The sequence below is a fragment of the Cherax quadricarinatus genome, chromosome 54 (assembly GCF_038502225.1).
Source record: "Cherax quadricarinatus isolate ZL_2023a chromosome 54, ASM3850222v1, whole genome shotgun sequence".
NCBI lineage: Eukaryota > Metazoa > Arthropoda > Malacostraca > Decapoda > Parastacidae > Cherax > Cherax quadricarinatus.
This window is the reverse complement of record NC_091345.1, coordinates 23793438-24081795: the sequence shown is the minus strand read 5'-3', so window position 1 is coordinate 24081795 and position 288358 is coordinate 23793438. Positions and strand designations below refer to the sequence as shown.

Sequence of the window (288358 nt, the reverse complement as noted above, 5' to 3'; positions counted from 1 at the left end):
ACTCTCCCTAACTAGGACATCCACAGCTAACACTCTCCCTAACTAGGACATCCACAGCTAACACTCTCCCTAACTAGGACATCCACAGCTAACACTCTCCCTAACTAGGATATCCACAGCTATCACTCTCCCTAACTAGGACATCCACAGCTAACACTCTCCCTAACTAGGACATCCACAGCTAACACTCCCCCTAACTAGGACATCCACAGCTAACACTCTCCCTAACTAGGACATCCACAGCTAACACTCTCCCTAACTAGGACATCCACAGCTAACACTCTCCCTAACTAGGACATGAACAGCTAACACTCTCCCTAACTAGGATATCCACAGCTAACACTCTCCCTAACTAGGATATCCACAGCTAACACTCTCCCTAACTAGGACATCCACAGCTAACACTCTCCCTAACTAGGACATCCACAGCTAACACTCTCCCTAACTAGGACATCCACAGCTAACACTCTCCCTAACTAGGACATGAACAGCTAACACTCTCCCTAACTAGGATATCCACAGCTAACACTCTCCCTAACTAGGATATCCACAGCTAACACTCTCCCTAACTAGGACATCCACAGCTAACACTCTCCCTAACTAGGATATCCACAGCTAACACTCTCCCTAACTAGGATATCCACAGCTAACACTCTCCCTAACTAGGACATCCACAGCTAACACTCTCCCTAACTAGGATATCCACAGCTAACACTCTCCCTAACTAGGATATCCACAGCTAACACTCTCCCTAACTAGGACATCCACAGCTAACACTCTCCCTAACTAGGATATCCACAGCTAACACTCTCCCTAACTAGGACATCCACAGCTAACACTCTCCCTAACTAGGACATCCACAGCTAACACTCTCCCTAACTAGGACATCCACAGCTAACACTCTCCCTAACTAGGACATCCACAGCTAACACTCTCCCTAACTAGGATATCCACAGCTAACACTCTCCCTAACTAGGACATCCACAGCTAACAGCTACCTGCACTAAACATTATTACCTTCCACCATGTAGAAGCAAGAAAACTCTCCCTCAGTTACGACTACAGGGAGCTGCTGGCAGGTCGACCCAAGGAGACCAAACCTGACGTTAACTCCACCTTGGCTCGTCGCACCTCCTTCAGGACCGACACCTCCCCAGCGGCTCTACTGATCGACCGTGTCGACGCCGACGACGCTGGCGTCTACAGATGTAGAGTCGACTTCCTGCTGACCCCTACCCGGAACATGCGCGTCAACCTCACTGTTATAGGTAAGTGTGGTGGGTGAGTACTAACAACTGTTGAGGGACAGCAGACTTCAGCAGAGAGACGTGGGACAGCAGACTTCAGCAGAGAGACGTGGGACAGCAGACTTCAGCAGAGAGACGTGGGACAGCAGACTTCAGCAGAGAGACGTGGGACAGCAGACTTCAGCAGAGAGACGTGGGACAGCAGTCTTCAGCAGAGAGACGTGGGACAGCAGACTTCAGCAGAGAGACGTGGGACAGCAGACTTCAGCAGAGAGACGTGGGACAGCAGTCTTCAGCAGAGAGACGTGGGACAGCAGACTTCAGCAGAGAGACGTGGGACAGCAGACTTCAGCAGAGAGACGTGGGACAGCAGACTTCAGCAGAGAGACGTGGGACAGCAGTCTTCAGCAGAGAGACGTGGGACAGCAGACTTCAGCAGAGAGACGTGGGACAGCAGACTTCAGCAGAGAGACGTGGGACAGCAGTCTTCAGCAGAGAGACGTGGGACAGCAGACTTCAGCAGAGAGACGTGGGACAGCAGTCTTCAGCAGAGAGACGTGGGACAGCAGACTTCAGCAGAGAGACGAGGAACAGCAGTCTTCAGCAGAGAGACGTGGGACAGCAGACTTCAGCAGAGAGACGTGGGACAGCAGACTTCAGCAGAGAGACGTGGGACAGCAGTCTTCAGCAGAGAGACGTGGGACAGCAGACTTCAGCAGAGAGACGTGGGACAGCAGTCTTCAGCAGAGAGACGTGGGACAGCAGACTTCAGCAGAGAGACGTGGGACAGCAGTCTTCAACAGAGAGACGTGGGACAGCAGACTTCAGCAGAGAGACGTGGGACAGCAGTCTTCAACAGAGAGACGTGGGACAGCAGACTTCAGCAGAGAGACGTGGGACAGCAGACTTCAGCAGAGAGACGTTGGACAGCAGACTTCAGCAGAGACACGTGGGACAGCAGACTTCAGCAGAGACACGTGGGACAGCAGACTTCAGCAGAGACACGTGGGACAGCAGACTTCAGCAGAGACACGTGGGACAGCAGACTTCAGCAGAGACACGTGGGACAGCAGACTTCAGCAGAGACACGTGGGACAGCAGACTTTAGCAGAGACACGTGGGACAGCAGACTTCAGCAGAGACACGTGGGACAGCAGACTTCAGCAGAGAGACGTGGGACAGCAGACTTCAGCAGAGACACGTGGGACAGCAGACTTCAGCAGAGACACGTGGGACAGCAGACTTCAGCAGAGACACGTGGGACAGCAGACTTCAGCAGAGACACGTGGGACAGCAGACTTCAGCAGAGACACGTGGGACAGCAGACTTCAGCAGAGACACGTGGGACAGCAGACTTCAGCAGAGACACGTGGGACAGCAGACTTCAGCAGAGACACGTGGGACAGCAGACTTCAGCAGAGAGACGTGGGACAGCAGACTTCAGCAGAGACACGTGGGACAGCAGACTTCAGCAGAGACACGTGGGACAGCAGACTTCAGCAGAGACACGTGGGACAGCAGACTTCAGCAGAGACACGTGGGACAGCAGACTTCAGCAGAGAGACGTGGGACAGCAGACTTCAGCAGAGACACGTGGGACAGCAGACTTCAGCAGAGAGACGTTGGACAGCAGACTTCAGCAGAGAGACGTGGGACAGCAGTCTTCAGCAGAGAGACGTGGGACAGCAGACTTCAGCAGAGAGACGTGGGACAGCAGTCTTCAACAGAGAGACGTGGGACAGCAGAGAGACGTGGGACAGCAGTCTTCAACAGAGAGACGTGGGACAGCAGACTTCAGCAGAGAGACGTGGGACAGCAGACTTCAGCAGAGAGACGTTGGACAGCAGACTTCAGCAGAGACACGTGGGACAGCAGACTTCAGCAGAGACACGTGGGACAGCAGACTTCAGCAGAGACACGTGGGACAGCAGACTTCAGCAGAGACACGTGGGACAGCAGACTTCAGCAGAGACACGTGGGACAGCAGACTTCAGCAGAGACACGTGGGACAGCAGACTTCAGCAGAGACACGTGGGACAGCAGACTTCAGCAGAGACACGTGGGACAGCAGACTTCAGCAGAGACACGTGGGACAGCAGACTTCAGCAGAGACACGCGGGACAGCAGACTTCAGCAGAGACACGTGGGACAGCAGACTTCAGCAGAGACACGTGGGACAGCAGACTTCAGCAGAGACACGTGGGACAGCAGACTTCAGCAGAGAGACGTGGGACAGCAGACTTCAGCAGAGACACGTGGGACAGCAGACTTCAGCAGAGACACGTGGGACAGCAGACTTCAGCAGAGACACGTGGGACAGCAGACTTCAGCAGAGACACGTGGGACAGCAGACTTCAGCAGAGACACGTGGGACAGCAGACTTCAGCAGAGACACGTGGGACAGCAGACTTCAGCAGAGACACGTGGGACAGCAGACTTCAGCAGAGAGACGTTGGACAGCAGACTTCAGCAGAGAGACGTGGGACAGCAGACTTCAGCAGAGACACGTGGGACAGCAGACTTCAGCAGAGACACTTGGGACAGCAGACTTCAGCAGAGACACGTGGGACAGCAGACTTCAGCAGAGACACGTGGGACAGCAGACTTCAGCAGAGACACGTGGGACAGCAGACTTCAGCAGAGACACGTGGGACAGCAGACTTCAGCAGAGAGACGTTGGACAGCAGACTTCAGCAGAGAGACGTGGGACAGCAGTCTTCAGCAGAGAGACGTGGGACAGCAGACTTCAGCAGAGAGACGTGGGACAGCAGTCTTCAACAGAGAGACGTGGGACAGCAGAGAGACGTGGGACAGCAGTCTTCAACAGAGAGACGTGGGACAGCAGACTTCAGCAGAGAGACGTGGGACAGCAGACTTCAGCAGAGAGACGTTGGACAGCAGACTTCAGCAGAGACACGTGGGACAGCAGACTTCAGCAGAGACACGTGGGACAGCAGACTTCAGCAGAGACACGTGGGACAGCAGACTTCAGCAGAGACACGTGGGACAGCAGACTTCAGCAGAGACACGTGGGACAGCAGACTTCAGCAGAGACACGTGGGACAGCAGACTTCAGCAGAGACACGTGGGACAGCAGACTTCACCAGAGACACGTGGGACAGCAGACTTCAGCAGAGAGACGTGGGACAGCAGACTTCAGCAGAGACACGTGGGACAGCAGACTTCAGCAGAGACACGTGGGACAGCAGACTTCAGCAGAGACACGTGGGACAGCAGACTTCAGCAGAGACACGTGGGACAGCAGACTTCAGCAGAGACACGTGGGACAGCAGACTTCAGCAGAGACACGTGGGACAGCAGACTTCACCAGAGACACGTGGGACAGCAGACTTCAGCAGAGAGACGTGGGACAGCAGACTTCAGCAGAGACACGTGGGACAGCAGACTTCAGCAGAGACACGTGGGACAGCAGACTTCAGCAGAGACACGTGGGACAGCAGACTTCAGCAGAGACACGTGGGACAGCAGACTTCAGCAGAGACACGTGGGACAGCAGACTTCAGCAGAGACACGTGGGACAGCAGACTTCACCAGAGACACGTGGGACAGCAGACTTCAGCAGAGAGACGTGGGACAGCAGACTTCAGCAGAGACACGTGGGACAGCAGACTTCAGCAGAGACACGTGGGACAGCAGACTTCAGCAGAGACACGTGGGACAGCAGACTTCAGCAGAGACACGTGGGACAGCAGACTTCAGCAGAGAGACGTTGGACAGCAGACTTCAGCAGAGAGACGTGGGACAGCAGACTTCAGCAGAGAGACGTGGGACAGCAGACTTCAGCAGAGAAACACTGTGAACGATATTTAACACTGCAACACACCCCTTCACCTGCCAATTTACATCTCAGTCGCCCAGGCGTCAGCGGCAACACAAAGCCAGCCCAGAGTGTTGCGTAGTGTTGCACACTCCGCCAGTATTGTTGCACCTCAGAATTATGTTGATCAAACACCGGATGCATGCAGATTATGCGAGGTAATTTGTATTTGCATCCATTAACAGAGGGCACTGTACTGAGGGCCTCTCAGCAAGAGTGTACTGAGTGCCTCCAGTAACACAACTGTTACTGAGACAGTAACACAGCTGTTACTCAGTAACACAACTGTTACTGAGACAGTAACACAGCTGTTACTCAGTAACACAACTGTTACTGATAAATATAATATATATATATATATATATATATATATATATATATATATATATATATATATATATATATATATATATACTATATATATATATATATATATATATATATATATATATATATATATATCTGTGTGTGTGTGTGTGTGTACTCACCTAATTGTTGTTGCAGGGGTCGAGACTCAGCTGTGTACTCACCTAATTGTACTCACCTAATTGTGGTTGCAGGGGTCGAGACTCAGCTCCTGGCCCCGCCTCTTCACTGATCGCTACTGGGTCCTCTCTCTCTCTGCTTCCTGAGCTTTGTCATACCTCTTCTTAAAACTATGTATGGTTCCTGCCTCCACTACTTCACTTGCTAGGCTATTCCACTTGCTGACAACTCTATGGCTGAAGAAATACTTCCTAACGTCCCTGTGACTCGTCTGAGTCTTCAGCTTCCATTTGTGACCCCTTGTCCCTGTGTCCCCTCTCTGGAACATCCTATCTCTGTCCACCTTGTCTATTCTCCGCAGTATCTTGTATGTCGTTATCATGTCTCCCCTGACCCTTCTGTCCTCCAGTGTCGTCAGTCCGATTTCCCTTAACCTTTCCTCGTACGACATTCCCTTGAGCTCTGGGACTAGCCTTGTTGCAAACCTTTGTACTTTCTCTAGCTTCTTGACGTGCTTGACCAGGTGTGGGTTCCAGACTGGTGCTGCATACTCCAGTATGGGCCTAACATACAGTGTACAGTGTCTTGAACGATTCCTTATTAAGGTATCGGAACGCTATTCTCAGGTTTGCCAGGCGCCCGTATGCTGCAGCGGTTATTTGGTTGATGTGTGCCTCCGGTGATGTGCTCGGTGTTATGGTCACCCCGAGGTCTTTCTCCCTGAGTGAGGTCTGTAGTCTTTGTCCACCTAGCCTATACTCTGTCTGCGGTCTTCTTTGCCCCTTCCCAATCTTCATGACTTTGCATTTGGCTGGATTGAATTCGAGAAGCCAGTTACTGGACCACATGTCCAGCCTGTCCAGGTCTCTTTGCAGTCCTGCCTCATCCTCGTCCGATTTAATTCTTCTCATCACTTCACGTCATCTGCGAACAGGGACACTTCAGAGTCTATTCCTTCCATCATGTCGTTCACATATATCAAAAATAGCACTGGTCCTAGAACTGACCCCTGTGGGACCCCACTCGTAACAGGCGCCCACTGTGATACCTCTTCACGTACCATGACTCGTTGCTGCCTCCCTGTCAGGTATTCCCTTATCCATTGCAGTGCCCTCCCTTTTACATGCGCCTGATCCTCCAGCTTCTGCACTAATCTCTTGTGGGGAACTGTGTCAAAGGCCTTCCTGCAGTCTAGGAAAACGCAATCTACCCACCCCTCTCTCTCGTGTCTTACTTCTGTTACCTTGTCATAAAACTCCAGGAGGTTTGTGATACAAGATTTGCCTTCCATGGACCCATGCTCGTTTTCATTTATAATCTTGTTCCTTTCCAGGTGTTCGACCACTCTCCTCCTGATAATCTTCTCCATGACTTTGCACACAATACATGTCAGAGACACAGGTCTGTAGTTTAGTGCCTCGTTTCTCTCGTCTTCCCACAGCCCTTCCTGTCTCTACTGTAAAAACTTCCTTAAATCTCCTGTTCAGCTCCTCACATACCTCCTGATCATTTCTTGTGAGTTCTTCACCTTCTGTCCTTAATCTGATCACCTGGTCTTTGACTGTTGTCTTCCTCCTGATGTGGCTATACAACCGTTTCGGGTCAGTCTTGATTCTCGATGCTATGTCATTTTCATACTGTCGTTGGGCCTCCCTCCTTACCTGTGCATACTCATTCCTGGCTCTGCGACTGATCTCCCTATTTTCGTGTGTTCTCTGCCTTCTGTACTTTTTCCATTCTCTATTTCATTTTGTTTTTGCCTTCTTACATCGTCGGGTAAACCAGGGGCTCGTTCTGGTCTTCCCGTTGTTACTGTTGCCCTTGGGAATAAACCTTTCCACTGCCTCCTTGCATTTTGTTGTTACATATTCCATCATTTCATTTACTGGCTTTCCTGCCAGTTCTCTGTCCCACTGGACCTCCCGCAGGAAGTTCTTCAACCCTATGTAGTCCCCTCTTTTAGAGTCAGGCTTTTCCCATTCAACTCCTGTTATTCTCTCCACTTGCAGCTCTACTATGTATTCAAAGCACAGAACCACGTGGTCGCTAGCTCCTAGGGGACTCTCATACTTGATGTCCTCAATGTCTGAGCTGCCCAGGGTGAACACAAGGTCCAATCTTGCTGGTTCATCCTCCCCTCTCACTCTGGTAGTGTCCTTAACATGTTGGTGCATGAGGTTTTCCAGCACCACGTCCAACATCCTGGCTCTCCATGTTTCGGGACCCCCATGTGGCTCCAGGTTTTCCCAGTCAATCTCCCTGTGGTTGAAATCCCCCATAACCAGCAACTTTGCTCTGCTGGAGTGAGCTCTTCTTGCCACCTCAGCAAGTGTGTCCACCATTGCTTTGTTGCTCTCTTCATATTCCTCTCTTGGCCTCCTGCAGTTCTGTGATGGATTATACATCACTGCAATGACCACTTTGTGTTCCCCAGACTGAAGTGTACCTGCTATGTAGTCTCTTTCTCCCGTCTCATCTATGCCTTCCATTTTCTCGAATTTCCATCTTTTTTTTATGAGCAGAGCAACCCCACCTCCCCCCCTGCCCCTTCTATCTTTCCCCATGATCTGGTATCCTGGTGGGAAGATTGCATCTATTATTGTCTCCATGAGTTTTGTTTCTGTAACTGCTATGATGTCTGGGGACTTCTCATTGATTCCTTCTTGCCATTCCTCATGTTTATTCGTTAATCCATCTGCATTTGTGTACCAAACCTTCAACTTCTGTTCTAATACTGTAACTGTGGTGTGGGGGGGTGGAAACAGAGGGATCGGTGTGTGATGGTTGGTTTGGATTGTTCAGTTGCCTTGGGGGTGTCGTGGCTGGAGTCCTTCTGCAGGTGTTTCTGGGGGTGTGCTTGTCCTTCCATTTGATCCTGGGTTATTCTGCTCTCCTTTTTCATTTCCTCCCATTTCTCCTTTCGTTTTTGAACTCTCTCTTTCATTGTCTTCCTTTCGTCCTGTGTTCTGTCTCGATCGAGGTACACACTCCAGAACTCCTGCTTGCCTCTCAGCCGTGCTTTCTCCTGCAGGATCATGGTTCGGGTTGATTCTGCCTTGAAAATTACTTTGAGAGGCCGATTCCTTTTCTTTGTGAACCACCCAATTCTCCGAAAATTTGCCACCTGGGTCATGTCCCCCTCGCCTATCACCTTCATGATATCTTCAATCGCTTTTTTCTCCTCCTGCTTTCTTTCATCATAAGTTTCCCCTTTAGCTTCGTCTAGCCCATAGACGAACACGGATCTCTCCCTTTCCACCTCCCACTGTGACTCCCATTGCATCCTCTGATGTGTTTTAGTTCCTTCCCATGGAGTGTTCCTTCCTTCAGTCCCTTCCCTAGTTATGGCCCCTATGCTTCTTGGTTTGTCCTTCCTGCTCACCTGTTCCTGGCCCCCACAGGTATCTTGTAAGGTCCTTGCACATGTCCTAGTTCCTTCAATGTCTTCCAACCTCTCATTCTGTCCTAGTGTGCTCCCTGTCTTTGTTTTGGCCCCATGTGGGTTTGACAGGACCTCTGCATACAGTTTAGTTTCCATGCTTCCTTCAGACCTGTTGTCTGTGTTTGATGTAGCCATTGCCGATGCTACTTCTGTAATATCTTTGTCTCTGTGCTGTTTCAGATGTCTCAGCTCCTCTTCTAATCTCTCTATCTTGATTTCTGCTGCTGTGGCCTGTTGCTTCCACCTTCTGCATTCTGCTGCTAACCTCTCTTCCATCTTCCTTTCCAGCTCATCTAGTCTCCTTCCCCAGTTTTCCTCCCTTTTTTTTGAGCTCTACCTCTCATTCCTCCCTCCCAGATTCGTCCTTGGAGCCCCTTGTCCTCATCCTGGTTCTAGGTACCCCCGTTGCTCCACAGAAGGGGAGACGGGTGGTTAGGGGGAGGGGAATAGATGGTTAGGAGGAGAGGGGATGGATGGTTGTGGGGGAGGGGGAGGATGGTTATTGGAGGGGTAGAGATAGTTGGGGGAGGGGGTTAGATGGTTTGAGAGAGAGAGGGGATGGATGATTATGGGGGAGGGGGAGGATGGTTATTGGAGGGAGAGAGGTAGTTGGGGGGGTTAGACGGTTTGGGGAGGGGTTAGGTGGTTTGGGGGAGGGGTAAGTGGCTAAGGTGAGGTGGTTAGGGAAGGGGGAGAGGTGGTTATGGGAGGGGGGGTACTTGTTTGTGTCAAGTGGTGGAGGGTGTGTGTGGGTGTGTGTGTGTGGGTGTGTGTGTGTGTGGGTGTGTGTGTATGTGCGTGTGTGTGTATGTGTGTGTGGTGTGTGTGTGTGGTGTGTGTGTGTGGTGTGTGTGTGTGTGGTGTGTGTGTATGTGTGTGTGTGTGTGTGTGTGTGTGTGTGGTGTGTGTGGTGTGTGTGTGTGTGTGTGTGTGGGGTGTGTATGTGTGGTGTGTGTTTGTGTGGTGTGTTTGTGTGGTGTGTGTGTGTGGTGTGTGTGTGTGGTGTGTGTGTGTGATTGTGTGTGTGTGGTGTGTGTGTGGTGTGTGTGTGTGTGTGGTGTGTGTGTGTGTGGTGTGTGTGTGTGTGTGGTGTGTGTGTGTGGTGTGTGTGTGTGTGTGTGCTTGCCTTATTTGTACTCACCTATTTGTGGCTGCAGGGGTCGATTCACAGCTCCTAGCCCCGCCTCGTCGCTACTAGGTACACTCACTCCCTGCTCCATGAGCTTTATCATTCCTCTTCTTGAAGATATGTATGGTTCCTGCCTTCTTAGGATTGTTCCACTTCCTGAAAACTCTATGATTGAAGAAATACTTCCTAACATCCCTGTGATTCATCTGAGTCTTCAACTTCAAGCTGTGACCCTCTTGTTGCTGTGTCCCATCTCTGGAACATCCTGTCTCTGTCCACTTTGTCAATTCATCTCAGTATTTTATATGTCGTTATCATGTCCTCCCTATCTCTCCTGTCCTCCAGTGTTGCCAGGTTAATATCCTTCTCCTCGTAGGACATTCCCCTTAGCTCAGGGATTAGTCTTGTTGTAAACCTTTGCACTTTTGATAATTTCTTGACGTGCTTCACCAATCTTCACCAATTGCACTAATCTCTTGTGTGGAACTGTGTCAAAAACTTTCTTATAGTCCAAGAAAATGCAGTCTACCTCTTCCCCCCTCTCTCTCTCCTGCCTTACTTCTGTGGCCTTGTCGTAAAACTCCAGTAGGTCTGTAATGCAGGATTTCCCTTCCCTGAAACCGTGTTGGTTATCGTTTATAAGCTCATTCCTTTTTAGGTGCTCCACCACTCTTCTCCTGATAATCTTCTCCATGACTTTGCATACTATACATGTCAGTGACATTGGTCTGTAGTTTAATGTTGCCTGTCTGTCTCTTTTTTTTTTTAAATTGGGACTACATTTGCTGTCTTCCATACTTCAGGTAGTCGACCTGTTTCGATAGATGTGATGAAGATTGTTGTTAGTGGTACGCAGGGCGCCTCTGTTCCCTCTCTTAGGACTCATGGAGAGATGTTATCCGGCCCTACTGCCTTTGAGGTATCTAGTTCACTTAGCAGCCTCTTCATCTCCTTCTCGTTATATGCAGTGTGTCCAGCACTTGTTGGTGTACCCTACTATCCCGATTTGCTGGAGTTCTTTCTGTCTCCACTGAAAACACGTCCTTGAATCTCGTGTTAGTTCTTCATATAATTTTTTGTCGTTTCTTGTGATCTCCCCTTCTTCCTTCCTTCCTTCCATCCTTCCTTCCTTCCTTCCATCCTTCCTTCCTTCCTTTCTCAGCCTGATTACCTGGTACTTGACTGTTGTTTTCCTCCTGATGAGGCTGTACAACAGCTTTGGCTCAGATTTGGTTTTTGATGCTATGTCATTCTTGCATTGTCGCTGGGCCTCTCTCTTGTAACATACAGTGAGTGTGGCAGTGTCTTATATCCACCTGCTGTGTAAAATATTGTGTGTCATAGTGTTTTATGTGCATCTGCTCTGTAATTAACCAGGCTGCATAAGAGTGATCAAACACACACACACACATACACGCCTTACCTTTGTAAATGGTGACCTTTGTCAGCAAAGGTATTCAAACAAGCGTAAAATGTTTGTTTACGTTCAAATATAAATACATACATATATACACAGACAGACAGACAGATACACACACACACACACACACACACACACACACACACACACACACACACACACACACACACACACACACACACACACACACACACACACACACACACACACACACACACACACACACCGAGGAGAGGCTAAGGGAAATCGACCTGACGACACTGGAGGACAGGAGAGATAGGATGGATATGATAACGACATATAAAATACTGAGAGGAATCGACAAGGTGAACAGAGGCAGGATGTTCCAGAGATGGGACACAGACACAAGTGGTCACAGTAGGAAGTTGAAGACTTAGATGAATCACAGGGATGTTAGGAAGTATTTCTTCAGTTATAGAGTTGTCAGGAAGGTGAATAGTCTGGGAAGTGATGTAGTGGAGGCAGGATCCATACATAGCTTTAAGAAGAGGTATGATAAAACTCATGGAGCAGGAAGAGTGACCTAGTAGCGACCAGTGAAGAGGCGAGGCCAGGAGCTTGGACTCGACCCCTGCAACCTCAACTAGGTGAGTACAACTAGGTGAGTACACACACATACACACACACACACACACACACACACACACACACACACACACACACACACACACACACACACACACACACACACACACACACACACACACACACACACACACACACACACACACACACACACACACACATATATATATATATATATATATATATATATATATATATATATATATATATATAGATAGATAGATAGATAGATAGATAGATAGATAGATAGGATAAAAAGGCTTCAAGGAAGAATATTTGGATTTCTTCCTGAAGCTGTTTGAATATTCCACTTCCCCTACCACCCCATCTTTTAGTATATATTTTTTTTACCAATAGGAATATTTTATTACATAATATGGTACAGAAGATTTAAGAGATACATTGTTGATATAAAGGTGGCATATAAGGTACATGTTGTTACGTGTGTATCACCGATTATAAGGCGAAAATCTCATCCAGCTCCTCAGAGCTGAGGCGTGTGCCCAAAATACAGCAGGCATTACCCCTTTGAACAGCCGCACTGAGCCGCTGGAACAGAAAACTAGCTGCCCTGGGATCCCTAGTTACCCTGATGAGTCTTTTTCCCAGCTCCTTAAGGAATTTAGATGCACTCTTTCCCCATGAGCCAAGGGTCTGTGAGCCTATGGGAACAAACATATAATGATGGGCAAGTTCTCCATATTTTCTAGACTTTTGGGACTCCCTGAAGCTGGCGGCTGCCCCTCCCCCCTTCCTCCTTGGTGTATTGGAGATAGGTATCAGCCAAGGTAGATGCACATGTATAGTCCCACACCACCTGCTTCCCATCTGTCAAGGCTTGAAGGGTGATACCATCTGGACTCTTCTGGCTGTCATCAGATCTGCATAGTTGGGGTGGCTCCCTTACTGCTGGGCATCCAGCTGTTGTGAGGCTCCTCTTGATAATGTTATTAACTTCCTCATGTCTTGCAATTTTTCCCTCGGACTTACGGCACACAAAACCATATATATATATATATATATATATATATATATATATATATATATATATATATATATATATATATATATATATATATATATATATATATATATATTGATAATAGAAAGATAAAAAGCTAGATAGAGAGACAGGTAGAGAGATAATACTGGGAGGTAGAGAGATAATACTGGGAGGTCGAGAGATAATACTGGGAGGTCGAGAGATAATACTGAGAGGTCGAGAGATAATACTGGGAGGTAGAGAGATAATACTGGGAGGTCGAGAGATAATACTGGGAGGTCGAGAGATAATACTGGGAGGTCGAGAGATAATACTGGGAGGTCGAGAGATAATACTGGGAGGTCGAGAGATAATACTGGGAGGTCGAGAGATAATACTGGGAGGTCGAGAGATAATACTGGGAGGTCGAGAGATAATACTGGGAGGTAGAGAGATAATACTGGGAGATAATACTGGGAGGTCGAGAGATAATACTGGGAGGTCGAGAGATAATACTGGGAGGTAGAGAGATAATACTGGGAGGTAGAGAGATAATACTGGGAGGTCGAGAGATAATACTGGGAGGTAGAGAGATAATACTGGGAGGTAGAGAGATAATACTGGGAGGTAGAGAGATAATACTGGGAGGTCGAGAGATAATACTGGGAGGTCGAGAGATAATACTGGGAGGTAGAGAGATAATACTGGGAGGTAGAGAGATAATACTGGGAGGTCGAGAGATAATACTGGGAGGTCGAGAGATAATACTGGGAGGTCGAGAGATAATACTGGGAGGTCGAGAGAGGGAGGTCGAGAGATAATACTGGGAGGTAGAGAGATAATACTGGGAGGTCGAGAGATAATACTGGGAGGTAGAGAGATAATACTGGGAGGTAGAGAGATAATACTGGGAGGTCGAGAGATAATACTGGGAGGTCGAGAGATAATACTGGGAGGTAGAGAGATAATACTGGGAGGTCGAGAGATAATACTGGGAGGTAGAGAGATAATACTGGGAGGTAGAGAGATAATACTGGGAGGTCGAGAGATAATACTGGGAGGTCGAGAGATAATACTGGGAGGTAGAGAGATAATACTGGGAGGTAGAGAGATAATACTGGGAGGTAGAGAGATAATACTGGGAGGTACAGAGATAATACTGGGAGGTAGAGAGATAATACTGGGAGGTAGAGAGATAATACTGGGAGGTCGAGAGATAATACTGGGAGGTAGAGAAATAATACTGGGAGGTCGAGAGATAATACTGGGAGGTCGAGAGATAATACTGGGAGGTAGAGAGATAATACTGGGAGGTCGAGATAATACTGGGAGGTAGAGAGATAATACTGGGAGGTAGAGAGATAATACTGGGAGGTCGAGATAATACTGGGAGGTCGAGAGATAATACTGGGAGGTCGAGAGATAATACTTGGAGGTCGAGAGATAATACTGGGAGGTCGAGAGATAATACTGGGAGGTCGAGAGATAATACTGGGAGGTAGAGAGATAATACTGGGAGGTCGAGATAATACTGGGAGGTCGAGATAATACTGGGAGGTCGAGATAATACTGGGAGGTCGAGAGATAATACTGGGAGGTCGAGAGATAATACTGGGAGGTAGAGAGGAAGTATGAACTTGGAACAATTTATTTTATTAAGGATCTGTATATAAGATCTGGACAGATATTACTAGAGTACAGTAGTATATACCAGCATGGTGTTAGTGGTGTTGTAGTGGTGTTAGTGGTGTTGTAGTGGTGTTAGTGGTGTTGTAGTGGTGTTAGTGGTGTTGTAGTGGTGTTGTAGTGGTGTTAGTGGTGTTGTAGTGGTGTTAGTGGTGTTGTAGTGGTGTTAGTGGTGTTGTAGTGGTGTTAGTGGTGTTGTAGTGGTGTTAGTGGTGTTGTAGTGGTGTTAGTGGTGTTGTAGTGGTGTTAGTGGTGCTGTAGTGGTGTTAGTGGTGTTGTAGTGGTGTTGTAGTGGTGTTAGTGGTGTTAGTGGTGTTGTAGTGGTGTTAGTGGTGTTGTAGTGGTGTTGTAGTGGTGTTAGTGGTGTTAGTGGTGTTGTAGTGGTGTTAGTGGTGTTGTAGTGGTGTTAGTGGTGTTGTAGTGGTGTTGTAGTGGTGTTAGTGTTTTGTAGTGGTGTTAGTGGTGTTGTAGTGGTGTTAGTGGTCTTGTAGTGGTGTTAGTGTGTTGTCGTGGTGTTGTAGTGGTGTTAGTGTGTTGTCGTGGTGTTGTAGTGGTGTTAGTGGTGTTAGTGGTGTTAGTGGTGTTGTAGTGGTGTTAGTGGTGTTAGTGGTGCTGTAGTGGTGTTAGTGGTGTTGTAGTGGTGTTAGTGGTGTTGTAGTGGTGTTAGTGGTGTTGTAGTGGTGTTAGTGGTGTTGTAGTGGTGTTAGTGGTGTTGTAGTGGTGTTAGTGGTGTTGTAGTGGTGTTAGTGGTGTTGTAGTGGTGTTAGTGGTGTTGTAGTGGTGTTAGTGGTGTTGTAGTGGTGTTAGTGGTGTTGTAGTGGTGTTAGTGGTGCTGTAGTGGTGTTAGTGGTGCTGTAGTGGTGTTGTAGTGGTGTTAGTGGTGTTGTAGTGGTGTTAGTGGTGTTAGTGGTGCTGTAGTGGTGTTAGTGGTGTTGTAGTGGTGTTAGTGGTGTTGTAGTGGTGTTGTAGTGGTGTTGTAGTGGTGTTAGTGGTGTTGTAGTGGTGTTAGTGGTGTTGTAGTGGTGTTAGTGGTGTTGTAGTGGTGTTAGTGGTGTTGTAGTGGTGTTAGTGGTGTTGTAGTGGTGTTAGTGGTGTTGTAGTGGTGTTGTAGTGGTGTTAGTGGTGTTAGTGGTGTTGTAGTGGTGTTAGTGGTGTTAGTGGTGCTGTAGTGGTGTTAGTGGTGTTGTAGTGGTGTTAGTGGTGTTGTAGTGGTGTTGTAGTGGTGTTAGTGGTGTTAGTGGTGTTGTAGTGGTGTTAGTGGTGTTGTAGTGGTGTTAGTGGTGTTGTAGTGGTGTTAGTGGTGTTGTAGTGGTGTCGTAGTGGTGTTAGTGGTGTTGTAGTGGTGTTAGTGGTGTTGTAGTGGTGTTAGTGGTGTTGTAGTGGTGTTGTAGTGGTGTTGTAGTGGTGTTAGTGGTGTTGTAGTGGTGTTAGTGGTGTTGTAGTGGTGTTAGTGGTGTTGTAGTGGTGTTGTAGTGGTGTTGTAGTGGTGTTAGTGGTGTTGTAGTGGTGTTAGTGGTGTTGTAGTGGTGTTGTAGTTGTGTTAGTGGTGTTGTAGTGGTGTTAGTGGTGTTGTAGTGGTGTTAGTGGTGTTGTAGTGGTGTTAGTGGTGTTGTAGTGGTGTTGTAGTGGTGTTGTAGTTGTGTTAGTGGTGTTGTAGTGGTGTTAGTGGTGTTGTAGTGGTGTTAGTGGTGTTGTAGTGGTGTTAGTGGTGTTGTAGTGGTGTTAGTGGTGTTGTAGTGGTGTTAGTGGTGTTGTAGTGGTGTTAGTGGTGTTGTAGTGGTGTTAGTGGTGTTGTAGTGGTGTTAGTGGTGTTGTAGTGGTTAGTTGTTGTAGTGGTGTTAGTAGTGGTGTTAGTGGTGTTGTAGTGGTGTTAGTGGTGTTGTAGTGGTGTTAGTGGTGTTGTAGTGTAGTGGTGTTAGTGGTGTTGTAGTGGTGTTAGTGGTGTTGTAGTGGTGTTAGTGGTGTTGTAGTGGTGTTAGTGGTGTTGTAGTGGTGTTAGTGGTGTTGTAGTGGTGTTAGTGGTGTTGTAGTGGTGTTAGTGGTGTTGCAGTGGTGTTGTAGTGGTGTTAGTGGTGTTGTAGTGGTGTTAGTGGTGTGTAGTGGTGTTAGTGGTGTTAGTGGTGTTGTAGTGGTGTTAGTGGTGTTGTAGTGGTGTTAGTGGTGTTGTAGTGGTGTTAGTGTGTTGTCGTGGTGTTGTAGTGGTGTTAGTATGTTGTGTTGGTGTTTTGTAGTGGTGTTAGTGTGTTGTCGTGGTCTTGTAGTGGTGTTAGTGTGTTGTCGTGGTGTTGTAGTGGTGTTAGTGTGTTGTCGTGGTGTTGTAGTGGTGTTAGTATGTTGTGTTGGTGTTTTGTAGTGGTGTTAGTGTGTTGTCGTGGTGTTGGTGTGTTGTAGTGGTGTTGGTGTGTTGTAGTGGTGTTGGTGTGTTGTAGTGGTGTTGGTGTTTTGTAGTGGTGTTAGTGTGTTGTAGTGGTGTTGGTTTGTTGTAGTGGTGTTTTGTAGTGGTGTTGGTGTTTTGTAGTGGTGTTAGTGTGTTGTAGTGGTGTTGTAGTGGTGTTAGTGGTGCTGTAGTGGTGTTAGTGGTGTTAGTGGTGCTGTAGTGGTGTTACTGGTGTTGTAGTAGTGTTAGTGGTGTTGTAGTAGTGTTAGTGGTGTTGTAGTGGTGTTAGTGGTGCTGTAGTGGTGTTGTAGTGGTGTTAGTGGTGTTAGTGGTGTTGTAGTGGTGTTGTAGTGGTGTTAGTGGTGTTGTAGTGGTGTTAGTGGTGTTGTAGTGGTGTTAGTGGTGTTGTAGTGGTGTTAGTGGTGTTGTAGTGGTGTTAGTGGTGTTGTAGTGGTGTTAGTGGTGCTGTAGTGGTGTTAGTGGTGTTGTAGTGGTGTTAGTGGTGTTGTAGTGGTGTTAGTGGTGTTGTAGTGGTGTTAGTGGTGTTGTAGTGGTGTTAGTGGTGCTGTAGTGGTGTTGTAGTGGTGTTAGTGGTGCTGTAGTGGTGTTAGTGGTGTTGTAGTGGTGTTAGTGGTGTTGTAGTGGTGTTAGTGGTGTTGTAGTGGTGTTAGTGGTGTTGTAGTGGTGTTGTAGTGGTGTTAGTGGTGTTGTAGTGGTGTTAGTGGTGTTGTAGTGGTGTTAGTGGTGTTGTAGTGGTGTTAGTGGTGTTGTAGTGGTGTTAGTGGTGTTGTAGTGGTGTTAGTGGTGTTGTAGTGGTGTTAGTGGTGTTGTAGTAGTGTTAATGGTGCTGTAGTAGTGTTAGTGGTGTTGTAGTAGTGTTAGTGGTGTTGTAGTGGTGTTAGTGGTGCTGTAATGGTGTTGTAGTGGTGTTAGTGGTGCTGTAGTGGTGTTGTAGTGGTGTTAGTGGTGTTGTAGTGGTGTTACTGGTGTTGTAGTAGTGTTAATGGTGCTGTAGTAGTGTTAGTGGTGTTGTAGTGGTGTTAGTGGTGTTGTAGTGGTGTTAGTGGTGCTGTAGTGGTGTTAGTGGTGTTGTAGTGGTGTTAGTGGTGTTGTAGTGGTATTAGTGGTGTTGCAGTGGTGTTAGTGGTGCTGTAGTGGTGTTAGTGGTGTTGTAGTGGTATTAGTGGTGCTGTAGTGGTGTTAGTGGTGCTGTAGTGGTGTTAGTGGTGCTGTAGTAGTGTTAGTGGTGTTGTAGTGGTATTAGTGGTGCTGTAGTGGTGTTAGTGGTGCTGTAGTGGTGTTAGTGGTGTTGTAGTGGTGTTAGTGGTGTTGCAGTGGTGTTAGTGGTGCTGTAGTGGTGTTAGTGGTGTTGTAGTGGTGTTACTGGTGTTGTAGTGGTGTTAGTGGTGTTGTACTGCTGTTAGTTGTGTTGTAGTGCTGTTAGTGGTGTTGTAGTGGTGTTAATGGTGTTGTAGTGGTGTTAGTGGTGTTGTAGTGGTGTTAGTGGTGCTATAGTGGTATTAGTGGTGCTGTAGTGGTGTTAGTTGTTTATATCTTTCCCTAACTGCTTCCTCCTTTAGTTTATAAACCTTCACCTCTCTCTTACTTGCTTGTGCCATTCTTCTTACATCCCATCCACCTTTTACTCTCACTGTAGCTACAACTAAAAGATGAACAAATATATCTGTGGCCCCTCTATAAATATGTACTTCCTGAAGTCTACTCAACAGTCTTTTATCTACCAATACGTAGTCCAACAAATTACTGCCATTATGCCCTACATCATATCTGGTATACTTATTTATCCTCTTTTTCTTAAAATATGTATTACCTATAACTAAACTCCTTTCTGCACAAAAGTCAATCATAATGCTCCCATTATCATTTACACCTGGCACCCCAAACTTACCTACCACACCCTCTCTAAATGTTTCTTCTGCTTAAGCATTTAGGTCCCCTACCACAATTCCTCTCTCACTTGGTTCAAAAGTTCTTACACACTCACTTAACATCTCCCAAAATCTCTCTCTCTCTCTCTCCTCTACATTCCTCTCTTCTCCAGGTGCATACACACTTATTATCACTCACTTTTCTCATCCAACCCTTTTTTTTTAATCCTCATAATGTATTCCCTCTTCTCTCTCCATAACTGATCCTTCAACATTATTGATACCCCTTTTCTTAGCTCTAACTCTCTGAGACTCCTGACTTAATCCCATTTATTTCTCCCCACTGAAACTCACCTACCCCCTTCAGCTTTGTCTCACTTAGAGCTACGACATCCAACTTCTTTCCATTCATAACATTATCAATCATCTCTTTCTTATCATCCACATTACATCCACGCACATTAAAACATCCCAGTTTTATAGTTTTTATTCTTGTCATTTTTAGTAACTTATACAGGAGAAGGAGTTACTAGCCAATTGCTCCCGCCATTTTAGTTTCCTCCTACGACACACATGGCTTACGGAGGAAAAATTCTTTTCCACTTCCCCATGGAGATGAAATGAAATAAAAAGAACACACACACATATATACATGTACGTGTACATGTATATGTGTGTGTGTGTGTGTGTGTGTGTGTGTGTGTGTGTGTGTGTGTGTGTGTGTGTGTGTGTGTGTGTGTGTGTGTGTGTGTGTGTGTGTGTGTGTGTGTGTGTGTGTATCTATGTAGTTGTTAGTGTGGAAAACTTATGCGACAGGAATTCAGTCATACGGTAAAAAGGAAGATCATTCTTGTGGATGCTGCAATGACAATCTTATTTTCGACTGAGAGAGTCAGTCATACGGAAAACGAAGTGTATCTCTCTCTGTATCTCTGTCTCTCTCTCTCTGTCTCTGTCTCTCTGTCTCTCTGTCTCTCTCTCTCTGTCTCTGTCTGTCTCTCTCTCTCTCTCTCTCTCTCTCTCTCTCTCTCTCTCTCTCTCTCTCTCTCTCTCTCTCTCTCTCTCTCTCTCTCTCTCTCTCTCTCTCTCTCTTTCTCTCTTTCTCTCTCTCTCTCTCAGTTGCTTTTCATGGCGTGAATAACATGCGGATAGACACCAAGACAGAGGTTTAAATAGACAGTAAAATTTTACTGTAATTATCATGACGTATATTATTATTATTATTATTATTATTATTATTATTATTATTATTATTATTATTATTATTATTATAAATAGTAGTAGTAATATTTTTATTATAGGTAATGCTGATGTTATACACAAGATAATGCATATATATTACTGTTATTCTGTGCAGGAATAACAGAGGTGATGTATTAGGCTGGTCGAGATGTTTACTGTTTTTAATGTACAGTTTGTTGTAGGGGAAAAACACCAGCTCCGGGTGTTCCCCCTCTCTAGGTAATTGGCTGGAGCCGAGGTGGGGGAGTGACCTCCTTACCTGTGTCGTGCCTGAGTGGCCTTTCCCGTTGTTGCTAGATGCTGTTTATTTGTACACAAATAACCAGCACACAGGAGAGAAAAGCTTACAACAGCGTTTCGGTCCAACTTAGACCATCTTCAGAGTCACTTTGTAAATGGTCCAAGTCGGACAGCAACTCCAGCTGGAGTCGTTCCCGTGAGTGAATCTACCTGGACTTCCTACTCATTTCTTCAACATTCCAAAATCCTGATGATGTTTTGATTGTAACACGGAAGGCCTAGAGCTATCATTCAAATCCTCTTGTGATTGTTTTGAATCTTGTATCGCTTATTCGCGATTATTGCAACATGCCTATATATTTCATAGTGAGAACACTATATTTTGAAATTATCAAAACATTATTGATCTTTCAAATCAACTCAGGTTCCCAATTTTCCCTCAGACCAATAAACCAGTTTTAATGTTAAGTAAAAGGACACAAGTGCAACTAATGTGACATTTTATTGTGGCAACGTTTCGCTCTCCATGAGCTTTATCAAGCCATTACAGACAATACATGGGCACAGAGGGTATATATAGGCTCAGAGTGAGGTGCAATACTAGTGGTAGTAGTAGTAATAGTAGCAGTAACAAAAGTTGTAATAGTAGTAGTAATACAACATGGTAGAGCAATTAATTCGTACATGAGTAAAAGGATATAAAAGCTATTACTTGGGTAACATAAAAATAGGCTGGACAAATATAGAGGCAGCCTGTTTCAGTGTTCACTCTCTGTAATGTGCTTTGTGTAGTATAACAGGAGAGACTATGTGATGGCAGGGTTTACTGTTTTCAGGAGGATTCTTGCTAAGACTTCGGAGATGGTGAAGCTGCCGTTGTTTTGTTTAATTGTATTCGAAACAGCGATCAGTGCTGATTCGAGGCACTTGCGTCTGCGGAAATTAGTTTCTTTGATCACTAACTGGGCGTCCCTGAATTTCATGAGATGACTGGTGGAATTTCGGTGTTGTACACAGGCGTTGTTCAAGTTATCGTTCCTACATGCTTAAATGTGTTCATTGAGGCGGGTGTCGAGGTTTCTTGCTGTTTCACCTACGTAAATCTTGTCACAGCCTCCACAGGGTATAGTGTAAACTCCTGCGTTGACTGGTTCGTGGTGCTTGGATTTTGTCCTGGTTAGATCCTTTATTGAAGTGCTAGAAGCGATGGCGACTCTGGTGTTAGCTTGTGAAAGTACTTTTGAGACGTTCAGTGCAACCTGGCTGTTGGGAAGAATTATAACTTTGTTGGGAGTGGTGTTGGTGCGTGGAGAATTAAGGATCTGAAGAGCTCTTTTCTTGCAGTCTTTGATGAAAAAAGAAGGAAAATGTAACTCAGTGAATGTTTGGTGAATGTAGGTACATTCCTCGTCAAGAAACTCAGGACTACAAATTCGGTATGCTCTTAGGAAAAACCCGATGATGATGCCTCTTTTGGTCTTGGTATCTTGACTGGAATAGAAGTGTGTGAGATCATTTTTATTGGTAGGTTTCCGATAAACTTGAAATCTTAGGTTGTTGTCTACTTTGTGAATGAGGACGTCGAGGAAAGGTAGCTTGTCATTGGACCCTTCTTCTAGTGTAAACTGGATCGCCGGTTCAACTGCGTTGAGCCTTGCCTGAAGATTCCGTACATCAAAACGTTTGTGAGTTATTACGAGGACATCGTCCACGTAACGTAACCAAGTGACCCTTGAAGGGATGATGTTGGCGAAGTGTTCGGACTCTAGGTGTTCCATGTATAAGTTGGCTAGGACGGCACTTATGTGGGGACCCCATTCCCATGCCGTAGGTTTGTTTGTAGAGCTTGTTATTGAAAGAAAAACAGTTGAAATTAACACAGAGTTCAATCAAGTCAACAAAATCTCCGGGAGGTAGAGGAAGATTAAGGTCCTGATTGACTTTACTTCGTAGAACCTCGATGGCTTTTGTGATCGGTACTTTTGTGAAGAGGGAAGTCACGTCCAAACTGCTTAGTTTCTTGTTACGGATGGAGAGGTTTCGGATGCGATTGAGAAGGTCGCCTGAGTGTTTAAGATGAGCGGGGCTGATGGTCCCCAGAAGGCAGGAAAGATGTTTGGCAAGAACTCCGGCTAATTGTGTGGAGCACTGTCTATTCCTGACGTGATTGGTCTGAGAGAAATATTGTGTTTATGGGTCTTGGGTAAACCATACATGTGTGCTGGTTTAGGGTTGCTTGGTAACAAGTACAGAAGTTTCTTCCCTTCTCTAGTGCGTTTGAGTATTTGTCCAACCTATTTTTATGTTACCCAAGTAATAGCTTTTATATCCTTTTACTCATGTACGAATTAATTGCTCTACCATATTGTATTACTACTACCACTACAACTTTTGTTACTATTACTACCACTACTACTACCACTAGTATTCACCTCACTCTGAGCCTATATATACCCTCTGTGTCCATGTATTGTCTGTAATGGCTTGATGAAGCTCCTGGAGAGCGAAACGTTGCCACAATAAAATGTCACATTAGTTGCACTTGTGTCTTTTTACTTTACATATCGTCGGTAATTCTACTAACTTTATAACAGTTTTAATGTTGATATTTGACGTTTCGTCGTTCTGCATATTACCTTCTTCGTTCCAGGGACCAGCGATCATGTCACAACCTGTACAAGACGAGTCTCTGGTTGTGCAAGACACTGTGGCATCACTGTCACTGGCATTCACAGTGTCACTGTCACTGGCATTCACAGTGTCACTGTCACTGGCATTCACAGTGTCACTGTCACTGGCATTCACAGTGTCACTGTCACTGGAATTCACAGTGTCACTGTCACTGGCATTCACAGTGTCACTGTCACTGGAATTCGCAGTGTCACTGTCACTCACACGCCAAGAAATTATAAATAGACCTGTTTTTATTTCTCACTGTGGTGTTTCTCACTATGGTGTTTCTCACTATGGTGTTTCTCACTGTGGTGTTTCTCACTGTGGTGTTTCTCACTGTGGTGTTTCTCACTATGGTGTTTCTCACTGTGGTGTTTCTCACTATGGTGTTTCTCACTGTGGTGTTTCTCACTATGGTGTTTCTCACTATGGTGTTTCTCACTGTGGTGTTTCTCACTATGGTGTTTCTCACTGTGGTGTTTCTCACTATGGTGTTTCTCACTATGGTGTTTCTCACTGTGGTGTTTCTCACTGTGGTGTTTCTCACTATGGTGTTTCTCACTGTGGTGTTTCTCACTGTGGTGTTTCTCACTATGGTGTTTCTCACTATGGTGTTTCTCACTGTGGTGTTTCTCACTATGGTGTTTCTCACTGTGGTGTTTCTCACTGTGGTGTTTCTCACTATGGTGTTTCTCACTGTGGTGTTTCTCACTATGGTGTTTCTCACTGTGGTGTTTCTCACTATGGTGTTTCTCACTGTTGTGTTTCTCACTGTGGTGTTTCTCACTGTGGTGTTTCTCACTATGGTGTTTCTCACTGTGGTGTTTCTCACTATGGTGGTGTTTCTCACTGTGGTGTTTCTCACTGTGGTGTTTCTCACTATGGTGTTTCTCACTGTGGTGTTTCTCACTATGGTGTTTCTCACTGTGGTGTTTCTCACTATGGTGTTTCTCACTGTGGTGTTTCTCACTATGGTGTTTCTCACTGTGGTGTTTCTCACTATGGTGTTTCTCACTGTGGTGTTTCTCACTGTGGTGTTTCTCACTGTGGTGTTTCTCACTGTGGTGTTTCTCACTATGGTGTTTCTCACTGTGGTGTTTCTCACTATGGTGTTTCTCACTGTGGTGTTTCTCACTATGGTGTTTCTCACTGTGGTGTTTCTCACTGTGGTGTTTCTCACTATGGTGTTTCTCACTATGGTGTTTCTCACTATGGTGTTTCTCACTATGGTGTTTCTCACTGTGGTGTTTCTCACTGTGGTGTTTCTCACTATGGTGTTTCTCACTGTGGTGTTTCTCACTATGGTGTTTCTCACTGTGGTGTTTCTCACTATGGTGTTTCTCACTGTGGTGTTTCTCACTATGGTGGTGTGTTCTCACTATGGTGTTTCTCTCTTTGGTGTTTCTCACTATGGTGTTTCTCACTGTGGTGTTTCTCTCTATGGTGTTTCTCACTATGGTGTTTCTCACTATGGTGTTTCTCACTGTGGTGTTTCTCACTGTGGTGTTTCTCACTGTGGTGTTTCTCACTATGGTGTTTCTCACTCTGGTGTTTCTCACTGTGGTGTTTCTCACTATGGTGTTTCTCACTGTGGTGTTTCTCACTATGGTGTTTCTCACTGCAGTGTTTCTCACTGTGGTGTTTCTCACTGTGGTGTTTCTCACTATGGTGTTTCTCACTGTGGTGTTTCTCACTATGGTGTTTCTCACTGTGGTGTTTCTCACTATGGTGTTTCTCACTGTGGTGTTTCTCACTATGGTGTTTCTCACTGTGGTGTTTCTCACTATGGTGTTTCTCACTGTGGTGTTTCTCACTGTGGTGTTTCTCACTATGGTGTTTCTCACTATGGTGTTTCTCACTGTGGTGTTTCTCACTGTGGTGTTTCTCACTGTGGTGTTTCTCACTATGGTGTTTCTCACTGTGGTGTTTCTCACTGTGGTGTTTCTCACTGTGGTGTTTCTCACTATGGTGTTTCTCACTGTGGTGTTTCTCACTATGGTGTTTCTCACTGTGGTGTTTCTCACTATGGTGTTTCTCACTAAGGTGTTTCTCACTATGGTGTTTCTCACTATGGTGTTTCTCACTATGGTGTTTCTCACTGTGGTGTTTCTCACTGTGGTGTTTCTCACTGTGGTGTTTCTCACTATGGTGTTTCTCACTATGGTGTTTCTCACTATGGTGTTTCTCACTATGGTGTTTCTCACTGTGGTGTTTCTCACTATGGTGTTTCTCACTGCAGTGTTTCTCACTGTGGTGTTTCTCACTATGGTGTTTCTCACTGTGGTGTTTCTCACTATGGTGTTTCTCACTGTGGTGTTTCTCACTATGGTGTTTCTCACTGTGGTGTTTCTCACTGTGGTGTTTCTCACTGTGGTGTTTCTCACTGTGGTGTTTCTCACTATGGTGTTTCTCACTGTGGTGTTTCTCACTATGGTGTTTCTCACTGTGGTGTTTCTCACTATGGTGTTTCTCACTGTGGTGTTTCTCACTATGGTGTTTCTCACTATGGTGTTTCTCACTATGGTGTTTCTCACTATGGTGTTTCTCACTGTGGTGTTTCTCACTGTGGTGTTTCTCACTATGGTGTTTCTCACTGTGGTGTTTCTCACTATGGTGTTTCTCACTGTGGTGTTTCTCACTATGGTGTTTCTCACTGTGGTGTTTCTCACTGTGGTGTTTCTCACTATGGTGTTTCTCACTGTGGTGTTTCTCACTATGGTGTTTCTCACTGTGGTGTTTCTCACTGTGGTGTTTCTCACTATGGTGTTTCTCACTATGGTGTTTCTCACTGTGGTGTTTCTCACTGTGGTGTTTCTCACTGTGGTGTTTCTCACTATGGTGTTTCTCACTATGGTGTTTCTCACTATGGTGTTTCTCACTGTGGTGTTTCTCACTATGGTGTTTCTCACTGCAGTGTTTCTCACTGTGGTGTTTCTCACTATGGTGTTTCTCACTGTGGTGTTTCTCACTATGGTGTTTCTCACTGTGGTGTTTCTCACTATGGTGTTTCTCACTGTGGTGTTTCTCACTATGGTGTTTCTCACTGTGGTGTTTCTCACTATGGTGTTTCTCACTGTGGTGTTTCTCACTGTGGTGTTTCTCACTATGGTGTTTCTCACTATGGTGTTTCTCACTGTGGTGTTTCTCACTGTGGTGTTTCTCACTGTGGTGTTTCTCACTATGGTGTTTCTCACTGTGGTGTTTCTCACTGTGGTGTTTCTCACTGTGGTGTTTCTCACTATGGTGTTTCTCACTGTGGTGTTTCTCACTATGGTGTTTCTCACTGTGGTGTTTCTCACTATGGTGTTTCTCACTAAGGTGTTTCTCACTGTGGTGTTTCTCACTATGGTGTTTCTCACTATGGTGTTTCTCACTGTGGTGTTTCTCACTGTGGTGTTTCTCACTGTGGTGTTTCTCACTATGGTGTTTCTCACTATGGTGTTTCTCACTATGGTGTTTCTCACTATGGTGTTTCTCACTGTGGTGTTTCTCACTATGGTGTTTCTCACTGCAGTGTTTCTCACTGTGGTGTTTCTCACTATGGTGTTTCTCACTGTGGTGTTTCTCACTATGGTGTTTCTCACTGTGGTGTTTCTCACTATGGTGTTTCTCACTGTGGTGTTTCTCACTATGGTGTTTCTCACTGTGGTGTTTCTCACTATGGTGTTTCTCACTGTGGTGTTTCTCACTGTGGTGTTTCTCACTATGGTGTTTCTCACTATGGTGTTTCTCACTGTGGTGTTTCTCACTATGGTGTTTCTCACTGTGGTGTTTCTCACTGTGGTGTTTCTCACTATGGTGTTTCTCACTGTGGTGTTTCTCACTATGGTGTTTCTCACTGTGGTGTTTCTCACTATGGTGTTTCTCACTAAGGTGTTTCTCACTGTGGTGTTTCTCACTGTGGTGTTTCTCACTGTGGTGTTTCTCACTGTGGTGTTTCTCACTATGGTGTTTCTCACTGTGGTGTTTCTCACTATGGTGTTTCTCACTGTGGTGTTTCTCACTATGGTGTTTCTCACTATGGTGTTTCTCACTGTGGTGTTTCTCACTATGGTGTTTCTCACTGTGGTGTTTCTCACTATGGTGTTTCTCACTGCAGTGTTTCTCACTGTGGTGTTTCTCACTGTGGTGTTTCTCACTATGGTGTTTCTCACTGTGGTGTTTCTCACTATGGTGTTTCTCACTGCAGTGTTTCTCACTGTGGTGTTTCTCACTGCAGTGTTTCTCACTGTGGTGTTTCTCACTGCAGTGTTTCTCACTGTGGTGTTTCTCACTGCGGTGTTTCTCACTGCAGTGTTTCTCACTGTGGTGTTTCTCACTGCAGTGTTTCTCACTGTGGTGTTTCTCACTGCAGTGTTTCTCACTGTGGTGTTTCTCACTATGGTGTTTCTCACTGCAGTGTTTCTCACTGTGGTGTTTCTCACTGTGGTGTTTCTCACTATGGTGTTTCTCACTATGGTGTTTCTCACTGCAGTGTTTCTCACTGTGGTGTTTCTCACTGTGGTGTTTCTCACTATGGTGTTTCTCACTATGGTGTTTCTCACTGCAGTGTTTCTCACTGTGGTGTTTCTCACTGTGGTGTTTCTCACTGTGGTGTTTCTCACTGCAGTGTTTCTCACTGTGGTGTTTCTCACTGCGGTGTTTCTCACTGCAGTGTTTCTCACTGTGGTGTTTCTCACTGCAGTGTTTCTCACTGTGGTGTTTCTCACTGCAGTGTTTCTCACTGTGGTGTTTCTCACTGTGGTGTTTCTCACTGCAGTGTTTCTCACTGTGGTGTTTCTCACTGCAGTGTTTCTCACTGTGGTGTTTCTCACTGTGGTGTTTCTCACTGTGGTGTTTCTCACTATGGTGTTTCTCACTGTGGTGTTTCTCACTGTGGTGTTTCTCACTATGGTGTTTCTCACTATGGTGTTTCTCACTGTGGTGTTTCTCACTATGGTGTTTCTCACTGTGGTGTTTCTCACTATGGTGTTTCTCACTATGGTGTTTCTCACTATGGTGTTTCTCACTGTGGTGTTTCTCACTATGGTGTTTCTCACTGTGGTGTTTCTCACTGTGGTGTTTCTCACTATGGTGTTTCTCACTATGGTGTTTCTCACTGTGGTGTTTCTCACTGTGGTGTTTCTCACTGTGGTGTTTCTCACTATGGTGTTTCTCACTGTGGTGTTTCTCACTGTGGTGTTTCTCACTATGGTGTTTCTCACTATGGTGTTTCTCACTGTGGTGTTTCTCACTGTGGTGTTTCTCACTATGGTGTTTCTCACTGCAGTGTTTCTCACTGCAGTGTTTCTCACTGTGGTGTTTCTCACTGTGGTGTTTCTCACTGTGGTGTTTCTCACTGCAGTGGTTCTCATTGTGGTGTTTCTCACTGTGGTGTTTCTCACTGCAGTGTTTCTCACTGTGGTGTTTCTCACTGTGGTGTTTCTCACTGTGGTGTTTCTCACTGCAGTGTTTCTCACTGTGGTGTTTCTCACTGCAGTGTTTCTCACTGCAGTGTTTCTCACTGTGGTGTTTCTCACTGTGGTGTTTCTCACTGTGGTGTTTCTCATTATGGTGTTTCTCACTGCGGTGTTTCTCACTGCAGTGTTTCTCACTGTGGTGTTTCTCACTGTGGTGTTTCTCACTATGGTGTTTCTCACTGCGGTGTTTCTCACTGCAGTGTTTCTCACTGTGGTGTTTCTCACTGTGGTGTTTCTCACTGCAGTGTTTCTCACTGCGGTGTTTCTCACTGCAGTGTTTCTCACTGCAGTGTTTCTCACTGCGATGATTCTCACTGCAGTGTTTCTCACTGCGGTGTTTCTCACTGTGGTGTTTCTCACTGCGGTGTTTCTCACTGCGGTGTTTCTCACTGCGGTGTTTCTCACTGCGGTGTTTCTCACTGCAGTGTTTCTCACTGCGGTGTTTCTCACTGCGGTGTTTCTCACTGCGGTGTTTCTCACTGCAGTGTTTCTCACTGCGGTGTTTCTCACTGCAGTGTTTCTCACTGCGGTGTTTCTATTGCAAAGTGCAGCAGTCAGTCATGTCAGATGACTGTCAGTGATATAAGGAAACAGTGACTATATAGAAATGAACAGTGACAAGACAGTGACAGTGACACGACAGTGACAGTGACACGACAGTGACAGTGACACGACAGTGACAGTGACACGACAGTGACAGTGACACGACAGTGAGAGTGACACGACAGTGACAGTGACACGACAGTGACAGTGACACGACAGTGACAGTGACACGACAGTGACAGTGACACGACAGTGACAGTGACACGACAGTGACAGTGACACGACAGTGATAGTGACACGACAGTGACAGTGACACGATAGTGACAGTGACACGACAGTGACAGTGACACGACAGTGACAGTGACACGACAGTGACAGTGACACGACAGTGACAGTGACACGACAGTGACAGTGACACGACAGTGACAGTGACACGACAGTGACAATGACACGACAGTGACAGTGACACGACAGTGACACGACAGTGACAGTGACACGACAGTGTCAGCCCAGCAGAGCGGAGGGGACTGATAAGTCCCCAGAGACCATGACTAGAATACTAAAGTTGAATTGTCTAGCTGTGGGTACGCACACACACACACACACACACACACACACACACACACACACACACACACACACACACACACACACACACACACACACACACACACACACAACGAGTCATGGTACGTGAAGAGGTATCACAGTGGGCGCCTGTGACGAGCGGGGTCCCACAGGGGTCAGTTCTAGGACCAGTGCTATTTTTGATATATGTGAACGACATGATGGAAGGAATAGACTCTGAAGTGTCCCTGTTCGCAGATGATGTGAAGTTGATGAGAAGAATTAAATCGGACAAGGATGAGGCAGGACTGCAAAGAGACCTGGACAGGCTGGACATGTGGTCCAGTAACTGGCTTCTCGAATTCAATCCTGCCAAATGCAAAGTTATGAAGATTGGGGAGGGGCAAAGAAGACCGCAGACAGAGTATAGGTTAGGTGGGCAAAGACTACAGACCTCACTCAGGGAGAAAGACCTCGGGGTGACCATAACACCGAGCACGTCACCGGAGGCACACATCAACCAAAATTACTGCTTCAGCATACGGGCGCCTGGCAAACCTGAGAATAGCGTTCCGATACCTAAATAAGGAATCGTTCAAGACACTGCACACTGTGTATGTTAGGCCCATACTGGAGTATGCAGCACCAGTATGGAACCCACACCTGGTAAAGCACATCAAGAAGTTAGAGAAAGTACAAAGGTTTGCAACAAGGCTAGTCCCAGAGCTCAAGGGAATGTCGTACGAGGAAAGGTTGAGGGAAATCGGACTGACGACACTGGAGGACAGAAGGGTCAGGGAAGACATGATAACGACATACTGCGGGGAATAGATAAGGCGGACAGAGATAGGATGTTCCAGAGAGGGGACACAGGAACAAGGGGTCACAACTGGAAGCTGAAGACTCAGAGGAGTCACAGAGACGTTAGGAAGTATTTCTTCAGTCATAGAGTAGTCAGGAAGTGGAATAGCCTAGCAAGTGAAGTAGTGGAGGCAGGAACCAGACATAGTTTTAAGAGGAGGTATGATAAAGCTCTGGAAGCAGAGAGAGAGAGAGAGGACCTAGTAGCAATCAGTAAAGAGGCGGGGCCAGGAGCTGAGTCTCGACCCCTGCAACCACAATTAGGTGAGTACACACACACACACAGGTTACGGACCTCGGGGTGAGCATAGTGCCCAGCATATCACCATCCGCTCGTCTGAATAATCTGAGAGTAGCGTTCAGGAATCTCAACAGAGTCATTCCACAGCACTTTACACAACACCAGGACTGTCTTGGAGTACGCAGCACCAGTGTGGAACCCACACCTGATAAACCATGAGTAGAACGTGTAGAGGTACAAAACAAGACTAGTCCCAGAGTTAAGGGGACAGGAGCTATTTTGCTGTTCTCCCTTCTTGGGAATCTTTCTTTTCTTGTTCTCATGACAGTGTTCTTGTGGTCTTGTTCTCATGACAGTGTTCTTGTGGTCTTGTTCTCATGACAGTGTTCTTGTGGTCTTGTTCTCATGACAGTGTTCTTGTGGTCTTGTTCTCATGACAGTGTTCTTGTGGTCTTGTTCTCATGACAGTGTTCTTGTGGTCTTGTTCTCATGACAGTGTTCTTGTGGTCTTGTTCTCATGACAGTGTCCTTGTGGTCTTGTTCTCATGACAGTGTTCTTGTGGTCTTGTTCTCATGACAGTGTTCTTGTGGTCTTGTTCTCATGACAGTGTTCTTGTGGTCTTGTTCTCATGACAGTGTTCTTGTGGTCTTGTTCTCATGACAGTGTTCTTGTGGTCTTGTTCTCATGACAGTGTTCTTGTGGTCTTGTTCTCATGACAGTGTTCTTGTGGTCTTGTTCTCATGACAGTGTTCTTGTGGTCTTGTTCTCATGACAGTGTTCTTGTGGTCTTGTTCTCACGACAGTGTTCTTGTGGTCTTGTTCTCATGACAGTGTTCTTGTGGTCTTGTTCTCATGACAGTGTTCTTGTGGTCTTGTTCTCATGACAGTGTTCTTGTGGTCTTGTTCTCATGACAGTGTTCTTGTGGTCTTGTTCTCATGACAGTGTTCTTGTGGTCTTGTTCTCATGACAGTGTTCTTGTGGTCTTGTTCTCATGACAGTGTTCTTGTGGTCTTGTTCTCATGACAGTGTTCTTGTGGTCTTGTTCTCATGACAGTGTTCTTGTGGTCTTGTTCTCATGACAGTGTTCTTGTGGTCTTGTTCTCATGACAGTGTTCTTGTGGTCTTGTTCTCATGACAGTGTTCTTGTGGTCTTGTTCTCATGACAGTGTTCTTGTGGTCTTGTTCTCATGACAGTGTTCTTGTGGTCTTGTTCTCATGACAGTGTTCTTGTGGTCTTGTTCTCATGACAGTGTTCTTGTGGTCTTGTTCTCATGACAGTGTTCTTGTGGCCTTGTTCTCATGACAGTGTTCTTGTGGTCTTGTTCTCATGACAGTGTTCTTGTGGTCTTGTTCTCATGACAGTGTTCTTGTGGTCTTGTTCTCATGACAGTGTTCTTGTGGCCTTGTTCTCATGACAGTGTTCTTTTGGTCTTGTTCTCATGACAGTGTCCTTGTGGTCTTGTTCTCATGACAGTGTTCTTGTGGTCTTGTTCTCATGACAGTGTTCTTGTGGTCTTGTTCTCATGACAGTGTTCTTGTGGTCTTGTTCTCATGACAGTGTTCTTGTGGTCTTGTTCTCATGACAGTGTTATTGTGGTCTTGTTCTCATGACAGTGTTCTTGTGGTCTTGTTCTCATGACAGTGTTCTTGTGGTCTTGTTCTCATGACAGTGTTCTTGTGGTCTTGTTCTCATGACAGTGTTCTTGTGGTCTTGTTCTCATGACAGTGTTCTTGTGGTCTTGTTCTCATGACAGTGTTCTTGTGGTCTTGTTCTCATGACAGTGTTCTTGTGGTCTTGTTCTCATGACAGTGTTCTTGTGGTCTTGTTCTCATGACAGTGTTCTTGTGGTCTTGTTCTCATGACAGTGTTCTTGTGGTCTTGTTCTCATGACAATGTTCTTGTGGTCTTGTTCTCATGACAATGTTCTTGTGGTCTTGTTCTCATGACAGTGTTCTTGTGGTCTTGTTCTCATGACAGTGTCCTTGTGGTCTTGTTCTCACGACAGTGTTCTTGTGGTCTTGTTCAACTACTTTCGACTTTTCTCTCTCCCAGTTTCCTCAAATTCAACACCTTGGGCACTACTGTTGCTACTACTAATGCTACTACTACTACTACTACTACTACTACTACTACTACTACTACTACTACTACTACTACTACTACTACTACTACTACTGCTGCTGCTGCTGCTGCTACTACTACTACTACTACTACTACTACTACTTCTACTAATACTACTACTACTACTACTACTACTACTACTACTACTACTACTACTTCTACTACTACTACTACTACTACTACTCTCTCCTCCCGTTCTACCACTCCCTTCCCCCACCTCCCTATTGTCTATATTCTGGCCTCCTTGCTCCCTCGTTTCAGTGAGTTAATGGTGCAAGTCTGACCGAAACCACACAGTCTACGTTCTCTTGAGAAATCTGACTGAGAGTGTCTACTGACTTGACAGGTGACACTTGACAGGTGACACTTGACAGGTGACACTTGACAGGTGACACTTGACAGGTGACACTGTCAAGCAATGTCTGTTGAACCTCCCTTATTTGACGTTTGATGTCTGTGCTTATAATAAAAACAATAATAATAATAATAATAATAATAATAATAATAATAATAATAATAATAATAATAATAATAATAATAATAATAATAATAATAATAAAATTAATAGTAATGATCTTTATTTGTACATGACCAACACTAAGACTGAGGGACTGATTACCTCGTTTGTTTGTATGTACTTCTTCAGTCTTGTATTGATAAAGTCACTGGTGGGTGAAACGTCTACAAATAAAGACACCCAGATGTTTCACATGTTTCTCATTCATCATCATGAGGAAGATCTGTCAGCAGTGTCCCTCAGTGATGACAGATGTACCTGACACATAGCATGTGTCCCAGAATGTATCTCATACTGAGTGTACAGGACACTTTAGATTATACACTATGTATCACCATGTGTCTCATACAGTGCCACTATGTACCACTATGTTTCACTGCTCTATCTCCTACGGTACCACTATGTATCACTGCTGTGTCTCCTACAGTATTACTATGTATCACTGCGGTATCACCTACAGTGCCACTGTGTATCATTACTGTGTCTTCAACTGTACCACTATGTACGACTGCTGTATCTCCTACATTGCCACTATGTATCATTGCTGTGCCTCCTACAGTGCCACTATGTATCACCGCTGTGTCTCCTACAGTGCCACTATGTATCACTGTTGTGTCTCCTACAGTGCCACTATGTATCACTGCTGTGTCTCCTACAGTGCCACTATGTATCACTGCTGTATCTCATACAGTACTGTTAAGTATCACTGCTGCATCTCCTACTGTACCACTATTTATCACTGCTGTATCTCCTACGGTACCACTATGTAACACTGCTGTGTATCCTACAGTGCCACTATGTATCACTGCTGTATCTCCTATGGTACCACTATGTTTCACTGCTCTATCTCCTACGGTACCACTATGTATCACTGCTGTGTCCCCTACAGTATTACTATGTATCACTGCTGTATCACCTACAGTGCCACTGTGTATTATTACTGTGTCTTCAACTGTACCACTATGTACGACTGCTGTATCTCCTACATTGCCACTATGTATCATTGCTGTGCCTCCTACAGTGCCACTATGTATCACCGCTGTGTCTCCTACAGTGCCACTATGTATCACTGCTGTGTCTCCTACAGTGCCACTATGTATCATTGCTGTGCCTCCTACAGTGCCACTATGTATCACTGCTGTGTCTCCTACAGTGCCACCCAGCAGGGCCAGGGTGTGGTGGAGACTGGCCAACTCAGGAGTGATGGCCGTCAAGAACAACATTGTTGGTCCATTCCTCGAGTCCGCAGCGCCATCACTCATCTGCTCCAACGATGACGGTAAGTAACTCCACTCCTACATCTACCGGTGCTGCTATCTCTTTGTCTACCTCCATACCTCTACACCTGCATATTTATCTATATCTACCTTCGTACCTACATCTTTATCTACTTTTACTTCTGTATTTACTTCTGCATTCTTCAGTCAAACACAGAGGCAACAGGCGAAGTAGTGAAATAAAGATGGTGTAATCAGTCCATCAACCTGGGAGATATCAGGCGGTCAGTCCCTCAGCCTGGAGAAGTGTTCACCTTTATAACTGGAGGGACTGACCACCTCAGATACCATTTCTCCAAGGTTGAGGGACTGATTACATCATCTTCATTTCACTACCACACCTGCTGCCTCTGTATTTGACTGAAGAAACCTACTGTGTACGCGAAACGTTTCATCAGTAACGATACCCAACTGTTGCACATGTGTCTTAATTAATCATTTCATTTTTATACTGTGATTAGAAACTCTTCCTCTGATCAGGAACACTAATTGCAACTTGCAATGTCCCTTTACATGATTTGTGACTCATGATAATACTGAGTCTTAGTGTGGGTATAATATCTTGCTGCAGTATATGTGATGATAACAGGACGAGTGGAGAAGTTAAACACAGTTGCAGTATTATGCGATGCTTTATTGACAACATTTCGCCCACACAGTGGGCTGTATCGCCAGAAACAGATCTGACTCACGAAATCATGATGACACGATTGCAAACACACCATACCACGGGTGGGGTTAGAACCCGTGATCAGAGAGTCACAAAACTCCAGACCGTCGTGTTAGCCACTGGACCAACTGGCTATAATAAGATTCATCCAACCAGGTATATTTCTACACCATAGGAAGGTTAGCATAGGCACCACTGTGACCACAAATGCAAGTTTTTACTGAAGAATCTCCCGCTAGCGTAGCCGTGGCGAACTCTAGCTCATGTCCCCTCAAAGCCCCTCATAGACAGATCTACCTGGGTAAAGAGTACGTGAGTATATACAGTGTGGAAAGTCAGGTGGAGGATGTTTGGTAGGTTGGATCTGAGACGGACCTGTAAAGAACCGCTGAGAATGTTTGGTAGGCTGGGTCTGAGACGGACCTGTAAGGGACGGGTGGGTGTGTATGTTGTTATGTAGGATGACGATGAAGAAATTTCTTGGCAAGAGGTTCAGCTATGTTACAGTAGTCGTTGTCCTGGTTGAAACTGTTGGATTAACAGATAAGTGAAGATTCCAGAATTCTGCGGCATTTGGTGTTTTCTTCTCTGGCGATGAGTCTTGCGTCTCTATAGCTGAACTTACTTTCATCTTTCATCTCCAACAGGTGGAGAAGTTAAGTTAAACAGCTAGTATTTGTGACCTCTGTGTGATCAACTGTCATGTAGCACTAGTATTTACAAAGGTCTCTACTGATGACTTACTCTACTCTGCGCTGGATTAACTATTCTCTCATATCTTACCATTGTTTATTTTGATAATTATTAAACCCATAAAACTTTATTGTTGATGTAAGCACCGTTTGCATTATTAAACTTAATATCTTTGATGTAAACGCAGACTTTGCATCAATAAACTCAGTATTACTTATGTAAAGTTTACATTTAGAAATTTCTCCTTTGAAAAGTTTGGTATGGCAATGGGACATCCCTCGTCCCTGGTTTTTAGTAACATTAACGAGATACTAACTTAACAGATATGTTTATTGTTTTCAATTCTTTGTTTGAAGGTCTCAGTGTGACATAGAAATATTACACAGCATTTCTTTTGTTTTTCTGTGCCTGTCTCTATGTTCTGCTTATGCAGGTGACCAGTGTGTCCTGTTGCTATTGTTATGCTGACGTGTGTTAGTGGTGAGCTGACGTGTGTCACTGGTGAACTGACGTGTCAGTGGTGAGCTGACGTGTGTAAGCGATGAGCTGACGTGTGTTGGTGGTGAGCTGACGTGTGTCAGTGGTAGGCTGACGTGTGTTAGTGGTAGGTTGACGTGTGTTAGTGGTAGGCTGGCGTGTGTTAGTGGTGAGCTGACGTGTGTTAGTGGTGAGCAGATGTGTGTGCAGTGAAGATCTGTCCTTTATACCTGGTCACTGGCCCACAGCCAAGTGTGGTCCAGTGGGCTGTCATGTTCCTCCATCTTTACGTCATCAAATTGTATTAATGAGTTCCTGTGTGTGTGTGGGCAGGCTGGCCACCTCCTGCCGTGGTCTGGTACGAGGGACCGGATGTGCTGGACGATACGTACTCGCTGGAGGGCGTCAAGACCACCGAGGAGACGTACTCGCTGGAGGGAGTGAAGACCACCGAGGACTCGTACTCGCTGGAAGGCAGCGCTAAGACGGCCGTGGAGACGTACTCGCTGGAAGGCAGCGGAAGGGCGACCGTGCAGAACGAGCTGCTTCTGGGACCTCTGACCAGGGCTGACCTGGGTCGCAGGTTGACCTGCCTGGCTGCCAACACCAACAAGACACAGCCTGCCACCACTACTGTTACCCTGGCCATGACGTGTGAGTTGCCACTGACAACACTACAGTATTGACAACCATACAGTATTGACAGCACTAGAACACTACGGCTCTGACAACAATACAACAATGACAACACTACAGCTCTGACAACACTACAGCACTGACAACACTACAGCACTGACAACACTACAGCCCTAAGTCCCCTGACAACACTACAGCACAGACAAAACTAAGGTACTGACAACACCACAAAACTCACAACGCTGCAACACTGACAACACTACACCTGTAACAACACTACAGCCCTGATAACACTACAACACTGACAACATTCCAACACTACAACACTACTAAAACACTGACATCACTACGACACTGACAGCACTAGAGCTGCAACAACACTACAGCTGTGACAACACTGCAATGCTGACAACACTTCCACCTACATCACTCTGCTGACTGACTCACACGAGTGTAGAGCATCACATAATACAAAATACATAATCTTGTGGTAAGAGTAAGCATCAACATTAACTAACTTCCCAGCTGTAGTGAGTTAATGAGAATGTTACAGTGCTGGAGGTGGGAAGTACAGTGCCTGTACTCTGAAGGATGGGTGAGGATGTTACAGTGCTGGAGGTGGGAAGTACAGTGCCTGTACTCTGAAGGATGGGTGAGGATGTTACAGTCCTGGAGGTGGGAACTACAGTGCCTGTACTCTGAAGGATGGGTGAGGATGTTACAGTGCTGGAGGTGGGAAGTACAGTGCCTGTACTCTGAAGGATGGGTGAGGATGTTACAGTCCTGGAGGTGGGAAGTACAGTACCTGTACTCTGAAGGATGGGTGAGGATGTTTCAGTTCTGGAGGTAGGAAGTACAGTACCTGTACTCTGAAGGATGGGTGAGGATGTTTCAGTTCTGGAGGTGGGAAGTACAGTACCTGTACTCTGAAGGATGGGTGAGGATGTTTCAGTTCTGGAGGTGGGAAGTACAGTACCTGTACTCTGAAGGATGGGTGAGGATGTTTCAGTTCTGGAGGTGGGAAGTACAGTACCTGTACTCTGAAGGATGGGTGAGGATGTTACAGTCCTGGAGGTGGGAAGTACAGTACCTGTACTCTGAAGGATGGGTGAGGATGTTTCAGTTCTGGAGGTGGGAAGTACAGTACCTGTACTCTGAAGGATGGGTGAGGATGTTACAGTCCTGGAGGTGGGAAGTACAGTGCCTGTACTCTGAAGGATGGGTGAGGATGTTTCAGTTCTGGAGGTGGGAAGTACAGTGCCTGTACTCTGAAGGATGGGTGAGGATGTTACAGTCCTGGAGGTGGGAAGTACAGTACCTGTACTCTGAAGGATGGGTGAGGATGTTTCAGTTCTGGAGGTGGGAAGTACAGTACCTGTACTCTGAAGGATGGGTGAGGATGTTACAGTCCTGGAGGTGGGAAGTACAGTACCTGTACTCTGAAGGATGGGTGAGGATGTTTCAGTTCTGGAGGTGGGAAGTACAGTACCTGTACTCTGAAGGATGGGTGAGGATGTTACAGTCCTGGAGGTGGGAAGTACAGTGCCTGTACTCTGAAGGATGGGTGAGGATGTTTCAGTTCTGGAGGTGGGAAGTACAGTACCTGTACTCTGAAGGATGGGTGAGGATGTTACAGTCCTGGAGGTGGGAAGTACAGTACCTGTACTCTGAAGGATGGGTGAGGATGTTTCAGTTCTGGAGGTGGGAAGTACAGTACCTGTACTCTGAAGGATGGGTGAGGATGTTTCAGTTCTGGAGGTGGGAAGTACAGTACCTGTACTCTGAAGGATGGGTGAGGATGTTACAGTCCTCGAGGTGGGAAGTACAGTGCCTGTACTCTGAAGGATGGGTGAGGATGTTTCAGTTCTGGAGGTGGGAAGTACAGTACCTGTACTCTGAAGGATGGGTGAGGATGTTACAGTCCTGGAGGTGGGAAGTACAGTACCTGTACTCTGAAGGATGGGTGAGGATGTTTCAGTTCTGGAGGTGGGAAGTACAGTACCTGTACTCTGAAGGATGGGTGAGGATGTTTCAGTTCTGGAGGTGGGAAGTACAGTACCTGTACTCTGAAGGATGGGTGAGGATGTTTCAGTTCTGGAGGTGGGAAGTACAGTACCTGTACTCTGAAGGATGGGTGAGGATGTTTCAGTTCTGGAGGTGGGAAGTACAGTACCTGTACTCTGAAGGATGGGTGAGGATGTTTCAGTTCTGGAGGTGGGAAGTACAGTACCTGTACTCTGAAGGATGGGTGAGGATGTTTCAGTTCTGGAGGTGGGAAGTACAGTACCTGTACTCTGAAGGATGGGTGAGGATGTTACAGTCCTGGAAGTGGGAAGTACAGTACCTGTACTCTGAAGGATGGGTGAGGATGTTACAGTCCTGGAGGTGGGAAGTACAGTACCTGTACTCTGAAGGATGGGTGAGGATGTTACAGTCCTGGAGGTGGGAAGTACAGTACGTGCACTCTGAAGGATGGGTGAGGATGTTACAGTCCTGGAGGTGGGAAGTACAGTACCTGCACTCTGAAGGATGGGTGAGGATGTTACAGTCCTGGAGGTGGGAAGTACAGTACCTGCACTCTGAAGGATGGGTGAGGATGTTACAGTCCTGGAGGTGGGAAGTACAGTACCTGTACTCTGAAGGATGGGTGAGGATGTTACAGTCCTGGAGGTGGGAAGTACAGTACCTGTACTCTGAAGGATGGGTGAGGATGTTACAGTCCTGGAGGTGGGAAGTACAGTACCTGTACTCTGAAGGATGGGTGAGGATGTTACAGTCCTGGAGGTGGGAAGTACAGTACCTGTACTCTGAAGGATGGGTGAGGATGTTACAGTCCTGGAGGTGGGAAGTACAGTACCTGCACTCTGAAGGATGGGTGAGGATGTTACAGTCCTGGAGGTGGGAAGTACAGTACCTGCACTCTGAAGGATGGGTGAGGATGTTACAGTCCTGGAGGTGGGAAGTACAGTACCTGCACTCTGAAGAATGGGTGAGGATGTTACAGTCCTGGAGGTGGGAAGTACAGTACCTGCACTCTGAAGGATGGGTGAGGATGTTACAGTCCTGGAGGTGGGAAGTACAGTACCTGCACTCTGAAGAATGGGTGAGGATGTTACAGTCCTGGAGGTGGGAAGTACAGTACCTGCACTCTGAAGGATGGGTGAGGATGTTACAGTCCTGGAGGTGGGAAGTACAGTACCTGCACTCTGAAGAATGGGTGAGGATGTTACAGTCCTGGAGGTGGGAAGTACAGTACCTGCACTCTGAAGGATGGGCGAGGATGTTACAGTCCTGGAGGTGGGAAGTACAGTACCTGTACTCTGAAGGATGGGTGAGGATGTTACAGTCCTGGAGGTGGGAAGTACAGTACCTGCACTCTGAAGGATGGGTGAGGATGTTACAGTCCTGGAGGTGGGAAGTACAGTACCTGCACTCTGAAGAATGGGTGAGGATGTTACAGTCCTGGAGGTGGGAAGTACAGTACCTGCACTCTGAAGGATGGGTGAGGATGTTACAGTCCTGGAGGTGGGAAGTACAGTACCTGCACTCTGAAGGATGGGTGAGGATATTACAGTCCTGGAGGTGAGAAGTACAGTACCTGTACTCTGAAGGATGGGTGAGGATGTTACAGTCCTGGAGGTGGGAAGTACAGTACCTGTACTCTGAAGGATGGGTGAGGATGTTACAGTCCTGGAGGTGGGAAGTACAGTACCTGTACTCTGAAGGATGGGTGAAGATGTTACAGTCCTGGAGGTGGGAAGTACAGTACCTGTACTCTGAAGGATGGGTGAGGATGTTACAGTCCTGGAGGTGGGAAGTACAGTACCTGTACTCTGAAGGATGGGTGAGGATGTTACAGTCCTGGAGGTGGGAAGTACAGTACCTGTACTCTGAAGGATGGGTGAGGATGTTACAGTTCTGGAGGTGGGAAGTACAGTACCTGTACTCTGAAGGATGGGTGAGGATGTTACAGTTCTGGAGGTGGGAAGTACAGTACCTGCACTCTGAAGGATGGGTGGGGATGTTACATTCCTGGAGGTGGGAAGTACAGTACCTGTACTCTGAAGGATGGGTGAGGATGTTACAGTCCTGGAGGTGGGAAGTACAGTACCTGCACTCTGAAGGATGGGTGAGGATGTTACAGTTCTGGAGGTGGGAAGTACAGTACCTGCACTCTGAAGGATGGGTGGGGATGTTACATTCCTGGAGGTGGGAAGTACAGTGCCTGTACTCTGAATGATGGGTGAGGATGTTACAGTCCTGGAGGTGGGAAGTACAGTACCTGTACTCTGAAGGATGGGTGAGGATGTTACAGTCCTGGAGGTGAGAAGTACAGTACCTGTACTCTGAAGGATGGGTGAGGATGTTACAGTCCTGGAGGTGGGAAGTACAGTACTTGTACTCTGAAGGATGGGTGAGGATGTTACATTCCTGGAGGTGGGAAGTACAGTACCTGCACTCTGAAGGATGGGTGAGGATGCTACAGTTCAGGAGGTGGGAAGTACAGTACATGTACTCTGAATGATGGGTGAGGATGTTACAGTCCTGGAGGTGGGAACTACAGTACCTGCACTCTGAATGATGAGTGAGGATGTTACATTCCTGGAGGTGGGAAGTACAGTGCCTGTACTCTGAAGGATGGGTGAGGATGTTACAGTAATGGAGGTGGGAAGTACAGTACCTGTACTCTGAATGATGGGTGAGGATGTTACAGTCCTGGAGGTGGGAAGTACAGTGCTTGTACTCTGAATGATGGGTGAGGATGTTACAGTCCTGGAGGTGGGAAGTACAGTACCTGCACTCAGAATGATGAGTGAGGATGTTACATTTCTGGAGGTGGGAAGTACAGTGCCTGTACTCTGAATGATGGGTGAGGATGTTACAGTCCTGGAGGTGGGAAGTACAGTACCTGTACTCTGAATGATGGGTGAGGATGTTACAGTCCTGGAGGTGGGAAGTACAGTACCTGTACTCTGAACGATGGGTGAGGATGTTACAGTTATTGAGGTGGGAAGTACAGTACCTGTACTCTGAATGATGGGTGAGAATGTTACAGTCCTGGAGGTGGGAAGTACAGTACCTGTACTCTGAATGATGGGTGAGGATGTTACAGTCCTGGAGGTGGGAAGTACAGTACCTGTACTCTGAAGGATGGGTGAGGATGTTATAGTCCTGGAGGTGGGAAGTACAGTACCTGCACTCTGGAGGATGGGTGAGGATGTTACAGTTCTGGAGGTGGAAAGTACAGTACATGTACTCTGAATGATGGGTGAGGAAGTTACAGTCCTGGAGGTGGGAAGTACAGTGCCTGTACTCTGAATGATGGGTGAGTATGTAACAGTCCTGGAGGTGGGAAGTACAGTACCTGTACTCTGAATGATGGGTGAGGATGTTACAGTCCTGGAGGTGGGAAGTACAGTACCTGCACTCTGAAGGATGGGTGAGGATGTTACAGTTCTGAAGGTGGGAAGTACAGTACCTGTACTCTGAATTATGGGTTAGGATGTTACAGTCCTGATGTGGGAAGTACAGTGCCTGTACTCTGAAGGATGGGTGAGGATGTTACAGTACTGGAGGTGGGAAGTACAGTACCTGCACTCTGAATGATGAGTGAGGATATTACTGTCCTGGAGGTGGGAAGTACAGTACCTGTACTCTGAATGATGGGTGAGGATGTTACAGTCCTGGAGGTGGGAAGTACAGTGCCTGTACTCTGAATGATGGGTGAGGATGTTACAGTCCTGGAGGTGGGAAGTACAGTACCTGTACTCTGAAGGATGGGTGAGGATGTTACAGTCCTGGAGGTGGGAAGTACAGTACCTGCACTCTGAATGATGGGTGAGGATGTTACAGTCCTGGAGGTGGGAAGTACAGTACCTGTACTCTGAAGGATGGGTGAGGATGTTACATTCCTGGAGGTGGGAAGCACAGTGCCTGTACTCTGAATGATGGGTGAGGATGTTACAGTCTTGGAGGTGGGAAGTACAGTACCTGCACTCTGAAGGATGGATGAGGATGTTACAGTTCTGGAGGTGGGAAGTACAGTACCTGTACTCTGAATGATGGGTTAGGATGTTACAGTCCTGGAGGTGGGAAGTACAGTGCCTGTACTCTGAATGATGCGTGAGGATGTTACAGTCCTGGAGGTGGGAAGTGCAGTACCTGTACTCTGAATAATGAGTGAGGACTTAACATTCCTGGAGGTGGGAAGTACAGTGCCTGTACTCTGAATGATGGGTGAGAATGTTACAGTCCTGGAGGTGGGAAGTACAGTACCTGTACTCTGAATGATGGGTGAGGATGTTACAGTCCTGGAGGTGGGAAGTACAGTACCTGTACTCTGAAGGATGGGTGAGGATGTTACAGTCCTGGAGGTGGGAAGCACAGTACCTGTACTCTGAATGATGGGTGAGGATGTTACATTCCTGGAGGTGGGAAGTACAGTACCTGTACTCTGAAGGATGGGTGAGGATGTTTCATTCCTGGAGGTGGGAAGTACAGTGCCTGTACTCTGAATAATGGGTGAGGATGTTACAGTCCTGGAGGTGGGAAGTACAGTACCTGTACTCTGAATAATGGGTGAGGATGTTACAGTCCTGGAGGCGGGAAGTACAGTACCTGCACTCTGAAGGATGGGTGAGGATGTTACAGTCTTGGAGGTGGGAAGTACAGTACCTGTACTCTGAAGGATGGGTGAGGATGTTACAGTCCTGGAGGTGGGAAGTACAGTACCTGCACTCTGTAGGATGGATGAGGATGTTACAGTCCTGGAGGTGGGAAGTACAGTACCTGTACTCTGAAGGATGGGTGAGGATGTTACAATCCTGGAGGTGGGAAGTACAGTGCCTGTACTCTGAATAATGGGTGAGGATGTTACAGTCCTGGAGGTGGGAAGTACAGTGCCTGTACTCTGAATAATGGGTGAGGATGTTACAGTCCTGGAGGTGGGAAGTACAGTGCTTGTACTCTGAATAATGGGTGAGGATGTTACAGTCCTGGAGGTGGGAAGTACAGTGCTTGTACTCTGAATAATGGGTGAGGATGTTACAGTACTGGAGGTGGGAAGTACAGTGCCTGTACTCTGAATAATGGGTGAGGATGTTACAGTCCTGGAGGTGGGAAGTACAGTGCCTGTACTCTGAATAATGGGTGAGGATGTTACAGTCCTGGAGGTGGGAAGTACAGTGCCTGTACTCTGAATAATGGGTGAGGATGTTACAGTCCTGGAGGTGGGAAGTACAGTGCTTGTACTCTGAATAATGGGTGAGGATGTTACAGTCCTGGAGGTGGGAAGTACAGTACCTGTACTCTGAATAATGGGTGAGGATGTTACAGTCCTGGAGGTGGGAAGTACAGTGCTTGTACTCTGAATAATGGGTGAGGATGTTACAGTCCTGGAGGTGGGAAGTACAGTGCCTGTACTCTGAATAATGGGTGAGGATGTTACAGTCCTGGAGGTGGGAAGTACAGTGCTTGTACTCTGAATAATGGGTGAGGATGTTACAGTCCTGGAGGTGGGAAGTACAGTGCTTGTACTCTGAATAATGGGTGAGGATGTTACAGTACTGGAGGTGGGAAGTACAGTGCTTGTACTCTGAATAATGGGTGAGGATGTTACAGTACTGGAGGTGGGAAGTACAGTGCCTGTACTCTGAATAATGGGTGAGGATGTTACAGTCCTGGAGGTGGGAAGTACAGTGCCTGTACTCTGAATAATGGGTGAGGATGTTACAGTCCTGGAGGTGGGAAGTACAGTGCCTGTACTCTGAATAATGGGTGAGGATGTTACAGTCCTGGAGGTGGGAAGTACAGTGCTTGTACTCTGAATAATGGGTGAGGATGTAACAGTCCTGGAGGTGGGCAGTACCTGTACTCTGAATAATGGGTGAGGATGTTACAGTCCTGGAGGTGGGAAGTACAGTGCTTGTACTCTGAATAATGGGTGAGGATGTTACAGTCCTGGAGGTGGGAAGTACAGTGCCTGTACTCTGAATAATGGGTGAGGATGTTACAGTCCTGGAGGTGGGAAGTACAGTGCTTGTACTCTGAATAATGGGTGAGGATGTTACAGTCCTGGAGGTGGGAAGTACAGTGCTTGTACTCTGAATAATGGGTGAGGATGTTACAGTACTGGAGGTGGGAAGTACAGTGCTTGTACTCTGAATAATGGGTGAGGATGTTACAGTACTGGAGGTGGGAAGTACAGTGCTTGTACTCTGAATAATGGGTGAGGATGTTACAGTACTGGAGGTGGGAAGCACAGTACCTGCACTCTGATGAAAGCCATATGATCTGCATTGTCAACACACTTCCAGCAAGACAGCTACTGAATGAATGATGGCAAACCTGTTTCCTCACACTGGTCACACATCATTGTTGGGAGACGACCAGTATATTTCACAGATTACCATACACAAAGTTACCGCTGGGAACGATGTTACAATACAATTATGTTCCCCGGGATCAGTAGCCCAGTGCTAGCTGGCCCCTGCTTGCTGCTAGAGGCAGTAGCTGGTGCACAGTGAATGGTCGCGTCGCTTACCACTCCAACAGGTAATGGAGCGGTGGACATCTGACATACTGCTGGCAGTGTTCACACTGCCCCGCCTCTGCACTGTCTGCTGACCTAGGATAAACACAGCAGATAGATGGTCGCGTCAGCTGCGCTAGTCAGCTCTGTGTTACTGCTGGAGACAGTCTTACTGATTAAGTTCATCTTTGGGCGAAACGTTATACAAGTTGAATGTTGTACTAGTAAATACATCTCTTGTGTTAGGTGGAGATGAGGTTAGGAATCTACTGTGCCACAGTGCTACCTACTGTGCTACACACAAGCGTTCAATGTGACACAAGTTAATGTTGTAAGAGAAGTGAAGTGTCTCCCTGACCAAGTCCTTCACCCTCGTGGGTTATAGTGACTAGTTAATGTTGGTGTTATCAATATTGTTAGCGCCTTGTATTAACCTGAGGGACGATGACTGTCAGGTGAGCGCACTGTTAACTACCCTCACAGCTTACCTGCACGAATTAGTGTAGACTGACGTTAGTGAAGCCTGACAACACTAGCCTGGTAACACCATCCTGGCAACACTAGCCTGATAACACCAGCCTGATAACACCAGCCTGACAAAATCAGTCTGACAACACTCTGACAACAAAAGCCTTGCAACACCAACCTTCCAACACTAGCCTGACGACAACACTGTGACAACACCAGTGTCACCATTGTCACAATTGTCACCTTTGTCACCAGTATCATCATTGTCACCAGCGTCAACATTGTCACCAGCGTCACCACTTTCACCAGTATCGTCATTATCACCAGTATCACCATTGTCACCAGTGTCACCATTGTCACCAGTGTTACCATTGTCACCAGTATCATCATTGTCACCATTTTTCCTGGTGTCTAATAATTTAACAGCAGTAACTGTCGTCTGACAGTTTAACAGCAGTAAGTAACTGCTGTCTAATAGACAGCTTAACGGAAGTAACTGCTGTCTAATAGACAGCTTAACGGAAGTAACTGCTGTCTAATAGACAGCTTAACGGAAGTAACTGCTGTCTAATAGACAGCTTAACGGAAGTAACTGCTGTCTAATAGACAGCTTAACGGAAGTAACTGCTGTCTAATAGACAGCTTAACGGAAGTAACTGCTGTCTAATAGACAGCTTAACGGAAGTAACTGCTGTCTAATAGACAGCTTAACGGAAGTAACTGCTGTCTAATAGACAGCTTTACGGAAGTAACTGCTGTCTAATAGACAGCTTAACGGAAGTAACTGCTCTCTAATAGACAGCTTAACGGAAGTAACTGCTGTCTAATAGACAGCTTAACGGAAGTAACTGCTGTCTAATAATTTAACAGCAGTAACTGCTGTCTAATAATTTAACAGCAGTAACTGCTGTCTAATAATTTAACAGCAGTAACTGCTGTCTAATAATTTAACAGCAGTAACTACTGTCTAATAATTTAACAGCAGTAACTGCTGTCTTAGCTTCATTAATAACCAAGGTGTTGTGTGTTGCAGTGAGCATCGTGGGCGTGCGGGTGGAGGAGGTGGCCTCTGTGTGGGCGGGAGAGAGGGCGGAGGTGTTGTGTAGGGTGTGGGGGTCCCGCCCACCGCCCACTGTTGTCTGGTGGCTGTCTTCTGTTATGTTACCACCCACACAGACCAAGGTGGGTGTGTGCGTACTCACCTAATTGTGGTTGCAGGGGTCGAGACTCAGCTCAGTGTGTGTGTTAGTTAGTTACCATTTTGTCCTAGGCACATGTCGATTAGACACTAGGCCTGTTGTGTGTGTAGGTGTGTAGGTGTGTAGGTGTGTAGGTGTGTGTGTGTGTGTGTGTGTGTGTGTGTGTGTGTGTGTGTGTGTGTGTGTGTTAGTTACCATTTCTGTGTGTCTGTGTATCTGTGTATGTGTCTGTATGTCTGTATGTGTATGTGTATGTGTGTATGTCTGTATATGTATGTCTGTATATGTATGTGTGTATGTGTGTGTGTGTGTGTATGTGTGTGTGTGTGTATGTGTGTGTATGTGTGTGTGTGTGTGTGTGTGTATGTGTGTGTGTGCTACAGGTGGTGGATGACAGTAACAGTGTTGTTACAGGTGGTGGATGACAGTAACAGTGTTGTTACAGGTGGTGGATGACAGTAACAGTATTGTTGCAGGTGGTGGATGACAGTAACAGTGTTGTTACAGGTGGTGGATGACAGTAACAGTATTGTTACAGGTGGTGGATGACAGTAACAGTGTTGTTACAGGTGGTGGATGACAGTAACAGTATTGTTGCAGGTGGTGGATGACAGTAACAGTGTTGTTACAGGTGGTGGATGACAGTAACAGTATTGTTACAGGTGGTGGATGACAGTAACAGTATTGTTACAGGTGGTGGATGACAGTAACAGTATTGTTACAGGTGGTGGATGACAGTAACAGTATTGTTGCAGGTGGTGGATGACAGTAACAGTATTGTTGCAGGTGGTGGATGACAGTAACAGTATTGTTACAGGTGGTGGATGACAGTAACAGTATTGTTACAGGTGGTGGATGACAGTAACAGTGTTGTTACAGGTGGTGGATGACAGTAACAGTATTGTTACAGGTGGTGGATGACAGTAACAGTATTGTTACAGGTGGTGGATGACAGAAACAGCATTGTTACAGGTGGTGGATGACAGTAACAGTGTTGTTACAGGTGGTGGATGACAGTAACTGTGTTGTTACAGGTGGTGGATGACAGTAACAGTGTTGTTACAGGTGGTGGATGAGAGTAACAGTATTGTTACAGGTGATGGATGACAGTAACAGTATTGTTACAGGTGGTGGATGAGAGTAACAGTATTGCTACAGGTGGTGGATGAGAGTAACAGTGTTGTTACAGGCGGTGGATGACAGTAACAGTGTTGTTACAGGTGGTGGATGACAGTAACAGTGTTGTTACAGGTGGTGGATGACAGTAACAGTATTGTTACAGGTGGTGGATGACAGTAACAGTATTGTTACAGGTGGTGGATGACAGTAACAGTATTATTACAGGTGGTGGATGACAGTAACATTGTTGTTACAGGTGGTGGATGAAAGTAACAGTGTTGTTACAGGTGGTGGATGACAGTAACAGTGTTGTTACAGGTGATGGATGACAGTAACAGTATTGTTACAGGTGGTGGATGACAGTAACAGTATTATTACAGGTGGTGGATGACAGAAACATTGTTGTTACAGGTGGTGGATGACAGTAACAGTATTGTTACAGGTGGTGGATGACAGTAACAGTGTTGTTACAGGTGATGGATGACAGTAACAGTGTTGTTACAGGTGGTGGATGACAGTAACAGTGTTGTTACAGGTGGTGGATGACAGTAACAGTGTTGTTACAGGTGGTGGATGACAGTAACAGTATTGTTACAGGTGGTGGATGACAGTAACAGTATTATTACAAGTGGTGGATAACAGTAACATTGTTGTTACAGGTGGTGGATGACAGTAACAGTGTTGTTACAGGTGGTGGATGACAGTAACAGTATTGTTACAGGTGGTGGATGACAGTAACAGTGTTGTTACAGGTGGTGGATGACAGTAGCAGTGATGTTACAGGTGGTGGATGAGAGTAACAGTATTGTTACAGGTGGTGGATGACAGTAACAGTGTTGTTACAGGTGGTGGATGAGAGTAACAGTATTGTTACAAGTGTTGGATAACAGTAACAGTATTGTCACAAGTGGTGCATGACAGTAACAGTGTTGTTACAGGTGGTGGATGACAGTAACAGTATTGTTGCAGGTGGTGGATGAGAGTAACAGTATTGTTACAAGTGGTGGATGACAGTAACAGTGTTGTTACAGGTGTTGGATGACAGTAACAGTATTGTTGCAGGTGGTGGATGAGAGTAACAGTATTGTTACAAGTGGTGGATGACAGTAACAGTGTTGTTACAGGTGGTGGATGACAGTAACAGTATTGTTACAGGTGGTGGATGACAGTAACAGTATTGTTACAGGTGGTGGATGAGAGTAACAGTATTGTTACAGGTGGTGGATGAGAGTAACAGTATTGTTACAGGTGGTGGATGACAGTAACAGTGTTGTTACAGGTGGTGGATGACAGTAACAGTATTGTTACAGGTGGTGGATGAGAGTAACAGTATTGTTACAGGTGGTGGATGACAGTAACAGTGTTCTTACAGGTGGTGGATGACAGTAACAGTATTGTTACAGGTGGTGGATGAGAGTAACAGTATTGTTACAGGTGGTGGATAACAGTAACAGTATTGTTACAGGTGGTGGATGACAGTAGCAGTGATGTTACAGGTGGTGGATGACAGTAACAGTATTGTTACAGGTGGTGGATGACAGTAACAGTATTGTTACAGGTGGTGGATGACAGTAACAGTGTTGTTACAGGTGGTGGATGACAGTAGCAGTGATGTTACAGGTGGTGGATGACAGTAACAGTATTGTTACAGGTGGTGGATGACAGTAACAGTGTTGTTACAGGTGGTGGATGAGAGTAACAGTATTGTTACAAGTGGTGGATGACAGTAACAGTGTTGTTACAGGTGGTGGATGACAGTAACAGTATTGTTACAGGTGGTGGATGAGAGTAACAGTATTGTTACAGGTGGTGGATGACAGTAACAGTGTTGTTACAGGTGGTGGATGAGAGTAACAGTGTTGTTACAGGTGGATGACAGTAGCAGTGTTGTTACAGGTGGTGGATGAAGTAACAGTATAGTTACAGGTGGTGGATGACAGTAACAGTATAGTTACAGGTGGTGGATGACAGTAACAGTGTTGTTACAGGCGGTGGATGACAGTAACAGTGTTGTTACAGGTGGTGGATGACAGTAACAGTGTTGTTACAGGTGGTGGATGACAGTAACAGTATTGTTACAGGTGGTGGATGACAGTAACAGTATTGTTACAGGTGGTGGATGACAGTAACAGTATTATTACAGGTGGTGGATGACAGTAACATTGTTGTTACAGGTGGTGGATGAAAGTAACAGTGTTGTTTCAGGTGGTGGATGACAGTAACAGTATTGTTACAGGTGATGGATGACAGTAACAGTGTTGTTACAGGTGGTGGATGACAGTAACAGTGTTGTTACAGGTGATGGATGACAGTAACAGTATTGTTACAGGTGGTGGATGACAGTAACAGTATTATTACAGGTGGTGGATGACAGTAACATTGTTGTTACAGGTGGTGGATGACAGTAACAGTGTTGTTACAGGTGGTGGATGACAGTAACAGTATTGTTACAGGTGGTGGATGACAGTAACAGTATTATTACAGGTGGTGGATGACAGTAACATTGTTGTTACAGGTGGTGGATGACAGTAACAGTGTTGTTACAGGTGGTGGATGACAGTAACAGTATTGTTACAGGTGGTGGATGACAGTAACAGTGTTGTTACAGGTGATGGATGACAGTAACAGTGTTGTTACAGGTGGTGGATGACAGTAACAGTGTTGTTACAGGTGGTGGATGACAGTAACAGTGTTGTTACAGGTGGTGGATGACAGTAACAGTATTGTTACAGGTGGTGGATGACAGTAACAGTATTATTACAAGTGGTGGATGACAGTAACATTGTTGTTACAGGTGGTGGATGACAGTAACAGTGTTGTTACAGGTGGTGGATGACAGTAACAGTATTGTTACAGGTGGTGGATGACAGTAACAGTGTTGTTACAGGTGGTGGATGACAGTAGCAGTGATGTTACAGGTGGTGGATGAGAGTAACAGTATTGTTACAGGTGGTGGATGACAGTAACAGTGTTGTTACAGGTGGTGGATGAGAGTAACAGTATTGTTACAAGTGTTGGATAACAGTAACGGTATTGTTACAAGTGGTGGATGACAGTAACAGTGTTGTTACAGGTGGTGGATGACAGTAACAGTATTGCTGCAGGTGGTGGATGAGAGTAACAGTATTGTTACAAGTGGTGGATGACAGTAACAGTGTTGTTACAGGTGGTGGATGACAGTAACAGTATTGTTGCAGGTGGTGGATGAGAGTAACAGTATTGTTACAAGTGGTGGATGACAGTAACAGTGTTGTTACAGGTGGTGGATGACAGTAACAGTATTGTTACAGGTGGTGGATGAGAGTAACAGTATTGTTACAGGTGGTGGATGAGAGTAACAGTATTGTTACAGGTGGTGGATGAGAGTGACAGTATTGTTACAGGTGGTGGATGACAGTAACAGTGTTGTTACAGGTGGTGGATGACAGTAACAGTATTGTTACAGGTGGTGGATGAGAGTAACAGTATTGTTACAGGTGGTGGATGACAGTAACAGTGTTCTTACAGGTGGTGGATGACAGTAACAGTATTGTTACAGGTGGTGGATGAGAGTAACAGTATTGTTACAGGTGGTGGATAACAGTAACAGTATTGTTACAGGTGGTGGATGACAGTAGCAGTGATGTTACAGGTGGTGGATGACAGTAACAGTATTGTTACAGGTGGTGGATGACAGTAACAGTATTGTTACAGGTGGTGGATGACAGTAACAGTGTTGTTACAGGTGGTGGATGACAGTAGCAGTGATGTTACAGGTGGTGGATGACAGTAACAGTATTGTTACAGGTGGTGGATGACAGTAACAGTGTTGTTACAGGTGGTGGATGAGAGTAACAGTATTGTTACAAGTGGTGGATGACAGTAACAGTGTTGTTACAGGTGGTGGATGACAGTAACAGTATTGTTACAGGTGGTGGATGAGAGTAACAGTATTGTTACAGGTGGTGGATGACAGTAACAGTGTTGTTACAGGTGGTGGATGAGAGTAACAGTGTTGTTACAGGTGGATGACAGTAGCAGTGTTGTTACAGGTGGTGGATGAAGTAACAGTATAGTTACAGGTGGTGGATGACAGTAACAGTATAGTTACAGGTGGTGGATGACAGTAACAGTGTTGTTACAGGTGGTGGATGATAGTAACAGTGTTGTTACAGGTGGTGGATGACAGTAACAGTGTTGTTACATGTGGTAGATGACAGTAACAGTGTTGTTACAGGTGGTGGATGACAGTAACAGTGTTGATACAGGTGGTGTATGACAGTAACAGTGTTGTTACAGGTGGTGGATGACAGTAACAGTGTTGTTACAGGTGGTGGATGACAGTAACAGTGTTGTTACAGGTGGTGGATGACAGTAACAGTGTTGTTACAGGTGGTGGATGACAGTAACAGTGTTGTTACAGGTGGTGGATGACAGTAACAGTGTTGTTACAGATGGTGTATGACAGTAACAGTGTTGTTACAGGAGGTGGATGACAGTAACAGTGTTGTCACAGATGGTGTATGACAGTAACAGTGTTGTTACAGGTGGTGGATGACAGTAGCAGTGTTGTTACAGGTGGTGGATGACAGTAACAGTGTTGTTACAGGTGGTGAATGAGAGTAACAGTGTTGTTACAGGTGGATGACAGTAGCAGTGTTGTTACAGGTGGTGGATGACAGTAACAGTATAGTTACATGTGGTGGATGACAGTAACAGTATAGTTGCAGGTGGTGGATGACAGTAACAGTGTTGTTACAGATGGTGGATGATAGTAACAGTGTTGTTACAGGTGGTGGATGACAGTAACAGTGTTGTTACAGGTGGTAGATGACAGTAACAGTGTTGTTACAGGTGGTGGATGACAGTAACAGTGTTATTACAGGTGGTGGATGACAGTAACAGTGTTGTTACAGGTGGTGGATGACAGTAACAGTGTTGTTACAGGTAGTGGATAACAGTAACAGTGTTGTCACAGGTGGTGTATGACAGTAACAGTGTTGTTACAGGTGGTGGATGACAGTAACAGTGTTGCTACAGGTGGTGGATGACAGTAACAGTGTTGTTACATGTGGTGGATGACAGCAGCAGTGTTGTTACAGGTGGTGGATGAGAGTAACAGTGTTGTTACAGGTGGTAAATGACAGTAACAGTGTTGTTACAGGTGGTGGATGACAGTAACAATGTTGTTACAGGTGGTGGATGACGGTAACAGTGTTGTTACAGGTGGTGGATGACAGTAACGGTGTTGTTACAGGTGGTGGATGACGGTAACAGTGTTGTTACAGGTGGTGGATGACAGTAACAGTGGTGTTACAGGTGGTGGATGACAGTAGCAGTGTTGTTACAGGTGGTGGATGACAGTAGCAGTGTTGTTACAGGTGGTGGATGACAGTAACAGTGTTGTTACAGGTGGTGGATGACAGTAACAATGTTGTTACAGGTGGTGGATGATGGTAACGTAACAGTGTCAGTGTTACACTTCACACCGTCACCTCAGGATGACGGGGCGATGCTCATCTGTCAGGCAACCAACGAGAAACTACCCGACCAGGCCGTCCAGGACTCGAGACTACTCTCCGTCAACTGTGAGTAAACTCACACACCAACACTGTCAGTCAACTCACACACCAACACTGTCAGTCAACTCACACACCAACACTGTCAGTCAACTCATACACCAACACTGTCAGTCAACTCACACACCAACACTGTCAGTCAACTCATACACCAACACTGTCAGTCAACTCACACATCAATACTGTAAGTCAGCTCACACACCAACACTGTCAGTCAATTCACACACCAACACTGTCAGTCAACTCACACACCAACACTGTCAGTCAACTCACACACCAACACAGTCGACTCACACACCAACACTGTCAGTCAACTCATACACCAACACAGTCAACTCACACACCAACACTGTCAGTCAACTCACACACACCAACACTGTCAGTCAACTCACACACCAACACTGTCAGTCAACTCACACACCAACACTGTCAGTCAACTCACACACCAACACTGTCAGTCAACTCACACACCAACACTGTCAGTCAACTCACACACCAACACTGTCAGTCAACTCACACACCAACACAGTCAACTCACACACCAACACTGTCAGTCAACTCACACACCAACACTGTCAGTCAACTCATACACCAACACTGTCAGTCAACTCACACACCAACACTGTCAGTCAACTCATACACCAACACTGTCATCAGTCAACTCACACATCAATACTGTCAGTCAGCTCACACACCAACACTGTCAGTCAATTCACACACCAACACTGTCAGTCAACTCACACACCAACACTGTCAGTCAACTCACACACCAACACAGTCGACTCACACACCAACACTGTCAGTCAACTCATACACCAACACAGTCAACTCACACACCAACACTGTCAGTCAACTCACACACACCAACACTGTCAGTCAACTCACACACCAACACTGTCAGTCAACTCACACACCAACACTGTCAGTCAACTCACACACCAACACTGTCAGTCAACTCACACACCAACACTGTCAGTCAACTCACACACCAACACTGTCACACCAACACACTGTCAGTCAACTCACACACCAACACTGTCAGTCAACTCATACACCAACACTGTCAGTCAACTCACACACCAACACTGTCAGTCAACTCACACACCAACACAGTGTCACAGTCAGTCACTCACACACCAACACTGTCAGTCAACTTCACACACCAACACTGTCAGTCAACTCACACACCAACACAGTCAGTCAACTCACACACCAACACAGTCGACTCACACACCAACACTGTCAGTCAACTCACACACCAACACAGTCAGTCAACTCACACACCAACACTGTCAGTCAACTCACACACCAACACAACTCACTGTCAGTCAACTCACACACTAACACTGTCAGTCAACTCACACACCAACACTGTCAGTCAACTCACACACCGACACTGTCAGTCAACTCATACACCAACACAGTCAACTCACACACCAACACTGTCAGTCAACTCACACACACCAACACTGTCAGTCAACTCACACACCAACACTGTCAGTCAACTCACACACCAACACTGTCAGTCAACTCATACACCAACACTGTCAGTCAACTCACACACCAACACTCAACTCACACACCAACACTGTCAGTCAACTCACACAAACACTGTCAGTCAGTCAACTCATACACCAACACTGTCAGTCAACTCACACACCAACACTGTCAGTCAACTCACACACCAACACTGTCAGTCAACTCACACATCAATCACTGTCAACACCAACACAGTCGACTCACACACCAACACTGTCAGTCAACTCACACACCAACACTGTCAGTCAACACCAACACTTCACACACCAATACTGTCAGTCAACTCACACACCAACACTGTCAGTCAACTCACACACCAACACTGTCAGTCAACTCACACACCAACACAGTCAGTCAACTCACACACCAACACAGTCAACTCACCCACCAACACTCTCAGTCAACTCATACACCAACACTGTCAGTCAACTCACACATGAACTCTGTCAGTCAACTCATACACCAACACTGTCAGTCAACTCACACACCAACACTGTCAGTCAACTCACACACCAAGACAGTCAGTCAACTCACACACCAACACAGTCAACTCACACACCAACACTGCCAGTCAACTCACACACCAACACTGTCAGTCAACTCATACACCAACACTGTCAGTCAACTCACACACCAACACTGTCAGTCAACTCATACACCAACACTGTCATCAGTCAACTCACACATCAATACTGTCAGTCAGCTCACACACCAACACTGTCAGTCAATTCACACACCAACACTGTCAGTCAACTCACACACCAACACTGTCAGTCAACTCACACACCAACACAGTCGACTCACACACCAACACTGTCAGTCAACTCATACACCAACACAGTCAACTCACACACCAACACTGTCAGTCAACTCACACACACCAACACTGTCAGTCAACTCACACACCAACACTGTCAGTCAACTCACACACCAACACTGTCAGTCAACTCATACACCAACACTGTCAGTCAACTCACACACCAACACTGTCAGTCAACTCATACACCAACACTGTCAATCAACTCACACATCAATACTGTCAGTCAGCTCACACACCAACACTGTCAGTCAATTCACACACCAACACTGTCAGTCAACTCACACACCAACACTGTCAGTCAACTCACACACCAACACAGTCGACTCACACACCAACACTGTCAGTCAACTCATACACCAACACAGTCAACTCACACACCAACACTGTCAGTCAACTCACACACACCAACACTGTCAGTCAACTCACACACCAACACTGTCAGTCAACTCACACACCAACACTGTCAGTCAACTCACACACCAACACTGTCAGTCAACTCACACACCAACACTGTCAGTCAACTCACACACCAACACAGTCAGCTCACACACCAACACTGTCAGTCAACTCACACACCAACACTGTCAGTCAATTCACACACCAACACTGTCAGTCAACTCACACACCAACGCTGTCAGTCAACTCACACACCAACACTGTCAGTCAACTCACACACCAACACTGTCAGTCAACTCACACACCAACACTGTCAGTCAACTCACACACCAACACAGTCAGCTCACACACCAACACTGTCAGTCAACTCACACACCGACACTGTCAGTCAACTCACACACCAACACTGTCAGTCAACTCACACACCAACACTGTCAGTCAACTCACACACCAACACAGTCAGTCAACTCACACACCAACACTGTCAGCTCACACACCAACACTGTCAGTCAACTCACACACCAACACTGTCAGTCAACTCACACGCCAACACAGTCAACTCACACGCCAACACAGTCAACTCACACACCAACACTGTCAGTCAACTCACACACCAACACAGTCAACTCACACACTAACACTGTCAGTCAACTCACACTCCAACACTGTCAGTCAACTCACACACCAACACTGTCAGTCAACTCACACACCAACACTGTCAGTCAACTCACACACCAACACTGTCAGTCAACTCACACACCAACACAGTCAACTCACACACCAACACTGTCAGTCAACTCACACACCAACACTGTCAGTCAACTCACACACCAACACTGTCAGTCAACTCACACACCAACGCTGTCTGTCAACTCACACACCAACACTGTCAGTCAACTCACACACCAACACTGTCAGTCAACTCACACACCAACACTGTCAGTCAACTCACACACCAACACAGTCAGTCAACTCACACACCAACACAGTCAACTCACACACCAACACTGTCAGTCAACTCACACACCAACACTGTCAGTCAACTCACACACCAACACAATCAGTCAACTCACACACCAACACTGTCAGCTCACACACCAACACTGTCAGTCAACTCACACACCAACACTGTCAGTCAACTAACACGCCAACACAGTCAACTCACACGCCAACACAGTCAACTCACACACCAACACTGTCAGTCAACTCACACACCAACACAGTCAACTCACACACCAACACTGTCAGTCAACTCACACGCCAACACAGTCAACTCACACGCCAACACAGTCAACTCACACACCAACACTGTCAGTCAACTCATACACCAACACAGTCAACTCACACACCAACACTGTCAGTCGACTCACACACCAACACTGTCAGTCGACTCACACACCAACACTGTCAGTCGACTCACACACCAACACTGTCAGTCAACTCACACGCCAACACAGTCAACTCACACGCCAACACTGTCAGTAAACTCATACACCAACACAGTCAACTCACACACCAACACTGTCAGTCGACTCACACACCAACACTGTCAGTCACCTCACACACCAACACTGTCAGTCAACTCATACACCAACACAGTCAGCTCACACACCAACACTGTCAATCGATTCACACACCAACACTGTCAGTCAGCTCACACACCAACACTGTCAGTCGACTCACACACCAACACTGTCAGTCAACTCACACGCCAACACAGTCAACTCACACACCAACACTGTCAGTCAACTCATACAACAACACAGTCAACTCACACACCAACACTGTCAGTCGACTCACACACCAACACTGTCAGTCAACTCACACACCAACACAGCCAGTCAACTCACACACCAACACTGTCAGTCAACTCACACGCCAACACAATCAACTCACACACCAACACAGTCAACTCACACACCAACAGTGTCAGTCAACTCACACACCAACAGTGTCAGTCAACTCACACACCAACACTGTCAGTCAACTCATACACCAACACTGTCAGTCAACTCACACACCAACACTGTCAGTCAACTCACACACCAACACACACCAACACTGTCAATCAGCTCACACACCAACACTGTCAGGCAAATCACACACCAACACTGTCACTCAACACACACACCAACACTGTCACACCAACACCAACGTGTCAACTCACACACTAACACTGTCAGTCAACTCACACACCAACACTGTCAGTCAACTCACACACTAACACTGTCAGTCAACTCACACACCAACACTGTCAGTCAACTCACACACCAACACTGTCAGTCAACTCACACACCAACACTGTCAGTCAACTCACACACCAACACAGTCAACTCACACACCAACACTGTCAGTCAACTCACACACCTACACAGTCAACTCACACACCAACACTGTCAGTCAACTCACACACCAACACTGTCAGTCGACTCACACACCAACACTGTCAGTCAACTCACACACCAACACTGTCAGTCAACTCACACACCAACACTGTCAGTCAACTCACACACCAACACTGTCAGTCAACTCACACACCAACACAGTCAACTCACACACCAACACTGTCAGTCAACTCACACACCAACACTGTCAGTCAACTCATACACCAACACTGTCAGTCAACTCACACACCAACACTGTCAGTCAACTCATACACCAACACTGTCATCAGTCAACTCACACATCAATACTGTCAGTCAGCTCACACACCAACACTGTCAGTCAATTCACACACCAACACTGTCAGTCAACTCACACACCAACACTGTCAGTCAACTCACACACCAACACAGTCGACTCACACACCAACACTGTCAGTCAACTCATACACCAACACAGTCAACTCACACACCAACACTGTCAGTCAACTCACACACACCAACACTGTCAGTCAACTCACACACCAACACTGTCAGTCAACTCACACACCAACACTGTCAGTCAACTCATACACCAACACTGTCAGTCAACTCACACACCAACACTGTCAGTCAACTCATACACCAACACTGTCAATCAACTCACACATCAATACTGTCAGTCAGCTCACACACCAACACTGTCAGTCAATTCACACACCAACACTGTCAGTCAACTCACACACCAACACTGTCAGTCAACTCACACACCAACACAGTCGACTCACACACCAACACTGTCAGTCAACTCATACACCAACACAGTCAACTCACACACCAACACTGTCAGTCAACTCACACACACCAACACTGTCAGTCAACTCACACACCAACACTGTCAGTCAACTCACACACCAACACTGTCAGTCAACTCACACACCAACACTGTCAGTCAACTCACACACCAACACTGTCAGTCAACTCACACACCAACACAGTCAGCTCACACACCAACACTGTCAGTCAACTCACACACCAACACTGTCAGTCAATTCACACACCAACACTGTCAGTCAACTCACACACCAACGCTGTCAGTCAACTCACACACCAACACTGTCAGTCAACTCACACACCAACACTGTCAGTCAACTCACACACCAACACTGTCAGTCAACTCACACACCAACACAGTCAGCTCACACACCAACACTGTCAGTCAACTCACACACCGACACTGTCAGTCAACTCACACACCAACACTGTCAGTCAACTCACACACCAACACTGTCAGTCAACTCACACACCAACACAGTCAGTCAACTCACACACCAACACTGTCAGCTCACACACCAACACTGTCAGTCAACTCACACACCAACACTGTCAGTCAACTCACACGCCAACACAGTCAACTCACACGCCAACACAGTCAACTCACACACCAACACTGTCAGTCAACTCACACACCAACACAGTCAACTCACACACTAACACTGTCAGTCAACTCACACTCCAACACTGTCAGTCAACTCACACACCAACACTGTCAGTCAACTCACACACCAACACTGTCAGTCAACTCACACACCAACACTGTCAGTCAACTCACACACCAACACAGTCAACTCACACACCAACACTGTCAGTCAACTCACACACCAACACTGTCAGTCAACTCACACACCAACACTGTCAGTCAACTCACACACCAACGCTGTCAGTCAACTCACACACCAACACTGTCAGTCAACTCACACACCAACACTGTCAGTCAACTCACACACCAACACTGTCAGTCAACTCACACACCAACACAGTCAGCTCACACACCAACACTGTCAGTCAACTCACACACCAACACTGTCAGTCAACTCACACACCAACACTGTCAGTCAACTCACACACCAACACTGTCAGTCAACTCACACACCAACACAATCAGTCAACTCACACACCAACACTGTCAGCTCACACACCAACACTGTCAGTCAACTCACACACCAACACTGTCAGTCAACTCACACGCCAACACAGTCAACTCACACGCCAACACAGTCAACTCACACACCAACACTGTCAGTCAACTCACACACCAACACAGTCAACTCACACACCAACACTGTCAGTCAACTCACACGCCAACACAGTCAACTCACACGCCAACACAGTCAACTCACACACCAACACTGTCAGTCAACTCATACACCAACACAGTCAACTCACACACCAACACTGTCAGTCGACTCACACACCAACACTGTCAGTCGACTCACACACCAACACTGTCAGTCGACTCACACACCAACACTGTCAGTCAACTCACACGCCAACACAGTCAACTCACACGCCAACACAGTCAACTCACACGCCAACACTGTCAGTAAACTCATACACCAACACAGTCAACTCACACACCAACACTGTCAGTCGACTCACACACCAACACTGTCAGTCACCTCACACACCAACACTGTCAGTCAACTCATACACCAACACAGTCAGCTCACACACCAACACTGTCAATCGATTCACACACCAACACTGTCAGTCAGCTCACACACCAACACTGTCAGTCGACTCACACACCAACACTCTCAGTCAACTCACACGCCAACACAGTCAACTCACACACCAACACTGTCAGTCAACTCATACACCAACACAGTCAACTCACACACCAACACTGTCAGTCGACTCACACACCAACACTGTCAGTCAACTCACACACCAACACAGCCAGTCAACTCACACACCAACACTGTCAGTCAACTCACACGCCAACACAATCAACTCACACACCAACACAGTCAACTCACACACCAACAGTGTCAGTCAACTCACACACCAACAGTGTCAGTCAACTCACACACCAACAATGTCAGTCGACTCACACACCAACACTGTCAGTCAACTCACACACCAACACTGTCAGTCAACTCACACACCAACACAGTCAACTCACACACCAACACTGTCAGTCAACTCATACACCAACACTGTCAGTCAACTCACACACCAACACTGTCAATCAGCTCACACACCAACACTGTCAGTCAAATCACACACCAACACTGTCAATCAACTCACACACCAACACTGTCAGTCAACTCACACACCAACACTGTCAGTCAACTCACACACTAACACTGTCAGTCAACTCACACACCAACACTGTCAGTCAACTCACACACTAACACTGTCAGTCAACTCACACACCAACACTGTCAGTCAACTCACACACTAACACTGTCAGTCAACTCACACACTAACACTGTCAGTCAACTCACACACCAACACAGTCAGTCAACTCACACACCAACACTGTCAGCTCACACACCAACTCTGTCAGTCAACTCACACACCAACACTGTCAGTCGACTCACACACCAACACTGTCAGTCAACTCACACGCCAACACAGTCAACTCACACACCAACACTGTCAGTCGACTCACACACCAACACTGTCAGTCAACTCACACACCAACACAGCCAGTCAACTCACACACCAACACAATCAGTCAACTCACACACCAACACAGTCAACTCACACGCCAACACAATCAACTCACACACCAACACAGTCAACTCACACACCAACAGTGTCAGTCAACTCACACACCAACAGTGTCAGTCAACTCACACACCAACACTGTCAGTCAACTCATACACCAACACTGTCAGTCAACTCACACACCAACACTGTCAGTCAACTCATACACCAACACTGTCATCAGTCAACTCACACATCAATACTGTCAGTCAGCTCACACACCAACACTGTCAGTCAATTCACACACCAACACTGTCAGTCAACTCACACACCAACACTGTCAGTCAACTCACACACCAACACAGTCGACTCACACACCAACACTGTCAGTCAACTCATACACCAACACAGTCAACTCACACACCAACACTGTCAGTCAACTCACACACACCAACACTGTCAGTCAACTCACACACCAACACTGTCAGTCAACTCACACACCAACACTGTCAGTCAACTCATACACCAACACTGTCAGTCAACTCACACACCAACACTGTCAGTCAACTCATACACCAACACTGTCAATCAACTCACACATCAATACTGTCAGTCAGCTCACACACCAACACTGTCAGTCAATTCACACACCAACACTGTCAGTCAACTCACACACCAACACTGTCAGTCAACTCACACACCAACACAGTCGACTCACACACCAACACTGTCAGTCAACTCATACACCAACACAGTCAACTCACACACCAACACTGTCAGTCAACTCACACACACCAACACTGTCAGTCAACTCACACACCAACACTGTCAGTCAACTCACACACCAACACTGTCAGTCAACTCACACACCAACACTGTCAGTCAACTCACACACCAACACTGTCAGTCAACTCACACACCAACACAGTCAGCTCACACACCAACACTGTCAGTCAACTCACACACCAACACTGTCAGTCAATTCACACACCAACACTGACAAATACTGTTGGGCCACCTCACACGCAACACAGTCAAAATTCACATGCAACATAGCTGACCTTCACATACTAAACACTAGGTTGGGCCAATCTCACACCAACATAAAGCCACCCCACACTCACACTGCTTTCAGTCAACTTCACACTAAATACTAAGCCAGCCAATCTCACATACTAAAGACTGCCAGCCAATCTCACATACTCAACACTGTTGGGGCCAAATCTCACACACCAACATTGCCACACCTCACACACTAACACAAAGTCAATCTCATACACTAACACTGTTGCCAACTTACACACCAACAACACTGGGTTGGGCCAATCTCACATACTCAAATACTGCCACAATCTCCACATACTCAATGCTGCCAGTCAACTCACACACCAACACTGGTTGGGTCAATCTCACACAATTAACAGCTGCCAGTCAACTTACACTCAATACTGAAGGGCCAACTCACATACCAAATACAGTTGAAGCCACACTAACACTATTAGTCAACTCACACTACACCAACACTAAGCTGAAGCCAATCTCATACACTAACACTGTTGTCAATTCTACACACTAAATACTGGTTGGGTCAACTTCACATACTCAATACACCAAAGTTAACTACACAATTGGACACTGTCAGTTTCACACACTTAACACTGCTGTCAATTCACACACTAACACTGCCAGTCAACTCATGCTAACACAGCAACCCACACGCTACCACAGTTCAACTCACATACACCAATACTGTTGCCAACTTCACATACTAACATAGCCAACTCACACACCAACACTGGGCCACTGGGCCAACTCACACGCCAAACACAGCCGGACCACGCCAACACAGCAATTTGCCACACCAACACTGGGCTGGCCAACCTTACACACCAAATACAGCTAGCCCACATCACTGCTTGGTCGACTTCACACACTCAACACTGCCAGCCGACTTCACACACTGAACACAGTCAGTCGACTCACAATTTACACTGCTGTGTCAACCCCACACGCAATACAGCCAACTTACACGCCAACACAGCCAACCTACACGCTAAACACTCGTTGTAACCATACACCAACACAGTCAATTTCACACACCAAATACTGCTGAAGTCGACTTCACACCAACACTGCCAGTCACTCTCACAGCACTAACACTGGCCACAATAACTTACACTAACACAAGCCAGTTTGCCATACACCAACACTGTCACCGATTCACACACCCAACACTGTCAGCTGGGCCTCACACAATTATCACTGCCAGCCGACTCTGGCCACACCAACACCCTGGGCTCACCCCACACGCTAACACAGCCAACTCACACACCAACACTGTCAGTCAACTCATACACCAACACAGTCAACTCACATACTAACACTAAGCCAGTCGACTCACACACCAACACTGCCAGTCAACTCCCACACACCACAGCCAGCCAATCCCACACACCAACACTGTCAGTCAATCACACGCTAAATACACCACCTCCACACACTAACACAAATAACCCACATACTCAACAGTAAGCCAGCCAATTCACATTAATTAACAGTGTTGGGGCCAACTTCACACACTAAACAATGTCAGCTGACTTTGACATACCAACACTGCCAGTCAATCCCACACCAACACTGCTGGCCAACTTCACACACTCAACACAGCCAATCCCACATACTAACACTGTTGTCAATCCCACTAACACTGTTGGGCCAATCTCTACACACCAATACTCAAGCCAATCAGCTTCACACCAACACTGTTGGCCAAATCACACACAAATACTGCCAATCAACTCACACCAACACTGTCAGTCAACTTTACACACCAACACTGCTGGGTCAACTCACACCAATGCTGTCTGTCAATCACACACCAACACTAAGCCAGTCAACTCACACAACACATTGTCAGTCAACTCACACACCAACACTGCCAGTCAACTCACACACCAAACACAGTCAGCTCACACGCCAACACTGGTTGTAGAACTCACACACCAACATCAAGCTGGCCCAACTCACACACCAACACTGTCAGTCAACTCACACACCAGCAATTGCCAGTCAATCTCACACACCAACACAAAGCCAGTCAACCCACACACCAACACTGCCAGCTCACACACCCAACTCTGCTGGTCAACTCACACAATTGGACACTGCCGCCGACTTCACACACTAACACTGCTGGGCCAACTCACACGCTAACATAGTCAACTTGGCACACCAACATTTCGTTAATAACTCATACACTAAATACAGTCAACTTACACACTAACACTGCTGCCGCCGACTTCATACCAACATACTAAGTTGCCAACTCTTACACACCAACACAGCCACAATCCCTACATACCAACATACAATTGTAATAAATTTACACTAACACAGTCAACTTCACACGCTAAATACACCAACTTACACACCAACACAGCCAATCTCACATACCAACAGTGCTGGGGCTAACTTACATACTAACAGTGCTGGGGCCAACTTGCCACACCAACACTCAAGCCACTGGCCAATCTCCATACACCAACACTGCCAGTCAACTCACACACTAAACACTGCCGTCAACTCATACACCAACACTGCCACTAGTCACCCCACACACTGGGTCACTGCCGTCAGCCTGGCCACACCAACACCTGCCGCTTCACTCCACACACCAACACTAAGCCAGTCAACTCACACACCACTGCCAGTCAACTCACAGACCAACACAGTCGACTCAATACACCAACACTGTCAGCCAACTTACACCAACACAGCCACCCACACACCAACACTGTCAGTCAACTTCACACACACCAACACTGTTAGTCAATCCCACACACCAACACTGTCAGTCAACCCACACCAACACTGTCAGTCAACCTACACCAACACTAAGCCAGTCAATCCCACACACCAACACTGTCAGTCAACCTACACACCAACACTGTCAATCAACTCACACATCAATACTGGCCAGTCAGCTTCACACCACCCAACACTGTCATCACCCACACACCAACACTGTCAGTCAAATCACACACCAACACTGCCACAGTCAACTCACACACACCAACACAGTCGACTCCACACACCAACACTGTCAGTCAACCCATACACCAACACAGCCAACTCCACACACACCAACATCGCCGTCAACTTCACACACACTAAATACTGCCAGTCAACTCATACACACCAACACTGCTGGTCAACTCCACACACCAACACTGCTTGGGCCACCACACTACTGCCAAAGCCAACTCACACCAAATACAAATTGCCACAGTCAACTTCACACACCAACACTGCCAGCTCAGCACACCAACACTACAGTCAACTCACACACCAACACTGCTGTCAATCCACACGCCAACAACACAGCCAACTTCACACTGCTGGGTCACACAGTCAATCACACACCAACACTGTCAGTCAACCCACACACCAACACAGTCAATCCCACACACCAACACTGCCACAATCCCACACGCTAACACAGCCAACTTCACGCCAACACAGCCAACTCAGCCACACCAACACTGTCAGTCAACTTACACCAACACACAACCCACACACCAAACACTGCCTGGGCCGACTCACACACTCAACACTGCCAGTCGACTCCACACACTCAAACACTGCCAGTCGACTCACACACTTGCCACTCGTCGCCAACTCACACGCTAAATACAGCCAACTCACACGCCAAATACAGTCAATCCCACACGCTAACACTGCAAATCCCATACACCAAATACAAAGCCAACCCACACACCAACACTCGTTGCCGACTCACACCAACACTGGTTCAGTCACTCCTACACACCAACACTGCCAGTCAACTCATACACCAACACAAAGCCAGCTCACACACCAAATACTGGGCCACTGATTCACACCAACACTGCCAGTCAGTTTACATACCAACACTGTTGTAGTCGACCACACACCAACACTCTTAGTCAACCCCACACGCCAAATACAGCTGGAATCACACACCCACAAATACTGCCAGTCAACTCATACACCAAATACAGCCAATCTCACATTTACTCATCATCTGCCAGTCGACTTTACACACCAACACTGTCAGTCAATCTCACACACCAACACACAGCCAGTCAACTTCACACACCGCCACTGGCCAGTCAACTCACCACCGCCAACACACCAACTCACACTAACACAGTCAATCACACACTAACAGTAAGCCAGTCAACCACACACTAACAGTGCTGGGCTGCACCACACACTAACAAATGTGTCAGTCGACCTACACCAACACTAAGCCGTCAACTTCACACACCAACACTAAGTCAGTCAACCTACACACCAACACAGCCAACTTCACACACCATCACTGTCAGTCAACTCATACACCAACACTGCCGTCAATCTCACACACCAACACTCAAGCTAATCAGCTCACACACCAACACTGTTGGGTCAAATTCACACACCAACATCCACACCACCACACACCAACACTGTCAGTCAACTCACACACCAACACTGCCAGTCAACTCTCCACACACCAACGCTGCTCAAGTCAACTTCACACCAAATACTCGCTGGGCCAACAATCCCACACACACACAGCTGGTCAATCACACTAAATACTGTCAGCCAACTTCACACACCAACATAGCTCAGCTTCACATGCCAACACTGCCAGTGAATCTACACACCAACACTGTCATTCAAATCCCACACACCAACACTGCCAGTCAACTCACACACCAGCACTGTCAGTCAACCTGGGCACACACCAAATACAAAGCCAGTCAATTCACACACCAACACTGTCAGTTTCACCAACTCTGCTAGCTGGACCTCACATACCAAATACTGCTGTCAGACTCACACCAACACTGTCAGTCAACTCACACGCCAACATAGCCACACCTACACACTCAACACTAAGCCACAATCTCTACACTAACATAGCCACCCCACACACTAACACTAAGCCAGTCGACTTCACATACCAACACTGCTGTCAACTTACACACCAACACAGCCAGTCAACTCACACACCAACACACCAGTCAACTCTACACACCAACACAGCTAACTCACGCAACACACCACCCCACATACTAACACAGTTGAACTACACAATTAACAGTGTTGCCAATTTTCTACATACTCACAGTGTTGCCAATTTACATACTAACACTGTTGTCAACTTGCTACACCAACACTGTTGAAGCCAACTGACACCAATACTCTGTTGCCAACTTGCTATACAACACTAAGTTATCAGTCAACTTACATATCATTACTGGGTTAGCCAGTTTCAGCACTAAATACTGCTGGGGCCACTCCACATTGGCCAACACTAAGCTGAAGTCAACTCATACACTAAATACTGTCAGTCAATTTACATACTCAATACAGTCGACTTCACACACCAACACTAGCACAATCTCATACCAACACAGCCAACTCCACACACTAACACTGCTGTCAATCTCACACACACTAAATACTGTCACAACTTCACACTAAATACTGTCAGTCAATCTCCACATACTAAACACTAAGGCAGTCAATCTCATACACTAACACTAAGTTGGGTCAACTTGGCCACACTAACACTGCTCAGTCAACCATACACTAACACTGTCAATCAACTCATATCAATACTGCCAGTCAGCCTACCACCAACACTGTCAGTCAATTCACACACCAACACTGCTGGGTCAACCCACACACCAACACTGTCAGTCAACTTCACACACCAACACAGTCGACTCACACACCAACACTGGGTGCCAGCCAATCTCATACACTAACACAGCTGACCCCCATACACCAACACAGTTGACCCCATGGCCACCAACACTGCTGGGTCAATCTCACACACACCAACACTGTCGTCAACTCACACACCAACACTGTTGTCAACTCTACACACCAATACTGCTGGGGTCAACTCACACACTAACACTGTTGGGTCAATCCCACACACTGGGACACTGCTGGGGTCAATCTCACACACCAAATACAAAGCCAGCTCACACACCACTACTGCCAACAACTCACACACCAACACTGCCGTCACCCACACCAAATACTCACACACCACACACCAACAAGGTCAACTCACACACCAACACTGCCAGTCAATCCCACACAATTAAACAGCTGCCAGTCACTCACACACCAACACTCAAGCCAGTCAACTTGTCATTGCCACCAACACAGTCAGCTTCACACACCAACACTGCCGTCAACTCACACACTGACACTGCCAGTCAATCCCACATACTAAATACTGCCAGTCACCACACCACCAACACTAAGCGGTCAACTCACACACCAACACATAGCCAGTCAACTTCAATACACCAACACTGCTGAAGCCTACACACTAACACTGCTGGGGCCAATCTCACACACTAACACTAAGCCACAACCCACACGCTAAATACAGCCAACTTGCACGCCAACACAGTCACCCCACATACACCAACACTAAGCTGTCAATCCCACACACTAAACACAAAGTCAACTTTACACACTAACACTGCTGCGTCACCCCACACTCCAACACTAAGTCAGTCAACTTCACACACCAAATACTGCCGTCAACTTCACACACCAAATACTGTCAGTCAATCCCACACACCAACACTGCACAACTCACACCAACACAGCCAACTCTGGCACTACACCAACACTCACAAGCCGTAACTTTACACACCAACACTGCCAGTCAATCACACCAACACTGCTCAGTCAACTCACACACCAACGCAGTTGGTCAATCTCACACCAACACTGCTGAAGCCAACTCACACACCAACACTGCGCCAGTCACCACACATACCAACACAAAGCCAGTTTCACACACTAACACTGGCTGTCAACTCACACACCAACACTGCCAGTCAATCCCACACACTAAACACTGCTTGTCAACTCACACACCAACACTAAGCCAGTCAACTTCACACTAAATACACCAGCCACCTACACACCAACACTGGCAGCTACACACTCAACACTGTTAGTCAATCTCACACACTCAACACTGCCAGCCAATCTACACACGCCAACACAGTCAAACCCACACGCTAACATAGCCACCTTACACACTCAACACTGTCAGGCTGGCACACCAACATAAAGCTAACTCACATACCCAACACTACTAGTCAACTCACATGCCAACATACAGTCAATCTCACACGCAACACAGCCAATCTCCCACACCAACACTAAGCCAGTCAATCTCCATACACTAACACAGTCAACTCACACACCAACACTGGGTCAGTCGACTCACACCAACACTGCCGGGGTCGACTCACACACCAACACTGCCAGCCGACTTCCACACCAACACTGCCAGTCAACTCACACGCCAACACAGTCAACCCACACGCCAACACAGTCAACTTCACACGCTCAACACTGGCCAGTAAACTCACACACCAACACAGTCAACCGTTACACCCGAACACCGTCAGTCGACTCACACACCAACACTCGTCAGTCACCTCACACACCAACACTGTCAGTCAACTCATACACCAACACAGTCAGCTCATACCGCACTGCCAATCGATTCACACCAACACTGCCGTCAGTTTACACCAACACTGCTAGCCGACTACACTCAACACTAGCCAACCCACACGCAACATAGCCACCCCACACACTAAATACTGTTGGGCCAATTTACACTAACAACATACAACTTCATTAATAATAACACTGCTGGGCCGACTTCACACACTCAAATACTCAAGCCAGTCAACTCACACACTCAACACAGCACAATCTCACACACCAACACTCACAGTCAAATCCCACACTGCCAAATACACTAACTCCAACTACACACTAACACAGCCACAATCTCTGCAGATACCAGCCAGTAAGCTGGGGGTCAACTACACAATTAACAGTGTTGAAGCCAACTAATATTAAACAATTAACAATGCTGGGGCCGACTCACACACCAACACTGCCAGTCAACTTGCCACACCAACACTGTCAGTCAACTCTACACACCCAACACAGTCAACTTCACACACCAACACTGCTGCCGGACCCATACACCAAATACTGCTGGGTCAACTTCACACCAACACTGTCAATCAGCTCACAGCCACCAACACTGTCAGTCAAATCACACACCAACACTGTCAATCAACTTTGCCACACCAACACTGCCGTCAATCTCAACACACCAACACTGTCAGTCAACTCACACACCACCTGTTCGTCACCCCACACACCAACACTGTCAGTCAATCTCACACAACAATACTGCCAGTCAACTCACACACCAACACTCAAGTTGGGTCAACTTCACACACCAACACAGTCAGCTTCACAATGCCAAATACTAAGCCAGTAAATCCCACACTAACACTGTCATTCAACCTTACACACCAACACTGTTAACAATCTCACACACCAAAGCACTGTCAGTCAACTCACACACCAACACAGTCAGTCAACTCACACACTAAATACTGCCGCTCACACACCAACTTCTGTCAGTCAACTCACACACCAACACTGCTCGTCGACTTCACACACCAAACACTGTTGTCAAATCTCACACGCCAAATACACAATCCCACATACCCAACACTGTTGTGTCGATTTCACACACTCAATACTGCTGAATAACTTGCCACACTAACACAGCTAGCCGAATTTACACACTAAATACAATTAGTCAATCCCACACACTAACACACACCCTACACGCTACAACACACCAACTTCACATACCAACATAGCCAATTTGACATACTAAATAGTGGCCACAATCCCACATACCAATAGTACACCAATTTACACACTAATACTGTTGCTGACTTACACACTAACACTGCCAATAATCCCACACACCAACACTAAGTTGTCAACTCACACACTAACACAGTTGAACTCTACACACTCAACACTGTTGTCAATCTCATACACTAAATACTGCCAGTCAACTTCACATACCAACACTGGGCCAATCAGCTTCACACCAAATACTCAAGCCAGCCAAATTACACTAAATACTCAAGCCATCAATCACACACCAACACTGTCTGTCAATCTCCACACACCAACACTGCCAGTCATCTCACACACCAACGCTGCTCAGTCAACTCACACCAACACTGCCGTCAACTCACACACCACACAGCCGTCAACTCCACACACCAACACTGCTGGGCCAACTCACACACCAACACAGTCAGCCCACACACCAACACTGCCGTCAATCACACACCAACACTGCTTGGCTCAACTCTACACACCAACACTGCTGGGCCAACTCACACACCAACATCAGCCAGTCAATCTCACACACTAACACAAAGCCAGTCAATCTCACACACTAAATACTGTCGAAGCCGCACACTAACTTGTTGGGGCCAATCACATACTAAATACTAAGCTGTGTGAATCCTGGCCACACACTTACAATAACTTCATACACCAAACACTGTGTTGGGGTCAACTCACACATCACCCCTACACAATCTCATATACCAACATCTGCTGGGTCAACTCACACACTAACACTAAGCTGCCAGTCAACTCACACACCAAGACAGCTAAATAACTCACACACTAAATACAGCCACCCCACACACCAACACTGCTAGTCAATCCCACACACTAACATCATTGTCAACTTACACCAACACTGTTGTGAACTCACACATCTACTTGCCACAACTCATACACCAACACTGTTGTCAACTTCACATCAACTTGCCACAACTCATACACTAACACTGCCACTCAACTCACACACCAACACTGCTGTCAACTCACACACCAACACAGTCAGTCAACTTCACACACCTGAATACAGCCAACTCTACACACCAACACTCTCAGTCAATCCCATACACCAACACTGCTTCGTCAATCTCACACATGAACTTCTAAGCTGGTCAATCATACACTAACACTGTCAGTCAATCTCACACACTAAATACTGTCAGTTAGCTTCACACCAAGACAGCCAGCTACCACACACCAACACAGCCAACTCAAATACACTAAATACTGGGTCAACTTACACACTAACATAAAGCCAACTTACACACCAACACTGTTAGTCAACTTCACACCTACACACAATCCCACACACCAACACTGTTGTGTCAACTCTACACTAACACTGTTGTCAACTTCACACACCAACACTTTGCCAGTCAACTCACACCAACACAGTCAGTCAACTCACACACCAACACAGCCAACCCCACACACCAACACTGCCGTCAACTTCACACCAACACAGTCAGTCAACTCACACACCAACACAGTCAACTCACACACCAACACTAAGCCAGTCAATCTCACACCAACACTGTTGGGTCAACTCATACACCAACACTGTCAGTCAACTCTACACACCAACACTAAGCCAAGCCAACTCACACACCAACACTGGTTGTCAATCTCCACACCACCAATACTGTTGTCAACTTTACACTAACACTCACAGTCAACCTACACACTAACACTGTTGGGTCAACTCACACACTAACACTGCTTTCACAAATTTTGCACACTACAATACTGCTGTCATCTCACACACTAACACTGTTGTCAGACCTCACACATTAACACTAAGCCGGGGTCAACTCCACACACTCAACACTGTCAAAGTCAACCCAAGGTTACACTAAATAATTGCTGTGTCAATCTCACACACTAACACTGCCACAAGTCAACTACACATCAAATACTGTCAGTCAATCCCACATACTCAATACTGCTGCAGCAACTCACACACCAACACTAAGCCACAAATAACTCACACACTAACACTGCCGTCAACTTCACACACCAACACTGCTAGTCAATCTCACACTAACACTGCTAGTCAATCCCACACACCAACACTGGTCAGTCAACCCGCACCAACACTGTCAGTCAACTCACACACCAACACTGTCAGTCAACTCATACACCAACACTGTCAGTGAACTCACACATCTACTCTGTCAGTCAACTCATACACCAACACTGTCAGTCAACTCACACATCAACTCTGTCAGTCAACTCATACACCAACACTGTCAGTCAACTTCACACATACACTCAACACTAAGCTGGGTCAATCCCACATAATTAAATACAGCCACAAATTCTACACAATTAAATATTAGTCAATCTCACACACTAAATACTTCAGTCAATCTCCAGCACCAACACTGTCAGTCAACTCACACATGAATCCTGTCAGTCAACCTACACCAAACACTGCCAGTCAACTCACACACCAACACTGTCAGTCAGCTTCATTACACCAAGACAAATAAATAACTCACACACTCAACACAGTCAACTCACACACTAACACTCAGCCAGTCAACTCACACACCAACACATAAAGCCAACTCACACACCAACACTAAGCCAGTCAACTTTACACACCTACATAGCCAGCCCGCACTAACACTCAAGCTGGGTCAACTTACACACTAACACTACACAACAACTCTACATACTAACACTGCTAGTCAATCCCACACACCAACACAAAGCCAGTCAACCCACACACTACAACACATAGCCACCCCACACACCAACACTGCTGGTCAACTCACACACCAAATACAAAGCCAGTCAACTTCACACAACACAGTCAATCTACACACCAACACTGTCAGTCAACTACACACCAAATACTGCCAGTCAACTTATTAAGCACTAACACTGTCAGTCAATCTCACACACCAACACTGCTTAGCCAATCCCACACACCAACACTGTCAGTCAACTTCCACAATTACTCAAGGTCAACTCCACACACTAACACTGGCCAGTCAACTTCACACTAACACTGCCTGGCCAACTCACACACTAACACTGGCCAGTCAACTCACACACACTAACACTGCCAGTCAACTCACACACTAACACTGTCAGTCAACTTCACACACACTACCACTGTCAGTCAAATCACACAACACTGCTGTCAATCTCACAGTACCAACACTGTCAGTCAATCTCACACACTAACACTGGTTGGGCCACAACTCACACACCAACACTGTCAGTCAACTCCACACACTAACACTGGCCAGTAAACCCACACACCAAATACTGGCCAGTCAACCTGGCCACTAACACTGTCAGTCAACCCACACACCAACACTGGCCAGTCAATCCCACACACACTCACCACTGTCAGTCAACCCCGCGCCCAACATTCTGTCAGTCAACTCGCCACACTACAACATCAACAGTCAATCCCACACACCAACACTGTCGTCAACTCACTCAATGTTGTTGCGCAGAATTTGATTTTTTTGCAAATTTGATTAAATCGAAAATGCAAAATATGGTTGTGAGTCTTTAAACTGTGTGTGTGTGTGTGTGTGTGTTTTTGGGGGTGTGTGTGTGGGGGCCCAAATTCGTGGTTGCGGGGGTTGATTCTGGCTTTTTTTCTCGCCTCGTCGCTGGTCCTCCGGGTTTGCATTCTCTCACTGCCCCGACTTTATCTTACCCTCTTCTTATGGTTATGTACGGATCCTGCCTCCCTCCACCCACTCTGGGGGTTTTTCCCTTTTTCTGAAACTCTGTGACCGAAAAAAATGCCCTAACACCCCTGTGACTCATCTGAGTCTTCAATTTCCATTTGACCTTTGTTGCTGCCCCATCTGGAACATCTTGCCCTTATCCACCTTACCCGTATTTTATATCTTTTATCGTATCCCCTATTCCTTCTGCCCCCCAGTGTCGTAAAGGTCGATTCCCCCCAACCTCTCCTCTTAGGCCCCTTCTTTACCCCAGGACTAATCTTTTTGAAAACCTTTGCACTTTCTCTAATATCTTGACTTGCTTAAGGTGGGGGTTTCCCCTACTTGCTGCCTTCCCCAACTTTGGGTTACAGACACGGTGTGATTTTTCCTGGGAATTCCTCTCTCAGATCCCCGAAACTCTATTCTTGGGTTTTTTTAGGCCCCCCTTGTGCAGCAGTTATTTGGGTTTTTGGCCCCAGATGTCCGGTATTATATTCACTCCAAGATTCTTTTCCTTGAGTGAGGTTTGCGGTCTTTGGCCCCCTAGGCCTAGACTGTACTCTGTCTGCAATCTTCTTTGACTTTCTCCAGTCTTCATGACTTTGCACTTGGTGGGGTTAAACTCCTGGAACAAATTGTTGGACCAGGCTTGCAACCTGTTCAGATCCCTTTGCAGTCCTGCCTGATCCTCATTCACTTGAATTCTTCGCATTAACTTCACATCGTCTCCCAAACGAGACTCTTGGGGAGCCCTTTTCTTCCATCGTGTCTTTCATCCCAGAAACAGCACTGGCCCCGGTTTGCCCCCTGGGGAACCCCGCTCCCCGGGGCGCCCACCCCTGACCCCCAAGGAACATAAGAACAGAAGGAACACAAAACCCTACTGGTGGGGGCAGGCCCGTCTCCTACCCAAGCCAATCCCCCAACCTAGTCGGGTCGGGTCCTTGACAAGGGGGGAACCCACGGCAACCGACCTGGTGGCACAACCTATCGGGCCCAAACTCCCCCACCCCCCACTCATGTTTTTTATAAAACCTTTTTTTAAGCTACACAAGGGTTCTGGCCTTTTCCTACTTGGGGGGGTTTGTTCCACTCATCACAACTCTTTCCCAAACCAGTCCTTTCCCTATATCCTTCCGGGAATCTAATTTTCCAACTTAAAACCATTGCTGCGAGTCCTGTCTGGGCCCTAGATATTTTAAACCCTTTTACACCCCCATTTTTTCCCTGTCTTCCATTTATACCTCAATCTTTTCCCCCCTAATTCTACGTTTTTCCCTAGAGTGCATTTTTCCGGGGCCCCTTAGTCTATCCTCATGGGGAAAGGGTTTTCTGATCTGGGATCAACTTTGTCATCCCCCTTTGTACTTTTCCCAGGGTTTATCCATTCTTTGGTGCCCAAAAACTGTGCAGCATAATCTAAATGAGGCCTAACCAAGGATGTATAGAGTTGAAAGAACAACCTGGGGACTCCTATTATTTATGCTTCTTGATATAAAGCCAGGGATTCAAATTGCTTTTTGCGAACACTTATGCACTGTTGTTTTGGGTTTTTCAGATTACTGCAAACCCCAAACCCCTAAATTTTTTTCCTAATCCGTAATTTTTTAAGATCTACATTATTTAGTTTATATGTGGCATGGTTATTTCCTGCCCAACTTTTTAGAATTTTGCTTTGTCTTAAAAAACTGCATCTGCCACTTCTCCGACCACTGCACCCAGCCCTTTCAAATTTTCCCTGGGTGCTCAAAATTCCCCGTCAGAAAAAGGGAATTCGAGGGCCCCTTTTTTTGGGTGTCATCCAAACTTGCCGATGTCGCTCTTTTTCCCTCTTTTATGTCTTTTTGTAGTTTGTGAAAAACCGGGCCCCCAAACCTTTTTTGGCCCTGTGGAAACACCGCTCGTGACCTTCCCCACTCTGATTTCTCCCCTTTCCCCCAAACTCTCTGCCCTTTTTCACCCATGCCCCCTACCCAAAAAAAAAATTTTCTCCCCCTTTTTCCATGTGTTAATTTTCCCCCAATAGTCTCTGATGTTGGGACCCTTCAAAGCCTTACTAAATCCTTATCACAATATCATATTCATTCCCCATGATCTCCCCCCTCAAATACCTTGGAAAAAAAAGTTAAAAAAATTCGAAAGGCAGAACCCCCCTTTTGTAAAACCATGCTGAGTTTTTTGATTAATTTATGCTTTTCAAGGTGGCTACGAACTGCCTCCAATTTTGTTTCCCCAAAAATTTTTCCCCACTATGGGGGTTAGGCTTATTGGTCTATATTTTAAAGGCCAAAGGGTCACCTTTTTTGAAAATGGGTTTCCCCTTTTTGCCTTTCCCCCACTTATCTGGCCCTCCAGTTTGAGTGATATGTTAAAAAGATTGGGAAAGGGTGTGCTGGCTCCCTCTTTACTTCCCTTTTAAGAACCCTTCCCCAACAGTTCTTTCAGGGCCGGGGGATTTTTGGGTTTTAATTTATCTATTTGCCTAAGGACCATGTCCCATGCCCCTAATCGTCCCTTTTTATTATCGCCCTTTCAATAATTTATCATTCGGAATTTCCCTTTGGTATCCTCCTTTTAAAACTGAAGGAAGAAAGGTTTTAAAAATTCCCAATTTCCTTATCATTAGTGAGCTGCCCAAAGGGGAACTTTTGGTGGGCCTATCCCCCCTGATTTTACTTTTTTCCTGATGGAACCCTTTTTTGGGTTATCTTGATTCTCTTCAATTTTCCTCATAATCTTTTTTTGCTTTTCTAATTCCCTTTTTTTTCCTCTTTAACTGAATATATCGTTTCCCTAAAATTTCCCCTCTCCTCTTTTTTTTGCCTTTTGGGCCTCTTTTTTGACCAATCAGATTTTTAATCTTTTTCATCCCTTTAGGATCATTTTGTTTGATCTGATTTCCTATTTGGAACATAATTTGGTTTAGCAGCTGGGGAAAATGCCCCGGGAAAAAATCAAACGGCAAAAACCCTCACCACCCCACCTGACCCCTTGTCAGGTCATTTGATTCAGCCCCCAAGTAATTTTTTCCATTAAATCAATAAAACGAAAGTCAGGGACGGCGATTACCATTAATTTAAAATTTCCCTGATATTTAAAACTGAGTGATTTGGGTCACTTTCCCCAAACTTCATTAACCTCCCAAAATTTTAATTAGTGTTTCCCTTGGCAAGGGAAACCCAAATCAAAGGTTATTTCCCCCAATTGGCTCTGTCTGAAAATGTTTTTAAAAAAAAATCCTGGATGTTCAAAAAAAGTCACCTGACTCAAAATTTTCCCGTCAAATTGCTCCCGTCAATCTGTTTGTTGAAATCTCCCCCTTAGCACAACATTTTCTATGTAGATGCCTTCCCCAAATTTTTCCACCCAAATTTACTGCACTCCCCCATCAAAATTTGGGGCCTTAAATCCCCACCCCAAAAATTTGTTTTCTCCGGGCCCCCGAAACTGTAACCCAAAAAGATTAAAATGGCTGGCCCCTTTTAATTTAATATCTTTCTCCCCAACAATTTAATTGTCTCGCATCCCTCCTTTTTCCCCTACCTTTCCTGTTGACCCTGTCAGTGTGGGAAAAATTTATGGTTTGTATGTGACATTCCCGAGGCATTTTCTATCTTTCAGATTGAGCCCTTTTCTGTTATGAATAATATCTATGTTTCCTGCCTTTTCAATTAATCTTAGCTCATCTATCTTTTTTTCTTCCCCCTGCTATTGGGATAGTTTAAATTAAAGGGGCTAGTCCCCTTTCTGCCCTCTCTTTTTCCCCCTTTTTCTGCTGGCCTATTATTTCTTTTTTATAACCTTTCTGAATGCCTTTTATCATTTACCTTTTCCCAAACCCCAAATGTGGCAACCCGTTTTTCCCCACACCCTTCCTCCATCTTCCATCAGTTTTTAAAAACATGGCATTTCCCTTGGGGCCCTTTTCAATCAGGGCTGCAAATTTCCCAAAGCCCAAAAGATGTCCCCATCCCCTTTCATACATATCATGTTTGCCATAAAGTTTTCTTGTTAATGGAAAAGGGTTGCAGGTTCCTTAGTATCTGTCTGCCAGCCCAAATTTCCAATTTTTGGCCCTTTTTCCTCTCCCCCTTTTGGGGAAGATGCTCCCAAGTTGGGATCCTCTTTGGACCAATGAAATTTAGCTGACCTGTACTTATCCTTTGGGTCTTCTCTCCTACCCTTCCAATATCATTTCCACCAGCACTGGGACAGATAATTTGGGGTTTTCCCGTCCTGACAGATTTATCCCCTGTTGGCAATGTCCCCAACACCAGCTCCAGGGGGCCCTCTTCTTTTTCTTATTCCCTTTACAAAAAACACCGGGCCATATATCTTTTCCTGAAATCACCAACCCAAAATGCGCTTACCTCCCCCTTAGGGGGCGGGAATACCCCCCTTTCCTTCACTGGGCCCCAAAAACATTCATCCTGAAGGGAACCCGAAGCGATTTCCTACCTTCAGTCTTCACTCTTAACTTTCCTTTCTCCGGTGCGCCTTCCCTTCCCGTAACCACTCGCCACTTGGCAGGTGCTGGACTGCCCCCCTGTGGGAGCCCTTGCTACCCCCCCCCACTACAGCCTCCTCACGGCCGAGACAGACTGCACCTCGGAAACCTCATTCCCCACAACTCCAGCCACCTCCCCCTCTCCCAGACCCATTGGGTGGACCCCAAACCCCCCCTAATCTCCTCCCGGAGAAAAAGACCTCCCCCCTTCAACCTCCAACCTCAATTTTTAAAAACACTGCCCAAACCCAAAAATTTTGAACAATCCCCCCTAAAACCCCAAAGCAACTGGGGGCTGTTTTACCTCCCTGACGACGACCAGGAACTGAAAGACTGACCCACTGACAACTGACGGCGACCACCAACAACTGACGACTGAACGGTTTCTCTGACGACCACCCGGGCAACTGGCGACGACCACTGACAACTCCCGACGACCCGACCCGACAGCTGACGACCATACCGGGCAACTGGACACCTCGCCATTTCCATGGCTCTTGTTGCCACCCTATCCCAAATATTCTCTCATCCATTTCAGTCCTTTTCCCGTTATACCTGCCTTTTTCCCGCTTTTACCCAATCTTTTTTGGGGTGTTTGGGAAACCCTTTTTACATTCCAAAAAAACGGGCTAAACCCCCCACTCTCCCGTCTTTGCAGGGGAGAGGAAATGAAAAAAACCATCCCCAAATCATACTGTTTTCGTGTATAATCCCCATTCCTTTCGGTTTCTCCCCCACTCCCTTTTCCCTGTGTTTCCATTTCCCCGCTTCCTGGAGTCTTGAGTAAACTTCATCTGATATTAGACTTGTGTAAGTTTCTGTGAGTGCTATTAAATCTAGGTTCCTCTCATTCAACCTTCCTTTACTTCTTTCGATATTTTTCCTACATATTCTACGTGTGTGTGTGCACCCTTACCCACCTGCAGGGAGGAAGCTACATATTCTCTCTCTCTCTCTCTCTCTCTCTCTCTCTCTCTCTCTCTCTCTCTCTCTCTCTCTCTCTCTCTTTCTCTCTCTCTCTCTCTCTCTCACTCTCTCTCTCCCTCTCTCTCTCTCCCTCTCTCTCTCTCTCTCACTCTCTATCTCTCTCTCTCTCTCTCTCTCTCTCCTCTCTCTCTCTCTCTCTCTCTCTCTCTCTCTCTCTCTCTCTCTCTTAGGTCACAGATGAGACGGGATGGGGGGCAGAGAGTCCAAGGAAGTGGTGCATACTCAAGGTGTGAGTGTACATGTGCCTCGTTCACACTCACCTCTCACTCATAAATCCTCTGATTTTTTTCATTTTCCGTCGTTAAAGTCTATCAATTACTGGGAGCGCTTGAGGTTTCTAAACCTGTTTTCCCTGGAACGCAGGCGGGAGAGATACATGATTATATACACCTGGAAAATCCTAGAGGGACTAGTACCGAACTTGCACACGAAAATCACTCACTACGAAAGCAAAAGACTTGGCAGACGATGCACCATCCCCCCAATGAAAAGCAGGGGTGTCACTAGCACGTTAAGAGACCATACAATAAGTGTCAGGGGCCCGAGACTGTTCAACTGCCTCCCAGCACACATAAGGGGGATTACCAACAGACCCCTGGCAGTCTTCAAGCTGGCACTGGACAAGCACCTAAAGTCAGTTCCTGATCAGCCGGGCTGTGGCTCGTACGTTGGTTTGCGTGCAGCCAGCAGCAACAGCCTGGTTGATCAGGCGCTGATCCACCAGGAGGCCTGGTCACAGACCGGGCCGCGGGGGCGTTGACCCCCGAAACTCTCTCCAGGTAAACTCCAGGTATCTACTACACGAGGTTATGAAGGCTGATTGGTTGGTTGATGGTGTTTAAAGTCTGTCTACTACACGAGGGTCATTAAGGCTGGGTTGGTTAATGGGGTTTAAAATCTATCTACTACACGAGGTCATTAAGACTGCAGGTCACCTGTAGACCACCAGTCAAGAATACTTTTATACCTAAACCAGTGATTAATGTGAACTACCAACCAGTGTATATACACAGAGAGATATACACCTCACAGTATATATACACTGAGAGATATATACCTCTCAGTACGTGTATATTTCTAGTGGTTTTGGCGTGTTTCAGCTGCCATTATAGTGACGAAGGTTAAGAGAGGAAGAGTTTGTGCCGGAAGTAGTCTCCCCCAGGTGATAGTAACTACCCCAGGGTACCTGGCACCCCAGCTGGCACTGTGTACCACAGATGGAACTGGGTACCACAGGCTTTGGCTGTAATACCCGGAGTACCTGGGTAGCCAAGCTTCTCTGACCACCAGTGAGAAGTTCAGAACTTCCGTGTTACACTACCACCACCACCACAATCTCCCACTAACCACAATCTCCCACTAACCACAATCTCCCACTAACCACAATCACCCACTAACCACAATCTCCCGCTAACCACAATCACCCACTAACCACAATCTCCCACTAACCACAATCACCCACTAACCACAATCTCCCACTAACCACAATCTGCCTCTAACCACAATCACCAACTAACCACAATCACCCACTAACCACAATCACCCACTAACGACAGTCACCCACTAACCACAATCTGCCTCTAACCACAATCACCCACTAACCACAGTCACCCACTAACCACAATCTCCCACTAACGACAGTCACTTACTAACCACAATCTGCCTCTAACCACAGTCACCCACTACCACAATCTCCCACTAACGACAGTCACTCACTAACCACAATCTGCCTCTAACCACACTCACCCACTAACCACAATATCCCACTAACCACAATCTCCCACTAATCACAATCTGCCTCTAACCACAATCTCCCACTAACGACAGCCATCCACTAACCATAATCACCCACTAACCACAATCTCCCACTAACGACAGTCACCCACTAACCACCACTACAGACGCACCACTGGTGGAGGTGAGGCTGGGCAGGTCGCTGGATCCACTTCGTATTAAGGAAGGAGACGATGTGTACTTCGAGTGCTCGGTGCAGGCCAAGCCATCCAGCGTACAGGTCGCCTGGAAACACAACGTGAGTACTCTTACTCGAGTGCAGGTTAAGCTTACACTAGTGCAGGTTAAGCTTACTCTAGTACAGGTTAAGCTTACTCTAGTGTTACATCAACGGTATACAACATCAATATGTTGATAATAAAACGTGTACTGGTGAGTGTGTTGCACCAGGCGTGTGTGTGTACTGGTGAGTGTGTTTCACCAGGCGTGTGTGTGCACTGGTGTGTTTCACCAGGCGTGTGTGTGTACTGGTGAGTGTGTTTCACCAGGCGTGTGTGTGTACTGGTGAGTGCGTTGTACCAGGCGTGTGTGTGTGTACTGGTGAGTGTGTTGCACCAGGCGTGTGTGTGTGTGTACTGGTGTGTTGCATCAGGCGTGTGTGTGTGTGTACTTGTGTGTTGCACCAGGCGTGTGTGTGTGTACTGGTGTGTTGCACCAGGCGTGTGTCTGTGTGTGTACTGGTGAGTGTGTTGCACCAGGCGTGTGTGTGTGTGTGTGTGTACTGGTGAGTGTGTTGCACCAGGCGTGTGTGTGTGTGTGTACTGGTGTGTTGCACCAGGCGTGTGTGTGTGTGTACTGGTGAGTGTGTTGCACCAGGCGTGTGTGTCTGTACTGGTGAGTGTGTTGCACCAGGCGTGTGTGTGTGTGTGTACTGGTGAGTGTGTTGCACCAGGCGTGTGTGTGTGTGTGTACTGGTGAGTGTGTTGCACCAGGCGTGTGTGTGTGTGTGTGTACTGGTGAGTGTGTTGCACCAGGCGTGTGTGTGTGTGTGTGTACTGGTGAGTGTGTTGCACCAGGCGTGTGTGTGTGTGTGTACTGGTGAGTGTGTTGCACCAGGCGTGTGTGTGTGTGTGTACTGGTGAGTGTGTTGCACCAGGCGTGTGTGTGTGTGTGTACTGGTGAATGTGTTGCACCAGGCGTGTGTGTGTGTGTGTACTGGTGAGTGTGTTGCACCAGGCATGTGTGTGGGTGTGTACTGGTGTGTTGCACCAGGCGTGTGTGTGTGTGTGTACTGGTGAGTGTGTTGCACCAGGCGTGTGTGTGTGTGCACTGGTGTGTTGCACCAGGCGTGTGTGTGTGTGTACTGGTGAGTGTGTTGCACCAGGCGTGTGTGTGTGTGTACTGGTGTGTTGCACCAGGCGTGTGTGTGTGTGCGTACTGGTGTGTTGCACCAGGCGTGTGTGTGTGTGTGTGTACTGGTGAGTGTGTTGCACCAGGCGTGTGTGTGTGTGTACTGGTGTGTTGCACCAGGCGTGTGTGTGTGTGTACTGGTGAATGTGTTGCACCAGGCGTGTGTGTGTGTGTACTGGTGTGTTGCACCAGGCGTGTGTGTGTGTGTGTACTGGTGTGTTGCACCAGGCGTGTGTGTGTGTGTGTACTGGTGAGTGTGTTGCACCAGGCGTGTGTGTATGTGTGTACTGGTGTGTTGCACCAGGCGTGTGTGTGTGTGTGTACTGGTGAGTGTGTTGCACCAGGCGTGTGTGTGTGTGTACTGGTGAGTGTGTTGCACCAGGCGTGTGTGTGTGTGTGTGTACTGGTGTGTTGCACCAGGCGTGTGTGTGTGTGTACTGGTGAGTGTGTTGCACCAGGCGTGTGTGTGTGTGTATACTGGTGTGTTGCACCAGGCGTGTGTGTGTGTGTGTGTACTGGTGAGTGTGTTGCACCAGGCGTGTGTGTGTGTACTGGTGTGTTGCACCAGGCGTGTGTGTGTGTGTACTGGTGAGTGTGTTGCACCAGGCGTGTGTGTGTGTGTACTGGTGTGTTGCACCAGGCGTGTGTGTGTGTGTGTACTGGTGTGTTGCACCAGGCGTGTGTGTGTGTGTGTACTGGTGAGTGTGTTGCACCAGGCGTGTGTGTATGTGTGTACTGGTGTGTTGCACCAGGCGTGTGTGTGTGTGTGTACTGGTGAGTGTGTTGCACCAGGCGTGTGTGTGTGTGTACTGGTGAGTGTGTTGCACCAGGCGTGTATGTGTGTGTGTGTACTGGTGTGTTGCACCAGGCGTGTGTGTGTGTGTACTGGTGAGTGTGTTGCACCAGGCGTGTGTGTGTGTGTGTACTGGTGTGTTGCACCAGGCGTGTGTGTGTGTACTGGTGAGTGTGTTGCACCAGGCGTGTGTGTGTGTACTGGTGAGTGTGTTGCACCAGGCGTGTGTGTGTGTGTACTGGTGTGTTGCACCAGGCGTGTGTGTGTGTGTACTGGTGAGTGTGTTGCACCAGGTGTGTGTGTGTGTGTACTGGTGAGTGTGTTGCACCAGGCGTGTGTGTGTGTGTACTGGTGAGTGTGTTGCACCAGGCGTGTGTGTGTGTGTGTACTGGTGTGTTGCACCAGGCGTGTGTGTGTGTGTACTGGTGAGTGTGTTGCTCCAGGCGTGTGTGTGTGTGTGTACTGGTGTGTTGCACCAGGCGTGTGTGTGTGTGTACTGGTGAGAGTGTTGCACCAGGCGTGTGTGTGTGTGTACTGGTGAGTGTGTTGCACCAGGCGTGTGTGTGTGTGTGTACTGGTGTGTTGCACCAGGCGTGTGTGTGTGTGTACTGGTGAGTGTGTTGCACCAGGCGTGTGTGTGTGTGTACTGGTGAATGTGTTGCACCAGGCGTGTGTGTGTGTGTACTGGTGAGTGTGTTGCACCAGGCGTGTGTGTGTGTGTGTACTGGTGTGTTGCACCAGGCGTGTGTGTGTGTGTACTGGTGAGTGTGTTGCACCAGGCGTGTGTGTGTGTGTACTGGTGAGTGTGTTGCACCAGGCGTGTGTGTGTGTGTACTGGTGTGTTGCACCAAGCGTGTGTGTGTGTGTACTGGTGAGTGTGTTGCACCAGGCGTGTGTGTGTGTGTACTGGTGTGTTGCACCAGGCGTGTGTGTGTGTGTACTGGTGAGTGTGTTGCACCAGGCGTGTGTGTGTGTACTGGTGAGTGTGTTGCACCAGGCGTGTGTGTGTGTGTACTGGTGAGTGTGTTGCACCAGGCGTGTGTGTGTGTGTACTGGTGAGTGTGTTGCACCAGGCGTGTGTGTGTGTGTACTGGTGAGTGTGTTGCACCAGGCGTGTGTGTGTGTGTACTGGTGAGTGTGTTGCACCAGGCGTGTGTGTGTGTGTGTACTGGTGTGTTGCACCATGCGCGTGTGTGTGTGTACTGGTGTGTTGCACCAGGCGTGTGTGTGTGTGTGTACTGGTGTGTTGCACCAGGCGTGTGTGTGTGTGTACTGGTGAGTGTGTTGCACCAGGCGTGTGTGTGTGTGTACTGGTGAGTGTGTTGCACCAGGCGTGTGTGTGTGTGTGTACTGGTGTGTTGCACCATGCGCGTGTGTGTGTGTACTGGTGTGTTGCACCAGGCGTGTGTGTGTGTGTGTACTGGTGTGTTGCACCAGGCGTGTGTGTGTGTGTACTGGTGTGTTGCACCAAGCGTGTGTGTGTGTGTACTGGTGAGTGTGTTGCACCAGGCGTGTGTGTGTGTGTACTGGTGAGTGTGTTGCACCAGGCGTGTGTGTGTGTGTACTGGTGAGTGTGTTGCACCAGGCGTGTGTGTGTGTGTACTGGTGAGTGTGTTGCACCAGGCGTGTGTGTGTGTGTACTGGTGAGTGTGTTGCACCAGGCGTGTGTGTGTGTGTACTGGTGAGTGTGTTGCACCAGGCGTGTGTGTGTGTGTACTGGTGAGTGTGTTGCACCAGGCGTGTGTGTGTGTGTACTGGTGAGTGTGTTGCATCGTTGAAGATCAAGACACATGTGCAACAGTTGGGTATGTTTATTGTTGAAACGTTTCGACTACTCAGTAGACTTCTTCAGTCAGATACAGAAGCATCAATGGTAGTGAAATAAAGATGATGTAATCAGTCCATCAACCTTGGAGAAAAAGTATTTGAGGTGGTCAGTCCCTCAGCCTGGAGAAAAGTTCAGCTTCATGGTCTGGAACAATATGGTTCCAGACCATGAATAAACCCAACTTTTGCACAGGGATCTTGATCTTCAACTTGTAGGCATTTTATACCATTTCCAACATGTTGCATGGTTGCAGGGAGTGGAGCTGGTTGCTGGAGCTGGTGTGTTCCTCTCCAACATGTCACTGGTGGTGCAGAGAGTCACCAGGGCTCACGGTGGTGACTATACCTGTGAAGCAACAAATATCAAAGCTACCTCCTCCTCGCCTCCACTACACCTTGATGTTAAGTGTAAGTACCTAGCTTCAACCTGCCTTATAAATTGCTTCAACCTGGCTTGTACCTGACTTGTATCGGACTTGTACCTGGCTTGTACTGGCCTGTAGATGGTTTGGACCTGGCTTTTACCAGGCTTGTACCAGGCTTCTACCTGGCTTGTACCTGGTCTGTACATGGCTTTGACCTGACTTATACAGGGCTTGTAATTTGTTTGTACCTGGGTTGTACCAGGCTTGTACCTGACTTGTACCTGTCTTATACTACGCATGTACTTTGCTTGTACATGGCCTGTACACGGCTTAGACCTGGTTTGTACCGCGCTTGTAACTGGCTTGTACCTGGCTTGTACCTGACGTGTACCTATCTTGTACCAGGTATGTAACTTGCTTGTACCAGGCTTGTACATGACTTGGGCCTGCCTTGGACCGGGCTTGTATCTGACTTGGACCTGGCTTGAGGTAATAAAGGAAGCCGGGTGTGGCTCTAGCGTGCCATACACTGCCTGTTATAACCTGTGCAACATACATAGTATTTTAGCCTGAGTTCTTGAATGTGACAGTTAGCAGTCATTATTACTACTGATGAGTGACAGTTAGTAGTCATTATTACTACTGATGAGTGACAGTTAGTAGTCATTATTACTACTAATGAGTGACAGTTAGCAGTCATCATTACTACTGATGAGTGACAGTTAGTAGTCATTATTACTACTGATGAGTGACAGCAGTCATTATTACTACTGATGAGTGACAGTTAGCAGTCATTATTATTACTGATGAGTGACAGTTAGCAGTCATTATTACTAATGAGTGACAGTTAGTAGTCATTATTATTACTGATGAGTGACAGTTAGCAGTCATTATTACTAATGAGTGACAGTTAGTAGTCATTATTATTACTGATGAATGACAGTTAGCAGTCATTATTACTACTGATGAGTGACAGCAGTCATTATTACTACCGATGAGTGACGGTTAGCAGTCACTCATCGGTAGTAATAATGATTTAATTCTCGTCATTAACCACATCATCTGCGAACAGGGACACTTATGTGTGTGTGTGTGTGTGTGTGTGTGTGTGTGTGTGTGTGTGTGTGAGTGTGTGTGTGTGTGTGTGTGTGTGTGTGTGTGTGTGTGCGTGTGTGTGTGTGTGTGTGTGTGTGTGTGTGTGTGTGTGTGTGTGTGTGTGTGTGTGTGTGTGTGTGTGTGTGTGTGTGTGTGTGTGTGTGTGTGTGCGTGTGTGCGTGTGTGTGTGTGTGTGTGTGTGTGTACTAACAGAGGAGGTGTCAGAGTGTGCAAATGTACTAACACAGATGTCAGAGCGTGTGTGTGTGTGTGTGTGTGTGTGTGTGTGTGTGTGTGTGTGTGTGTGTGTGTGTGTGTGTGTGTGTGTGTGTGTGTGTGTGTGTGTGTGTGTGTGTGTGTGTGTGTGTGTGTGTGTGTGTATGTGTGTGTGTGTGCTAACAGAGGTGCTGGTGTTGCAGACGCGCCAGTGTGTTCCAGACAGGAGAGGATGCAACATTCGGTAGCCAAGCTAGAGAACGCAGAGATCTCCTGTAAGGTCCGTGCCAACCCTGCCAACGTTACCTTCAGATGGACTTTCAACAACACTGCTGAGGCCATTGACGTTCCTGAGGGCAGGTGATGTTACTCCCTGGTGTTTTACAATGTGGGATCATCCACAGTGTGCTGCTAGCCTGGTGTGTATTACACTGTGGGATCACCCACAGTGTGCTGCTAGCTTGGTGTGTGTTACACTGTGGGAACACGCACAGTGTGCTGCTAGTCTGGTGTGTGTTACACTGTGGGATCACCCACAGTGTGCTGCTAGCCTGGTGTGTGTTACACTGTGGGAACACGCACAGTGTGCAGCTAGCCTGGTGTGTGTTACACTGTGGGAACACGCACAGTGTGCTGCTAGCCTGGTGTGTGTTACACTGTAGGAACACGCACAGTGTGTTGCTAGCCTGGTGTGTGTTACACTGTGGGAACACGCACAGTGTGCTGCTAGCCTGGTGTGTGTTACTGTGGGAACACGCACAGTGTGCTGCTAGCTTGGTGTGTGTTACACTGTGGGAACACGCACAGTGTGCTGCTAGTCTGGTGTGTGTTACACTGTGGGATCACCCACAGTGTGCTGCTAGCCTGGTGTGTGTTACACTGTGGGAACACGCACAGTGTGCTGCTAGTCTGGTGTGTGTTACACTGTGGGAACACGCACAGTGTGCTGCTAGCCTGGTGTGTGTTACACTGTGGGAACACGCACAGTGTGCTGCTAGCTTGGTGTGTGTTACACTGTGGGAACACGCACAGTGTGCTGCTAGCTTGGTGTGTGTTACACTGTGGGAACACGCACAGTGTGCTGCTAGTCTGGTGTGTGTTACACTGTGGGAACACGCACAGTGTGCTGCTAGCTTGGTGTGTGTTACACTGTGTGTTACACGTGTATGTGTGTGTACACATATATAGATAAGCAGGAGTACCAGGTTTGTAGTGGTTGGCACTGCTTCAGGTGTGTAACCAGGTGTCTCCCATAGGTTTGTAGTGGCTGGCACTGCTTCAGGTGTGTAACCAGGTGTCTCCCACAGGTTTGTAGTGGCTGGCACTGCTTCAGGTGTGTAACCAGGTGTCTCCCACAGGTTTGTAGTGGTTGTCACTGCTTCAGGTGTGTAACCAGGTGTCTCCCATAGGTTTGTAGTGGTTAGCACTACTTCAGGTGTGTAACCAGATGTCTCCCATAGGTTTGTAGTGGCTGGCACTACTTCAGGTGTGTAACCAGGTGTCTCCCACAGGTTTGTGGTGGTTGGCACTGAGTCACGGGTCAACTACACTCCCATGAACGACCTGGACTATGGCACTCTGCTTTGCTGGGCCAACAACACCATTGGAATGCAAGAACACCCGTGTGTCTTCCATATTGTGGCTGCAGGTGTGTATCTCTCTCTCTCTCTCTCTCTCTCTCTCTCTCTCTCTCTCTCTCTCTCTCTCTCTCTCTCTCTCTCTCTCTCTCTCTCTCTCTCTCTCTCTCTCTCTCTCTCTCTCTCGCTCTTTCACTCTCAAGATTTGGCTGTAAATGTTCATATTCTTATATTTTGTACACACATGTACTAACATAATGCTACCTGGTGTACACACATTATTTTTTTTTTTTTATTATCACACTGGCCGTTTCCCACCAAGGCAGGGTGGCCCGAAAAAGAAAAACTTTCACCATCATTCACTCCATCACTGTCTTGCCAGAAGGGTGCTTTACACTACAGTTTTTAAACTGCAACATTAACACCCCTCCTTCAGAGTGCAGGCACTGTACTTCCCATCTCCAGGACTCAAGTCCGGCCTGCCGGTTTCCCTGAACCCCTTCATAAATGTTACTTTGCTCACACTCCAACAGCACGTCAAGTATTAAAAACCATTTGTCTCCATTCACTCCTATCAAACACCCTCACGCATGCCTGCAGGAAGTTCAAGCCCCTCACACACAAAACCTCCTTTACCCCCTCCCTCCAACCTTTCCTAGGCCGACCCCTACCCCGCCTTCCTTCCACTACAGACTGATACACTCTTGAAGTCATTCTGTTTCGCTCCATTCTCTCTACATGTCCGAACCACCTCAACAACCCTTCCTCAGCCCTCTGGACAACAGTTTTGGTAATCCCGCACCTCCTCCTAACTTCCAAACTACGAATTTTCTGCATTATATTCACACCACACATTGCCCTCAGACATGACATCTCCACTGCCTCCAGCCTTCTCCTCGCTGCAACATTCATCACCCATACTTCACACCCATATAAGAGCGTTGGTAAAACTATACTCTCATACATTCCCCTCTTTGCCTCCAAGGACAAAGTTCTTTGTCTCCACAGACTCCTAAGTGCACCGCTCACCCTTTTCCCCTCATCAATTCTATGATTCACCTCATCTTTCATAGACCAATCCACTGACGCGTCCACTCCCAAATATCTGAATACATTCACCTTCTCCATACTCTCTCCCTCCAATCTGATATCCAATCTTTCATCATCTAATCTTTTTGTTATCCTCATAACCTTACTCTTTCCTGTATTCACTTTTAATTTTCTTCTTTTGCACACCCTACCAAATTCATCCACCAACCTCTGCAACTTCTCTTCAGAATCTCCCAAGAGCACAGTGTCATCAGCAAAGAGCAACTGTGACAACTCCCACTTTTTGTGTGATTCTTTATCTTTTAACTCCATGCCTCTTGTCAAGACCCTCGCATTTACTTCTCTTACAACCCCATCTATAAATATATTAAACAACCACGGTGACATCACACATCCTTGTCTAAGTCCTACTTTTACTGGGAAATAATTTCCCTCTTTCCTACATACTCTAACTTGAGCCTCACTATCCTCGTAAAAACTCTTCACTGCTTTCAGTAACCTACCTCCTACACCATACACCTGCAACATCTGCCACATTGCCCCCCTATCCACCCTGTCATACGCCTTTTCCATATCCATAAATGCCACAAAAACCTCTTTAGCCTTATCTAAATACTGTTTAATTATATGTTTCACTGTAAACACCTGGTCCACACACCCCCTTCCTTTCCTAAAGCCTCCTTGTTCATCTGCTATCCTATTCTCTGTCTTAACAAACCATACCACGGGCGGGATTTGAACCCGCGGTCAGAGAGTCTCAAAACTCCAGATCGTCGCGTTAGCCACTGGACCAGCTAGCCACAATAAGATTCGTCCAACTAGGTATATTTCTACACCATAGGAAGGTTAGCATAGGCACCACTGTGACCACAAATGCAAGCTTTTACAGACGAATCTCCAGCTAGCGTGGCCGTGACGAACTCTAGAAATATACCTAGTTGGACGAATCTTATTGTGGCTAGCTGGTCCAGTGGCTAACGCGACGGTCTGGAGCTTTGAGACTCTCTGACCGCGGGTTCAAATCCCGCCCATGGTATGGTTTGTTTGCAATCGTGTCATTACGATTTCGTGAGTCATGTTGACGGTAGTAAGGGGACTTGAGCTAGAGTTCGTCACGGCCACGCTAGCTGGAGATTCGTCTGTAAAAACTTGCATTTGTGGTCACAATGGTGCCTATGCTAACCTTCCTATGGTGTAGAAATATACCAAGTTGGACGAATCTTATTGTGGCTAGCTGGTCCAGTGGCTAACGCGACGGGCTGGAGTTTTGAGACTCTCTGACTGCGGGTTCAAATCCCGCCCGTGGTATGGTTTGTTTGCAATCATGTCATTACGATTTCGTGAGTCAAGTTATTCTCTATCTTACTCTTAATTCTTTCCATAATAACTCTACCATACACTTTACTAGGTATACTCAACAGACTTATCCCCCTACAATTTTTTGCACTCTCTTTTGTCCCCTTTGCCTTTATACAAAGGAACTATGCATGCTCTCTGCCAATCCCTAGGTACCTTACCCTCTTCCATACATTTATTAAATAATTGCACCAACCACTCCAAAACTATATCCCCACCTGCTTTTAACATTTCTATCTTTATCCCATCAATCCCGGCTGCCTTACCCCCTTTCATTTTACCTACTGCCTCACGAACTTCCCCCACACTCACAACTGGCTCTTCCTCACTCCTACAAGATGTTATTCCTCCTTGCCCTATACACGAAATCACACCTTCCCTATCTTCATCAACATTTAACAATTCCTCAAAATATTCCTTCCATCTTCCCAATACCTCTAACTCTCCATTTAATAACTCTCCTCTTCTATTTTTAACTGAGAAATCCATTTGTTCTCTAGGCTTCCTTAACTTATTAATCTCACTCCAAAACTATTTCTTATTTTCACCAAAATTGTTGATAACATCTCACCCACTCTCTCATTTTCTCTCTTTTTACATTGCTTCACCACTCTCTTAACCTCTCTCTTTTTCTCCATATACTCTTTCCTTCTTGCATCACTTCTACTTTGTAAAAACTTCTCATATGCTATCTTTTTCTCCCTTACTACTCTCTTTACATCATCATTCCACCAATCGCTCCTCTTCCCTCCCACACCCACTTTCCTGTAACCACAAACTTCTGCTGAACACTCTAACACTACATTTTTAAACCTACCCCATACCTCTTCGACCCCATTGCCTATGCTCTCATTAGCCCATCTATCCTCCAATAGCTGTACACATGTACTAACATGGTGCTACCTGGTGTACACACATGTACTAACATGGTGCTACCTGGTGTACACACATGTACTAACATAATGCTACCTGGTGTACACACATGTACTAACATGGTGCTACCTGGTGTACAGGTAAGCCTGACCCGCCACACAACTGTCGGGTATTTGACGTCACTATCAGTTCTCTCCAAGTGACCTGTTTACCCGGTGATGACGGTGGCCTGACCCAGACCTTCCTTCTCCAGGTAATGTACTACTACTGTTACTACTGTTAGTAGTACTAATACTACTACTATTACTACTGATACTACTACTACTAATATTTCTAATATAAATAATAATAATAAATATAATAATAATAATAATAATAATAATAATAATAATAATAATAATAATAATAATAATAATAATAATGATAATAATAATAATAATAATAATAATAATAATAATAATAATAATAATAATAATAATAACATTAACAAAATACCTCTTCTTCCTTACTAAAAGTTAATTGTATTATTCTAACAATTAACAACTGAATCATTCATATAAAATATTTTAACCCCCCAAATGATTTTCAAAAACGTCGAGAAAACTGTATGAAGCAGATCTATGGTTGAGAGAAATATAAATGAATCAAGTTCCATAGAATATAGTATTGATTTTAACATGAATATTAGCTCAGGGTTATATAAACTTGATCATTTCTAAATAATATAATTTGTGCGTAAATTAAGCTCAGAGTAAATTAATAATTAAGCTCAGAGATATGACTTGACATGTGACCTGACCAAATTTTCAATATTCTCTCACCCTCAGTGTGCTGGGTCAGGTGTCAGGTCATATGTCAGGTCATATACGAAGTGATATTTCAGCCTTGTAAGCCGCCTTCTTTTGTCCTGTTATTTTTACCCCCACCACAACTACCACAGTCACCACTCACCACCACTCACCACCACTCACCACCACTCACCATCACTCACCATCACTCACCACCACTCACCAACACTCACCGCCACTCACCACCACTCACCAACACTCACCACCACTCACCACCATTCACCACCACTCACCACCACTCACCAACACTCACCAACACTCACCACCATTCACCACCACTCACCACCACTCACCACCACTCACCACCACTCACCACCACTCACCACCACTCACCACCACTCACCACCACTCACCACCACTCACCACCACCACTTACAACCATGTACCTGTTACAGGTGTACCAGATCGGGTCAACCTCACCACTGATAGAGGTGACCAGAGCCACACCCACCTTCAGTGTGGCTAACCTGCGTCCAGCAACAGCTTACAAGATCATCGTGGCAGCTGTCAACCACAAGGGAGCGTCCACGGTCACTGAGCGGAAAGCTTACACTGCCAGGGTCTCGGAAGTACAAGAAGAAACTAGTGCAGGTCAGAGATTTTGTGGTATATGTGATGACCTGTTGTCTTCTGTGTGACTCTTATTGAACCTCGGACTCTCTTATGTTACTCTCTGTAACTCTATTGAACCTCAGGCTCTCTTATGTTACTCTCTATGACTCTTATTGAACCTCAGGCTCTCTTATGTTACTCTCTGTAACTCTTATTGAACCTCGGACTCTCTTATGTTACTCTCTGTAACTCATATTGAACCTCAGGCTCTCTTGTGTTACTCTCTATGACTCTTATTGAACCTCGGGCTCTCTTATGTTACTCTCTGTAACTCTTATTGAACCTCGGACTCTCTTATGCCACTAGTGGCAGAGTTCTCAGACAAATAGATAAATTAAAACTTAACAAATCCCCGGGCCCTAATGAACTGTTTACAAGGGTTTTAAAGGTATGGAAGGAGTAACTTAGCAAACTTTTGGCTAGTCTTTTAAACATATCACTACAAACTGGTATAGTACCAGATGAGTGGAAGATGGCAAATGTGATACCCATCTACAAAGCAGGAGACAGGTCCTTAGCTTCGAACTACAGACCAAAAAGCCTAACCTCCATTGTGGGAAAATTTATGGAATCTATAATTGCCGAGGCAATTCGTAGCCACCTTGAAAGACATAAACTGATTAGTGAATCTCAGCAAGGTTTTACAAAGGGGAGTTCCTGTCTTACGAATTCACTAACTTTTCTCAGTTAGGTATTTGGGGTTTACCTGGAGTTTACCTGGAGTTTACCTGGAGAGAGTTCCGGGGGTCAACGCCCCCGCTGCCCGGTCTGTGACCAGGCCTCCTGGTGGATCAGAGCCTGATCAACCAGGCTGTTGCTGCTGGCTGCACGCAAACCAACGTACGAGCCACAGCCCGGCTGATCAGGAACTGACTTTAGGTGCTTGTCCAGTGCCAGCTTGAAGACTGCCAGGGGTCTGTTGGTAATCCTCCTTATGTGTGCTGGGAGGCAGTTGAACAGTCTGTAAAAAAACTTTGATTTTTTTTTTATATAGGTAGATCATGGTAATGAATATGATATTGTGTTTATGGACTTCAGTAAGGCTTTTAATAGAGTTTCATTTGTTGAGGAAAGCTGAGGCTCACAGAATAGGAGGAGAATTTTTTTCTGGATAGAGTTGTGGTAGAGTTTGCAGAGTGGGGGCGCATCACAAGTGGTGTGCCACAGGGGTCAGTGCTGGGCCCTTTGTTGTTCACAATTTACATAAACGACATAGATGAGGGAATAAATAATGACATTAGTGCTGCAGAAGATCTAAATAGACTAATGTGGTGATCAGTGAAGTGGCAGATGCAGTTTAATGTAGACAAATGTAAAGTTCTAAGCACTGGAAAAGAAAACCATAACACTTATCAACTAAATAATACAAATCTCAATATCACTAAAAAAAATTTAGAATTCTTGGCTTCATTTCAAGAAGTATAAATAACAGGAATCCTCAGGTTGTCCTTCAACTCTGCATATTGCTACTTAGGCCTCATGTAAATTATGCTCCACAGTTCTGGTCACCCTGTTGAGGTGTACAATTGGAAAACAGGAATAAATAAGGAGATGTAAATAATGTGTTAAAAGTATCGAATCAAGACAGGACTCACAGCAATGGTTTCAAGTTGGAAAATTTTACGTTTAGAGAGCATATAGGAAAGCTCTGGTTTGGTAACAGAGTTGTAGATGAGTGAAACAAACCCCTCAGAAGTGTCAGTAAGGCGAAAACTTTGTGTAGTTTTAAAAACAGGTTAAATAAATACATGTACTCACCTAATTGTGGTTGTGGGGGTCGAGACTCAGCTCCTGGCCCCACCTCTTCACTGATCGCTACTAGGCCCTCTCTCTCTCTGCTTCCTGAGCTGTATCATACCTCTTCTTAAAACTATGTATGGTCCCTGCCTCCACTACTTCACTTGCTAGGCTATTCCACTTCCTGACAACTCTATGACTGAAGAAATACTTCCTAACATCCCTGTGACTCGTCTGAGTCTTCAGCTTCCAGTTGTGACCCCTTGTCCCTGTGTCCCCTCTCTGGAACATCCTATCTCTGTCCACCTTGTCTATTCCCCGCAGTATCTTGTATGTCGTTATCATGTCTCCCCTGACCCTTCTGTCCTCCAATGTCGTCAGTCCGATTTCCTTCAACCTTTCCTCGTACGACATAACCCTGAGCTCTGGGACTAGCCTTGTTGCAAACCTTTGTACTTTCTCTAACTTCTTGACGTGCTTGAGCAGGTGTGGGTTTCAGACTGGTGCTGCATACTTCAGTATGGGCCTAACATACACAGTGTACAGTGTCTTGAACGATTCCTTATTAAGGTTTCGGAATGCTATTCTCAGGTTTGCCAGGCGCCCGTATGCTGCAGCAATTATTTGGTTCATGTGTGCCTCCGGTGATGTGTGCCTCCAGCGATGTGTGTGTGTGTGTGTGTGTGTGTGTGTGTGTGTGTGAGTTGGACCTGACTGGCTCAGGCCAGGAAATCTAAAACATAGCTCCTTCCTTCTTAAGTGGATGTGACTTTGACTGACTAGCTTAAGCCAGTATGTGGCTTGGACCTGCCTAGCATAGGCCAGTATGCCTGCTGCAGTGCTCCTTTTTTTATGTTCAATGTATACTCATGTATAATGGGATTTACTAACAGAGCCTAGGTTGAAGAACATACTCACTTCTGTATAATGTATACTCACATATACTTCGTTTCTGACCCTCAGAACCTACAAGAGACCGCGAGCGGGAGGGCAGCTTGCCACTTGCGGTGTTAGTGGGCAGCGGGCTGACCTCCGTGCCCCTGGTGGTGGCAGCTGTGGTACTGCTGTGGCTCAGGGTGTGCAGGAGGACAACAGCAGCAGCTGCAGCTGCAGGAGGAACAGCAGGAGCAGGCTGTGGCAGAAGGCTTTCCTGTCACAGCAAGGAGGAGGGTTCCACAGGGCTGCCTTCTGAAGCATCACCTCCAGATGATGTTGATCCTGACCTCATCTGTCATGCTGCAGGTGAGTTGATTCCTGCCAGGTGAGTTGACTCCAGTCAGATGAGTTGACCCTGCCAAGTGAGTTGGTCCTGCCAAGTGAGTTGACCCCTGCCAGGTGAGTTGACCCTGACTGTATAATTCACCCAACAAATCTAATAATTACTTCAGCTAACAAAAGTAATTGTCTTGCCTTTCAAACCCATCAACTTATCAAATCCTATACTATATTTTTTATTATTTTATGTCTCTTTTCAGTCAGAATTTATTTTTTATTTTAAGTAATAGTTTAAGTGGTTGATGATTTAAGTGGTTAATGATTTAAGTGGTTTATAATTTAAGTGGTTAATAATTTAGGTATGTTAAACTCATGACACTGAAGTTAGGTCAAGTTGTGTTATGTAAAGTTATAAATGAATAGGAAAAATTGAGTTACGTTCTGAACCCCTAAAAGAATCCAATTTTTTTTTTTTTAGGTATCTTAATACATCAAAAATAATACAAATAATATTAATTATCTTATCTCACATTATATTAGATGTTGTGTGTTGAGATGGAGGTGTCTTGGGCAGGTTAATGTGGCAGTGCTTGGCGGAGGTGGATGTAGCGACACCTGCCACATATAAAAGCCTAATTTCCACTTACAAACTGTTCCAGATCTGTACCAGACAAATATATGCTAAAGATGAATGCATTTAAGGCATTAAAATATGAGGAAAAACTAAGCAACTCTATTGCTAAACCATTGTTTTACTTTATTCAAACAAATGATGCTCAGTTCTGGTCACCGTATTACAGAATGGATATAAATGCTCTGGAAAACGTACAGAGGAGGATGACAAAGATGATCCCATGTATCAGAAATCTTCCTTATGAGGATAGACTGAGGGCCCTGAATCTGCACTCTCTCGAAAGGCGTAGAATTAGGGGTGTGGAAAATTGCATTTAGCTGAATGTATCATTATGTACATAACAGTAAATGAACAGATAATTATTATTTATCAGTTAGACAAGTAGGAATTTGGGACACCTAGGTCGCAAAAAATGTCCCCCTTCGATACCTACCACTGTCGTAACCACAAGTTGCTCTGGACCTATTAATTAAATGAAATATACATACACCAGGAATACTGGTAAATATATAAATTTGTGGACTGTATATTAAAAATAATAAATGGTTATATATATACACAATTACATAACAGAAGGAAAATATATCTTAATATCACTCACCAATTTGACTGGAGATTAATGTGTATTATACCCAGAAAACCTCACTGTCTAAATTTATGAAATTACTGGCCAGAATTAAACATAAACAGACTTATCTGAGGTTCCTGGAGCTGTGTTGTCCAGTCGCCTGATACTCAAATTATGCAGGAATGCACATCCAACAATTTTGCCTCCTATTTGAGAGGTGTCAGCCCAATTTTAACCTCTAGAGCACGAAAAATTCTTCCCATTCACTCTAACGTTCTGTTCAATTCAAAACCAAGATGGCGAGTCCCCTTCTGCGCAGACGCAGACTCTCCGTTTTCTATGACATAAATATTATTAAATACAGTATGGCCATCTATATACATATAAATACTGAATTTCTGGAAAATATATACAGTATTTTCCACACTGCGGCCGGCCGGAGTTCGTTGCTAAACGACTAAAATTGCTCATTTGACAATGGTGGAGGACCTGGGTACATATAGGATCTGGCATCCACACGGCGACATATTACACAAGTTTTAATCACCCTTTTTACACTTTGCTGTCTTTTGGAGTCCAGAAAGTTTCCCTAATACAATTTAAGGTATCTTGTACCCCACCATGCATTACATTTTTATGGGCATTTAGAACAATCAAATTTGTTAGATGATGAGTTTTGGGCAGTAAGATAGGGTGTTTAGCATAATCACCCAATTCAGCATTTTGTAACCTACCTCTGCACCTAATTACACTGTTCTCTAAATACAGCCCCAATTTCTCTATTATGGAACCTTTCACAATTTTTCTTTCCATCATCAAGTTAATCTCATTTCCATAGATTTCCTCCTGTACCCTCTTTATCCAATATTCAAGAGGATGTGAAAACTTAAATGAAATATTCATCTTTTTTAGAAATTTAAACACCAACTTAGTTACATTGATTAGTTTGGGTAAAGAAGAATACCTATTTATATCAATGGCTAAGGGAGGACAAACTATTGGAGCGGTGGTCACAGTAATTTCAACAGAAGCAATATACGCCTTTTGTACAGGTCAATTAGCTTTATTTACCAACCAGCTCGGTCCTTTAAACCATGATACAGCATTAACAAATTTTGCATAAGGTAAACCTCGAGACAAGAAATCAGCTGGATTCTCCTCACCAGGTATATGATTAAATGTTAACATATGCTGACCCAAACTATTATACTTTTCTTGCATCTGATTAATTTCAGCTACTCTGTTTTGTACGTACACAATTTTACTGTTTCCATTACGAATCCATTGTAAGGATACCTCATTATCAGACCAAATTACAGTGTCGCTAATATTTACCTCCTGCAACTTATTTCTTATATAATTAGCTAATTTGACACCTACATAAATGGCTGTTAATTCCAACTGAGGCAAGGTATGTAATTTAATTGGAAACACTTTAGCCTTAGACATAACAAGAGAAATAACACTATTACATTAAAGGTAAGCAACTGCTCCATATGCCAATTTTGAAGCATCACAAAAAAATGTGGAGTACATTTTTCCCATTTGGATTGGCCACCTGCCGTGGGAACTCCAATATTGGAATTTTCTCATAATCACCAATTAATTCATCCCACCTGTTAATGAATTCCTCAGGTAGAATTTCATCCCAAGCACATTTAAGTTTCCATGCTTCCTGAATTAATACTTTCCCTCTTATAGTAAGGGGTGACATTAAACCTAGTGGATCAAAACATTTGGAAACTTCAGCAAGCAAAACTCTCTTAGTTAATTTATTGGGCATACTGTAATTATTAGGTTTTAACATTAACAAATCTCTCTCAGTATCCCAATTTAAACCCAATACATTACTACATTTTGGCACTTCATCTCCAGGGTAATCTTTACTTATTTTGTCCTTCAATTTGGACGAATTACTATTCCATTCTCTCAGAGGCATATTTGCACTTTGCATTATTTTATTAGCCTCTCCATAAGTCATTAACAGTTCCTCTTCAGTTGACGTCACACCCAGGAAATTGTCCACATAAAATTGTTTGCTCATTACTTTACTCAATGGACATTCCATATGTTTAAGGTGTGCATTTATCATCGCTTGAAGTAGGAACGGACTGGATGTAGCACCAAATAATACGCTCCTAAAGCGAAAGGTTTTCAGAGGACTAAGTGGGTCAATAGGATTCTCAGGCCATAAGAAGCGGGTACAATCCTGATCAGCCTCTTGTAAACCCACTCTTAGGAAAGCTTTACTTATGTCAGCCATAGAAAATTAAATCTTCATCAGAGTACAAAACAAATTCTGGCCACAAAATAGAGCGAAACACCAACGTCAAAGACCTGGGAGTGATTATGTCGGAGGATCTCACCTTCAAGGACCATAACATTGTATCAATCGCATCTGCTAGGAAAATGACAGGATGGATAATGAGAACCTTCAAAACTAGGGAGGCCAAGCCCATGATGACACTCTTCAGGTCACTTGTTCTATCTAGGCTGGAATATTGCTGCACTCTAACAGCACCTTTCAAGGCAGGTGAAATTGCCGACCTAGAAAATGTACAGAGAACTTTCACGGCGCGCATAACGGAGATAAAACACCTCAATTACTGGGAGCGCTTGAGGTTTCTAAACCTGTATTCCCTGGAACACAGGAGGGAGAGATACATGATTATATACACCTGGAAAATCCTAGAGGGACTAGTACCGAACTTGCACACGAAAATCACTCACTACGAAAGCAAAAGACTTGGCAGACGATGCACCATCCCCCCAATGAAAAGCAGGGGTGTCACTAGCACGTTAAGAGACCATACAATAAGTGTCAGGGGCCCGAGACTGTTCAACTGCCTCCCAGCACACATAAGGGGGATTACCAACAGACCCCTGGCAGTCTTCAAGCTGGCACTGGACAAGCACCTAAAGTCAGTTCCTGATCAGCCGGGCTGTGGCTCGTACGTTGGTTTGCGTGCAGCCAGCAGCAACAGCCTGGTTGATCAGGCGCTGATCCACCAGGAGGCCTGGTCACGGACCGGGCCGCGGGGGCGTTGACCCCCGAAACTCTCTCCAGGTAATAGAGGCATAATTCTTCACCCTGAAATTTAATAAGATATCTCCTAATTTTTCCATCAACGATGGACCTGTCATCAAACAGTCATTTAAACTAGGTACATTTTTGTTACTCCTGGCACTACAATTAAACACAATCCTCAAAGGAGTGGTCTTAGAATCCTTCTTCACTCTGTGATGTGGCAAATAGTGACCATAAATTTTGGCTTGCTCAGGAGGTACCTCTTCTATAAATTTATTAATTAATTGTTCAGCAATTATATCATTATAGGCAGTTAACAATTCTGGTGTCTTACTCAGTTCACGGAGCTGAGCCTTTAATTGTCCATATGCCATCCTGTAATTAGTGGGCAATTCTGGATGGTTCAGTCTCCACGGAAGTCGTACCCAGTATTGTCCAGATTCAAATTTTACATCTTTCAGGTATTGCTCCTGAGTAAAAGAATCATCTGGACTTTGTTCATTTACATTTATTCCAATGCTGTCTAATTCCCACAATTTATGCACTGGCTCAACACCATCCTCTATGGAAGAATTATACTGGGGCACGACTTCATGAGTAAGACACACAGTTATGGTATTTGTAGTTTCCTCTAGTCATGAATTATTATTACGAGGAATCCTACCATACATTACATGGCCTCCTGCAGTCTTTAAAAGGGTGACACCACATTTCTTTACCATATCCTTTACAAAGGAGGCATAATAGTCACTACCTATCAAAATATTTATTGGGCCTACAGAATCATCACTTACATCAGAGGATGCTAAATTTACATTATGTGAAGTCTTTCTGTAGCTTTACTAAGCCCTACTGTAGATATTTTCTCTGGAAGTCTATCTACAATTAATGCATTAACACATTTTTTCTCATTGCCCAACCTGACAGTTACATAAACAGTGTCATACAATTGAGACCTTTTATCCGAGAGAAAACCAGATAATTTTAAAGTTGTGGGATCTCCCATCTGTACTTTCATACCATCAAGACATTTACGTTTTATGAAAGTACGCTGGGATCCCTGGTCGAATAATGCATTTACATTTTTTGATTTATGCCTTTTATCATCAATTTTTACCTGTAACACAGGTAAGGCTACTTCAGTAAAACCATCATTATTAACATTAGCAGCAATTTTTACATTAGCTACTGTTGTGTCAGGATTTTCAACATTATCATTATTATCAACATTATCATATAGACCTTTACACATGACTATATGGTGTCTTCCTTTGTGACATTGATAGCAGAAGTTTAATTTGACATAACAATCCTTTACATTGTGATTACCCAAACACCTGATACTTCTGTCAAGTTCCTCCAATCTTTTAACTTTATCATTCCATGAATTGTATGCATTGCAATTCTTAGAAAAATGAGTACCCTTGCAGAAAAGACAATCTCTCTTTTCTCTGACTGGTTTCTTATTAACTGGGCTACTCTTAGGAGGGTACTTACTCTTCTTACCTTGTGGAGAATCATTATTTCTGATTCTTGCTACTTGATATGCACCTATGCAACTATTTTTAGGAAATGAATTTTGATTATTAACATTGGGATAATTTTTCCCTTTGTGAAACTTGACAGATACTTCAGTTATTATGTGTTGCATCTTTAAAATGAGTTAGTTGGCTGGTCTGCAACTGAACAATTAATTCTTGTAGATCTAGTCTTATTTCCTCTAGTCTTATTTCCTCCTCTTAGCCTGTATTGATGCTTTCTTTACTCTATATTCCATATGTTTGTCTTCTACATTAATTTCCTCATTTTCAGCCATGATGCAATGTATTAAATTCAACTTAATAACACTGATTATGTACTAAATTATGCACTTTATAAAGGTAAATAGTACAACTTACCTTTAAATAAATTCTAGCTACTTGAGCTTAGCAATTACATGTAAAAAATTGTAATATAAATTTTAAATACACATTAATAATGTTAGCTACACTTGAGCTTAGCAATTACACATGTAAGAAATTTATATATAAATTTTAAATGTACATTAATACAAACCTTTAGCCTGCCTTGGCTTATCAAAATTATTATACAAATTAATATAAATCCTTGCCAGAATTTGGCATAGCAAAATTAATATTATACACATTAATATAATTAGCAACACTTGCCTTATCAGTTACACATACATTGATATAAATCTTGGCCAGAATTGTCTTATCAAATTAATATTGTAATAATTATAATCCACTACACATTAAGTAAAATTAATATTATACACATTAATATAATTAGCAACACTTGGCTTATCAATTACACATACACTGATATAAATCTTGGCCAAAATTGGCTTATCAAATTAATATTATACAAATATAATATAAACTTAGCCAGACTTGAGTTTAGCTTATCAAAATTAATATTGTAATTATTATAATCCACTACACATTAAGTAAATCTGTGAACTTAACATCCATCTCCTTCTGTCATTTCACATATAATTATTAAGTAATTAACTAATTAATGATTTCACTAATTACATCCAGTTCGAAGGACCAACGGGCAAATTAAATGTGGAAAATTGCATTTAGCTCAATGTATCATTATGTGCATAACAGTAAATGAACAGATAATTATTATTTATCAGTTAGACAAGTAGGAATTTGGGACACCTAGGTCGCAAAAAATGTCCCCCTTCGATACCTACCACTGTCATAACCACAAGTTGCTCTGGACCTATTAATTAAATGAAATATACATACACCAGGAATACTGGTAAATATATAAATTTGTGGACTGTATATTAAAAATAATAAATGGTTATATATATACACAATTACATAACAGAAGGAAAATATATCTTAATATCACTCACCAATTTGACTGGAGATTAATGTGTATTATACCCAGAAAACCTCATTGTCTAAATTTATGAAATTACTGGCCAGAATTAAACATAAACAGACTTATCTGAGGTTCCTGGAGCTGTGTTGTCCAGTCGCCTGATACTCATATTATGCAGGAATGCACATCCAACAATTTTGACTCCTATTTGAGAGGTGTCAGCCCAATTTTAACCTCTAGAGCACGAAAAATTCTTCCCATTCACTCTAACGTTCTGTTCAATTCAAAACCAAGATGGCGAGTCCCCTTCTGCACAGACGCAGACTCTCCGTTTTCCATGACATAAATATTATTAAATACAGTATGGCCATCTATATACATATAAATACTGAATTTCTGGAAAATACATACAGCATTTTCCACAATGGGGGGATATGATCGAGGTGTATAAATGGAAAACAGGAATAAATAAAGGGGATGTAAATAGCATGCTGAAAATTTCCAGCCAAGACAGGACTCACAGCAATGGTTTCAAGTTGGAAAAATTCAGATTCAGGAAGGATATAGGAAAGCACTGGTTTGGTAATAGAGTCGTGGATGAGTGGAACAAGCACCCAAGTACAGTTATTCAGGCTAAAACGTTGTGTAGTTTTAAAAATAAGTTAGATAAATATATGAGTGGGTGTGGGTGGGTGTTAGTTGGATCTGACTAGCTTGTGCTGCTGGGTCTGGTGCCATGCTCCTTCCTTGAGTGGAGGTGACCAGACTGGGTGGGTCATTGGGCTAATGCCCTTCTCACACTATACCACTCACTTATTTATCCATACCTCACCTATGCTATTTGTGCTTGGGGATCAACTGCAGCAACACACCTAAAGCCAATAATAACCCAACAAAAAGCTGCAGTAAGAATAATCACTAAATCCCATCCCTGGCAGCACACCCCCCCACTCTTCAAAGATCTAAACTTACTCCCAGTTCAGTACATCCACACTTACTACTGTGCAATCTATATCTACAGGGCCTTAAACTCTAATATCAACCTTGACCTAAAACGCTTTCTTGATAGTTGTGACAGAACCCACAGGCATAACACCAGAAACAAACATCTCTACGACATTCCCCGTGTCCGACTAAACCTTTACAAAAATTCAATGTATGTCAAAGGCCCTAAAATCTGGAATACCCTACCTGAGAACTCTAGAACTGCAGACACATTCATCACCTTCAAAACTACCATTAGAAAACATCTTATCTCCCTGATACACCCCGTCAACTAACTACACGAATACCACCTGGTGGTTCACACTTATACTCGCTCACTCATTTGACCATAAACAGAAATATTAATCTCAGTCTTAAAATAATGAATCCTGTGATACTCCAATACTGAAACTATATACTGTGCCAAAACAAAAGCATTCACATTGCTAAACTCACAAACTAGTATTTAGTCACTTAGCCATAATACCAACTTTCCTCATAATTTGTAATATTTTACAATTAAGAATAAAACTAAGTATGCCCGAAATGCCTAGCCATGCTAAGCGTTCTAGTGGTACACTCTGTAATCACAATTTTACTACATGTAAACCAAACAATAACCAAATTTCTGTAAACTCAGCATTGTAATCCTTATAGAGAATAAACTTTGAATTTGAATTTGAATCTGAATCCAGGGGGGTGGGTCATTGGGCTAATCCGGGGAGGTTGGGTCATTGGGCTAATCTGGGGGGGGGGGGGTCATTGGACTAATCCAGGGGGAAACATGGACCTGCTCCGCATGGGTCAATAGGCATGTTGCAGTGTTCCTTCTTTCCTATGTTCTTGTGTTCTTATCACAGGAGGCTTCCTAGCCCATGCTGCATGTACAGAAGTCCCTTGAGTTAGATAAGATTTTGTTCGGATTTTTAACCCCGGAGGGTTAGCCACCCAGGAAAACCCAAGAAAGTCAGTGCATCATCGAGGACTGTCTGTCTTATTTCCATTGTGGTCCTCAATCTTGTCCCCCAGGATGCAACTCACACCAGTTGACTAACACCCAGGTACCTACTTATTTGCTAGGTGAACAGGAACAGTAGGTGTAAGGAAACATGCACAATGTTTCCACACATGCCGGGGATCGAACAACAGATACTCTGTGTGGGGAAAGAGTGTTGCCTACCAGACCACAGGCCATCGTGACCTGGTATCGTACCTCCAAACTATCGTAACTCCAGCCCATTGCAACTCAAGGGAGCACTGTACTTGCCAAATTAAGTACATGACTGTTCAAGGCAGAGGAATGATGGGCAGTTACAGTGTTACTATGACCCTGCATTACCAATGGAAATAAGTCACTTTGTCTGACTTTCTTGGGTCATCCTGGTGGGTAGTTTACACATGCTGCTATGGATGAAAACTTGTGTAACTGCATTTATGTGTACCTGTACCTGTACCTGAGTAAACTTACCAACCCTCTGAGTTACTACGGTGACTCGACCCTTGCAACCACATATAAGCGAGCACACTTGACAAAAGGAGGACAGTACTTTCACTTATTCGAGAGTTCACTCTAGTTGATAATTAGCAACTACAGTCATTATTTATATTAATTAAAATAGTCGTTAATAGAATTAGTTGATAGTTTTCCTGCTGACTTATTGTTATGTTAATTGATTATTAATGAGTCGTAAACAAGTGAGTTTTAGTCTCCCTCACAGTAGAGTTCTAGTCTCCCTCACAGTAGAGTTTTAGTCTCCCTTACAGTAGAGTTTTAGTCTCCCTTACAGTAGAGTTTTAGTCTCCCTTACAGTAGAGTTTTAGTCTCCCTCACAGTAGAGTTTTAGTCTCCCTCACAGTAGAGTTTTAGTCTCCCTTACAGTAGAGTTTTAGTCTCCCTCACAGTAGAGTTTTAGTCTCCCTTACAGTAGAGTTTTAGTCTCCCTTACAGTAGAGTTTTAGTCGCCCTTAACAACCTAACCAGGCATAAAATTAATTTGTTTTTGTTATGACTTGAGAGTTTGTGTATGGTGGAAATTTTGTACTGATATTGTTGTCCTGCCATACTCTAAGCCTGTCTTCCTGCCATACTACAAGCCTGTCATCCTGCCATACTACAAGCCTGCCATGCTATAAGCCTGTCTTCCTGCCATACTACAAGCCTGTCATCCTGCCATACTACAAGCCTGTCATCCTGCCATCCTACAAGCCTGCCATGCTATAAGCCTGTCTTCCTGCCATACTACAAGCCTGTCATCCTGCCATACTACAAGCCTGTCATCCTGCCATACTACAAGCCTGTCATCCTGCCATCCTACAAGCCTGCCATGCTATAAGCCTGTCTTCCTGCCATACTACAAGCCTGTCATCCTGTCATTCTGCCATCCTACTAGTTTGTCCTTTCTGCCATACTACAAGCCTGTCATCCTACAAGCCTGTCATCCTACAAGCCTGTCGACCTGCACGCCTATCATCCTGCCATCCTACAAGCCTTTCATCCTGCCATCCTACAGGCCTGTCATCCTACAAGCCTGTCATCCTACAAGCCTGTCATTCTACAAGCCTGTCATCCTACAAGCCTGTCATCCTACAAGCCTGTCGACCTACACGCCTATCATCCTGCCATCCTACAAGCCTGCCATCCTGCCATCCTACAAGCCTTTCATCCTGCCACCCTACAGGCCTATCATCCTACAAGCCTGTCATCATGCAGAGCTATCGTAATGTCATCCTAGGTAATCACCTAATGTGGTCACTAACTACGGTACACCTGGTCCTAGGTGAGGCAGGTGAACGCCTGGACAGGTGTTCAGAGATCGCCACCATTGCCACCACTGCCACCTACTTCCTACACAATGGTGGTCCCAGCTTCTCCGTGGCTGCCACCGCTGCTGCTGCTGCTGCCACCCCTGCTGCTGCTGCCATCTCTGCTGCGCCTGCCACCGCTGCCGCCACCACCACTATAGTTGTGAGTCTTCTCTTGTTATCCTAGTGCCTGCCACCACCATTACACTGCCACCATCATTACACTGCCACCACCATTACACTGCCACCACCATTACACTGCCACCACCATTACACTGCCACCACCATTACACTGCCACCACCATTACACTGCCACCACCATTACACTGCCACCACCATTACACTGCCACCACCATTACACTGCCACCACCATTACACTGCCACCACCATTACACTGCCACCACCATTACACTGCCACCACCATTACACTGCCACCACCATTACACTGCCACCACCATTACACTGCCACCACCATTACACTGCCACCACCATTACACTGCCACCAATATTACACTGCCACCACCATTACACTGCCACACCATTACACTGCCACCACCATTGCATTGCCATTACACTGCCACCACCATTACATTGCCATTACACTGCCACCACCTTTACACCGCCACCAATATTACACTGCCACCACCATTACACTGCCACCACCATTACACTGCCACCACCATTACACTACCACACCATTACACTGCCACCACCATTACATTACCGTTACACTGCCACCACCATTACACTGCCACCACCATTACACCGCCACCACCATTACACTACCACACCATTACACTGCCACCACCATTACATTGCCACCACCATTACACTGCCACCACCATTACACTACCACACCATTACACTGCCACCACCATTACATTGCCATTACACTGCCACCACCATTACATTGCCACCACCATTACACTGCCACCACCATTACACTGCCATCACCATTACACTGCCACCACCATTACACTGCCACCACCATACCAGTGCCACAACCATTACACTGCCACCACCATTACATTGCCGTTACACTGCCACCACCATTACACTGCCACCACCATTACACTGCCACCACCATTACACTGCCACCACCATTACATTGCCACCACCATTACACTGCCACCACCATTACACTGCCATCACCATTACATTGCCACCACCGTTGCACTGCCACAACCATTACACTGCCACCACCATTACACTGCCACAACCATTACACTGCCACCACCATTACACTGCCACAACCGTTACACCGCCACCATTACGCTTCCACCATCATTATACTGCTACAACCATTACACTGCCACCACCATTACACTGCCACCACCATACCAGTGCCACACCCATTACACTACCACCACCATTACACTGCCACCACCATTACACTGCCACCACCATACCAGTGCCACAACCATTACACTACCACCACCATTACACTGCCACCACCATTACACTGCCACCACCATACCAGTGCCACAACCATTACACTACCACCACCATTACACTGCCACCAACACTGCACTACTACCACCACACCTCCACCCCAGTACACACAGGGCCAGAAGCTGTGACTCGACCCCTGCAACCACAATTAGGTTAGTACACGTCCACCACACTGACCAGTTTGGGTTAACCTTATTAGAACTGGTAAATACTGACTAACTGTTTAAACAAGTCACTTGACAGCACAGAGCCTCAACCAGTCACTAGAGAGCACAGAGCTTCAACCAGTCACTAGAGAGCACAGAGCTTCAACCAGTCAATTGGCAGCACAAAGCTTCAACCAGTCACTCGACAGCCCAAAGCTTCAACGAGTCATTTAACAGCACAGAGCTTCAACCAGTTACTAGACAGCCGTGAAGTTCAACCAGTCACTAGACAGCAGTGAACTTCAACCAGTCACTAGACAGCAGTGAACTTCAACCAGTCACTAGAGAGCAGTAGATACCATCACCTGACAGTTTGAGCTAACAGTTTTCACCTCTGGGCAGGTCGGAGGAGGAGACTACACACAGTTAGTGTGCCCTGAGACAGTCCACAGTCACGCCCACACCTCCAGTCATGCCCACGCCCACACGCCCGCTGCTGCTGCGTCTCATGTGCCTTACTTTCTCGACCCAGAGCAGAAACAGGTAAGATGTTTTTTTTAGTCTTACACAATTCTTCTTCGAGATTCTTCAAGACTTTTACAAGCAGGAAAATTCCGATGGTCTCCAGAAACTATTTTTTCCCCTTCTTGGAGTTTTTTCCAGCAAGTCTGAAGTTATTTAGTCTTTAAGAATTTGCCTTTAGTCAGAATCTTGAAGATTAAGACACATGTGCAACAGTTGGGTTTCTTTATTGGTGAAAGGTTTCGCCTACACAGTAGACTTCTTCAGTACAGTACAGTAGGAAACAGTAGTATTGAGGTGGTCAGTCCCTCAGCCTGGAGAAGAGTTCAACTCCATGGTCTGGAACAATATTGTTTCAGACCATGATATAAACCTTGGTAATTGATACCAACAAATTGGTTTAGAAAGATACATGAGCAAACACTAGGACATATTTGTTAGGAAACGTTTCGGTCCTGGGACCTTGATCGCGTCTAACATACATAGTATATACCGTCTCTTTAACCACTGTATGTTAGAAGTGATCAAGGTTCCAGGACCGAAACGTTTGCTAATAAATATGTCCTAGGCTACCCTAGATTGTTGAGCGTGTCATAACTAGTATCAGTATGTTTCAAGGCACAGGGCATAATTCACTGAGCATTCTCTAGTGTTTTCTACCCTAGGGCTGGGCATAGCCCCGTAAATACCCGCAAAGTTCCCTATTCCGACATTCACCCACACTAGTGCTCAGTGACCACCTAGGTTACCAGGTCAATACTGGAATGAACTCACAAAGGGATCTGGCATAGAGAAAAATGATCGTCTGTAGTTGTGGACTGCCTCTACTGTTGTTCTGGCTGCCAGACGAGTATTATGTAATGCTGAGGAAGATATCCAGACGCTGTTCCCGCCAGAGCTGCTTCCTGCTCTAAGCCCACTAAAACTAGAAGAGTACAGCTCCTCCTCTCTCAGAACTCCACTCATTTCTCAGCTTCTCTATTACTTTTAATCTCATTTCCTGATAATCCTAGAATTATTTAATAATGATTTAAGTCTCCCTAAATTATTCCTAAGACCTAAGTACCTCAAAATACTACGTTGAATTTAAGGTATTGTTAAGGTCCTACTCGAGGGTTTCTTTAAATTAGTAAGTTTATTTAGACACAGGTATACATAAGCACAATTATCATTCATGTGTAAATTACCCACCAAGATAACCCAGATAAGTGTGTCCAGTGGGGTTCCCTGAAAGTTAGGGGCACTGTACGGTCCCAGGCATGCAACGTGGAACTCTAAACACTAATATATACAAGCCGTCGGAGGGGATTTTGGGAGCTCCATAAATTCACACAGAGGTGTTGAGTGATGAACTACCTTCCCCTTGCAGGTGGTGGAGGTGGGCGTGGCTCCTGTAGTCTACTTCAAGGACACCTTTCCTGAGGGTGACTACCAAGGTGGGTCTAGCAGTGGGTGCTACTCTGCGCTGGACCGTAAAAATCGCAGCACAGGAGCCAACAGGGCCTACACACACACCGAGGACTACCCACAGCAAGCAGGCAGCCACAGGGGCTACACCCACACCGAGGACTACCCACAGCAGGCAGGTAGCCACAGGGGCTACACGCACAATGACGACTACCAGCAGAACGACTCCAACGACCCATCTCTCCACAACCCATTCCCACACCTCTACCAGACCCCCGGTGGGTCTTTCTCCCACACTCCCCACGGCTCCCAGTACAATTTAGCCCAGTACCAAGGAAACCTCAGCCAGGGAGCGCACCCGGTAGTGGGCTCTCCGACGCCCAGCCTGCAAGGAACCCTCAGACGGGGCTCCAAGAAGGGAGCCCTTAAGGGCTCTTTGAGCCCTGCTACACACCCTCACCACCACTGTGAAGTGCACCACCCCCCTAAAACCCCCCTAGTGCCAGAGACAAGTAGGGGGGAAGCCACTCTCAAGAGGGAGAGGCGGAGGGAGCCGCGTGAGGGCGTGGATCACAGTGAGGCACCCACGCCCAACACCACCCGCAAGGCTAAGAGAGAAAGTGCTGTGTAACCACCTCCATAGGTGACCACCACAGTAAATGACTACCACAGAAGATGACAACCACTGTAAGTGACTACCACTGTAAGTGACTACCACAGTGACTACCACAGTAGGTGACTACCACAGCAGGTGACCACCACAGTAAATGACTACCACAGTAAGTGACTACCGCAGGAGGCGACCACTACAGTAGGTGACCATCACAGTAAGTGACTACCACAGTAAGTGACCACCACAGAAAGTGACCACCACAGTAAGCGACCACCACAACAGGTGGCCACCACAGTAAGTGACCACCACAATAAGTGACCACCACAGAAAGTGGCCACAATAGGTGACCGCCACAGTAAGTGACCACCACAATAGGTGACCACCACAGTAAGTGACCACCACAGTAAGTGACCACCAAAGTAAGTGATCACCACAGTAAGTGATCGCCATAATAGGTGACCACTACAGTAAGTGACCACCACAATAGGTGACCACCACAGTAAGTGACCACCACAATAGGTGACCACCACAGTAAGTGACCACCACAATAGGTGACCACCACAGTAAGTGACCACCACAATAGGTGACCACCACAGTAAGTGACCACCACAATAGGTGACCACCACAGTAAGTGACCACCACAATAGGTGACCACCACAGTAAGTGACCACCACAATAGGTGACCACCACAGTAAGTGACCACCACAATAGGTGACCACCACAGTAAGTGACCACCACAATAGGTGACCACCACAGTAAGTGACCACCACAATAGGTGACCACCACAGTAAGTGACCACCACAATAGGTGACCACCACAGTAAGTGACCACCACAATAGGTGACCACCACAGTAAGTGACCACCACAATAGGTGACCACCACAGTAAGTGACCAACACAAAAAAGTGTTGAAACTGAACATTTATTGTCAATACTAAAAATCAAAACAGATAGTAATATATATATATATATATATATATATATATATATATATATATATATATATATATATATATATATATATATATATATATATATATATATATATATATTAGTAAATTATATGTAAAGTTTGAATATATTTATAATTCCAGATGATCTGTGAAATTAATACTAAATGTCTTATATGAGTTTGTAAATACTGAAGATTATTGTTGTTTAGATGTTGACAAGTGTTCAGTAACTGATGATGTGTGTTCAGATGTGTTCAGTAACTGATGATGTGTGTTCAGATGTGTTCAGTAACTGATGATGTGTGTTCAGATGTGTTCAGTAACTGATGATGTGTGTTCAGATGTGTTCAGTAACTGATGATGTGTGTTCAGATGTGTTCAGTAACATGATGTGTGTTCAGATGTGTTCGGTAACTGATGATGTGTGTTCAGATGTGTTCAGTAACTGATGATGTGTGTTCAGATGTGTTCAGTAACTGATGATGTGTGTTCAGATGTGTTCAGTAACTGATGATGTGTGTTCATATGTGTTCAGTAACATGATGTGTGTTCAGATGTGTTCGGTAACTGATGATGTGTGTTCAGATGTGTTCAGTAACTGATGATGTGTGTTCAGATGTGTTCAGTAACTGATGATGTGTGTTCAGATGTGTTCAGTAACTGATGATGTGTGTTCAGATGTGTTCAGTAACTGATGATGTGTGTTCAGATGTGTTCAGTAACTGATGATGTGTGTTCAGATGTGTTCAGTAACTGATGATGTGTGTTCAGATGTGTTCAGTAACTGATGATGTGTGTTCAGATATGTTCGGTAACTGATGATGTGTGTTCAGATGTGTTCGGTAACTGATGATGTGTGTTCAGATGTGTTCAGTAACTGATGATGTGTGTTCAGATGTGTTCGGTAACTGATGATGTGTGTTCAGATATGTTCAGTAACTGATTATGTGTGTTCAGATGTGTTCAGTAACTGATGATGTGTGTTCAGATGTGTTCGGTAACTGATGATGTGTGTTCAGATGTGTTCAGTAACTGATGATGTGTGTTCAGATGTGTTCAGTAACTGATGATGTGTGTTCAGATGTGTTCAGTAACTGATGATGTGTGTTCAGATGTGTTCAGTAACTGATGATGTGTGTTCAGATGTGTTCAGTAACATGATGTGTGTTCAGATGTGTTCAGTAACATGATGTGTGTTCAGATGTGTTCAGTAACATGATGTGTGTTCAGATGTGTTCAGTAACTGATGATGTGTGTTCAGATGTGTTCAGTAACTGATGATGTGTGTTCAGATGTGTTCAGTAACTGATGATGTGTGTTCAGATGTGTTCAGTAACTGATGATGTGTGTTCAGATGTGTTCGGTAACTGATGATGTGTGTTCAGATGTGTTCAGTAACTGATGATGTGTGTTCAGATGTGTTCAGTAACTGATACTGTAATTTGTTCAGCTTCAGTTCTTTAATGGTTTTGTGTGTGTGTGTGTGTGTGTGTGTGTGTGTGTGTGTGTGTGTGTGTGTGTGTGTGTGTGTGTGTGTGTGTGTGTGTGTGTGTGTGTGTGTGTATGAACGTTGCATAATCAACGTATCCCTCACCAACATTTATAATATAGCATCTAGAGGAAGTGTAAATAAAGACGATGTTTATAAAAAAGATTTATATGAACAATAAGTTAAGTTTTCTACGACTGACGCTCCAAACCCGGGCGTAAATATATATATATATATATATATATATATATATATATATATATATATATATATATATATATATATATATATATATATATATATATATATATATATAGATTTTTCTTAAGGAGATATTAACCTGAGCTTAACTTGATTTCCTTGATAGCAGTGACTTTAGAGTGTTGAGTAATAAGTGACTGTAACGTGATCAATACACGTCGTAGTGAAGCACAGTTGACCCCCAGACAATCTTCCTTCTTCCACTTAACACCATCGACCTATGAAGAGGTCATTAGGCCAGGAACTCCCTAGTTAATGACCTATGTTAATGACCTATGAACTCCCTAGGAACACCCTAGTTAGTGATCTATGAAGAGGTCATTAGGCCAGGAACACCTTAGTTAATGACCTATGAAGAGGTTATTAGGCCAGGAACACCTTAGTTAATGACCTATGAAGAGGTTATTAGGCCAGGAACACCTTAGTTAATGACCTATGAAGAGGTTATTAGGCCAGGGACGCCTAGTTAATGCACGGAACAAGGTCACCTGTCAGGGAGGGAAGAGACGAGGAGGGACAACGGTACGGCTGTTGTGCTGTTAACAGGATGAATGTGGATGAACAGTGTGGAAGGTTGGGTCGTCAGTGTGACATCAACAGTGTGAATTGATGTTCCAGAAGCATGATAGTATGAGTGAGATGTTTACAGAGGAGACAGTAGCCCAGCCTACATGTGTGTGTTGTGGGGCAGCAACATGACAGTAGCCCAGCCCACATGTGTGTGTTGTGGGGCAGCAACATGACAGTAGCCCAGCCCACATGTGTGTGTTGTGGCGCAGCAACATGACAGTAGCCCAGCCCACATGTGTGTGTTGTGGGGCAGCAACATGACAGTAGCCCAGCCCACATGTGTGTGTTGTGGGGCAGCAACATGGCAGTAGCCCAGCCCACATGTGTGTGTTGTGGGGCACAACATGACAGTAGCCCAGCCTACATGTGTGTGTTGTGGAGCAGCAACATGACAGTAGCCCAGCCCACATGTGTGTGTTGTGGGGCAGCAACATGACAGTAGCCCAGCCTACATGTGTGTGTTGTGGGGCAGCAACATGGCAGTAGCCCAGCCCACATGTGTGTGTTGTGGGGCAGCAACATGACACCAGGAGACACATGTGTGTTGTGGGACAGCAACATGACAGTAGCCCAGCCCACATGTGTGTGTTGTGGGGCAGCAACATGACAGTAGCCCAGCCCACATGTGTGTGTTGTGGGGCAGCAACATGACACCAGGAGACACATGTGTGTTGTGGGACAGCAACATGACACCAGGAGACACATGTGTGTTGTGGGAGTAGTAACATGACACCAGGAGGCACATGTGTGTTGTGGGAGCAGCAACATGACACCAGGAGACACATGTGTGTTGTGGAAGCAGCAACATGACACCAGGAGACACATGTGTGTTGTGGGAGTAGTAACATGACACCAGGAGACACATGTGTGTTGTGGGAGGAGCAACATGACACCAGGAGACACATGTGTGTTGTGGGAGCAGCAGCATGACACCATGAGACACATGTGTTTTATGACACACCTTGTATGACCCACCTTGTATGACCCACCTTGTATGACACACCTTGTATGACGCACCTTGTATGACACACCTTGTATGACACACCGTGTATGACACACCTTGTATGACACACCTTGTATGACACTCATTGTATGACACACCTTGTATGACACACCCTGTAATTTAACACTACACCACTGTAAACACTAACCACTGTAACACCAACTATGTAACACTAACCACTTTAACACAACCCTGAACACCCAAACCTCATGTAAACACACTTTAAATCACTCCGAAATCACCTTAACACTCACACCCTGTAAATACATTAAAACACACCTGAAATCATCACTTAAACCCCCCCTTGAACACTAACCAGTAAAACACTCCGTAACACCCCCCTTTAAAACACTCACCACTGAACCCCAACCACTTCCCCAAAACCCATTTTAACACACATCCCCTATAACCCCCAACCACTGTAACCCCACCCCCCAATAACACCCCTCCTGAACCACACCTGTAACCCCAACTCCTGTAACACTTACCACTGAACACACCTCCTGAAACACTACACCCTGAAACACACCTCCTAAAAAACTACACCACTTAACACTAACCACAAAATACATACCTAAACACACTCCATACCCCCCTTTTAACACTCACCCCCAACATCACTGTAACACTACACTCTCTGTAACACTACACTCACTGTAACACTACACTCACTGTAACACTACACTCACTGTAACACTACACTCACTGTAACACTACACTCACTATAACACTACACTCACTATAACACTACACTCACTGTAACACTACACTCACTGTAACACTACACTCACTATAACACTACACTCACTATAACACTACACTCACTGTAACACTACACTCACTATAACACTACTCTCACTATAACACTACACTCACTGTAACACTACACTCACTATAACACTACACTCACTGTAACACTACACTCACTGTAATACTACACTCACTGTAACACTACACTCACTGTAACACTACACTCACTGTAACACTACACTCACTGTAACACTACACTCACTGTAACACTACACTCACTGTAACACTACACTCACTATAACACTTCACTCACTGTAACACTACACTCACTGTAACACTACACTCACTGTAACACTACACTCACTGTAACACTACACTCACTGTAACACTACACTCACTGCAACACTACACTCACTGTAACACTACACTCACTATAACACTACACTCTCTGTAACACTACACTCACTGTAACACTACACTCACTGTAACACTACACTCACTGTAACACTACACTCACTGCAACACTACACTCACTGCAACACTACACTCACTGCAACACTACACTCACTATAACACCACACTCACTGTAACACCACACTCACTGTAACACCACACTCACTGTAACACCACACTCACTGTAACACCACACTCACTGTAACACTACACTCACTGTAACACCACACTCTCTGTAACACCACACTCACTGTAACACCACACTCACTGTAACACCATACATAATTTAACACAACACACACACTGTAACACCTCAGACACATCACGTCTGTATCACCATCAACACTACATCATTACTACAACACCATAAGAAGCAAGCCTACTGGCCCATGCAGGGCAGGTCATCATCACAACACTGCTGCACTGTACAAGCGTACACCCTCACTCTGACATATTAACACAATACAACACACACCACACATCATCACACACCGCACATCATCACACACCACACACCACACATCATCACACACCGCACATCATCACACACCGCACATCATCACACACCGCACATCACACACCATACATCACCACACATCACACACCACACATCATCACACACCACACATCATTACACACCACACATCATCACACACCACACACCACCACACACCACCACACACCACCACACACCACACATCATCACACACCACACATCATCACACACCACACATCACACACCACACATCATCACACACCACACATCACACACCACACATCATCACACACCCCACATCATCACACACAACACACATCATCATACACCACACATCATCACACACATCACATCACACACTACACATCATCTCACACTACACATTACACACCACACATCATCACACACCACACATCATCACACACCACACATCATCACACACCACACATCACACATCACACATCACACACCACACATCATCACACGCCACACATCATCACACACCACACATCATCACACACCACACATCACACACCACACATCACACACCACACATCATCACACACCACATATCATCACACACCACTCATCACACACCACACAACACACACCACACATCACACACCAAACATCATCACACGCCACACATCATCACACACCACACATCATCACACATCACACACCACACATCATCACACATCACACATCTCACATCATCACACGCCACACATCATCACACACCACACATCATCACACACCACACATCATCACACTCCGCACACCACACATCTTCACACACCACACATCACACACCACACATCATCACACGCCACACATCATCACACACCACACATCATCACACGCCACACATCATCACACACCACACATCATCACACACCACACATCATCACACGCCACACATCATCACACACCACACATCACGCATCATCACACGCCACACATCATCACACACCACACATCATCACACACCTCACATCATCACACACCACACATCACACATCACACACCACACATCATCACACGCCACACATCATCACACACCACACATCATCACACACCACACATCACACACCACACATCATCACACACCACACATCATCACACACCACACATCATCACACACCACACATCACACACCACACATCACACACCACACATCACACACCACACATCATCACACACCACACATCATCACACACCACACATCATCACACGCCACACATCATCACACACCACACATCATCACACTCCACACACCACACATCATCAAACACCACACATCACACACCACACATCATCACACGCCACACATCATCACACACCACACATCATCACACACCACACATCATCACACACCACACATCACACACCACACATCATACACCACACATCACACACCACACATCATCACACGCCACACATCATCACACACCACACATCATCACACATCACACATCATCACACACCACACATCACACATCACACATCACACACCACACATCATCACACACCTCACATCATCACACGCCACACATCATCACACACCACACATCATCACACACCACACATCATCACACTCCGCACACCACACATCTTCACACACCACACATCACACACCACACATCATCACACGCCACACATCATCACACACCACACATCATCACACGCCACACATCATCACACACCACACATCATCACACACCACACATCATCACACGCCACACATCACACACCACACTTCACACATCATCACACGCCACACATCATCACACACCACACATCATCACACGCCTCACATCATCACACACCAGACATCACACATCACACATCACACACCACACATCATCACACGCCACACATCATCACACACCACACATCATCACACACAACACTTCACACACCACACATCATCACACACCACACATCATCACACACCACACATCACACACCACACACCACACATCACACACCACACATCACACACCACACATCATCACACACCACACATCACACACCACACATCATCAAACACCACACATCATCACACACCACACATCATCACACGCCACACATCATCACACACCACACATCATCACACGCCACACATCATCACACACCACACATCATCACACACCACACATCATCACACACCACACATCACACACCACACATCATACACCACACATCACACACCACACATCATCACACGCCACACATCATCACACACCACACATCACACATCATCACACACCACACATCACACATCACACATCACACACCACACATCATCACACGCCACACATCATCACACACCACACATCATCACACACCACACATCACACACCACACATCATCACACACCACACATCATCACACACCACACATCATCACACGCCACACATCATGACACACCACACATCATCACACACCACACATCATCGCACTCCACACACCACACATCATCACACACCACACATCATCACACACCACACATCATCACACGCCACACATCATCACACACAACACATCACACGCCACACATCACACACCACACATCATCACACACCACACATCATCACACGCCACACATCATCACACACCACACTTCATCACACACCACACATCACACGCCACACATCATCACACACCACACATCATCACACACCACACACCACACATCATCACACACCACTCACCACACATCATCACACACCACACATCATCACACGCCACACATCATCACACACCACACATCATCACACGCCACACATCATCATACACCACACATCATCACACACCACACATCATCACACATCACACACCACACATCACACACCACACATCATCACACACCACACATCATCACACACCACACATCATCACACACCACACATCACACACCACACATCACACACCACACATCATCACACACCACACATCATCACACACCACACATCACACACCACACATCATCACACGCCACACATCATCACACACCACACATCATCACACACCACACATCATCACATACCACACATCACACACCACACATCATCACACGCCACACATCATCACACACCACACATCATCACATACCACACATCACACACCACACATCATCACATACCACACATCACACACCACACATCACACACCACACATCATCACACACCACACATCATCACACACCACACATCATCACACACCACACATCACACACCACACATCACACACCACACATCATCACACACCACACATCATCACACACCACACATCACACACCACACATCATCACACGCCACACATCATCACACACCACACATCATCACACACCACACATCATCACATACCACACACCACACATCACACATCATCACACGCCACACATCATCACACACCACACATCATCACACACCTCACATCATCACACACCACACATCACACATCACACACCACACATCATCACACGCCACACATCATCACACACCACACATCATCACACACCACACATCACACACCACACATCATCACACACCACACATCATCACACACCACACATCATCACACACCACACATCACACACCACACATCACACACCACACATCACACACCACACATCATCACACACCACACATCATCACACACCACACATCATCACACGCCACACATCATCACACACCACACATCATCACACTCCACACACCACACATCATCAAACACCACACATCACACACCACACATCATCACACGCCACACATCATCACACACCACACATCATCACACGCCACACATCATCACACACCACACATCATCACACACCACACATCATCACACACCACACATCACACACCACACATCATACACCACACATCACACACCACACATCATCACACGCCGCACATCATCACACACCACACATCATCACACATCACACATCATCACACACCACACATCACACATCACACATCACACACCACACATCATCACACACCTCACATCATCACACGCCACACATCATCACACACCACACATCATCACACACCACACATCATCACACTCCGCACACCACACATCTTCACACACCACACATCACACACCACACATCATCACACGCCACACATCATCACACACCACACATCATCACACGCCACACATCATCACACACCACACATCATCACACACCACACATCATCACACGCCACACATCACACACCACACTTCACACATCATCACACGCCACACATCATCACACACCACACATCATCACACGCCTCACATCATCACACACCAGACATCACACATCACATATCACACACCACACATCATCACACGCCACACATCATCACACACCACACATCATCACACACAACACTTCACACACCACACATCATCACACACCACACATCATCACACACCACACATCACACACCACACACCACACATCACACACCACACATCACACACCACACATCATCACACACCACACATCACACACCACACATCATCAAACACCACACATCATCACACCACACATCATCACACGCCACACATCATCACACACCACACATCATCACACGCCACACATCATCACACACCACACATCATCACACACCACACATCATCACACACCACACATCACACACCACACATCATACACCACACATCACACACCACACATCATCACACGCCACACATCATCACACACCACACATCACACATCATCACACACCACACATCACACATCACACATCACACACCACACATCATCACACGCCACACATCATCACACACCACACATCATCACACACCACACATCACACACCACACATCATCACACACCACACATCATCACACACCACACATCATCACACGCCACACATCATCACACACCACACATCATCACACACCACACATCATCGCACTCCACACACCACACATCATCACACACCACACATCATCACACACCACACATCATCACACGCCACACATCATCACACACAACACATCACACGCCACACATCACACACCACACATCATCACACACCACACATCATCACACGCCACACATCATCACACACCACACTTCATCACACACCACACATCACACGCCACACATCATCACACACCACACATCATCACACACCACACACCACACATCATCACACACCACACACCACACATCATCACACACCACACATCATCACACGCCACACATCATCACACACCACACATCATCACACGCCACACATCATCATACACCACACATCATCACACACCACACATCATCACACATCACACACCACACATCACACACCACACATCATCACACACCACACATCATCACACACCACACATCATCACACACCACACATCACACACCACACATCACACACCACACATCATCACACACCACACATCATCACACACCACACATCACACACCACACATCATCACACGCCACACATCATCACACACCACACATCATCACACACCACACATCATCACATACCACACATCACACACCACACATCATCACACGCCACACATCATCACACACCACACATCATCACATACCACACATCACACACCACACATCACACACCATACATCACACACCATACATCACACACCATACATCACACACCACACATCACACACCACACATCATCACACACCACACATCACACACCACACATCATCACACACCACACAATACACACCACACATCATCACACGCCACACATCATCACATACCACACATCATCACACACCACACATCATCACATACCACACATCACACACCACACATCATCACAAGCCACACATCATCACACACCACACATCATCACACACCACACATCACACACCACACATCACACACCATACATCACACACCATACATCACACACCATACATCACACATCGCACATCATCACATACCACACATCATCACACACCACACATCACACACCACACATCACACACCACACATCACACACCACACATCACACACCACACATCACACACCAGCCAGGATCCACCAGCTGTGTCATCAATCTCACCATCAACACCACAAGGAAACATCAATACATCACAAAACAGTAACCATCAACACCCACAATATTCCACCATCTGGCCACCTGACAAGTTCGTAAGAGAATCTATTGAAATATTTGTAAATCCCCGCCTCTCATGACTTATAACCCATAACTATATCACAACACTTCCACCATCACTATACATACATATATATATATATATATATATATATATATATATATATATATATATATATATATATATATATATATATATATATATATATATATATATATATATATATATATATATATATATATATAATATATATATATATATATATCCTGACGAAGCACGAAAGTGCGAAAGATCTAGAAGTGAAGATCTCCATTTCTATGTGCCAAAGATTATTATTAGTCAGAACTCTGTGCCACAATGTTGATACAAGTGATACCCAGACTTTACTTCACTTGACTATAACGTTACTATAGAGCCAGAAGCAAGGTAGAGCTCGAAACTTAAAGTGAACTTTGCTTCTATGATGTATTCATTGTATTGCTTTTATTACATGACTCTGTGAGCTGGTTGCTTGGTTAGTAGGTTTAAATTCTGTCTACTTCACGAGGGTCATTAAAGGTTGGTTGCTTGGTTAATGGGGCTAAAGTCTCTCTACTACACGAGGGTCATTAAGACTGCACGTCACCTGTTTACCACCAATCAAGAGTACTTTAATACCTGTAATAGTGAATAGTGTGAATTGTCAGTGTATATACACTTAGAAACATACACATCACAGCGTATATACACTGAGAATAATAATTGGTTAAACCTGACCTGACGTAACCTAACCTGATCTGACCTGATGCAACCTAACCTAACCTGGCCTGACGTAACCTAACCTAACCTGATCTGACCTGATGTAAACTAACCTACCCTAACCTAACCTAAACTGACCTGACGTAAGCTAACTTAACCTGACCTGACCTAACCTAACCTAACCTGACCTGATGTAGCCTACCCTAACCTAGCCTAATCTCACCTAACCTAACCTAGCCTGACCTGACCTGACCTAGCCTAACCTGACCTCACCTGAAGTAACCTGACCTAACCTAACCTAACCTAACCTAACCTAACTTAACCTGACCTGACGTAACTTAACCTAACCTGGCCTGACGTAACCTAACCTGACCTGACCTGTCGTAACCTAACCTAACCTAACCTGCCCTGAAGTGACCTAACCTAACCTAACTTAACCTGACCTAACCTAACCTGACCTGACATGACGTAAGCTAACTTAACCTAACCTAACCTACCCTAACCTAACCTAATCTAAACTAACTTAACCTAACCTAACCTAACCTGACCTGACGTAACCTAACCTATCCTAGCTTAACCTAACCTAACCTAACCTAACCTGACCTGACGTAACCTAACCCATCCTAGCTTAACCTAACCTAACCTGACCTGACGTAACCTAACCTATCCTAGCTTAACCTAACCTAACCTAACCTGACCTGACGTAACCTAACCTATCCTAGCTTAACCTAACCTAACCTAACCTGACCTGACCTGACGTAACCTAACCTATCCTAGCTTAACCTAACCTAACCTAACTTGACCTGACCTGACGTAACCTAACCTATCCTAGCTTAACCTAGCTTAACCTAACTTAACCTAGCACCCATCTCCCGGGAGAGCTGAGACACATTTACAAACTACTGACTTGTGACATGGGAGATTTACAGATGTTTACAAAGATTTACAGAGATTTACAGGCAGCAAGGTAGGCCAAACAATAAGTACTAGTCTAAGAACTTCATTCAAAAGAGGCCTACACTGAGGCCTACACTGAGGCCTACATTGAGGCCTACACTGAGGCCTACACTGAGGCCTACACCGAGGCCTACACTGAGGCCTACATTGAGGCCTACACTGAGGCCTACATTGAGGCCTACATTGAGGCCTACACTGAGGCCTACACTGAGGCCTACATTGAGGCCTACATTGAGGCCTACACTGAGGCCTACATTGAGGCCTACATTGAGGCCTACACTGAGGCCTACACTGAGGCATTTATTATACAAAATAATGTAAATATTTTTGTTGAATAAATTTATGTAAAATAGAAGTAAAAGATTTTCTTTTAACCAGATTTATTAAATATTACCACCACTACCACCACTACCACCACCACTACCATCACCACTACCACCACTACCACCACCACTCCACCACCCACTGCCCCCCCCTGCCACCCCCCCTCCACCCCCACCCCCCTACCCCCCTACCACCACCATTTTTGCCCACTCCCCCCCTTCCACCCCCCTACCCCCCTTCACCCCCACCACCACCCCACCCCCCTCCCAAAATCACTCCACCACCACCACTACCACCCCCAACCACCCCCCCCCCTACCACTACCACCCCCCCACCACCCCCTACCACCACTACCCACCCCCCTACCCACCACTACCCCTACCACCCCCACCACCCCCACTACTACCACCACCCTACCACCACCTACCCCCAAACCTACCACCACTACTACCCCCCCTCCCCCCCCCTCCACCCACCACTCCCTCCCTTTTTCCCCCCTTCTCCCCCACTCCCCCCCACTCCCACCCCCCCCCTACCACCCCCCCTACCACCCCCTACCACCACCACCCCCCCCCTTTCCCCCCCCCCCCCTCCCCACCCCCCCCCCCCCTACCCCCCCTACCCTACCACCACTATCACCACCACTACCACCACTACCACCACTACCACCACTACCACCACTATCACCACCACTACCACCACTATCACCACCACTACCACCACTACCACCACTATCACCACCACTACCACCACTACCACCACTATCACCACCACTACCACCACTATCACCACCACTACCACCACTACCACCACTACCACCACCACTACCACCACTATCACCACCACTACCACCACTATCACCACCACTACCACCACTATCACCACCACTACCACCACTGCCACCACTATCACCACCACTACCACCACTATCACCACCACTACCACCACTATCACCACCACTACCACCACTACCACCACCACTACCACTACTACCACAACTACCACCACTATCACCACCACTACCACCACCACTACTACCACAACTACCACCACTATCACCACCACCACTACCACTACTACCACAACTACCACCATTATCACCACCACTACCACCACCACTACCACTACTACCACAACTACCACCACTATCACCACTACTACCACCACCACTACCACTACTACCACAACTACCACCACTATCACCACCACTACCACCACCACTACCACTACTACCACAACTACCACCACTATCACCACCACTACCACCACCACTACCACCACCACTACCACCACCACTACCACTACTACCACAACTACCACCACTATCACCACCACTACCACCACCACTACCACTACTACCACCACTACCACCACTACCACCACTACCACCACTACCACCACTACCACCACTACCACCACCACTACCACCACTATCACCACTATCACCACCACTACCACCACCACTACCACTACCACTACCACCACCACTACCACACTATCACCACCACTATCACCACCACTACCACCACCACTACCACTACCACCACTACCACCACCACTACCACCACTATCACCACCACTACCACCACCACTACCACTACCACCACCACTACCACCACTATCACCACCACTATCACCACCACTACCACCACCACTACCACTACCACCACTACCATCACCACTACCATCACCACTACCACCACTACCATCACCACTACCACCACTACCACCACTACCACCACTACCACCACTACCACCAGTATCACCACTACCACCACTACCGGTGGCCTGGTGGCTAAAGCTCCCGCTTCACACACGGAGGGCCCGGGTTCGATTCCCGGCGGGTGGAAACATTCGACACGTTTCCTTACACCTGTTGTCCTGTTCACCTAGCAGCAAATAGGTACCTGGGTGTTAGTCGACTGGTGTGGGTCGCATCCTGGGGGACAAGATTAAGGACCCCAATGGAAATAAGTTAGACAGTCCTCGATGACGCACTGACTTTCTTGGGTTATCCTGGGTGGCTAACCCTCCGGGGTTAAAAATCCGAACGAAATCTTATCTTATCTTATCTTACCACCACCACTACCACCACTACCACCACCACTACCACCACCACTACCACGACTACCACCACCACTAACACCACCACTACCACTACTACCACAACTACCTCCACTACCACCACCACTACCACCACTACCACTACTACCACAACTACCACCACCACTACCACCACTACCACCACCACTACCACCACCACTACCACCACCACTACCACCACCACTACCACCACCACTACCACCACCACTACCACTACTACCACAACTACCACCACTACCACCACTACCACAACTACCACCACCACTACCACCACCACTACCACTACTACCACCACTACCACCACTACCACCACTACCACCACCACTACCACCACCACTACCACCACCACTGCCACTACTACCACAACTACCACCACTACCACCACTACCACCACAACTACCACCACCAGTACCACTACTACCACAACTACCACTACCAGGAATTAATCCTTAGGAAAATTGAATATTTACCTTAATATTTCCTGGGTAATAAACCATTGGGTTATAAACCCCTGGTGTAATAAACCATTGGGTTATAAACCCCTGGTGTAATAAACCATTGGGTTATAAACCACTGGGTAATAAACCATTGGTTATAAACCCCTGGTGTAATAAACCATTGGGTTATAAACCACTGGGTAATAAACCATTGGGTTATAAACCCCTGGTGTAATAAACCATTGGGTTATAAACCACTGGGAAATAAGCCCCTGGTGCAATAAACCCTTTAGCAATAAACCCCTGAGTAATAAACCCCTGGGTAATAAATCCCTGATGTAATGAACCGCTGGGTAATAAACCACTGGGCAATAAACCTCTGGGTAATAAACACATGAGTAACAAACCACTGGGTAATAAACCCCTGGTTAATAAACCCCTTGGTAATAAGCCATTGAGTAATAAGCCCTTAGTGTAATAAACCCCTGGGTAATAAACCACTGGGTAACAAAACCCTTGGGTATTAAGCCACTGGTGTAATAAACCTCTGGGTAGTAAACCCCTGGGTAGTAAACCTATGATTAATAAACCACTGGGTAATAAACCCCTGGTGTAATAAACCCGTTAGTAATAAACTCCTGGGTAATAAATCCCTTAGTGATATACCACTGGGTAATAAACACCTGATGTAATAAACCCCTGGGTAATGAACCCATGGGTAACAAACCCCAGGGTAATAAACCATTTATGTAATAAACCTCTGTGTAGTAAACCCCTGAATAATAAACCACTGGGTAATAAACCCCTGAGTAATTAACCATTTTGTAATAAACTATTTTGTAATAAACCCTTGGGTAATAAACCACAGGGTAATAAACCCCTGGTGTAACAAACCATTGGGTAATAAACCCATGGGTAATAAGCCACTGGGTAATAACTCCTTAAGTAATAAACCCCTGGGTAATAAACCCGTGGATAGTAAGCCTCTGGGTAACAAAACCCTTGGGTAGTAAACCACTGATGTAATAAACCACTGTATAATAAACCCATGGTGTAATAAACCATTGGGTAATAAACCCCTGGGTAATTAGCCACTGGGTAATAAAACCCTGTGGTAATGACTCCCTGAGTAATAAACCCCTGTGTAATAAACCCAGGACAATTAGCCCTTGGTGTAATAACCCCCTGGTATAAGAAGCCCCTGTGGTAATAAACCACTGTGTAATAAACCCTTGTGATATTAAAGCATTGGGTTACTCACCCAGGATAACCTAGGATAGGGAGTGTTAGCCACCCAGTATAACCCAGGGTAGGGAGTGTTAACCACCCAGGGTAGGGAGTGTTAGCAACCCAGGATAACCCAGGGTAGGGAGTGTTAGTCACCCAGGATAACCCTGGGTAGGGAGTGTTAGCCACCCAGGATAACCCTGGGTAGGGAGCGTTAGCCACCCAGTATAACCCAGGGTAGGGAGTGTTAACCACCCAGTATAACCCTGGGTAGGGAGTGTTAGCTACCCAGGATAACCCAGGGTAGGGAGTGTTACCCACCCAGGATAACACAGGGTAGGGAGTGTTAGTCACCCAGGACAACTCGGGGTAAGGAGTGTTAGCTACCCAGGATAACCCAGGGTAGGGAGTGTTATCCACCCAGGATAACACAGGGTAGGGAGTGTTAGTCACCCAGGACAACTCGGGGTAAGGAGTGTTAGCTACCCAGGATAACCCAGGGTAGGGAGTGTTAGCTACCCAGGATAACCCAGGGTAGGGAGTGTTAGCTAACCAGGATAACCCAGGGTAGGGAGTGTTAGCTACCCAGGATAACCCAGGGTAGGGAGTGTTACCCACCCAGGGTAGGGAGTGTTAGCTACCCAGGATAACCCAGGGTAGGGAGTGTTAGCTACCCAGGATAACCCAGGGTAGGGAGTGTTAGCTACCCAGGATAACCCAGGGTAGGGAGTGTTACCCACCCAGGGTAGGGAGTGTTAGCTACCCAGGATAACCCAGGGTAGGGAGTGTTAGCTACCCAGGATAACCCAGGGTAGGGAGTGTTACCCACCCAGGGTAGGGAGTGTTAGCTACCCAGGATAACCCAGGGTAGGGAGTGTTAGCTACCCAGGATAACCCAGGGTAGGGAGTGTTACCCACCCAGTATAACCCTGGGTAGGGAGTGTTAACCACCCAGTATAACCCAGGGTAGGGAGTGTTACCCACCCAGGGTAGGGAGTGTTAGCTACCCAGGATAACCCAGGGTAGGGAGTGTTACCCACCCAGTATAACCCTGGGTAGGGAGTGTTAACCACCCAGTATAACCCTGGGTAGGGAGTGTTAGCCACCCAGTATAACCCTGGGTAGGGAGTGTTAACCACCCAGTATAACCCTGGGTAGGGAGTGTTAACCACCCAGTATAACCCAGGGTAGGGAGTGTTAGCCACCCAGGATAACCCTGGGTAGGGAGTGTTAACCACCCAGTATAACCCTGGGTAGGGAGTGTTAACCACCCAGTATAACCCAGGGTAGGGAGTGTTAGCCACCCTGGATAATCCTGGGTAGGGAGTGTTAACCACCCAGTATAACCCTGGGTAGTGAGTGTTAGCCACCCAGTATAACCCTGGGTAGGGAGTGTTAACCACCCAGTATAACCCAGGGTAGGGAGTGTTAGCCACACAGGATAACCCTGGGTAGGGAGTGTTAACCACCCAGTATAACCCTGGGTAGGGAGTGTTAACCACCCAGTATAACCCTGGGTAGGGAGTGTTAGCCACCCAGGATAACCCAGGGTAGGGAGTGTTAACCACCCAGTATAACCCTGGGTAGGGAGTGTTAGCCACCCAGGATAACCCAGGGTAGGGAGTGTTAACCACCCAGTATAACCCAGGGTAGGGAGTGTTAACCACCCAGTATAACCCTGGGTAGGGAGTGTTAACCACCCAGTATAACCCTGGGTAGGGAGTGTTAACCACCCAGTATAACCCAGGGTAGGGAGTGTTAACCACCCAGTATAACCCAGGGTAGGGAGTGTTAGCCACCCAGGATAACCCTGGGTAGGGAGTGTTAACCACCCAGTATAACCCAGGGTAGGGAGTGTTAACCACCCAGTATAACCCAGGGTAGGGAGTGTTAGCCACTCAGGATAACCCTGGGTAGGGAGTGTTAACCACTCAGTATAACCCAGGGTAGGGAGTGTTAGCCACCCAGGATAACCCAGGGTAGGGAGTGTTAGCCACCCAGGATAACCCAGGGTAGGGAGTGTTAACCACCCAGTATAACCCTGGGTAGGGAGTGTTAGCCACCCAGGATAACCCTGGGTAGGGAGTGTTAGCCACCCAGGATAACCCTGGGTAGGGAGTGTTAACCACCCAGTATAACCCAGGGTAGGGAGTGTTAGCCACCCAGGATAACCCTGGGTAGGGAGTGTTAGCCACCCAGGATAACCCTGGGTAGGGAGTGTTAACCACTCAGTATAACCCTGGGTAGGGAGTGTTCACCACCCAGTATAACCCAGGGTAGGGAGTGTTAGCCACCCAGGATAACCCTGGGTAGGGAGTGTTAGCCACCCAGGATAACCCTGGGTAGGGAGTGTTAACCACCCAGTATAACCCTGGGTAGGGAGTGTTAACCACCCAGTATAACCCAGGGTAGGGAGTGTTAACCACCCAGTATAACCCAGGGTAGGGAGCGTTAGCCACCCAGGATAACCCTGGGTAGGGAGTGTTAACCACACAGTATAACCCAGGGTAGGGAGTGTTAACCACCCAGTATAACCCAGGGTAGGGAGTGTTAGCCACCCAGGATAACCCTGGGTAGGGAGTGTTAACCACCCAGTATAACCCAGGGTAGGGAGTGTTAGCCACCCAGTATAACCCAGGGTAGGGAGTGTTAGCCACCCAGGATAACCCTGGGTAGGGAGTGTTAACCACCCAGTATAACCCAGGGTAGGGAGTGTTAGCCACTCAGTATAACCCTTTGGGGATTAGCGTGGACGGTTACAAAGCATGGCTTGCTTCTGCAGTGTTTTAAAAATTGAGGTTGGAGAGTTGAAGGAGGAGGTCTTGCTTCTCCAGGAGGAGATTAGGAGGCTGAAGGTCCACCTCAATGGGTGTGGGAGAGTGTGTGAGGTGGCTGGAGTTGTGGGAAATGAGGCTTCTAGCAGTGAGGTGCAGTCTGTCTCTCGCTGTGAGGAGGCTGTAGTTGGGGAGGTAGCAACGGCTACCAGCAGTGAGGTGCAGCCCAGCACCTGCTACAAGTGGCGAGTGGTTCACAGTAATGGGAGGCGCATCAGAGTAAGGAAAGTTAAGAGTGAAGATCTGAAGGTAGGAAATCGCTTCTCTGTTCTTCAGGATGAATGTACTTCAGTGGCCAGTGAAGGTAAGGGTACTACTGCCCCTGCTAATGGAGGTAAGCGCATTCTTGTGGTTGGTGACTCTCAGGTAAGATATATGGACCGTGCTTTTTGTAATAGGAATAAGAAGATGAGAGATAGAGTGTGCTTCCCTGGAGCTGGTGTTGGGGACATTGTCAACAGGCTGGATAATATCATGTCAGGTAATGGGAACAAGCCCATTATCTGTCTCAGTGCTGGTGGAAATGATATTGGGAAGGGTAGGAGAGAAGAGCTGCTAGATAAGTACAGGTCAGCTATAGATTTCATTAAGTCTAAGGGAGGGATCCCAATCATATGTAGCATCTTGCCTAGAAGGGGAGTAGGAAATGAATGGTTGTCTAGGGCAATTGGTGTAAATTGCTGGCTAGACAGATACTGCAAGGAACTTGCAATCCCATTCATTGACAACTGGAACAACTTTTATGGCAAACATGATGTGTATGCAAGGGATGGGGTACATCTCTCTGGGGCTGGGGTGGTAGCACTTGCAGACTCGATTGAGAAGGCCATTGGTGAAATGCCTATGATTTTAAACTGATGGAAGATAGAGGTATGGGTGTGTGTGGGAAACAAGCAGGTTGCAACACTAGGGTTGGAAACAGTAAATGTATAAAAGGCATTCAGCATGAAGTTATAAATAAAGACAATAGATCAGGTCAGCAAACAAAGGGGGACAGCAGAGGGCAGCAAGGGACTAGCTCCCTTAAGGTTTACTATACTAATAGCAGGAGTGTAAGAAATAAGATAGATGAGCTAAGATTAATTGCAAGTGCAGGAAACATAGATATTATTGCTATAACAGAGACCTGGCTCAATCTGAAAGATAGAGAGATGCCCTCTGAATGTCACATACAAGGCTATAAATTATTCCACACTGACAGGGTCAACAGGAAAGGTGGTGGAGTAGCGATGTATGTCAGAGACAATTTAAATTGTTGTGTTAGACAAGATATTAAATTAGAAGCGTCAGCCACTGAATCTGTTTGGTTACAGCTTCTCGAGGGCCGAGAAAAACTAATTTTGGGTGTGATTTACAGGGCCCCAAATCTTGATAGGGAGTGCAGTAAACTTCTATGGGACGAAATTCGTAAGGCATCTACATACGAAAATGTTGTGCTAATGGGAGATTTCAACTATAGACAGATTGACTGGAGCAATTTGACAGGAAATTTAGAGTCAGGTGACTTTCTTGATACGATCCAGGATTGTTTTTTAAAACAGTTTGTGACAGAGCCAACTAGGGGAAATAACCTCCTTGACTTGGTTCTTGCCAGTAGGGAAACACTAATTAATAATCTTGAGGTTAATGATGAGCTTGGGGAAAGTGATCACAAATCACTCAGTTTTAATATATCATGGAATTCCCCTAATAATGGCAATCAAGTCTCCGTCCCTGACTTTCGCTTGGCTGATTTCATAGGACTGAAAAATTACTTAGGTGGGCAGAACTGGAATGACCTGACTAAGGGTCAGGTAGGTGGTGATGGTTGCCGATATGATGCTTTCCAGGGCATAGTTCTAGCTGCTCAGTCAAATTATGTTCCAAATAGGGAAATCAGATCAAACAAAAATGATCCTAAATGGATGAACAATAGATTAAAATATCTGATTGGTCAAAAGAGAGGCATATATAGGCAAATCAAAAGAGGAGAGGGGCAATTAAGAAATCGATATATTCAGTTAAAGAGAGAAATAAAAAATGGAATTAGAAAAGCAAAAAGAGATTATGAGGTTAAAGTTGCAAGAGAATCGAAGACTAACCCAAAAGGATTCTTTCAGGTATACAGAAGTAAGATCAGGGACAAGATAGGCCCACTCAAAAGTTCCTCGGGTCAGCTCACTGACAGTGATAAGGAAATGTGTAGAATTTTTAACACATACTTCCTCTCAGTTTTTACACAGGAGGATACCAGCGATATTCCAGTAATGATAAATTATGTAGAACAGGACGATAATAAACTGTGCACGATTAGGGTCACAAGTGACATGGTCCTTAGGCAAATAGATAAATTAAAACCTAACAAATCCCCAGGCCCTGATGAACTGCATGCAAGGGTTCTAAAGGAATGTAAAGAGGAGCTTAGCACACCTTTGGCTAATCTTTTCAACATATCACTACAAACTGGCATGGTGCCAGATAAGTGGAAAATGGCAAATGTGATACCTATTTTCAAAACAGGTGACAGGTCCTTAGCTTCGAACTATAGACCAATAAGCCTAACCTCCATAGTGGGAAAATTTATGGAATCAATAATTGCCGAGGCAGTTCGTAGCCACCTTGAAAAGCATAAATTAATCAACGAATCTCAGCATGGTTTTACAAAGGGGCGTTCCTGCCTTACGAATTTATTAACTTTTTTCACTAAGGTATTTGAGGAGGTAGATCATGGTAATGAATATGATATTGTGTATATGGACTTCAGTAAGGCTTTTGACAGGGTCCCACATCAGAGACTATTGAGGAAAATTAAGGCACATGGAATAGGAGGAGAAATTTTTTCCTGGATAGAGGCATGGTTGACAAATAGGCAGCAGAGAGTTTGCATAAATGGGGAGAAATCAGAGTGGGGAAGCGTCACGAGCGGTGTTCCACAGGGGTCAGTGTTGGGCCCCCTGCTGTTCACAATCTACATAAACGACATAGATGAGGGCATAAAGAGCGACATCGGCAAGTTTGCCGATGACACCAAAATAGGCCGTCGAATTCATTCTGACGAGGACATTCGAGCACTCCACGAAGATTTGAATAGACTGATGCAGTGGTCGGAGAAGTGGCAGATGCAGTTTAATATAGACAAATGCAAAGTTCTAAATGTTGGACAGGACAATAACCATGCCACATATAAACTAAATAATGTAGATCTTAATATTACGGATTGCGAAAAAGATTTAGGAGTTCTGGTTAGCAGTAATCTGAAACCAAGACAACAGTGCATAAGTGTTCGCAATAAAGCTAATAGAATCCTTGGCTTCATATCAAGAAGCATAAATAATAGGAGCCCTCAGGTTGTTCTTCAACTCTATACATCCTTGGTTAGGCCTCATTTAGATTATGCTGCACAGTTTTGGTCACCGTATTACAGAATGGATATAAATTCTCTGGAAAATGTACAAAGGAGGATGACAAAGTTGATCCCATGTATCAGAAACCTTCCCTATGAGGATAGACTACGGGCCCTGAATCTGCACTCTCTAGAAAGACGTAGAATTAGGGAATATATGATTTAGGTGTATAAATGGAAGACAGGAATAAATAAAGGAGATGTAAATTGTGTGCTGAAAATATCTAGCCTAGACAGGACTCGCAGCAATGGTTTTAAGTTGGAGAAATTCAGATTCAGGAAGGATATAGGAAAGTACTGGTTTGGTAATAGAGTTGTGGATGAGTGGAACAAACTCCCAAGTACAGTTATAGAGGCCAGAACGTTGTGTAGCTTTAAAAATAGGTTGGATAAATACATGAGTGGATGTGGGTGGGTGTGAGTTGGACCTGATAGCTTGTGCTACCAGGTCGGTTGCCGTGTTCCTCCCTTAAGTCAATGTGACCTGACCTGACTAGGTTGGGTGCATTGGCTTAAGCCGGTAGGAGACTTGGACCTGCCTCGCATGGGCCAGTAGGCCTTCTGCAGTGTTCCTTCGTTCTTATGTTCTTATGTTCTTAAGACACATATGCAACAGTTAGGTATCTTTATTTCGAAACGTTTCGCCTACACAGTAGGCTTCTTCAGTCGAGTACAGAAAAGTTGATAGAAGCAGAAGAGACTTGAAGACGATGTAATCAGTCCATCACCCTTAAAGTTTTCAGGTGGTCAGTCCCTCAGTCTGGAGAAGAGCATTGCTCCGTAGTCTGAAACAATATGGAGTTGAAGTGACAGGATGGAGCCTTATTTAGCGCCAGGAGGTGAGACGTAGGTCACTTTGGGAGGTCAGGTCCCTCTCAAATCCAGCCGTTCTCACTGGTAGAGGTTGTCGAAGTTGATTTCAGGTCTGTACCAAGATACCCTTGTGTTGCAGTGTCTGACAGGTTGAACATTAAAATGGTATAAAATACCGACAGGTTGTTAGGTAAGACTACGGAGCAATGCTCTTCTCCAGACTGAGGGACTGGCCACCTCAAAACTTTAAGGGTGATGGACTGATTACATCGTCTTCAAGTCTCTTCTGCTTCTATCAACTTTTCTGTACTCGACTGAAGAAGCCTACTGTGTAGGCGACACGTTTCGAAATAAAGATACCTAACTGTTGCATATGTGTCTTACCTAACAACCTGTCGGTATTTTATACCATTTTAATGTTCAATCTGTCAGACACTGCAACACAAGGGTATCTTGGTACAGACCTGAAATCAACTTCGACAACCTCTACCAGTGAGAACGGCTGGATTTGAGAGGGACCTGACCTCCCAAAGTGACCTACGTCTCACCTCCTGGCGCTATATAAGGCTCCATCCTGTCACTTCAACTCCATATTGTTTCAGACTACGGAACAATGCTCTTCTCCAGACTGAGGGACTGACCACCTCAAAACTTTAAGGGTGATGGACTGATTACATCGTCTTCAAGTCTCTTCTGCTTCTATCAACTTTTCTGTACTCGGCTGAAGAAGCCTACTGTGTAGGCGAAACGTTTCGAAATAAAGATACCTAACTGTTGAACATTAAAATGGTATAAAATACCGAAAGGTTGTTAGGTAAGACACATATGCAACAGTTAGGTATCTTTATTTCGAAACGTTTCGCCTACACAGTAGGCTTCTTCAGTCGAGTACAGAAAAGTTGATAGAAGCAGAAGATACTTGAAGACGAAGTAATCAGTCCATCACCCTTAAAGTTTTGAGGTGGTCAGTCCCTCAGTCTGGAGAAGAGCATTGTTCCATAGAATGAAACAATATGGAGATGAAGTGACAGGATGGAGCCTTATATAGCGCCAAGAGGTGAGACGTAGGTCACTAGAAGAGGTAAGAACTCAGATGTTGGGAGGTCAGGTCCCTCTCAAATCCAGCCGTTCTCACTAGTAGAGGTTGTCGAAGTTGATTGTAGGTCTGTACCAAGATACCCTTGTGTTGCAGTGTCTGACAGATTGAACATTAAAATGGTATAAAATACCGACAGGTTGTTAGGTAAGACACATATGCAACAGTTAGGTATCTTTATTTCGAAACGTTTCGCCTACACAGTAGGCTTCTTCAGTCGAGTACAGAAAAGTTGATAGAAGCAGAAGATACTTGAAGACGATGTAATCAGTCCATCACCCTTAAAGTTTTGAGGTGGTCAGTCCCTAAGTCTGGAGTTCTTACCTCTTCTAGTGACCTACGTCTCACCTCTTGGCGCTATATAAGGCTCCATCCTGTCACTTCATCTCCATATTGTTTCATTCTTTGGAACAATGCTCTTCTCCAGACTGAGGGACTGACCACCTCAAAACTTTAAGGGTGATGGACTGATTACATCGTCTTCAAGTATCTTCTTCTTCTATCAACTTTTCTGTACTCGACTGAAGAAGCCTACTGTGTAGGCGAAACGTTTCGAAATAAAGATACCTAACTGTTGCATATGTGTCTTACCTAACATACCTAACTGTTGCATATGTCTTACCTAACATACCTAACTGTTGCATATGTGTCTTACCTAACAACCTGTCGGTATTTTATACCATTTTAATGTTCAATCTGTCAGACACTGCAACACAAGGGTATCTTGGTACAGACCTGAAATCAACTTCGACAACCTCTACCAGTGAGAACGGCTGGATTTGAGAGGGACCTGACCTCCCAAAGTGACCTACGTCTCACCTCCTGGCGCTAAATAAGGCTCCATCCTGTCACTTCAACTCTATATTGTTTCAGACTACGGAGCAATGCTCTTCTCCAAACTGAGGGACTGACCACCTCAAAACTTTAAGGGTGATGGACTGATTACATCGTCTTCAAGTCTCTTCTGCGTCTATCAACTTTTCTGTACTCGGCTGAAGAAGCCTACTGTGTAGGCGAAACGTTTCGAAATAAAGATACCTAACTGTTGCATATGTGTCTTTCCTAACAGCCACTCAGTATAACCCAGGGTAGGGAGTGTTAGCCACTCAGTATAACCCAGGGTAGGGAGTGTTAGCCACTCAGTATAACCCAGGGTAGGGAGTGTCATAGAGAGTTGAAATTACAACGATTTAAGAAATTTATTTCTCATTTAAACCAAAGAAAATGCTAGGCCCCGGTCTATTGATCGTCCTGGAGAGACAGTAGTCAACTGCCCAGGCATCCCCGTCAGTAAATAATAATAATAATAATAATAATAATAATAATAATAATAATAATAATAATCTTTTATTTATACAAATACATGATACAACTTATACAGACCATAGCTGACATCAGTGACACACTACGATATAGAAAGTTCCTTGTTATGCAGAGCATTTTGGGCAAATTAGGTCAATTTTGTCATCAGGATGCGGCTCACGCCAGTCCAAAAACACCCAAGTACCTACTTACTGCTAGGTGAACATGGACAGTAGGCGTCTTAAGGAAATACATCCTGATATGTCCAATCGTACCGGGGATCGAACCACGGACCCCAGTGTGTAAGTTGAGTGCGCTACCAACCGAACTACGGTACACAGTGTAAGTTTATTAAGGTACAGGTACACATAAATAAAGTTACATAAATTATCATTCATAGCAGCATATGTGTAGATTACCTAGGATAACCCCCCAAAAAGTCAATGTGCTATTTGCACAATGTAATTTTTATTTGTGTGGTACAGATAACATAGTTTACATGTAATAAAACACTGGAAAGCAGAAGGAAACGGAGTGATGTGAATATCACTTGGGATTAATTAAATATTTTTATAGAACTGGAAATAAGCATAATTTTTATTTATTTAGAAATATTATTCAAGGTGGTATTACAGCATTCTCCTCTCCGGGATTGTGAAATACGATTTTTTTGGGGGGGATCCATTTCTGAATATACGTAATATTTTTTAATGACATATTAAACAGTGCGGGAGAGGTGATGTACACGTATTTTATAAAAATTTGGCGGTAACGTTGACACGTGTTTACAAAATTTGGCGGGAATGGCGCGTGGCGGACGTATGATGTTGTTGTTGTTGAAGGTTTGTGGGAGACGAGCAGCCAATCAGCGCCCTCCTCCACCCTAAGCCCCGCCCACAACACACACTCAAAACATCTCATCTGCTTCAAACCCTCTCACTTTATATACAATATTACCCCACACCATGCACTAACAACCATCCCATTAACCTACATTCATCCCTGAAGCCTTCATTGATTTAATTTATGGGCCATGGAGGACCCTGGAGGCCCAGGTTGAGAGAAAATTGAAATTGAAAACGTCGTCATCAAATTGCCGGGAAAGTTTAGTGTTTGAAGGTGGTGAGTTAAGTTGTTGCGAGTGTTGCTTTGTCTGGGTGGTGTGTTGCTCGCACGTTCCTGCACACCACAGCTCTCCCACAGCTCGGGATGCTCTTCTGAGAGTGAGCACAGGTGCTGCATGTGGCAGAGGTGGCGGTGGAGGCTGGGGGCCGCCCTTGGTTGACCACAACGCGGGAAATCTGAACGTGAACAGCTGATCACCAGAGGTGAAGTGGTTGATGCCACGAGCAGGAAGGTGCACCACCACCACCAGCAGAGGAACACCGCCAGTGGGAGCACCACCACCACCAGCAGAGGAACACCGCCAGTGGGAGCACCACCACCACCAGCAGAGGGACACCGCCAGCGGGGGAGCACCACCACCAGCAGAGAAACCGCCAGCGGGAGCCCAACACCAGCAGTAGAGCACCACCAGCACTTTGAGCAGTAGCAGGAGAGGAGCACCTCCAGTACTTGAGCACCTTCCAGTGGTCGAGGAGCACCTCTAGTGGTCGAGGAGCACCTTCCAGTGGTCGAGGAGCACCTTCCAGTGGTCGAGGAGCACCTTCCAGTGGTCGAGGAGCACCTTCCAGTGGTCGAGGAGCACCTTCCAGTGGTCAAGGAGCACCTTCCAGTGGTCGAGGAGCACCTTCCAGTGGTCGAGGAACTCCTTCCAGTGGTCGAGGAACTCCTTCCAGTGGTCGAGGAGCTCCTTCCAGTGGTCGAGGAGCTCCTTCCAGTGGTCGAGGAGCTTCTTCCAGTGGTCGAGGAGCTCCTTCCAGTGGTTGAGGAGATTCTTCCAGTGGTTGAGGAGATTCTTCCAGTGGTCGAGGAGCTTCTTCCAGTGGTCGAGGAGCACCTTCCAGTGGTTGAGGAGCACCTTCCAGTGGTTGAGGAGCACCTTCTAGTGGTCGAGGAGCACCTTCCAGTGGTCGAGGAGCACCTTCCAGTGGTCGAGGAGCACCTTCAAGTGGTCGAGGAGCACCTTCCAGTGGTCGAGGAGCACCTCCAGTGGTCGAGGAGCACCTTCCAGTGGTCGAGGAGCAGCAGCAGGATGCCACTGCTCAATAAGAAACCCTTCGTCAAGAGGGAGCCTCCTTCACACCTCCAGCTCAGTGATAAGGTCTTCTATTGTGACATCACCAATGAGGTCTTCACTGACTTTGAGTGAGTCACAATAACTATATTAACACCTTAATAAAGTGTTCTATATAACCTTATTAATATCCTCTTAAGTTGCTTTATATAACCTTATTAATATCCTCTTAAGGTGCTCTATATAATAACCTTATTAATATCCTCTTAAGTTGCTTTGTATAACCTTATTAATATCCTCTTAAGGTGCTCTGTATAACCTTATTAATATCCTCTTAAGGTGCTCTGTATAACCTTATTAATATCCTCTTAAGGTGCTCTATATAATAACCTTATTAATATCCTCTTAAGTTGCTTTATATAACCTTATTAATATCCTCTTAAGGTGCTCTATATAATAACCTTATTAATATCCTCTTAAGTTGCTCTATATAACCTTATTAATATCCACTTATGGTGCTCTATATAACCTTATTAATATCCTGTTAAGGTGATCTATATGATGATAATAATAATAATAATAGTTTAAATAAACATGATAAATAGTACAAGGAATTATATACAATAGTTGGGTGTACATGCCAAAAGCTCCTTGTATGGAGAGCATTATGGGCAGGCTTAAAATTAACCTTATTAACATCCTCTTAGGGTGCTCTATAACCTTATTAACATCCTCTTAAGGTGCTCTTTATAACCTTAACACCCTCCTAAGATGCTTTAGAAATAAAGATTATTATTGGATTTAGGACTTACATTTTATTATCAAACACCCTACCTTATTAACACTATTAAAGTGTTTCCTGAATGACAGTGTCACCTGTTTAACATGAATGGTTTCAGAATTAGTGTTTACCTGAGTATTTTGCAAAACCTATATCATTTTAATGAAGAAAAAATTAAAAGTTGCAGTTCTGTGACTGGAATGATACACTAGGACTAGGACTATTAACCAGGCCCGGTGGCCTGGTGGCTAAAGCTCCTGCTTCACACACGGAGGGCCCGGGTTCGATTCCCGGCGGGTGGGAACATTTCGACACGTTTCCTTACACCTGTTGTCCTGTTCACCTAGCAGCAAATAGGTACCTGGGTGTTAGTCGACTGGTGTGGGTCGCATCCTGGGGGACAAGATTAAGGACCCCAATGGAAATAAGTTAGACAGTCCTCGATGACGCACTGACTTTCTTTGGTTATCCTGGGTGGCTAACCCTCCGGGGTTAAAAATCCGAACGAAATCTTATCTCTTATCTTATCTTATCTTAAAGGTCAAGGTCAGACCAACAGTCATAAGTTTGTCTCTTATGTGTAGGTTGTTTATGCTAAACAATTCTCTCAACTGTAAACATTTATAAAGGGGTATATTCTTATTCTGCATGACCTTTTTACCACAAGCATATGAAAAACTATACAGTATGTATATATTTATTCCCGTTACCTGTAATCATAATCCAGCCTTAAGTAATAATTAACTGCTGTTTTGCTCTCCTTGTAAATTTATTGTTTATATAAGCAATCAGTTCTTCCTCTGTAAGCCATGCGTGTTGAAAGAGGCGACTAAAATGCTGGGAGCCAGGGGCTAGTAACCTCTTCTCCTGTACATATTACTAAATGTAAAAGGAGAAACTTTTGCTTTTCCTTTTGGGCCACTCCGCTTCGGTGGGATACGGCCAGTGAGTTGAAAGAAGAAAGATAAGCAATCCGTTGGTTATTGCCATTTTAGTCTTAAGCTAAACTTAAGTTTGCCCAAAATGCTCTGCATAACAATGGGATTTAGTAAGTTTATTCAGGTGCGGGTACACCTAAGTGCAGTAACAAGATTTATCATGCATAGCAGCATGTGTGTGGATTACCCACCAGGATAACCCAAAAATGTTAAAGGGACTTATTTCCATTGGACTTTCTGCATGCACACTTAAATGTCACCCATTTCTGTACAAACATTGTATAATGCTGAAGTAAAATAATTATTTATCATTATAATTTTTATATCACAAGAATGCACTGGTTTTTTTTTAATATATTTTACACCATTGGGTGGCCTGGTGGCTAAAGCTCCCACTTCACACACGGAGGGCCCGGGTTCGATTCCCGGCGGGTGGAAAAATTTCGGCACGTTTCCTTACACCTGTTGTCCTGTTCACCTAGCAGCAAATAGGTACCTGGGTGTTAGTCGACTGGTGTGGGTCACATCCTGGGGGAAAAGATTAAGGACCCCAATGGAAATAAGTTAGACAGTCCTCAATGATGCACTGACTTTCTTGGGTTATCCTGGGTGGCTAACCCTTCGGGGTTAAAAATCCGAACGAAATCTTTTCTTATCTTATCATGATTTGTTGTGACACATGACTGATGTTTGTGAGGTTCTTTACTTTAATCCCTTCAAGTATGATTTTTCTCGATGCTGCTGAAGGGCTCTTGATCCTTAGAATTGGAGCTACCTTAACCTTCCTTGGATTGGACCAGCTTAATTAAAGAACATTCCCCACATGCATTATGGCCACTACTTGCTTGTTTTTGTCTTATTATGATTATTATTTGATTTAGTTTAACATTTTATCAAGCCTTATACAGAGATAATTACTGTACATTGACTTTTTATTTTGCCTTGAATATTTTCAAATTATACATAAGTAATGTACATAGCTTTGAGACACATTTTTTCTCCTTTGATTTGTACCTCTTTTTTGGGATGTGTTAATGCAGATCCTGGGACTGTTGGGATGTGTTGAAGCAGATCCCAGGACTTTCTTATGACTGCATGGAAAATAATAATAATAATGTTTTGAATTTGTTGTTTTGACATTGTTAATGTTGGTGGTTGTTGCAGTGAATACTGGGAGCGACTGGTGCTATGCAACGCCATGGTGTGGACTTGCGAGTTGACCGGCCGACCCAGCCTCACCTACACCGAGGCTGCTGAGAGCGAGACCAGAGCTCGCAGGTGTTTGTCTAATGTTCCTCAGGTGAGTTTTTAGTAGTGCTGGGGTCCTCAGTGTTCCCCTTGTATGGTCTTTTGTATTCTTGGGGTCCTCAGTGTTCCCCTTGTATGGTCTGTTGTGTTCTTGGGGTCCTCAGTATTCCAATTGTGTTGTACCTTATGTTCCTGGGTCCTCAGTGTGTTCCCCCTGTGTGGTCCCTTGTGTTCCTTTGGTTCTCAATGTGTTCCCCTTGTATTGTACCTTGTGTTCCTGGGGTTCTCAGTGTTCTCATGTGCTACTGGGGGTATGGTACTTTACTCATGTTATTCCCCAGGTTGGTGGCACTGTCCTCATGTTATTCCCCAGGTTGGTGGCACTGTCCTCATGTTATTCCCCAGGATGGTGGCACTTAACCCAGGATGCCACTCACACCATCCTGTTGCACCAGATAATTCATTTGTCACAGTCTGGAAGAAATCCATTCTTGGGGTGAGGTTGTGGACTAGCTAAGGGTGAGGTTGTGGTCTAGCTAGGGGTGAGGTTGTGGACTAGCTAAGGGTGAGGTTGTGGACTAGCTAGGGGTGAGGGTGTGGACTAGCTAGGGGTGAGGTTGTGGACTAGCTAGGGGTGAGGTTGTGGACTAGCTAGGGGAGAGGTTGTGGACTAGCTAGGGGTGAGGTTGTGGACTAGCTAGGGGTGAGGTTGTGGACTAGCTAGGGGTGAGGTTGTGGACTAGCTAGGGGTGAGGTTGTGGACTAGCTAGGGGTGAGGTTGTGGACTAGCTAGGGGTGAGGTTGTGGACTAGCTAGGGGTGAGGTTGTGGACTAGCTAGGGGTGAGGTTGTGGACTAGCTAGGGGTGAGGTTGTGGACTAGCTAGGGGTGAGGTTGTGGACTAGCTAGGGGTGAGGTTGTGGACTAGCTAGGGGTGAGGTTGTGGACTAGCTAGGGGTGAGGTTGTGGACTAGCTAGGGGTGAGGTTGTGGACTAGCTAGGGGTCAGGTTGTGGACTAGCTAGGGGTCAGGTTGTGGACTAGCTAGGGGTCAGGTTGTGGACTAGCTAGGGGTCAGGTTGTGGACTAGCTAGGGGTCAGGTTGTGGACTAGCTAGGGGTCAGGTTGTGGACTAGCTAGGGGTCAGGTTGTGGACTAGCTAGGGGTCAGGTTGTGGACTAGCTAGGGGTCAGGTTGTGGACTAGCTAGGGGTCAGGTTGTGGACTAACTGGGGGTGAGTGTTGGTATCAGCCTAAAATAGAATACTGTATTAGTGTCGCTTTCAGCAAAAAAAAATTTGGTTCCGTCCCATCACTAATTCAATTTTTTGCCTCTTAAAATTAAAACTTGGTCTAATCAGCTTACTGTTAACATCTATAAGAAAGAATGGGGGTACATTTTGAATGGAATCTTAGTTAGACTTCATTTTGCAAATGCCATCAGTTATCAGAAATAATGTTGGCAGAGCAAGTGTACTAGTCTTCAAGATAAAACTGGATCTCAGCCTCCTCCAGTTGCCACATCAGCCAGGCTGTGATGGCAGCCAGCAGCAAGAGCCAGGTTGACCAGGAATCAGCAGAAGTCTACTCCTAGGCCAGACTGAGAGGGTAGAAAAACTGGGAGCTGGTCACAGGTACAGAGGTTGCCCACCAAGCAAAAAGATAATGGTTACTGGGAAACAGTGTGAAATCAATGAAGCTATCTGCTAAAGGCTTTCAGTAAGCAGCATAATCTTACTACAGTGTGAGAATCACAGCATTGAATTCTGAGGTTCGAATATATTGTACATGCTGTATATTTTCTTGGGTAATAGTGTATTGGTAGCCAGCATCCATCCAGGGAGGTATAGTACTTTTACTTCTGTCCTCTCAAATTAGGTAAAACTTGCAAGCTTTTACTTACATTTGTTGTACATATAGTACCTGAAATTTTGTATGTGCTTTTTAGTAGTTCATAATACTGCAGTAATTATTCTCCAACCCAGGAGGCTTTGTCTTAGGCTTACCTCTGGGGAAGATAATCCCCAGAACCACTAAAATATGTCTGATCCATATGAGGATATTCTTACCCATGTGAGGGTGACGTCTGAACCTTGTGAGGATATTCTGAGGGTGATGTTTGAACCATGTGAGGGTAATACATTGTAACATAGTTTAAAAGTAGGGTAATCTTGGGTCAGAAACTTTTGGGTTCAGCACTTCTTTCCCCATAATAAGTGATTCCCAAACATGGTCAATATAATGTTTCTGAAGGGTTAAATTTGATATTTATTAACAACATTACCCCATTACTTCCATGGGGAAGAGGAATAAGAATCTTTCCTCCGTAAGCCATGCGTGTTGTAAAAGTCAACTAAAATGCCGGGAACAATGGGCTAGTAACCCCTTTTCCTGTAAAGATTACTAAAAAGAATAAGAAGAAGAAAATTGCCAAAGTGGAAAGTCTGAATGTGCGTGGATGTTGTGCAAATGATAAGAAAGTGATGATTGTGGATGTTATGAATGAGAAAAAGCTGGATGTCCTGGCTTTAAGTGAAACAAAGCTGAAGGGGGTGGGAGAGTTTCAGTGGAGAGGAATAAATGGTCAGGGGTTTCAAATAGAGTTAGAGCTAAAGAAGGAGTAGCAATAATGTTGAAGGATAAGCTATGGCAGGAAAAGAGGGACTATAAATATATTAATTCAAGGATTATGTGGAGTAAAATAAAGGTTGGATGTGAAAAGTGGGTTATAGTAAGCGTATATGCACCTAGAGAAGGGAGAAGTGTAGACGAGAGAGAGAGATTTTGGGAAATGTTGAGTGAATGCGTGGGGAGTTTTGAACCAAGTGTGAGAGTAATGGTGGTTGGGGATTTCAATGCTAAAGTGGGTAAAAATGTTATGGAGGGAGTAGTAGGTAAATTTGGAGTGCCAGGGGTAAATGTAAATGGGGAGCTATGTGTAGAAAGAGATTTGGTAATAAGTAATACATATTTTATGAAAAAGAGGATAAATAAATATACAAGGTATGATGTAGCACGTAATGAAAGTAGTTTGTTAGATTATATATTGGTGGTTAAAAGGTTGATGGGTAGGCTCCAGGATGTACATGTTTATAGAGGGGCAACTGATACATCGGACCATTATTTAGTTGTAGCTACAGTTAGAGTAAGAGGTAGATGGGACACGCGGAAGGTGCCAACAACAAGTAAGAGAGAGGTGAAACTGTATAAACTAAGGGAGGAGGAAGTTCGGGTGAGATCTAAGCGACTATTGGCAGAAAGGTGGGCTAGTGCAAAGATGAGTAGTGGGGGGGTTGAAGAGGGTTGGAATAGTTTTAAAAATGCAGTATTAGAATGTGGGGCAGAAGTTTGTGGTTATAGGAGGGTGGGGGCAGGAGGAAAGAGGAGTGATTGGTGGAATGATGAAGTAAAGGGTGTGATAAAAGAGAAAAAGTTAGCTTATGAGAAGTTTTTACAAAGCAGAAGTGTTATAAGAAGAGCAGAGTATATGGAGAGTAAAAGGAAGGTGAAGAGAGTGGTGAGAGAGTGCAAAAGGAGAGCAGATGATAGAGTGGGAGAGGCACTGGCAAGAAATTTTAATGAAAATAAGAAAAAATTTTGGAGTGAGTTAAACAAGTTAAGAAAGCCTAGGGAAGGTATGGATTTGTCAGTTAAAAACAGAGTAGAGGAGTTAGTAGATGGGGAGATGGAGGTATTAGGTAGATGGCGAGAATATTTTGAGGAGCTTTTAAATGTTGAGGAAGAAAGGGGGGGGGCAATAATTTCATGCACTGGCCAGGGAGGTATACCATCTTTTAGGAGTGAAGAAGAGCAGAATGTAAGGGTGGGGGAGGTACACGAGGCATTACGTAGAATGAAAGGAGGTAAAGCAGCTGGAACTGATGGGATCATGACAGAAATGTTAAAAGCAGGGTGGGATATAGTGTTTGAGTGGTTGGTACTTTTGTTTAATAAATGTATGAAAGAGGGGAAGGTACCTAGGGATTGGCAGAGAGCATGTATAGTCCCTTTATATAAAGGGAAGGGGGACAAAAGAGATTGTAAAAATTATAGAGGAATAAGTTTACTGAGTATGCCAGGAAAAGTGTACGGTAGGGTTATAATTGAAAGAATTAGAGGTAAGACAAAATGTAGGATTGCAGATGAGCAAGGAGGTTTCAGAGTGGGTAGGGGATGTTTAGATCAATTGTTTACATTGAAAAATATATGTGAACAGTATTTAGATAAAGGTAGGGAAGTTTTTATTGCATTTATGGATTTAGAAAAGGCATATGGTAGAGTGGATAGGGGAGCAATGTGGCAGATGTTGCAAGTACAGTGGACCCCCGCTTAACGATCACCTCCCAATGCGACCAATTATGTAAGTGTATTTATGTAAGTGCGTTTGTACGTGTATGTTTGGGGGTCTGAAATGGACTAATCTACTTCACAATATTCCTTATGGGAACAAATTCGGTCAGTACTGGCACCTGAACATACTTCTGGAATGAAAAAAATATCGTTAACCGGGGGTCCACTGTATATGGAATAGGTGGTAAGTTATTAAATGCTGTAAAGAATTTTTATGAGGATAGTGAGGCTCAGGTTAGGGTGTGTAGAAGAAAGGGAGACTACTTCCCAGTAAAAGTAGGTCTTAGACAGGGATGTGTAATGTCACCATGGTTGTTTAATATATTTATAGATGGGGTTGTAAAAGAAGTAAATGCTAGGGTGTTCGGGAGAGGGGTGGGATTAAATTATGGGGAATCAAATACATAATGGGAATTGACACAGTTACTTTTTGCTGATGATACTGTGCTTATGGGAGATTCTAAAGAAAAATTGCCAAGGTTAGTGGATGAGTTTGGGAGTGTGTGTAAAGGTAGAAAGTTGAAAGTGAACATAGAAAAGAGTAAGGTGATGAGGGTATCAAATGATTTAGATAAAGAAAAATTGGATATCAAACTGGGAAGGAGGAGTATGGAAGAAGTGAATGTTTTCAGATACTTGGGAGTTGACGTGTTGGCAGATGGATTTATGAAGGATGAGGTTAATGATAGAATTGATGAGTGGTGCGTTGAGGTATATGTGGAGTCAAAAAACGTTATCTATGGAGGCAAAGAAGGGAATGTATGAAAGTACAGTGGAACCTCAAAAATCGAACTTAATCCGTTCCAGGAGCTAGTTCTAAATTCGAAAAGTCTGAAATTCGAAGCAATATTTCCCATAAGAAATAATGGAAGTACAATTAATCCGCTCCAGAAACCAAAAAATATTCACAAAAATAATACATTTTATAGAGATTAATTACAGTTTTACATACAACAAATGCTATAGTCTTTAATTATGTATAGTAATATAAAATAACATTTTTACTTACCTTTATTGAAGATTGGTGATGGCATCTGGAAGATAGGGAGGAGGAGAGAGGGAGTTGGGGTTATTGTTTGGAAGGAGAATCCCCCTCCATGAGGACTTCCGGTATCAAAGCCCTCTCTGGGGTTGCTTCCCTTCTCTGTATTTTAATGCCACTAGGACCAGCTTGAGAGTCATTGGACCCCTGTCTCACAAAATAACTGTCTACAGTCCTCTGTTTCTGTCTCACAAAATAACTATCCACAGTCGTCTTTCTGTCTCACAAAATAACTGTCCACAATCGTCTGTTTGTCTCACAAAATAACTCCACAGTCGTCTGTTTGTCTCACAAAATAACTGTCCACAGTCATCTGTTTCTGTCTCACAAAATAACTGTCCACAGTCGTCTGTTTCTGTCTCACAAAATAACTGTCCACAATCGTCTGTTTGTCTCACAAAATAACTCCACAGTCATCTGTTTCTGTCTCACAAAATAACTGTCCACAGTCTGTTTCTGTCTCACAAAATAACTGTCCACAACCGTCTGTTTCTGTCTCAAAATAACTGTCCACAACCGTCTGTCTCACAAAATAACTCCACAGTCGTCTGTGTCTGTCTCACAAAATAACTCCACAGTCGTCTGTTTCTGTCTCAAAATAACTGTCCACAGTCGTCTGTTTCTGTCTCACAAAATAACTGTCCACAGTCGTCTGTTTCTGTCTCACAAAATAACTGTCCACAGTCATCTGTTTCTGTCTCACAGAATAACTGTCCACAGTCCTCTGTACATCCTGGCAAGCTCAACAAGTCTCACTCCAATCTCATACTTCTGTATTATTTCCTTCTTCACATATATGGTGTTTCTCACTTTCTTTACCACAGGGGTACCACTAGCAAGTTTCTTTGGGCCCATGGCAGCTTATTTCACAGCCCCACAAGCACTAAACACAATTAAATAATCGTAAAATGTGTGAATGAGATCGCAGGTTAGTGTTCACTCAAGCATAAACAAAGCTAGACTGCTCATGGCGCTTGGGCGGGGACGCGGACAGAGCGGGCCAGCGGACAGGTCCCGTACCTGACGGTCTGAAATTAGGGGCGCGTTCGATAATTGGGACACAGTTTGTCTGAAAAAATGGTCTTATTTTCGAAACGTTCTATATTTAATACGTTCTATTTTTGAGGTTCCACTGTATAGTAGTACCAACACTCTTATATGGGTGTGAAGCTTGGATTGTGAATGCAGCAGCGAGGAGACGGTTGGAGGTAGTGGAGATGTCCTGTCTAAGGGCAATGTGTGGTGTAAATATTATGCAGAAAATTCGGAGTGTGGAAATTAGGAGAAGGTGTGGAGTTAATAAAAGTATTAGTGAGAGGGCTGAAGAGGGGTTGTTGAAGTGGTTTGGTCATTTAGAGAGAATGGATCAAAGTAGAATGACATGGAGAGCATTTAAATCGGTAGGAGAAGGAAGACTGGGAATGGGTCGTCCTCGAAAAGGTTTGGAAGGAAGGGGTAAGGGAGGTTTTATGGGCGAGGGGCTTGGACTTCCAGCAGGCGTGCATGAGCGTGTTCGATAGTAGTGAATGAAGACGAATGGTATTTGGGACCTGACGATCTGTTGGAGTGTGAGCAGGGTAATATTTAGTGAAGGGATTCAGGGAAACCAGTTATTTTTATATAGCCAGACTCGAGTCCTGGAAATGGGAAGTACAATGCTTGCACTCTAAAGGAGGGGTTTAGGGATATTAGCAGTTTGGAGGGATATGTTGTGTATCTTTATACATATATGCTTCTAAACTGTTGTGTTCTGAGCACCTCTGCAAAAACAGTGATTATGTGTGAGTGAGGTGAAAGTATTGAATGATGATGAAAGTATTTTCTTTTTGGGGATTTTCTTTCTTTTTTGGGTCACCCTGCTTCGGTGGGAGACGGCCAACTTGTTGAAAAAAGAAAAAAAATTCTAGGTAGTAGGTTGGTAGACAGCAACCACCCAGGGAGGTACTACCGTCCTGCCAAGTGAGTGTAAAATGGAAGCCCGTAATTGTTTTACATGATGGTAGGATTGCTGGTGTCTTTTTTCTGTCTCATGAACATTCAAGATTTCAGGTACGTCTTGCTGCTTCTGCTTACACTTAGGTCACACTACACATGCAGGTACAAGCATATATATGCACACACCTCTGGGTTTTCTTCTGTTTTCTTACTAGCTCATGTTCTTGTTTATTTCCTCTTATCTCCATGGGGATGTGGAACAGAATTCTTCCTCCGTAAGCCATGCGTGTCGTAAAAGGTGGCTAAAATGCCGGGAGCAAGGGGCTAGTAACCCCTTCTGTATACATTACTAAAGTTAGAAAGAGAAACTTCTGTTTTTCGTTTTGGCCACCCTACTTTGGTGGGATTACGTCCAGTTTGTTGAAAGAAGATTACCTCCATTTTCTGTTATTATTTTAACAGGTATTGCGGAAGCCCTTGCTCTACATAGCTACCTTGACTCGCCGTGGGCGCTACATAGATATGAGTGAAGATGTTTTCACCTTCGTCCGTGACCGCTACTTTGTCGGAGAGGAGGTCGAGGCTATAGTCAAGAACCACTGGTATGACTGCAGGGTGAGTCTCTACTTGGAAATGATAGATTTTCTTTATGCGTTGATTTATGATTTAGTTGCATGGAGAAGTGGAGAAGAATCCTTTCTCCATAAGCCATGTGTGTCGTAAGAGGCAACTCAAATACCGGGAGCAAGGGGCTAGTAACCCCTTCTCTTGTATAAATTACTAAAGGTAAAAAGAAGACAGCTTTAGTTTCTTCTTTTTTGTGTCACTACCTTGGTGGGAGACAACCTCTGTTGTAATAAAAAAAAGTTATGATTTAGTTAAGAATGAGGACCTTAATTTGTTGTATAAATATTTTGATTAAGAAGTGTGACTTACATAGTTAAAGCCCCAGCTTCTGCAGGTGATATTTGCGGACTTTGGTCATCTCTTTCCATTGTTTATAGTAGGTAGTAGGTAGACAACCATCCACGGAGATACTACCCTACTGTCATGTGTGTGAAATGAATGACTGTAAAGATTTCATAACATACAAGATGCTGGGTAAATCTTGTATACCTTTGCTTCCATTCAACTTATCTAGATTTGTTGTTTCTCAGGAGTTCATAGTCCTGTAACATTTCCGATCAGTTTGTGTTCTGGTCTGAGGCTGGGCCACGGGTGATAACCCCTGGAACCATACAGACATTAATATATGTTATATAGAAAAAAGTGGCTGTATAATTTATATGTACCACTTTGTTAAAACCAGTAAGTACCAGTAATGGGAACATGTTAAAATATAAGTAAAATCTCGATATAATGGGCCACTATGTGATAAATATTGAATATAATGGACAGAATATTATGACAGTAGACTTAAGTTTGCTGTTTTGAAATTTTATCCATTAGCAGTAGTACATAGTGTGTTTGTGTGTGTCTGGTAGGCTTCCCACAGTGTACTAAGTTTGTTGCATCAGACATTTCGATATAAAAGATTTTCATTTCCTTCTAGTTATACTGAAGTTTAACAACATGTAAGATGAGGTTAGTATGGTAAGAAGTTTATTATGGAGGAAGTAATTGTTAAAATACTATGAATGTATCAGTAGATCGGTATGTGAAAGCTAAGATAAATAACTTTTTTTTTAACATGATGGCTTTCTCCCACCAAGGTAGGGTGACTTGAAAAAGAAACACTTTCACCATCATATATTTGGGGAAAATTACTGTGGCTTTTGGCTACTTATTTACCAGTCTTATATTGAAGAAATACTTTATGATGCTTCTGTGGGTCATTTGGATGTACAATTTCCTGCCATGCCTCATTGTTATTGTATCCGGTGAAGAACTATCTGTATTTCCTAGTGTTTATATATGGTAATTGTATCCCCTCTTCTTTCCTCAAGTAAGATGAGACCAAGTTCTTCAATTACTTCTCTGTAGCAGGTGCCTGTTTGAGGCTCTCTTTGCACTTTCAAGTTTCATATTGTGTTTTAGTAGGTATGGGAGCCACATTGGCACTATGTATTCAAGAAGGGATGAACATCTGAGGTGTAAATGCTGGGTTCAAGGGGCTAGTAACCCCTTCTGTATAAATTACTAAATTTAAAAAGAAATTTTTTTTTTTAGGTCACTGCCTCTGTGGGATACAGCTGGTGCATTGAAAAAAAAATGAGGATTAAAATATTTTAAATGAATCATTGTCTAGGTTCCTGAAATACGCTCATACGTAGGTTTAGAAAGTTGGCTTGTGCTGCTGGGTGTTCTCGAGTCTGTCAAGTTAAGGAATATTTTCTAGTGTTTGCTTTAATGTATTTAAACCCTGTCAGTATGAAGCTAACCCTTTGAATGTTGCAAAGGGGAGAAGGAGGCAGTGTAAATGTGTTTGAGATAGGTGTGTGCCGCAGAAATGACTAGAATAAATTAGAAACTGGTTTGATGGTATGAAACATATAAGTCAAAGTGTTTTTAAGGGGTTCTTGAAGTGGTTTGACTATGTATAAAGACTGTATGATAATAGTACCTTCCAGTGCGAGCAGAGTTAACTTGTGAAAACATCCACTGATGATGTGTACTTGTCCTCAAGCTATATTCACTGTTAGAGTTGGAGAGCTCCAGAACAACACAACTAGTGCTTAACATACTACTATGCTCTCAACTTGCCATTAGGATGCTGACGACATAGTTCAGATGGCCCCCTTGAACTGCAATACCCTCATACCTTCTTCAGAATACAGGCATTGTATTTCCCACCCTCAGGACTCAAATCCAACTAACAGGTTTCCCTGAATCACTCACACCTCACTCACACTCCAGCAGCATTATGTCATGTCATAAAAATCACTTTCTAGTAATCATTATAAACCTGTTAAATTATATTTTACATACCAGGAAAGTACATTGATTATATTGATGGAAGTTTTTTCTCAAAATATATAATGTGACCTTGATTTGGTCTGTATGACCTCTGGGACATTGTCTGACTTAAAGAATAGTTTAACTAAAAATAAAGACTGATGTATTTACTACAAGAAATTGTGGTAAATTTTTTATTCATATGCATGCTTTTGTTAGTGTAAGGTCCTTAAAATAAGTATATATCTTGCCACCACAACCACCCCTTGTCATCTCTTCATAACAACCCTTTGTCATCTCTTCACAACCATCCTTTGTCCTCTCCTCATAACCACCACCTGTCTTTGTCTCACCACAGCCTGCCCCCTTCCCCATCCTCACTTCACCACAATACATGCCATATGTCCTCACCTTGTTATCCTCCCCCTCACCACCACCACCATCCATTTTTACCACATAATCACTCTGAAACACTAGTGTACAAAATAGAGCCTCATTACTGTTAGTGTTTCAGGTGATTCAGATAATATACCCCACACCTGAAGAAATAGCTAAATATGAATTTGAGATGGCAGAGTCTGACGAGGAAGGCTCTCAGATGATGAGTGAAGCTGCACTGAATGGTGGCATCACAGCGAGAGAGATGAATGGGGAGATGGGGAGTGTGGACGATGACGACATCCAGATCATCAAGGATCTCGCCCCCAAAAAGAAGGAAGTAAAAAAATTGGAAGAGGGCGATGACTATCCCCCATTTGCCACTTACAAGTACGAAGTGATTGAGATTGAACCCTGGGATTATAAGGAAGTAAAGGTGAGCTTCCTCTTACGATTTTATGTTTGGTTCAGCCTTGAAGAGTGCTGCCTTCATCCTAGTGTAGGGCTCTTGATCCAACAAATTGAAGCTACCCTGCTCTTTATTTTTTTCCCTGGATCATACTTAATTACATCGCATTCCCAGGCACTGTATGATGCCTGTGGGTTTAGTGTTACCCCATGATTGTAATAAATTGTACTTTTTTTTTTTGGGGGGGGGGATCAACATTCTGTTTTTTCACCGAGGCAGGATGACCCCCAGGTAGGGTGACCCAGGCAGGGTGACCCCCCCACGCAGGGTGACCCCCCTCCCCCAAGCCGGTTGACCCCCCAGGCAGGGTGCCCTCCCAGAGGCAGGGTGACCCCCAGAGGCAGGGTGACCCCCTGAGGCAGGGTGACCCCCTGAGGCAGGGTGACCCCCTGAGGGAGGGTGACCTGAAAAAGAAGAAAACTATAAACTTTATCTTTTCAACATTTAGTAATTTGTATTTTTTTTTTATCTCGGATTAATAAGTTGAGTACAGTTAGTGTTGTATTACAGAAACACACAGTAACGTGGGAGCAGATTCGTCGAGTTAAGGGCACCTTCACCCGGGAGAAGTGTAAACTGTTGCTCAAACAGTGTGTAGAACTGTCTCCATCAGGATTCTGGGTCATTAAGGCAAGTCTTTTATACAACATCCTGTTTTATATCTACATTTTTTTAGTTCTCAAGCTTAGCACATGATGGATCAAATTTGTTAAAGATTCTTTTGAATTAATGGTGATGGAAATGATGGTGGAGTATCTGAGAGAGTTAGAGCAAAGGAAGGGGTAGCAGTAATGTTAAATGATCAGTTATGGAAGGAGAAAAGAGAATATGAATGTGTAAATTCAAGAATTATGTGGATTAAAGTAAAGGTTGGATGCGAGAAGTGGGTCATAATAAGTGTGTATGCACCTGGAGAAGAGAGGAATGCAGAGGAGAGAGAGAGAGATTTTGGGAGATGTTAAGTGAATGTATAGGAGCCTTTGAACCAAGTGAGAGAGTAATTGTGGTAGGGGACCTGAATGCTAAAGTAGGAGAAACTTTTAGAGAGGGTGTGGTAGGTAAGTTTGGGGTGCCAGGTGTAAATGATAATGGGAGCCCTTTGATTGAACTTTGTATAGAAAGGGGTTTAGTTATAGGTAATACATATTTTAAGAAAAAGAGGATAAATAAGTATACAAGATATGATGTAGGGCGAAATGACAGTAATTTGTTGGATTATGTATTGGTAGATAAAAGACTGTTGAGTAGACTTCAGGATGTACATGTTTATAGAGGGGCCACAGATATATCAGATCACTTTCTAGTTGTAGCTACACTGAGAGTAAAAGGTAGATGGGATACAAGGAGAACAGAAGCATCAGGGAAGAGAGAGGTGAAGGTTTATAAACTAAAAGAGGAGGCAGTTAGGGTAAGATATAAACAGCTATTGGAGGATAGATGGGCTAATGAGAGCATAGGCAATGGGGTCGAAGAGGTATGGGGTAGGTTTAAAAATGTAGTGTTAGAGTGTTCAGCAGAAGTTTGTGGTTACAGGAAAGTGGGTGCGGGAGGGAAGAGGAGCGATTGGTAGAATGATGATGTAAAGAGAGTAGTAAGGGAGAAAAAGTTAGCATATGAGAAGTTTTTACAAAGTAGAAGTGATGCAAGGAGGGAAGAGTATATGGAGAAAAAGAGAGAGGTTAAGAGAGTGGTGAAGCAATGTAAAAAGTGAGCAAATGAGAGAGTGGGTGAGATGTTATCAACAAATTTTGTTGAAAATAAGAAAAAGTTTTGGAGTGAGATTAACAAGTTAAGAAAGCCTAGAGAACAAATGGATTTGTCAGTTAAAAATAGGAGAGGAGAGTTATTAAATGGAGAGTTAGAGGTATTGGGAAGATGGAGGGAATATTTTGAGGAATTGTTAAATGTTGATGAAGATAGGGAAGTTGTGATTTCGTGTAGAGGACAAGGAGGAATAACATCTTGTAGGAGTGAGGAAGAGCCAGTTGTGAGTGTGGGGGAAGTTCGTGAGGCAGTAGGTAAAATGAAAGGGGGTAAGGCAGCCGGGATTGATGGGATAAAGATAGAAATGTTAAAAGCAGGTGGGGATATAGTTTTGGAGTGGTTGGTGCAATTATTTAATAAATGTATGGAAGAGGGTAAGGTACCTAGGGATTGGCAGAGAGCATGCATAGTTCCTTTGTATAAAGGCAAAGGGGATAAAAGAGAGTGCAAAAATTATAGGGGGATAAGTCTGCTGAGTATACCTGGTAAAGTGTATGGTAGAGTTATTATTGAAAGAATTAAGAGTAAGACGGAGAATAGGATAGCAGATGAACAAGGAGGCTTTAGGAAAGGTAGGGGGTGTGTGGACCAGGTGTTTACAGTGAAACATATAAGTGAACAGTATTTAGATAAGGCTAAAGAGGTCTTTGTGGCATTTATGGATTTGGAAAAGGCATATGACAGGGTGGATAGGGGGGCAATGTGGCAGATGTTGCAAGTGTATGGTGTAGGAGGTAGGTTACTGAAAGCAGTGAAGAGTTTTTACGAGGATAGTGAGGCTCAAGTTAGAGTATGTAGGAAAGAGGGAAATTATTTCCCAGTAAAAGTAGGCCTTAGACAAGGATGTGTGATGTCACCGTGGTTGTTTAATGTATTTATAGATGGGGTTGTAAGAGAAGTAAATGCAAGGGTCTTGGCAAGAGGCGTGGAGTTAAAAGATAAAGAATCACACACAAAGTGGGAGTTGTCACAGCTGCTCTTTGCTGATGACACTGTGCTCTTGGGAGATTCTGAAGAGAAGTTGCAGAGATTGGTGGATGAATTTGGTAGGGTGTGCAAAAGAAGAAAATTAAAGGGGAATACAGGAAAGAGTAAGGTTATGAGGATAACAAAAAGATTAGGTGATGAAAGATTGAATATCAGATTGGAGGGAGAGAGTATGGAGGAGGTGAATGTATTCAGATATTTGGGAGTGGACGTGTCAGCGGATGGGTCTATGAAAGATGAGGTGAATCATAGAATTGATGAGGGGAAAAGAGTGAGTGGTGCACTTAGGAGTCTGTGGAGACAAAGAACTTTGTCCTTGGAGGCAAAGAGGGGAATGTATGAGAGTATAGTTTTACCAACGCTCTTATATGGGTGTGAAGCATGGGTGATGAATGTTGCAGCGAGGAGAAGGCTGGAGGCAGTGGAGATGTCATGTCTGAGGGCAATGTGTGGTGTGAATATAATGCAGAGAATTCGTAGTTTGGAAGTTAGGAGGAGGTGCGGGATTACCAAAACTGTTGTCCAGAGGGCTGAGGAAGGGTTGTTGAGGTGGTTCGGACATGTAGAGAGAATGGAGCGAAACAGAATGACTTCAAGAGTGTATCAGTCTGTAGTGGAAGGAAGGCGGGGTAGGGGTCGGCCTAGGAAAGGTTGGAGAGAGGGGGTAAAGGAGGTTTTGTGTGCGAGGGGCTTGGACTTCCAGCAGGCATGCGTGAGCGTGTTTGATAGGAGTGAATGGAGACAAATGGTTTTTAATACTTGACGTGCTGTTGGAGTGTGAGCAAAGTAACATTTATGAAGGGGTTCAGGGAAACCGGCAGGCCGGACTTGAGTCCTGGAGATGGGAAGTACAGTGCCTGCACTCTGAAGGAGGGGTGTTAATGTTGCAGTTTAAAAACTGTAGTGTAAAGCACCCTTCTGGCAAGACAGTGATGGAGTGAATGATGGTGAAAGTTTTTCTTTTTCGGGCCACCCTGCCTTGGTGGGAATCGGCCAGTGTGATAATAAAAAAAAAAATAATTTATCCAGATCATTTTTAATAATAATTACAATTTTTGAATAGTTATTCTTAAATGCCTGTTCTTTCAAGACTCACAAGTGGTCATACAAGATGATCTGGGTAAATTGAACACATGGGATGATAGATGGTTAATGGAATTTAGTGTATTGCCTAAATTTGTTGTGTGTATACCTTTAATGTCCTTATATTTAAGCCATTGTAGCCTTAAATTGGGCTTAAGTTTGCCTGAAATACTCTGCATAACCATGAGCTTTCTGTATGCACAACCAGATATTGCCCATCTCTTTACATTTTTTTCTTTTAACACTTTAGCCATTTCCCGCCAAGGCAGGGTGACCCTAAAAAAAAAAAAATACTTTCATCATCATTCAACACTTTCACCATCACTCATACATTATCAGTCTTTGCAGAGGCACTCAGATATGATAATTTAAATGTCCCTCCAAACTGCCAATATCCCAAACTCCTCCTTTAAAGTGCAGGCATTGTACTTCCCACTTCCAGGACTCAAGTCCGGTTAACCAGTTTTCCTGAATCCCTTCACAAAATATTACCCTGCTCACATTCCAACAGCTCGTCAGGTCCCAAAAATCATTCGTATCCATTCACTCCTATCTAACATGCTCACGCACGCTTGCTGGTAGTCCAAGCCCGTCGTCCACAAAACCTCTTTTACCCCCCTCTCTCCAAACTTTTCGAGGATGAAATAAATCTTTGACTTTAACTTTAGATAAATGTCATGTAATGGGGATGAGAGAAAGTGAAATCAGGCCACATGAAGAATTTAGACTGTGTGACATAATATTGAAAATATCAGCTCTGTGCTGTAAAGCAGTGTGTGTGTGTGTGTGTCTGTCTGTCTGTCTGTCTTGTGGTATAAGTGCTGCACGAGATTGTATGCTCTGAAGAACACGAGTCATAATTCCTTGGCTAAAACACCTCTCAAGGAAGATGCCTTCACAATTCACTCATTGTATTGTATTTGCAATACAGTGAGTAAATTGTTTCACTCATTGTATTGTAAATAAAAAATTATAGGAAATTACTGCAGATGTCAGGGTGGTGAGATGTCATATTTATTTGTAGATGTAGTATACTATATCTATTTTTTAATCGGATTGATGGTATATTTGTTAAACTTGCAGGAGAATTTGTCAAGAAGATATGACCTGGATAATGTGGTGTACTCAGATATATTCCTCGGAGAACCTCCCAAGTTCAGAGAAACCAAAGCTAAGAAAATGCCTGTCAGTTTGAACCCAGACAAAGAAATGAAAAAGCTTGCTGCTGAGAAGAGGAAACGAGAGAGGAAGGAAGCACGAGAGAAGAACCCAGAAGTAGAAGTGAAGAGACGAGGGCGAATTCCCATGAGTGAAGAGGAGAAGGAAGCGCGCAAGAAAATGTATGTATGTTTAGGTGGTGGTTCCTTGTAGCATGGTAGTTAAGAAGCTCCTTGAAGCATGGAAGTTGGTGGCTCCTCGAGGCATGGTACTCAGTGGCTGCTGGAGGCATGGTACTCAGTGGCTGCTCGAAGCGTGGTACTCGGTGGCTGCTCAAGGCATGGTACTCAGTGGCTGCTCGAAGCATGGTACTCTGGCTGCTCAAGGCATGGTACTCAGTGGCTGCTCGAGGCATGGTACTCACTGGCTCCTCGAGGCATGGTATACTTAGTGGCTGCTTGAGGCATGGTGCTGAGTGGCTGCTTGAAGCGTGGTACTCGGTGGCTGCTCGAGGCATGGTGCTCAGCAGCTCCTCGAGGCATGGTACTCAGTGGCTGTTCAAGGCATGGTACTCGGTGGCTGCTCGAGGCATGGTACTCAGTGGCTCCTCGAGGCATGGTACTCAATGGCTCCTCAAGGCAGGGTACTCAGTGGCTCCTTGAGGCATGGTACTCAGTGGCTCCTCAAGGCATGGTAGTCAGTGGCTCCTCGAGGCATGGTAGTTGGTGGCTCCTGAGTATGACTAGGGATGTCTTCCAACGTATGTAGTGTGTCTCAAGAACAGGAGGATGATTGTGCCTCAGTCAATCCTTGCACTGAAGGACCCACATGGGTTTACTGCAAGGAGTGACACAGTAGGGAGTTTAGCTCCCCACCTCTGCCTAGTCTCAGACCAGACCTCAACGTCTCCTGCCTGATCTCAGACTAGGCCTCATCTCCCCTTGCCTGATCTCACAGTAGGCCTCAGCTCCTTTCCCCCCTCCACCTGGTCTTGGACTAGGCCTCCTAATGAACCTATCTAGGAGAATTCCTTAAGGCTTTTGATCCTGGTATTTGGGAATGTGTAGATCAAGTGTTTACATTGAATCATATAAGTGAACAGTATTTACATTAAGTAGGGAAGTTTTCATTGCATTTATGGAAAAGTCATTTGATAGAGTGGAGAAGTGTGGCAGGTGTTGCAAGTTTATGCAGTAGGTAGTAAGTTAATAAATGCTGTAAAGAGTTTTTATGAGGATAGTGAAGCTCAGGTTAGTGTGTAGGAGAGAGGGAGATTACTTTCCAGTAAAAGTAGGCTTTAGGCAGGGATGTGTAATGTCACCATGGTGTTTAACATGTTTATAAATGGAGTTGTAAATGAAGTAAATTTCTAAGATGTTGGGGAGAAGGGTGGGACTAAATTATGGGGAATCAAATACAAAATGGGAGTTAACACAGTTACTTTTTGCTGATGATACTGTGCTTTTGGGAAATTCTAAAGAGAAGTTACAAAGGCTAGTGGACGAGTTTGGGAGGGTGTGTAAAGGAAGAAAGTTGAAAGTGAGCATAGATAAGAGTAAGGTGATAAGGGTATCATATCAAACGAGTTAAGTAAAGAAAAATTGGCTATCGTATTGGAGGGAGGTAGTATGAAAGAAGTGAATGTATTCAGACATTTAGGAGTAGATTTGTCAGAAGATGGGTTTATGAAGGACGAGGTTAACCGTAGAATAGGTGAAGGAAAAAAGGTGAGTGGTGCATTGAGGTATCTGTGGAGACAAAAAACCATTATCCATGGAGGCAAAAGCGAATGTATGAGAGTATAGTGGTAACAACACCTATATGGGTGTAAAGCATGGGTTGTAAATGCTGCTGCAAGGAGAAGGCTGGAGGGAGTGGAGATGTCCTGTCTAAGGGCAATGTGTGGTGTAAATGTTATGTGTGGAAATTAGGAGGTGTGGAGTTACTAAAAGTATTATTCAGAGGGCTGAAGAGGGGTTGTTGAGGTGGTTTGGTCATTTAGAGAGGATGGAGCAAAATAAGATGGCTTGGAGGGTGTATAATTCTTTTGTGGAGGGGAAGAGGGGTAATGGTCATCATAGGAAAGGATGGAGAGAGGGGGGGTAAAAGAGGTTTTGTTTGCAAAGGACCTGGACATGCAGCAAGCATGTGCGAGTGTGTTGGGAGTGAATGGAGACGATTGGTTTTTGGGACCTGATGATCTGTTGGAGTGTGAGCAGGGTAATATTTTTGTGAAGGGATTCAGGCATTGTACTTCACACCTCCAGACTTGAGTCCTGGAAGTGGGAAGCACAATGCCTGCACTGTAAAGGAGAGGTTTGGCATATTGGCTTTTTGGAGTAACTATGATCTAAACTGTCATATCTGAGCACCTCTGCAAAGACAGTGATTATGTATGAATGATGGTGAAAGCGTTTCTTTTTTGGGTCACCCTGCCTTGGTGGGAGACGGCCGATCTGTTAAAAAAAAAAATGGAGCCATCTTCCCTTCCATTCAGAACAAAACTGATCAGTTCTGCAAACTTAGTGCTCAATAAATATAACAGTATTATGTTCTTTTGGGTGTTAATGTTATCAGTATTCTTGATGCTCACTTGCTCACTTGAACTTCTTTGAAGTGATCTTTATGTTCTGTACACTATGATGTGTTCTTCACATTTAAATTTCAACATTTCAGGTTAAAAGAAGAGAAGGATGGTCTGAAGTTGGAGAAGAAGGAGAAGCAGAGAGAAGAACTGAAGCAGAAGTTGGAGAAGGACAAGGTAGAGAAGAAGATTCAGCGAGAGTTACGCAAAGAACAAAAGCGACTTCACCAGCAGTACATGAAGGAGTGGAACCGTGTGCGTGACGACCTCGACTGTGACGACCACAAGGTGAGACATGTACCTAAGAATGCTTCCAAGACAGTCACCAGAGCCAGATTAAGATTTTGTAGTCCCCCGGGCCTCAGGTACTATGAGGCCCCTGGGGTACAGATACTGCGAGCCTCCTGGGCTACAGGTACAGTGAGGCCCCTGGTCTACAGGTTCTGTGAGGCCTCTAGGCTACAGGTACAGTGAGGCCCCTGGTCTACAGGTTCTGAGGCCCCTGGGCTACCCAGGGGCTACCCAGTGAGGAGCAGGGGTGCAGTGGGGACAATAAAAGAACACTGTATCAATATTCGTGGCCCCCAGACTATTCAGCATCTTGCCAGAAGATATCAGACACTCAGCTGAAACGAGTTAGAAGCCTTCAAGAGGAAACTGGACAAGTATCTTCACCAGGTGCCAGATCAACCAGGCTGTGATGGGTATATGGGGTAGCAGGCCTCCAGCAGCAACAACCTGGTTGACCAGGCCACCAGACTAGCCTGGCCCATGGCTGGGCTCATAGTAGTGAGGCTCTCAAAACTCATCAGAGGTATACAGGTATGGTGAGGCTCCTGGGCCACAGGTTCCATGAGGCTTCCAGTGATATTTTCAAAAGGAAAAAAGTTAAAGAAATATTAAATTTATTTTTACAAGGCTAACAACAGTCAGAATTCAAACATTTGCTTTGTGTAACTTCTTGGAAACAAATTTCTCCAGAACACGAATAAATTGTAAGTTGAGAACATCTCTGGAGACCCTCCAGCTGGCAGAGGCCCCTGGGCTGCAGCCCCTAGAACCCATGTCTTAATCCAGCTCTGACAGTGGCCATTGTTTTCAGTGTGTGCTCTAGTCAGCTCCCTTGTCAAGCTGTTTGGTGCAGTCTTTTGTGGTGTTGATTGAAAAAATTCATCCGAAGTTGAATAGCACATGCAAAGACCTTCATAGTACATGCTTTTCCATTTGCAATCTTGTTGAATCACACAAAAATTTGCACTGAATAGAGGTTTGTATAAGAATGGATTGTACTCTCTACTTCTGTCATCAATACTTACTGTGTTCTATAGTCATCACTACTTACTGTGTACTACAGTCATCACTACTGTGTACTAGTCATCACTACTGTGTACTACAGTCATCACTACTGTGTACTACAGTCATCACTACTGTGTACTACAGTCATCACTACTGTGTACTACAGTCAACACTACTGTGTACTACAGTCAACACTACTGTGTAATGCAGTCAACACTACTGTACTGCAGTCATCACTACTGTGTATGTGTACTACTGTCATCACTACTGTGTACTACCATCAACCTGTGTACTACAGTCATCACTACTTACTGTGTACTACTGTCGTCACTACTTACTGTGTACTACAGTCATCACTACTTACTGTGTACTACAGTCATCACTACTGTGTACTACTGTCGTCACTACTTACTGTGTACTACTGTCGTCACTACTTACTGTGTACTACTGTCGTCACTACTTACTGTGTACTACAGTCGTCACTACTGTGTACTACAATCAACACTACTGTGTACTACAGTCATCACTACTGTGTACTACAGTATTACTACTGTGTACTAGTCATCACTACTGTATACTACAGTCATCACTACTGTGTACTACAGTCATCACTACTTTGTACTAGTCATCTCTGCTGTGTACTACAGTCATCACTACTTACTGTGTACTACTGTCAACACTGCTGTGTACTACTGTCAACACTGCTGTGTACTACAGTCATCACTACTGTGTACTAAAGTGATCACTACTTACTGTGCACTACAGTCAACACTACTTAGTGTGTACTACAGTCAACACTGCTTACTGTGTACCACATTCAACACACTACTTACTGTGTACTAGTCATGTATCATTGGTCAGTCGAGGGTAGATGTGCCCTGGGATCTATATTTCCTTTTCATCTGACACCAATCATAATTCTATGTACAGGTCCACGTTCCTTCATCCGAAATTCTGAAATTCGAAAAGTTCCAAAAACCGAAGTTTTTTGTGGAGTGTGGAGCGTCGGTCACTGGCAGCCAGAGTGGCAGGCATCAGTTGTGTCTCAGTGCTTGTAGTGTTCACACGTGCGTCTGCTGTTCGCTGATATTTTGTTTTTCCTTTTTATTTTGTGACTGTTTAATTTCACTGTGAAAAATATTAAAAAAGAGCTGCAGATACCCCTGTGGGTAACAGTGAGAAAAAGAAAAGGAAGCACCTGACATTATCAATAACCCAGAAAGTAGAGTTACTGCAGAAGCTTGATTGTGGTGTGTCAGTGGGGCGTCTTACTGAAGAATATGGCGTTGGAACTACCACTGTTTATGATTTAAAGAAATGGTGTTAAATTCTAATAAGCATGAGAATAGTGATGATGATACGTGAACACAGGTGAAAAAGTCCCCATAGACAATATGGTGAAAATGTGTGATCAGTTAAGTCTTTAAAAACGCCGTCTGTCATAGTGCTGCTTCATCACTTGAGAATCATGTTCCTGGTCTATAATTATCCCATTATTTCATTTATCAATATATTACTCTGTAAATAAATTGTAGCAGTATTTGTAGTCTTTATTTAACCCATGTGGCTTAGCGCTTCTTTTTGATTATAATAATAATTTATTTATCCCACTTTGTGTGAGTATTCATACATTTTTGCTGCAATGTTAATGTTTGATTATGGGGTGCTGCCCAAGACCCCATCTTCATTCTGAAATTCAAAAAATTCTGGAATTCAAAACACTATGAGCCCCATGGGTTTTGGATAAAGGAATGTGTACCTGTATAATGTTTGAAATATCATTGCAGTAATGTGTATAATGTTGAAACCTTGTTACATAGTGTATATAATTGGAACATTATTAAAGTAATGTGCATAATTAAAATATTACAGTAGTGTGTATAATAGAAACATTATTACAACTGTTCATATTATTTACAACATTATTGCATTACTGTATAAAATACTTGTAGCATTACAATTCTGTAATTGGTATATAATTCAAACAATAAATTCTTGACTTAATGAACTTTTGGAACTCATGATAAAATCTGCTGACTCTGCTACTTCTGAAATTACAGACAGTCTGGTTTTTTTTTTTTTTTTTTTTTTTTTTTTTTTTTTTTTTGAGAATTTTCCATTACTGTTATAATCTCGTTAAAACTGTCCCATCTATGCACCACACTTGCCATTGCCGGCCACACATTGGGTTTAATTAGGATTACATTGTTTATTATGTTACTTTTTTATTTCATAACATTTTCGTAATGCTTCTCTCTGCAACAGGACCTACCAAAACCCACACCCGTTCAGTGCCGCATACCAGATGACCTGTTCAGCGACTTTATTATGGTATTAGAGTTCATCAATATTTTCTCTGACCTGGTTGAATTAAAGGATGTGTATCCGCAAGGCATAACCTTTGACATCTTGGAGCATGCGCTGGTTGAGAAGGAGGTCGCAGGTAAGACTTGTCTACTTTTTTTTTTTTTTTATCAACACATTGGCCATTTCCCACCAATGTAGGGTAGTCCCCCCCCCCCCCCCCCCCCCAAAAAAAAAAAAAAAAAAAAAAGAGAGAGAGAGAGAGAGAGAGAGAGAAGTATAAAAGCTTTCACCATCACTGTCTTGCCAGAAGTTTTACGCCTCTTGTCATTATCACTTAGCAAGCTTTATACCAATTTGTTCAACACTTCATTACTTTTTTTTCTAAACAGCAGTCTCCTGCCAAGGCAATGTCACCTAAAAGAAAACACATTCTCCATCATTCATTCACTCTCAGCCTACTGTAGTGGAAGATAAATGAGCGATGGTGTAAGCTGACAGTGAAACGTTTATTACAATAAAGTCCATTAATGGATGAAATGTGGCAGTGAAAATGTCACTGCAGACAGTGTGTGATGCTATTAGTGGAAGAAGGCTTGTGTGGTAAAATAAGAGATTTAAACAATAACTTTACTTGTATTAATTTTATCTAATCAAACCTCCACCCCCCACCCCCTTCAATAGTCAGGTTAAGTAATTAGTTGATAAAAAAATTAATTAAAGATTATTTGGTATAGTAAAAATATATCATTTTTCTCATAGTTTTGAAAAATGCTCATGTGATGAGGAATTAGAAGACAGTGCAGACAGTGCACAGGCTTGTATTAACTTGAATGCATACTGCAATGTAACATTTTTATATACTGTGCTTTCACTATATGTCAGTTGTTGAGTTTTTAACTTGTGAGGTGTTGAGCAGTTGAGACCCACCTTGTGTTAACTTGTCAGGTGTTGAGTATTTGTGCTATATTGTGTATCAGCCTGTCTGGTGTTGCATATTTTCCATACACCTTGTATGTTATACCCCTTATGTTAACTTGTCAGGTGTGTTCAATGACCTCATGCAGCTGCTGTTGCAGACCATATTCACCCTGCAGGAGGAGGAAGATGATGAGGTGGAAGCTGACAACACTGCTGATGAAGGTACAACTCTTGGCTTGTCGCCTGCATGTTGCTTCTCAACTCTTGAGGTAGAAGGTGGAATTGTGGGTGACCTGGGTATATACTGTGGTGGGTGACCCAGGTGTTTACTGTGGTGGGCGACCCGGATGTATGTTGTGGTGGGTGACTTGGGTGTATACTGTGGTGGGTGACTGGGTGTATACTGTGGTCTCGTCTCACCCCTCAGGGTGACTTGCTCCAGCCTCAATAACTTGGTTTACACAGCACTACATCCACACAAGGCACTACATCCACACAATACTACATCTGCTTATGGAGACAAATGGCACAAAGTTGACAAGTTTTGAATAAGACAATTACAGAGAAGAACTTTGAGACATTGGGTTGTAGACAGACTTCTTCAGTCAGTACACAAAGATGTGCAACAGAAAAATTTATACAAGTTCAGTGAGGTGAATGGTCAGGTCAGCAAGGGTACTGTGTGAGGTAAATATCTGCAGGAAGACTGCTACATTTGGAGACATTTTCCAGGCACAAAAATTTCCTGCAGACATCATCCAGGACTGCTGGGATCATGCATGCAAAATCTTCACTTCACCGAAACCAGAGGACAACACACAAGGCTCACCCTTCCTACAGGCCACACTGCAGGATGTTACACCCAGCCTCACTAAGAACAACACACAAGGCTCACCCTTTCTACAGGCCACACTGCAGGATATATTACACCCAGCCTTGCCAAGAACAACACAGGTATTGCCACTATCACAGTCAAAGAATTGACCAGGAATCAGTTCGGTCAAACATGTAGCTTTTCTTACAAAACGGGTATCAGAGGATTGGAAGGCCTCCTGCAGTGCTCTCATCTCTCACACAGTGACCTTACTGACCTGTGCACTCACCTGATTAAGCACTTATAAATTTGCTTGTTTACATTCCTCTGCATTGAGTGAAGAAGCTTGTTCATTGGTGGAATGTTGCAGAGTTCCTCTACAACTATGTTTTACTACATCAACACAACACTGTAAACTGCAACTTAACAAATGACAGGAGGTTGATGATATTAAGATAAAGATATGTATTTTGTTAAAATACATAGAAGTAACATTGGATGGCTCTGATTTGTATGGTTACAGTTTCAAGAAAACATTACATCTGCATATTCTAAGGAAAGCCCATTATTATGCAAACCATTTCAGGCATTTTTTTTTTTTTTTACAAGTCGGCCATCTCCCACCGAGGCAGGGTGACCCAAACAAGAAAGAAAATCCCCAAAAAGAAAATACTGTCATCATCATTCAACACTTTCACCTCACTCACACATAATCACTGTTTTTTGCAGAGGTGCTCAGAACACAACAGTTTAGAAGCATATATGTATAAAGATACACAACATATCCCTCCAAACTGCCAATATCCCGAACCCCTCCTTTAGAGTGCAGGCATTTTACTTCCCATTTCTAGGACTCAAGTCCGGCCATATAAAAATAACCGGTTTCCCTGAATCCCTTCACTAAATATTACCCTGCTCACACTCCAACAGCTCGTCAGGTCCCAAATACCATTCATCTCCATTCACTCCTATCTAACACGCTCACACATGCTTGCTGGAAGTCCAAGCCCCTCGCCCACAAAACCTCCTTTACCCCCCCCCCTTCCCCTCCAACTTTTTCGAGGATGACCCCTACCCCGCCTTCCTTCCACTAAAGATTTATACGCTCTCCATGTCATTCTACTTCGATCCATTCTCTCTAAATGACCAAACAACCTCAACAACCCCTCTTCAGCTCTCTGACTAATACTTTTATTAACTCCACACTTTCTCCTAATTTCCACACTGAATTTTCTGCATCATAATCACTCCACACATTGCCCTTAGACAGGACGTCACCACTGCCTCCAACCACCTCCTCGCTGCTGCACACAACCCAAGCTTCACACCCATATAAGAGTGTTGGTACTACTATACTTTCATACATTACCTTCTTTGCCTCCATAGATAATGTTGTTGAGGTGGTTCGGACATGTAGAGAGAATGGAGCGAAACAGAGTGACTTCAAGAGTGTATCAGTCTGTAGTGGAAGGAAGGCGGGGTAGGGGTCGGCCTAGGAAAGGTTGGAGGGAGGAGATAAAGGAGATTTTGTGTGCAAGGGGCTTGGACTTCCAGCAGGCATGCGTGAGCGTGTTTGATAGGAGTGAATAGAGACAAATGGTTTTTAATACTTGACGTGCTGTTGGAGTGTGAGCAAAGTAACATTTATGAAGGGGTTCAGGGAAACTGGCAGGCCGGACTTGAGTCCTGGAGATGGGAGGTACAGTGCCTGCACTCTGAAGGAGGGGTGTTAATGTTGCAGTTTAAAAACTGTAGTGTAAAGCACCCTTCTGGCAAGACAGTGATGGAGTGAATGATGGTGAAAGTTTTTCTTTTTCGGGCCACCCTGCCTTGGTGGGAATCGGCCAGTGTGATAATAAAATAATAAATATACCTCAATGCACCACTCACCTTTTTTCCCTCGTCAATTCTATGATTAACCTCATCCTTCATAAATCCATCCGCAGACACGTCAACTCCCAGGTATCTGAAAACAGTCACTTCTTCCATACTCCTCCCCAATTTGATATCCAATTTCTCTTTATCTAAATCATTTGATACCCTCATCACCTTACTCTTTCCTATGTTCACTTTCAACTTTCTACCTTTACACACACTCCCAAACTCATCCACTAACCTTTGCAATTTTTCTTTAAAATCTCCCATGAGCACAGTATCATCACCAAAAAAGTAACTGTGTCAATTCCCATTTTGTATTTGATTCCCCATAATGTGACATTTTATTATGGCAACATTTTACTCTCTAGGAGCTTTGTCAAGCCGGCTTGGTAAAGTTCCTGGAGGGCGAAGTGTTGCCACATTAAAATGTCACATTAGTTGCACTTGTGTCCTTTTACCTAACATATTGTCAGAAATTCTACCAATGTTAATACAGGCATATGCTGCAATGTGAACTTTTTAATTCTTCCTTGGCAGTGATGGAAGCCAACACTAGTGACATTACCATACACGAGGCAGTGCGGGTAGCTAACCGTGCATCCACCTGGAGTCAGCAGTACCATGGGCTACCACTGCAGAAGGTACCACTGGATGCCCTAACTGTCACTGAGATCTTACGCTTGCATCTCCTAGCATCAGGGGCTACCAGTGTTGCCAATGGACAGTGGAGGTAAACATTGGTGTATTTTCCATGTATTATTCACTTTTTTTTTTTTTTTAACACGCTGGACGTCTCCCACCAAGGCAGAGTGACCCAAAAAAGAAACACTTTCACCATCATTCACGCTATTACTGTCTTACCAGAGGCAGGCAGATGCGATAGTTTAGATTTCACTCTAAACAGCAAATATCCCAAACCCCACCTTTAGAATGCAAGCATTGTACTTCCCATCTCCAGAACTCGAGTCTAGCTAAGCAGTTTCCTTAAATCCCTTCACAAAATATTACCCTGCTCACGCTCCAACAGCTCACACATGCCTGCTGTATATCCAAGCCCCTTACACACAAAACCTCATTTACCCCCTCCTTCCAGTCTTCCCTAGGATGACCCCTACCCCACCTTTCCAGTCATCCTGTTTTGCTCCATCCTCTCAAAATAACCAAACCACTTCAACAACCCCTCCTCAACCCTCTGAATAATACTTTTAGTAACTCCACACCACCTAATTTCCACACTACAAATTCTCTGCAATAATATTTATTCCACTGCTTCCAGCCTCCTCACTGCAACATTTGCAACCGATGCTTCACACCCATAAAAAGAGTGTTGGTATTACTATACTTTTTCATACATTACCTTCTTTACCTCTATGGACAACATTTTGTCTCCACAGATACCTCATTGCACTGCCCACACTTTTTCCTTCACCAGTTCTGTGGTTTGCCTCATCCTTCATGTACCCATCCACCAACATGTCTCCTCCCAAATATCTGAACACATTCACTTCTTCCTTACTCACTCCCTCCAATCTGGTATCCAATTTTTCCTTACCTAACTCATTTGATACCCTCATCACTTACTCTTACCTATGTTCATTTTCAACTTCTTCCTTTATACACCCTCCCAAACTTGTCCACTAACCTTTGCAACTTTTCTGCTGTATCATCAACAGAAAGTAACTATGTCAAATCCCACTTTGTATTTGACTCTGCATAATTTAATCTCACCCTCCATGTAACCCTAATTTTATCAAGCAAACAGCTGGATGCAAGTGTCCCTGACTTACTGATACTAGAATTACAGTGATCTGTTTTTATTAACCAAATCAACAAAAGATAAGTTGAGAAAGTTTTTGAATGAATGTAGATCTGCAGAGTTACATATGTGTACACATAAGTCACATTTCTAACCTTATTTTCTGTAGGAAAATTGCTTCAGGGTTATAAACACCTCTGTAGTTGACACACTGGCAACACCACTTGCTCATAATTTAAAGCACCAAGCACACAACTTGCTCATACGTTGGAACACCTGAAGTGCAACTTGTTCACAAGCTCAAATGCTGGTAATGCAGTTCATTTGCAGAAATGAACTCTCTTGTAATTTTAAGTTGCAGGAGTCCTTGTGGAAGCACCAGCTGCTGGAGACAAATAACAAAACCCACAGTTGCCCTGTGAGTGCACACAGCTGCCCTGCCAAGTGTACACAGCTGCCCTACCAAGTGTACACAGCTGCCCTGCAAGTGCAAACAGCTGCCCTGCCAAGTGTACACAGCTACCCTGCCAAGTGTACACAGCTACCCTGCGAGTGCACACAGTTCTGGCATTAGTTCATTCTTTGTAACTACAGTGCATGATATCAAGGTTCCACACGTGCGCACACACATGCACACGCCCACGCGCACATGCACATGTGTGCACACACATGCATATGCGGTAGTGGAGGTTCACACATGCATATGCGGTAGTGGAGGCAGGAACCATACATAGCTTTAAAATGAGGTATGATAAAGCTCATGGAGCAGTGAGAGAGAGGACCTAGTAGCACTCAGTGAAGAGGCGGGGCCAGGAGCTGAGTTTCAACCCCTGCAACCACAATTAGGTGAGTACACACATGCATACATGCACGCACACATGCACACGCATGCACACTCACACATGCATGCATGCATACACACACACAGATGTACTCATCAGAATGTATACACATTGCAGATGTTGATCCCCAGACACACCATACATGAGCTAGGGATAGGTAAGTGCCCACTTTAGGGCAAGCAGGGCACAGTCACTACATAATAACTGCCTTCTGAGAGTATGTCCACAGTTTTTGGTTAGTTTAGTTATAGTGTGTAGGTAAGGATTAAGCTTTATAATGACAGCGAGCCCTAGATAGTGTAATTGCAAGAGCTCTGGATCCAAGAAATTGGAATAATCCTCTTCCTCCATTCCCCTCCCTCCTTCCTCTGATGAATCGTGATCATTTTTTGTTCATGTGTGGCCCCTGTGGGTTTAGTGCCCCCTCCCCAGAGTGTAATACTGCACCAAGCGACATAACGTGTGTTCATCCAACAGGCACTTCAACCGTGGTGGCTTCAAGAACTGGGATGACCCTGGACTACACTTCAAACTCCATGAACCAATGATAATTAAATCCCTCGCTACACAAACTATATTTGACCTACCCTTAGGTATGTAGCACTGTATACCTTAGTTGTTTGGTACTGTACACCTTAGTTATGTGGTGCTGTACACCTTAGTTTTGTGATACTTCTTTCTTTTCTTTCAACACACCGGCCGTATCCCACTGAGGCTGGGTGGCCCAAAAGGAAAAACGAAAGTTTCTCCTCTTACATTTAGTAATATATGCAGGAGAAGGGGTTACTGATTTTTCAAGAAATGATGACCCAGCACCTCTTATAGTCTGGGCAAAATTACGAGGGCACTGAACACTCCCATGACTGCCAGATGAGTTGACCGGGCGGCCACAGGTCTTGTCTGTAGCCAGCATTCACTCACATTGTTCATGCTGCAGTTGTTGGTGGTGATTCTTTGAGTTTTGTGCAATTCTTAGCTTATTTTTCTTATATTCAGCATTAGCTATGGCTAATAAGAGTAGTAGGTTGGTAGACAGCAACCACCCAGGGAGGTACTACCGTCCTGCCAAGTGAGTGTAAAGCAAAAGCCTGTAATTGTTTTACATGATGGTAGGATTGCTGGTGTCTTTTGTCTGTCTCGTAAATATGCAAGATTACAGGTATGTCTTGCTACTTCTACTTACACTTAGGTCACACTACACATACATGTACAAGCATATATAGACACACCCCTCTGGGTTTTCTTCTATTTTCTTTCTAGTTCTTGTTTATTTCCTCTTATCACCATGGGGAAGTGGAACAGAATTCTTCCTCCGTAAGCCATGTGTGCTGTAAGAAACGACTAAAATGCCGGGATCAAGGGCCTAGTAACTCCTTCTCCTGTATAAATTACTAAATTTAAAAAGAGAAACTTGGGTTTTTCTTTTTGGGCCACCCTGTCTTGGTGGGATACAGCCGGTTTGTTGGAAGAAAAAAAATACATGAGTGGGTGTGGGTGAGTGTGAATTGGACCTGACTAGCTTGTGCTACTAGGTCTGATGCCGTGACCTGACTAGGTGGGTCATTGGGCTAATCTGGGGTGGGGACATGGACCTGATTCGCATAGGTCAATAGGCCTGCTGCAGTATTCCTTCTTTCTTATGTTCTTAAATATAGTACAAGGTATGATAGAGCACGTAATGAAAGTAGTTTGTTAGATTATGTATTGGTGGATAAAAGGTTGATGGGTAGGCTCCAGGATGTACATATTTATAGAGGGGCAACTGATATTCTTCTTCTTTCAACAAACCGGCCATATCCCACCGAGGCAGGGTGGCCCAAAAATAAAAACGAAAGTTTCTCTTTTCAAATTTAGTAATTTATACAGAAGGGGTTACTAGCCCCTTGTTCCCGGCATTTTAGTCGCTTTTTACAACATGCATGGCTTACGGAGGAAGAATTCTGCTCCACTTCCCCATGGAGACAAGAGGAAATAAACAAGAACAAGAACTAGAAAGAAAATAGCAGAAAACCCAGAAGGGTGTGTATATATATGCTTGTACATGTATGTGTAGTGTGACCTAAGTGTAAGTAGAAGTAGCAAGACGTACCTGAAAGCTTGCAAGTTCGTGAGACAGAAAAGAGACACCAGCAATCCTACCATCATGTAAAACAATTACAGGCTTTCGTTTTACAATCACTTGGCAGGACGGTAGTACCTCCCTGGGCGTTTGTTGTCTACCAACCTACTACCTAGAAGGGCAACTGATATATCGGATCATTATTTAGCTGTAGCTACAGTTAGAGTAAGAGGTAGATGGGACAAGAGGAAAATGGCAACAAGAAGTAAGAGGGAGGTGAAAGTGTATAAACTAAGGGAAAAGGAAGTTTGGGTGAGATATAAGCAACTATTGGCAGAAAGGTGGGCTAGTGCAAGTATGAGTAGTGGGAGGGGTTGAAGAGGGTTGGAATAGTTTTCAAAATTCAGTATTAGAATGTGGGGCAGAAGTTTGTGGTTATAGGAGGGTGAGTGCAGGAGGAAAGAGGAGTGATTGGTGGAATGGTGAAGTAAAGGGTGTGATAAAAGAGAAAAAGGTAGCCTTTGAGAGGTTTTTACAAAGCAGAAGTGTTATAAGAAGAGCAGAGTATATGGAGAGTAAAAGAAAGGTGAAGAGAGGGGTGAGAGAGTGCAAAAGGAGAGCAGATGATAGAGTGGGAGAGGCACTGTCAAAAATTTTTAATGAAAAAATGAAAAAAATTTGGAGTGAGTTAAATAGTCAACTATGAAACAGTAATCCTGACAACCCTCAACTTCCAGACCTTTGTGAAAGAGAGAGAGGGGGAGAGAGGGATCTTAGCCCCCTTATTCTTGCTGCCTACTTTTGCCGTGTTGGAGATAATTTCTCCACAGTGATTATCTCTGCAGTTCCAATAAATTTTGAAATTTACTACTACTTATAAAGTGGTAATACTGCAACATTCTTTGTAATTGTATTAATTAGTAAACCTGTTTTATTTATACTAATGTTTAACTTTCTATCAGTCTGTGGGGTTTGAGAGACACTGGGAGGTGTATAGTTAGTGGGTCAGAGGTGTATTATTGAATTATTATTATTAGGTAAACTCTTGTCAGTACAGCAAGACTTTGGCCCCAAAGGTGTGGGGAAATCAGTGGTGTACTTGTACATTATTAGGGTATCCCGCACCCCTTACTCCAAAAAAAAAAAAATTGAAACATATCCACCATCTTTCATTCAATCACTGCCTTGCCAGAAGTATGCTGACATCACAGTTCAGATCATCTTCTGAACTGCAGCATCCTCACCCCTCTTTCAGAAAGCAGGCTTTACTGTACTTTACACCTCCAGGATTCAAGTCTGACTAATTGGTTTCCCTGAATCTCTTCACGATGTTAACTTGTCCACAATCCAGTGGCATTCCAAGTCATCAGCACCACTTGTCTCCACTCGCTGTCTGACAGGTTCACACAAGCCTGTTAAATGTTCAAACTTCTAGCCCCCATCTCTTCCAAGGACAATCCCTACCCTTCCTTCATTTCACCCCATACACATTTCTCCTAGTTATCCTATTTTGCTTCATCCTCTCTAAATGTTCAGACCACCTCAACACCATCTCTGCCCTATTGAGTTATAGTTTTGGTAACCCCAATTCTTCTTTTAATCTTATGCTTTGAATTCTCTGCATGATATTGATGCCATGCATTACATTCCAAGACTGCCTCCAGCATCTTCTCTATATAATTTAAAATCCATTCGTCATACCCAGTTAAGTGTTGGTACCACTAGACTGGTACACTCCCATTGTTGCCTTGTTGGTGACACTGTTGAAGTGTCACTAAATAAACAAATGAGAGGTGTAGAGACATGGGCACAAGCAATGTGATGAGATTTGTTATTGACAGTTGTTTCACCCACCCAGCAGGCAAAACATTGACAGTAATGATGACTTGGTAAACTACAGAAGCCCACTGCATAGATGATGTATTGTCAGTATTGTATCTCGTTGCACTACATTTGTGTGTGTTTTCGAGTGAAAGGTGTAGTGAACAGTATCACAGGTCACTACACCTGTCCCTAGGTTTGGAAAGACATGTAAGAAAACACTAGGACATATTTATTAGAAAACGTTTCAGCCCTGGGATCGGTCAAGATCTCAGGACCGAAATTTTTTCTAATAAATATGTCCTAGTGTTTGCTTACATGTCTTTCTAAACCAATTTGTAGGGCTCTGTTACCAAGGTTTATGCCACACATACCCTTAAGCAATTCATACATTTTTATTATTATATTATCACACTGGCCGATTCCCACCAAGGCAGGGTGGCCTGAAAAAGAAAAACTTTCAGCATCATTCACTCCATCACTGTCTTGCCAGAAGGGTGCTTTACACTACAGTTTTTAAACTGCAACATTAACACCCCTCCTTCAGAGTGCAGGCACTGTACTTCCCATCTCCAGGACTCAAGTCCGGCCTGCCGGTTTCCCTGAACCCCTTCATAAATGTTACTTTGCTCACACTCCAACAGCACGTCAAGTATTAAAAACCATTCGTCTCCATTCACTCCTATCAAACACGCTCACGCACGCCTGCTGGAAGTCCAAGCCCCTCGCACACAAAACCTCCTTTACCCCCTCCCTCCAACCTTTCCTAGGCCAACCCCTACCCCGTCTTCCTTCCACTACAGACTGATACACTCTTGAAGTCATTCTGTTTCGCTCCATTCTCTCTACATGTCCGAACCACCTCAACAACCCTTCCTCAGCCCTCTGGACAACAGTTTTGGTAATCCCGCACCTCCTCCTAACTTCCGAACTACGAATTCTCTGCATTATATTCACACCACACATTGCCCTCAGACATGACATTTCCACTGCCTCCAGCCTTCTCCTCGCTGCAACATTCATCACCCATGCTTCACACCCATATAAGAGTGTTGGTAAAACTATACTCTCATACATTCCCCTCTTTGCCTCCAAGGACAAAGTTCTTTGTCTCCACAGACTCCTAAGTGCACCACTCACCCTTTTCCCCTCATCAATTTTATGATTCACCTCATCCTTCATAGACCCATCCGCTGACACGTCCACTCCCAAATATCTGAATACATTCACCTCCTCCATACTCTCTCCCTCCAATCTGATATCCAATCTTTCATCACCTAATATTTTTGTTATCCTCATAACCTTACTCTTTCCTGTATTCACTTTTAATATTCTTCTTTTGCACACCCTACCAAATTCATCCACCAATCTCTGCAACTTCTCTTCAGAATCTCCCAAGAGCACAGTGTCATCAGCAAAGAGCAACTGTGACAACTCCCACTTTATGTGTGATTCTTTATCTTTTAACTCCACGCCTCTTGTCAAGACCCTTGCATTTATCTTTTACTCCACGCCTCTTGTCAAGACCCTCGCATTTACTTCTCTTACAACCCCATCTATAAATATATTAAACAACCACGGTGACATCACACTTCCTTGTCTAAGGCCTACTTTTACTGGGAAATAATTTCCCTCTTTCCTATGTACTCTAACTTGAGCCTCACTATCCTCGTAAAAACTCTTCACTGCTTTCAGTAACCTACCTCCTACACCATACACCTGCAACATCTGCCACATTGCCCCCCTATCCACCCTGTCATATGCCTTTTCCAAATCCATAAATGCCACAAAGACCTCTTTAGCCTTATCTAAATACTGTTCACTTATATGTTTCACTGTAAACACCTGGTCCACACACCCCCTACCTTTCCTAAAGCCTCCTTGTTCATCTGCTATCCTATTCTCCATCTTACTTTTAATTCTTTCAATAATAACTCTACCATGCACTTTACCAGGTATACTCAACAGACTTATCCCCCTATAATTTTTGCACTCTCTTTTGTCCCCTTTGCCTTTATACAAAGGAACTATGCATGCTCTCTGCCAATCCCTAGGTACCTTACCCTCTTCCATACATTTATTAAATAATTGCACCAACCACTCCAAAACTATATCCCCACCTGCTTTTAACATTTCTATCTTTATCCCATCAATCCCGGCTGCCTTACCCCCTTTCATTTTACCTACTGCCTCACGAACTTCCCCCACACTCACAACTGGCTTTTCCTCATTCCTACAAGATGTTATTCCTCCTTGCCCTATACACGAAATCACAGCTTCCCTATCTTCATCAACATTTAACAATTCCTCAAAATATTCCCTCCATCTTCCCAATACCTCTAACTCTCCATTTAATAACTCTCCTCTCCTATTTTTAACTGACAAATCCATTTGTTCTCTAGGCTTCCTTAACTTGTTAATCTCACTCCAAAACTTTTTCTTATTTTCAACAAAATTTGTTGATAACATCTCACCCACTCTCTCATTTGCTCTCTTTTTACATTGCTTCACCACTCTCTTAACCTCTCTCTTTTTCTCCATATACTCTTCCCTCCTTGCATCACTTCTACTTTGTAAAAACTTCTCATATGCTAACTTTTTCTCCCTTACTACTCTCTTTACATCATCATTCCACCAATCGCTCCTCTTCCCTCCCGCACCCACTTTCCTGTAACCACAAACTTCTGCTGAACACTCTAACACTACATTTTTAAACCTACCCCATACCTCTTCGACCCCATTGCCTATGCTCTCATTAGCCCATCTATCCTCCAATAGCTGTTTATATCTTTCCGTAACTGCCTCCTCTTTTAGTTTATAAACCTTCACCTCTCTCTTCCCTGATGCTTCTATTCTCCTTGTATCCCATCTACCTTTTACTCTCAGTGTAGCTACAACTAGAAAGTGATCTGATGTATATGTGGCCCCTCTATAAACATGTACATCCTGAAGTCTACTCAACAGTCTTTTATCTACCAATACATAATCCAACAAACTACTGTCATTTCGCCCTACATCATATCTTGTATACTTATTTATCCTCTTTTTCTTAAAATATGTATTACCTATAACTAAACCCCTTTCTATACAAAGTTCAATCAAAGGGCTCCCATTATCATTTACACCTGGCACCCCAAACTTACTTACCACACCCTCTCTAAAAGTTTCTCCTACTTTAGCATTCAGGTCCCCTACCACAATTACTCTCTCACTTGGTTCAAGGGCTCTTATACATTCACTTAACATCTCCCAAAATCTCTCTCTCTCCTCTGCATTCCTCTCTTCTCCAGGTGCATACACGCATACATACATATCAACACTTATGGTAAAGTGTAGTATCAAAAGAATTCTTGCCTGTATAATAAGGGTAAACTCTGCCTTTCTTAATTGGTACAAAATATTTATGACTCGGTGTTATGCAGGGTTCTCCATGACATCGTATGTACATATTAGTGGGGAAGTGTGCCATAATAATATGAATATTGTAGTTGTAAGGAATAATTTTATAATTCATAATGTGCTTTTGGAGGTACTGTAAAGTACTCTAACTATAATTATAAAGAATGGAGTTAGTGATTTATTTTCCAAGGATGTTTGGGCACGCAGAGTAAGCGTGGGGGAGGAGGTCACGTGACCTCCTCCCCCACGCTTACTCTGCGTACCCAAACATCCTTGGAAAATAAATCACTAACTCCATTCTTTATAATTATAGTTAGAGTACTTTACAGTACCTCCAAAAGCACATTATGAATTATAAAATTATTCCTTACAACTACAATATTCATATTATGGCACACTTCCCCACTAATATGTACATACGATGTCATGGAGAACCCTGCATAACACTCGGGAAATCGTAATAACACAATTAGAAACAAATCATGGAATGGGTGGGACTTAAGCCCATGATGAGAGAGTCCTGAAACTCACAGGTCAGGGTTAACCACTTGGCCAGCTGGCTACAATAAGATCCATCCTGCTAGGTATAGTTCTGTACACCATAGGAAGGTTAGCATCAGCCACCACTGTGGTCACAGTGGTGGCTCATGTTAACCTTGTGGTGTATAGAAATACAGGTACTCCTCACTTAACGACCGAGTTCCATTCCTAAGAGTTGGTTATAAGCGATCCATTCCTAAGAGTAGGTCAGTAAGCAAATTGGTTGTTAAACAAGGAGCTGCCCTTTCTGATATTTCAAGCATACTGTACTGGTGGTGGGTTTGTGTCAACCATCTTTAGATATTGTTTTAATGTCACCTTTGCACCATTTATAACATTTTTACTATACAGCCTATCCTCACTTAGCAACGCCTTGGACTTATGACGGACACTCTGACCAGTATTCATACCTAAATAATGTACATATTAGAACTGATTTCCTCTATTCTGTTTGTTTCATTATACAGAACATTACTGTATAAACATTTAAAAATATACCAGAAATGTTATAACTGGTGCAAAGGTGATATTAAAACAATGTCAAAGATGGTTGACACAAACTCACTACTACCATTATTGTATGCTCCTCACTTGGCGATGAATTCATTTACTGACGTTGTCTTAGGAATGGAACTCCGTCGTTAAGTGAGGAGAGATTGTATTAAAAACAGAAGTGGGCATTAAAAAACAATAAAAAAGTAAAATACACATACAATACGGTGGTTGGAGAGCTGGTCGTAAGTCCAATTGGTCATTAAGTCAGGAGTACCTGTATACCTAGTTGGATGGATCTTGTTAGAGCCAGCTGGCCCAGTGGTTAACACTCTGGCCTCTTAGTTTTAGTACTCGCTTGTCATGGCTTCAATCCCCACCTGTTCCCCCCCCCCCCCACTCCTTTTTTTTTTAAATTTGGATTTTTATGTTTATAAATGTTCATAAGGAACATTCAAAGCATATTTTATGATAATTGTAATGTTAAGTGGACTTTACTATCAAGAGCACCTTATATACTGTGTGTAAACTATCAGGGGGGTCTGTTACCTACCAGTCTAACCAATTAATATTTGTCCAAACTAGTGTATGGTTAACATTTTTGCTTGGTTATAGTGTACAAGTTGAAGATACTGAGTGTGCTGGTGGCACAGATCCTGACTTATGCCTCAGTGAGAGACATTATTGATGACAATATAGAGAAGCTGCGGGAGGTGAAGAACAAGCTGCGTCTGCACCAGTTAGCACAGATCAAGAAGGAGAAGGAAATTAACTCTGCCAGGTACCATTATAGTTTTCACTATTTCTTCATAATACAAAAAGTACAAAAATTTAATATGGAATAAGTACTGTAATGTATTATGTACAGTGTTTCCATCTCTGGCTGCATAGATATATAAGTAGTACTGCATGTGTTTATGTGAGTACTTTCATACCAGGGGAAAACAGGAAGATGCTACTAATTACAGTATTGATGAACAATAATATTTTCAGCTGTGTGGTTTAGGATCAGTGGGGATGTTACAGTTGGAAGGGTCATCTGAACTGCATTGTTGGCATGACTCTGGTAAGACAGTGATGGAGTGAATGATGGTGCAGGCTTTTTCTTTTTCTGGTCACCATACTTTGGTGGAAGATGGCAAGTGTGTTAATAAGAAAAAAAAATTATTTTACACAAATAACTCGCACATAGGAAACCGAAACTTATGGCGATGCTTTGGTCCGACTTAGACCATTAACTAGTCACGTAGAAGCATGAAGGAAAGGGAGCCAGAATATATATGAGGGGATGGGAGTAATAGTAGTAGTAATAACAGTGGCAGTAAGAAAGTAGTGGTGGTAGTGATAAAAGGAGCAGAGAGTGGACTATTAGCAAAGAAAAAATTAGTAGTCGTAGTGGAGGTAGTCTATGAGAACATGATATGACCATATTACAGTAATTTGGTTATATGCATCTTGTTTTAATGAAAATATAAACCAAGATTTTTCCATTTACGTATTAGTGTGGGGCAGTGGTTTAGTGTTTACTTGGGAGTAGAGTGGCTTGATGAAACTGCTTTAACGCAAGCCTGGATTAACCCAAGCTTGGGTTAATGCAAGGTTGGATTAACACGAGGCCGGGTTAATGCTAGGCTGGGTTAATGCTAGGCTGGATTAACACAAGGCTGGGTTAACGCAAGGCTGGGTTAACGCAAGACTGGGTTAATGCGAGGCTGGATTTATACTTCGTGCTGTCACTTTAACTGACATCTCGGCAGCAACATTGCCCAAAGCTTGTCTATTATCTCCAATGCTTGCTTGAAATGTCCACTCTGTAACAGCATGTGTACACTGTGGTTCATGTATTGTAGACTGCAGGAGAAGCGCGAGCGCAAGCAGAAAGAGCGTGATCGACTGCTCAGGGAGGCGGAGAAAAAAGCTGCTGCTGCAGCTATGACTGGGGAAGCTGACAATCCCATCGAGCTGGACGAGGACGAGGAGGAAGACGATGACGAGGAAGAGGAGGATGAAAGTGAGAAGGCAGCACGAGAAGAAAAAGAGGAGAAGAACAAGGAAGCAAGAAAGCAAGACTTTCTAAAACGAGAGAGAGAGCTGATGCAGCAGGTGAGTCGAGGGTTTACTTAACTTTATTCGTGTTTTGGATTCTCTCTCTTCTCCTCCACACTTCACTTCCTGCTTCTCTTTTCATACTCTTCAGTTTTTGCTTTCAGTTTCTCTTCATTCTGTAGTTCCTGCTTTCAGTTTCTTTTCATTCTTTAGCTTCTGCTTTCAGCTTTTGTCTACACTTCTTTCAGCTGTGCTAATCTCACAATTTTCATAACCCCCCTTTCTCCTGTAACCTAAAGTAGAAAATATATTATTTTTGTTTTTATGCTTTCAAAATTGTTCTTTGTTTCAAGTGGACATAGTAAATGTGCTGTGGATAGATGGTACTGTATGTGCAACATGTTGCTGGATGGGACATGGGAGTGTAGTGGATGGGACATGGGAGCATAATGGATGGGTCATGGAAGTGTAATGGATGGGACACGGGAGCATAGTGGATGGGACATGGAAGCATAGCAGATGGTACATGGGAGTGTAGTGGATGAGGTGAGGCACTACAGTGATGATGGGCATTTTTCACATCAACCATCTTTCATCATAATGGGATGGATAAGAAAAAATCCACCACTCCATCAGAGTGCTGGCATTGTACTTTCCACATCCATGATTGTCATATCTCCATCACTCCTTCAGTGTGCAGGCACTATACCTCCTACCCCCAGAACTGTAACATCCTCACCCATCCTTCGGAGTGCAGGCATTGTACTTCCCACTTCTAGGACTGAAATTCAGCTAACCAGTGTTGCCGAAGTCTTTCATAAATGATACCTGACTCACACTTTAGAGTCTGAAAATGGAAGTGATGACTCAGGTGGGTTAGTTCAGGATTATCCAGTCATTAAAACCATGGTTGTAGCCCCATAACACAAAAATTGGAAGCAGAGCAATCACAAAAACTTAGACAAATGTCACTAATGTCCCACATTATCAAAATCTTTGAAAGCTCTATTTTTCTAAACACAAGCAACGATAAGAGTTGCACAACCCAGTCTACAAGGTTTCAGAGCTTGTTGATTCTGCCTCTTGCACTTGCAACATGGTCTTCTATGCATTGAAAAACTAGCAAGATGCAGAAGTATACACAAACTTTGCAAAAGCCTTCGACAAGTGTGACCATGGTGTAATAGCATGTACAATTTAGCAATAGTCAACAAAGTAAAAATCATAGGCTTCTATAGGGAGAAGCTCTCTTCCTCAAGGCTCAATACTTAACCCAATTCTACTTTTCATTTTTATATCTGACATCTGCAGAGATATTAATCATGATATAAAGAAGGCTTCTAGTAGACCAAAGAGAGCATTATGATGTTTAACCCTTTGAGGGTTTCGGCCGTACTAGTACGGCTTACGACCCAGGGTTTTTGACGTACTAGTACGCCTAAATTCCAGTGCCTTCAAATCTAATGAGAGAAAGCTGGTAGGCCTACATGTGAAAGAATGGGTCTATGTGGTCAGTGTGCGCAGTATAAAAAAAATCCTGCAGCACACAGTGCGTAATGAGAAAAAAAAACTTTGACCGTGTTTTTGAAATAAAACAGCGACTTTGCACTGTATTTTCGTATGGTATTTATTGTTGTATTCTAGTTTTCTTGGTCTCATTTTATAGAATGGAAGATATATTACAGAAATTGAGGTGATTTTGACTGGATTTACAATGAAAAGTACCTTGAAATTGAGCGCAAAGTAGCAGAAATGTTCGATTTTTATCAAAGTTCAAAAGTAAACAAATCATGCCAAGCATCCAATACACGTCAACTGGTGAGTCTAATATTCTTTCACAAGTGCATTGATATTATTTATACCATTTCTACACTAATGCAGTAGTCTGCATAACAGTAACTCTTCTATTTTTGTAAGAATAAAAATTCAGAATGGAAAGCCAAAGAAATATAAGAGAGGCCTGGGGATGTGACTAACGAACAGAGAACTTGTTATTTTAGTGCCAGGAATGTCTTTTTTGTTTATTCTGGACCCTATTCGGAAATTGGCATCTTTTGAAATTTGCGTGAAATTGGCAAAATTGCTAAATTCTGACCACTTTATTGGATGGTTGAAATTGGTAAATGGGTGGTTTCTTGTACTCATTCGATAGAAAAAATGGAGTTCTAGCGAAATAGTTATGATTTTTGTCGACTAGTACATTGGAATTAGTCGAAAATAGGGCTCAAAGTGGGCAAAATCACCGATACGTAAACATCGTCAAGACCGCTAACTTCGCGAGAGCATAATTCCGTAAGTTTTCCATCAAATTTCATATTTTTGGTGTCATTATGATCGGGAAAATATTCTCTATCTTTTCATAAGAAAAAAATTTTTTTTTTTTTTTTAAATTTGGCCGACCCTGAAAACAAGTTTTGGAGAGGGCCTGTCGACCCTCAAAGGGTTAAGGTTGATAAATTCCAGTTACTGCACTATGGAAAATTTGAGAATTAGAAACTGGAACCAAAGTAAAACAAATTTGAACCATTAAATAGAGCAGGGGAAGACTGAGAGTGTGAACAAGGTAACATTTACTAAGGTATTTGGGAAACTGGTTAGCTGGACTTTGAGTCCTGGAGGTGAGATGTACAATTCCTGCACTCTGAAGGGAGGATAAGGATGTTGCAGTTTGGAAGGCCATCTGGACTATATCAGCATGTTTCTGTCAAGACAATGATTGAATGAATGACAGTAAATGTGAGTCTGCTTTTTATTGGGAGATAGCTGACATGTTAAAAATCTTTATATGTTAACTCATGTATTTTGTAGTGATTTCTTCTCATACTGCAGCTTGTTTATTTATGTTGTAATGGAAAATAGACAAAGTAGGATTTCATATTGTCTGTCTCTAGTAATTCAAATAAAATTGTCAAATTTTAATAATTATCTTTTATTCTCAGGTTCTTAATATGGCACAGGGTGTTAACTGTACTCCCTTGGGCCAGGACCGAGCATATCGTCGATACTGGTTGTTCAGTTCTCTGCCTGGTTTATTTGTGGAAGATAATGAGCTCAATCCCGGGGTGTGCCGAGACACTCCGACGCCCTACAACCCACAGTCCGCCGCTGAGCTGACAGAAGCACTTGAGAAACGCTCCTTGGTTGAAGCCAAGAAGAACTTGGCAGAAATAACCACCGAGAAAGACGACAAGAACAATAGTGACAAAGAAAATGATGGAAGCCAAAAGCTTGCCAAGCCTCTTACGGTCATCCCCAATAAAAAATTGTTAAAGATGCCTAATAACAATCAGTCGTCAGGTCAGATCAAAACTGAGAAAAATCTGGTGAATTTGTCTTCACCTGCTAATGATGCCAAATCAGATTTAAAAATGAATGGGAATGTACCAAAAATGATGAATTGTGAAGTGAAGTTAGAGGTGATGCCAAATCACAGTGAGTCCACCATTTGTGTTAAATCTGAAAAATCTCTTCCGATATTACCTTCATCCACTAATAGTACTGAATCTGAATTAAAAATGGATGCACTTACACCAAAAATAAATTGTGAGGTGAAGTTGGAAGTGATGACCAATCATAATGAGTTGGTCAGTCCATCAGTCACTAATGGCATGGATTCTATATTAAATACGGCCTTAAACGCACCTGTAATGGTGAATGGTGACAACGAATGTGAAGGCGTCAGTGTCAGAGAGGAGTCAGTGACCTATGGTGTAAATAGTCCTGGACCAGCACCAGATATATTTGGTCTATGTACAGCTGATCCCCAAAGCTGTCCAGTGCACGCTAATAGAAATAATAAACACAAATGGTTCTTTTTCCACAAAATAGAAGACCTGAATTCTCTTATTTCTTCTCTGAATAGTAGAGGTTATCGAGAAGGAGAACTAAAGAATGTGTTAGAGTGCTATAAGACTGCAGCTGAGAATTCCATGAAAGCTTGTCCAGTGTTCAAACTTGATCCATCTCAGGTAGGTCTACTTTATTATGTACATATGAAATTAAGAAAGCCTAGGGAATGAATGGATTTTTCAGTTAAATAGAGAGTAGGGGAGTTAGTAGATGGGGAGCTGGAGGTATTGGGCAGATGGTGTGAATATTTTGAGGAACTTTTAAATGTCTACGAAGAAAGGGAGGCGGCAATTTCTTGCACGGCCAGGGAGGTATAACATCTTTTAGGAGTGAAGAAGAGCAGGATGTGACTGGGGGAGGTGCATGATGCATTACATGGAATGAAAAGGGGTAAAGCAGCTGGAACTGACAGGATCAAAACAAATGTTAAAAGCAGGGGGGGGGGGATATAGTGTTGGAGTGGTTGGCATTTTTATTTAGAAAAGGCATATGATAGTGGATAGGGGAGCAATGTGGCAGATATTGCAAGTATATGGAATAGGTAGTAAGTTACTAAATGCTGTAAAGAGTTTTTATGAGGATAGTGAGGCTCAGGTTAGGGTGTGTAGGAGAGAGAGGGAGATTACTTCCCAGTAAAAGTAGGTCTTATACAGGGATGTGTAATGTCACCATGGTTGTTTAACCCTTAAACGGTCCAAATGTATATATACGTTCACGTGCGTAGCGCCCCAAACGTATATATATATGTGTAATAAAGGTGGTAGAATTACCGACAATATGTAAAGTAAAAGGACACAAGTGCAACTAATGTGACATTTATTGTGGCAACGTTTCGCTCTCCAGGAGCTTTATCAAGCCATTACGTAATGGCTTGATAAAGCTCCTGGAGAGCGAAACGTTGCCACAATAAATGTCACATTAGTTGCACTTGTGTCCTTTTACTTTACATATACAGTGGACCCCCGGTTAACGATCACCTCCAAATGCGACCAATTATGTAAGTGTATTTATGTAAGTGCGTTTGTACGTGTATGTTTGGGGGTCTGAAATGGACTAATCTACATCACAATATTCCTTATGGGAAAAAATTCGGTCAGTACTGGCACCTGAACATACTACTGGAATGAAAAAAGTTCGTTAACCGGGGGTCCACTGTATATATATTTTCTTTGTCATTCATGTAACACTGCCACGATAAGCCTGAGTCACCTAGACATGAGAGAATGGGTGTGCGCACTCACTGTGCACCATATTAAAATAATTGGGGATGCCTGGGTACCATATGCTCTTTTTTTCCTATTAAAATTTTTTTTTTTTTTTTCTCTCAAAAAATTTGGGACGCTATGCGAGTGAACATATACATATATACGTTTGGACCGTTTAGGGGTTAATATATTTATAGATGGGGTTGTAAAAGAAAAAATGCTAGGGTGTTGGGGAGAGGGGTGGGATTAAATTATGGGGAATCAAATACAAAATGGTAGTTGGCATAGTTACTTTTTGCTGATGATACTGTGCTTATGGGAGATTCTAAAGAAAAGTTGCAAAGGTTAGTGGACGAGTTTGGGAGGGTGTGTAAAGGTAGAAAGTTGAAAGTGGGAGTATGGAAGAAGTAAATGTTTTCAGATATTTGGGAGTTGACTTGTCAGCAGATGGATTTATGAAGGATGAGGTTAACCATAGAATTAATGAAGGAAAAAAGGTGAGTGGTGTGTTTAGGTATCTGTGGAGACAAAAAACTTTATCCATGGAGGCAAAGAAGGGAATGTACGAAAGTATAGTGGTACCAACACTTATATGGGTGTGAAACTTGGGTTGCAAATGCTGCAGCAAGGAGGCAGCTGGAGGCAGTGGAGATGTCCTGTCTAAGGACAATGTGTGGTGTAAATATTAATCAGAGAATTCAGAATGTGGAAATTAGGAGGAGGTGTGGAGTTACTAAAAGTATTAGTGAGAGGGCTGTTTCTAGGTTTGTTGAGGTGGTTTGGTCATTTAGAGAGAATGGATCAAATTAGAATGACTTGGAGAGTATAAGTCTGTAGGGGAAGGAAGTCGGGGTAGGGGTTGTCCTCGAGAAGGTTGGAGGTAGGGGCTAAAGGAGGTTTTGTGGGTGAGGGGCTTGGATTTCAAGCAAGCATGCGCGAGTGTGTTAGGAGTGAATGGAGACAAATAGTTTTTGGGACCTGATGAGCTGTTGGAGTGTGAACAGGGTAATATTTTGTGAAGGGATTCAGGGAAACCGGTTATCCGGACTTGAGTCCTGGAAATGGGAAATACACTGCTTGCATTTTAAAGGATGGGTATAGGGTGTTGGCAGTTTGGAGGGACTTCTGAACTGTCATAACTGAGCGCCTCTGCAAAGACAGTGATTATGTATGAGTGATGAATGATGATGAAAGTACAGTGGAACCCCGACTTACAATATTAATTCGTTCCAGAAATCTGTTCGGGTGCCGTTACTGAACGAATTTGCTCCCATGAGGAATATTGTAAATTAGATTAGTCCGTTTCAGACCCCCAAAAATACACTTACAAAAGCACTTACAAAAATACACTTACATAATTGTTCGAGTTGGGAACTGATCATAAGCCAGGGGTCCACTGTATTTTCTTTCTTTTTGGGTCACCCTGCCTCGGTGGGAGACAATCAGCATGTTAAAAAAAAAAAGTGTATAAAAGAGGGGAAGGTACCTAGGGATTGGCAGAGAGTGTGTATAGTTCCTTTATAGGGGATGTAATAATAATGTACAGTACTTCCAAAACTACCACTCAAAAAAATGAATATTGTGCATTTTAATGCATTGTTTTTAACCACTCCAACCATCTATCATAAAGAAAGCATTCTCCATCATTTATTCAACAGCTGCTTTACCAAGTGTACAGGCATTACAGTTCAAATGGCCCTCTAGCCTGTAATATATTCACCCATCCTTCAGAATGCAGGCACTGTTCTCGCCTGCAGAACTCAAATTTGGCAAACTGGTTTATCTGTTGCTTTATGTATACAGTGGACCCCCGGTTAACGATTTTAATCCGTGCAAGAGGGCTCATCGTTATGCGAAATAATCGTTATGCGAATGAATTTTCCCCATAAGAAATAATGGAAATCAAATTAATCCGTGCAAGACGCCCAAAAGTATGAAAAAAAATTTTTTTTACCACATGAAATGTTAATTTTAATACACACAAACTGAAAAAGGCATGCACAATTAAATGACACTTACTTTTATTGAAGATCTGGTGATGATTGATGGGATGGGAGGAGGGGAGAGCATTATCTTCTTACTGTTTAGAAGGGGAATCCCCTTCCATTACGACTTGAGGTAGCAAGTCCTTTTCCGGGGTTACTTCCCTTCTTCTTTTAATGCCACTAGGACCAGCTTGAGAGTCACTGGACCTCTGTCGCACAACAAATCTGTCCATAGAGCTCTGTACCTCCCGTTCCTTTACGATTTGTCTAAAATGGGCCACAACATTGTCATTGAAATAGTCACCAGCACGGCTTGCAACAGCTGTGTCAGGGTGATTTTCATCTATAAAGGTTTGCAGTTCAACCCACTGTGCACACATTTCCTTAATCTTTGAAGTAGGCACAATGGATTCCACAACTGGCATAGGCTTCTCAGGGTTAGCCCCAAACCCTTCAAAATCTTTCTTAATTTCCATACTAATTCTCACCCTTTTTACCACAGGGTTGGCACTAGAAGCTTTCTTGGGGCCCATGGTCACTTATTTTCCAGAAACAGCACCGAAAATACTGTAATAATACGAAATATTCCGAGTGTATGCTTGGATGTTACCGCGGAGGCTGGCTGGTAAACAATGGGACGGAGCGGCACATGTGAGGCTGGCTGAGGGCACATTGGACGCGTCTCGGACGAAAATCGGTATGCGGGTTTTTAATCGGTATGCGGGGCAAAAATTTTGCGATAAAAGTAAGCGTTATGCGGAAAAATCGCTATGCGATGCCATCGTTATGCGGGGGTCCACTGTATTGCCTTGCTCACACTCGAACAGCATGTCACATTCTTAAGAGTCCTCCCTTCCCCACTCCTATCCAATCCAACACACTTGTGGGAGATTGATGCACTTGATGTTTCAGGAACCAGAGATTGATCAAGCTGTCCGAAAATCCCAGCGAAACCTGAATACCAAAAAGGATGAAGATGCCAACTTGAACTTCCCTCCAGGAACATCTATTGATGAAATATTGCAATACACACTTCGTGACATGATACTCGAGACTGAGGAGAAAATACACATGGGCATGCTAGGCAGTCTGCGGATTGGAGACCGCGAGGCCTGGAGAGAAGCCATCGTGGAGGGCATTTTAGGCAAAGGGTCCGAGCTGGATTTCTTCGGTCGCAAGCGCATCTACACCAGGTTGTCTGACCTGGACTTCGGTGGTCGCAAGCGTATCTCTCAGTTTAAGGCAAGTTAAAACTTGCAGGCAGTGGTAAGCATTACCTTTTGACCATCTGCCAGGTTTTTATGTTTTTTATGCACAAAAGACTCAGAACCAACCATAGGCAAGGCAATGTACCGAGTCTCATCTTTTCAGCCTTGTGTTTCTGCATGTGTTATGTTTTACTATAGGTTAAAAATATATTGCATGTGTTGTACACTTATTAACTCTTTCATTGTCCATATCCCTGATCTGGAACTTGTTCAGTGTCCAAGAATTTAAAAAAAAAATAATTATTTGTTCTTATGAAATGGTAAAGAATAATTTTCTGTAGGTAGTAAAATGAAACGTACGAAATTTGATGGAAAATTGACAAAATTACACTTTCACAAATTTTGCTGTGTCAGTGATAGTTATGCATCAGCGATTTTGCCCACTTTGAATTCTATTTTAGGCCAATTACAGGTCTCCCTCAACATTCGCGAGGGTTAGGGGATCAAGAGCCTCGCGAATGTTGAAAAACCGTGAATGTTTGGTGCCCCAATATATTGTAGGCAAATATATTACAATACTGCTTCCTTAACTTGTTGAACCATGAATAATCATAAAATACATGAAAACGTCGTAAATTGTACTAAATATATACATGTTATGCTTTAATAACGTATGTTATTTAATAACATGTATGTTAATAACATGTATGTTATTAAATACCAATGCCTCCACCACTGTGAGTCCCTACTACCCTCCCTCCGACCCCCACAACTGGCAGCCAGTCCTCCCACCACTCAGTGTGGTGAGTGTTTTGTTTGTTCATTATTTGCTATTAAACTACAGAATAAATAATGTAAACCCATTCATGACTGCATATTGGAATGACTATTAGGAAAGGTATTAGACGGTGACATCATGTGTTTACTCTTGAACACAGCAAAGAATCGAACATTTCTGCTATTGCTAATAATAACAGTAGTAGTAATAATAATAATAATAATAATAAATACGATATAATTGAAGAAGGAAATTGTACAAAAATACGAGGGAGTGGTTGACACATCGTCAGTGTGACTTTGTTTATGCTGGAGTGAACATTAGTCTCCCTGCTCTTCCAAACATTTCACAATAATTCAGCAGTTGAGGCAGTGGTGTTTAATAACATATATGTTATAAATAATAATAGTACATGTTATTATTAATAACATGTATTATTATTAACATGTATGTATTTAATAACATACATGTTATAAATAATAATAGTACATATTATTAATAACATGTATGTATTATTATTAACATGTATGTTATTAAATACCATTGCCTCAATCACTGCCTCTACCACTCGTCACACTCAATCTACAAGCACCAAACACAATGAATTATTGTGAAATGTTTGGAAGAGCAGGGAGACTAATGTTCACTCCAGCATAAACAAAGTCACACTGACGATGTGTCAACCACTCCCTCGTATTTTTGTACAATTTCCTTCTTCAATTATATCATATTTATTATTATTATTATTATTATTATTATTATTATTATTATTATTATTATTACTATTACTATTACTGTTGTTATTATTAGCTGTAGCAGAAATGTTTAATTCTTTGCAGTGTTCAAGAGTAAACACATGATGTCACCATCTAATACCTGTCCGAATAGCCATTCCAATATGCAGTCATGAATGGGTTTACATTATTTATACTGTAGTTTAATAGCAAATAATGAACAAACAAAACGCTCACCACACTGAGTGGTGGGAGGGCTGGCTGCCAGTTGCGGGGGTCGGAGGGAGGGTAGTAGGGACTCGCAGGTGGCGGGAAACTTAAATATGATTTGGCGGCTGGGAATTTGGTGGCTAGGAATTTGGCGGCTGGGAATTCGCGGATGTGTGAAGCCCATGAAAGTTGAAAATGTGAATGTTGAGGGAGACCTGTACTTTGTTCCAGTAGACCAAATTCATAGCTATTTCGCTAGTATGACTTCCATTGTATTGATTGAGCACAAGAAACCACCCAATCAACTATTAACCCTTTGACTGTTTTCGACGTATAAATACGTCTTACGAGCCAATGTTTCTGACGTATATATACTCAATAATTCTAGCAGCTTCAAATCAAGCGGGAGAAAGCTGGTAGGCCCACATGTGAGAGAATGGGTCTGTGTGGTCAGTGTGCACCACATAAAAAAAATCTTGCAGCACACATTGCGTAGTGAGAAAAAGAAAATGATCGTTTTTTTGGAATAAAACGCCGACTTTGAGGTGAATTTTCGTATAGTATTTATCGTTGTATTCGCGTTTTCATGGTCTTAGGTGATAAAATGGAAAACATATTACAGAAATAGAGATGATTTTCATTACTTCGATGATGAAAACGACCTTGAAACTTAGCTCAAAGTAGCGGAAATGTTCGATTTTTACCAATGTTCAGGAGTAAATAAATCACACCACACGTCCAATACACGTCAACTGGGGAGTCTAATATTCTTTCATTAGTGCACTGATATTATTTATACCATTTTTACAATAATGCAGTAGTCTGCATAACAGTAAATTTTGTATTTTTTTTGTATGAATAAAAAATCAAAATAGAAAGCAATAATAATATAAGAGGAGCCTAGAGATGTGACTGATGAACAGAGCATATGTTATTTTAGTGCCACGAATGTCTACCTTGTTTATTCTGGACCCTATTTTGAAATTGGCATCTTTTTTAGTTTGCGTGAAATTGGCCAAATTGCCAATTTCTGACCACCATATTGGGTAGTCCAAATTAGTAAATGGGAGGTTTCTTGTACTCAGCTGATAGATAAAATGGAGTTCTAAAGAAATAGCTATGAGTTTGGTCAACTGGAACAATGGAATTGGCTGAAAATAGGGCTCAAAGTCGGCGAAATCGCCGATACGCATATGTCGCCGAGACCGCTAACTTCGCGGGAGCATAATTCCATGAGTTTTTGACCAAATTTTGAACTTTTGGTGTCATTACCATCGGGAAAAGATTCTCTATCATTTCATAAGAAAAAATAATTTTTTTTTTTTTTTTCAAAAATTGAGCGACATAGAATGACAGTTTCAGAAAGGGGCCTGAAACAGTCAAAGGATTAACTACCCAATACAGAAATTGGTAATCTGGCTAATGTCACACAAATTTCAAAATAGGGTTCAGAATAAGCAATGCAGGCATTCCTGGTACTAAAATAACATTTCTTCTATTCCTTAATTATGTTCCCAGGCTTTGCATATGAATTCCATTTTTATTTCTTATTTACACAAAAAATGGAAGATTTACGGTTATGCAATATTGTAATAATTGTATAAATAATATCAGCACATTCATGAATGCATATTAGACACCAGTTCGACATGCATTGGACGAGTGATGTGATTTGTTTACTCATAAATATCGGCAAATATCAAACATTTCTGCTTCTCTGAGCTCAATTTCAAGCTGTTTTTAGTACTGAAACAAATGAAAATCATCTCTGTTCTGTAATATATCATTGATTCTGTCAAATGAAGCAAAAAAAACGAGAGTACAGCTATAAAAACCATATGAAAATACACCACGCAGTTGCTGTTTTAAACCAAAAACACAGCAGTTTTTTCGTGTTATGCACTGTGTGTTGCAAGATTTTTTTTATATGGTACACACTTACCATATAGACCCATTCTCTCATATCTAGACCCAAATTTACTGCTCATAGCTTATCCAAGTGGGCCGAGCCTATGGCATAGTTCTACGGTACTGACAGTGACCTCAAACCCATAGTACCATGGCACGGACAACGAAAGCGTTAACACAGATTTCAGTAATATAATAAACAAGTTTATGATTTTTTAAAACTTAAGTACAATTTATGATATATATGGAGTGTGACCAGGGTAATATTTTGTGAAGGGATTCAGGGAAACTGGTTAGCAGGACTTGAGTCCTGGCAGTGGGAAGTATAGTGCCTACACTTTCAAGGACGGGTTTGGGATATTTGCTGTTTGGAGTGACATCTGAACTGTCATGTATGAGTGCCTCTGCAAAGACAGTGATTATGTGTGAATGATGGTGAAAGTGTTGCTTTCTTTTTTGGGTTGCCCTGCCTTGGTGGGAGATGGCCGACACGTTGACAAAAATATATACAACCTCTCCTCACTTAGAGAAGTACTCATTTACCAATGACTTGGACTTACGATGGGCTCTCTGACCAGTATGCATACTTAAATGATGTATATTAGAGCTGATTTTCTCTATTCTGTTTATTACAGTATACAGTACACTACTGTACAAACATTTAAACATATTCTAAAAATGCTGTAAATGGTGCAAAGGTGACATTAAAACAATATCAAAGATGGTTGACACAAACCCACTTCCATTATAATATGCTCCTTGCTTAGCGACGAATTCATTCACCGACATGGTCTTAGGAACAGAACTCCGTCGTTAAGTGAGGAGAGGCCGTATATAAATATTTGGTATATTTTATGCTTCTTTATGCAGCACATGCAAAATGGATAATATTTTTTTGGATTATAATGAAGGCATAAAATGTCAGAAATACTGTGTCACATATGACAAACCTAAATCAATTTGACAAAATAAATTACCTGTTTGTTTTTTAAGGAAAATAAATGTAATTGTGGAACCCTTATGATCACTTTTTCATGAAAAAGTTAATGCCAAAGAATATTTGTTTTTTGGAAAGAGATGACACATGTTGGAAGTCAGTCAGCTTAGACATGTTTTGGTGAAAGGTTTAACCCTTTCACTGTCCGTGTCATATTAATACGGCTTACAAGCCAGTGTTGGTACTGTATTAATACGCCAAAATTCTAGCGGCTTCAAATCTAGCGGGAGAAAGCTGGTACCCCTGTGTGTGAGAAAATGGGTCTGCATGGTCAGTGTGCACAGTATAAAAAAATCCTGCAGCACGCAGTGCATAAATGCTGACTTTGAAGTGTATTTTTGTATGGTATTTATGGTTGTATTCTCGTTTTCTTGGTCTCATTTGATAGAATGAAAGATATATTACAAAAATGGAGATGAATTTGATTGGTTTCACGATGAAAAGTACTTTGAAATTGAGCTCAGTAGCGGAAATGTTCGATTTTTGCTAATGCTCAAGAGTAAACAAATGACATCACCATCCAATAAGTGTTCAACTGACCGGTCTAATACGCAGTTACGAATGGGTTGACATTATATAATTATATATATATTGTAGGTAGTAGGTTGGTAGACAGCAACTGCCCAGGGAGGTACTACCGTCCTGCCAAGTGAGTGTAAAACGGAATCCTGTAATTGTTTTACATAATGGTAGGATTGCTGGTGTCTTTTTTTTTCTCTTAAACATGCAAGATTTCAGGTATGTCTTGCTACTTCTACTTACACTTAGGTCACACTACACATACATGTACAAGCATATATATACACACCTCTCTGGGTTTTCTGCTATTTTCTTTCTAGTTCTTGTTCTTATTTATTTCCTCTTATCTCCATGGGGAAGTGGAACAGAATTCTTCCTCCATAAGCCATGTGTGTTGTAAGAGGCGACTGAAATGCCGGGAGCAAGGGGCTAGTAACGCCTTCTCCTGTATATATTAATAAATTTGAAAGGAGAAACTTTAGCTTTTCCTTTTGGGCCACTCCACCTCGGTGGGATACGGCTGGTACGTTGAAAGAAGAAAGAAGATATATAGGTTAGGGTGTGTAAAAGAGAGGGAGACTACTTCCCGGTAAAAGTAGGTCTTAGACAGGGATATGTAATGTCACCATGGTTGTTTAATACAGTGGACCCCTGGTTTGCGATATTAATCCATTCCTGAGAGCTCATAGTAAACCAAAATTATCGAAAAGTGAATCAATTTTCCCCATAAGAAATAATGGAACTCAAATTAATCCGTGCAAGACACCCAAAAATATGAAAAAAAATTTTTTACCAAATTAAATATTAAGTTTAATGCACACAAACTGAAGAAGACATGCACAGTTTGTAGTACTCTACTAACGATAGAATACATGACACTTGCCTTTAATGAAGATCTGGTGATGATTGATGGGATGGGAGGAGGGGAGAATGTCGAACTTATTGTTTAGAAGGGGAATCCCCTTCCAATAGGGGTTACTTCCCTTCTTTTAATGCCACTAGGACCAGCTTGAGAGTCACTTGCAGCCTCACCATGCCTAATCACACTATGTATGCCACTACGATTCTTAAATCTTTCAAACCAACCTTTGCTCGCCTGAAATTCACTCACATCACCACTAGTTGCAGGCAGTTTCTTTACCAAATCGTCATGCAACTGCCTAGACTTTTCACAAATGATTGCTTGAGAGATGCTATCTCCTGCTATCTGCTTTTCATTTATCCACACCAATAACAGTCTCTCAACATCTTCTAACACTTGCAGTCGCTGTTTTGTAATCACAGTTGCACCTTTTGCAAGAACAGCTTCCTTGATTGCCGTTTTTCCTGGTCACTATATTAGAGATGGTTGATTGGGGTTTTGTGTACAACCTGGCCAGCTCCGACACACGCACTCCACTTTCGTACTTTGCAATTATCTCTTTCTTCATTTCAATAATCATTAGCACCCTTTTTCTCGAAGGGTTGGCACTAGAAGCTTTCTTGGGGCCCATGGTGACTTATTTTGCAGAAACAAGCACCAAAAACACTGTGATAATATGGAATGTACCGAATATATCCTTAGATGTGAGCACACTGGCTGGCTTGTAAACACTGGCACACACGTGGACACGTCTCGGACGAATCGTATACAGTGGACCACTGGTTCCCGATGCTATCGGTATCCGATAAATCCGGTAGCCGATGCATTTGATCAAAAAAAATTTGCCTCGCTTCCTGATACAAAACCCGGTATGCGATGCGATTCGTACGAGACGTGTCCAGTGTTTACAAGCCAGCCAGTGTGCGCGCATCTAAGGATACATTCGGTACATTTTATATTTTCCATATTATCACTGTTTTTGGTGCTTGTTTCTGCAAAATAAGTCACCATGGGCCCCAAGAAAGCTTCTAGTGCCAACCCTTCGAGACCAAGGGTATTAATGACTATTGAAATGAAGAAAGAGATAATTGCAAAGTATGAAAGTGGAGTGTGTGTATTGGAGCTGGTCAGGTTGTATAGTAAACCCCAATCAACCATCTCTACTATAGTGAACAGGAAAACAGCAATCAAGGAAGCTGTTCTTGCAAAAGGTGCAACTGTGATTATGAAACAGCGACCACAAGTGTTAGAAAATGTCGAGAGACTGTTATTGGTGTGGATAAATGAAAAGCAGGAGGAGATGAGGAGATAGCATCTCTCAAGCGATCATTTGTGAAAAGGCTAGGCAGCTGCATGACGATTTGGTAAAGAAATTGCCTGCAACTAGTGGTGATGTGAGTGAATTTAAGGCCAGCAAAGGTTGGTTTTTGAAAGATTTAAGAATTGTAGTGGTATACATAGTGTGATTAGGCATGGTGAGGCTGCCAGTTCAGACCACAAAGCAGCTGAAAAATATGTGCATGAATTCAAGGAGTACATAGAGGCTGAAGGATTGAAACCTGAACAAGTGTTTAATTGTGACAAAACAGGCCTGTTTTGGAAGAAATTGCCAAGCAGGACCTACATTACTCAGGAGGAAAAGCTACCTCAAGTCCAAATGGAGGGGGATTTCCCTTCTAAACAATAGGTTCAACACACTCCCCTCCTCCCATCCCATCAATCATCACCAGATCTTCATTAAAGATAAGTGTCAATTATTCTATTACAGTATTCTATTGTTATTGTTGTTATTGTAATTATTCTATTGCATTGAACTTAATATTTCAAGTGGTAAAAGTTTTTTTTTTTTTTTTTCCTACTTTCGGGTGTCTTGCACGGATTAATTTGATTTCCATTATTTCTTATGGGGAAAATTGATTCGCTTTCCGATAATTTTGGTTTACGATGAGCTCTCAGGAACGGATTAATATCGCGAACCGGGGGTCCACTGTACCAGGTTTTTTAACGGGAACTGAGGCAAAATTTTTGTGTTGAAATGCATCGAATACTGGATTTATCGGATACCGATGGCACCGCGAATCAGGGGTCCACTGTATATTTATAGATGGTGTTGTAAAAGAAGTAAATGCTAGGGTGTTCAGGAGAGGGGTGGGATTAAATTATGAGGAATCAAATACAAAATGGGAATTGACACAGTTGCTTTTTGCTGATAATACTGTGCTTATGGGAGATTCTAAAGAAAAACTGCAAAGGTTAGTGGATGAGTTTGGGAGTGTGTGTAAAGGTAGAAAGTTGAAAATGAACATAGAAAAGAGTAAGGTGATGAGGGTATCAAATGATTTAGATAAAAAAAATTGGATATCAAATTGGGGAGGAGGAGTATGGAAGAAGTGAATGTTTTCAGATACGTACACCTACCATCCGACTTACGACCGAGTTCGGTTCCGAGAAACCGGCCGTAAGTCGAAATGGACATAAGCCGAACTTTACTACTGAATATCAACATCACATTTTTGTAATGACTTTATTTTATTGTTTTATTTTGGTATTTCATGTTTTACTTTACTTTTTATGCTGTTATTACTGTATTTTATACTGTAAGGTTTAGGATAAACACTGTGTACAACACAAATAGTTGTTTATTTCCCAGAAATTTGGCAAAAAAAACACGGTCGTAAGTCGAGTGGTCGTAAGTCTGATGGTAGGTGTACTTGGGAGTTGACGTGTCGGCGGATGGATTTATGAAGGATGAGGTTAATCATAGAATTGATGAGGGAAAAAAGGTGAGTGGTGTGTTGAGGTATATGTGGAGACAAAAAACATTATCTATGGAGGCAAAGAAGGGAATGTATGAAAGTATAGTAGTACCAACACTCTTATATGGGTGTGAAGCTTGGGTTGTGAATGCAGCAGCGAGGAGGCGGTTGGAGGCAGTGGAGATGTCCTGTCTAAGGGCAATGTGTGGTGTAAATATTATGCAGAAAATTCGGAGTGTGGAAATTAGGAGAAGGTATGGAGTTAATAAAAGTATTAGTCAGAGGGGTTGTTGAGGTGGTTTGGTCATTTAGAGAGAATGGATCAAAGTAGAATGACATGGAGAGCATTTAAATCTGTAGGGGAAGGAAGGTGGGGTAGGGGTCGTCCTCGAAAAGGTTGGAAGGAAGGGGTAAGGGAGGTTTTGTTGGCGAGGGGCTTGGACTTCCAGCAGGCGTGCGTGAGCGTGTTAGGAGTGAATGGAGACGAATGGTATTTGGGACCTGACTATCTGGTGGAGTGTGAGCAGGGTAATATTTAGTGAAGGGATTCAGGGAAACCGGTTATTTTTATATGGCCGGACTTGAGACCTGGAAATGGGAAGTACAATGCCTGCACTCTAAAGGAGGGGTTTGGGATATTGGCAGTTTGGAGGGATATGTTGTGTATCTTTATACGTATATGCTTCTAAGCTGTTGTGTTCTGAGCACCTCTGCAAAAACGGTGATTATCTGTGAGTGAGGTGAAAGAGTTGAATGATGATGAAAGTACGTATTTTCTTTTTGGGGATTTTCTTTCTTTTTGGGTCAACCTGCCTCGGTGGGAGACGGCCGACTTCTTGAAAATAAATAAATAAAATAAATTTTATATATATATATATATATATATATATATATATATATATATATATATATATATATATATACAGTGGACCCCCGCATACCGCTGGCATCACATAACGATTAATCCGCATACCGCTTGCTTTAATCACAAAAATTTTGCCTCGCATACTGCTTAAAAACCCGCTCACCGCTGTTCGTCCGAGACGCGTCCAATGTGCGCCTTAGCCAGCCTCACATGTTCCGCCGGTGGCATTGTTTACCAGCCAGCCTCCGCGGTAGCATCCAAGCATACAATCATAACATTTCGTATTATTACAGTGTTTTTGGTGATTTTATCTGGAAAATAAGTGACCATGGGCCCCAAGAAAGCTTCTAGTGCCAACCCTACAGCAATAAGGGTGAGAATTACTATAGAGATGAAGAAAAAGATCATTGATAAGTATGAAAGTGGAGTGCGTGTCTCCGAGCTGGCCAGGTTGTATAATAAACCCCAATCAACCATCGCTACTATTGGTGGTACAGCTGCTGCTGCTGCACTGTCAGCTGCTGCTGCTGTAGCATCGTCTGCTGCTGCTGTAGCATCGTCTGCTGCTGCTGTAGCATCGTCTGCTGCTGCTGTAGCACTGTCAGCTGCTGCTGCTGCTGCTGTAGCATCGTCTGCTGCTGCTGCTGCTGTAGCATCGTCTGCTGCTGCTGCTGCTGTAGCACTGTTGTTGGTGTGGCTTATTGAGAATATACCAAGAAACAATTAACCCCAGAGGATTTGCCACCCAGGATAACCCAAAAAAGTCAGTGTCATCGAAGACTGTCTAACTTATTTCCATTGGGGTCCTTAATCTTGTCTCCCAGGATGCAACCCACACCAGTCGACTAACACCCAGGTGAACAGGGAAAAATGCCTGGAACTAGTGCTCATATTGGTGAATTTAAAGCCAGCAAAGGTTGGTTTGAGAGATTTAAGAATCGTAGTGGCATACACAGTGTGATAAGGCATGTTCTGGAAGAAAATACCAAACAGGACCTACAGTACTCAGGAGGAAAAGGCACTCCCAGGACACAGTGTCTCATCAGTCATTGCTGCATCTTCAATAAAGGTAAGTGTCATTTATTCTTCATTTAGTAGACTAGTACATGCACAATATATACTGTGCATGTACTACTCTACTATTGTGCATGTATCCTTCTCTTTGTGTGTAGGAAAATGTATATTTCACGTGGTAAAAAAATTTTTTTCATACTTTTGGGTGTCTTGCACGGATTAATTTGATTTCCATTATTTCTTATAGGGAAAATTCATTCGCATACCGATTATTTCGCATACCAATGAGCCCTCTTGCACGGATTAAAATCGGTATGCGGGGGTCCACTGTATATATATGTATATATATATATATATATATATATATATATATATATATATGTATATATATATATATATATATAATATAATATATATATATATATACAATTATATATATATATTTGTATATATATATATATATATATATATATATATATATATATATATATATATATATATATATATATATATATATATATATATTATATTATATATATATATATATATACAATTATATATATATATTTGTATATATATATTATATATATATATATATATATATATATATATATATATATATATACAAATATATATATATAATTGTATATATATATATATATAATATAATATATATATATATATATATATATATATATATATATATATATATATACAAATATATATATATATATAATTGTATATATATATATATATATAATATAATATATATATATATATATATATATATATATATATATATATATATATATATATAAATATATATATATATTATTATATATTATTATATTATATATTATTATATTATATATTATTATATTATATATTATTATATTATATATATTATATATATATATATATATTATTATATATATATTATATAATATATATATATATATATATATATATATATATATATATATATATATATATATATATATATATATTTTTTTTTTATTTATTTATTATCACACCGGCCGATTCCCACCAAGGCAGGGTGGCCTGAAAAAGAAAAACTTTCACCATCATTCACTCCATCACTGTCTTGCCAGAAGGGTGCTTTACACTACAGTTTTTAAACTGCAACATTAACAACATTAGCAATAATGTTGAAGGATAAGCTATGGCAGGAAAAGAAGGACTACAAATGTATAAATTCAAGGATTATGTGGAGTAAAATAAAGATTGGATGTGAAAAGTGGGTTATAGTAAGCGTGTATGCACCTGGAGAAGAGAGAAGTGTAGAGGAGAGAGAGAGATTCTGGGAAATGTTGAGTGAATGCGTGGGGAGTTTTGAATCAAGTGTGAGAGTAATGGTGGTTGGGGATTTCAATGCTAAAGTGGGTAAAAATGTTAAAGAGGGAGTAGTAGGTAAATTTGGGATGCCAGGGGTAAATGTAAATGGGGAGCCTTTAATTGAGCTATGTGTAGAAAGAAATTTGGTAATAAGTAATACATATTTTATGAAAAAGAGGATAAATAAATATACAAGGTATGATGTAACACGTAATGAAAGTAGTTTGTTAGATTATGTATTGGTGGATAAAAGGTTGATGGGTAGGCTCCAGGATGTACATGGACGGTTGGAGGCAGTGGAGATGTCCTGTCTAAGGGCAATGTGTGGTGTAAATATTATGCAGAAAATTCGGAGTGTGGAAATTAGGAGAAGGTGTGGAGTTAATAAAAGCATTAGTCAGAGGGCAGAAGAGGGGTTGTTGAGGTGGTTTGGTCATTTAGAGAGAATGGATCAAAGTAGAATGACATGGAAAGCATATAAATCTATAGGGGAAGGAAGGAGGGGTAGGGGTCGTCCTCGAAAGGGTTGGAAAGAGGGGGTAAAGGAGGTTTTGTGGGCTAGGGGCTTGGACTTCCAGCAAGCGTGCATGAGCGTGTTAGATAGGAGTGAATGGAGGCGAATGATACTTGGGACCTGACGATCTGTTGGAGTGTGAGCAGGGTAATATTTAGTGAAGGGATTCAGGGAAACCGGTTATGTTCATATAGTCGGACTTGAGTCCTGGAAATGGGAAGTACAATGCCTGCACTTTAAAGGAGGGGTTTGGGATATTGGCAGTTTGGAGGGATATGTTGTGTATCTTTATACATATATGCTTCTGAACACCTCTGCAAAAGCAGTGATAATGTGCGAGTGTGGTGAAAGTGTTGAATGATGATGAAAGTATTTTCTTTTTGGGGATTTTCTTTCTTTTTTGGGTCACCCTGCCTTGGTGGGAGACGGCCGACTTGTTAAAAAAAATATTATATATATATATATATATATATATATATATATATATATATATATATATATATATATATATATACATACATATATAATTATGTATATATAATTATATATACAGTGGACCCCCGCATAACGATTACCTCCGAATGCGACCAATTATGTAAGTGTATTTATGTAAGTGCGTTTGTACGTGTATGTTTGGGGGTCTGAAATGGACTAATCTACTTCACAATATTTCTTATGGGAATAAATTCGGTCAGTACTGGCACCTGAACATACTTCTGGAGTGAAAAAATATCGTTAACCGGGGGTCCACTGTATATATATATATATATATATATATATATATATAGTATATATATATATATATATATACAGTGGACCCCCGCATAACGATGGCATCGCATAGCGATTTTTCCGCATAACGATTACTTTTATCGCAAAATTTTTGCCGCGCATACCGATTAAAAACCCGCATACCGATTTTCGTCCGAGACGCGTCCAATGTGCCCTCAGCCAGCCTCACATGTGCCGCTCCGTCCCATTGTTTACCAGCCAGCCTCCGCGGTAACATCCAAGCATACACTCGGAATATTTCGTATTATTACAGTATTTTCGGTGCTGTTTCTGGAAAATAAGTGACCATGGGCCCCAAGAAAGCTTCTAGTGCCAACCCTGTGGTAAAAAGGGTGAGAATTAGTATGGAAATTAAGAAAGATTTTGAAGGGTTTGGGGCTAACCCTGAGAAGCCTATGCCAGTTGTGGAATCCATTGTGCCTACTTCAAAGATTAAGGAAATGTGTGCAGAGTGGGTTGAACTGCAAACCTTTATAGATGAAAATCACCCTGACACAGCTGTTGCAAGCCGTGCTTGTGACTATTTCAATGACAATGTTATGGCCCATTTTAGGAAAGTCTTGAAGGAACGGGAGGTACAGAGCTCTATGGACAGATTTGTTGTGCGACAGAGGTCCAGTGACTCTCAAGCTGGTCCTAGTGGCATTAAAAGAAGAAGGGAAGTAACCCCAGAAAAGGACTTGCTACCTCAAGTCCTAATGGAAGGGGATTCCCCTTCTAAACAGTAAGAAGATAATGCTCTCCCCTCCTCCCATCCCATCAATCATCACCAGATCTTCAATAAAAGTAAGTGTCATGTAATTGTGCATGCCTTTTTCAGTTTGTGTGTATTAAAATTAACATTTCATGTGGTAAAAAAAAATTTTTTTCATACTTTTGGGCGTCTTGCACGGATTAATTTTATTTCCATTATTTCTTATGGGGAAAATTCATTCGCATAACGATTATTTCGCATAACGATGAGCCCTCTTGCACGGATTAAAATCGTTAACCGGGGGTCCACTGTATATATATATATATATATATATATATATATATATATATATATATATATATATATATATCTATATATATATATATATATATATATATATATATATTTCCAACAAGTCGGCCGTCTCCCACCGAGGCAGGGTGACCCAAAAAAGAAAGAAAATCCCCAAAAAGAAAATACTTTCATCATCATTCAACACTTTCACCACACTCGCACATTATCACTGTTTTTGCAGAGGTGCTCAGAATACAACAGTCTAGAAGCATACACATATAAAGATACACAACATATCCCTCCAAACTGCCAATATCCCAAACCCCTCCTTTAAAGTGCAGGCATTGTACTTCCCATTTCCAGGACTCAAGTCCGACTATATGAAAATAACCGGTTTCCCTGAATCCCTTCACTAAATATTACCCTGCTCACACTCCAACAGATCGTCAGGTCCCAAGTACCATTCGTCTCCATTCACTCCTATCTAACACGCTCACGCACGCTTGCTGGAAGTCCAAGCCCCTTACCCACAAAACCTCCTTTACCCCCTCTCTCCAACCCTTTCGAGGACGACCCCTACCCCGCCTTCCTTCCCCTATAGATTTATATGCTTTCCATGTCATTTTACTTTGATCCATTCTCTCTAAATGACCAAACCACCTCAACAACCCCTCCTCTGCCCTCTGACTAATACTTTTATTAACTCCACACCTTCTCCTAATTTCCACACTCCGAATTTTCTGCATAATATTTACACCACACATTGCCCTTAAACAGGAGATCTCCACTGCCTCCAACCGTCTCCTCGCTGCTGCATTTACCACCCAAGCTTCACACCCATATAAGAGTGTTGGTACTACTATACTTTCATACATACCCTTCTTTGCCTCCATAGATAACGTTTTTTGACTCCACATATACCTCAACGCACCACTCACCTTTTTTCCCTCATCAATTCTATGATTAACCTCATCCTTCATAAATCCATCCGCCGACACGTCAGATCCCAAGTATCTGAAAACATTCACTTCTTCCATACTCCTCCTCCCCAATTTGATATCCAATTTTTCTTTATCCAAATCATTTGACACCCTCATCACCTTACTCTTTTCTATGTTCACTTTCAACTTTCTACCTTTACACACATTCCCAAACTCATCCACTAACCTTTGCAATTTTTCTTTAGAATCTCCCATAAGCACAGTATCATCAGCAAAAAGTAACTGTGTCAATTCCCATTTTGAATTTGATTCCCCATAATTTAATCCCACCCCTCTCCCAAACACCCTAGCATTTACTTCCTTTACAACCCCATCTATAAATATATTAAACAACCATGGTGACATTACACATCCCTGTCTAAGACCTACTTTTACCGGGAAGTAGTCTCCCTCTCTTCTACACACCCTAACCTGAGCCTCACTATCCTCATAAAAACTCTTTACAGCATTTAATAACTTACCACCTATTCCATACACTTGCAACATCTGCCACATTGCTCCTCTATCCACTCTATCATATGCCTTTTCTAAATCCATAAATGCAATAAAAACTTCCCTATCTTTATCTAAATACTGTTCACATATATGCTTCAATGTAAACACCTGATCTACACATCCCCTACCCACTCTAAAACCTCCTTGCTCATCCGCAATCCTACATTCTGTCTTACCTCTAATTCTTTCAATTATAACCCTACCGTACACTTTTCCTGGTATACTCAGTAAGCTTATTCCTCTATAATTTTTACAGTCTCTTTTGTCCCCTTTCCCTTTATGTAAAGGGACTATACATGCTCTCTGCCAATCCCTAGGTACCTTCCCCTCTTTCATACATTTATTAAACAAAAGTACCAACCACTCCAACACTATATCCCCCCCTGCTTTTAACATTTCTGTCATGATCCCATCAGTTCCAGCTGCTTTACCCCCTTTCATTTTACGTAATGCCTCACGTACCTCCCCCACACTTACATTCTGCTCTTCTTCACTCCTAAAAGATGGTATACCTCCCTGACCAGTGCATGAAATTACTGCCTCTGTTTCTTCCTTAACATTTAAAAGTTCCTCAAAATATTCTCGCCATCTACCCAATACCTCCATCTCCCCATCTACTAACTCCCCTACTCTGTTTTTAACTGACAAATCCATATTTTCCCTAGGCTTTCTTAACTTGTTTAACTCACTCCAAAATTTTTTCTTATTTTCATTAAAATTTCTTGACAGTGCCTCTCCCACTCTATCATCTGCTCTCCTTTTGCACTCTCTCACCACTCTCTTTACCTTTCTTTTACTCTCCATATACTCTGCTCTTCTTATAACACTTCTGCTTTGTAAAAACCTCTCATAAGCTACTTTTTTCTCTTTTATCACACCCTTTACTTCATCATTCCATCATACAGTGGTCCCCCGCTTTTCGTAGTTCCCGGCAATCGTAAAATTCGCCTATCATAGGGGTATTTTCGTATGAACATGGACTAGCTTTTCATAGGTTGACTCGCGAGTCATAGTTCGTCCGGGACGCATACCCACGGCGTGAGCCGGGGCGGCAGCCAGTCTGGCATTGTTTACCAGTGAGCGAAGGTCCCCTCACGTGCTCCAGCGAAATATTTCATGATATTCCATTTATTTTAGTGCTTGCAAGTACTAAATAAGCTACCATAGCTCCAAAGAAAGCTCCTAGTGCCAAGCCTGTGGTAAAGAAGGTGAGAAATACGACTGAATTTAAGAAAACCATCATTGAACAATATGAAAGTGGTACAAGTGTGGCCGAACTGTCCAGGATGTATAAGAAACCCTACACAACCTTATGTTCCGTAGTGGCCAAGAAAAAGGAAATAAAGGATGCTGTTGTTGCAAAGGGAGTAACTATGCTGACACAAACGAGATCACCAGTACTGGAAGAGGTTGAGAAGTTATTATTGGTGTGGACAAATGAGAAACAATTAGCAGGAGATACTCTTATGACTTAGATTATTTGTGAAAAGGCTAGGCAGTTGCATGAAGATTTGGTAAAGAAATTGCCTGCAAATAGTGGTGAAGTGAGTGAATTTAAGGCCAGCAAAGGCTGGTTTGAGAGATTTAAGAACCATACTGGCATACATAGTGTGGTAAGGCATGGTGAGGCTGCCAGTTCGGACCACAAGGCGGCTGAAAAATATGTGCATGAATTCCAGGAGTACATAGAGGCTGAAGGACTGAAACCTGAACAAGTGTTCAATTGTGACGAAACAGGCCTCTTTTGGAAGAAAATGCCAAAGAGGACCTTCATTACACAAGAGGAAAAGGCAATGCCAGGACTCAAGCCTATGAAAGACAGGCTGACGCTAATGTTCTGTGCTAATGCTAGTGGGGATTTCAAAGTGAAGCCATTACTAGTGTACCATTCTGAAAATCCCAGAGTGTTCAGGAAAAACAATGTTATGAAGAGTAAATTGTGTGTGTTTTGGAAATCTAATAGTAAGGCATGGGTCACGAGGGAAATTTTCGTCGAGTGGTTCAATGAAGTGTTTGGCCCTAGTGTGAAGGAGTATCTCCTGGAAAAGAAATTGGATCTCAAGTGCCTGCTAGTAATGGACAATGCACCTGCTCATCCTCCAAACTTGGATGACCTAATTTTCGAGGAGTTTGGGTTCATCACAGTAAAGTTCTTGCCCCCGAATACCACTCCTCTCCTCTAGCCCATGGACCAGCAGGTTATTGCAAACTTTAAAAAAACTCTACACAAAAGCAATGTTTCACAGGTGCTTGACTGTGACCACAGACACTCACTTGACCCTAAGGGAATTTTGGAGAGAACACTTCAGCATCCTCCACTGCATAACCCTTATAGGTATGGCTTGGGAGGGAGTGACTACCAGGACTTCGAACTCTGCCTGGAGAAAATTGTGGCCAGATTGTGTCGACAAGAAGGATTTTGAAGGATTTGGGACTGACCCTAATGAGCCTATGTCTGTTGTAAAATCAATTGTGTCACTGGGGAGTTCCATGGGGTTGGATGTGAGTTTGGGGGATGTGGAAGAATTGGTGGAAGACCACAATGAAGAGCTCACCACTGAGGAGCTGCAAGAGCTTCAGCAGGAAGAGCAACACATTGCAGCTCAGAATCTTGCTGCAGAGGAGGAAGAGAGATGAAAGAAGGTGCCTTCTTCAGAAATTAAAGAGATTTTTACTGTGCGGGGTAAGATGGAAAGCTTTATGGAGAAACGTCACCCTAACAATGTTGTTGCAAGCCAGGTTGGCAACATGTGCAGTGACAAAGTCTTGGGCCATTTTAGGGAAGTGTTAAAGAGATGCCAGAAACAGAGCTCTCTCCACAGTTATTTTGTGAGACAGGACTCCAGTGACTCTCAAGGTGGTCCTAGTGGCATTAAGAAACAGAGAAGAGAAGCAACCCCAGAAAAGCAAATGGTACCTGAGGTGTTGATGGAAAGGGATTCCCCTTCCAAACTATAAACAATCCACACTCTCTCCATTTTAGGGAAGTGTTAAAGAGATGCCAGAAACAGAGCTCTCTCCACAGTTATTTTGTGAGACAGGACTCCAGTGACTCTCAAGGTGGTCCTAGTGGCATTAAGAAACAGAGAAGAGAAGCAACCCCAGAAAAGCAAATGGTACCTGAGGTGTTGATGGAAAGGGATTCCCCTTCCAAACTATAAACAATCCACACTCTCTCCATTTTAGGGAAGTGTTAAAGAGATGCCAGAAACAGAGCTCTCTCCACAGTTATTTTGTGAGACAGGACTCCAGTGACTCTCAAGGTAGTCCTAGTGGCATTAAGAAACAGAGAAGAGAAGCAACCCCAGAAAAGCAAATGGTACCTGAGGTGTTGATGGAAAGGGATTCCCCTTCCAAACTATAAACAATCCACTCTCTCTCCTCCCCCAGTCTCCCATACACTAAGAAGAATCTCCAATAAAGGTAAGTGTTATGCTGTTAATATTTCATTCATCATTTCCCATTGTATTGTTTATGTACTACATGTATATTTCATGTTAAAATTTTTTTTGTTTTAATACTTCTGAGAGTCAGAAACGGATTAATTGTATTTACATTATTTCTTATTTGGAAAATTGATTCGTAAATCGTAAATTTCGTTTATAGTAGCGGCTCCAGGAACGGATTAATTACGAAAAACGAGGGACCACTGTATATAATATATATATATATATACACACACATATATATATATATACACACACATATATATATACATATATATATATATACACACATATATATATACATATATATATATATACACACACATATATATATATACACACACATATATATATATATATACACACACACACACACACCAACAACAACCACTCTGAAAGAATAGAGAAATTCCAAGCGCTTTCGTGACTACTCACATTATCAAGGAACTATGAAAGGAAAGCATCCAAGGAAGCTATATAAGGGGTCTGGCCAGCACCTCACTATCAGATCCCACAACGGTTAAACACCTGACGCGCGCCGACCCAACTTGGATAGGTCCTTTGCACAACTCACCCACAAACTATTCTACCCAAGAAAATTTAAAAATTATTATTTGTCCAGTGTATTATTAAATTCTTCCCAAATTCTATTAATTATAAATGGATCTAATTTATATAAACCAAAGGAAATATTCATATTATTGTCAAAACTGCTTTTTATGAAACAAGATTCAATTACATTCCTGTCGACCATGGACTTGCTTGATACTACTTTCTCAACTTTTTGAAAATCAATTGGATGGTTAAAATCTCTTATATGAATAAATAGAGCATTGGAATCTTGTCCAGTTCTAATGCTATATTTATGTTGTTTTAATCTTAGTTCAAGATTTTTACCAGTTTGACCGTAATAAACTTCATCGCAAATTTTACAAGGAATCTTAGACACGTCCATCAGCATTTTGGGGGGAATTCTTTATCAAAAGTTTTTTTTTACTGTGTCAAGATTTTTGAATACAACTTTGTATGGTGTAGGAGGTAGGTTACTGAAAGCAGTGAAGAGTTTTTACGAGGATAGTGAGGCTCAAGTTAGAGTATGTAGGAAAGAGGAAAATTATTTCCCAGTAAAAGTAGGCCTTAGACAAGGATGTGTGATGTCACCGTGGTTGTTTAATATATTTATAGATGGGGTTGTAAGAGAAGTAAATGCGAGGGTCTTGGCAAGAGGCGTGGAGTTAAAAGATAAAGAATCACACACAAAGTGGGAGTTGTCACAGCTGCTCTTTGCTGATGACACTGTGCTCTTGGGAGATTCTGAAGAGAAGTTGCAGAGATTGGTGGATGAATTTGGTAGGGTGTGCAAAAGAAGAAAATTAAAGGTGAATACAGGAAAGAGTAAGGTTATGAGGTTAACAAAAAGATTAAGTGATGAAAGATTGAATATCAGATTGGAGGGAGAGAGTATGGAGGAGGTGAATGTATTCAGATATTTGGGAGTGGACGTGTCAGCGGATGGGTCTATGAAAGATGAGGTGAATCATAGAATTGATGAGGGGAAAAGAGTGAGTGGTGCACTTAGGAGTCTGTGGACAAAGAACTTTGTCCTTGGAGGCAAAGAGGGGAATGTATGAGAGTATAGTTTTACCAACACTCTTATATGGGCGTGAAGCATGGGTGATGAATGTTGCAGCGAGGAGAAGGCTGGAGGCAGTGGAGATGTCATGTCTGAGGGCAATGTGTGGTGTGAATATAATGCAGAGAATTCGTAGTTTGGAAGTTAGGAGGAGGTGCGGGATTACCAAAACTGTTGTCCAGAGGGCTGAGGAAGGGTTGTTGAGGTGGTTCGGACATGTAGAGAGAATGGAGCGAAACAGAATGCCTTCAAGAGTGTATCAGTCTGTAGTGGAAGGAAGACGGGGTAGGGGTCGGCCTAGGAAAGGTTGGAGAGAGGGGGTAAAGGAGGTTTTGTGTGCGAGGGGCTTGGACTTCCAGCAGGCATGCGTGAGCGTGTTTGATAGGAGTGAATGGAGACAAATGGTTTTTAATACTTGACGTGCTGTTGGAGTATGAGCAAAGTAACATTTATGAAGGGGTTCAGGGAAACCGGCAGGCCGGACTTGAGTCCTGGAGATGGGAAGTACAGTGCCTGCACTCTGAAGGAGGGGTGTTAATGTTGCAGTTTAAGAACTGTAGTGTAAAGCACCCTTCTGGCAAGACAGTGATGGAGTGAATGATGGTGAAAGTTTTTCTTTTTCAGGCCACCCTGCCTTGGTGGGAATCGGCCAGTGTGATAATAAAAATATATATATATATATATATATATATATATATATATATATATATATATATATATATATATATATATATATATATATATATATATATGTGTGTGTAATGTGTAATGTGTAATGTCACCATGGTTGTTTAATATATTTATAGATGGGGTTGTAAAGGAAGTAAATGCTAGGGTGTTTGGGAGAGGGGTGGGATTAAATTATGGGGAATCAAATTCAAAATGGGAATTGACACAGTTACTTTTTGCTGATGATACTGTGCTTATGGGAGATTCTAAAGAAAAATTGCAAAGGTTAGTGGATGAGTTTGGGAATGTGTGTAAAGGTAGAAAGTTGAAAGTGAACATAGAAAAGAGTAAGGTGATGAGGGTGTCAAATGATTTAGATAAAGAAAAATTGGATATCAAATTGGGGAGGAGGAGTATGGAAGAAGTGAATGTTTTCAGATACTTGGGAGTTGACGTGTCGGCGGATGGATTTATGAAGGATGAGGTTAATCATAGAATTGATGAGGGAAAAAAGGTGAGTGGTGCGTTGAGGTATATGTGGAGTCAAAAAACGTTATCTATGGAGGCAAAGAAGGGAATGTATGAAAGTATAGTAGTACCAACACTCTTATATGGGTGTGAAGCTTGGGTGGTAAATGCAGCAGCGAGGAGACGGTTGGAGGCAGCGGAGATGTCCTGTTTAAGGGCAATGTGTGGTGTAAATATTATGCAGAAAATTCGGAGTGTGGAAATTAGGAGAAGGTGTGGAGTTAATAAAAGTATTAGTCAGAGGGCAGAAGAGGGGTTGTTGAGGTGGTTTGGTCATTTAGAGAGAATGGATCACAGTAGAATGACATGGAAAGCATATAAATCTATAGGGGAAGGAAGGCGGGGTAGGGGTCGTCCTCGAAAGGGTTGGAGAGAGGGGGTAAAGGAGGTTTTGTGGGTAAGGGGCTTGGACTTCCAGCAAGCGTGCGTGAGCGTGTTAGATAGGAGTGAATGGAGACGAATGGTACTTGGGACCTGACGATCTGTTGGAGTGTGAGCAGGGTAATATTTAGTGAAGGGATTCAGGGAAACCGGTTATTTTCATATAGTCGGACTTGAGTCCTGGAAATGGGAAGTACAATGCCTGCACTTTAAAGGAGGGGTTTGGGATATTGGCAGTTTGGAGGGATATGTTGTGTATCTTTATATGTTTATGCTTCTAGACTGTTGTATTCTGAGCACCTCTGCAAAAACAGTGATAATGTGCGAGTGTGGTGAAAGTGTTGAATGATGATGAAAGTATTTTCTTTTTGGGGATTTTCTTTCTTTTTTGGGTCACCCTGCCTCGGTGGGAGACGGCCGACTTGTTGAAAAAAAAAAAAAAAAAAAAAAAAAAATATATATACATACATATATATATATATATACAGTGGACCCTCGACTAACGCTATTAATCCGTTCCTGAGAGCTCATCGTTAGTCAAAATAATCGTTAGTCAAGTTAATTTTCCCCATAAGAAATAATGGAAATCAAATTAATCCGTGCAAGACACCCAAAAGTATTGAAAAAAAAAATTTTAACACATGAAATATTAATTTTAATACACACAAACTGAAGAAGACATGCACAGTTACATGACACTTACCTTTATTGAAGATCTGGTGATGATTGTTGGGATGGGAAGAGGGGAGTGTGTTGATGGTCTTAGTGTTTAGAAGGGGAATCCCCTTCCATTAGGACTTGAGGTGGCAAGTCCTTTTTCGGGGTTACTTCCCTTCTTTTAATGCCACTAGGACCAGCTTGAGAGTCACTGGACCTCTGTCGCACAACATATCTGCCCATAGAGGCCTGTACCTCCCGTTCCTTTATGACATTCCTAACGTGTTTCACAACATTGTCAGTGTCACCATTAAACACTTGTTCAGGTTTCAGTCCTTCACTGTCTATGTACTCCTTGAATTCCTGCACATATTTTTCAGCTGCTTTTTGGACCAAACTGGCAGCCTCATCATGCATGCCACTACGATTCTTAAATCTCTCAAACCAACCTTTGCTGGCCTTAAATTCACTCACATCACCACTAGTTGCTGGCATTTTTCTAATTAAATCGTCAAGCAACTTCCTAGCCTTTTCACATATGATCGCTTGAGAGATGCTATCTCCTGCTATCTGTTTTTCGTTTATCCATACCAATAACAGTCTCTCAACATCTTCTATCACTTGCGATCTCAGTTTCGAAAACATAGTTGCACCTTTGGCAAGAACAGCTTCCTTGATTGCCGTTTTCTTGGCCACAATAGTAGCGATGGTTGATTGGGGTTTTGTGTACAGCCTGGCCAGCTCGGAGACATGCACTCCACTTTCATACTTAGCAATGATCTCTTTCTTCATATCCATAGTAATTCTCACCCTTTTTGCTGTAGGGTTGGCACTAGAAGCTTTCTTGGGGCCCATGGTGACTTATTTTGCAGGTGCAATCACTAAAAAGGCTGTGATAATATGAAATGTTCCGATTGTATGCTTGGAAGCGACCGCGGTGGCTGGCTGGCTTGTAAACACTGGCCAGAAGTGGACGCGTCTCAGATGGAAGGAATTGTGTTGGTTGAGTTTTTTAGCGCTAATCGAGGCAAAATTTTTGCGATAAAATGTATCTCTAGTCAGATTTATCGTTAATCGATGCCATCGCTGGCCGAGGGTCCACTGTATATATATATATAAATATATACATAAATATATATATATATAAATCTTTTTTCAACATACCAGCCGTATCCCCCTGAGACGGGGTAGCCCAAAAGGAAAAACGAAAGTTTCTCCTTTCAAATTTAGTAATATATACAGGAGAAGGGGTTACTAGCCCCTTTCTCCCGGCATTTTAGTCGCCTCTTACGACACGCATGGCTTACGGAGGAAGAATTCTGTTCCACTTCTCCATGGAGAATATATATAAATATATATATATATATATATTATATTATACATAAATATATATACACATATATATATACAGTGGACCCCCACATACCGTTGGCATCACATAACATTTAATCCGCATACCGCTCGCTTTTATCGCAAAAATTTTGCCTCGCATACCGCTCAAAAACCCGCTCACCGCTGTTCGTCCGAGATGCGTCCAATGTGCGCCCTTAGCCAGCCTCACATGTGCCGCTGGTGGCATTGTTTACCAGCCAGCCTCCGCGGTAACATCCAAGCATACAATCGGAACATTTCGTATTATTACAGTGTTTTTGGTGATTTTATCTGCAAAATAAGTGACCATGGGCCCCAAGAAAGCTTCTAGTGCCAACCCTACAGCAATAAGGGTGAGAATTACTATAGAGATGAAGAAAGAGATCATTGATAAGTATGAAAGTGGAGTGCGTGTCGCCGACCTGGCCAGGTTGTACAAGAAACCCAAATCAACCCTCGCTACTATTGTGGGCAACAGAAAGGCAATCAAGGAAGCTGTTCTTGCCAAAGGTTTAACTGTGTTTTCGAAACAGAGATCGCAAGTGATGGAAGATGTTGAGAGACTCTTATTGGTGTGGATAAATGAAAAACAACTAGCAGGAGATAGCGTCTCTCAAGCGATCATAAGCGAAAAGGCTAGGAAGTTGCATGAGGATTTAATTAAAAAAATGCCTGCAACTAGTGCTGATGTGAGTGAATTTAAGGCCAGCAAAGGTTGGTTTGAGAGATTTAAGAAGCGTAGTGGCATACATAGTGTGATAAGGCATGGTGAGGCTGCCAGTTCGAACCACAAAGCAGCTGAAAAATATGTGCAGGAATTCAAGGAGTACATAGAAACTGAAGGACTGAAACCTGAACAAGTGTTTAATTGTGATGAAACAGGCCTGTTTTGGAAGAAAATGCCAAGCAGGACCTACATTACTCAGGAGGAAAAGGCACTCCCAGGACATAAGCCTATGAAAGACAGGCTTACTTTGTTGATGTGTTCCAATGCTACTGGTGATTGCAAAGTGAAGCCTTTATTAGTGTATCACTCTGAAACTCCCAGACCGTTCAGGCAAAAGAATGTCCTCAAGGAGAATTTGTGTGTGCTGTGGAGGGCAAACAGTAAGGCATGAGTCACTAGGGACTTTTTCTATGACTGGTTACACCATGCATTTGCCCCCAATGTGAAAGATTACCTAACTGAAAAGAAATTAGAACTTAAGTGCCTCCTGGTGTTAGACAATGCCCCTGGTCATCCTACAGACGTGGCAGAGCGACTTTATGGGGACATGAAATTCATTAAGGTGAAGTTTTTGCCTCCTAATACCACTCCTCTCCTGCAGCCCATGGACCAGCAGGTTATTGCAAACTTCAAAAAACTGTACACAAAAGCTCTGTTTGAAAGGTGCTTTGTAGTGACCTCAGAAACTCAACTGACTCTAAGAGAGTTTTGGAGAGAGCACTTTAATATCCTCAATTGTGTAAACCTTATAGGTAAGGCTTGGGAGGGAGTGACTAAGAAGACCTTGAACTCTGCTTGGAAGAAACTGTGGCCAGAATGTGTAGACAAAAGGGATTTTGAAGGGTTTGAGGCTAACCCTGAGAGGATTATGCCAGTTGAGGAATCCATTGTGGCATTGGGAAAGTCCTTGGGGTTGGAGGTTAGTGGGGAGGATGTGGAAGAGTTGGTGGAGGAGGACAATGAAGAACTAACCACTGATGAGCTGATAGATCAACTTCAACAGCAAGAGGCCAGACCTGAGGAAACTGGTTCAGAGGAGGGGAGAGAGAAATTGAAGAAGTTGCCTACTACAAAGATTAAGGAAATCTGTGCAATGTGGCTGAAACTGCAAACCTTTATGGATGAGAATCACCCTCACACAGCTATTGCAAGCCGTGCTGGTGATTATTACACTGACAATGTTGTGAAACACTTTAGGGAAGTCATAAAGGAACGAGAGGTACAGGCCACTATGGACAGATATGTTGTGCGAAAGAAGTCCAGTGACTCTGAAGCTGGTCCTAGTGGCATTAAAAGAAGAAGGGAAGTAACCCCAGAAAAGGACTCGACACCTCAAGTCTTAATGGAAGGGGATTCCCCTTCTAAACACTAACACTCTTTCTCCCCTCCTCCCATCCCATCAATCATCGCCAGATCTTCAATAAAAGTAAGTGTCATGTAATTGTGCATGCCTTTTTCAGTTTGTGTGTATTAAAATTAACATTTCATGTGGTAAAAAAATTTTTTTCATACTTTTGGGTGTCTTGCACGGATTAATTTGATTTCCATTATTTCTTATGGGGAAAATTCATTCGCATACCGATTATTTCGCATACTAATGAGCCCTCTTGCACGGATTAAAATCGGTATGCGGGGGTCCACTGTATATATATATGAAGGCCCCACTTATACGGCTGGTTAGGTTCCAGGCTACCGCCGTAAAGTGGAACACCCTTTGTTTCCACTTACAAATGCATACAAACACTAGATAACAAGTTTACACTAACATATATTAAGTTAGCAATAGAACCAGGCATCAAAAAACAATAAAAAAGTACAATACACACATAGTGCACTCATTACTTACCTTAAAATATTTATAGTCTCAATCTAGGGTGAGACAAGTAGTATTTATTGTAAGAAATCAAGTGTGGTATGTATGGTAGTCAGCCAGGCTACCATACCAGGCCAACCCACCTACACATAATATTCTATTACATTTAAGCATCCCAGAGCGATAAAATGTATATACAGTTCACTCATTACTTACCTTAAAATATTTGTAGTCTTAATGTAGGGTCAGGAGTAAGTAAATGAGATAAAACGAATAAATGAGAGAGAGGACAGGCGCAGAGTTATGTAAACAAACCAGGCGAAGGTAAGTTTTGTAAACGAAGTGTACACGTCTGGTTTGTGTACAAGTTACATTGTGTACAGGTTGTCTCTACATTGATACGGTAGAATAAATAAAGAAGAACACTCCCATTCTCATGTAACATCATTTTGAGAAGAAATGATGCTCTGAGTGAAGGCAATGGAAGTAAGTCACTCTGACTTTTTTGGGTTATCCTATGTTCTCTACACATATGTTGTTATGTATGATAATCTATGTGACTGTATTTGTGTATACCTGAATAAACTTACTTACATACATACGAAAGGAATAATTTTCTACAGTTACCCCCAGTAACACATTTTCTCTTATGTTAGATTAGAGAAAATGTTATTCTTGGCATCACTTGTACAAGTTATCTGGCTACCACATCTCATATTTATGTTTATTTATTCTATTGTAGGGTGTATTTATCATCTTTTTATGTTATGTATCGTGTTTATTATATAATTTTGAAAAAAATATCATGGATGGATTAATGAAAATGTGTATATTAACGTAATATACAACATTTAATGAGACTCGGTGATTATTATTATCATTATCATTTCTAATATGGCGTCACTTGTGCAAGTTGTCTGCTACCACATCTCATATTTATGTTTATTTATTCTATTGTGGGGTGTATTTATCATCTTTTTATGTTATGTATCGTGTTTATTATATAATTTTGAAAAAATATCATAGATGGATTAATGAAAATGTGTATTTAACGTAATATACGACATTTAAATGAGACTCGATGATTATTATTATCATTACTAATATGACGTCTGGAGACATAAGACACTCTTACTGATTTTAATGTGTACCTGCATGCCAGCACAGTATGTAAGTTTATTTAAGTACAGGTATACATAAGCATAATTATCAGAGTATATATAAAATATGAAATAACTTTTTAAAACATTTGAAATTTTGGAGTTTCCAGACAAAATGGAGAGACTTAGTGCTTACTGAGCTCACGAAGAATGTAAACAAACAGGGTGGGGCGCGGTGACCGTATTAGAAAGTCAGGTGGGGGGAGCCGTATAGCGAGTTTTGGTCATAATTTGAAATGACCGTATTAGCGGAATGCCATAAAGTGAAACGCCGTAAAGCGGGGCCCTCCTGTATATATTTATATATTATATTTTTATTTATTTTTTTTTATTATCACACTGGCCTATTCCCACCAAGGCAGGGTGGCCCGAAAAAGAGAATCTTTCACCATCATTCACTCCATCACTGTCTTGCCAGAAGGGTGCTTTACACTACAGTTTTTAAACTGCAACATTAACACCCCTCCTTCAGAGTGCAGGCACTGTACTTCCCATCTCCAGGACTCAAGTCCGGCCTGCCGGTTTCCCTGAACCCCTTCATAAATGTTACTTTGCTCACACTCCAACAGCACGTCAAGTATTAAAAACCATTTGTCTCCATTCACTCCTATCAAACACGCTCACGCATGCCTGCTGGAAGTCCAAGCCCCTCGCACACAAAACCTCCTTTACCCCCTCTCTCCAACCTTTCCTAGGCCGACCCCTACCCCGCCTTCCTTCCACTGCAGACTGATACACTCTTGAAGTCACTCTGTTTCGCTCCATTCTCTCTACATGTCCGAACCACCTCAACAACCCTTCCTCAGCCCTCTGGACAACAGTTTTGGCAATCCCGCACCTCCTCCTAACTTCCAAACTACGAATTCTCTGCATTATATTCACACCACACATTGCCCTCAGACATGACATCTCCACTGCCTCCAGCCTTCTCCTCGCTGCAACATTCATCACCCATGCTTCACACCCATATAAGAGCGTTGGTAAAACTATACACTCATACATTCCCCTCTTTGCCTCCAAGGACAAAGTTCTTTGTCTCCACAGACTCCTAAGTGCACCACTCGCCCTTTTCCCCTCATCAATTCTATGATTCACCTCATCTTTCATAGACCCATCCGCTGACACATCCACTCCCAAATATCTCAATACATTCACCTTCTCCATACTCTCTCCCTCCAATCTGATATCCAATCTTTCATCACCTAATCTTTTTGTTATCCTCATTACCTTACTCTTTCCTGTATTCACTTTTAATTTTCTTCTTTTGCACACCCTACCAAATTCATCCACCAACCTCTGCAGCTTCTCTTCAGAATCTCCCAAGAGCACAGTGTCATCAGCAAAGAGCAACTGTGACAACTCCCACTTTGTGTGTGATTCTTTATCTTTTAACTCCACGCCTCTTGCCAAGACCCTCGCATTTACTTCTCTAACAACCCCATCTATAAATATATTAAACAACCACGGTGACATCACACATCCTTGTCTAAGGCCTACTTTTACTGGGAAATAATTTCCCTCTTTCCTACATACTCTAACTTGAGCCTCACTATCCTCGTAAAAACTCTTAACTGCTTTCAGTAACCTACCTCCTATACCATACACCTGCAACATCTGCCACATTGCCCCCTATCCACCCTGTCATACGCCTTTTCCAAATCCATAAATGCCACAAAGACCTCTTTAGCCTTATCTAAATACTGTTCACTTATATGTTTCACTGTAAACACCTGGTCCACACATCCCCTACCTTTCCTAAAGCCTCCTTGTTCATCTGCTATCCTATTCTCTGTCTTACTCTTAATTCTTTCAATAATAACTCTACCATACACTTTACCAGGTATACTCAACAGACTTATCCCCCTATAATTTTTGCACTCTTTTGTCCCCTTTGCCTTTATACAAAGGAACTATGCATGCTCTCTGCCAATCCCTAGGTACCTTACCCTCTTCCATACATTTATTAAATAACTGCACCAACCACTCCAAAACTATATCCCCACCTGCTTTTACCATTTCTATCTTTATCCCATCAATCCCGGCTGCCTTACCCCCTTTCATTTTACCTACTGCCTCACGAACTTCCCCCACACTCACAACTGGCTCTTCCTCACACCTACAAGATGTTATTCCTCCTTGCCCTATATACGAAATCACAGCTTCCCTAACCTCATCAACATTTAACGATTCCTCAAAATATTCCCTCCATATATATATGTACATATATATATATATATATATATATATATATATTATAGGTAGTATAGGTACTACCGTCCTGCCAAGTGAGTGTAAAACGAAAGCCTGTAATTGTTTTACATGATGGTAGGATTGCTGGTGTCCTTTTTTCTGTCTCATGAACATGCAAGTAGGTACGTATATATATATATATGTATATATACACACCCCTCTGGGTTTTCTTCTATTTTCTTTCTAGTTCTTATTCTTGTTTATTTCCTCTTATATATAACAGAATTCTTCCTCCGTATATATATATACGGCCGGTGTGTTGATATATATATATATATATATATATATATATATATATATATATATATATATATATATATATATATATATATATATATATATAATATATAATATATAATATATATATAATATATATATATATATATATATAATATATATATAATATATATATATATATATATATATATATATATATATATATATATATATATATATATATATATATATATATATACAAATACATACATACATATATATACATACATACATACATACACCTACCATCCGACTTACGACCGAGTTCGGTTCCGAGAAACCGGTCGTAAGTCGAAATGGTCGTAAGTAGAACTTTACTACTGAATATCAACAAAACATTTTTGTAATGACTTTATTTTATTGTTTTATTTTGGTATTTCATGTTTTACTTTACTTTTTATTTTGTTAGTACTGTATTTTATACTGTAAAGTTTAGGATAAACACTGTGTACAACACAAATAGATGTTTATTTCCCAGAAATTTGGCATAAAAAACACGGTCGTAAGTCGAGTGGTCGTAAGTCGAACAGGTCGTAAGGGGGTTACCAGAGGGCTGAAGGAGGGGTTGCTGAGGTGTTTTGGGTATTTAAAGAGGGTGGAGCCAAATAAGATGTCTTCAAGAATATATATATCTGAGGATGAGGGAAGGAGGGGTAGGGGTCATTCCAGGAAGGGTTGGAGGGAAGGGATAAAGGAAATTTTTAGGGCTGGGGGGCTTGAACATCCAACAGGCTTGTGTGAGCATGTTAGGAGTGAGTGGTAACAGATGGTAGTTATTACTCAACTTGGTATTGGGGTGTGAGCAAGGTAACATTTATGCATGTATTGGTACAGGGAAAGCAGTTAGCAAACTTGACTCCCAGAGGTGGGTAGTACAGTGCCTGCACCCTTGAGGAGGGGTGGGGAGGTTGCCATTCAAAGGAACACCTGAAATGTGATGTCAGTAAGCTTCTGGCAAATGGTGAATGAGAGTGAATGTGTTTTCTCTTTTGTTTCACCCTCCTTGGTGGAAGATGGTCGGTGTTAAAAAAATATTAGTCTTTCTTTTCAAGACAGAAGGGCTCGGCACTTACTGTTAAAGTCTATGATTTTTTCCTGGAAGAAATATTCCATCTAGCGCAGTACCTAGATGTATCTTATTGCAGAAGTTAGTTAAATTTTGTTATTTTTCAGATGGAACTTGGCGTGGAAATTAGCGAAGAGCAAGATGGGGAAGAACTCCTGGGCGAGGCCACCGAGGCTGCCATTGTCAAGGACCTGGCCCAGGCCATCTTACAGCTTGGCCAGTCTATTGAATGCAAGTACTTGAAGCCACCTTTAGGTATGTTGCTACTTCTGAGTGTGTTGCTATATCCTAATTATACAACTCTTAAAAAGCACATTTACTTGAAAGTATATTAACATATCTATGCCAGAATGACAGCGAGATACTCATCGTATGCCACCATTTGTATTAAATATAATAATGGTATTCAGTACTGACAGGTTGATAAGTAAGACACATCAGCAACAGTTGGGTATCTTTATTCCAAAACATTTTGCCTATTCCGGCTTCTTCAGTTGAGTACAGAGGAGGCAGCAGAAGCAGTAGAAATGTAAAGACGATGTAATCAGTCCATCATCCTTGAAGTAGTTTTGAGGTACTTAGTCCCTCAGCCTGGAGAAGAATCCTTCCTCCGTAGGCCATATGTGTCATAAGAGACAACTAAAATGCCGGGAGCAAAGGGCTTATAACCCCTTCTCCTGTATAAATTACTAAATGTAAAAAAAAAAAAAAAAAACTTTTTGGAAGTGTTTCTTCTTTTTTGGGTCACCTGCCTTGGTGGGAGACAGCAAGTATGTTAAAAAATAACATGGTGCCAGTAGTGATAAACATGTTATATCACACAGTACGTTTAGTTTGGTAAAGATTTCATTGTTAATTGGCTGGTAGAGCCCAAGCTTGTAATTTTTCTCTGAGAAGATACAATAAATCATGGATGGAAACTTAAATAATAAGCAATCACTACTGAGCTTATTGATAAAAGATTTATTGTTCCAGTATAGTTAGTATGTATTGATCTGTTTTCTCCAAGATGGGTGTATTTTTGTTACAAAAATAGTGTATTTATATTACAAAGATAGTGTATTTATGAAGATAGTGTATTTGTGTTAAAGATAGGCCACAGTTTTATTTCTTACACAACCATAGGCTACCATACTGTTGTAATGTTTCCCAAGACCTCTCTCTAAAAGTGAGATAGCCTACCAAATTGATAACCTGTGGCGCTGTTCCTTCCAACAGTGCCATAGGCTACCATACTGATTACCTTTAGCACTGTTCCTTCCATCAGTGCCATGAGCTACCAAACTGATAGCTTATGGCACTTTTTTCCAGCAATGCTATAGGCTGACTGCTTTATCTTATAATTCAACATGAGAGTAAAGTGAATCATTTTCTCTCAGGCGAGACTGATAAGGCTCGGAGGGTCCGGGAACGGGCGGAGGAAAAATATAGGCGCAAAGTTAAAAAGAACGAAGATGGAGGTGCAAAATCCGACAGGGATTCCGACGACGACGAAGACAGCAGCAGAGTGTCAGACCAGGTGATGGATAATGCACTCAGAACTCCCATTGAAAGATGGGAGATGTCTCTGATGGCTAGCACCAGCCTCTCTCAGGTGAGTGCACATGTAACTTTTATATCCCTTTCCTTCCTTCCTTTCCCCTGCTGCAAATATCACTTAAAGCATGTTTTTCTCTCTCACCCCCTAGCTTTCTCTGGCTCATTTTAGCTCTCACTCTTGCTTTTTTTATATTGATATCTCTCTCAAGCTCCTTTGCTGTAGCTGTAGAGTTGCAGCTTACTCTTCCAGTGGCTCTCATTCCAAGTGACTCTAGTTCTGGTAAGAGGATACTAAATGCAAGGAAGCATATATTGGTGAAATGTTGCAGCTGTCCACACTGCAACCTCTTCACCCTCCCTGTGAGTCAAACATTATACCAGTGAAGACTTCTTCCTTTTCAGCTCGGCCTGTTTGCCTTTTCAATCAGGTTGTTGCTGTTGGCTGTGTGCTTGCCAACATATCTGTCACAGCCTTCTGTAGTTCATCACACCAAAGCTGGTGTATTCTACAGAGTTAATTAATTGTTATGTTCCTTTTCCAGCTGTGTTTACACTTTGCAACGCTAGATAACTCCATAACGTGGTCACGCTCGGCGCTCAATGCCCGTTGCCGCATCTGTAAGCGCAAGGCAGATGCCGAGAACATGTTGCTGTGTGATGGCTGTGACAAGGGTCATCACATCTATTGTTTAAAACCAAAACTAAAGGTATCTTTTTAACTCATTAACCTCTCGTAATAAAATATTTAATATTTTCAGATAGTATACTAATTAATTTGGGTTACGTGAGATATCATTAATATAGTTACCAATGAAATGATTAACCTTTGTTAACTATGAAATTAGTTAACCATGAAACAAACCATAGTCATTTATGAATGATTAATCTTACTTTTCATGACGATCATTCTTATTGCCTGTGAATAATTAATCTGGGTTACCTATGAAATGACTAACTTAAAAACCGTACCCATGAAATTGATTAATCTTAATTACCCGTGAAAAGACGTGTTTGCAGAACAGACTTTTAGTGAGAATGCATTTTTCTTTTAAAGCTCCAAACTTTATCAAATCATTTATCAACACAGAGGTAAACACTTGCAATAAAAAATTGATGAATAAAAAATGTGCAACACTTGGGCATCTTTTTTGCCCAAACGTTTCACCTGCACAACAGACTTCAGTCTAATTCAGGTAACACTAGAGACAGCAGCAGCCTGAAGATGACTGTTGTGCAGGTGGAATGCTTATGCAATACAATAGAAATGCCCAAGTGTCGTATATGGGTCTTATTCATCAACTTGTCGGTACTGTATACCAATGTTGACACAGTAAAAGCTTCTTTTATAAATGTATCTATTTCTTGACTGTTCTTGGTAATAATTCATATGGATTCAAATGAATGTTGATAAGGTAAAGGTTTTTGGCAAATTGTTCCAGCAACAGTATTGTGACATGTTATTGTAAAACCAACAACACATACGTAGTCCATATTGAATTGTTGGTTTTCTTTCTGCTGCAGCATAATTATGTTCATGAATGTGTGTGTGTGTTAAGGTTCTCTGTCAGTCTTGTTGTCATAGTTTATTGCAACCAAAACACAGTATGTTATATACTCCTACTGTGCAGACAGTACTGGGTTAAGAACTTCTGGTGATCTCTGATAGTTTTAGCAGTAAGGATTGCTACATCCATGTTTGCTTTTTGAAGAATTGGGACAGTGGTGTTGGCAGACTGCTCAGTGTGGCAGATCAGTCATCTCTCAGTGTTTGTATCACCATTGGTTGTAATGTGAATAAGGAAGGCTTTTAGTTTTGAAGTGGATAATGTGTGTTAGGAACTTTATGTTGAACACCTCAATGTATTTTTGTTCTTCTGAACGATTATCATCATTGCAAATTTGGAGTGCTTGGAGGAAGAAACCAATGAAAACTCCCTGCTTGGTTTTGAGGTCTTGGTTATAAAAGTAGTGCATTAAGTCATTCTTGTTGGTGGGTTTTCTGTATGCTTTTCATTTATGAATATCTCCATCCTCAATGAGTAATTTTTTTTTTTTATTATTATCACACCGGCCGATTCCCACCAAGGCAGGGTGGCCCGAAAAAGAAAAACTTTCACCATCATTCACTCCATCACTGTCTTGCCAGAAGGGTGCTTTACACTACAGTTTTTAAACTGCAACATTAACACCCCTCCTTCAGAGTGCAGGCACTGTACTTCCCATCTCCAGGACTCAAGTCCAGCCTGCCGGTTTCCCTGAACCCCTTCATAACTGTTACTTTGCTCACACTCCAACAGCACGTCAAGTATTAAAAACCATTTGTCTCCATTCACTCCTATCAAATACGCTCACGCATGCCTGCTGCAAATCCAAGCCCCTCGCACACAAAACCTCCTTTACCCCCTCCCTCCAACCTTTCCTAGGCCAACCCCTACCCCGCCTTCCTTCCACTACAGACCGATACACTCTTGTAGTCATTCTGTTTCGCTCCATTCTCTCTACATGTCCGAACCACCTCAACAACCCTTCCTCAGCCCTCTGGACAACAGTTTTGGTAATCCCGCACCTCCTCCTAACTTCCAAACTACGAATTCTCTGCATTATATTCACACCACACATTGCCCTCAGACATGACATCTCCACTGCCTCCAGCCTTCTCCTCGCTGCAACATTCATCACCCATGCTTCACACCCATATAAGAGCGTTGGTAAAACTATACTCTCATACATTTCCCTCTTTGCCTCCAAGGACAAAGTTCTTGTCTCCACAGACTCCTAAGTGCACCACTCCCCCTTTTCCCCTCATCAATTCTATGATTCACCTCATCTTTCATAGACCCACTCCCAAATATCTGAATACATTCACCTCCTCCATGCTCTCTCCCTCCAATCTGATATCCAATCTTTCATCACCTAATCTTTTTGTTATCCTCATAACCTTACTCTTTCCTGTATTCACTTTTAATTTTCTTCTTTTGCATACCCTACCAAATTCATCCACCAATCTCTGCAACTTGTCTTCAGAATCTCCCAAGAGCACAGTGTCATCAGCAAAGAGGGACTGTGACAACGAGTAATGTATGCAGAAATGGTAAGGATCCGTCTCCACATTCTGGTGTTAACTGTATAGAGGACTTGACCATGATAAGTGAGTCTTATGAAGTGAGTCAGGTTACAACTCTAAACAACAGTGACCAAGATATCATCCACTTCTCCATGGAATCATCTACATATCCGAGGCAAATGATGTATCATGGGATGATGTTCTTGAAATGGTCTCTCCCAAGGTGTTCTAAATAGAGGTTTGCTGAAATTGCTCTGAGTGGTGACCCTGTAGCCAGTCCTAATTTTGTTTGTAAATGTTATTGCTGAAGGTGAAGAGGTTGAACCTGACACAGGTTTCCACCAGCACTTTATTGGCCTAATAGAAAACTGCTGTTAAATTTTAGAGGTTTATTAGAATGGTATAATTAATTAAAAGATGATACAATGGTAGTTGTATTCTCTTTGATGGAAGATGTACCTCATGTGATTGGTTCTGTGATTACTGGGAGATGCACTTCATGTGATTGCTTCACTGGGAGATGCACCTCATGTGATTGCTTCTGTGATCCTTGAAAAAAAAAGAGAGAGAAACTATGGCATGTTATCAGATTGTTGTAATTATTGGTGTATTTAATAATTTAGTGGATAAAACATTGGTTGTGGTATTCACTTCCACAGGAGATACCATCAGGTGATTGGTTCTGTGATCGCTGCAAAAAAAAAGAGAAACCAAAGAGTCCACGCAAAAATCGTCAGATTTATAAGGACGTGTCTGATGATGAGATGGGCTTCGCAGATGTTACTGTTGATGATGAGAACAGGTTAGTGTGGGGCTTATGTTCGTGTTCTCACTACCACCACCATCTCTTCCTCCTTCCCCCTTGTTCTCCTCTCTACATCTTTCTTTTATATCAAAATGCGTATTTTACTCTGTTACAGTTTCCTGTATAAATATACCTTACAAATGTGTATACATTTTAAAATTGGAAAGTTACTTTTTCTCTGAAAATGTGTAAATTCCTTCAGAAGAACATTGACCTGTTTTTGAGTTACAAGTATCAATTCCATCTTGTAGCTTAGATTGAAGCAGCTGTACACATTATACACTCTTGTACAGTATCCATAAAATTATATGCCAGACTCTCAGTAGCAACATGTATGCCCACCCTTGATAATGAGAGATGATGCTCTGAATAATGAAAGTAGTCACCTCATTGGCTCATTTTGGGCAACTGAAAAACTCCATAGAATGGCTAATAAGAGGTGCCACTCTATATGCTTGTGGTGAAAGAGCTGATATTTGTACAGAAAGCTGATGCAGCCATGTAACCTAAATTTGCCCAATAAACAATGTTGCAGCGAGGAGAAGGCTGGAGGCAGTGGAGATGTCATGTCTGAGGGCAATGTGTGGTGTGAATATAATGCAGAGAATTCGTAGTTTGGAAGTTAGGAGGAGGTGCGGGATTGCCAAAACTGTTGTCCAGAGGGCTGAGGAAGGGTTGTTGAGGTGGTTCGGACATGTAGAGAGAATGGAGTGAAACAGAATGACTTCAAGAGTATATCAGTCTGTAGTGGAAGGAAGGCGGGGTAGGGGTCGGCCTAGGAAAGGTTGGAGGAAGGGGGTAAAGGAGGTTTTGTGTGCGAGGGGCTTGGACTTCCAGCGGGCATGCGTGAGCATGTTTGATAGGAGTGAATGGAGACAAATGGTTTTTAATACTTGACGTGCTGTTGGAGTGTGAGCAAAGTAACATTTATGAAGGGGTTCAGGGAAACTGGCAGGCTGGACTTGAGTCCTGGAGATGGGAAGTACAGTGCCTGCACTCTGAAGGAGGGGTGTTAATGTTGCAGTTTAAAAACTGTAGTGTAAAGCACCCTTCTGGCAAGACAGTGATGGAGTGAATGATGAAGAAAGTTTTTCTTTTTCGGGCCACCCTGCCTTGGTGGGAATCGGCCAGTGTGTTAATTAATGAAAATAAAAAATATTCATCAAGCATATGAAAGTTTGGAAGGAGGGGGTAAAGGAAGCTGTGTGTGCGAGGGGCGAGTTAGATATGAGTGAGTGGAGGCAAATGGTTTTTGAGTTAACATGCTGTTGGATTGTGAACAAGGTAATATTTATGAAGGGATTCAGGGAAACTGGTTAGCTGGACTTGAGTCCTGGAGGTGGGAAGTACAGTGCCTGCACTCTGAAGAAGGGGTGGAGATATGTTTCATGTCTCTGGCAAGACAGTGATAGTGTGTGTGTGATGATGAAAGTGTTTCTTTTTTATTGGGTCACTCTACTTTGGTGGGAAATAGGAAAAAAAAGATGTTAGGGTCGGTTCCTAAAGGTTGGGTTTCTGAAAACTCCATTTTTTCTTATAGGCTGATGTGAAACATAAACCACTTGCTTGAACAGTCCTTCCATCTGGACGATAGGTGGGTGTATGATGCTATGTAAGGAGTATCACAGTCACTGGCCCTACAGTTCTCAGTTACTAGCAGCACTGTTCACACTGTACTTTTACCTAAAACACTAAACACACTATGACACTATATAATATATTCGCTGATAAATTCTTTCAGAACCTCATAAATCATATAAAGACTTAAGTGTTGTTTACAGTGAAGTGGAGAACCAGGACTCTTGCTTCGTGTGTGAGAAGCCTGGTCGGCTCATCTGCTGCGACACTTGTCCACTGGCCTTCCACCAGGCCTGTGCAAATCTACGCAAAATTCCTCAAGGAAACTGGTCATGCCATCACTGTCACTCTAACCCACCTATCAAAGGTAAACTTGATTACTGATTAAATTGAGATTGAGGGATGCAGTAGACTTAGTTTTATAGAATGGAGAGGTTAAATACAGCTTGTGCGGTAAACATTTACTCCTGGAGTTCCTTGTGTGCTACATCTTGCTTATATTTGCAGTTAGATAAGTGTGAATTTATGAAGTTCCTTGATGTCTGTAAAAGTTTTTAGGTGTCTGTCTCTGTTCTCTTATTTTCCACTGTGATATGTTATCGTTTTTGTGGTCATGCATTTAATTTTGATTTCATCTTATAAACGTATTGTATTTTGAATTTTCATGATCATATTTTTTTCCAAATATCTACATTGTTTCAGGTTGTCTGCATAATGCAGGCTACATAAGGATGCTATGTTCCTTCAATATATTAAACAGATAAACAGCACAAAACATTGGTGCATACACACTTATTATCACCCACTTTTCACATCCGACCCTTATTTTAATCCTTATAATCCTTGAATTTATACATTTATATTCCTTCTCTCTCCATAACTGATCCTTCAACATTATTGCTACCCCTTCCTTAGCTCTAAGTCTCTCAGATACTCATGACTTAATCCCATTTATTTTTCCCCACTGGAACTCCCCTACCCTCTTCAGCTTTGTTTCGCTTAGGGCTAGAACATCAAACTTTTTTTCATTCATAACATTAGCAATCATTTCTTTCTTTCATGCACATTCAAACATCTCAATTTTATAAAGTTTTTCTTTTCCTTCTTTTTAGTAGTTTATACAGGAGAAGGGGTTACTAGCCCATTGCTCCCGGCATTTAATTGCCTCCTACGACACACATAGCTTATGAAGGAAAAATTCTGTTCCACTTCCCCATGGAGATAAGCAGAAATATACAAGAACTAGGAAGAAAATAGAAGAAAACCCAGAGGGGTTAGTATGTATGTATGTATATGCTTGTACATGTATGTGTAGTGTGACTTAAGTGTAAGTAGAAGTAGCAAGACATACATGTAGCTTTGCATGTTTGTGAGACAGAAATGGACACCAGCAATCCTACCATCATGCAAAACAGTTACAGACTTGCGTTTCACATTCATTTGGTAGGACGATAGTACCTCCCTGGGTGGTTGCTGTCTACCAACCTACTGCCTATATGGAAGATATATTACAGAAATAGAGATGATTTTGATTGGTTTTAGTACTGAAAATAGCTTAAAATTGAACTCAAAGAAGCATAAATGTTTTTGCCACTGTTCAAGAGTAAACAAATGACGTCACACGTCCAATACACGGCAGCTGGTGGGTCTAATGTGCGTTCATGATTGTGCTGGTATTATTTATACAATATTGTATAACAGTAAATCTTCTATTTTTTGATGTGAATAAAAATTCATTATATGAATAAAAACTCAAAATGGAATTCATTTGTAAAGCCTGGAAACATAACTAATAAACAGGGGAATTTTAGTTCCAGGAATGTCTTCATTGTTTATTCTGGGCCCTATTTTGAAATTGGATAGTTGAAACGGTTGGCTTGGTGATTTCTTGTGCTCAGTCAATAAAATAGAAATACATAATACTATTGAAATAGCTAAGAATTTGGTCGACTGGAATTGTGTAATTGGCCTAAAATAGTCAAAGTGGGCAAAATCGCCGGTGCGTAAATATCGCTAATGCAGCAAAACTCTCGAGAGCATTATTTCATCAGTTTTCCATCAAATTTCGTACTTTTTGTTTTATTATCTTCAGAAAGATTCTCTACCATTTCATAAGAAAAAGTAACAAAAAAGTTTTTTGAAAATTCTTGGACCCTGTGGACAAGTTTCAGATTGGGGGTGTAGACTCTGAAAGGGTTAAGATGAATGTTTGTGTATCATTACAGTGGGTAGTGATGATTCATCACTTATTGATTAACCCTTTCAGTGTCAGTCCCATAGTACTACAGCTTGAAAGCCAGTGTTGCTCCTGTAATACTATGCCAAAATTTTGGTGCCTTCAGATCTAGCGAGAGAAAGCTGGTAGGCCTACAGTGAGAGAATGGGTCTGCTTGGTCATTGTGTGCAGTATAAAAAAAATCATGGAGCCAGTGGTGCATTCTGGGAACAGCATTTCAGTATGCCTTGTTTTCTATGCATCGTGGTAAAAAATGCCTCACTCCCTGGCAAATTGGGACTCTTCTTTTCCCAGGTGACAGTTCTAACACAGATGGAAGTGTCAGTGAAGATGAATTTCATGGTTTTGAGGAGTTTGTGACCGACAGCAATACCCAGGAAACTAGAAGGAAGGAAATTTCCGTGTGGGTTGGTGGGAAAGATGGTATGGGTAATATTACAATTGGGATGGTATATACATGTACATGTGGTAGCAGGTGGTAGTTGTGGTTTTGTAATGCGTCATGTACCCAGGCTGGTAGCCATGCCGCTGACTTAGCACATTCACAAGAAAGGCCAGCTTCAACCACCCACACACCACAATAACCTGTACAACCACAATAACCTGCACAACCACGACAACCTGCACAATCATAAAAACCTGCACAACCACAATAACCCGCCAACAAAAATGCACTGACACCCATTTCATGAGCGAGGAGTGTAAAACAGCGGTGTGTATAACACCATGTTTCAAAGAGTTCCACAAGCTGCAGCACTTCTAGGAATGTATCCAGTGACTCTATATGTGTATATATATTATAGAACAATAGTAATAACTTTTTTTATTGTTGGTTTGTATAAACATGGTTTGTAAACAATATAATGATAATTTTTGTGTGGTTATTGTGTTGCACACAACGAGTGTGTGTATGTATGTATGTATGTATGTATGTATGTATATATATATATATATATATTCAAGGTAGTAGGTTGGTAGACAGCAACCGCCCAGGGAGGTACTACCGTCCTGCCAAGTGAGTGTAAAACGAAAGCCTGTAATTGTTTTACATGATGGTAGGATTGCTGGTGTCCTTTTTTCTGTCTCATGAACATGCAAGATTTCAGGTACGTCTTGCTACTTCTACTTACACTTAGGTCACACTACACATACATGTACAAGCACATATATACACACCCCTCTGGGTTTTCTTCTATTTTCTTTCTAGTTCTTATTCTTGTTTATTTCCTCTTATCTCCATGGGGAAGTGGAACAGAATTCTTCCTCCGTAAGCCATGCGTGTTGTAAGAGGCAACTAAAATGCCGGGAGCAAGGGGCTAGTAACCTCTTCTCCTGTATATATTACTAAATGTAAAAGGAGAAACTTTCGTTTTTCCTTTTGGGCCACCCCGCCTCGGTGGGATACGGCCGGTGTGTTGAAAGAAAGAAGAAAGATATATATATATATATATATATATATATATATATATATATATATATACACATATATAATATATATATACACATATATAATTTTTTTTTTTTTTTTTCAACAAGTCGGTCGTCTCCCACCGAGGCAGGGTGACCCAAAAAAAAGAAAGAAAATCCCCAAAAAGAAAATACTTTCATCATCATTCAACACTTTCACCACACTCACACATTATCACTGCTTTTGCAGAGGTGCTCAGAATACAACAGTTTAGAAGCATATACGTATAGAGATACACAACATATCCCTCCAAACTGCCAATATCCCAAACCCCTCCTTTAAAGTGCAGGCATTGTACTTCCCATTTCCAGGACTCAAGTCCGACTATATGAAAATAACCGGTTTCCCTGAATCCCTTCACTAAATATTACCCTGCTCACACTCCAACAGATCGTCAGGTCCCAAGTATCATTCGTCTCCATTCACTCCTATCTAACATGCTCATGCACGCTTGCTGGAAGTCCAAGCCCCTCACCCACAAAACCTCCTTTACCCCCTCTTTCGAGGACGACCCCTACCCCTCTTTCCTTCCCCTATAGATTTATATGCTTTCCATGTCATTCTACTTTGATCCATTCTCTCTAAATGACCAGACCACCTCAACAACCCCTCTTCTGCCCTCTGACTAATGCTTTTATTAACTCCACACCTTCTCCTAATTTCCACACTCCAAATTTTCTGCATAATATTTACACCACACATTGCCCTTAGACAGGACATCTCCACTGCCTCCAACCGTCTCCTCGCTGCTGCATTTACCACCCAAGCTTCACATCCATATAAGAGTGTTGGTACTACTATACTTTCATACATTCCCTTCTTTGCCTCCATAGATAACGTTTTTTGACTCCACATATACCTCAACGCACCACTCACCTTTTTTCCCTCATCAATTCTATGATTAACCTCATCCTTCATAAATCCATCCGCCGACACGTCAACTCCTAAGTATCTGAAAAGATTCACTTCTTCCATACTCCTCCTCCCCAATTTGATATCCAATTTTTCTTTATCTAAATCATTTGATTTACCTTTACACACATTCCCAAACTCATCCACAAACCCTTTTGGCAATTTTTTTCAGAATCTCCCATAAGCACATTTAAAAGAAAAAGTAACTGTTAATTTCCCCATTTTGAATTTGATTCCCCAAAATTTAATTTCCCCCCTCTCCCGGCCCGGGGAGCATTTAAAACCCTTTTACAACCCCATCTATAAATATATTTAAAATAAAAAACCCATGGTGAATTACACATCCCTGTCTAAGACCCACTTTTTCCGGGAAGTAGTCTCCTTTTTTCTACAAAACCCTAACCTGAGCCTCAAATCCTTAAAAACTTTTTACAGCATTTAATAATTTTACCACCTATTCCAAAATTTTTGCAAAAATCTCCCAAATTTTGCTTTTTCTATCCACCTATCATGCCTTTTTCAAAACCAAAATGCAAAAAAAACCTTCCCTACCTTTTTTTCAAAAATTTTGTTCACATATAGGGTTTAAAAGTAAACACTTGATCTACACACCCCCTTACCCATTTGGAAACCTCCTTTGCCCATCCGAACCCCACATTCTGTCTTACCTTTTAATTTTTCAATTATAACCCTACCGTTTTAATTTTTCCCTGGTATACTCAGAAAAACTTTTTTCTCTATAATTTTTAAGTCTTTTTGCCCTTTTTTCCCCCATATAAAGGGAAAACATGTTTCTCCCAACCCCCAGGTCCCTTTCCCCTTTTTCATACATTTATTAAAAAAAAAGTACCAAACTCCAACACTGTACCCCCTGCTTTTAACATTTTTTGTCATGATCCCATGGGTTCCCCAGCTGCTTTATTTCTTTTTACTGTTTTCCCCCAAACCACCCCCCCACACTTATATTCTCTCTTTTTTCACTCCAAAAAAGATGGTATACTCCCCCCTGCCCAGGGGCATGAAATTACTGCCTCTGTTTTTTCCCTTAACATTTAAAAATTTCCCTCAAAATTTTTCCCGCCATCTACCTAAAAACCCCCTTTTCCCTATCTACTAACTCCCCTATTCTGTTTTTAATGACAACCATATTTTCCTGGGCTTTTTTAACTTTTTTAAACCCAATTCCAAAATTTTTCTTTATTTTCTTTAAAAATTTTTTGACAGTGCCTTCCCCACCTATCATCCCCCTTCCTTTGCACCCCCTCACCACTTTTTCCCCTTTTTTTTATTTATATACTTCTCTTATAACACTTCTGGTTTTAAAAACCCCTCAAAAGTTACCTTTTTTTTATTATCACACCCTTTATTTCCCATCATTCCACCAATCACCCTTTTTTGCCCTGCCCCCACCCCCCCTAAAACCCACAAACCTTCTCCCCCATTTTTAAATACTGCTTTTTTAAAACTATTCCAACCCTTTAAACCCCCCTTTTCCCTTACTATTTTTTCTTTTCCCACCTTTTTTTGCCAATAGTTGCTTATATCTCACCCAATTTCTCCTCCTTAGTTTATACACTTTCCCCCTCCTCTTACTTGTTGTTGCCCCCTTTCCCTTTTTCCCCATCTACCTTTTTATTTCTAACTGTAGCTACAATTTAAATAATGATCCGAAAACAGTTCCCCCTTTTATAAACATGTACATCCTGAGCCTACCCATCAACCTTTATCCACCAATCCATAATCTAAAAAAATTCCCTTTAAATGCTACATCATCCCTTTTGTATATTTATTTATCCTTTTTTTCATAAAATATGTATTACTTATTCCCAAAATCTCTTTCTACAATAGCCAAAAAAAGGGCCCCCCATTTACATTTACCCGGGCCCCCCAAATTTACCTACTACTCCTCCATAACTTTTTTTCCCCAATTTTAGCATTAAAATTAAACCCACCATTATTTCCCCCCCTTTGATTCAAAATTTCCCATGCATTCATCAACTTTTCCCCAAAAAATTCTCTCTCCTCTACACTTCTCTTTCCCGGGTGCATACACCTTATTATAACCCACTTTTCACATCCAACTTTATTTTACTCCACATAACCTTGAATTAAACATTTATAGCCCCTTTTTTCCTCCCAAAATTATCCTTCAACATTATTGCATTCTTCTTAGCTCTAACTCGTTTAAAACCCCTGACCTAATCCCATTTATTCCTCTCCCCCGAAACTCTCCCACCCCCTTCCCAGTTTTGTTTCACTTAAAGCCGGGAAACCCAGCTTTTCTCATTCATAACATCCACAATATTCTTTTTTAAATATCTGCACAACATCATCCAGGGACATTGGGGATTCCCATTTTGACAATTTTTTCTTCTTATTTTTTTAAATTAATTTTTACGGGAAAAGGGGGTTAAAGCCCATTTTTCCCCCGGCATTTTATTTGGGGATTTACAACAGGGAGGGTTTTAGGGGAAAGATTCTTTTCCATTTCCCTGGATAAAAAAAGGGAAAAAGTAATAAGCCCCAAGAATTTATTAAGAAAAAATCAAAAAAAAACTCAGATGAGTTTTATAAAAAAAATTGTTTTAATGTATGTGTAGTGTGCCCTAAGTGTAAGTAGAAGTAGCAAGACATACCAATCTTGCATATTTATGAGACAGAAAAAGACATCAGCAATCCTACCATCATGTATAACAATCAGGTTTTCGCTTTACACTCATATATTGGGCAGGGTAATATTTATAAAGGGGTTTCCCGGGGAAACCCGTTATTTTAAAATTTTTGGATTTGAGTCCGAAATGGGGGGACAATGCCCAGGGTTTTTGGGCATTGGGGGGATATTTTTTATTTTTATATGAATCCCTTTCTAAACTGTTGTTTTCCCTGAGCACCTCTGAAAAAACAGTGAAAAAAGAAAAAAAGGGGTGAAAGTTTTAATGATGAAACTATTTTCTTTTGGGGATTTTTTTTTTTTTTTTGGGTCACCCTGCCTCGGGGGGAGACAGCCACTTTTTAAAAAAAAAAAAAAATATATATACAGTGGACCCCGGTTAACTATTTTTTTTTTCCAGCAGTATGTTCAGGTCCCAGTACACCAATTTTTTCCCCCAAAGGAATATTGTAATAGATTAGTCCATTTAGCCCCTCAAACATACACGAAAACGCATTTTTACATAAAATCCCTTACAATTGGCCCCATTCGAGGTGATCTTTAAAAAGGGGGTCCACTTTTATATATATATATTGTGTGTGTGTGTGTGTGTTACATTATGCACTGTATTGGTCTAACAGACCCCAAAAATTTCTTTTAAAAAACAAATATTCAAAACTAAAGGGAAAAACGAATAAAAGTAGTAAAAAATAATATTACTGAGTGAGTAAAAATGAAAAGTTGGGGTGTAAGCGTTACTTTTTTGGCATCTTCATGCCCCTCTAAAAGTAAGTATTTATTTTTCTTTTTAACACTCCCCAAAAATTTTTCTGAGATTTTGGGAAAATTTTTTTTTTTTCCCCCCTAATTTTTTTTCAATTTAAGGGGTTTAAGGGTGAAACTGAAAGGGGGTTAAAAAATGATGTATTTTTTTAAAAGATTGTTTTTTAGGTGGCCATGGGTTTAATTTTTTTTTAAACAAACTGTCTTCCATGGAGGCATTTGGGGACCAAAGAAAGAGGAACACATTCCCCCCATCATTCACTTCCCCTCTTGCTAGACCTAATATTTGTAATGATTATACAGTGGACCCCCATAACGATGGGGATCAATAAAATTTTTCCGATACCCGCATTTAATCGGAAAGGCCCCCAGATACCGATTAAAAAACCCCCCCACCATTTTGGGCCAGATTTGGGGCCCCAATTTCACCCCCCAGCCAGCCTAGTTCGCCCATGCCATTTTTACCAGGGGGTTTTCCCAAAATCCAAGCATACATCGAAAAATTTTTGAAACGGTTTTTGCTGTTTCTGGTAAGGGGACCCTTTGGGGCCCCCAAAAAAGCTTTTGAAAGGCCCAAACCCCACACCAATAAGGGGGGAGAATTACCAAAAAATGAAGGAAAAAAGATCATTGATAAGTGGAAAGTGGAGTGCGAAAAATTTTAACCGGGGGCAAAGGAAAAGAAACCCCAACCCAAACCCTCGCTACTATTGTGGGGGCCCAAAAAAGACAATCAAAAGCTGTTCTTTTTAAAGGTTTAACTGTGTTTTTTAAAAAAAGATCGCAAGTGATGGAAGATGTTTAGAGACCATTGGGTGGATAAAAAAAACAGCTTTGCAGGAGATAGCCTCTCCAACATCAATGTAAAAGGCTAGGTTGCATGAGGGTTTAATTAAAAAAAAATGCCCCGCAAAATATGAATGGAGGAATTTTAACCAGCAAAAAGGGTTTGGGTTTGGGGATTTAAGGCGAGTGGCATCCATAGTGTGATAAGGCATGGTGAGGTTTCCAGTTCGGGGCCACAAAGCGGTTTGGGAAAAATGTGCAGGAATTCAAGGAGTACATAGACAGGGAAAGGGCTGAAACCTGAACAAGTGTTTAATTGTGATGGCAGGCCCGTTCTGGGGAAAAAAATGCCAAGCAGGACCTACAATCAGGGGGAAAAGGCAATTTAGGGCATAAGTTTTATGAAAGACAGGCTTACTTTCTCATGTGTGCCAATGCACTGGTGATTGCAAAATGGCCTTTTTTAGGGGGAAAAAACCTGAAACCCCAGGGGCTTTTTGGCAAAAAAGAATGTCCTCAAGGGTAATTTTGTGGGGTGCTTGGAGGGGAAACAGAAAGGGAAAAATTTAAAATTTGGGGCTTTTTTTATAACTGGTTACAACCCTGCATTTGCCCAATGGAAAAAATTACCTAATGGGAAAAAAAATTAGAACTTAAGTGCCTCCCCGGTGTTAGGGGCAAAATTTTCCCTGGTCATCCCAAGGGGCGGGCAGAGCCAATTTTGGGACATGAGTCATTTATGGAAATTTTTTCCCCAAAACCAACTCCCCCCCCTTTCAGCCCATGGGCCCGAGGGTTTTTTCCCCAAATTCAAGAAAAACCCCAAAAAAAGTTTTGTTTGAAAGGTGCTTTGTGACCCGAAACTCCCAAATGACCTTTTAAGAGAGTTTTGGGGAGATCACTTTAATATCCTCAATTTGTAAACCTTTTTAGGGAAGGGGTTGGGAGGGGGGACTAAGAAGACCTTTAACCCCTGCTTGGGAAAAAACTGTCCCGAGTGTGTTTACAAAAAAGGGGTTTTGAAGGGGTTTGGGGGTTTAAATTGAGATGATTATGCCAGTTGAGGGAACCATTGTGGCATTGGGAAAGTCCTTTTTTGGGGTTAGGGTTTGTGGGGGGGATTTGGGAAAAGTTTGGGGGAGGGGGGGACAATGAAGAACTAACCATTTTATGGTAGATCAACCCCCCAAGAGCAAGAGGCCGACCTGGGGGGAAAATGGTTCAGAGGAGGGGAGAGAAATTGGGGTTGCCTACCACAAAGATTGCGAAATTTTAGAAAATGGCTTGAAGTAAAACCCTTTATGGATGAAAAAACCCCCACACAGGGATTAAGCCTTGGTTTGGGGATTAAAAACTTGGGCAAGTTTGGGAAAACTTTAGGCAAGTCAGGAAAACGAGGTAAAGGGACTATGGAAGATATTTTGCGTAAAAAAGTCCAGTTTTAAGCTGGGGCTTGTGGCATTAAAAAAGAAGGGAAGTAATTTCCCCAAAAAAGGGTTCAAAAGTCCCCAAAAGGGGTTCCCCCCAAACACTTTTCACTTTCTCCTCCTCCCATCCCCCTCAATTTATCACCAGGGTTTTTCCCCCTTTAAAAATAAGTGGCCCTGTAAGGGGTTTCTCTTTTTTAGTTTTTGTATTAAAATTTAAATTTCCCTGGTAAAAATTTTTTTTTATACTTTTTTTGGGGGTCTTTACGGATTAATTTTATTTCCATTATTTCTTTGGGGGAAAAATTTATTCAATTAAAAGAATTTCAGATAAAATTAATTCCTTTTTGAATTTTATTAAAAACGAATCCCAAAAAATTTAAAAGTTTTTTATTACTTTCTATCTTCCCAGGGGGATTGTCCCCAGAAAAGAAGAAAAGGAAGGGAAAAAAACAAAAAATAGTAAAGACACAAATAAGGACAAATTTGGGGGCAATAAAGAACAAGGGAAGAAGGAGACAAAAATGTCAAGACTATGAAGGGACGAAGACTACTAAAAAGGGGTGCAAGAGTGCAGAGGTGACAACAAGATGACTAAAAAAAGAGACAAGTTAAAGGGGATATACATCGACGCAAAGAAGCTTTAAAATGTAAGAATATGAATCTGGTATTTAAACCCCCACTTAGTCTTGGATACTTTTATGTGGTGCTAGCTTTTTGTGTTGTGTTAGTCTGGGACATTCCTATTGGGTGTTGTGTTTGTGTGTGTTACTTTGGGCACTTTTGTGATGCTGTGTTGTATGTTAGTGTTCCGGGTACTTTGTTGTCTATGTTATTCTGAGAGAGACGGTGTGATAATATATTGTTTTTGTTGTCCAGGACACTTTTGTTGCTTGTGTTATTTGATACCGCTTGTGTTAATCTAGGCCCCTTATGTTGGGATGTGGAAATAGAATTTATGTTGCTTTTTTATGTGATACTTTCTTTTTGTTAATCTAGGCCCCATGTGTGACCATTGTTTATGTTGGTTTATTTACTTTGTGAACTTCCCCTTTTAAATTTTCAGGGGTCTGGACAGTGAAAGGTTAATAGGAAAAAGTTCTTGGGATTGATTTATAAACGCAGAAAGAGCAGAGTTAGTTTGTGTCATCTCTGGTGGGGTTGAAGGGTTTGGGTACCCCTGGGATCTTTTTGGCCCCCCCATGAAATCCAAAAGGGAGGGGGGAGGGGATAAACCCGGGTTTCATCACTACTGCATACCCAATGACTAATGTTTAGCAACGGGAAAGCTTTAAGGGGAAACCAACAGGAGAAATTCTTAACCTTTTTTTAATTTGGGAAAATAAAAAAAATCGAGTAATATTGAGGAAATATAAACTCAAAAAAACACTTTGAGTACAGGCAACAGAACCTCATTTATTCATCTTCAATGATAAACAAAAAAATTGAAAATAAAGAAGAGAAAAAACTAGTTTCTGATTTACTTCACTAATTTACCCCGGGGTACAGGTAAAATCTACTGACTCTGATCTTATATTTTGTTTTACAATCCCCGCAAAAAACATCTATCACATCATCAAAATCAATGATTTTCCCCTATAGACCTTTTATTTATTCTGTAATGAATGAGAGGTTTAGAAACAAAGGGTTTTTCCCTTTGGTTGCCAGAGCAATGTTTTGGGGGAAAAACCCTTTTTTTAGAGTCTGTATTAAATGGGCTTTTCCCCACCAGCCCTTTCTTAATTTAGTTTGTGTTAATACCGAAGAGTTATGTTTTTTTTGTGTTTTTTTTTTAAAAAATTGAAAAATTTAAAAAATGTTTTAAAAATTAAAAACCCAAAATTTAAAAAAATTAAATTGTTAAAATTTGGCTTTTCCCCAAATTTGTTTTTGTTTTTTTTTCCCTTTTTGGTTTTTTCCTAGAAAAATCCCTTTTATTATATACTTGTTTTGTTTTTTTGGGGTAAGTTTAAAAGCTATTCTAACTTTTTAAATTTTCCCAAATCTTGTAATCTTGTAAAATTTTTTTATTATTTGGCCGGGAACCCGTTTTCCCCATGTTGTTTTTGTGGAGGTTTTTTTTACCCAGTCATTTGGAGCACTTTGGGAGGCACTACTCCATTTGACTCAGTGGTCACCTTTGACCTGTCTCACCCTACATGCAAATGTCTTATCCCCGTGTATTTTTTTTTTTTATGCCCGTATGATTGTTTTTAATTTTTTTTAAAAAATTTACCCAAATAGTTTAAAACAAACCATCCAGTGTTAATTGATGCCTACCTGTAAACAAATAATAAAATAAATTTCCTTTCCCTTCAAATGTGATTTTCTTTTTTTTTTTTATTTTCAATTTTCCTGAAAACTTTTTCCGTTCTTAAAAAAGGCCCTTTGAGTTTGTTTGGAAAAATTTTTTCCCCGCAAACAACATAGATATATATGTCTCCCGGGAAATCTTCACCAAATTTTTTTGCCATACATATTAAAAAACTGGGATGACCCCCCCTCCTTCAAGGGGCACTTTAAAAAAAAGAGAGAACATTCCCATACATGCAGCACCTGCAACCCTTCTCAAACTTTTTTATTCACAAAGAAATTAAAATATAATCATTTAGGGAAACCCTGAACCAACCCCCCAAATTTATGTAAAATTTTAATTTAAAAAAAAAGAACAGTCCCCGATTAAGGGAAAATCGAAAATGACAAAAATTAATGGATATAAAAATTAAAGTTAAATTTTGTTCCCGAATGGTTTTTTAGCACCACCATATTTTTTTTTTAAATCATGACACCAGATAACTTTTTTGTTTTCCCCGGGTTGGGAGCCCTTTTCAACTCATCAGAGGTATCAGAAGGGAAAGGTACCCCCACCCAAACCCTTCTTTTAAATAATTTTAACAGATCTTTTCCAAATAAGAGCTATTAAAAGGGAAAGAAGTTGTGAGGGGTTGGGGAAAACAACAAACATTCCTAAAACTGTTAAGAGGTGTTAACATGGGGAAACAAATTTAACACAAACTTTAGGGGATGAAAAGGAGCTTTGAGAATTTCTGAGAGCCTTTACTTATATAATTTTTCTAAACCTAATTGTTTAATGTTTTTGGGCCTCAATTAAAAACCCGGGTGTGGAAAAATACCCTAGTTTTCATTGAAAAAACCCCAAAACTTCCCCCATAAAACACCACAAACCCCTCCCTTTCAAAGGGAAGAGGGTGAAAGTTGCTTTTTTTTTTCCCTTTTATGTTTAATAATTTTTATATTTTGGTAGAGGAATCTAACCTTTTTCCGGAAAATTTTCCGAAAAACATGTTTTGATGGCAGACTGTGGACAAAAACCGGGGCCCCAACAGATTTTGCTGTTTTCATCTTTGGGGGCCCCCTAGAGCCAGGAATCCAGGGTCACACAAAGCCATGGGAGGCAACCCAAAGGCGGAAGAAAGGAGGGGAAGGGGTCATTCCAGAAACTTAATACTGTGAGGGCCCCTCCCTTTTTTGGAGGCAATGTTTTGGTATGCTTCCGTGGGGTTTCCCCCTCGACGGGAATTAAAATTTGGGGGGGGGCTATATGTAGGGCTATAAATTAAGGGGACCTTGGGGGAGAGGCCTTTTAGAGAGAGCCCAGGGGGCTGGGGCTGGGGGCCTGAGAACTTTGGGGGGCTAGTGGGAGCTTAGGGCCCGGGTTGAGGGTTTGGGTGGCCCAAAAGTGAGTTTTAAAGACCCCCCATTCTGTAATTGTATATTGACCCCCTTTCCCCAAAATTTTATTCCCCCGTCCCCGGGGATTCTTTGTATCATCCCCTTTTCCGATATCAAACACGATCTTTCTTTTAAAGAATTTTTTCCCCCACAAAAATGGGCCTATATCCCACTGAGGGGGGACCCCAAAAAGAAAGAAAAGTTTTTTTTTTTAAATTTAGTAATTCATAAAAAGGGGACTTGGCCCCCTTGGGGTTCCTGCATTTTAGTCACCTCTTTGCATGTATTTATGGGGGGGAAGAAATTCTTTTCCCCAATTTCCCTATGGAGATTATATTTTTTTTTTTTTTTTTCAAAATTTGGGCTGCCCCCCCCGAGGGGGGGTGCCCCAAAAAAGAAAAAAAACCCTCAAAAAAAAAAAATATTTCCATCATTCAACACTTTCACCACACTAAAACTTTAAATATTTTTTGGGAGAGGTCCCTAGAATAAAAAGTTAGGTATAAACATATAAAAAACATAAATACCCCTTCCAAACTCAATACCCCAAACCTCTTTTAAAAATGCAGGCATTACCCCCCCATTTCCCAGGATTTCCAAGTCCTTTTTATATGAAAAAAACCCGGTTTTCCCCTGAACCCTTTCACTAAAATTACCCTTTTACACTCCAACAGATCCGCCCCAAGTACCATTTGGCCCCCCATTCACCCCCATCTAACACGCCACCCCCTTTGCAAAGCCCCAACCCCCTTACCCACAAAACCCCCCTTTTTAACCCCCTCTTTCCCCTGGGGACGCATTTCCCCCCTCCCCCCTTTCCCCTTTCCCCTGAATTTATATGCTTTAAAAAAATTATTCTACTGTGACCCATTCTTCTAAATGCCCAAAAACCACCTCAAAAACCCCCTTTCTGCCCTCTGACTAATACCTTTTTATTAACCCCACACCTTCCTTTTTTCCACTTTCCTAATTTTCTGCAAAATATTTAAAAACCATTGCCTTTAAACGGAACTCACCTTTCCAAAACCCCCCCCTCGCGGGCCGGATTTACCCCCCAAGCTTCAAACCCAAAAGGAGGTTGGTCCCTCCCATACTCTTCACACCCTTTTTTTGCCTCCATGATAACGTTTTTTTGACTTACATACCTAAACCCAATTACCACTTTTTTTTTCCCTCATAAATTTCCCCATGAAACCCATCCTTCAAAAACCCAATCCCGAACCCCGCCAACTCCCAAGTATCGGGAAAACATCAAATTTTTCCATATTTCCTCCCCCCCCAATTTGAAAACCCCAAATTCTTTTTTTTTATCTAAACCATTTGACCCCCCAAACCCCTTCCTTCTTTTTATGCCCCACTTTAAAATTTCTCCCTTTTAACACACATTCCCAAACTCATCCACTAATTTTCAATTTTTCTTAGAATCTCCCATGCACAAAACTGGAAAAAGTAACTGTGTCAATTCTTTTTTGAATTTGATTCCCAAATTTAACCCCACCCCTCCCAAACCCCCAGCATTTATTTCCTTTAAAAACCCCCATCTATAAATATATTAAAAAAAACCATGGTGACATTACACATCCCTGTCTAAGACCTACTTTACCGGGAAGTAGTTCCCCCTTTTTAACCCCCCAACCTGAGCCTCACTATCCTCATAAAATTCCTTTTTAATAACTTAAACCTTTTCCATAAAATTTGAAACATCGCTACCCCCACCCACCCCATTTTAATCCCTTCCCTTCTGAAAAAAAGGCAAAAAAATTTATTTTTATTAAATACTTTTCAATTATTAGCCAAACCCTATTTCACATTTCCCACCCATTTTAAAAAACCCCCTTTATCCCCAAACCCCTGTTTTTTCCCTTAAATTTTTTCCCAAAATTTAAAACCCCTTCCCTGCATAATTTTTCCAAATACCAGTAAGCTTTTTTCCCTCAAAATTTTTTAAAGGGCCCTTTTTGCCCCTTTTTTCCTCATAAAAAGGGGACTATACATCCCTCTCTCCCAATCCCAGGTCCCTTTCCCCCTTTTTTCAATTTATTAAACAAAAGTAAAAACCCACCCCCCAACACATATCCCCTTTTTTTTTAAATTTCGTCATGATCCCATCATTTCCGGGTTGCTTTCCCCCCTTTCTTTTTTATTTAATCCCTCAATTTTCCCCCAAAATTTACATTCGGGCTCTTCTTCCCCTTTTTAAAAGATAAAATTTCCTGACCAGGGGCAAAAAATTACGGGCCCCTGTTTCTTCCAACTTTTAAAAAAGTTCCTCAAAATTTTCCCTCCCATCTTCCCCAAAAATTTCCATCCCCCAATCTACTAACCCCCCTACTCTGTTTTTTAAATGACAAATCCCTATTTTCCTAGGCTTTTTTTTAACTTTGTTTAACTCCACTCCAAAAATTTTTTTTTTTTCATTAAAATTTCTTTACAGTGCCTTCTCCCACCCCCTTTCATCTGCCCCCCTTGCACTCCTCACCCCTTTTTTTTTCTTTTTTTTCCCCCCATAACCCCTGCTCTTCTTATAACACTCTTTGTAAAACCCTCATGTACCTTTTCTTTTTTCACACCCTTTTTTCATCATTCCACCAATCACCCTCTTTTCCCCCCGCCCCACCCCCCCATAACCAAAAAAACTTCTCCCCCCATTCTAATACTCATTTTTTAAAATATTTTAACCTCTTCAACCCCCACTATCATCTTTTCACTAGCCCACCTTTCTCCCAAAAGTCGCCTTTTAAACCACCCGAAATTTCCTCCCTTAGTTTTATACACTTTCACCCCCTCATTTTTTGTTGCCAACCCTTTCCCGTTTTTCCCCCCACCCTTACTCTAACCCCGTAGCTACAAAATAAATAATGATCCGATATATCCAAAGGCCCCCCTATAAACATGTACATCCTGGACCCATCAACCTTTTTATCCACCAATACATAATCGTAAACTACTTTCATTACGTACACATCATACCTTTTATATTTATTTATCCCTCCTTTTTTTTATTAAAAAAATGATTACTTATTACCAAATTTCCCTTTTTAAAAAGGGGCAATTAAAATTTGGATTAAGTCTTGTTATGATCTCATAATATGTCTTAGTCTCCAGATTAATTAATAGAGTTTGGGTTCTTTTCTTTTCAGAAGAGTTTGCTACTGACTTAGGGCAACCATCCAGCCGGGGTGTTACCTTGTGACTCTCATCAGCGCTACAACAGCTATGGTGTTACCCTGCGACTCTTGTCAGTGTTAAAAACAGCTGTTGTTCTGTAAGGTTATTCCTGCAAGCCTGAGTGAATGTGGTTTCACCAAATTATTCCCTTCACTTCAGGATTTTTGCTGAAACTCATGATGCATGTTGCACCTAGGAAGTATGCAAGTATTGTAGTTCTTTGAAAACATGCTGATTTGAGTACCACACAGATCGCTGAAAATTTGAGCTTAGCAAAATCAACTGTTGGTTGGATTCTGAAGAGAGCTGACAACAGTGGTGATTGTTGAAGAAAACATAAGACAGCACCTCACAATGACAAGGTTATCATAATAAATAGTGTGAAGGATCCCAAGAAAACCAGCAAAGATCTACAGAGAGATTTGGCTTCAGCTGGTGTAAATGTTGATTCTTCAACTGTTTGACCAAGGTCCTTGAAGTTGGCAGAACTGTCATTAAACAATTATTGTCTGCTGCCATGAAGAAAAAACAGCTGTTGTGGGCACTTAATCATAAGGGATGGACGACAGATGAATGGAGAAGAGTTATATTTTCAGACGAAGCACATTTTGAAGGACGTGGGTACAGATCATTGGTAGTGAGACGGAGCAGAGGTGAACCTCTTCAGAATGGACATGTTCAACAAGTGCCAAAACACCCATCTAAGATGTTTTGGGGTAGTTTTACTGCTAAGACCCTAGATGGCTTGTTATTTTTGAGGGAACAGTGACAAATACAAGGCAATCCTGGCAACTCGTTTGTTTCCCATTGTGGATAGAGACTTTCCTGATGGAGAAGGCATTTTTCAGCAGGATCTTGCTCCATGCCATACTTCCAGAAAAATGCTGACATTCTTCAAAGAGAGTAGGCAAGGCACTCTAAATTAACCTGGAAACTCCTGACCTCAACCCAATTGAGAATCTATGGGCAATAACCAAACACAGGATTGCGAAGCAGGACTATTCAACAGTGAAGCTAATGCTGCTGCTGTTAGGACTTGTTACAACGATGAATTACGTGCCAAGTGTGTTTAACATTGGTCGACTTTATACCACAGTGTGTAGCAATGCTTATAAAAGCAAAGAGTAGCATATCTCAAATTAATTATCAGTCATATCATTGTCATGTATTTTTCAAATAAACATTAATTTTCCAAATAAATGTCTTATTTTATCACTGTCCCAATTTATATGCACACTACTGTTGTGAAGGTGTTCAACAAGTAACAGCTTACTGTTGTAAAGGTGTTCAGGTAACAAGCTTACTGTTGTGAAGGCATTCAAGTAACAAGTTTACTGTTGTGAAGGTATTTAAGTAACAAGCTTACTGCTGTGAAGTTGTTCACGTAACAAGCTTACTGTTGTGAAGGTATTCAAGTAACTTACTGTTGTAAAGGTGTTCAGGTAACAAGCTTACTGTTGTGAAGGTATTCAAGTAACAAGCTTACTGTTGTAAAGGTGTTCAGGTAACAAACTTACTGTTGTGAAGGTATTTAAGTGACAAGCTTACTGTTGTGAAGGTGTTCAAATAAGCTTACTGTTGTGAAGGTGTTCAAGTAACAAGCTTACTGTTGGGAAGGTGTTCAAGTGACAAGCTTACTGTTGTGAAGGTGTTCAAGTAACAAGCTTACTGTTGTGAAGGTGTTCAAGTGACAAGCTTACTGTTGTGAAGGTGTTCAAGTAACAAGCTTACTGCTGGGAAGGTGTTAAGTGACAAGGTTACTGTTGTGAAGGTGTTCAAGTAACAAGCTTACTGTTGTGAAGGTGTTCAAGTAACAAGCTTACTGTTGTGAAGGTGTTCATGTAACAAGCTTACTGTTGTGAAGGTGTTCAAGTGACAAGCTTACTGTTGTGAAGGTGTTCATGTAACAAGCTTACTGTTGTGAAGGTGTTCATGTAACAAGCTTACTGTTGTGAAGGTGTTCATGTAACAAGCTTACTGTTGTGAAGGTGTTCATGTAACAAGCTTACTGTTGTGAAGGTGTTCATGTAACAAGCTTACTGTTGTGAAGGTGTTCAAGTGACAAGCTTACTGTTGTGAAGGTGTTCATGTAACAAGCTTACTGTTGTGAAGGTGTTCAAGTGACAAGCTTACTGTTGTGAAGGTGTTCATGTAACAAGCTTACTGTTGTGAAGGTGTTCATGTAACAAGCTTACTGTTGTGAAGGTGTTCATGTAACAAGCTTACTGTTGTGAAGGTGTTCATCTAACAAGCTTACTGTTGTGAAGGTGTTCATGTAACAAGCTTACTGTTGTGAAGGTGTTCAAGTGACAAGCTTACTGTTGTGAAGGTGTTCAAGTGACAAGCTTACTGTTGTGAAGGTGTTCATGTAACAAGCTTACTGTTGTGAAGGTGTTCATGTAACAAGCTTACTGTTGTGAAGGTGTTCATGTGACAAGCTTACTGTTGTGAAGGTGTTCATGCCTAGTGATGCATCTTTATTAAACAAACTTGATTTTTTTCAACTGCAAAGTTGATGATTGTACGAGTCAGTGGCCGTGTAGCCTGGTTCAAGACCAGGCCTGTTTGTTGGTGCCAGCCGTACCAGGTGCACCTCACACACTCACCAGGCGCAACACACACTCACCAGGCGCAACTTGCTGATGAGGAACTGCCCGAGGGAACTTTTCAGGTTCCATCATGCCGGGCCACCACATGGAGAAGATCCGGGCCAGGATCCATTCTGGTGACCCTATCTGTACCTGTAGGGGTGGTGTACCTGTGATGTGTTGTGAGTTTACTTATCTTGGGCCCCAGCCTGTGGCCATGCTTCTCTTGTGACTGCCTGGTCAACCAGGCTTCTGGTGTTGGCATCCCACCAGTGTGTTGTTAACTCCACTTAAATTTGGTGGATATTAAACTAGAACATTGTGGAGGAGGTGTTCATCAATACCAGAGCTCTTCAGAAGCTGTTATATTAGTCACAACCTTCTTGTCACTGCCCAGTATAAAACAAGTAACTTCTTCAACTTCAAAGCAGGCTCATGTGTATTGGGGAAGGCAAGGAGACACTGGACATGCAGTACAACATGAGTGTAGGAGAGCTGTAAATATCTGAAAGTGAAATTAACTTGGGGTGATTTTCCATTGAAAATGTGTACAAGATTATTCTTCATAAATTCATGTGTAAAGTCTTCCTAGTGATTATAACTCAGCTGGCCCCTACAGTACTTTGTGTCAACCCAACTGGCCCCTACAGTGCTTTACATGTCTTACTGTCTTGGCTCTTCTGTACAAGTTCACTTGTATGTCAACTTTATTGCCACAGTTTCATTAACCAACAAGTTAAACCATCCAGCGCAAGCATCACTAGTCTTCACACTTGCTATAATTTTTGTTTTCAACTCCGGCTGTCTCCCACCAAGATAATGTGACCTGAATAAAAGAAGAGAGAGTTTCACCATGACTCACTCCATCACTGTCTTACCAGAGGTGCACCAACATCAGAGCTCAGATGCCTCTCCAAACTGCAGTCACCCCACCACTTTTTCAAATTCATATTTTCATTTCTTTTTATGCTGTACATAGATAATGTAGTTTACATGTAATATAACATTGTTAGGCAGAGAAGAAGGCACTGGGATACAATGTATTTCAGGTGTAGGCACTGTAGTTCACAACTCCAGTCTGGCTGACCAGTTTCCCTGAATCCCTTCAAGTTGCCTTGCTCTCACACCAGCAGCATGTAAGGTCATAAAAAACCCTTGCCTCCATTTCTGTCTAACATGCTCATACACACCTGCTGGATGACCAAGCCCCTCGCATACAAAAACACCTTTACCTCTTCCCTCCAACCTTTCCTACCTTAAACTAAAACAAATCCTAACAAAAAACTAAATGCTCCATAGGTAACAAAACAATATTCTTGGATCCACTATTACCCAGTATTACTTCTGAACTTAATGCTTCCACATTAATAATATTTACATATATTGAAACATCATTATGAAGATCAAGAACCTTTCTGGTGTAGTTCTTAACTTGATGATGAATAATTAAAATATAAAAATCAATATTACCTCCTCTCCTGGAAATAACAAGATGATAATCAACACTTGTTGATACCTTGAGGTGCTGCCTTCATGCTGATGAAGGGATGTTGATCCAAGGAATATGAGCTATCCTTCCCTTCGATTCACAATCGCCCCCTCCCCATTCCCCACTTGCTGTGTGGTTCCTATGGATTTAACACTTGCCCGTTAATTTTTTAACACCAGCTGTTTCCCACCAAGGTAGAGTGACCAAAAAAAAAAATTCATTTACCATCATTCAGTCAGTGTCTTGCCAGAAATGTGCTGACATCAGACTTCGGATGACCCTCAGAACTGTAACATCTTCGCTCGTCTTTCAGAGTGCAACAACAGCACTTACCATCTCCAGGACTAAAGTTCAGCTAACCAGTTTTGCCTCGATCCCTTTATAAAGGTTACCTCACTCACAATGAATGTACAGTAGGTTGTAATAATGTACATATAAGAAAGCTCCCATGTGACTGAAACATCATCATTAGTTTTGTTGTGTGTGCAGGTTATTTGTGTATTGCTCCAGTCATGGTATTGTGCCTTTTTATTCTTTACTCACTGCAATACAACCACAGACAATATTAATGCAGAACAAGCCACATGAAAATAGAAATCTTTAGCTGTAGATCTTTAATTAACACTCTTGTGTCGTGCCTTCTCTGTAAGAAGGTACGAGGCACAAAGTACATACTATGCTTGTACTGCCTCGCCAGGTCGACTACACGCCGCTCATGTTTTTCTATGATTTCGTGCTTTAATTCAATGGACATCATCCTCTTCTTCTCAGCACTGTCCTTTGCACTTAATTTCTTAGGACCCATGATTAGAAAAAAAAATTGGCAAAATAACTGCACAAAATCTCCATGGGGAAGTGGAACAGAATTCTTCCTCCATAAGCCATGAGTGTCGTAAGAGGCAACTAAAATGCCGGGAGCAAGGGGCTAGTAACCCTTTCTCCTGTATGACTAAATATAAAAGGAGAAACTTTCATTTTTTCTTTTGGGCCACCCCGCCTCGGTGGGATACGGCCAGTGTGTTGAAAGAAAGAAAGAAAACTGCACAAAATGCAAGCAAAACACAAAGAGATGCTTCCACGGCGAGGTAACCATGTGCACTGTTGTGGCGTTCGCTGTGCCAACTAGTGGCAGCATATCTGAAGCTTGCTCATAACTCAGATTTTGGCTCACAATTCAAAGCAAAAAATCAACCGAGCAACGGCTCATAACTCAGAAAACTTGTAAGTTGGGGCACTTGTAAGTCAAGGTACCACTGTATTTATAACATTGCATAGCTCCTAACAATGCATGAGAGTGTGAAAGATCTAGAGCTAAAGATATCCATCCTCATGTGGTTTGTTCTGCATCTTCACTCAAGTTGTACATCAACACTACAATATCATCTTCAACATAGAGACAAGCCTTCAATTAAAAACACTCAAGACCATGTTGAAGATCACCTGCAGACACTAACAGTCTTAGGTCCACCTGTTGGAGTAAAGTTCCCTGGAAACTCCTCACAAGTATGTTACAAGTAACTGCCCAAGTTTTCTATCTACCTCTACCTCTGCTTACAAGGTAACTAGTATATCTACCTCAGCCTCCATCATGAGTTAGGTAACATCCCTACATTAATAACTTATATCAGAGCACACACAATACACTTTCAACACCCAGACACACTCACTCTTACTGTTCTTCTTGCTGAAGGCCCAATCTTTAGGGCAACTGTGATTTTTGTTTTTTCACATTTTCTAACTCTAAACCCATTAACCTCTGCCAAGTTTATACTCATACCAATGTCTCCTCACCTGTGTACCTATAACACCTGGTTGTCTTCAGTCTCAGTATCCTTGCTAACAGTTGCACTTGTAATACTGATTGTTGCATGATTTCAACAAAACTAGCCAGGGATTGTGACCAGCATTGGTGGACTGCAAACGTGTTTTCATCATTGAAACTATGGGGTTGCTTGTCGGCGGTGACAGTCTTGTTCATTCCCCTTTTCTTGTGCGTGTGTTCTACAGTGTTTCCTGTCAGGTGGTAGTCTCTTGTCCATTTCTGGTGTGTTAAGCTGGGATGTCCTCTGCCTCACCTCCAGACCATGATATGACTACAGTGTCAACTACCGGGGTACATAAATGGGTCAATGAGGGAGCCAGGCACCCGTCTGGCCCAAAACACCAACCTACCTTTTGTCTAGACTTGGCTCCTTTGCCACCCCAAATTACTCCAGATATGATGGTGGTTCTTGTACACCCCAAGGACGGTGGTACGCTCTTCATTAACCCACAGGAGGTCACCAATGCGATCAGTGGCTCTCCATTCAGCAAGGCTTAAGTGGTTGGTGGTGTCCGACAATTCAGTACGTGTACCACCCTAAGGCTAAGGCTTCATCGTCAGTCTTTTCTGGCTAGGAATTTGCCGCTTAGTACCATTCATGTCCTAGGTAAGTGAAGTGTTGTCTGTTGGTAGATCCACTCCTTGATCCTTGCAACTGATTGTTGTCAGCCGTCCAGTTAAGTCTGATGAGGACACAAGAGCACTCCAGGAAGATTTGAATAGACTGATGCAATGATCGGAGAAGTGGCAGATGCAGTTTAATATAGACAAATGCAAAGTTCTAAATGTTGGACAGGAAAATAACCATGCCACATATAAACTAAATAATGTAGATCTTAATACTACTGATTGCAAAAAGGATTTAGGAGTTCTGGTTAGCAGTAATCTAAAACCAAGACAATAGTGCATTAGTGTTCGCAATAAAGCTAACAGAATTCTTGGCTTCATATCTAGAAGTATAAATAATAGAAGTCCTCAGGTTGTTCTTCAGCTCTATATATCCTTGGTTAGGCCTCATTTAGATTATGCTGCACAGTTCTGGTCACCGTATTACAGAATGAATATAAATGCTCTGGAAAACGTACAGAGGAGGATGACAAAGTTGATCCCATGTATCAGAAATCTTCTCTATGAGGATAGATTGAGGGGCCTGAATCTGCACTCTCTCGAAAGGTGTAGAATTAGGGGGGATATGATCAAGGTGTATAAATGGAAAACAGGAATAAATAAAGGGCATGTAAATAGCGTGCCGAAAATTTCCAGCCAAGACAGGACTCGCAGCAATGGTTTCAAGTTGGGAAAAATTCAGATTCATGAAGGATATAGGAAAGCACTGGTTTGGTAATAGAGTTGTGGATGAGTGGAACAAACTCCCGAGTACAGTTATAGAGGCTAAAATGTGTAGTTTTAAAAATAGGTTAGATAAATACATGAGTGGGTGTGAGTTGGACCTGACTAGCTTGTGCTACTAGGTCTGATGCCGTGCTCCTTCCTTAAGTGGAAGTGACCCAACTAGGCAGGTCATTGGACTAATCCGGGGGAGGGGGGACATGGACCTGCCTCGCATAGGTCAGTAGGCCTGCTGCAGTGTTCCTTCTTTTTTATGTTCTTGTGTCAGAATCGGTCCAATATCCTCATCCCTCACAGATGAGGAAATTCATTCTGAGTTGATCTTAAGCAGAGAGGGGGTGACGACCTGGGTCTGAAGGAGGTTTGGAGCCTCTCGACTCATCCCGCCCCATCTCGTATGGTTTGTGTATGCTTCTCGGGTGTTTTCCTGGAGTTTGTTACTTTGGGCAAGCTTAGGTTTTCTGTCCTTCCTTACACTTTCCTCTCCTTCGATGTCGGAAGTGTTTTCTCTTCGGGCATGGTGAGTTGTCCTGCCATGGTATGGTCAGATGTACTAACTGTAACGGGTTTTGCTTGGCAGTCAAAGATGGTGTTCCCTGTTCCCACCCAGCCTCTTGCAACTTTTGTAAAGTGTCCCACAAAGTCACATCCTGGTCTGGCCCAATGTATTGCCTGGCTCTTCCTTTCCCAAACTGCCAGGGCCCAGTCCCTTCCACTCGATGAATGTAACTCCAGCCTGCAGTCCTTGATGCCAGTCACCTGCCGTTGGCCCTTAACTCTTTCATTTCTGGCACCCTCTTCTACGGGCATCTCTGCAGCACCAGTGAGGCCACGGCGCCTGTTCTCTGCAGCTGTGAAGACTAATATCCCTGTCTCAAACCATTTTGAGGCTCTTTCAGAACACACACTTCCTTTAGAGAGGATCCTCCACCTCCAGCGTGGCAGCATCTAAAGGTGTCTTCAGACCTAGCTTCTTCTGCAGAGGTTATTGCTTGCACTCCTCCTTGTTTATGATGTTTGTCTTGTCAAGGTGGAGCAGCTTCAAAACCAACTGGAAGTTTGGTACCCCCTCCAGTTCATATGGGTCCCTTGCCGGACCCAGAGCCTTGCTCCTCACTGCAGTCCATCCCCTTCATCTCTTCTCAACCCCAGCCCTAGTCTGTCCTTGTTTCAGGACCCTTCCCTACTGAAAGCTCTGTTTCATTCTTACCTGCCCAGACTTCATTTCTTTCTTGTCCTTTTGGCAGGGTTCCCTTTGTATGAATGCTTGTCTCTGTTCTTCCTCGCCTCATCAGGCTTCTTAGTTCACACACTTGACTCCTTCCCGCTCATCTGTCTGTCCTCTCTGGAATGTCCATTCCATACTGGGGAAGCTCCTGGATCTCCACAAGTATCAAGCTGAGGTAGAGCCTCTAGTGGTGGGCCTCTCCGAGATGTAGTTGCATTCTCGCCATTCTGTTCGGCTGCCTCGTGGTGGCCTGGCTCTTCTTGTGTAACTGGCTCCCGAGCATGACCCCCTCTCTCTCTCATGAAGCCTATGAGAAAGGGGTTCTAGAAACTAGCTGTGCTAGTTTTCTTGGGCTCCCAGTGGTGTACCTTCCTCATGGTTTACAACCTGGGCAGGTCAGTAACATAGAGTTTATCCACTACTTTGGGCAACTCAGTGGTCCACTGCAAGTTATGGGGGATTTAAGTGCTAGACACCATTTCTGGGAGCCATCTCTTTGTCTGAGATTGGTGAATCCCACAGTTAGGGCCCTGTTCTAAGCCCTCCTGTTGTCTCGCCTTTCCATGCTCATGCTGCCAGGCTTGGAGACTAGGGTGGATCCTTACACAGAGCAAGCTTCTACCCTGGACCTTATTCTCAGGTGTGGGTCTCTTGCTACAGCCATTGTGTGTGTAGACCCCTTTATGGGGAGTGATCATCTCTTGATTACTCTCTCCTATACCCTGCCTTAGGACTTTGTGCTGGACGATGCTGTTATTCCTTCAAGGGGTCATACTAGAGGCAGGCTCCCACTCATTCTGCCTTTCTGGAAGCTTCTATTGTCTTCCCCTCCATCAGTCCCCATTTCCCAGGGTGGACAGATTAGTGTTTCCAGGCAGTGAAGGTGTGCTGACAGGCATGGGCACAGTGGCAGTGCCGACCTTCAAGGTCTCTGTAGTTAGCCTACCAAATGGCAGATGCTTTGTGTCGGAGAACCCTCCTCCACACAAAGTATGCATCATGGGCTTCTTTTCTGTTCTTCTTTCTCCTTTCGCACCTCTGCTAGTCGGGCATGGGGTTTCATTCTGTGTTAGGATCAAGGACAGTAAGTTCTTTTTTCCTGTTGGGAGATGGTGCAGCGCCACTTTTGCCTGAAGATAAAGCAGAGTTGTTTGCTGATTTCTTTGGGCCTGCATTTGCTTTTCCTCCTCTTCTACCATCTAAAGTGATCAAATAGGGTTCCTGCCTCCTACAGTGCCTGGGGTTGACTGTCAGGTGCTGGCTTCTCCCTTCGGTCCCTATGAGCTGCAGCGAACACTTCCAGCTTTCCTCACACACTTCTGGGGAGGATACCATCCTTTATTCTTGCTTCATCTACCCTCCTCTTGTACTGATGCCATTCTGACAATTTTCAATGCCAATTGGTCTGAGGGTGTTATCCTTGAGGTATGGAAGCACTCGCTTCTAGTCCCAGTTCTGAAACTGGGCAAAGATGCCACTCAACCAGGCTCGTACCAGCCCATTGTCTTACTGCCCTGCTTGGGTAAGATGTTGAAATGGCTGGTGGTTGCTCCTTTCTCATGGTGGATTGAGGAATATGACCTATTGCTTGAAAAGCAAAGTGGCTTCTGTGAGGGTCGCTCCACCCTCGACCCTTTACTTCAATTTATGCAGTTAGTGCATACTTCATTTGAAAGCCAGGAGAGTCTCTTTGAAGTCTTTTTGGACCTTTGGGGTGTAATTGACTCGGCATGGAGTTGGCAGGGGCTCCCCTCTGTTGGATACACAACTTTTTGCAAGGGAGAACCTCCTGGGCTACAGTTGGTGTCGTGATGTCCTCACTCCGGGGAGTGCCCCAGGGATCAGTTCTCATAATATTAATTTTTTCTGTATTAATGTCTGATCTCCTTTCCATTCAGGGCATTCATATCTTGGTGTACGCAGATGACGTGGCCCTTATGTACAGGTCCACTTCCCTGCCAACAGCACAGGAAAAAATCCAGAATGCCCTACAGTACATAGTTATGGGCCACCATTTGGGGTTTGGAGATTAGTGCCACCAAGTCTCACCTCTTATGCTTCACTAAGCGATGCCTCTCTCTTCCCATTGGTTCACTGGGTCAGGCGCCGATTCCATTGGTCTCCTCTCATCGATGGTTGGGTGTCGCCTTGGATGCCCCACTCTTGACATAGAGGCAGCATATAATAGCCCTCCACTTCTCCTGTGCACACTGCATGGTGCTTATGCATTGGATCTCTGGCACTAAGTAGGGGAAGATCGAGATGTCCTTGTCGGATTCTGTATGGCTGTGATTCATAGCAAGCTCACCTATGCAAGTGAGGTATATGGCTCAGCCTCTCCCTCTTTGTTGCCGCCTGGACATTCTCCAGAATTCAGCCCTCTGCAGTATGTTAGGGGCATTTCCCCTACCCTCATCGCTGCCTTGGAAGCAAAGTCTGGGATAGTCTATCTCTCATCACTGAGAATGGCGAGGAACTGCTTGCTTCTCCATCATATGGCTTCTTTGCCTTGTACTCACCCTTGCTGCCTCTCTCCACATGTGTGGGTGGCAGCTTCTGTTTCTCCACGTTCGGTTCAGCCTTCCTTTATGGCCAGGGACTGACGTTTCCTGGCCTACCTCTCACTCCCTGCGCTGGTGCTGACACCCTCCCGTCTCCACTCCCTTGTGTCCCCGTGGATGGACCTTGAAAGGTACATCCATTTGGATTGGCCATGCAGGTACAGGGAGACTCCTTAGATGGCAGCATTTCACTTTGAAGAGTTTCATGCTTTCATATATTGTTCTTCATTCTCCATCTACACAGATGGCTCAGCATTAACTTCAGCACTGATCTTTTTCTGTGTCAGACCTGGCAGTTCACTTGGTCATTGGAGGGGAGCTCTTCGCCATTCACCAGGCTTTGATTTTTGCCCTTTCTCACCTTCCTCCTCAGCCTGTGGTTCTCTTCTCTGATTCCCAATCTTCCCTGGAACTTCTGTATTCTAGCCGTCCACAGTTCTTCCATTTCCTCATCCAACAAATGCAGCTTCTTTCGCACTTTTTGCGAAGTCCGGGTTGGAGCATCTCCCTTCAGTGGGATCGAGAGGCCTCCCTTGCACACACTTCCTACCATTAACCCTCTTGCACTGGGCCACAGTGATTTCACAAGGACTGTTTGAAGGAAAATCCGTCATTAATGGGAGGGAGATCTGGCATGCTCCCTTTCTTCTTCAGCATTGAGCTCAGTCCAGTCTTTCAGTGGCCCCTTCCCTTGGGCTTGCCATCCCAGCTGCTCAGTGGATGTTGCACTGACTTGCCTCCGGGTTGAATATTCATAGCTGGCAGCTCATATCATCGCCTTTGGATGACAGACTCTTCGTCCTGCCCATGGTGTCCCTTTCAGCTTGAGACGGTGGAACACTTCCTACTGTGGTGCCTGTTACCACTGCATGGACTCTCCTCCGTGTGGCTTTGTGCACATTCAGGGTGCAGTCTTTGACCCTACCTCCTCCTCAGTGGGTAGGGGTACAGACCAGGAGATCCTGGCCTGTATCTGTGCCTTCTTACTGGCTTCAGAGCGCATTGGGGACATATAATACGGTCATTGGTCATCTTTCATCTACTTTGGTTAAGGTTTCTTTTCCAGGAACTGGAAGGAAGAGTTCGATACTGTGAACAATGTCAGTAGCCCTATAAACCCCAACAACAACAACAAAGCTAGCCTAGCACACTTGTATTTCTTAACTGTTTAGCACTTTGGAACTCAAATGAGTTTAGCCATTGTGAAAATAATAATAATGTAGGATTTTTGTCATCTAAATCTGATGAAAAACATTCTCATTGAGAACCAGCTAGCTCACATTCAACATTATTAACCTTTCAAGGAAGGTGTATTGATGCTGGTGAAAGTCTCTTGATCATAGAACTGGAACTGCCTCCCTCTTCTAAATCAAATCTCATTGCCTCCTTATAGGTTTAGCACTTCCCACTAAACACTGTATAATATAATTCCCCTTGAATACAGTTTGATCATCTCATTCTTAAGATGTATGATCTGTGGCTTCAGTACTTCAAATAAATATAATTGAGCTTGAATAAGAGCTGTGTAAATCACCAGATTAATATACATTGAATGGTAAGATTATTTGTATTTATGGTCAAGACTTACACTCTAGCTGGGGCAAAATACCCCAGATATAAAGCAGCAGTTCACTAAGTAAACATGTATAACTTAAAGAAGCATGAAAGTGAAAAATCCATGCCCTCCATTCAAGTATAAGAAATGACTGATAGACAGTACTGGTTGAAATGGATAAGCAACAAGCAGTCTGAGGCGAGTGATCGGTGGGGTGAGATCCTGATGTTGTTCATGAGGAGCCGGGCAACATTGCACCATATCTACTGTGTCGTGTCATGTCATCCTTCACTGAAGCTGTGTGACCTTGTAGGTTTAGCACTTCTTTTTTATTATAATAATAATCCTTCACTGAAATATTCTGCTTTTGTGATAGAAGTTACTCTGGTGAATGGTATTGTGTGTGTGCAGATTAGAGCAGCCTTCATGCATCTGTGCTGTGTTGTTCTCTCCTTGGTAGCTACTTGAACATCAGGTGTGTAGGTTTATGCATCTGTATGATTCAGGAATTGTTCATGTTGTGTAGTTTATTTGTGATATATTTCAAATTTTTGTATCCTCGCAGCTGGACCCAGGACCAGGACCAGGCTTCTCTGATGATTGCTTGTTCCACCAGACCTGTTGTGTTTTGCACACGTACTGGTCTTCTTTTATCCTGGTCATTGCATTTTTCTAGTTACTGTTTCCTCAGTGTTTGGTGTACACTTGGCATTACTGTGGCCTGAGTAGATGTATCTTTGTGTGACAAAGGCTTTAATAGTACTTGATGTTGTAGTTCATATTGTGTTGCTTTTGGAGAGGCATAATGTGGTGATATTCTGCATGATTGGCAGCTTGCATGCCATCACTCTCCATCGATCAATAGATCTCTCACACAAGCCGTTCCTCCACACTTGCTACCTCCTAACATCACCACACTTGAAGCACTCGGCAACACAAACATCATTCACAGGTTTCCATAAAAACAATATTGTCCTTTCAAGGGTGAAATTAGTGCCTTGATGCCAGCAAAGGTCTCTTAATCCAGGGACTTGTATCTTACTAGTTTAACACTTACCAATAAGTACAGTGGAACCTCGGTTTTCGTATGCCCTGGTTTTCGTAGGATTGGGTCTTCGACGACTTTTTTCGTCGAAATTTTGTCCCAGTTTTCATACATCCACTCAGTTTTTGTAAAGTTGACAATGGTCAGCCGTACCAAACACATTCACCTGCCCGCGCCCACAAAAAACATCCCACGCATTCTGACTAAGTCTGGCTTTGTTTCTCGTTGAGTGAGCATTACCCCCGCATGTTCATCTGAAACATTTCGTAATAATCCATTGTTTTTTTGTGCTTGTTTATTGAGTGCGACTGCTAAATAAGCCACCAAGGGGCCAAAGAAAGTTCCGAGTGCCAGCCCTTTGATAAAGAAGGTGAAAAATGCAATAGAATTCAAGAAAGAACTCGTAGCAAAGTACAAAAGTGGCATATGCATGACCGATCTCGCCAGGACGTTTGGGAAGTCTGCATCAATGATCAGTTCCATCCGAAAGCTGATGTTGCGAAAGGGGTGAATGTGCTAACGAAACAGATCACAAACAGTCGAAAGTGTTGAGAAGTTGTTTTGGTGTGGATCAACGAAAAACAGTTAGCGGGAGATAGTGTTGAGGAGGCGATAATTTGCACAAAGGCAAGGCAGTTGCATGCAGATCTCGCAAAGAAAATACACGTACCTGGAACGAGTGCTGCTGTTAGTGAATTTAAGGCCAGCAGAGGTTGGTTAGACAAATTCAGAAAGCGAACTGGCATACACAGTGTGGTAAGGCAGGACGAGGCTGCAAGTTTGGACAAATGTGGGTCCAAAGAATTCGTTGATGAATTCAAGGAGTACATAGAGGCTGAAGGATTCCTCCGTCAGTAAGTCTTCAGTTGTGATGAAACAGGCCTCTTTTGGAAGAAAATGCCAAAGAGGACCTACTTCACACAGGAGGCAAAGGCACTGCCAGGATACAAGCCTATGAAGGATAGGCTAACTCTCTTGTTCTGTGGTAATGCTAGTGGGGATTTCATAGTGTCTATAAAATTCTCATTTATCCATGTTATACTTCTCTGATAGTTGGAATTATAGCTCATGATAAATGTTAAAATATTAACTTGTCTGACTTTTTTGGGTTATCCTAAGTAATCTAAATATATGCTGCTATGTATGATAATTTATGTAACTGTTTATGTGTACCTGTACCTGAATAAACTTACTAATCTTTAATGCTAATTTAAATGCTGTATGATACTAGTTTAAATGCTGTACATTAGGTGCTTCTCTGTTTATAACAAGAATTAGACAGTTTAATACTTATTTGATGTTCTTTTTTATTGATTGTTTAATAAAAATAGATTGTTGCATCATAGAAATTTAGATATTAAAGAATACGAGTCTGAACCTTGAACACCAGGAACAATACATGTTCTCTTGGGAACTGCTGAGTGTCATCCCACACATGCTAGTACATCGATAGTTAAGTCTGGATCTATACAGAGTGGGACATGTCCAACCTTGTATTGTGTAGGTCATGTGTGCATCCTCATTTTAGGTAGTTAAGTTACCTGCCAGAGGACAACATCGAGTCCATGATTACTGAAACCATGGTGGAGATGACCAACTCTGTCATCCTTAATCGAGTTACCTCTCGCAGGGCAACATATTTTTGTTGTGTTGAGGCAGTTTACCTCTCACTTTTATTATTTGAGTGTAGCCTTTTTATCTTTTGATACATATATTAAAATTGTAATATTGCTTAGGCTTTCATAACTTTTATTCAGGTTTACTAGCATTGTTTATACAATCTGTTTTATCAGCTTCCACAAACTCTGTTACACTCTTACTTTTTTCCCTATATGATAAAAAAAAATTATTTTGATTCTATCTTTATAGATTGGATACCACCGAAACGAAGCAGTGGTAGACGTTCACTGGTCAACGAAGACAGTGAGCTCAACTGCCCAGCTCTGGAGACCATACTGGATGAACTTCAGCGGCACCCAGCAAGCTGGCCCTTCATGAGGCCAGTCTCCAAGAAAATTGTAAGTGTACAGACAAAAACTTGCTTCAAGTTTACTCTAGTGTTTTTGAGAGTAGACCTAACTTGTGTTTCCTAGGCTTGAGTCTTTCCTAGATATTGGTAATAATTTTGATGTCAGATAAAAGTTTTTTAAATTCAGTAAATTTCTGAGATGTGTTGGGTCTGAGAAACATCTCATACAGTTGTACTAGATAGTTCCTTGACCCTCATATTCAGTGCATCACAGTGTGTGACACTGACAGCTACTGCATTTCTGAATGTGAGCTAGGATTGATATGCCATATTTGATATTCACAAACAATGAAGCTCTAATCAGAGAACAATTTCATGTACTGCACAATACACAACCTCACTGAGGTGCATAGCAGCATTACCCAGGCATTCTTAAGAATGCTTGGGTAATGCTGTTGTGCACCTCATTACCCAGCTATCTTAAGAAATGTTTAGCAAGATTAACTTTAGGAGAATTGACAGAGGCAAAATAAATAAGCAAGTGCCATAGTCCCCCACAATTTGTACACCTGCAACTCTTGTATTCAGTATATCATGATGAATGTGTGTGCATGCGTGCGTGCATGTATGCATTTGTGTACATGTATACACGTGCGTGCATGTGTACACGTGTATGTGTGTGCGCGCGTGCATGTGTGTACACGTGTGTGTGCACACAAGGGAATAAGGATTTTATTTCTTTGCATAATTTACAATGTGTAATTACAGTTTTGCTTTGCTGAGTACAAAGAAAGACACTATCATGCTGGGGCATTTTGGGCAGACTAAACTTAATGCTTAACATACTACTAGGAATATATCATAGTTGGTTTGAATTGAACATTGTTTTTTATATTTCAACAGAGGTAGTAGTGGTTTAGCAGTACAGCCTCTCCTCACTTACGATGGAGTTCCGTTCCTAAGACCACATCGGTAAACGAACTTGTCAATAAGTGAGGAGCATACTATCATGGTAGTGGGTTTGTGTCAGCTATCTTTGATATTGTTTTAATGTCACCTTTCCACCATTTATAACAGTTCTGGTATATTTTTAAATGTTTGTACAGTAGTGTACTGTATATTGTAATAAACAGAATAGAGAAAATCAGCTCTAGTATACATTATTTATGTATGCATACTGGTCAGAGAGCTCGTCGTAAGTCCGAGGCATCAGTAAACGAGTACGTTGCTAAGTGAGGAGAGCCTGTAATTGAATTAACAATTGATTGATTAACCCCTTAATTGTCCAAACATAGATCTACGTTCTCTCGCACAGCGCTCCGAATATTTTGAAAAAAAAAAAAAAAAAATTTCCACTGGTGACAGTGTAGCAGTGGAGTGACATATGATGATCGTGCACTGCCTTGGCTTTATTTGTTATCACTGTTACACATAAACATGTCTGTCTATCTTCCTGTCTGTCCAGCTCTGTTTATCTCTGTCTCCTGTTTTCAGTCTCTCTGTCTTCCTGTCTCTCTGCTTGTCTCATTTTCTGTCTCAGAGAGCAGCTCAAGAATGAATAGGTAGTACACAACAATGCAGAGTAGTCACATCTGATTCCTGAACAAGTGAAAATGTGTAATACTTGCCAGTCATGCTTGTTATGCCTTAGATCTAAAAGCACAGTATAACACTGTCTGGATTTTTTGGGTTATCCTATGAATAATAATTATATTTATGTGTACCTGTGAGACAGAGATAGACAAAGACAGAGATACAGACAGACGGAGATAGAGACAGCCAGTCAATCAGCCAGCCAGCCAGCTACCCAAACCCACCCAGCCAGATGGCCTGCCAAACACATATTACACATGTTCCTGAATTGTTTCTCTTTACTTAGGGCATAGGTTATAGGTCATTCTGGCAGGATGACACTACCAGTGGTATAAAAAATGAAAGGATGTTGCATATGGGTTATTATCAAGGTTTTGTATGTTTGGGCAATGAATTCCAGATCTTAGGGCCCTTTATATGCATAGCAATTTTGCATGGGGAGAGAAGGACACAAGGAATATCAAAGAGAATTTTATGTCTTGTGTTATGCAAGTACATTCTGTTGTAGTTCTCAAGAAAAAGTTTGAGAGGAGGGTTAATATTGAAGAATAATGTTCTGTGTATGTGGTAGGCACAGTAATATGAGTGCTTGGTTAGTCATGTCTTGGTTTCATGCTGAGTTAGTGTTGCATGAAGATTCATATTATCAGGAGTTAAGGTGATGATGTATGACTTGAGAGAGAAAGAGAGAGAGTGAGTGAGAGAACATTTTCTTCGCTACAATGTAAGCCCTGGTCAACCTTCCCTCAAAGGTGCCTTGATGCTGGAGAGCTCCTCTTGATCCAAAGAACTGGACTTAGCCTTCTCCTCCTTGGATTAAACTTGAATGCCTCCTATTCCCCAGGTGCTACATGTCCCTTGTGGGTTTAGCACTTTCCCTTTGATTCAAATTAATTTGGTTGGCCAATAAACCTCCAGTAACAGCCTCTTGCAATATTTTATTATAATGTATTTTTCTTGATTAACCCTTTCAAGGTCCGTGCTGCAGATCTACAACTTTACGTTGAGAGTCCAAACCGTAGATCTACGCCATGTGCTCAGCTCACTCTGATAAACTGTGAGCAGTAAATTTGGGCCTAGATACGAGAGAATACATCTATGTGGTATGTGTGCACTGCATAAAACATATCCTGCAGCACACAGTGCATAATGGGAGAAAAAAAAACAGACCATAATTTTCGATTAAGACAGCAACTTTGCAGTGTTTTTTCGTATGTTTTTTATGGTTATATTTGCGATTTCTTGGCCTCATTTGATAGAATGGAAGATATATTACAGAAATATAGATGATTTTGATTGGTTTTAGTACTGAAAATGGCTTGAAACTGAGCTCAAAGTAGCGGAAATATTAAATTTTTGCCGATGTTCAAGAGTAAACAAATGACCTCACACGTCTAATACACGCCAGCTGGTGGGTCTACTATATGTTCACAAATGTGGTGATATTATTTATACAATTATTACAATATTGCATAACAGTAAATTATGTTATTTGGTTCGAATAGAAATTTATTATGGGAATAAAAAATAAAAATGGAATTCATTTGTAAAGCCTGAAAACATAACTAATGAACAGCGGAAATGTTAGTTTAGTGCCAGGAATGCCAACATTGTTTATTCTGGACCCTATTTTGAAATTGGAGTATTTTGAACTTCGCATTAAATTGGCCAAATTATCAATCACTTTATTTTGTAGTTGAAACAGTTGACTTGGCGAATTCTTGTGCTCAATCGATAGAATAGAAGTAATACTAGTGAAATAGCTAAGAATTTGTTCGACTGGAATAATATAATTGGACTAAAATGGGAGTCAAAGTCAGCAAAATCACCGATGCGTAAATATCGCTGACACATCAAAATTCGCGAGAGCATAATTTCATCATTTTTCCATCAAATTTTGTACTTTTTGTTTTATTACCTTCAGAAAAAGATTCTTGGACCCTGGTGCACACTTTGAAATTTGGCCTCTGGACCCTGAAAGGGTTAAAGATGAATACATTTGAGAAAGTAATGTTTGTTTTGCATATTTGTGGTAAGCCCAAGTATGTTTGTTGTAATTTAGTAAGGAAATGTGGTTTATTTTTACCACTTGGTAGTGGGGAAGTGGTAGTGATGGTGGTGGGGGGGGGGGTAGCTTATAAATGGTATATAATACAAGAGGTTAATGAATAAGACACATGAGCAACACTTGAGTATCTTTATTGCCAGAAACTTTTCACCTGTGCAGCAGGCTTCAGTCAATTACAGAGGTGACTGTAACACGAGACAGTGGTAGAAGTGCAGAGGTAATTTTAAGGTCGTCAGTCCTCAGCTTTGATAGGTATTCAGTCTCTTGTACAGGACCCAATTAACTGCACACATGTACATACACAATGTAGAAGCTCTTCCCTCCCATGCCCCCCATACATTTAGAGCACCATCCTTGCTGCCTCTGAATATTCTTCTATGCCAGAGATACGTTTTTGCTTAACTGAATCTACTTAACGTGTGTACCTACTTCTCCAACAGGCTCCTGACTATTATGATGTTGTAAAGAAGCCGATGGACATGAGAAGAATACGAGACAAGCTGACCAACATGAAGTATACGACAGATGGCGAGTTTATTGCTGATGTTGGTCTGGTGTTCCAGAACTGTGAGTTGTACAACAGAGCTCACACTGAGGAGTACAAGTGTGGCGTAGTGCTCCGTAACCTCTTTGTGAAGCTACTAAAAGAGTTAGGCCTTAGTAATCACACAGACTTGAGAAAGGAAACAAATAAGAAAAAGTGTCAGTGACCTCCTGTTCTCATTTGACAGTGTCCTGGAAGCACAAACTCTTAGTCTTAACCTTCATGACTCTGTTATAATTAGTTACTGCACACTCTATGTGTGAATAGAGCTTGAAGTTGGACAAGCAGAATATTGAGGTGTTTAAGTTATTACTTGAGGTGATGAACAAGACTCAAGGTGTGACTGCACGTTACTACAGTTAATGCTCACCCAGTATCTTCCTATTTTGTAATAAAGAGTGAAAGAAAGTACAGTGGACCCCCGCATAACGATCACCTCCGAATGCGACCAATTATGTAAGTGTATTTATGTAAGTGCGTTTGTACGTGTATGTTTGGGGGTCTGAAATGGACTAATCTACTTCACAATATTCCTTATAGGAACAAATTCGGTCAGTACTGGCACCTGAACATACTTCTGGAGTGAAAAAATATCGTTAACCGGGGGTCCACTGTACTAGGGAAGCGAGGTACGATGGTACATGATTCCCTCAGCGACTAATCTACACACAAAATGTCTATAATTTTTTGAAAGTTTTTATATTTATAATATATATATATTAGGTACTCTGCTACTACATAATGGTTCTTCAGACTTTATAATATACAGGTTCCAAGCAGTTTTTTTTTTTTTTTTTTATGAAAAAATTACGAATAATTTTACAATTAAAATGAAAAAATTCCTACAATATTAATTTTATTTGTGAGCCAACAGTGACAATACATTACTGTAGTAACTCCTTCATATTGCAAGCATAACTATTACACATATTGTATAAGTATCAAACAGGTTTTTGAGGCACTTGTGTAGCAAACTATCATAAAATGTTCATTAGAAAAAATATTGGTGCTGAAGGACCCATGTGGGTTAAACACATTTTGTGAATGAAATAAATTCAAAACACACTTAAACACCAAAATCACCATTTCATTTACTTTTAAATGTGAGATTAATATAGGTGAATAAAGCCATCACATACTGGAAGCTTGTAATGCACACCATGGCTGGTTCTGGTAATATCAACTATGATTCTAGTAATTTCATATCACCAGTAACTTGTTTTAATAAAAGAAAGTTAGAACAATATAGGATTGTAAACTCTAGATATGTAAAACCCAATACTACACTTACAGAATTGTGAAACAATTCTGATGTTATCAAGAACTCAGGGAAGTAAGATGAATATGAATGGTATTATTACCTGTTGTGGCGTTACCAGGGTGTCATCGACATACCTATTGTTGGCGAAGGCTATGACCCCCCCACGGTCCAGTCCTCAGGGTTAGTGGTTCAGTATAACAATGTGTCTTAAAACAAGAGTCCATAAATGGTAAAACGCCATTGGTAGTTTCTTCTAAATTTCGGATACTATGTCACGACCCAGCTTGGTCGACCCTGAAGCCTCGTTGATCATCGAGCGAGGGAACCGTCACAAACAGTACGTTGCATTTTATGTTACTCTTGTGGATCATTGTTTTCCATTTCCAGTTGACCCACTGTTAGTGTCTTTAGCTGACCTACTGTCAGCTTAACCCACTGTCAGTTGACCCACTGAGTATTACAGACAGCAGCACTCACTGTCAACCAAGTTCTGGGAATTTCCACTAAGATAATATAGTAGTGTTATAGCTAGGTTAACATTAATGTGACAGTGAAGAGTGACAGGTAGCCATACTTCATGTTACTCACATTCTTACAATAACACTTGAACATTTTTAGCTTGCAAAGGAAATTTTTTTTTAAATATTTATTTTTTAAGTCATTGGATATTTTCCAAATAATAATTGTTCTTGTATTGGAAGTTTTATTTGTCCTTACCATGGCTCATAGTATTAATATCCCTCAAGTTTTTCTACACCTGGACATTCTCACTACTCTCTCTAACAGTCCCATGTTCATTGCTGATTCTAAGTTGATTATATATGATAGTATTATGTTTAGAGGGAAGTACTGAACATAAAGGAATTACAACACTTTGGGCATAGAAAATTAGGTTTAATCCAAGAGGGAAGGATGATCCAATTCTTTGACTCTAGAGCAGCTAAGAATCTCCACTTCTTCAAGGGGGAGTTCTTTGATGTGGTGAAGAGGCTCTTGGTCTAAGGAATTGGACCTTTGTCTTCTTCCTCCAACCAAACCTAATTACCCCCTCTCCCCTACCCTTTCCTTACCATCCCTCCTTTCCCCATCCCTCCCTTCTCCTTCCTTTCCTGCTTTTGAACTTTGGGGTCATTCCCTCAGAAATTCCAGCTCCTAGGTTGGGGAAAGGATGATGTCCTTCCCATTCCACTGAGGTCTTTGGTGGCGGTTGCCATAGAATCTGAGTCATTTGGGGATGTCTTGAGCCCCCTACGGAGTTCTCAGGAAGGTGGCTAAGGGTATCCTTCGGGTGACAGGTGTGTCTGGAGGCTGCCTGACGGTTCTGGAAGGTGGTGGCTAATGGAGATATGCCTTGTGGCAGATTTTGGGCCACCCTCTCTCTTGTCCACCAAGGTGGTTTGGTGGATGTGAGGTTGCCATTCTGGATTGCTGGTTTACTGGCATGAAGGGTAGGGTATGGCACAGGTTCCATGTAGCAACTGTGTGTTAGGTAAGACACATATGCAACAGTTAGGTATCTTTATTTCTCGAAATAAAGATACCTAACTGTTGCATATGTCTTACCTAACAACCTGTCGGTATTTTATACCATTTTAATGTTCATGTAGCAACTGTACTGAGGGCTCTCTTGGGTGCAGAGAGGAATATACAATCCCTTTCATTCCTCCTGAAAACTATTCCTCCCCATTCCCCCCCCCCTTTTTTTTTTTTAATAAAAAAAGAGAAACTTATCATGGTGACCCATACCCATTACTTACCTCCTCCCAAACCCTTTCCTGCAACACCCCTTACAGACCATTCTTCAGACCTCTCTTCCAACCTGGTATCTTCTCTGGGTAACAGTCTGTTACCCTCCTCTGGTACTAGGGTTTTGACTGACTCTTCAGACACTTCTGGCCTCTGCGCAGCTTAGACTATGATCCCAGCTTCATCACATACAGTGTGTCAATTTTTGAACTGTACACACGACTGGACGATCTGCCTCTAACCTTCCGTCCAAAAGGCCTTGACCTGTCACAGAGGATCCTACCTCGGTTTTCTCTCGTGCTTCTAAGAAATGTACAACTAAGCAATTCCTTCCCTTACACCCTATGTTTTAAAGTCCTTTGACAAAATTCTTTACGCTCCAACCAACTTCTACTGACTATCTTACCAACCACAGCATCAGCAAGACACCCCTTCTCCATGTTGGGCAGAACATTTCCTTCCATGTTCTTAAGAGTGGCACACACATTGTCACAGTACAAAATGCAGAACAGGCACACAATCTTTCACCTTTGGACATTGTTGACAACGCACCAGTTACGATGCGCAAGCACATCTCCCTTGATTCTAGCTGTGGATCTATTGTCTTTCCACATACAATTGTACAACATGACTTTCTCATGCATAATGAAGACAATCTGGAGCAACTCGAGGTCCAGAATCTCACAATCATTAAAGTTGACACTTACTTCCTGGCAGAGATGCCATCCTTGCAATATAGTGGGACTAACTTTTGACAGCCATGAACTGCCACCATCAGTTTACATAGTAGGACAACACCCACATGTTCAGGAGATGATTCCTACCCCGCAACAAAGTAGAAAATGCTGGCACTTTGCCCACCCGGCAAAATATTGCAGGTCAGTGGCAGAATGCCCCATGTGTGGAGCAGCTGACCATAGTAGTCCATCCTGCAGCCACCCTCTCTCTTGCCTTAACTACAAAGAGGAGCACCTGGCATCTCACCATAATAATAATATAATAATAATTATAATAATAGATGGCTTCGAAAGGCCATCACTAGATGGCAGTGAATACCACAACAATGCATATTAGATCAAATTTGATAGATAAATAAGCCATAGAGTTGATATTAGTATTATGTTGAAGTGTAGTTTTCCTCCCTCTGAGAGCAAGAATTCCACCGGAATGGATTAATGGCTTTTCAATTAATTTAATCCGTTCCAGAAGGTCAACCTAAAACCAAAATAATATTTCCCATAAGAATTAATGTAAATACAATTAATCTGTTTCAGACACCTAAAAATATTAACAAAAAATACATTTTTTGAAGATTAATTATAGCTTTACATACACGAAACAATGAGAACTAAATAAAATAAATACATGAACAATTAAATCACTATTACATACCTTTATTGAAGACTCTTGTTGGCTTATGGAAGATAGGGAGGAGGAAAGAGGGAGTTGGGGTTATTGTTCAGAAGGGGAATCCCCCTCCATAAGGACTTTAGGTAGCAAGTCCCTCTCTGGGGTTACTTCCCTTCTTTGTCTTTTAATGCCACCAGGATCAGCTTGAGAGTCGCTGGACCCCTGTCACATATAACTGTCCAGAGTGCTCTGTTTCTGGCATCTCTAAGATTTTCCTGAAATGGGACAAGGTTTTGTCACTGAACATATTGCAGATATGGCTTGTTTCAGCTTGGTCAGGGTGATACTTTTCAACAAAACTTTACAACTCATTCCACTTTGCACACATGTCCTTAATCACTGAAGAAGGCACCTTCTCCCCTCTCTCTCCTTCCTCCTCTGAAGCAATTTCCTTAGCTGCAGTCTGCTGCTGTTCCAGTTGAAGGTCTGGCAGCTCTTCAGTGGTTAGTTCTTCCCTGTGGTCCTCCACCAACTCTTCCACATCCTCGCCACTCACATCCAACCCCATGGACTTCCCCAGTGCCACAATAGATTCCACAACAGGCATAGGGTCAGCCCCAAACCCTTCAAAATCCCTCTCTTGGACACAATCTGGCCACAATTTCTCAAAGTCCTGGAAGTCACTCCTTGCCAAGCCTTACCTATAAGGCTTATGCAATGGAGGATACTGAAGTGATTCCTCCAGAACTCTCTTAGGGTCAAATGAATGTCCGACGTCACTTCAAAGTACCTTTGAAACACTGCTTTTGTGTAGTTTTTTGAAGTTAGAAATGACCTGCTGGTCCACGGGCCAGATGAGAGGAGTGGTGTTAGGAAGCAAGAACTTCACTGTTATAAAATGGAAGTCCCTAAACAATTGGTCTTCCAAGTCTGGAGGATGAGCAGGAACACTGTCCAGTACCAGGAGGCACTTAAGTGGCAATTTCTTTTCCAGGAGGTATTTTTTCACACTGGGGCCAAACACATCATTGACCCACTCTTTGAAAATGTGCCTTGTGACCCATGCCTTATTAAATTAACTTTCCACATCACACAATCTATTCTTGATGACTTTGTTTTTCTTGAACACACTGGGATTTTCAGAGTAATACACCAGTAAAGGATTCACTCTGAAATCCCCAATAGCATTAGCATAGAACAAAAGAGTAAGCCTGTCTTTCATAGGCTTGTGTCCTGGCAGTGCTTTTTCCTCCTGTATAATGTAGGTCCTCTTTGGCATTTTCTTCCAAAACAGGCCTGTTTCGTCACAACTGAAGACTTACTGGGGGAGGAATCCTTCAGCCTCTACATACCCCTTGAATTCCTGCACAAAGTTTTCAGCTGCACATTTGTCAAAACTTGCAGCCTCCCCATGCCTTATCACACTGTATATACCACTACACTTCTTAAATCACTCAAACCAGCCTTGGCTGGCCCTAAATCCACTAAATCTTTACAAGATCTGCATGCAACTGCCTTGCCTTCTCACCCTGCAACACTATCTCCCGCTAATTGTTTTTCGGTGATCCACAAAGCCAACAACTTATCCATATCTTCCATTATCGGTGACCTTTGTTTGGTTAGCACATTTACTCCTTTCGCCACATCAGCTTCCCTGGTTTGTTCTTTCTCTGCCAGGAGAGAAGTGATTGTTGATTTGTTTATCCCATACATCCTGGCAAGTTCTAGCACTTGAACACCACTCTCATATTTTTCAACAACTTTCTTAAATTCCATCATGTTTCTCACTTTCTTTACCTAAGGAACTTTACTAGGAACTTTCTTTGGGGCCATGGTTACTTATTTCCCAGTTGCACTTAATCGATAACCACGAAAACCAATGAATTATAGTAAAATGTTTGGATGAATGAGCAGAAGCTTCCTCACTCGCCCAGAGTGTACCACGTGTACCACACGGCCGATAAGCGAAATAACGGCTGATAACCAGGAGCCAAAAAAATGGCCAATAAGCGGAACGGCAGAAAACCAAAAGTCCACTATGTATATAGGAGAGGGGAACTGAGAGAGGAAGTGGAGAAGTAGTGGTAGAGGTAATGCTGGTAGTGAAAACAGCAGTAAGGGGAGTAGTGGTAGACAGAAAGGGAAATAAAGCAAGGCAATAGTAGTAGTAATGTAGTAGTAGTAGTGGTGGTGGTAGAAGTAGAAGTCAAGTAAGTCTAAAGACAAGAAAAAGAAGCACTGAAGGAGAGCTAGCGACTTTACAGTATCAGCAGAAGAAATCATCAATATGAGAAGCAATTAACACTTTATTATATACAAAATAATAATAAAGGAGGGAAGGAAACAAAGAACTTAGAACTTACTTTATTCTTTTAGCCTAATGTTGGCTCATTCCACCTCTAGCGTTAATTAACTAAACCATACCACAGGCAGGGCTTGAACCTGTGGTAGAGATTGTAAAACTCCAGACCAATGCATTAGCCACTGAGCCAGCTGGCTACAATAAGATTCATCCAACTAGGTATATTTATACACCATAGGTGGTGAAAATCACCAGTGTCCCGTGGCCTAGTAGACAACACACTCGCCCTACACACTGAGTGTTCATGGTTTGATTCCTGGCATGGGTGGAAACATTGGGTGTGTTTCCTTACATCTGTTGTCCCATTCATCTAGCAAGTAGGTACCCGGGTGATAATCGACTGGTGTGGGTGGTATCCTGGGGGACAAGATTTAAGGACCCCATTGGAAATAAGACAGACAGTCCTTGATGATGCACTGACTTTCTTGGGGCATCCTGGGTGGCTAACCTACCAGGGTTAAAAATCTGTACACAATCTTATCCTATCTTTAGTGGTGTTGACTCAATGAGCTTTTATTTGTGGACACAGTATATTCTTACTGGACCACACAATATTCTTACTGGACCAAAGAATATTCTTACTGGACCACACAATATTCTAACTGGACCACACAAAATTCTTACTGACCCACAGTATATTTTTTACTGAGCTACAGAATATTCTTACTGGACCACAGAATATTCTTATTGAGCTACAGAATATTCTTACTGGATCACAGAATATTCTTACTGGACCACAGAATATTCTTACTGGATCACAGAATATTCTTACTGGACCACAGAATATTCTTACTGGACCACAGAATATTCTTACTGGACCACAGAATATTCTTACTGAACCACAGAATCTTACTGAACTACAGAATATTCTTACTGAACCACAGAATCTTACTGAACTACAGAATATTCTTACTGAACCACAGAATCTTACTGAACTACAGAATATTCTTACTGAACCACAGAATATTACTGAACTACAGAATATTCTAACTGGACCACAGAATATTCTTACTGGACCACAGAATATTCTTACTGAACCACAGTACATTCTTACTGGACCACAGAATATTCTTACTGGACCACAGTATATTTTTGCTGAGCTACAGAATATTCTTACTGAACCACAGTACATTCTTACTGGACCACACAATATTCTAACTAGACCACACAATATTCTTACTGGCCCACAGTATATTTTTGCTGAGCTACAGAATATTCTTACTGGACCACAGAATATTCTTACTGGACCACAGTATATTCTACTGGACCACAAAATGTTCTTACTGGACCACAGAATATTCTTACTGGACCACAGAATATTCTTACTGGACCACATATTCTACTGGACCACAAAATATTCTTACTGAACCACAGAATTTTCTTACTGGACCACTGAATATTACTGAACTATAGAATATTCTTACTGAACCACAGTATATTCTTACAAGACCACAGAATATTCTTATTGAACCACAGAATCTTACTGAACTACAGAATATTCTTACTAGATCACAGAATATTCCAACTGGACCACAGAATATTCTTACTGAACCACAGTACATTCTTACTGGACCACAGAATATTCTAACTGGACCACAGAATCTTACTGAACTACAGAATATTCTTACTGGACCACAGCATATTCTTACTGAACCACAGAATCTTACTGAACTACAGAATATTACTGGAAAATAGTATATTCTTACTGGACCACAGAAAATTCTTACTGGGCCACAGAATATTTTTACTGAACCATAGAATGTTACCGAACTACAGGATATTCTTACTGGACCACAGAATATTCTTACTGGACCACAGTATATTCTTACTGAACCACAGAAAATTCTTACTGGACCACAGAATATTCTTATTGGACCACAGAATGTTCTTACTGAACCACAGTGCATTCTTACTGAACCACAGAATATTCTTACTGGACCACAACATATTTTTTTACTGAACTACAGTATATTCTTATTGGACAACAGAATATTCTTACTGGACCACAGAATGTTCTTACCGGACCACAGTATATTCTTACTGGACAACAGAATATTCTTACTAGATCACAGTATATTCTTACTGGACCACAGAATATTCTTACTGGACCACAGAATATTCTTACTGGACCACAGAATATTCTTACTGGACCACAGTATATTCTTACTGGACGACAGAATATTCTTACTGGATCACAGTATATTCTTACTGGACCACAGAATATTCTTACTGGACCACAGAATATTCTTACTGGACCACAGAATATTCTTACTGGACCACAGTATATTCTTACTGGATCACAGTATATTCTTACTGGACCACAGTACATTCTTACTGGACTACAGAATATTCTTACCAGACCACAGATTATTCTTATTGGACCACAGAATATTCTTACTGGACCACAGTATATTCTTACTGGACCACAGAATATTCTTACTGGACCACAGATTATTCTTATTGGACCACAGAATATTCTTACTGGACCACAGTACATTCTTACTGGACTACAGAATATTCTTACCAGACCACAGATTATTCTTACTGGACCACAGTATATTCTTACTGGACCACAGTACATTCTTACTGGACTACAGAATATTCTTACTGGACCACAGATTATTCTTATTGGACAACAGAATATTCTTACTGGACCACAGTATATTCTTACTGGACCACAGTACATTCTTACTGGACTACAGAATATTCTTACCAGACCACAGATTATTCTTATTGGACCACAGTATATTCTTACTGGACCACAGTACATTCTTACTGGACTACAGAATATTCTTACTGGACCACAGTATATTCTTACTGGACCACAGTATATTCTTACTGGACCACAGAATATTCTTACTGGACCACAGTATAATCTTACTGGACCACAGAATATTCTTATTGGACCACAGTATATTTTTATTGGACCATGGAATATTCTTACTGGACCACAGAATATTCTTACTGGACCACAGTATAATCTTACTGGACCACAGAATATTCTTATTGGACCACAGTATATTCTTACTGGAACACAGTATATTCTTATTGGACCACAGTACAGTGGACCCCCGGTTAACGATTTTAATCCGTGCAAGAGGGTTAATCGTTATGCGAAATAATCGTTATGCGAATGAATTTTCCCCCTAAGAAATAATGGAAATAAAATTAATCCGTGCAAGACGCCCAAAAGTATGAAAAAATTTTTTTTTTACCACATGAAATGTTAATTTTAATACACACAAACTGAAAAAGGCATGCACAATTAAATGACACTTACTTTTATTGAAGATCTGGTGATGATTGATGGGATGGGAGGAGGGGAGAGCATTATCTTCTTACTGTTTAGAAGGGGAATCCCCTTCCATTACGACTTGAGGTAGCAAGTCCTTTTCCGGGGTTACTTCCCTTCTTCTTTTAATGCCACTAGGACCAGCTTCAGAGTCACTGGACCTCTGTCGCACAACAAATCTGTCCATAGAGCTCTGTACCTCCCGTTCCTTTACGATTTGTCTAAAATGGGCCACAACATTGTCATTGAAATAGTCAACAGCACGGCTTGCAACAGCTGTGTCAGGGTGATTTTCATCTATAAAGGTTTGCAGTTCAACCCACTGTGCACACATTTCCTTAATCTTTGAAGTAGGCACAATGGATTCCACAACTGGCATAGGCTTCTCAGGGTTAGCCCCAAACCCTTCAAAATCTTTCTTAATTTCCATACTAATTCTCACCCTTTTTACCACAGGGTTGGCACTAGAAGCTTTCTTGGGGCCCATGGTCACTTATTTTCCAGAAACAGCACCGAAAATACTGTAATAATACGAAATATTCCGAGTGTATGCTTGGATGTTACCGCGGAGGCTGGCTGGTAAACAATGGGACGGAGCGGCACATGTGAGGCTGGCTGAGGGCACATTGGACGCGTCTCGGACGAAAATCGGTATGCGCGGCAAAAATTTTGCGATAAAAGTAATCGTTATGCGGAAAAATCGCTATGCGATGCCATCGTTATGCGGGGGTCCACTGTATATTCTTACTGGGCCACAGAGTATTCTCACTGGATCACAGAATATTCCTACTGGACCACAGAATATTCTTACTGGACCACACAATATTCTCACTGGACCACAGAATATTCTTACTGGACCACATAATATTCCTATTCAACCACAGTATATTCTTACTGGGCCACAGAATATTCTCACTGGACCACAGAATATTATTACTGGACCACAGAATATTCTTACTGGAACACAGTATATTCTTATTGGACCACAGTAGTACATATACTCTTACTGGACCACAGAATATTCTTACTGGAACACAGTATATTCTTATTGGACCACAGTATATTCTTACTAGGCCACAGAATATTCTCACTCGACCACAGAATATTCTTACTGGACCACTGAATATTCTTACTGGGCCACAGAATATTCCAAATGGACTATCTCTAAGTATAATTATTGAACGTGTTCTTTTCATTAATGGTATTTTTCACTATTATTTACGCCTCTACTTCTACAAGGGGTAACTTCAGTGTGACAATATTCCCACCTGAACACACTATTTTGCTAAAATAGTTTTATGAAAAGTCTTGGAGACACTCAAGACACTGGTATGGCTTGTCTTCTGAATGAACCATTCTATGACCTAACAAATCACATTTTCGTTTAAAGTTTCTAAGCGATACTGAGTGTTTATACGGCGCTTCTGCTCTGTGAATCCTCGTGTGTTTTGATAAATTAGATCTCTGCTTAAATTTTTTAGGACACACAAGGCAGGGTAACGGTCTCTCACCTGTATGGACTCTCACATGTGACAGTAGATCACATTTTCTTGAATACTTTTTTGGGCATTTTAAACACTGGTGCATTTTTCCCTTGTACTGATGTTGATGTACAATGTTCTTTGTGTGAACTCTCATGTGATTTATGAGATTATGTTTGTACGCAAAGTTTTTCAAGCACTCGTTGCATCGATAACGCTTCTCTCCCGTATGAGTTCTCATGTGTTTTATTAAACCGGAATTTTGTGTGAAACTTTTAAGACATTCAAAGCATTTATATGGTTTCTCTCCAGTATGAATGGTCATGTGTGTATTTACATCACTTTTTCTTTTAAAGTTTTTCAAACACACTGAGCACTGATGCGGTTTGTCGGTTGTATGTATCTTCACGTGTTTTCTTAAATTAGATTTCTGCGTGAAAGTTTTTAAACACTGAGGACACTGAAATGGTTTCTCTCCAGTGTGAATCCTTGTGTGGTCAAGTAACTCAGTTTTCCTTTTAAAGCATTTAGTGCACTCAGGACACTCAAAAGGTTTATCTTCTGAATGGACCTTCATGTGTTTTGCTAAGTAAGAGTTTAGGGAAAATGTTTTAAGACACTGAAGACACTGATATGGTTTTTCTCCTGTGTGAATCCTATTATGTTTAACTAACTCAGACTTCTTTGAAAACCCAGCCAAGCAGTGTGAACACTTGTATTCCTTCTCTCCAGTATGCACCTTCATGTGTCGCTCAAAATCAATTGTTTCTTTGAATTTCTTCAGACACTCTGAGCACTGGTGTGGCTTCTCTAGATGGTTCTTTATGTGTCTTTCAAGGTTAAATTTATTTGACAAATCTTTAAAACATTTGGGGCACTGGTATGGGTTTTTTCTTATAACATCTGTCATGTTGTACAAGAGAGGATTTGTGCAAAAAATTTTTAATACACAGAGCTAATAAAATGTCTGTTTTATGTCAGTTCTCAATTACTGTGTTAACTTGTTCAGTAGATCAAGTTTAGTTTCACTTATGTGAAAATTTCTTGATTATTAGTATTGTTTCTTCAATATGTCAGCTTGGAAGTATTACCACCACCATCAACCTTACTCAGTTATCTGAAACACAAGAAGAACGTTTAGTGTTCCTATATAAACTCTTGTGTATAATGGAGGAAAAAAGACACACACCAGCATAAGCTTTCATTTTAACATTTTTGCCTGGGTGAAATTTTATCAAGGTATAGAGACAACAAGTGAACTAATATAGTGTGTCCTGTCAGGTGAGCACCTGAGTAGTGTGACTTGTGCTGCTGCTGCTTCATGAGTCAGGTCACCTGATGGTCATCCAGTCCGGTGAACACCTGAGTGGTGTGACTCAGAACAGTGGGAGAGGAGTGGCACTGATCATCAAAAACCAATGGGATTTTGTTAAGCTGGAGAGAGGAGTCAGAGGAGAAGCAAGAGACTACATAATAGGAACACTTCATTCTGGAGGCCCCAAGGTGGTAATTGCAGTGATGTATAACCCACCACAGAACAGCAGGAGGCCAGGGCAAGAGTATGATGAGAGTAATAGAACAATGGTTGACACACTGGCTGAAGTGGCCAGAAGGGTTCATGCAAGTAGGGTAAAGCTGCACACTGTGGGTGACTTTAATTACAAGGAAATCGACTGGGAGAACCTGGAGCCACATGGGGGCCCAGAAACGTGGAGGGCTAAGATAGTGGTGGTGGTACTGGAAAATCTTATGTACCAACACATAAAGGACACTACCAGAGAGAGAGAGGAGAGGATGAACCAGCAAGACTGGACCTAGTATTCACCTTGAGTAGTGCAGATATTGAGGACATCACATTTGAAAGACCCCTCGGGGCCAGTGACCACGTGGTTCTGAGCTTTGAATATACAGTAGAGTTACAAGCGGAGGGGGAAACAAGAAGGGCAGGACGAATGAAGCCAAACTACAAGAGAGGGGACTACACAGGCATGAAGAATTTCCTGCATGGGGTTCAGTGGGAAAGAGAACTGGCAGGGAAGTCAGTAAATGAGATGATGGAATACATGACAACAGTATGCAAGGAAGCTGAGGAGAGGTTTGTACCCAAGGGTAACAGAAATAACGAGAAAGCCAGGATGAGCCCTTGATTCACCCAAAGGTGTAGAGAGGCCAAAACCAAGTGTGCTAGAGAATGGAAGAAGTATAGAAGGCAAAGGACCCAGGAGAATAAGGAGAGCATTTGTAGAGCCAGAAATGAATATGCATAGGTGTGAAATATGCATAGCAGTGAAAGCCAAATCTGACCCAAAGCTGTTGTACAGCGACATCAGGAAGAAAACAACAGTCAAGGACCAGGTAATCAGGCTGAGGAAGGATGGAGGGGAGATCACAAGAAACAATCGCGAGGTATGTGAGGAGCTTAACACGAGATTCAAAAAAGTGTTCACAGAAGAGACAGAAGGGACTCCAGAAAAACGGAGAGGTGGGGTACACCATCAAGTGCTGGACACCATACATACAACTGAGGAAGAAGTGAAAAGGCTGCTAAGGAAGCTGGATACCTCAAAGGCAATGGGGCCGGATAACAACTCTCTGTGGGTCCTGAGAGAGGAGTGTCACTGACATGTATAGGATGCAGAGTCATGGAAAAGATTATCAGAGGAGTGGTGGAGCACTTAGAAAGGAATTAACTTATCAACGACAACCAGCACGATTTCAGGGACGGGAAATCCTGTGTCACAAACCTACTGGAGTTCTATGACATTAAGACTATAAATATTTTAAGGTAAGTAATGAGTGAACTGTATCTGCATTTTATCCCTCTGGGACACTTTAAATGTTATAGTGTATTAAGTGGGTGGGGTGGGGTGGCCTGGCTGGCTACCATACCTTCCACATCTGATTTCTAACTATAAATACAGTGGACCCTCGGTTATCAGCCACAATCCGTTCCAGAAGGTCGGCCTAAAACCGAAATGGCCGAAAACCGAAATAACATTTCCCATTAGAATTAATGTAAATACAATTAATCCATTCAAGACACCCAAAAATATTAACAAAAAATACATATTTTAAAGATTAACTATAGTTTTACATACATAAAACAAAGAGAAAGAAATATAAAGAACTAATTTTACTAATAAATGAACATTACATACCTTTATTGAAGACTTGTTGGCATGTGGAAGAAGGCGAGGAGGGGTTACATCCCTTCTTTGTCTCTTACTGCCACTAGGACCAGCTTGAGAGTCACTGCACCCCTGTCGCACAAAAAATGTCCACTCCCTGCCTGCCTACTACACTCCCTCTCCCTGCCTGCTACACTCCCTCTCCCTGCCTGCTACACTCCCTGCCTTCCTGCTATACTCCCTGCATGCCTGCTACACTCACTGTATGCCTGCTACACTCCCTGCCTTCCTGCTACACTCCCTGCATGCCTGCTACTCTCCCTGCCTTCTTTCTACACTCCCTGCCTTTGTGCTACACTCCCTGCATGCCTGCTACACACCCTGCATGCTGCTACACTCCCTGTCTTCCTGCTACACTCCTTGCCTTCCTGCTACACTCCCTGCTTTCCTGCTACACTCCCTGCCTTCCTGCTACACTCCCTGCCTTCCTGCTACACTCCCTGCATGCATGCTACACTCCCTGCATGCATGCTACACTCCCTGCATGCATGCTACACTCCCTGCATACATGCTACACTTCTTGCCTCTATGCCTGCCTGCCTTGAATTCTATCGTGTTTCTCACTTTCTATACCAAAGGAACTTCACTAGGAACTTTCTCTGAGCCCATGGTTGCTTATTTCGCAGTTGCACTCAATCATTAACCACAAAAAACAATGGATTATAGCAAAATGTTTGGATGAATGCATGGAGGCTTCCTCACTCACCCAGAGACAGCCAGACTGACTCACGAATACGGCGGAGAGGCGGGTGGACGCATCCATATGGCTGATAGCCGAAATAATGGCTGATAACCAGGATAGAATTTCGGCCAAAAAAGTGGGCGAAAACCGAATTGGCTGATATCCAGAACGGCCGATAACTGAAGGTCCATTGTACTACTCATCTCACCCTACATTAAAACTACAAATATTTTAAGGTAAGTAATGAGTGTACTATATGTGTATTTTACTTTTTTATTGTTTTTAATACCTAGTTCTATTGCTAACTTAATACATGTTAGCGTAAACTTGTTATCTAGCATTTATATTCATTTATAAGTGGAAAAAAGGGTGTTCCACTTTATGGCTATTGCTGCTTTATGGTGGTAGCCTGAACCTAACCTGCTGTATAAGTGGGGCCCTACTGCATATGTATGAATATATGTAAATAAATAAAAAATAAGCAAATACATACAGGGCCAGGCACTGTCCCTCAACCCCTGCAACCACATATAAGTGAGTACATGCATACGTACCATATGTACATACATACATACCGTACGTATGTACATACATACCATACGTATGTACATATATACCATATGTATGTACATACATACCATACATATGTAATATATATACATACCATGCATACATACATGCAAACATACAGGAGGGCCCTGCTTATACAGCAGGTTAGGTTCCAGGCTACTGCTGTAAAGTGAAATATAACCTTTATTCACTTTCAAATGCATATAAAAGCCTGATAACATGTTTACACTATCATATATTAAGTGAGCAATAGAGCCAGACCTAAAAAATGCATACACAGTACACACATTACTTACCTTAAAATATTTTCATCTTTAGCTTACAGTGAGTGGTGAATATATTTATTGTAGGAAGTCTGAATAAATGAAGAATGAGTATACTAATTGAAAACCGCTATATTAGCAGAACGCTGTAAAGTGAAGTGTTGTAAAGCAGGGCCTTCCTGGGCATACATACATACATGTATGCATGTATAAATAAGTATATTTAGGTACAGGCATAAATAAGTAGTTATACAAATTATCATACATAGTAACATACATGTAAATTACTCACCAGAATAACAGAATAAAGTCAGACAAATAACTTATTTCCACTGTGGTCCTTGTAATAACTTATTATTTAAACTTTAAGAGTTAAAACCCAAGTAACTCATCTGTGTGAAAATCAGTTACAGTAACAGGAGATATACCAGGAATAATGTCAACTGACTTATTTATATTAACATTAAAGAGAGGATCAACTTACAATAATAGCTACAGCAATGTTTGCTATACAAGAAATCACTCTCCTCCCTTTCTGTAGCTTCAGTCATTCATCAGGTACCTTTCTGTAGTTTTATTCATTAGGTACCTTTCTGTAGCTTCATTCATTCACTAGATACTTTGTGTCCTCCATAGAGATTCCATGGGGCATTTGATGAACTGAGATGAGGCAAAAATTGTTCTCACCGAACAAGACCTTAGACGCCGACGGTCTAGAAGCCTCACTAATCGCCATCACTGACACAACAGAACATAATACTGGAAACCACAAAATTTCTAAAACATTAGCATACATGGTACTCAACCAGGTGGGGCAGCACCTACCCAGCAACACAGGAGTCACGTGATCTCATCACCTACCCATCTTCATCCCAATATGGCATTCTTCAGGTCACTATGCGTCACTCACACCTCACTCTCCACCTATATATACTGTCTTTTTACCTCTGTATGTTAGAAGTGATCAAGGTCCAAGGACTGAAACGTTTTCTAATAAATATGTCCTAGTGTTTGCTTACGTGTTTTTCTAAATCACACCTATAGGTACCTTCAATTATGAGGTACCTTTCTGTACCTTCATTCACTGGGTACCTTTTAGCTCTCTTCCTGAACTGTCTGATGGAAATAACCCCATAGAAAAACCTCAATGGAAATAACCCCCATGGAAATAACCCCCATGGAAATAACCCCCAATAATCCCAATGGAAATAAGTCACTTTCTGTGACTTTTTCTAGGTTATCCTGGTGGATAATCTACACATACGCTGTTATGTATGATAATTTATGTAACTGTATTTGTGTACCTGAATAAACTTATCACACAAACACTGACATTTAAACATGATCTAAATTGAGAGAGTCTCTATCTTTCTCCACTGACTGTCTCTGTTATATTTATACGTAGTGAGTCCTACCTGTCCGTGTCCAGGAAGAAATTTTTACCAAATCCTGACGTAAATAAAGAAGGTAGAAAGACCCAGAGGAAAACTTGTTTGTTGGGGTTTATAAGGGTCAGTGACAGCTTATGCCGTATCGAACCCGACTTCCCGATGATGAGTAAACCAAACCATACCATGGGTGGGGTTTGTTTGCAATCGTGTCATTACGATTTCGTGAATCATGACAACTAAGTTTATTCAGGTATGCACACAGTTACATAGATTATCATACATAGCAGCATATGTGAAGAGAACCTAGGATAACCCAGAAAAGTCAGACATTGTGACAGATTTCATGACATAAAAGGTAATATGAACAAGACCTGGATAACCTTAGCTGAAATTCTAGGATTTAAAAAGTTGTCACAAAACAAAATCATTAACTTGACGAAACCAGAAGAACCTCTCATCCAGCCAACAGATATTGCCAACAAACTTAATGTCTTTTTCTCGACCGTAGACACAAAGCTAGCAAGCAAAATCCCAAACTCAAACATTCAACCAAAAGACTACCTCACTGGCAACTACCCAAATACTCTACTTGTAGCCCCAACAAACTTCTGAAATCTCACTCAACATCAAAACACTAAAGAACAAGGCAGGAGACCTAAATAACTTACCACCACTCATGTATAAAAAAAAAAAACTTCTCACGTGTTGTCACCAGTTATTGCAACTCTTTTTAACAAATCCATTGAATCTTTCACCTTCCCATCCATCCTCGAGATAGCAAGGGTCACTCCGATCCTCAAAGGAGGTGGTCCAACTGAATTGAACATCTATAGGCCTATATCAAATTTGCCCCTATGTAAAATCTTCGCAAAATTAATTCACAAACTACGACAAGGTCTTAGATGCACTAGAAGACAAAAAGAATGCAGATGTAATATATACAGACTTTTCAAAAGCCTTCGACAAGTGTGACCATGGCGTAATAGCGCACAAAATGCGTGCTAAAGGAATAACAGGAAAAGTTGGTAGATGGATCTATAATTTCCTCACAAACAGAACACAAATAGTAGTCAACAGAGTAAAGTCCGAGGCAGCTACGGTGAAAAGCTCTGTTCCACAAGGCACAGTACTCGCTCCCATCTTGTTTCTCATCCTAATATCTGACATAGACAAAGATGTCAGCCACAGCACCGTGTCTTCCTTTGCAGATGACACCCGAATCTGCATGACAGTGTCTTCCATTGCAGACACTGCAAGACTCCAGGCGGACAACCAAACCTTTCAATGGGCTGCAGAAAACAATGTGAAGTTCAACGATGAGAAATTTCAATTACTCCGATATGGTAAACATGAGGAAATTAAAACTTCATCAGAGTACAAAACAAATTCTGGCCACAAAATAGAGTGAAAAACCAACGTCAAAGACCTGGGAGTGATCATGTCGGAGGATCTCACCTTCAAGGACCATAACATTGTATCAATTGCATCTGCTAGAAAAATGACAGGATGGATAATGAGAACCTTCAAGATTAGGGATGCCAAGCCCATGATGACACTCTTCAGGTCGCTTGTTCTATCTAGGCTGGAATATTGCTGCACACTAACAGCACCTTTCAAGGCAGGTGAAATTGCTGACCTAGAAAATGTACAGAGAACCTTCATGGCATGCATAACGGAGATAAAACACCTCAATTACTGGGAGCGCTTGAAGTTCCTGAACCTGTACTCCCTGGAATGCAGGCGGGAGAGATACATGACTATATACATCTGGAAAATCCTAGAGGGACTAGTGCCAAACTTGCACACGAAAATCACTCACAGCAAAAGACTCGGCAGACGATGCAACATCCCCCCCAATGAAAAGCAGGGGTGTCACTAGCGCGATAAGAGACAATACAATAAGTGTCAGGGGCCCGAGACTGTTCAACTGCCTCCCAGCATACATAAGGGAGATTACCAATAGACCCCTGGCTGTTTTCAAGCAGGCACTGGACAAGCACCTAAAGTCGGTACCTGACCAGCCGGGCAGTGGCTCGTACGTTGGATTGCGTGCAGCCAGCAGTAACAGCCTGGTTGATCA

General features: G+C 43.0%; 4 protein-coding genes across 5 annotated transcripts in view; 3 read left to right on the top strand and 1 right to left on the bottom strand.

Moving 5' to 3' along the window:
• LOC138854317 (uncharacterized) overlaps positions 1-114405 on the top strand; it is a 458800-nt gene extending 344395 nt beyond the window's left edge. Inside the window, exons 3-18 of the mRNA XM_070096752.1 lie at positions 1054-1268; positions 34723-34848; positions 37020-37340; positions 47354-47502; positions 54061-54205; positions 83716-83846; positions 87833-87986; positions 89458-89614; positions 90766-90902; positions 94251-94363; positions 95354-95549; positions 98271-98545; positions 105140-105149; positions 109364-109542; positions 111380-111520; positions 112869-114405. Coding sequence (XP_069952853.1) covers positions 1054-1268; positions 34723-34848; positions 37020-37340; positions 47354-47502; positions 54061-54205; positions 83716-83846; positions 87833-87986; positions 89458-89614; positions 90766-90902; positions 94251-94363; positions 95354-95549; positions 98271-98545; positions 105140-105149; positions 109364-109542; positions 111380-111520; positions 112869-113537 — 3118 coding nt within the window. The 3' untranslated portion in view covers positions 113538-114405. The remainder of the gene's footprint in view (positions 1-1053; positions 1269-34722; positions 34849-37019; positions 37341-47353; positions 47503-54060; positions 54206-83715; positions 83847-87832; positions 87987-89457; positions 89615-90765; positions 90903-94250; positions 94364-95353; positions 95550-98270; positions 98546-105139; positions 105150-109363; positions 109543-111379; positions 111521-112868) is intronic.
• Positions 114406-141719: 27314 nt separating this feature from the next.
• On the top strand, positions 141720-232156 carry LOC128699159 (ATP-dependent chromatin assembly factor large subunit). Its single transcript, XM_070096750.1, has 20 exons — positions 141720-143112; positions 145865-146000; positions 153735-153887; positions 156682-156981; positions 157525-157644; positions 161932-162188; positions 164683-164878; positions 168152-168329; positions 169235-169333; positions 172341-172533; positions 174879-174994; positions 183328-183493; positions 184563-184815; positions 187698-188726; positions 192710-193039; positions 224879-225026; positions 226151-226365; positions 226853-227017; positions 230034-230176; positions 231961-232156. The coding sequence occupies exons 1-20, from the start codon at positions 143000-143002 to the stop codon at positions 232139-232141; spliced, it is 4491 nt and encodes a 1496-aa protein (XP_069952851.1). The 5' UTR covers positions 141720-142999; the 3' UTR covers positions 232142-232156.
• A 10523-nt stretch (positions 232157-242679) lies between these two features.
• Positions 242680-270647, top strand: LOC138854316 (uncharacterized). The gene is made up of 3 exons (XM_070096751.1): positions 242680-242686; positions 264388-264536; positions 268589-270647. The coding sequence occupies exons 2-3, from the start codon at positions 264513-264515 to the stop codon at positions 268856-268858; spliced, it is 294 nt and encodes a 97-aa protein (XP_069952852.1). The 5' UTR covers positions 242680-242686; positions 264388-264512; the 3' UTR covers positions 268859-270647.
• Positions 270648-279187: 8540 nt separating this feature from the next.
• On the bottom strand, positions 279188-286430 carry LOC128699160 (zinc finger protein 271-like). Of its 2 annotated transcripts, none has more exons than XM_053791709.2 (2): positions 286303-286430; positions 279188-281301 (listed from the first exon to the last, which is right to left on the bottom strand). In XM_053791709.2, exon 2 carries the CDS (start codon positions 281092-281094, stop codon positions 280000-280002), a length of 1095 nt encoding a protein of 364 aa, XP_053647684.1. In that variant the 5' UTR covers positions 281095-281301; positions 286303-286430; the 3' UTR covers positions 279188-279999. The 2 variants fall into 2 exon arrangements, with proteins under 2 accessions (XP_053647684.1, XP_053647685.1); XM_053791710.2 differs by lacking the exon at positions 286303-286430 and adding an exon at positions 283343-286296.
• Between the last annotated feature and the right edge of the window lie 1928 nt (positions 286431-288358).

Bases quoted from the DNA above. Each gene is read 5' to 3' on its own strand.
- LOC128699159 (XM_070096750.1), top strand. From the start codon at position 143,000: ATGCCACTGCTCAATAAGAAACCCTTCGTCAAGAGGGAGCCTCCTTCA. The intron at 157,645-161,931 runs GCAAGTCTTTTA...TTAAACTTGCAG, and splicing joins CAGGATTCTGGGTCATTAAG to GAGAATTTGTCAAGAAGATA. The intron at 230,177-231,960 runs GTTAGTGTGGGG...TGTTGTTTACAG, and splicing joins ACTGTTGATGATGAGAACAG to TGAAGTGGAGAACCAGGACT.
- LOC138854316 (XM_070096751.1), top strand. From the start codon at position 264,513: ATGAGGCCAGTCTCCAAGAAAATT. The intron at 264,537-268,588 runs GTAAGTGTACAG...CTTCTCCAACAG, and splicing joins GGCCAGTCTCCAAGAAAATT to GCTCCTGACTATTATGATGT.
- LOC128699160 (XM_053791709.2), bottom strand. From the start codon at position 281,094: ATGACAGATGTTATAAGAAAAAACCCATACCAGTGCCCCAAATGTTTT.